Genomic DNA, 249,394 nt, shown 5'->3' on the forward strand with positions numbered 1-249,394 from the left:
AAAGGTGGAAGCTGGAGACCCAGAGACCTGCTTGCTCTGTGCTGGAACCAAATCTGTGACTAATGGAGAAGTGAGATCTCCTGGGGTCTTAACGCTTTGGACTTTGGCTTGGTTACAGTCGGATGTGAGGTGGTTTCGGTTTAGCCCAGCGGTTCCCAAATTGGGTGGTAACACCCAATGAGAAGCAGTTCGATGGCCGGGGGGAGGGGAACGCTAAGAGGGAGGGGGCGGGGGAGCGCTGAAGCTGTAAATGACCAACAGGCTTTGAAAAGCTAGTATCGCTGGACTGAGTCCATCAGTTTTGTTGAATTAATTGAACTCATTTTAACTGGATTTCGAATAAATGTGCAATTGTTGCCATTTTGAATTTTATTCCTCAGTGGGTTGTTAACTATTCTTTTTATAGGGTGGGGTGAGACTCACTAAAGGGGAGTCTATGCAACTGAGAGGGCATTGACCTGAAAAAGTTTGGTAACCACTGGTATATATAGATGATAGATGAACGGGACGCGGGTGGCGCTGTGGGTTAAACCACAGAGCCTAGGGCTTGCCAATTGGAAGGTCGGTGGTTCAAATCCCTGCGACGGGGTGAGCTCCCGTTGCTCGGTCCCTGCTCCTGCCCACCTAGCAGTTCGAAAGCACGTCAAAGTGCAAGTAGATCAATAGGTACCGCTCCGGCGGGAAGGTAAAGGGCATTTCCGTGTGCTGCTCTGGTTCGCCAGAAGCGGCTTAGTCATGCTGGCCACATGACCCAGAAGCTGTACGCCGGCTCCCTTGGCCAATAAAGCGAGATGAGCGCCGCAACCCCAGAGTCGGCCACGACTGGACCTAATGGTCAGGGGTCCCTTTACCTTTACCTTAGATGATAGATGATAGATGATGATAGATAGGTAGATATAGATAGATAGATGATAGATAGATAGATAGATTAGATAGATAGATTAGATATAGATGATAGATAGATAGATGATAGATAGATAGATAGATAGAGACAGATAGACAGACAGATAGATAGATAGATTAGATAGACAGATAGATAGATAGATAGATAGATAGATAGATAGATAGATATAGATAGGATCATGTTATCGCAATTTAGATAAGTTGGATTTGCAAGGCGCCATATCAACACTGCTTTCCTTTGTGCAAACAAACCAGCAACTGCAACAGCAACTGCAGCCATTGTCTTCTCTTTCTCTCTCACCCCCCAGCTCATTTTTCAGCTGCAAGGTTGCTCCGCTGTGCCGATGAGGAGCCACGCAGGGGATGCGCCTCGCAGGCTGCTTCTGGCCCATCCATCAAACCCCCGACAAAGCGCTCGTCTCCCACAAATAAAGTTATGACAGGAGCCCCCAACCCCTGGCTCCTCTCCCTGCCGTTGCCTCCACAACTCCATCATTGGCGGCATTATGAAGCAGCCGCCGAGCTGTTTGTCAGGGCCTCTGACAGTCCCCAGTGAGCGCCTGGAAGCAGAGCGGGGGCAGCCATGGCGCTGGAATTGGGGGGGGGCTCGGTACGGAGAGGCTCCCCCCATGTAATGCATGCCAGGAAAGAGAGGCCCAGACGCGGCTGCCTGGAAACAGCTTCCAATGAAGCCCAAAATTAGCTCGCCTGGAAGCAGAACATCATTCAAAAGCTGCCCTTGCAACTCAAAAGGCATTTTCCCTCCCAGGATCACCCTATAGTAGTCTCACTCCCCCACCCCAATTTTCTGGGGTGCTGATCCTGCTTCTATATTCTGGGATCACCCATATTCTGGAGCTTGAGAGGGAGCCAGCGTGGTGCAGTGGTTAGAGTGCCGGACTAGGGCCTGGGAGATTCAGAACAGATCCAAGGAAGTCCTCCTTCACGCAGTTAAACTATGGAACTCCCTCCCACAAGAGGCAGTGATGACTAACTTGGATGGCTTTCAAAGAGGATTGGACAAATTCATGGAGGAGGAAAGGGCTATGGATGGCAACTGGCCAGGATAGCTCTGCTCTGCCCCCACAGCTGGAGGCAGCGATGCTTCTGACCTGCTGGGAGCCAGAAGCGCCCTGCCCTGCTTCTCTCCACCTGGCTTTGCGTGGGGCCTGACAGGCTCCATAAAGGAGTGCTGCTGCTGCTGCTGCTGGGCAGAGAGGACTCTGTTTTGGTATTTGTTTACTCCTTGTTTTCAAATTGTTTTTATTTCTTATCTACAGTGGTACCTCGGGTTACATACACTTCAGGTTACAGACGCTTCAGGTTACAGACTCCACTAACCCAGAAATAGTGCTTCAGGTTAAGAACTTTGCTTCAGGATGAGAACAGAAATTGGGCGGTGGCAGCACAGCAGCAGCAGGAGGCCCCATTAGCTAAAGTGGTGCTTCAGGTTAAGAACAGTTTCAGGTTAAGAACGGACCTCCGGAACGAATTAAGTACTTAACCCGAGGTACCACTGTATGTCATTTTAAATTTTGATTGATATTAATGCTGTATGGTCATACCTCGGGTTACAGATGCTTCAGGTTGCGTGATTTTGGGTTGCGCACTGCACCGAACCCGGAAGTACCAGAATGGGTTACTTCCGGGTTTTGATGCTTGCGCATGCGCAGAAGTGTCGAATCGTGACCTGCACTTGCACAGATGTGACGCTGCGGGTTGCGAATGCTGCGGGTTGCGAACGTGCTTCCCGCACGGATCACGTTCACAACCCAAGCATCCACTGTATTCTTAGTTTTAGATTTTATGATTTATGTGGGAATTGTTTTCCATTTGGTTGTGTACTTTTTGATGTGTTTTATTTATTGTTCATGACTTTTGTTACGTTGGTAATTATGTAAATCTTGTCATGCTGTAAGCCGCCTTGACAAATAAAATGATGATGACGACTTGTACAGTTGGCATCCATCTGTCCCTGGAGACAACGGAGGAGTGCTCCTTCAAGGGAGAAGTCACACTGGTGAAAGGTTGCATTGCCTGCTGTGGCTGTAGAGACTGATATGGGAGAGACATGTTTAGTTGCAGCTGGAGCAGAGGAAGACATCTGGTTGTGCTGCTGCAGATGCAACAGGGCGCTTCTTCTCTTTGTGCTCCTCCCAGCGGTCATTCCTCCTCTGATCACTGCAATGGAAGCAGGACCTGTCTCCAGGCACTGCAGTCCTCCGCAAGGCATTCCCACAGGGCAAAGTTGATGTTGCCATCCTTCATGTCATGTTTGCAGACATCTCTGGTTGCTGGAAACCACAGGGGGAGAGAGAGTTGCTCTTGTGCTTCCTGGTTTCCCACAGGCGTCAGGCTGGCCACTGTGAATACCCAAACAAACCCCTGTGTTGCAAAAGAGAACGTCGACAATGTTTAGGCAACACAATGACCATATACACACGTAATAGACAATCTTATTACATGAGCCCTGCTCCACAGCATTTGATATTTTCATTCAGATATATTCATTCAAAATAAGATGGGTTCATGAAACAATTCTATATTCTCCCACCACGCTGACGAAGATCTACAAAACAGCGGTCAATATCCGGAATCTCTGTTCAGTGTTGGACATTATATTTGCTGAATACACAAAGCTCTACAGCTTATCTTTCATCATTCAAAGTTTGGTACCTCGCTTCATTTAAAGATTTTCAGAGACTTTGAGACTAAGATTTCATTTTGAACTTGTTATGTTTGCAGTGAGAGATTTTACTTTCTTGGGCTCCATGATCACTGCAGATGGTGACAGCAGTCACGAAATTAAAAGACGCCTGCTTCTTGGGAGAAAAGCAATGACAAACCTAGACAGCATCTTAAAAAGCAGAGACATTACCTTGCCAACAAAGGTCCATATAGTTAAAGCTATGGTTTTCCCAGTAGTGATGTATGGAAGTGAGAGCTGGACCATCAAGAAGGCTGATCGCCAAAGAATGGATGCTTTTGAATTCTGGTGCTGGAGGAGACTCTGGAGAGTCCCATGGACTGCAAGAAGATCAAACCTATCCATTCTGAAGGAAATCAGCCCTGAGTGCTCACTGGAAGGACAGATCCTGAATCTGAGGCTCCAAGACTTTGGCCACCTGATGAGAAGAGAAGACTCCCTGGAAAAGACCCTGATGTTGGGAAAGATGGAGGGCACAAGAAGGGGACGACAGAGGATGAGATGGTGGGACAATGTTCTCGAAGCTACCAGCATGAGTTTGACCCAACTGTGGGAGGCAGTGGAAAACAGGAGTGCCTGGCGTGCTCTGGTCCAGGGGGTCACAAAGAGGCGGACACGACTAAACAACTAAAAAACAACAACAACATTATGTATGTATATGGTCATCGTATTGCCTAAACATTGTTGGCCACTGTGAGATCAGGATGCTGGACTGGATGAGCCATCGGCCTGACCCAGAAGGCTCTCCTTTTGTTTTCCTGTTCTCAACCTCAAGGGGAGGACTGTGCATCTAAGCCACCTGGCCACCCCCTATAGCCAGCCGCTGGTTACCTGGACGTTTGCTTGCAGCTGCGCGTTGCGCCCAAAGGGCTGTAGGGACGGAGAGGACTCCGCACTTCTTACCACAAAACTGCCGGCAGGGAAACAGAGGCTTTTCTCTCCAGCCCTTCCTGGGGACCAGACGAGGTGCCTGCAGGGATAAGGCGGAGAATCTCCCTTTTTTCTGCATTGTATTCCTCGGGTCCTTTCGCAATGCCGATGCCTCCAGATCTCATTCCGAATAAATAATTGTACTGAGCCACCCAGGTCCCCCGGTGATTAACTAAACACACGGAGGCTCGGCGAAATTGAATTAGTGGTGTGCACTCAGCCGTCGTGGCCCTCCCCACGTCATGAATATTAATGAGGGGTTATTAAGAAATGTAAATGATGCCTCAGGGGGCTGGGAGTCGGAGTGGGGCGGGGGGGGGGGCGCTCTCTCTCTCTGGGAGCTGCAGCTTGATATGACAAACCATTAGGAAAACAGCCTGAGCGAAGCCACTTTTTAATTATGTCAGATCTGCCGTTTTCCCGGGCACCGCGGCGTTTCCGGATGCTTTCGTTTTTATTAAAACGAGAAAAAGCGAGCCGCTTATAATTGAAGAGTGAAATTAGCATGAGCAAAGGCAGCAAATCTGCAACAGCAGCAAGCAGCAGCAGAAGCGATGTTTGGAGAGGCCACGGGCGCGCCTTGCGTTTGGACATCGCCGGCCGGGCGTGCGCAAGCCGGGCGGGTTTTGCGCTTCGAGGGAAAAGTCCCTTGGCAGGGATTTCCTCCTATGCGCAAAGACGCGCGGCGGAGCGGAGAGGAAAGCAGGCACCTTAGCAAATCGTGGCAGCGCTTTCATCGCCGGCTGGAACAACCCCCACTCGATCGCTCTTTGCACAGATCCCTCCGTGTGCTGTCCTCTCTCTTTTGAACTTTATTAAGTAATCGAAATGTTCTATAAAATGATGGAACTCCTATTTGGGGACTTCCCTGGCTTTTTTCTGGCCCACGTAGGACCAGTCTGGATAGTTGGCCTTGGTGAAGATTTGTCGTTTTCATCCCCAAAAAGTTTTTGATTTGAGTTTCCACTGAAATGAGGCTGTATTTTAATGTTTTAATGTTGTATTTCAATCTTGTTTTTAAGTTGTATTTCAATCAATTGTTTTTATATCAGGTGTTAGCCCCCCTGAGCCCGGTCTTGGCTGTGGAGGGTGGGGTATAAATAAAATTTATTATTATTATGAAGGAAACCGAAGAATCAGGCCACTTGCTCTTCTAGAGCCATAGTACATACGGGCTGATAGGTGCACAGTACTTTCTGGTCGACGCATCACCTCAAAAAAGGATATTGTAGATTGGGGAAAGGTTCAGTACAGGGGCACCAAAATGATCAAAGGGAGGGAGAGACTCCCGTGTGAGGAAAGGTTTCAGTGTTCCAGTCTTTTTCGTTTCCAGAAAAAGTGTGGCGTAGAGAAAGCGGGTTGCGGAAACATTATCTCCCTCTCTCATAATGCCAGAACTCCTGGAGATCCCGGGAAGATGAACGTCGGAAGATTCAGGGCAGAGAAAAAAAGTCCTTCTTCATGCAGAGTTAAACTGCGGAACTCCCTGCCACAGCAGTGATGGCCACCATCCTGGATGGCTTTAAAAGAGGATGAGACAAATTCACGGAGGAGGAGAGGACTTTCGATGACTACCAGCCATAATAACGACTATGCTCTGCCTCTTATGGTTGGAGGCAACAAGGCTTCTGAATACCAGGTGCTGGAAACCAGGGGAGAGTTCCTCTTGTGTTTGAATCCTGTCATGCTTGGATATGACATTGGAACATGAAGAGGTTTGATCCAAAATCAGAGGAGAAAATGGGAGCTAAGAGGGGGCTAGAACTAGCAGTGGATATTGGTATGCAGCCTAACAAAATCAAATGGCCAGCCATGAGTTTCTTTTTTAATACATGTCAAAAACATCCACCGTGTGGCGGCCTACTCTTTTGGCTTGGCCGTGCCTTTTGAAACAAGAACCGAAGGAGTAATCTCTTATGAAATTTCAAAATGCAGAGTCTTCTGAACGTGAAGGGGAAAGTCTGATGTATTTCTCCATCATTGGGACGCATATAACAAATATATAATAAGAGTTTTACAAACTAGTTATGCATTGGCATCTTTGAAAGTTGATGACGAACATAGCCTGGCATAGATATTCACTGCTCTGCCTGCAATCTCATAAAAACAATACAGCGTCAGACATTAAAAACTTCCCTAAACAGGGCCTCCTTCAGTTGTCTTTTTAAAGCAAAATAGTTGTTTATTGCCTTGACATCTGCTGGGAGGGCGTTCCACAGGGTGGGTGCCACTACCGAGAAGGCCCTCTGCCTGGTTCCCTGTAGCCTCACTTCTCGCAGTGAGGGAACCTCCAGAAGGCCCTCGGCACTGGACCTCGGTATCCCTATAAAACTCCTATCCAAAATTTATGTACAGATTTGCAGGTCCACCACATGTGGAGGTTTGGCCCCCTATCAGTGCATCCCATCCCTCAAGGTGGACTAGATCAGTGTTTCTCAATGTATTATCTGATGTGGAGAACCAAAAATTCTTTTCGCCAGCAACCGGCACCATATTTGGTCTTTGAAACATCCCACCCAACCTGGGTTGTGGTGGGGTTCTTGTGGGCCAGCAGTCAGTCCTTGGTGGACTGGCACAGGTCTGTGGGCCACCGCTCTGAGTAGTAGCTGCACTGGATAACTGCAAAGCTTCTTTGTTTCAGCCACACAACAGGAAGAGGAAAATAAGCACAACTGCCTCCTGTTTTCTTGCATTGGAAGAAAGGAAACCATTGTTACATGCAGTCCTGATTTCTGAGTGGTGTGAGATCCCAGGGGTTCTGGGCACTTACTCAGGGTCTGTGTTTCCTTTTAGAAGTGAGGCACAGCAGAGACTGTGTGTCTTTATGAAACAGTGGCACCTCGGTTTTCGAACAACTTAGTTTCCGAACAACTTGGAACCTGAACGCTGCAAACCTGGAAATAGGTGTTCCGGTTTTTGAACTTTGCCCCGGAAGCCGAACGTGCTCCTGAGCTTCCGTTTTCACTGTTGAACAGTTAATTTGAGTCCCCCACATAGTAATTAAGGCTCCCCCCCGTTTAACACTGAAGCAGCAAATTTAAGTCCTCCCCATTGTAATTAAAGCCTTCCGTTTCTGATTGCAGTGTTCTGAGGTGATATTTGGTGCTCTCGTTTTTGCTATTTTTGGCATTTTTGTTTGTGTGGCTTTTTCATTTTTGTGTCTGTGGCTTGTTTTTTGTTTTATGATTGATTGTGTGGCTGCGGAAATGGATAAAAAAAACCCCATCCAAACAATGACTATAATCAGTGCAGGTAAGAATTTTTTTTATTTTTTATTTTTATCATCTACAATATTGTCTTATTTATTTTATAGTACAGTACATTTATTATTACTTTCATTTGATGGATCAATGGTCTCATTAGATAGTAAAATTCATGTTAAATTGCTGTTTTAGGGGTTGCTTTTAAAAGTCTGGAACGGATTAATCTGTTTTGCATTACTTTCTATGGGAAAGCGCTCCCTGGTTTTGGAATGCTTTGGTTTTGGAACGGCCTTCCGGAACGGATCAAGTTTGAGAACCAAGGTACCACTGTATATTGTTTATTTACGCATATATGCAATCTGAGCCTCCAATAGAGGGGCTCACAGCATTGACACCCCACAAGGGTCTCACTTTCCCCATAGACACAGCCTAAGATTCAAACGGAAATTGAATGTGGCTCTGATCTTCTCTCCAGCTTGCTGACTTTTACAGACTTCAACCTTTCTGCAAAAATTCAATCCTAAACTCTCTCTGAAACTTTGGCCTTTTGTCTTCTCACTTCCCCTGAGCTGAAGGAGCCTCCCCTCCTCTCTGACGAGATTCCTAATGGCTCGTCACTTTCCTTTTGTTAAAATCATAATAATTACAATTATTATGATTGTTGGAAGGGGTCTTGAGGGTCATCAAGACCAACCCATTGCAATGTTCTTCTGAATGACCCACCCCAGGCATTCTCCTAAGCAAGCTAAGCCAGGCAGGCTTGATTTGAACATGCTAAATCTAGTGTCTGGCACCAGGCATTAGAATAGGAGTCCAGGTACCCCACAGACTCATAACATTATAATTGGAAAAGAGCACCCAGGCCAGACATTCTGAGTAAAGGAGTGTGGATAATGCTAACTTTGGAAAAGAGCACTCTGAGCAACTATTTTGAGAAAGGGAGCATGAAGGAGGCCAACTTTGGAAAAGGGCACTCTGTGCTACTGTTTCTACTCAGGAGGACCAGAATAGTCCCATTCTGCTCTAAACAGGACCTTCTGTACTGTCTCAATGAGGCCACAGCAGACAGCCATGAAAAACACTAGTCAACTTTCAACACTGATTTTGCACAAAACTTCAGCTGGTCAGAGGAGAACACAGCAGTACAAGGGAGTGCATCTCTTATGAATATAGAATCATAGAACTGTAGAGTTCTATGCAGGGACGCCAAAATGTCATCTAGTCCAAGCCCCTGCAATGCATTAGTCACAGCAAAGAAACCCTGATAGATGGCCATCCAATCTCTGCTTTAAAACATCCGGTGAAGGAAAGTCCACCATTTTGCAAGGTAGTCCGTTCCGTAGTCCAACAGGTCTCAACCTTCAGAAAGTTCTTCCTAATGTTTAGCCTCCTCCTCTCCAGGATAAACAGACCCAGCTCCCCCAATTGTTCCTCATTACAATACGATAATCTTTATTGTCATTGTCCCATACAGAACAACGAAATTGAAAAAAAATCTACATCAGACATTAAAAAACCAACAAGCCTGCTATCCCAGCCTGGTTAACCCCCTAAAAACTCTGATACCCCATAATTAAATACAATATACTCCCATAGATGCTTTTGAATTATGGCGCTGGAGAAGACTCTTGAGAGTCTCATGGACTGCAAGAAGATCAAACCTCTCCATTCTGAAGGAAATCAGTCCTGAGTGCTCACTGGAAGGACAGATCCTGAAGCTGAGGCTCCAAGACTTTGGCCACCTGATGAGAAGAGAAGACTCTCTGGAAAAGACCCTGATGTTGGGAAAGATGGAGGGCACAAGGAGAAGGAGACGACAGAGGACGAGATGGTGGGACAGTGTTCTCGAAGCTACCAGCATGCGTTTGACCAAACTGCGGGAGGCAGTGGAAGACAGGAGTGCCTGGCGTGCTCTGGTCCAGGGGGTCACAAAGAGTCGGACACGACTAAATGACTAAACAACAACAACTCCCATAGAGACTACCTTACACTGCGTTTAAAACCAAAATCGCATTTGGATAGAAACTGTTTCTCAGGCGGCTAGTCCTAGCCTTTATAACCCTGGACCTTCTTCCAGAAGGCAGAAGCTGAAAGAGATCCTTTCCGGGGTGCGCACTATCCTGCACATGGTTAGGCTTGGTTTCCAGACCTTTTTATCAGGACTTTGCTTCCAGAGCAAAATGGAGACTGTCAATAGTCCTACAGAGGACCTTTCCTCCTATTCACACTCTTTGTCTCCCTGGCTCTTTCTGGCTCATGCTCCCCTGCCCATCGCATGTGCATACATGCACACTGGTGCGCACACCTTGAGTTTGCAGCTGCACGCCCCACAAAGCTGCTTCTGGCAGCCTCGCTGCCTCTCCCTTTGGGCATGATGAAAAGCTTCCTGGGAGAACGCAGATAACAACGTACAAGCTCAGGTCAGCCGAGGCCCCTGTAACCCATCCATCAGGCACTGGGGTGGCTCCGCGCGCCTCTCCCTTTGCAACCATCTGATGCGCGTTATCCGGCACAAATGTGTTTCTTCCTCCAAGGTTAAATGGATGAGTGAGGTTTAGGCGGTGACAGCTCCGCTTCCGAGCTGCGACAATAAATGAGCGAAGGAGGCCTGAAAGGGGGAGGAGGGAGAATGGCCCTTCATCGCCGGCGCTTCCCACCTGCCGTGCTTTGCCAGGTTGCAGGGGCTGCATAGTCCCACCCACCCGCCTTGTGCTGCCACTGCGGTTTGGTCGGCTGAAGGCAGAGGCGGCATTTCCAAGGCAGAAAGGCTGGTGGCTCCAGAGGCAGGATTCGCAGCCAGACCCCTTGGAGCAAATGAATATGGCTGCCCTGAGAGTTTAGTTGAAGGGCAGGGCAGGAATCTTCAGGACAGACAGACAGACAAGTTGGTTGGTTGGTGATTGGTTGGCCATCCCATGAAGCAGAATGCTGGATGAATGATGCTTTGCAGGGTTAAAGAAAGAGGAAAATGGTGTAAAAAGTATAAAGATAGAAGTAATCTACATTAGACACAAGAACTTAGAAAGAGTAAAAATTTCGAGGTCTTAGAACAAAAGAATGAAGTCAGTATGTGTATATGTATGTAATAACTAGATTAGAATGATGATATGGTTTTATTTGTAGTTGTGTGTTTTTGTTTATTGTTGTATTTTTTATTTTGTGTTCTGTCCCCCCCCTTGTTTGTACTGTTTTTTTCCGGATTCAATGTTTGTAATTTTTGTTGTAATTTTGCATTGAAAATTTAAAAAAAATTATAAGAAAGAAGCTGAATGCTGAAAGATTCAGGACAGATAAGGTACTTCTTAACGCAGTTCGTAGTTAAACTGTGGAACTCCCTCCCACAAGAAGCAGCGATGGCCACCAAGGTAGATGACTTTAAAAATGGATTGAACTAATTCATGGAGAAGGAGAGGTGGGTCTATAGCTACAAGCCAGGTTGGCTATGCTTTGCCTCCCCATTTGGAGGAAGTGATGCTTCTGAATACATAGAGCTGGAAACCACAGGAGGGGAGAGGGCTCTTGTGTTCAAATCCTGCTTGCTGGTTTCCAACAAGAGGCATCAGGTTGGCCACTGTGAGAAGAGGATGCTGGACTGGGTGGGCCACTGGCCTGATTCAGAAGGCTCCTCTTATTTTAAGATATAGATTGATAGACGATAGAGCAGGCCCAGGGAAGTTAGTCAAGACTGACAGCTTTTCCTCTGTGCCTGAGAGCCATAAAGACAACAGCAGTATCTTTCCACAGTCTTACATCCTTATGCCCGTTAGTACTTCACCTGTTGAACTTCAACCTCTGTAGCCAAGAGTTCTCCTTCTACTACCTGCAGGATCTGATTTCTTTCTGCAGGGCCTGTAAGGCAGAGCTGTTCCGCCTGGCCTTTGGCTTGGAGTCAATTTGATTCCCTCCCCCTCTTTCTTTTTCCTTTCTCCTCCTGTGATGAGGCTGCATTTTAATTGTTTTAATGTTGTATTTTAATCTTGTTTTTAAGTTGTATTCATTCAACTCATTTTTATTATTGTTTGTTAGCCGCCCTGAGCTCAGCCTTGGCTGGGGAGGGCGGGGTATAAATAAAATAATTTATTATTATTATTATTATTATTATTATTATTATTATTACTACTACTACTGCTGCTGCTGCTGCTGCTACAGCTTTGCAGGAATTTCCAGAGGCAGCCCCACCTAAAGCATATTACAGTAATCAGTTTCAAAGCTACACAGGCACGAACCTGAGGAAACCACTCTGTGATATTCGGATGAATTTTAATAAATAACAGTAACCATCGTGACTAGAGCAGGCCTATCCAGAAAAAAAGATGGAGCTGATGATCCACCAGCCTAAGAAAGGGAAAGGGAAACTTTGGCCATCGCCTGATCATTCAGCAGCGATGCCAAAAGTCCAAGAGCGTCCCAGAAATCCGGGAAGGGGGAGGCGGGTGGAAGCAAAGCAAGCAAGAGCATCGCTTGGTCCAATTTCCTCTCTCCGCGCCACTCTAAGTTTCACAAGCCTTGCTATCAGGCAGTCCCTCGTTCTTCTAAGCTAAGAAGCGCCCCTGCATAAGCCTCCTTTTGTCCCAGAGTGCCCTCATCCCTGGCAAGCCTTGGGCAAGGGAAGGCTTCTCGGGGGCATCTCTCCAGAGCCTGCGAGCCTCAGCAGTGGAAGTAATGGGATCTCTCTAAGCCCCGGCAGGATTAATGAGGGCAAGCGCCAGGCAGCATGGCAGGCCAGCCACCGAGTTTGCTCTGCATCTGAGCACATGGCGCTGATGACCCAGTCTGGTTTGCAGCAGATAAGGGCCGCACAAAGGAGGATCTCAGCAAATCGCCTTTGGGGCGAAGAGTCCATGTGCCTATGTGGAGAGAGCCTAGGGCTTGGCCTCTTTAGAGAGGCGCTCAGCGCTGGCCAGGAATCAGCAGTGCGCAGCATTGGACACAGGCGTTTGCCTTTCAAAAGCAAAAGAAAACAAATTTGGCTTCTCCATGGTAGCCTCTTCGTCCTGCAAGGATGCAAGTCTTTTGTACAGCGGTTGTGATAGGAATTTTGAGGTCTTAGTTATATGTTAAATGTTCATAAGTGTACCAACCAAGCACATACATAGATCAGCACAGGAAGACCGACCTGGAACCATTTTGATTCCTAAACTGAGCAAATGTTTTCTCTGCAAGGTCAAAGGAAAATGGAAAAGCCTCCCCATTGTCTCTTTCCTCACAAATCCTTTCTTAAGTGCACATTTAAGATATGAATAGGGTGTGAGCTGTGACCTGGCCCAGGAACTAAGTATTTATCATTACAAAGGACTGGCCAGGCTCCCTAGGCAATCCAGTCAAGTAACCTGCCAGACAGGAGATAAACAAGACAGGAGAAAAACAACATTCACATTTCTGTTGTAGACCACCTTTTCTGTGATTTAGGTATGATGTATCTGTTAGGATATTTCCGTTCCACCTTAAATGGCAGCAGGATGTTTGTGTCACAGCCTGCGTATTTCCTGTTCACAGGATGTTTATGTTTGTCTGTTCCTTTCGTTTTCTGTCTGTTTTTGCCTGAGCAGTCGGAGCAGACGGTCATGTCTTCTTTTGTTCTGACCTACGCAAAATAAACTGTAAATATGCTGTCCTGCTTGTGCAACTTTTGCTGTGTGAATTCTGCTGTTAAGAGTGTGCACTAAGCCAGAGGCTTAGTGTCGCTAAATTGCTGATACTGCGTGACTACGGGAGGTCGATGGATCGTCCGGCACCGAGCTTGGGGCCTCAGATGGACATTATCTCCCTGGCAGTATCCCAACAACAGGTTTCGGGCCCAGATTCACGGCACTTGCTGGAGAGTAAGACTGCGACAGACTGCTGAGGTATGTGTGGGAAAAGCGAAAGTAAAGGCTTTTCGTTGCCGCGGCAAGAGCTTTTGATGTCCGGCTGGCCTAATTGGCCTGGGAGCCGAGCCAAGCAGGCTTCGTGATTTATGAGAGCCAAGATAAGGAGTCTCTGAAGTGAAGAAGACTCACGGCTGACGTTAAGAGGTGGAATGGAGTTTTTCCAAGCCTCTGAAGCTGCTGAGTGCCCAAAATTAAATCGGGACAATTATGAGACCTGGGCAAAATGGTGTGAGAGTTTATTACGTCAGTTTGGAGTGTGGCAAACTGTGTCTGAAGCCCCTCCAGTTCCTCTGACAGGGAGATGGGAGGCTCAGAATTCGAGAGCCATAGACGTAATAGTCTTGTCCGTCTCTCTGGAGGAAATTGCTACGCTAGCTGGCAACACGACTGCGCGTCAGATGTGGAATGCTTTGAAGATAGCCCATCTGCCAGTCATCCCAGCCCAGAGTTTGACTGCATCAGAGGTCCTGGCTGTTTCCCAGAATGCGAGTGAATGCAAGGATGCCGAGGGCACCGGTTGCAAGCTGCAGGGGGAGCTGACTGTGATGTCATCCCAGGCAGCATTCCAGCCTCCAGGGGGAGCCAAGGAGTCGGCAGCTGAGAGCTGTTTCCCATGGGAGCCAAGGTCAACTTTGCAGAGGCCGGAAGGCCAGAAGTAAACAAAGGAAAAAGCCTGCAGATGGCCCGAAGCAGAAGGGGGGTGAAAGGCCCACGCCAGTGGAAAACAAGGTTTTGTATGCTGGCACAGCTTCACCAAAGGCTAAAGGCAAGCTGCAAAAGCCCACGCCGGTGGGAAACAAGGCCAAGGCCAGGTTTGTTATTGACTCTGGGGCGACGCGCCATCTCACCAAAGACCGCCATCTGTTTATCTCCTTCACACCTCAAGATGGAGAGGTCCACCTGGCTGATGGAAGGACTTTGCAAGCTACAGGAGTTGGGACTGTGAAACTTGCAAGTTTGCATACTACCATCAGAGATGTACTTTTTGTTCCAGGAGCTGCGGACAATTTGATTAGTGTACCACAGCTGACTGGGTGTGGTTTTGAGGTTTCCTTCAAGAGGACTGTCTGTGTCATCAGAAAAGGCAAAGAGGACATGTGGCATGCAAAGTTGTTGGATGGTTTGTTCTGTCTAACTTATGATGACAATGCTGTTGTATCTAATGCTGATTCTTGTTGTGTTGCACAAACTAACAAGGTTCTTCATGCAGGATGCATTCACGATGCACATAGAAGATTTTGTCACCTCTCTTGGCAAGCGCTAGCCAAGATGCCTGAGTTGGTTGAAGGTTTGGACATCAAACCTTGTAAATTTCACATGAAATGTGTATCTTGTGCAGAGAACAAGGTGAAGGTTGCTCCAAAAGGCAAGGAGTCTAGCAGGCAGGCTTCCAAACCCTACCAGCTAGTTCACGCAGACCTGGTTGGGCCTCTAGCGCCCTCTTTGGGAGGAGCAAGGTACTTCATGGTTCTAATTGATTCTTTTTCCAGGTACATTCATGTGTTTATGCTCGAGCAGAAATCGCAAGCATTTCCTAGGTTCAAGGCATTCTGTGCTTGGTTGGAGAATGCTCATGGTAAACGTATTGGCTGTCTGTTTACTGATCGGGGCGGGGAGTTCACTTCTCAGCAGTTTGAAGCTTTCCTGACTGAGAAGGGAATCCAGCATGACTTGTCAACGCCTAGATCGCCATGGATGAATGGGCTTGCGGAGAGAGCAAATCAAACGTTGCTGCAAGGAATAAAAACCTTGTTGCATGATGCCAACCTCCCTGAGAAGTTTTGGGGGGAGGCTCTCTCGAATTTTGTTTACACTTTTAATCGCAGACTGTCATCACCTATTGGCTGCACTCCCTATGAGAAAATGTTTGGTAAGAAACCTAACACCAAGCACTTGAGAATCTTTGGTTCTGACATGTGGGTACACACCCCACAAAGCAACAAGCTTGGGAAGCGTGGGGCACATGGTTTGTTCATGGGGTACGATAAAGGTGCATACAGAGTATGGATGACTAACTCTAAATCCATAAAGTTCACAAGGAGTGTTGAGTACAATCCTAAGTGGGGGGAAAATGTGGGAATTTTCCAGAGTTACCCAGAGGAGGATGAAGGTGATATGAAGAAAGCAGATCATGCTGAGAAAGCTGAGGAAACTGATGATGATGATGATGATCAGAGTTCGGATTCCAGTTCAATGGGCGGCGCTGCTGCTGCTGTCAGTGACAGTGATGACACAGCAGACTACAAGAGCGCAAAGGCCTCAGTCAGACCATCTGATGCGTCTGACAATGAACTGGAAGAACCACTGTTCACCATTGGTCACTTTTCTCCTAAGAAGGAGGAGATGAGTCCAGAAGACTTGCGTCTAGTTCGCAGGTCTGAAAGGGCGACCAAAGGCAAACCTCCAAAGAGATTTGCTGATGAGTTTGCTAACACGGCAACTGCTGTTCTCAGTAGCTCAGAGAAGGTGTGGGAACCTTCAAGCTTCAAAGAGGTCCAGGAGTTAACCTCTGAAGATGCTGAGCCTTGGCTTAATGCCATGAAGGCTGAAGTTGATTCCTTGAACAGGAACCAAACTTGGGAACTGGTACCGGTAGTCCCAGGGATGAGACTGGTTGGCAGCAAATGGGTCTTCAAGGCCAAGACAGACCAGAATGGCAAGGTTGTCAGACACAAAGCCAGGTTGGTTGCCAGAGGTTTTTCACAGGTACCAGGGCAGGATTACCACGAGACCTACTCACCCACGGTCAAATATGAGAGCATTCGGCTGATGCTCAAGATCGCTGCGGAGGAGAAACTGCATGTTTCCCATCATGACATAAATACAGCTTTTTTGTACGGGATTTTAGGGGAGGAGCTCTACATGCTTCCACCTGACGGGATGCAGATACAGAAGGGAATGGTCTGTAAACTGCGGAAATCCTTATATGGTCTCAAGCAGAGTGCCAGGTGTTGGAACACAAAACTCACTGAAACGTTGCTTTCTCTAGGTTTTCACCAGGGCAAAGCTGATCCGTGTGTGTTTGTCAAGGAGGAAGGGCAAAACAAACTGTATTGTTTATGTTTTGTTGATGATCTTCTGATGTTTTGGAAGAATCAGGCTTTCTACCAAAGCACCCTAGCTCAGCTGAAGGAGCACTTTGACATGAAGGATCTTGGTGAGGTATCCAACTATCTTTCTCTGCAGGTGGAGAGGGACCAAGCAGGTAATTTTCTGGTACACCAAACACAGAAAATTGCTGATGTATTAACCAGGTTGAATTTGGTTGATGCAAACCCAGCAGACACACCGATGGTGACAGGTTACCAGGTAGACAGTACTGCTGAAGCGTTTTCTGACACAACGCTGTACAGATGCATTCTAGGCAAATTGAATTTCATTGCTAGATGTTCAAGACCTGACATTGCTGTAAGCACTAACCTGCTTAGCAGACATGCTAACAATCCTACTGTTCAGGATTGGAAAGCTCTGAAGCGCATAGCCCGGTATTTGAAAGGGACTATGCACTACAGGCTGAGGTTCACCAGTCAGAAGACTGGAGGTCTTGAAATCTTTGCAGATGCTAGTTTTGGAAGTGACACCACGGATGGTACAAGCACTTCTGGAGTATGCTACATGTACAACCACTGCCTGTTTGACTGGTTGTGCAAAAAGCAGACGACAGTTAGCCTAAGTTCCTGTGAAGCAGAACTCAATGCTCTGTCATTTTCACTCATGGATTGTGAATGGTTGATGCAACTGTTTAAGGACATTGGGGTTTCTGTGAAATGTCCTATACAAGTGTATCAAGACAATAGATCTTGTTTGGCTTTGCTGAACTCGGAGAGTTGCAAGCAAAGGACCAAGTACTTGCAGATTAAGCTACATCATGCAAGAGAGTGTATTCAGAAAGGACTCATTCAGGTGTCCTACATGCCAGGAAATGAAATTCCTGCTGATCTGTTGTCTAAGGTTGTTAACAGAGAACAACTTAAGGTTTACGTACAAAGGTTGCAATTGGGTTGAACCACAGGTACTACAGGTTACACGGAAAGGGGGAGGATGTTAGGATATTTCCGTTCCACCTTAAATGGCAGCAGGATGTTTGTGTCACAGCCTGCGTATTTCCTGTTCACAGGATGTTTATGTTTGTCTGTTCCTTTCGTTTTCTGTCTGTTTTTGCCTGAGCAGTCGGAGCAGACGGTCATGTCTTCTTTTGTTCTGACCTACGCAAAATAAACTGTAAATATGCTGTCCTGCTTGTGCAACTTTTGCTGTGTGAATTCTGCTGTTAAGAGTGTGCACTAAGCCAGAGGCTTAGTGTCGCTAAATTGCTGATACTGCGTGACTACGGGAGGTCGATGGATCGTCCGGCACCGAGCTTGGGGCCTCAGATGGACATTATCTCCCTGGCAGTATCCCAGGGGGGTGGTCTTGGGTTACACGCCTTCTGTGATGTATATATGATGTTTCTGGGGGTGGTCTTGATCTACAGGGTGGCAATTTCAAAAGTCTATATAAGACCTTGCACACCATTGTTCTGGGTTCCTTCTCCCTCCTTCATGTGGTGAGTGAGGACCCTGTTGCAACAGATCAATAAAGATCAAGCTTACTAGCTGCTTTGCTTCTCAGTATTCTCTGGTTGGCCTCTGTTATATTCTCCTACCAATAGGGAACCTATGTAAGGACTCTATATGAGCTCTTGGATACCCCATAAGGGAAAAAGGGCAATTTTTGTTTACAACACGGTTCTCAGGAGAACATAAGCACATAAGGAGAACCTGCTGGATGAGGCTAATGGCCCATCTAGTCCAGCATCCTGTTCCCACTGTGGCCGACCAGATGACTTGTTCGGAAACTAGCAAGCAGAACAAGAAAGAGCAGCAGTCTCCCTTTCTGTGCTTCCCAGCAGCTGGTATTCATGCAACCATGTTCATGGGTTTTGCATGCTCTTGCCTCCCAACCCGTCAGTGCTGGCCTGCTTAAGCAGAGCATGAGGATTTTAATCCCAGGGTCGTGGGTTGGAGCCCCACGTTGGGCAAAAAAAAAAAATCCTGCATTGCAGGGGGTTGGACTAGATGACCCCCATGGTCCCTTCCAACTATACAATCCTATGAGTCTGTATTCCAGCTGGCGCTCTCCCAATATCTGTCTGTTTGGACCAAGCTCCAGAAGGGACACATTTCAGACCTTTGGGCAAACATACAGAATCTATTCTTTTCTCTGACAGGGACTCAAGGCGGTTTGCAGCTGAAATAGCTGAAAACAAAGCCACAATAACCAGCACTTTGAATTGTGTTTGGATGGGGAAATGAAGAAAAGAGTGTTTTGCATCGCAGGCAGCAGTCCCTCTTCTGCTCTGCTACCTGCAACGTTACCTCTAACAGTTTAGGACCTGCTGGAAGGCTGTTCCTACACTTGCCTGCTCAGTAGTGTTGGCAAACTCTGAGTTTGAAGCACCGGTAGGCTCTCTTTTTTTGCATGCCAGATTCCCCCAGGGCTGCATCAGTTCCCTGGATTGACACCTTTTGTTCTTAAGACAAATAAAATTAAAAACCAGCCTCTTGCCATTTTGCTTGCGGACCTAAAAGGGAACAAGCATTCCAGATTTAACGCTGTGAAATCCTTTTACACATACAGCATTAGGCTTGCAGTGTTTACTTAGGTTCTGGCTGTTCTGCTGGGATCCCTGCTATGCCCCCCCCCCCACGGTGGAGGGAGGTGCATAGCTGTCAACTTTTCCCTTTTCTTGCGAGGAATCCTATTCGGAATGAGGTAATTTCCCTTAAAAAAAGGGAAATGTTGACAGCTATGCTCCGGGAGGTGTCTCTGTTTCTGCAACATTTCTGCCTTCAACTTGCCAAAGGGTACAGCCTTTTAGGGTTCATCGCTTAATTGGTGTGGATGAGATTGCAAGGGGGTCAAGAAGGGAGGAGATCTGTGTGCGAAATACAGGGAGAGAGGAGGGGGAGGGTGTGTGTGTGGGGAGAGATGAGGTTCATTGCTCCCACCATCTGGTAGCTTTTGATAGCAGGCAAATCCATTCCTTTCCTTGGCACTAACCCCCTTGGCCTAACCCGTCCAAATGCAGAAGGTTAATTGCACCAACGATTTAAGGGGGGGGGGGTATTTTCTGGGAAGCAGGAGAGGGGAGGGTGCTCTTGTGTTTGGGTGCCACTATTTATTTCATTTACTTATTTTGCAAAAATTATACGCCGCTTGATTGTAAACAGCCTCAAAGCGGTTTACAAGAAGATCAAACAATAAAACTGGGGGGGGGGGGGAATTCACGACTGTACTTAAAGACATACAAAAAGTTGAAATACTAAAAATTGCCTCAACTTCCTAAGAATCTGGGTAGGCTTGTCTTGTTTTCAGCAGGCACTGAACAGAGTACAGTAAAGGCACTTGCTTCATCTCAGTTGGCATGGAGCTCCAAAGTTTAGGCACCAAGTTCTTACAAATGTGGAGCAGGTATTGTGTGGCGCTTGTAAAATTCTACCAGTCGGTTGAGTGGGCACACGTGGCGTGAAGGCAGCCTCGCAGGTCAACTGGTCTCAAGTTGTTAAGGGCTTTAATAGCAACACCTTGAACTTGGCCCAGTGGCAAATCAGCAACTAGGGCAGATTTCTGAGCACAGGTGTTGAAGGATGACAAGGTCTCACTACTGTCAGCAATTATGCTGCAGCATTCTGCATTAACTGCAGTTTCCAAATCAAGTGCAAGGGAAGCCCAACCTAGAGAGCATTGCAGTAATCCAGTCTGCTTATGAGATTCCCATGGGGCAAATGATCCGCCACTGTGAGAACAGGATACTGGACTAGGTGGGCCATTGTGTTAGGATCGTCCTACTCTTGTGTAGGTCATTCGGGAAGCTTTCTTCAGCCTGAACATCACAGTGACTGATACCAAGAAGCATCCGCACACTTAGGATCCTGCAGAGTATTGGCTGTTCACATAACAGACTCAATAGCTCAGCGTCTTGGCTAATCTACTTTATTTACATATAATATACTCGGAGCATTCTGCTTTAGCTCCTTCCTCTTTCTCATCAGACAGCAAAGAGAAAGAAACAAAAGACAATAATCCCACACCACAGAACACAGTAACACAAAACACCCTGTCTCCGTCACTTCCCACACTGTGGAACGAAAACATAAGCTGTCATGTGATAGACAACAATCCCATGACTGCAAACATGGAGCAAGAATCCTAACACATTGGCCTAAACCAGTAGGACTCTTCTGATCTGAAGTGATGATGAAAATGATGGTGATTTATATATTGCCCTTTACTGAAAGATCCCAGGGTGGAGGAACATATTTTACTGAGCATAATAACATAAACATAATAAAATAGTAATAGATAGCATAATGATGAAATAATAATTACAACCCGCCATAGATTGGTTAACGGCCAGAGGCCACGATGAGCCTCCTTTGGCCTCAGCCAGCGAGTCTTGTGTTCTTCTGGCGTTCTTCATCCGCACCACATTTCCCTGGGTTTCGTAGAGGAAGCCTGCATGGCCCCCGCTTGATCTCCCCCAAATGCCCCTGCCCTCCCTCCCCCTCCCCACCCCACCTGCTGCCTGCCTTTGCCCTCGCTCAATGTCACACTCGGAGTCTGTCAACTTGAAAAAAGGTTTGCATCCGATAAGCGATCGGCCTGTCAGGCGCCGAGTGTCGCTTGCCCGTGATTTACTGCAGCGCCGCTAACGGAGCACAGATTTTTCTTAATCTAAATTGAAAACTGCTCAAGTAGAAAAATAATTTCATTGCTTCATCTTAAAAGGAGGGTGGGGGGGGGAGATGGGGGCAGGTGAAGGGGGAGACATGTGTCAGCTCTGGGCTTACTCAGAGAAGGAGCAGAGACCACAGCCAAGCAGCAGCGTCCCACAGCACAGCACCGGGGCGGCCTCATCCTGCCATGCCCAGGAGGAGGAGGAGGAGAGGGCAAAAGGCCTGCAGGGACAGGTGATGCTTTGGGGCAGGTGGCAGCTGGAGGGAGGCCAGGGAGATCTTGAGAATATCCATGCAGCAGAAGGAGGAAGAAGAGGAAGGGGGCAGAATAGAATCAGGGTTCCCCTTTGCCCCGTGATCATAAACCTAAGATCTGGAGAATGTTTGTGTGTTGCAGTTGCCCTGGCTCGGATCCTTCATACTCAAGAAGTCTGTCATCCAGCTCTGTCCCACCCCTAGCTATGGGTAAGAGGCTCTTCTGGGGTAAGAGGCTTGGCTAATAATAAAAATAATTTTTTATTTATATGCCGCCCTCCCCAGCCGAAGCCCGGCTCAGAGCGGCTAACAACAATAAAAGTAACACAGCATCCTAAAATCAATTCATTCTAAAACCAGTTCAGAGTCAAATTAATGGCAACCATTGGGCTAGAGGTCTGTGAGGATTACCGAAGGAGGGGGTCAGACTGTGCCTTGGCCAAAGGCCTGGTGGAACAGCTCTGTCTTGCAGGCCCTGCGGAAAGATGTCAAATCCCGCTGGGTCCTAGTCTCCACCAGATCATTCCACCAGATCGGGGCCACGGCCAAAAAAGCCCTGGCTCTGGTTGAGGCCAGCCTAACCTCCCTGTGGCCCGGGACCTCCAAGATGTTTTTATTTGAAGACCGTAAGGTCCTCCATGGGACATACCAGGAGAGGCGGTCCCATAGGTACTGTAGGCTACAGTGCTGTATCGGATGTGGCCACATCAGCAGAAGTCTAGTGTCCAGATCAAGGAGAGTAATAATATCATTCTATTCTGCCTTGTTCGGACCCCACCTGGAGTCCTGTGTCCAGTTCAGGGCACCACAGTTTAAGGAGGATATTGGCAAGCTGGAAGATGTGCAGCGGAGGGCAACCAAGATGATCAATGGTCTGGAGACCAAGCCTTGTGAGGAACGGTTGAAGGAGCTGGAGAAGAGAGAATGAGAGGCAATATTATAGTTTTCTTCAGATATCTGGAGGGCTGCCACATGGAAGATGGCGCAAGCTTGGTTTCTACTGCTCCAGAGAGGAGGACCTGAATCAATGGATTCAAGTTACAAGAAGGGAGATTCTGACTGAAGATTAGGAGGAACTTTCTGAAAAGACTTTTTAAAGTCTTTTAAAATATTTTAATCAAGATTTGTACTTTGTAACATGGAAATATATATTTGTGTGCAAGTACAGATTTAAAACTATTGTTTATGGTAAATATTTTTCTGTTGTCTAATCTTTCTTTTTTCTTTCTTTTTTCTTCTTTTCTACACATTGCTTGAAATATGTAAATGATTATGTATATATGCATATGACTGAAATTTGTTTTTATTTCTTTTTTTTGACATTCTTGTATTATTTAATTAAAAAAAAAAGGAGGAACTTTCTGACAGTAAGAGCTCTTTGACAGTGGAAAAAACACCCTCAGAAGGTGGTGGACTCTCGTTTGCAGAAGTTTTTTAAGCAGAGATTTGGTGGCCCTCTGTCAGGGATTCTTCAGCGGTGATTCTACACTGGAGGGGGCTGGACTACATGATCCTTGGGGTCCCTTCCAACTCTACAATTGCATTATTCTATGACGACCAATAAATACACGTTAAAAAAGAATACAATAAAATATAACCCAGAAAACAGCAGAGATACAAAATCATTTCCCACTTTGCAGAATCAGTTGCCTGGAGCTCACGGGCGTCGTGGTCCCAAAGTTTTCGAGAGCACCAGGTTGGCAAAGGCTAAAGGGACAGAGTAGTTCAGGCATGGAAGGGCAGCCTCCGGGAGCAGGGCTGCTCAGAGACTCCCAGGGCTCTCCATCAGAAATCCCACGCCACGCCGTGGTCCAGAGGGGCGACGGCCGGCCGTTAAAATGGTAATTTCCGAGAGGCAGCGGATGGCGGGCGCCTTTGCTGAGCTGGTAATGACGTGCCCACTGAGCTGCATCGCAACGGCGTCGCCACCAAATTAAAGAAATTCTTTTTCCCGTTTAATTTGAAAGCCACCGCTGGGAAATCTCCCGTGGCTTCGGCGATGATTTCCCCCCAGGCTGGCTTTCTGGAGAAATCTTTAATTTTGATTGTCACACTTTGCGGAGTTTTAAATCAAAGGGAGCGGAGCCATAAATAAAAACCGCCAGCTCAGGAAGCAGAAAAACAGAACGGCAGGCGCCGAGGTGCGCAGCTGCTGCTCCTGCTGCAGAAAGCCACAGGTCTCGCTCCACGGATGGGCGCAGGCTCAGGATGGGCGCAGAGACCTTTGCTGGGGCCTGGCACTGCGGAGTTCATAGAGAAGCACCGGAGGGGGGGAGGTTGACTTTTAAAGCACTTATTTCATTTATAGAAACATTTCTAAGCCACTAATTCATGAGGGCGAGGGGAAATATCAGAGCGATGCAGGAAGCCACAGAACATTCAAAGAGTTAAAGTCAGAAACCAGGTAGCTATTGCGGGGAAATGCGCTCTTCGTTCTCTGCGCAGGCTTGGCAGAAGAGAAAAGTTTTCAGCAGGCATTTAAAGATTGAAAACAGAAGGCGACTGCAGGATCTCTTTTGGCAGAGCATTCATCCGGGGATATTAGGGGAGGTGGGAACCATTGCTATTTCTGTTATTGTTGTTGTTGTTCGTTTATCATAAACATATGTGCAAACTAGCGCATAACCATAAACACAATAACCATACACGGATTATATTCAGTAAAAAAAGCCATCACTAATTCTGAGGAATCTGAAATTTTAGCTATTGGTTGTGTCTAATGGCTCTTTCCTTGTCCCTCCGCTGGCAAACAGAGACCATTTTCTCCAACTGGCTTTTGGGAACGGACTGTTTTTAATGAAAGGGCTGGTGCAATGCTTCTTTTTATCGTAATTATTTGTATATTTTAAGCAGATCGTATACCTTTATTTAGTTTAAATTTTATCAGTGTTTAAAAACATTAATTCCCCCTCTGTTTTTCGTGATTCTTTTTTTTATCTGTATGCTGCCTCGAGTCCCATCAGGGAAAAAGGCGGAGGGTAAATAATTATAACAGACCCCATTATTTTATGGAGCGTTTACCAGACATATATAGACTCTTGAGAGCAACTAAACTCAAAACAAAACACCTCCCCAATATAATGAAAATGCCACCAGACTGTTGCCCTTTCTTTTTCTCTGGGGACTTGCATGCCACACTCCACAAAAAGCCAGGCTATTTTACTGCAATCCCACCAGCAGAGCCCTCTCTTGAAATTCTCCCAGCCAGTTGTATTAAGGACCCTCAGTTCTACTGAATTAACTTCAACCTGTTCTCCATAACCAGGTCTCCCAATTTCCATCTGCCTGGAAGACAGTCCTTCTTCTTCCAACTGCTACACGGCCACCCCAAGTTTGGTTTCCTTGGAATGAAGGTCAACGGAGACCGTGGTGTCCTTAGGAAATACGGTTTCATTTACACATCTGTAACACCCCAACCAATCTTGCTTCTCCATTTAGTCCAAGCTTTGGATCTGGCACAGAGCAAGCAGCTCCCTGTATCTCCAGCTCCCAGCTCAGCCCACACATCTACCCAGGTCATGGTTCTCCTACCTAGCAGCTGGGGGATTGGGCCGTGGGGTGGAAGAAAGGCTCACAGATGAGTCTGCAGGGTCACGTCACTTAAATTTGCCTGACTTGTTCAGTGACCTCTTTTCTTTGATTCTAACCCTCCCCAGGCACAGGAGCCCAATAATTGGAAGCAACTCAGGGTGTCCTTCAGACGGACCTGCTAAACCCAAAGTTTTCTTTTCTTTTCTTTTTTTGCTGCATTGAAACAGTTCTACAGCTCTTTTCCAATATTGTCACCATCAGTTTGCCCAATAAAAACGCTGCTGTGTTTCTTCCTCTTTCCCCTCCCTCCCCTCCTCTTTTTCTATATAATAGTGTTAATCTGCAACAACAGAGGCGCTTTTAAACTCTCCTGTAATGAAGACCTTGGAAAGGGATCACTTCTCAGCTCTATTAGCAATTAAAATAATGAGGGTGGGGGTGGGGAGATGAAAACTCCCAGTGCCGGCCTGTGTATGAGCCCCCTTCTCCCCCCTCCCAGACGGCAGTTCCAGTAGTGAACTCCGCAAAGGTTACCACTGATTTGCATTTTACTCTTCAGTAATTTCCACACTTCAGGGTGCAATTAGATAGAAGGCTGGAGTTATGAATCTGTCGGCGTGGAGAGACCCGAATGCTAACTGACTCGATTTATCCGTGATAAAACCGCAATAATGCCGGCAGATTTTTCCACCGGCCGCTGTAATGGACCTTGACTGCATTAAATGCACATTTTTTTTATTTTTATTTTTTAGCATATCTGATGGCCTGGTCTTCTGTGAGGCATTTCTTTCAGTGAAGGGGTCTAGTTGATAGGAGCAGCTGATAGCAGGAGTGAGAGAGAGGCCATGTAGCAGCTTGAAAAGCAGCAAGGTCACCTGTCCAGCCCTGCACAAACATTTCCAGTTGCATTTGCACAGTGCTGTGCACCCCAGAGATGGGGAGGGGGTGTCTTCACCCCAGGCACATTACTGGATTTGTTTCCCAGCGCCTGCTACACCCCCAGCCCCCTAAACACCTCTTCAGGGAAGCTGCAATCTGCACATGTGCAATGGCTTTCTGAACTGTGCACACTTCAGCTTGACCATGGCTTCCCTCTCAAAATCTGACGGAAGGTGGTTTGAGGGAAAATGCATCAAACAGGAGTATTTTTCAAGAAGCTACAGAACTGCGGCTTAGGTCACGCATACACAGCTGCAACCACCCGCTGACAATATTCTCAGAGGATCCAAGCTTCAGGGACAGGCTTCCTTTTCCTTTGCGAAGCGCACAGTCCCGGCTGATTTTTTCCCCCTGGCAGGAGAGGGCTGTCCCTTTAAGTTCCATCACAATTTAGCTGGATCTTTCTGATCTTCAGTCGCATGATTTTCTCTCTCTTTCTTTGCCTCCATCAATTTGGCCTGAGATTTCTTTCTTTCCCTCTATTATCCGCCCTGATTAACTCAACTGCACCTGTCAGCTTTTATTCCACAGAGCGGGGAGCAGGAGCGAGAGCCTGTTAAAATGCATGAGTTTTTATCACATTTGCTGTTTCCCGGATGGCAACGCTGAACCAGAAGCGGGCAAAGGGGAAGGAGGCAGCCGCCCTGGGCTCACGGCGCCGCTGGAGAGCAACCTCTCAGGCTGGCAAAATAAACTTGCCACTTCCAAGCGGCTCAAGGCGCCCGAGAAGTTCAGTTCTCACTCCAGGAAAAGTAGACAGCCTGGCTCTTCCAGAAAGCAAACTCTCTCTGAGCTGCGCTTCACACAGCCAATGCAATCCTCTCACAGTGTGGACCATTTCGCTTCCCAGCTAGGTGCATTTTTCCTTCTTTTCATTCCTAGGAACATCAGAGGGGCCTAAGGGATCAGGTCAATGGCCCATCTAGTCCAGCATTCCGTTCTCACAGTGGCCGACAAGATCCCTCAAGCAGGATCTGAGCACAAGAGCTCTCTCTCCCTCCTGTGGTCTCCAGCAACAAGAGCTTGGACTTGTTGTTGCACATAAAGAAGGACTTCGATGAACTGGCTGTATTATTCCCAGAAACAACTGTGGTTTTGGTCCTCGCTTCTAAAAAGAAAAGTTTGGCGTGGCAGTCATAACCCTGTAGCTATTGAGAAATCCAGGAAACTTTTGAATCCTGTGGTGGCCCGCAAGCTGCTATATATGAATGGCCACGTGATTGCACACCATGACATCTGATTCAGCGATGTGTTTCTGTTTCATGACGATGGCGTCCATCTTTCCAATCAAGGGAATGATGTGTTGTTGGCTGACATCATCAGAAGTATTAGGAATTGGTTGCAGCAGTGAGGGTATTGGCCTTTGGCTTGGGTGGCAGTTAGGCACTGGAATATGTGTGCTGTGTTGGAGGATTGGGTACGGGCCATCATCTACCCCTCCTCTTTTGGGTATTCCGTTAAAGGAATCCGGCAGTCGTGGACCCTGTCCGACGCCCTGCTGGTGTCTGGGGCCATGGCACGACCCCTGGTGACGTCATGGGGGAGTTTCCAGTTGTATTTGCATCAAAAAGCTCCTCCCACTGGTTGTTAACCCTGATATGAGTCCCGGGGAGTCTTGTATTGCTGTTTCATCCAATGCCTAAGCCAATACTACCCACATGCTGTAACCAATAAAAGTTGTGGCCTAATTTTGCCCATTAACCTAAAATAATGTGTCTTTGTGTCTTATTATACTCCTATTCGGGTGGATGGTCGTCGACTCACTAGTGGCATTCATAAGCACTGCTGTCTCCAAAAGTGGAGGGCAGAGAACAGTCATTGTGGCTGGTGGCCACTGATAGCCACATCTGCAGTGAATTTGCCCAATCCTATGTTAAAGTTCAGAGTGTAGAGGTCGGGAGAGAGTTCTACCATGGTCTTAGAAGGTCCACAAAATCCCCAATGAAACTCATTACTAAGTGTGAGCTTTACATTTTTTTCGGTTAGGCGTTCTTATTTCCAGTGCAAAACATTGGAAAGTAGGAAGGTGTTTGCTGTCTTCTTTTTACTGGAATTTAAGGATGTAAAGCATGCAATAACCAGGCCAGATTAAGATTGGTTGAAGCCTTTAGGCTGTTCTAATTTCACAGCATAGAATTGTAGGGTCATCTGGTCCAATGCAGGAATCACAGCTAAAGAATGTCCATCCAAGCTCTGCTTAAAAACCTCCAAGGAAGGAGAGTCTGCCACCTTCCGAGGGAGTCTGTCCTCCTGTTGAACAGCTCTTACCATCAAAAGTTGGTCAGACCTCACCTGGAGTCCTGTGTCCAGTTCTGGGCACCACAGTTCTGTAATGATCTTGAGAAGCCGGTAGGTGTGCAGAGGAGGGTGACCAAGACGATCAAGTACCTGGAAGCAATGCCTTGTGAGGAATGGTTGAGGGAGCTGAGTATGTTTAGCCTGGAGAAGAGAAGATGGTGAGATGATATGAGAGCCACTATGAAATATCTAAAAGGCTGTCACACAGAAGGTTGAGCAAGCTTGTTTTCTGCTGCTCCAGAGGGCAGGACCCAAAATAATGGATTGAAATGACAAGAAGGGAGATTCTGACTAAACATTAGGAATAACTTCCTGAGGGTAAGAGCTGTTTGACAGTGGAATGGATGAGCTCATAAGGCGGTGGATTCTCCTTCAAACACACCATAGATGGCAGGTACGCCCTCAGGTGGGTGCCGAGCAAAGTGGCAACCAGGAAGGATTCCTTTTCTCTCTTCAGAGATTCCTGCATCTGCTTTGGCTGGAAACAGGTAGTCATTTCTGCCACCGAAAAAGCAGAGAGAAGTTTGGAAGAAGGACCATGGCTTGCAATTTGCATGCAATCCCACCCTTGCCTTTGGTCATCAAACTGGCCTTCACTGTATTGGAAGTCTCCCATATCCCATATTCCTAGAGGTGACCAAAGGGCTTGTCCACACTGGAGCTTGTTGTGTGCTTGCATCTGTTTGGGTTCCCATTTAATTAGAGTTCCCATTTAATTTCCATATGATACTATTACAATTATTATATATATTATTAATAATAATATTTTGTACCCCACCCATCTGACTGGGCTGCCCCAGCTACTCTGGGCCTGTTGCCACAAGGTATAGAAAAACACAACAAAAACAGAACACATTAAAAGAATGCCGATACAGGGCTGCCTTCAGATGTCTACAGAAAGTCCTATAGTTATTTATCTCTTAGACATCTGACAAGAAGGTGCTCCACTACTGAGAAGGCCCTCTGCCTGGTTCCTTGTAACTTCACTTCTTGCAATGAGGGAAATGATACAAATCTTGATGTTTACCGCCTAGGAATTTAGGTTCGCCTGATGTGGGAATAATCTGATAGGCTCTCAACCATTCCACTCAGGATCACATGCAATTTGTTTGGCTATTTTTGAATATGCGGATCAATGGCCACTTTTTGCTACTTTGCTTTCAATGCTCACTGCTTCTTCCTAAGCACTTTCCCTTCTTTTCAGGCAGTGAATACATACATACATACATACATACATACATACGTACGTACATACATACATACGTACATACATACATACACACAGTATTTGATCCGATCCATCAAATTTGCACAAAACCAGAAATCTGCACAAGCAAATTTCTAGTCACCCGACTGTGCTTTTGCACACTTCTTGCACAGGTGTTTTTTTCCTTTTTTAAAAGAAACTGCCAGTGCTTATTTGGCATAACAGAATCAACAAATTAGAAGGCAGGGAGGAACACAAAAGGCAACTCCTATTGGTATTGAAGGGGAAGACTAAAGTTGCAGATTCCTCATATGCAAATTCTAATCCGCACAGGTCTGGACTATTCCAGTCTGATTCGAATGGGGAGGCAGAAATGGATTAAGAGCTAAGCAGTGCTCAAGTGTGGATTCACAGTGAAATTACATTCCAATGTGGACAAGCCCAAAGAGGCAGAAAAGAATCTGTGTGCACATCTGCCTGGGAAACAAATCCACTGCCTGCCAAAACACTCTTGACGCCCTCTTTAAAAATGAGTGTCTGTCTCCAGCCTCTGCAGAGTGCATAACTTGAATCGATCAAACTGTTATTTCTGGTGCAGCAACAGCTCCCTCAGAAACTGGAGCGCCCCCCCCTCCGGCAGGCACTCAACTTCCTCACATTGCAGTCACCATGGAAATGGTTCTCAAGGGCTTGGCGGAAGGGGAGGGAGGGGGCAGGTGTAAGGAGTGCCATACTAAAAAAAATAATTGCTTCTGATCTCCAAAAGAAGAAACGAATCAGCAAATAGCAACAGATGCAGCCCCTTTCAGGTGCATTTCTCTAAACTGAAGCACAAGCAAGCAAGCCCAGCCTGCTGTGTCCCAGAGTTTTAGTCTGGATGTCAACTGCCATCTGTTGCTTTCAGGATCAGGTTCAGTGATGTGTTTGCCTCCCACTGCAGGAGATCTGGGGATGGGCGTTTGTGGAAAATATAGGCACATTCCTCTGAGGTGTTCTTTCTCTAGATGAAGAACTTGTGCAGGCAGGAGATGGTCCCAGTGCATGCTCTGAATGCACCCCCTCCTAGTGTGAAGAGAGCCAGTGTGGTGTAGTGGTTAAGAGTGGTGGACTTGTAATCTGGTGAACCAGGTTGACTTTCCCACTCTTCCACATGCAGCTGCTGGGTGACCTTTGGCTAGCCACACTTCTCTCAGCCTCAGTCTCCTCACAGAGTGTTTGTTGTGGGGGAGGAAGGGAAAGGAAATTGTTAGCCATTTTGAGACTCCTTGTTGTTGTTTAGCCGTTTAGTCATGTCCGACTCTTTGTGACCCCATGCACCGGAACACGCCAGGCACTCCTGTCTTCCACTGCCTCCCGCAGCTTGGTCAAACTCATGTTGGTAGCTTCGAGAACACTGTCCAACCATCACACAATCTTTCCCAACATCAGGATCTTTTCCAGGGAGTCTTCTCTTCTCATGAGGTGGCCAAAGTCTTGGAGCCTCAACTTCAGGACCTGTCCTTCCAGTGAGCACTCAGGGCTGATTTCCTTCAGAATGGAGAGGTTTGATCTTCTTGCAGTCCATGGGACTCTCAAGAGTCTCCCCCAGTACCATAATTCAAAAGCATCCATTCTTTGGCTATCAGCCTTCTTTATGGTCCAGCTCTCACTCCCATACATCACTACTGGGAAAACCATGGCTTTAACTATACGGACCTTTGTTGGCAAGGTCTACTTTTTAAAATGCTGTCTAGGTTTGCCATCGCCTTTCTCCCAAGGAGCAGGCGTCTTTTAATTTCGTGACTGCTGTCACCATCTGCAGTGATCATGGAGCCCAAGAAAGTAAAATCTCTCACTGCCTCCATTTCTTCCACTGGCCACTGGCCTGATCCAGTAGGGAGAACTATCTAATAGTAAGGGTTGTTTGACAATGGGACGGACAACCTCAGAAGGTGGTGGGGTGACCTTGAAGTTTTTGCCCAGAGGTTGGATGGCCGTTTGCCAGGGGTTATTTAGCTGCGATTCCTGCATTGCAGGGGGTTGGACTAGATGACCCTTGGGGTCCCTTCCAGCTCTATAGTTTCATGATTCTATGATGCCAAACAGGTGGGGTTTTTACAAACCTAATTTTGCTGAGTCTCATAATTCAATATGCTGGAACTTTTGGTGGTGGTGGTGGGAGAATAGTCTTGGGCCAACGGATTCAATTGATAAGAAAGGAGATTCTGACTGAACATTAGGAAGAACTTTCTGGCAGTAAAAGCTATTCAACAGCGGAACAGACTCACAGAATCCTAGAATTGCAGAGTTGGAAGGGACCTCACTTCCACAAGAGGTGCTGGACCTCCTTCCTTGGAGGTTCTTAAGCAGAGATTTGGTGGTCATTTGGGTGCTTTGTTTGAGATTCCTGCCTTGCAAGGGGGTTGGACTAGATGGCCCCTGGGTTCCTTTCCAACTCTGCAGTTCTGTTCTTCTACCACTGAGCACATCTTCCCACCTCTGCTGCAAGGAGTCCAGACACTGAGCCCAAAACTAGGACCCTTATCCATCCTCTGGTAGATTCTTCCTGATGCAGCCTGACCCTCCCTGCCATCACAAAGCGAAGCATCCATGTCTTGCGCAGCCTTGATGGGAAGCTCTTGGTCTGCATGCCCGCAGGCAGCTGCAGGAAGGGACGGGAAACAAATGAGTCTGTTTATGGAGCCCATAATGTGACCGGCCAAACAAGTCGCTCAGCGAAGCGTCTCCAGCCCTGTAATGGGAGGTTATTTACAGCCATTCCTTCTGGGTGCCACGCAGGAGCAGCTGCGGAGCAAGACACCCGTCTGACAGTGTGCCAATGTCACTGTGAAGGAGGCTCAGCTGCACATGCAGACACACAAACACCTTCCCGTCCTGGGAATAATAATAGTAATAAATAAATAAAATTATTTATATCCTGCCCTCCCCAGCCAAAGCTGGGCTCAGAGCGGCTAACAACAATAAAAGTAACACAGTTTACATAAAATCACAATCAATTAATTGAAATGCATTCTAAAATCAATTCATTCTAAAATCAAATCAAATCAAATTCATGGCAACCATTGGGCTAGAGTTCTGTGAGGATTACCGAAGGAGGGGGTCAGACTATGCCTTGACCAAAGGCCTGGAGGAACAGCTCCGTCTTGCAGGCCCTGCGGAAAGATGTCAAGTCCCGCAGGGCCCTAGTCTCTTGTGACAGAGCGTTCCACCAGATTGGGGCCACAGCCGAAAAAGCCCTGGCTCTGATTGAGGCCAGCCTAATCTCTCTGTGGCCTGGGATCTGCAAGATGTTTTTGTTTAAAGACCGTAAGGTCTTCCGGGGGACATACCAGGAGAGGCGGTCCCGTAGGTACGAGGGTCCTAGGCCCGTATAGGGCTTTAAAGGTTAAAACCAGCGCCCTAAACCTGATCCTGTACTCCACCGGGAGCCAGTGCAGCTAAATGTGATCCCACGGCGAGGACCCCGTAAGGAGTCTCTCCGCGGCATTCTGCACCCGCTGGAGTTTCTGGGTCAGTCTCAAGGGCAGCCCCACGTAGAGTGAGTTCAGGGCTCAGCAGGCAGGGGGGTTCAGGTGGGGATGAGGTTCTCTACTGCACGTGATGCCAAGACCACTGTTTGACAGTGGAACAGGGTCCCTCAAATCATGGTGGACTCTCCTTCCTTGGAGGTTTTTCAACAGAAGTTGGGTGGCCATCTGCCCAGGATTCTTTAACTGCGATTCCTGCATTGGAGGGGGTTGGAATAGATGGGCCCTAGGGCTCCCTTCCACTTCTACCATTCTGTGATTCTGTGACTGCCTATGCACCAGGAATGGCCTGCCTCTTCTTGGGCACAGAATTCAGGCCAGCTCACTCTTCCTTGTCTTCACTTGAGCCCACCCTCTCCCAGGCAGCCACCCTGCAGACCTCATCTCCTAGGTTTCATGGCCCTGGCCATCACCACATAGGTGCGCAGTGAAGAATCAGGGCAGTCCTAAGCTTGAGGGGCTCTGAAGGTCGTTCATTTGTGGCATTTCACTTTCCCCACTTCCCTAGCAGTGGTGAACAGTTACGGATATAGTGTTGATCATCTTTGGGTTCCTGTGGAGGAGAGGGTGTGAGGAGAATCAGGTGTTTCTGTATTTGTTGTTGTTGTTGTTGTTCTTTAGTCATTTAGTCATGTCCGCCTCTTCGTGACCCCCTGGACCAGAACACACCAGGCACTCCTGTCTTCCACTGCCTCCTGCAGTTTGGTCAAATCCATGTAGGTAGCTTCGAGAACATTGTCCCACCATCTCATCCATGGCCCTCTAGTGGCTCTGGCGGCTCATGTACTGGAAGTAATGGATTTAGCGATAACTCTAGAAGTGTAGACTCCATTCTGGCCTATGTATATTTTGCTCTAGGCGGCTTAGTTTGGTCAGCAGTGCGTTGGTTGCCAGATGCAAAATTTGTTGTTGTTTAGTCGTGTCCAACTCTTCGTGACCCCATGGACCAGAGCATGGCAGGCCCTCCTGTCTTCCACTGCCTCCCGCAGTTTGGTCAAACTCATGCTGGTAGCTTCAAAAACACTGTCCAACCATCTCGTCCTCTGTCGTTCCCTTCTCCTTGCGCCCTCTATCTTTCCCAGCATCAGGGTCTTTTCCAGGGAGTCTTCTCTTCTCATGAGGTGGCCAAAGTCTTGGAGCCTCAGCTTCAGGATCTGTCCTTCCAGTGAGCACTCAGGGCTGATTTCCTATAGAATGAAGAGGTTTGATCTTCTTGCAGTCCATGGGACTCTCCAGAGTCTCCTCCAGCACCAGAATTCAAAAGCATCCATTCTTTGGCGATCAGCCTTCTTTATGGTCCAGCTCTTACTTCCATACCTTTCCCCCCAAATATATAAGTAGGATGCCAGTTAAGGAACCAGGAGAGACTCATGCTAGACAGTCTGCCTCTCCTCTACATTGGACCTACAGAGAGAGTCCTTGGACCTCTAAGGAGCCGAATTGATACCTACGTCGATCTATTACAAACACCCCTTAAACAGGGCCCTCCCCTTATTTTCTCTGGGCTCTGATGCCTCTCTCCTTCTGAGGGATCTCCAGCTATCAGAAGGACCACCACATAGAAGAAGGAGCAAGCTTGTTTACTGCCACTCTGGAGGGGAAGATCCAAATGGATGAACTCAAATTCCAAGAAAGAAAATTCTGAGTGAACACTGAGAATAACTTTCTGGTGGTAAGAGCCAATTGGCAGTAGAACGGACTCCCTCAGAAGGCGGTGGCTCTCCTGTGTTGGAGGTTGGATGGCCCTCTGTCAGGGATTCCCTAGCCTTGATTCCTGCATTGCAGGGGTCAGACTGGATGAGCCTTGGGGGTGCCTGCCAACCCTACCATTCAACGATTTTCCACTGCTGAGCTCTGGATGGCCAGAGTTTCAGCACTATCCCCTTCTCATCTTTTTCCATAAGCAAGATATGAGAGAGAGAGAGAGAGAGAGAGAGAGAGAGAGAGAGAGAGATAGGGGGAAGGCTATTTCTGTAAAATTCTGCTGCCTGTCCCACCGACAGCCAGAAAGAACAAAACAAGCCCCTTGCCTCCTTCATCTCTTTCCTCCTCCTCCTCCTCCTCCTCAGCCACCCAGAGACCAGAATAGATGGCTGTGGAGCTGAAAGGCTCCAACTGTGGAGGTTATATCCCGGCGACAGCCGCATCCATCACCAAATTTTCATTATTAAGAAACATTCTGTACACAGGGACAGATTTCGCACCTTATCTGAACCCAGCAGCTGTGCCCTAAATTCTGAGCATGGCACTTGTCTGGAGGAATTCACTTGCCCGTGTTTAAAATTAGTGTTAGCATCTATCATTTCCCTGCACCAAATGGGTTTGTGTCGGCCGCTGGCAGCCCCCATCTGTCACCAGAATGCTCTGCTGCCCGCCTCCGCCCCTTATCCGTCACTGCCAGTTCCTGGGACCCTCAGGTGGGCAGCTGTCACCCAGAGGGCAAAGGACTGGCCAAGGGTGCAGCCGTGAGGGGCTCTTTAGGTGGCCAGGGAAGCAGGTTTCCCTTCTCAACACTCTGGACCAAGACATACTATGGGCTCTGAGTGAGTTAACTGGTTGCGCCACAAATAAGGGTCTGCTGAGGAATCAATGTGAGCTCCCAGTGGCTGCACCACCAATGCCTTATGGGTGAAGTTGCAACACTGACATCTTTACAGGAGAATGATAATGCTGCAACATTTAAAGCACCAGAACTGGAGGTGCAGGGAGCTTCCAGACAAACCATTTAGACCATTTAGCCCACATATCCTTATGCTCAAAATAACAGCAACTACACAGGTGGCACTGCGGGTTGAACCACAGAGCCTAGGGCTTGCCGATCAGAAGGTCGGCGGTTCGAATCCCCGTGACGGGGTGAGCTCCCGTTGCTCGGTCCCTGCTCCTGCCCACCTAGCAGCTGGAACACACGTCAAAGTGCAAGTAGATAAATAGGTACCACTCCAGCGGGAAAGTAAACAGCGTTTCCGTGCACTGCTCTGGTTTGCCAGAAGCGGCTTAGTCATGCTGGCCACATGACCCGGAAGCTGTACGCCGGCTCCCTCGGCTAGTAAAGCGAGATGAGCGCCTCAACCCCAGAGTCGGCCACAAATGGACCTAATGGTCAGGTGTCCCTTTACCTTTACCTTTACAACAATAATGCATTTATATGCCACTCATCTGACTGGATTTCCCCAGCCACTCTGGGCGGCTCCCAACAAAAAATAGTCAAAGCACAATACAACATCACACACTACTCAGCTTCCTTGAACAGGGCTGCCTGCAGATGTCTTTAAAAAATCACAATATTAAGAACACGGCATCCACAAGATATCAACCTTTTGCAATTCTCCTGTGTCTCTTCTCCCTGTTTTTGATCCCTCCCAACACAGACAATCCAAACTTTTAGGAAGGATCAGCAAGACACGCACACACACGCACACACACACACACACACACACACACACACACGTGTGTTTCTTTGCACTTTTACTTGTGAGGCTTTGGTTGGTGGGGTTTGGATGTAGGCCAGGGGAGGGCTTTTTCGGAGCCACATTCCTTTTCTAAGCAAACTCGCTGCATTTCAATGGTGGGCGGGGCTGGAAGCAAAAGAAAGAGGAGAAATGAATGCAGTTTTTTACCTTTCTACAGCAGGTTGCTTCCAACACACAAAGAAATGCAACTCATTATTTTCCATCCAGGCAAGCAAGCGTCATGGTCAGCATTCAAGGACCCATTCTAAGCAGACCAGAACACCTGACTTGTGGGGCAGGAACAGTGCAGGATGCAACCAGGAGTGTGGTCTGGGAAGAATCCCGAGAGCCAGACAGAGAGAGGTCTGGAGGGACACATTTGGAGGGACAACCCCTGGCTGGCCACAATGCTCCTGTCCTCTAATATCCATGGCAGGGTAGGAGACCTGGAAATGATTCCCATGTATTTTGCACCTGTTGTCTTTGTCCATGGAGTTTTCTCGTCAGGGATACTGGAGTGGCTTGCCGGTTCCTGCTCCAGGTGGATCACGTTTAGTTAAAACTCTCCACTATGACCTGTCCTTCTTGGGTGGCTCTGAACGGCATAGTTCATAGCTTCTCTGAGTTATTCAAGCCCCTTCGCCATGACAGAGGACGAGATGGTTGGACAGTGTTCTCGAAGCTACGAACATGAGTTTGACCAAACTGAGGGAGGCAGTGGAAGACAGGAGTCCAGTCGTGGCCGACTCTGGGAATGTGACACATTTAAAAGACATCTGTAGGCAGCCCTGTTCAGGGAAACTGAGTAGTGTGTGATGTTGTATTGTGCTTTGACTATTTTTTGTTGGGAGCCGCCCAGAGTGGCTGGGGAAATCCAGTCACATGGGTGGCATATAAATGCATTATTCTTGTAAAGGTAAAGGGACCCATGACCATTAGGTCCAGTCGTGACCGACTCTGGGGTTGAGGCGCTCATCTCGCTTTACTAGCCGAGGGAGCCGGCGTACAGCTTCCGGGTCATGTGGCCAGCAGGACTGAGCCGCTTCTGGCAAACCAGAGCAGCGCACGGAAACGCTGTTTACCTACCCGCCGGAGCGGTACCTATTTATCTACTTGCACTTTGACGTGTGTTCCAACTGCTAGGTGGGCAGGAGCAGGGACCAAGCAACGGGAGCTCACCCCGTCGAGGGGATTCGAACCGCCGACCTTCTGATTGGCAAGTCCTAGGCTCTGTGGTTTAACCCACAGCGCCACCCGCCACCCACCACTTCTAGAGTTAACATTAAGTACATTACTTCCAGAGCCACTAGAGGGCCATGGAAATTTGTGTCCCAGGCTTTTTTGACTCATCTCCCCATGTACTACCTGAGACCAAAGGGGTGCATTGGTTGTCAGATGTGAAATCTATGGGCATTATTTTCAGCACTCCTACCCCGCTATTTCCCCAAACCTGGATCTTGGCATCCAAGAATTATGCTTTGATTTTTTCTCTCCTCCTTGCACCAACACTTTTTACCTGCAATATATTTCAGGGGTTAGGGAATGTTCTGTGGGCTGTCAAGTGTGGTCGCGAGTGGGTCAGGAGGGCCTGGCAAACCAGGCGCCAATTCTAACGCTCAGAAGAAAGGCCTTGAGGTCTTTTCAAGGACTGTGGCTGGATGATGAGATGGTGAGGTGCTGGGGTGTCAGAAGGTGTCAGAAGAGGGGGGGCTAGATAATGAAGCAGCCAAGATGACACATTCTGCCTTTATGGCAATGCTCTTGGGGCAGTAATGCATTATTGAATGAAGTCTGACTAATTGGGAATTTGGTCTGAGTCTCCGTACTGAACTCCCAAAGGGAATTTTCTCCCACAGCTGCCCCACTCACTGGATGGAGCTGCCTTGTGAAGAATTTCCAAGATCCTCACAACTCAGGGATGTGGTGGAATGGGGCTCCCTTTCAGAAGGGTCATGCTTCAAGCCCCTCACCCTACAGAGCACCCAGACATCTCTAGGTGAGGGGTGGAGAGAAGCAGAGTCGGCAGAGGCATCTGGACAGTGGTCACATACCTTCCAGAGAAATCGATGGTTGAAAAGGATGCTTCAATCAGCAAATGGTTCGCTGGTTTGAGATGTTTAATCTTCCATTTGACCTTATCAAAAGCTTATTTGCACTGGGATTTAAAATTAAGTTTTCTTAAATTATCTGCTCCCGATTTTACACCGTATTAATTTCTCTTCAAGCAAAAGGGACTTATTTCCATACTCCTAGAGACAGGGAAGGGAGAGTGTCTATTTTCACCTCCCCGTCTTCCAGCGAGGGGGCTGAGGATCGCTCAGCACCATTTTGGGGAAAGGGTTGTCTACGCAGGGCTTGTGTCCGAGGAGTTATTTCGGACGGTGGTCCACTCTGCCCAGCCTATGGGCATTTCCCTGCTTTACTACTCAGAAATCCCTTCACTGGAGAGGCCACAGATGAAAGCTATGCTCAGGGCATTGCAGAGGGTGAAACTCTGGCATGCTAGCTATGGTCGTTGTCTCTGGGTGGACATTTCCCTGACTAAGATGGGCTGGAGCATGTCCCTTTTGAAGTGATGGTGTGCTCATGTGGTTTTCACAAGGCACAGCTGAGCATGTTGCTTGTACATAGAAGACCCAGTCCAGGTTCAATCCCTGGCCCTTCCAGCTAAAAGGATCTCTTGGGTCAGCAGTCCAGGAGCTGTCATTAGTTGAGATCTCAGATCCTTCTGTCATGAGTCCCACTGAAATGTCTTGGAGGGGCTGGTCAGACCTGGATGTGCAATGGGAAGAGCTGGAGGCTGACAAAGAGGGCAACTGACAGACTGGAAGGTGTGCAGAAGAGGGCGACCAAGATGATCAAAGAGTCTGGAAACTAAGCCTTATGAGGAACAGTTGGAGGAGCTGGGAATGTTTAGCCTGGAAAAGAGGAGACTGAGAGGAGACACGATAGCCATCTTCAAATATTTCAAGGGCTGACACTTGGAAGATGGACCCAGCTTGTCTTCTGCTGGTCCAGAGGGTGGGACCCAAAGCAATGGCAAGAAAGGAGATTCCAACTAAACCTCAGAAAGAACTTTCTGTAGGCAAGAGCCATTCAAAAGTGGAAGGTGGTGGAATCCCATTCATTGGAAGTTTTTAAGCAGAAGTTGGATGGCCATCTCTCAGGGATTCTTTAGCTGTCATCGCTGCATCACAGGGGTTTGGACTAGATGACCCTCATGGTCCCTTCCAAAATGCAGTTCTTTGATTCTATGTCCCCAAAGGAGGAGGAGAAACAGCAGCAGCAGCAACAACAGCAGGGGCTCCTCTGCAGGAATGGGAGACTCAGATGTCCCACCCCCCACCCTTAGGTGGTGGAGTTGGTGAGACAAATGCAAGTGAAGCGTGTTGGGGTGCTGTGCCTGAAAGTGAGGCCCCAACCCCCCCTGCAGTTCTTGGGCTGGAGCTGTTCCTTCCTTGCTGAGGGCAGGGCAGTGGCTGTGAGTACCAATGGCTCCTCTTTGCCTCCATTATCTCTCAACTTTGAGTGGGTTAGCAGCTCATGTTTCTGAGGAGCAATATCCTTCACCGTCTCCTGTTGCCAGGCAACCAGCCCAGGTGAGCTCTTGAACTTTATCTGGAGAGCTGGAATTTACTAGGGCGTCATGATGCAGAATACCTCTCCCTCCATCACCAGCCAGAGCCACAAGCTTTCGTTAGGGCTGTCTTCTCCATCCGCCCAGCGGGTGCGAGATGCAAGCTTGGCGAGCAGCAGTGGCAAAGAGGTGATGGGATGGCCACCTTCAAATATCTCAAGGGTTGTCACATGGAAGATGGAGCAAGCTTGTTCTCTCCTGCTCTGGAGGGGAGGACCTGAACCCATGGCTTCAAGTTACAAGAAAGGAGATTTGGACTAAACATCAGGAAGAACTTTTTGACTGCAAGAGCTGTTCAACAGTGGAACTGACTCCTTTGGGAAGTGTTTGACTCTCCTTCATTGGAAGCTTTTAAGCAGAGCTTGGGTGGCCGTCTGTCCTGGATGCTTTAGCTGAGATTCCTGCATTGCAGGGGGTTGGACTAGATGACCCCTTGGTTCCCTTCCCAGTGCGACAATCCTAAGAATATATGAAAGCCACAGAACTTAATGCCAGGCTGCCTTTCAGTGCACACAGAAGCTGAGGAGCAAAAATAAGAAGGTTCTGCTTCCTTCTTTGCTCTCCTCCTTCTTCTCCGTGATTGACACTGTAATTGGTCTTTGCCTGCCACGGGCTAATTGAGGTCAGCGCTGATTGCAGCCTGCGCCTCCTGCACTTCCCTGCTCATCCAGTCATGCTGACATCTCCGCACTCATTCTGCTCCTCACTTGGTTGCTCCCTGCAGTCCTGAGATGCTGGTGCTGGGCACCCCCCGGGAAAACATCTGTCCTCACCCGCAAGCAGCACTGGGCAAAACCCCACCACCTCCTCTCCCCCATCAAGGGACAGGGCTACTTGCTTGCCCTGGGCCCAGCTCTGGCCACCCAAAACAAGAAATGGGGTTTGCGAGCTGGAGGAGTTTCCATGCCCGTTTCTGAGTGGCAAGGTCTGCATCTTTCAGGGTTGCCCTTGGACTTGGTTCAGAAGTGCCAGCTGGCACAGGAGGCGGCTGCCCCTTTGCTGATGGGGGCATCTGGCTGAGAACGTGTGGCACCCTTGTTGAAACAGCTGCACTGGCTGCCCACTTACTGCTGAGCCAGGTTCAAGGTCCTGGCATTGATTTGCCAAGATCCTAGCAACTCAGGGCCAGGGTACCTCAGGGACCCCCTGAACCAGCGGTTCTCAACCTGTGGGTCCCCAGATGTTGTTGGACTACAACTCCCATCATCCCTGAGCTCTGGCCTTGCTAGCTAGGGGTGATGGGAGTTGTAGTTCAACAGCATCTGGGGACCCACAGGCTGAGAAAGGCTGCGCCTGAACCCTTCTGTCCCAGCTCAGTCACTGGGATCATCTGCATGAGCACCTCTGGTCGTTCCCTGCATTCCCAGTGCATCAGCCCAGTCCTGTGGAACTCTCTGCCACTAGAGTCTTCTGTGCCCACTTTCAAATGCCTGCTGAAAACTCTTCTGTTCCTCCAGGCCCAGACAGGCAATTCAGAAGACCCCCTTCCAAAAATAGTTAGCTGGTTTCTGAGTTTGGCTATGTGCTTTTTATTATTATATGGCTTTTGCAGCTGTTGCAAGCCACCCTGATATAATATGTATGTTTATGAATACTGGTGTACAAATATGTTTTCATAAACAAACAAAGAAGGAAAGCCATGTGTGAATCAGCCTGAAATCTGTCTGCATGTAGAGAGCACCCAGCTGGGGGTCAGCTCTCTGTCTCTCTCCTCTCTCTCCCACCTATTTCTCTATCTCCTTGAAACTGATGCAGATCATACCTGCTGGCAGCCCTTCTTCCAGTGATTGAAGGAGCCCTTGATGAGGCACCTGCCAAAATGTTCCGGAGAGAGAAAAGGAACCGATGATTGCCTCCTCCTCCTCCTCAGAGAGAGAGGCCAGCTGCACGGTGGATAAGCAGAGGAGGAACAGGAGAAGGAAGAGCTCCGTGACCCCAATCAGGGAGAATGCTATTAATGCCTCCTTCTTCCCAGATACACCTGGAGATTTGCATTGATGGTGACTGTGCCCATAATGAGGCGCCCTGACCTCTCTTTGCCTTGCTCGCTGGCCGTCTCCACCACATCGACCGCAGGGCTGGCAGCGGGAGAAGGGGCTGTTTGTGCCAAGCCCAGGGGTGCCCTGCCCTGGCAGGTGTGGGGATGATGTCCCCGGCTTGGCCTTGTCATCGCCAGCGTCAGCATCACATCAGGCAAAGGATGAAGCGGGGGACTTTGCTTCGCATGCCTGAGGAACTGTACGCAGAATATGGCACATAGCAAGAATAGCAGTAGAGCAGTACCTCGGGTTAAGAACTTAATTCGTTCCGGAAGTCCGTTCTTAACCTGAAATTGTTCTTAACCTGAAGCACCACTTTAGCTAATGGGGCCTCCCGCTGCCGCCACTTGATTTCTGTTCTCATCCTGAAGCAGAGTTCTTAACCCGAGGTACTATTTCTGGGTTAGCGGAGTCTGTAACCTGAAGCGTATGTAACCTGAAGCGTCTATAACCCGAGGTACCACTGTATATCTTTCTTAAGGAAAACACACAGATTGCCCAGGAAAAGAGCAGAGGGCCTAATCCTGCCAGAACTATGGACCCATTCTGGCCAGCTTTTTCCACTTAGCTGATGGGCTTTCCAGAGGGGCTCGACCGCATTGCCTGGTGGTCACAATGTCGAACTAGGACCTGGGAGAGAGCTGGGTTCAAATCCCCACTCGGCCATGAAGCTCACTGGGTCACCTTGGGGCAGTCTCTTTCCTCTCAGCCTGGCCTACCTCACAAGGCTGTTGTGAGGATTCAATGAGGAAGGGAGAAAACCATGTGCGGTGCCTTGAGCTCCTTGGTGGCCCGGAAGTGCAATACAATTAATTTCAAAAAAATAATTAAATATTTGATCAGCTTTTTTGGCAGAAGCAGATACTCTCAACTTGTTTGCTGTGGACCAGGAAGGATGCGAGCAAAGGGGAGCGCCTGGGGGGGGGGCGCTGGGGTTGCGGGAGAGGCACATCTCCCCCCCCTCCGTGGCACCAGAGAGGATGCAAATGAAAGACGCTGAATGATGTCTGCCGAGACGCTTCATTTGGGTGATGCATTTGAAAGGGGCTAATTAGAATGCTATTAATATTTATGGGGCCTTATGCGAATGCCGATAGTCGCTATTGGGAGGTGTTAAGCCTTATCGCCTTGGCCAGGAGTTCGCGGGGCAACGGGAGGCAAATTTAATTGTTCCGGGAGGTGGGGGCGGGGGGACCCTGATAACTCCAGCACAAAGCCACCGGCAGCCAGCGCAGGGGGATCAGCCGGCCAAATGGGTTTTAGGGCGGGCTCATCAGGCGTCTTTGGGAATTAATTAGCCGGATCACCCGCCAGCAGGCGGCACGGGTGGTCTTCCCAACCCCTCCGACAGGCCCATAAGCTTTGGGGAGGACGCAGAAGGTCCACCCTGCACCCCCACGCTTAGTGACCTGCCTGCCGGCTGCGCTTCAGGCCCCAGGCATGGGGAGGCACCGCTTCGGGGGGGGGGGTCCTGGGTGCTGGAAGGGACCCTCTTTTGGAGAGCCTGCCGGTCAGAGGAGGAGTCCTGGGGCTGGTGGGCTCAGGGGTCAGACTCGGCACAAAGCAGCGCCCCAGTTTCCCCCGAAGTCAATCCCCAGGTCTGTCCATAAACCTCCTCAAATCAAGTAAGTAATTTCCCAGTAGTGATGTATGGAAGTGAGAGCTGGACCATCAAGAAAGCTGATGGCTGAAGAATGGATGCTTTTGAATTCTGGTGCTGGAGGAGACCCTTGAGAGTCCCATGGACTGCAAGAAGATCAAACCTCTCCATTCTGAAGGAAATCAGCCCTGAGTGCTCACTGGAAGGACAGATCGTGAAGCTGAGGCTCCAAGACTTTGGCCACCTCATGAGAAGAGAAGACTCCCTGGAAAAGACCCTGATGCTGGGAAAGATGGAGGGCACAAGGAGAAGGGGATGACAGAGGACGAGATGGTGGGACAGTGTTCTCGAAGCTACCAGCAGGAGTTTGACCAAACTGCGGGAGGCAGTGGAAGACAGGAGTGCCTGGCGTGCTCTGGTCCAGGGGGTCACGAAGAGTTGGACATGACTAAACGACTAAACAACAGCAACTAAAAGTAGAAATAATCAGAATATTGAAATTGAAAGGACAGGCAATTTTCTGGGTTCAAAGGAAAGTAATTTAAAACAACTGTTGTTGAAGCATTTTGTTCTGAAGCTGCTAGCTAGGCAGAGCCAGACAGAGGATGACGACAGGGGCGTGTCCTTTCTGCCCCTGATCCCAACATAAATCCTGGCTGCGCCCATGGTCCCATGGAAGGCGGTTGTCTGTCCTTCAGAGGTTGGGTGGCCAGGGATTCTGCAGCTGTGATTGGGCTAGATGGCCTTTGGAGGTCCCTTCCCCCTCTACAGCTCTGTGTTTCCAGCAGGGGCTCATGAAATCCACCCGCGCAAAGCCCACCTCCTCTTCTTGGTGCTGCTTAACACCCCCCCCCCCGCTGCATTCCTGGCTCCCCAGCCTTGCCTCGTTAATGCTCTGATAATCCATAACGAGGTCCCTCTTCACATGCTTGCTGACCTCACGATGGAGCAAAGTTCGCATCCATTTTCCTTCCCCTCATTTGTCTGTAAACCATGAAGAAAAATCGCCACCGTCTGCCCGCATCAGGCAGCCACTTTGATGTATGGCTGTAATAAAAAGCCCATTTTCGGCTGCCTGCCTGCCTGCCTGGTTGGAGGGGCGGAGAGCGGCAGCCGGGCAGGGCCAAGAGCCCGTGGATGGTATGGAGGGCAGGGGGCAGTCGGGGCAGGGCTGCGTGTGCCCACTCTGGTTTGGCAGAAGGGCTGACAAGACGCAGGAGGTGACTCTGGGCAGGGAGAACCCAGATTCTGGAGAAGCTCAGCTTTAAGAGCGGAGTAGGCTTCCAGTCCTCATGAAGGAAAATGTATGCTTAGAAGTGTGTGGGCAAGGACTGTGGAAAACTTAGGAGCCAGAGGGATGGCTGAATAAAGTTTGTTTGTGTGTATAATAATAATAATTAACAATAATAATAATGGGTCTTTGGTTGCTATGCCCCTTCTGGGGAAATCCAGCCAGATGGGCAGGGCATAAATAATAGAATAATAATTATTATTACAACTTATGTCCAAGAAAACCCAAACAAATTATGCAGACCAAGAGAGAACCGTGAAAATGTGCCTGATCAGTGCAGGTGGACATTGGAGCTTGTAGACAGTATTGGTTTATTTATTTAATGAAATTTATATACCACTTGATTGTAGGAAAAAACCTCAAGCAAAAAAAGGTAAAATAATAAAATCATTGGTAATAATGTATCATTTAGAACATAGGAAAAGTTAAAACCACAAAAGAATAGACAGGCAACAAAGTACAACTCATGCAAACTTTCTGAACATCTGGGTAGGCTTGTCTAAATGTCTTCAGCAGGCGCTGAAAAGAATACAACGAAGATGCCGGCCTGATAATCAAGAGGCAGGGAGTTCCAAAGTGTCGGTGCTGCCACACGAAACGATCCGAGTTCTTAGAAATGCGCTGCAGAGATTAAGTGTTACCTGCAAAAGGACACCCAGTGAAGCCAAACATTGGAAGATTCCAGAGAGAAAGAAAAAAGTAATCCTTAATGCAGGGCAGCGTTAAACTATGGAACTCCCTGCCACAGGAGGCAGTGACAGTCACCAAGCTGGAAAGCTTTCAAAGAGGATTGGACAAATTCGAGGAGGAGGCGAGGGCTGTATCCCAAGATGCATAGGGCTTTATGCTGCAAAACCACCACCTTGAACTTAGCCCAGTAGCTGACGGGCAGCCAGGTAATTGATAGCATTAAACATGTTTCATTTACAAACAACAGCCCACAACTAATCACTCACCGAACATTTGGGCAAGATCTAGGAGAAAGAGGGGACGAACCATCAATCTTCAAAGTACATGTTTTATTTGTTGTTGTTTTAAATGAATTGTTTATTACCCAAAATAAAGTGGTAAAAAAATACGGTAATAATGAGACTGTAGTGATTGAGTGGGTGTCTTTAGCCCAGGGCCAAATTGGACCTTAGGAATTGTGGGGACAGTTTTTAGGAATAAGCAGCAGGAGCACCCAGTGGCGAAGCCTATGCCGGCGCCACCCAGACCAAAGGAACCTCAGCCCCCAGAGCAGGGGTTGGCAACCTGCGACCCGTGGGCCACAAGCAGCCCACGGGGGTCGTTTAAATGACCCATGAGCCGCCCCCGAACCAAGCCACCTGCTTGGTGAGTACCCTCATGCTGCGCTAAACCGGTGCAGCACGGAGCAGGTACTTGCTTCTGCGGTGCTGGAAATCACGTCTGCGCATGCACAGATGCCAGAAATCACATCTGCGCAGACACCATCTGGCCCATGGAGTGATCTCTGTGGGAGTGTACTGGCCCAGGCAAGGTAGACCTTGCTGACCCCTGCCCTAGAACATGGGTAGGCAAACTAAGGCCCGGGGGCCGGATCCGGCCCAATCGCCTTCTCAGTCCAGCCCATGGACAGTCTGGGAATCAGCATGTTTTTACATGAGTAGAATGTGCCCTTTTATTTAAAATGCATCTCTGGGTGCATCGTTCTGCCTGGACACTGAGATCCAGTGCTGAGGGCCTTCTGGCGGTTCCCTCGCTGCGAGAAGCCAAGTTACAGGGAAGCAGGCAGAGGGCCTTCTTGGTGGTGGCACCCGCCCTGTGGAACGCCCTCCCAGCAGATGTCAAAGAGAAGAACAGCTACCAGACTTTTAGAAGACATCTGAAGGCAGCCCTGTTTAAGGAAGTGTTGGCTTCTCGCAGCGAGGGAACCACCAGAAGGCCCTTGGCGCTGGACCTCAGTGTCCGAGCAGAACGATGGGGGTGGAGACACTCCTTCGGGTATACTGGACCAAGGCCGTTTAGGGCTTTAAAGGTCAGCACCAACACTTTGAATTGTGCTCGGAAACGTACTGGAAGCCAATGTAGGTCTTTCAAGACCGGTGTTATATGGTCTCGGCGGCCGCTCCCAGTCACCAGTCTAGCTGCCGTATTCTGGATTAATTGCAGTTTCGAAGTCACCTTCAAAGGTTGGGCTGGTTGAATCGGTGCAACATTCCCCTCACCAAATCCCCATGCCAGGTAAAGCTGCACCGGTGGAATTCCTTCCTGTCGTGAGGCTGCTGAAGGCATCCGAACGGCAGCTCAACCTGCAATAACCAAGGTATGTATGTGTGTGGCACTGCTGCCCTCTAGTGGACTCAGGCAGAAGTGGCCAGAGACCTGGGGATCTTGAACTCTGCGAGTGATGCTCTTCCAGCTGATGTGGCGTCCTTATCACAGAACGGGCTTTGGGGGCATAAATCTCAACTTTCAGATTTGAAAATAAGGGATCAGCAGCCTCACCTGTCCCGGGGACAGTCTACGGGATATCTAACAAGCCAGGATAGCAGCGGGAAATGGCGCTGGAATAAGGGAATTTCCCACAAAAAAAAAGGGAAGGTTGACAGCTATGTTTTGGGGACAGGCAAGATGTGGCACCCGAGACCCTGATGGTCTCTCCTCCCCACCCATTTCTTTAAAAACAAAAACAAAACAACAACACCGAAATACAGCTTGGAGTAGCCTTCGATTGTCTAACTGTTAAAACCCACCCAACTTGGGGGTCATCATTACACCTGGTAGTAGCATATTAACTACATGCAACATGTGAAGACATCCTTCCTGTTCCCTTTCCTGAATCTGCTGCTCTCCAGCTTTGCTGGGTGACCCCACTGGCTTCCACTATTATGCATAGAGGGTCAGGAGAGGGGGCAGTGAGCATATCCCAGTGGGCGTGTGCATGCGCACACACAGGTGTGTTCACTGGGTGGCCTGTCTGCAAAGTATTACATGCAAAAACTGCCTCCCACCTGCTAGGAAGGCAACTATCTGAGGAGGGTCTGAAACATAGCTCAATGCTACCACCTGCTGACCAAAGGGGACACAACCTCCTTGGCTGCCCAGATTTTCCCACTGTACGTGAAAGTGTGGTCTCATCCACGCCACAGACCAAAAACACTTTTGTAGCACTTCAGTTAGTCACAGATCCTCCCGAAGAATCCCAGGAACTGTAATTTGCCCCTGAGAGATCTGGGATGTAATCCACTGGGAGCAGTCAAATACAACATTCCTTGTTTTGCTAGAGTGGACATGCAAGGGAATGTTTGGTCCAGCCAGTCAGAACTTCCTGCTCCTCCCGGCCTGGAGCATCCTTCCTTTTGCATGTGACTAGCAGGTGGGCATGACCTTTCCAGACCTGGTAAAAGGCCAAGTCACACAGCCACCTTTCTCTTTCCTCCCCTTTTTGTCCTGCCTGCTTCCTGGACTGCCACAGCAGTTCCCCAGGTCATCTCCCATATGGGGTAAACCTGTTTGTAGATGTTTGTAACTTTAAGCCTCGCTTTGACCGGGTTTGAGTCACTGACATGATTTCTGATCAATCCCACAAGCCTCTGCATCTCTGCCCCATTTTCTCTATGCCTGAGCGTTCTACACAGACCAGTTGCTTCACCGGGCATCCTGGGTACATAAAAATAAGGAGATAGCTTTGAAGGAGGGAGATTTGATGTAGCTTTTGTTAATCTTTAGGTCGATCTTAGGGCCAGGAACAGAGTTCACATGGAGGTGGTAAAATGCCTGTCTTTCCTTTTATTACCTCTGGGGTTTGCTAAATGCATTCCTCCTTGGTTCCTGTTCATTTAGCCTGAACATGTATGCATGCTCAGTGTAATGGCTTTAGGGGTTGCTTGTGCGTAAATAGCCGCCGCTCTGGGCTAGGTTGGCTGGTTAAACCATTTCTCGCTGGACAGCCATCCACTCCGTGGCTGTTCAGTCGCTGGCAGAATCCGTCAGTGGGCGTTTCTTAAACCTTTTCCAACATAAAAGTTGTTTGACGCCCAGTCTCCTCCTACTCTCCCTGCGCGGAAGTCTTCTGCGCAGGGTGGGTGTGGGCAGCAGAGGACCTGTGCTCTCCTCACTGGTCTCCTGCGAAGAGTCCTGGAGCCTCCTCTCTGCTTCCCCCATCGGCCCCCCTCTATCCCTGGTGTTGCGCTGATTTTCTTCCCCAACAGGAGACTTGCCTCTCTCCCTGCTTGGCCCCTCTCCAGCATCGCTGTGGAGCCTCGCCTCCTCCTCTAGTTCCGATGGCAGTTCCCTGACACTCAGATAGTAAATAGTTCTTTGTGGTTAAGAGGCTTCCTCTGATCTGACTTTGTCCCCACTTGGGGATTTTTTAAATGCTCAGAGGAAATCTGATTGGTTCTTACAAACGCTGTGTTAAAGTTCTTTTGTTAATAAAAACGGCCTGGGCCAGGGAGTGGCAAGCGCCCTTTCTCCCAGGGTCTTGCTGGTCAAGCCTCGTGTCTATTGTATTAATCAGGGTCCAGTCCTTCCTTCCTATTGTATTAATCAGGGTCCAGGGACGCGGGTGGCGCTGTGGGTTAAACCACAGAGCCTAGGACTTGCCGATCAGAAGGTCGACGGTTCCAATCCCTGTGATGGGGTGAGCTCCCGTTGCTCGGTCCTTCTCCTGCCAACCTAGCAGTTCGAAAGCACGTCAAAGTACAAGTAGATAAATAGGTACCGCTCTGGCAGGAAGGTAAACGGCGTTTCCATACGCTGCTCTGGTTCGCCAGAAGCGGCTTAGTCATGCTGGCCACGTGACCCGGAAGCTGTACGCTGGCTCCCTTGGCCAATAAAGCGAGATGAGCGCCGCAACCCCAGAGTCGGCCACGACTGGACCTAATGGTCAGGGGTCCCTTTACCTTTAACTTTAGTCCTTCCTTTGCCTTCATAATGCAACATCACAATGTATGCTTAGTAGAAAGAGGAGTGTGTTTTAGCTCTTGGTGTAAGTCAGAACACATTGCAGTCCTCGAATCAAGATGCACCTTGCTTGACAACCGTCTCTGGAGTCTAACCCAGGCAGCTCAAACTCTGACATTTCCCTAACACACACCCACCCACACCCTTTGTGTGCCATGGAGCTGGCTGAGTTACCCCCCCAAGGGCTTGCCCGGAGCCCCACAGCACTAGCCTGACCCCGCAGCCTCTCACCTTTCACGGGCTCCTTGCACATTTGACCGCACTGGTTGCTGCAACACTTCTTGCCCCCTGGGCAGTCACAGTCCTTCTGGCAAGTCATCAGGCAATCGGCAGGGTCCGGAGGGGGGCAGAAGCCGGGCTTCTCTGCAAGAGATCAGCCAGGTGTCTGTGATGTCTTGGGTCATGGAGGGGATGCAGCCAACACAGCATTTTTGTTTTCAAAAGCTGCGTCCCAAGGAACTCAAGGGGACTGACATGACACTCCTCAAAAATGATATTTCAAAGGCATAAAGCCAGTCCTCAGATTGAGTAATAATTCCAGCACAGGGGAAGAAAGGCCATAGCTCAGTGATAGAGCACTTGCCTTGCATGCCAAGTGCCCTGGGTTCAAATTCCAATGGCATCTCCAGTAGGGCAAGGAGAGGCTCCCTGTCTAAGACCCAGAAAAATGAATGGTCTGACTCATTGCAAAGTATTCTCCTATGTTCGCAAAAAACGACAACCCAAAAGGCCTTTTTGATCAACCGCGTCCTCACCAAATGCGTGGAACCAGATGACGATGACATTTTAATTTATTGCCACCCACCCTAAGGTCCCAGGCTGGGTTGCGACAATTTAAAATGACACAGTAAAGCTTTCAATTACTAAAAGAAAACATAACGGCAAAAAACAGGGTGGGTCCTGAAAGATACATCTCAGGTGTCAGCGATCCACTGCGGAGACAGAGCGCAGCCTCAGTCGCCCTCCCGGCATCTGCCCAGGGACCCACCTGCGCCCTTGCAGGCCAGCTGGCATTCCTCTTTGGTGGGGAAGTTATTCAGGTTTCCCCTGCAGTTGCCATAGTCGAAAGCGGTGCACTCTCTGCTGGTGGAGTTGAAGTAGAACCTTTGGACGTAGGTGTTGCAGGGACCCGGCTTCTGGGGAAGCTGGCAGATATCTGCAGCCAGAGAGCAGAAGGGGCCTTGTGTTCTGAGCTGCTAGAAAGAATGAAAGGGGTGGGGTCTGGTGGGGGGGGGACTGTTGGATATGCACAAATGAGTTTGCAGGTTCTGGGATGAAATAAAGCCTAGTTTTGCCCCTGCCCACTGCATAAGTGTTGGTGCTGACCTTGAAAGCCCTAAACGGTCTCGGTCCAGTAGACCTGAAGGAGCATCTCCACCCCCATCATTCAGCCCGGACACTGAGGTCCAGCTCCAAGGGCCTTCTGGTGGTTCCCTCCCTGCGAGAAGCCAGTTACAGGGAACCAGGCAGAAGGCCTTCTCGGTAGTGGCACCTACCCTGTGGAACACCCTCCCACCAGATGTCAAAGAGAAGAGCAACTACCAGACTTTTAGAAGACATCTGAAGGCAGCCCTCTTTAGGGAAGCTTTTAATGTTTGATGCATTACTGTATTTTAATATTTTGTTGGAAGCCGCCCAGAGTGGCTGGGGAAACCCAATCAGATGGGCGGGTATAAATAATAAATTATTATTATTATTATTATTATTATTAGAACTTAAGAACAGCCTACAGGATCAGGCCCATTTGGTCCAGCATCCTGTTCTCACAGTGGCCAACTAGCTGCCCCAGCCCTCTCCACCGTGACTTTGTCCAATCCTCTTTTAAAACCGTCCACCTTGGTGGCCATGCCTGCATCCAGTGGGAAGGAGTTCCACAGTCTAACTCTGTGCTGTGTGACGAAGGACTTTCTTTTCTCTGTCCCGAATCTCCCAACATTCAGCTTCACTGGAGCCCCACAAAATCTAGTCTCACGTACGGCATTTCTGATTCGAGGTAGAGGCTGGAGGAAGAAATAGGAGGCCACTGGCGATGGCAAGAGAGCGTATCCCCACAGGTTCTGCCCCCACCCTAGTTTCCTAATCACTGTACCCCGACTTTTCTTTCCATGAAGCCTCTTCTCTCTCCCCTAGGGGTTGGGACACCCCTTCCCCGTGTCCTGCAGAGAGAGAGAGGGAGCCCAAACAACAACAACAATAAAAAAAATCATTTACACCCCACCCTCCTTGGCCAGAGCCGGGCTCAGGGTGGCTAACATCAGTAAAATTACAGTAAAAACATAATAAGAAAAAACCCCAACTTAAAATACAGCTTAAAATGCAATTTAAAATGCAGCCTCATTTTAAAAGTAGCCCCTAGATCAAGACCATAAGGGGAGGGAAACAGAAGGGTCAGACTGAGTCCAAACCAAAGGCCTGGTGGAACAGCTCTGTCTTGCAGGCCCTGCGGAAAGATGTCAAGTCCCGCAGGGCCCTGGTCTCTTGGGACAGAGCGTTCCACCAAGTAGGGGCCAGTGCTGAAAAGGCCCTGGCCCTAGTGGAGACCAATCTAACCTCCTTGAGGCTCGGGACCTCCGAAGTGTTGTCATTTGTGGACCTTAAGGCCCTCCACGGGGCATACGAGAGAGGCAGTCCTGTAGGTATGAGGGTGGGTCCTAGGCCGTATAGGACTTTAAAGGTTGAAACCAGCACCTTAAATCTGACCCTGTACTCCACCGGGAGCCAGTGCAGCTGGAAAAGCACTGGACGAATGTGATCCCGCGGCAAGGACCAAGTGCTTACCTGGGTCCCTGCAGGTCTCCTCACATTCCACCAGTGTTGCAAACCTGTTGGCGTTGCCCTTGTGGCCTCTGTAGGTGAACGGGTAGCAGCCTGCTCCAAGGCGGCTGTAGTAAAACAGGTGGATGGAGTGGTCCCCCTCTCCGGGGTTGCTGGGCAGCCGGCAGATATCTGGAGCCGCAGAACAAAGAGAGATGGGAGAGAGAAATGGACCTGGGACTTGTGGGCAGGAAAAAAGGCACGTCAAGACCATCCTGGCTGGGACTCCTGGGAAAACTTGCTCCCTGCCTTGCAGGCTTTTCCCAACTGGCCTGGGAGGGCCTGGACTGACTCCAGCTGCAAAAGGTAAGGTTGCTGAACAGACTCTCGGGCGGAGGTGTTGTTTGGGGGGTTTTGCTGCAGGCTTGGGGGGTTGCCGCTATTGGGTTTTTTTTCATCTTTATTTGAGACCTTGTTGTGATTTATGTGGAAATTGTTCACTTTGCTTGTGTATTTTTTTAATGCTTTATTTGTTATTTATGTGGGAATGTTCAGGGAGGCAGGAGAGGATATATTGTTTAATTACAGTGGTACCTCTGGTTGCGAATGGGGTCCGTTCCGGAGGCCCATTCGCAACATGAAAGGAACACAACCCACGGCGATGTGTCTGCGCACGCGCAGGTTGCGATTCACCACTTCTGCGCCTGCACGTGATGTCATTTTGCACTTCTGTGCATGCGCGAGCGGCGAAACCCGGAAGTAACCCTTTCCGGTACTTCCAGGTCGTCGCAGGACGTAACCTGAAAGAACATAACATGAAGCGGATGTAACATGAGGTATGACTGTATATCCTTTCCAACTTGTGTTAACAAGTTCTACAATTTAGCAGAGTAATATTCCCCTTTTTAAACTTGTGAAGCGGATAGCGTTTGCCAGGCTTGTGTAAGCCTCTAAAATAAGTTTCTTTGGTAATTCCTCTTTTATTCCCTCATGAAAAGAATAGACACGCCACAGTCTTCTATAAAAGTATAAAAAGAGCTTACTCACTCACTCATTCTGTTCACAGATGGATCCCAGAAGGCAGACTTAGCTTAGAAAAGTAACATATACCTGGGAACTATCCCATAAGGAGACAGTACCTTTGTCCTCTCTTGGCTGGAAGTCAAGAGAGCATCTTAGGCTAAGCAGACGTTGCTTTTCGACAAATGGAATCAGAGAGAGAGAGAGAGTGATGGCGGCCTCCACTGAGGTATTTTGTTACCTGCACAGGTGAGGCCACACCCACCTCTGGTCACATGCAGAGGAAGTCTGTCCCAGCCCAGGAGGAAACAGGAAGTTCTGACTGGCTGGTCCAGACACCCCCTTTTTATGTCCACCCTAGGGATGTTGTATTTGACTGCTCTGTGTTTCACATCCCACAATTTAGAACTACTTTTCATATGTTGCCATTATGTATTCCCCCCCCCCCCCGCTGCAAGCTGCCTTGAGCATTGCTTGAACTGTGGAATACAGTCATACCTCGGGTTACAGCCACTTCAGGTTGCATTTTTTCGGGTTGCAGACCGCCGAAACCCAGAAGTACTGGAACAGATTACTTCTGGGTTTCGGCGGTCGTGCAGGCACAGAAGCGCTAAATCGCACTTTGCGCATGTACAGAAGCACCAAATCGCAACCCACATGTGCGCAGATGCAGGTTGCGAACGCTGCAGGATGCGAACGTGCATCCTGCATGGATCACGTTCGCAACCCAAGCGTCCACTGTAGTGGCATTCAAATAAGAATATGTATGTATGCTTGTATCCTAGGATCTGCTCAGCTGAACATTCGTTCTTGGCCTGGGAGGTGGGTGACCTTTGAGCACAAGGTGGGAAGATTAGCTAAGGCCGCAATGTGTGGGGCAGCCTTTGAGGGGCAGCTGCTGCTCCCCAGTTTGCCTCTTTTCTTGTAGGAATCCCTGCCCCTCCCCAAGAATAGCCTTAGCCTTCAGCTTCCCCCATAACTGTCAACATTTCCCCTTTTTAAAGGGAAATTCCCTTATTCCAAATAGGATTACTCGCAAGAAAAGGGAGAAGTTGACAGCTATGGCTTCCCCTATAGAGAATGGAGCAAGTTCACCCACCTCCCAGCCTTTGGGTGGGCTGTGTCTGCATAGGGCAAGCACTTAACGCCACTTAATAGCTTGCCGTGGCGGGGGGGTGGGGGTTCTTGCAGCTGAGTATGAGGCAGGATTGAACAGTTTAAAATCTGATGGTATTGGTTTTCATTTATGTATAGTATAGATGTTTCCTTTTTCCTTTTTGTTTGTCGGTTTTTGGTATGCATGTTCGTGGCTTTTTGTGTTTTTGTGCAATCTTCAAATACAGGAAAGTGTTAAAAATAAATAAAGAAACAGTTTGAAATTGTAATGACAATGGAAACCATAAATGGAACAAGAGAGCAATCACAAACGCTAATAAAATAAATCTAAACATGGGTTTAGAGAGCAAAGTGACCCCTTCGCTCCAGGAACAGAGGAAGCTGCCAAGCCATTGCTCCATCTACTTCAGTGTTGTCTACACTGACTGGCAGAATTGTTTCTCTAGGATTTCAGGCAGGCATCTCTCGCAGTCTTACCTGGGGATGCCAGCAGGGATCTCACCTGGGGCTGACGCTCTGCCACTGTTCCTTGGCTTTGGCTTTTGCCCGCTTAGAGTGGAAGCAGGTTATTTCAGGGGACAAGATCTGATAAAGCCACTTCCGCCTACAAAAGGAGGTGGGGTTGCGGGCTTCATGGCCCCACCACTGGTGCGGTGGCTGGTTCTCAGCCTCTGCACGATTGAGGGAATCCCTGGCCACGCCATCCCCTGGCTGGCCAATCAGCTGGCTCGGGGTGGGTGGGCGTGGCCTGCCTTATTTAAGGCAGGACACAGCTGGGGATCTCCCTCTTTTCCCCCTACCAGCTGTTCCTGTTTCCCACCCTCCCACCCTTTAAGGTTTTCATTCCTTGACCTTGCTATGGACCTTGGTTGGTCGCCATTGAGGGGCCTGGTAGGAATTTTCCCACTTGGCAAATTGGCACCAGCCACTTGGTTTTTGCCTAGTTCGTAGCAAATCGTCACAACTTTCTTGGTATTGGCGGTTAGGCATTGGCATAGTTCTGTAGATGGAAGAGGGGAGGAAGCGCCATCACCTGCCCCACATACTGAAGGGTAGTCCGATAAAGGATTCCGGGGGGGCGTGGCCCTGTCCGAAGCCTAGGGAGGTGAGGGTCTAAGACACGCCCCCTATCGGTGACCCTGGGGGAGTTCCTCATTGATGTGCACCAGCAGGACTCCCCCTACTGGTGGTTAACCCTTCCCAGACTTCAAGCGGATGGGCTGAAGTCGGAGATAGTCGGTTAGGACCAATGCCTAAGCCAATACCTCTCATCACCTGTAACCAATAAAGTTGTGGCCTTATTTAGCCCATTAACCTCAATAATTGTGTCATGTGTCTTTATTTCCTGGGCGGGTGTGTGTGTGTGGAACTTGCCACGCAATGAACCCACGACAAGAAGCTCGGGCCAAGAGACTCTTTTGCCTACCTGTCGGATGGGCGGCATGTAAATATTAGAATCACTATTATCATTACCCGGCGTCTTGCAGGCGTGCTCACATTCCGAGAGAGATTCGAACCGGTTCTCGTTGCCCTCGCAGCCTCCGTAAATGAACACTTCGCACGTTTTAGTGGCGGGGTTGTAATAGTACCTGGGCATGGCGGCCTTGCAGGGTCCTGTCTCCTTAGGCAGCTTGCAGATATCTGGAAGGATGTGAGAGGGACAGGCAGGAGGGTTGAAGTTGCTTGGGCAAGAGTACTGCGAAATAATTCATAATGAACTGGGGAAAAAAATGTTTAAAAGTACTTTTCCAAAAAAACAAGAGTCCTTTTTGCTGGGGAGAATTCAGACTGAAATTCCCAGGTGTCAGAAAAGGTTATTTATGTATGCACCTACTACGGCCCGTGTTTTGTTAGTCCCCAAATGGAAATTGAGCAAAGTCCCGACTAAAGAAAGGACGCCGGTATCACTGTGGTCTAAACCACAGAGCCTCTTGGGCTTGCCGATCAGAAGGTTGGCGGTTCAAATCCCCACAACGGGGTGAGCTCCCGTTGCTCGGTCCCAGCTCCTGCCAACCTAGCAGTTCGAAAGCACGTCAAAGTGCAAGTAGATAAATAGGCACCGCTCTGGCGGGAAGGTAAACGGCGTTTCTGTGCGCTGCTCTGGTTCACCAGAAGCAGCTTAGTCATGCGGGCCATATAACCCATAAGCTGTACGCCGGCTCCCTCGGCCAGTAAAGTGAGATGAGCGCCGCAACCCCAGAGTCGGTCACGACTGGACCTAATGGTCAGGGGTCCCTTTACCTTTACCTGACTAAAGAAGAATGGCAACTGAAACAGTTGAAATATGCCCAGCTTGCAGACCTAACATATAGAATAAGAGAACAAGAAGAACACATGTTTAAAGAAGATTGGAAAATGTTTAATGAGTATGTGGAGGAATATTGTGTTTATTTGAAAACGTGGTCAGCATAAAGATAAATTCAGCAGTGTAAATAAGTTTTGATGGATTTAATAATGGAATACTGAGTGGTTTAGTTTATATAAAATATGCAGAAATTGCTTCTATGGGGGGGCCAGTGATGGCCACCAACTTGGCCGGCTCTAAAACAGGATTGGGCCAAATCATGGAGGAGGAGAGGACTGTCAAAAGCTACTAGCCGCAATGGCTACAATCTGCCTCCGCAGTTGGGGGCAGAAATGCTTCTGAAGACCAGATACTGGAAACCACCGAGAGAGAGGGGGGGGGGGGCTCTTGCATCTGGGTCCTGCTTGCAGGTTTCTCAAAGGAGGCACCTGGTTGCCCAGCCTGAGAATAGGATGCTGAACTAGATGAGCCACTGGCCTGAGCAGTGGCAGACGAAGATGGTGGATTGTGCGGAACTAGCAAAACTGACCTGCAAGATCCGAAATCAGGAGGAAACAAAATTCCAAAGAGATTGGAGTAAATTTATGGATTATATAGAAGAAGAAGAAGAGTTTGGATTTGATATCCCGCCTTTCACTCCCTTTAAGGAGTCTCAAAGCGGCTCACATTCTCCTTTCCCTTCCTCCCCCACAACAAACACTCTGTGAGGTGAGTGGGGCTGAGAGACTTCAAGGAAGTGTGACTGGCCCAAGGTCACCCAGCAGCTGCAGGTGGAGGAGCGGGGAAGCGAACCCGGTTCCCCAGATTACGAGACTACCGCTCTTAACCACTACACCACACTGGCTCTCAATAACTGTATATAACTGTATATATATAACTGTATATAAATAATAACTGTAGAAATCTGAAGACTCTGGCAGGACCGAAACAAATCTTACGACGTAGATTGGACTGGATATAATAAGAAACTGTGGAAAGGTGACTGAAGCAAGAAAATCTGTTGAAGGGAAGGAGGGAAGTCAGTGCTTGGCAGAGTGTTGGGAAAGAATGTGGGTAAATGACTGCTGAATATCATTGCACTTTGTTTGTTGGTATTAAATAAAAAACCAATAAAAAGCATTAAAAAAGGAAAGAAAAGAGGAGCCCCTGGCCTGATCCAGACAGAAGGCCTCTTCTCAGGTTCCTAGGATGCTCATGCTCACACCGTTGCCGCCACCAACCCCACCCTATTCTTCTGCTTTTAAATCATTTTAACAGATTCTAGTACTGTAATCTCCTCTTGCTGTAACCCAGGACATGAGACCTTATAGTGAGAAGGACTTAAGAAATGAAAGTAAAAGGAACAAGAGCAGAAATAACAGCAGTAAAGATAAGGTGGTCCATCCCAAGCTCATTTAAAGTAGGAAACCAAAATATTTCCTTTTGTGAAATGCTAAGTGGGGTGCAGACTCTGGGCAAGGACTGCAGATTTCCAGGGCTGCCCCAGGAGGTTGGCTGTGCATTCATGCAGCTTGTATCACCAGCAAATGTCATGGGATCATAGGATCTCACAACTGTAGAGTTGTAAGGGACCTCCGAGGGTCATCTAGTCCAACCCCCCTGCAATGCAGTACTCACAGCTAAAGAGGCCCTGACCAATGACTACCTGTCCACTGCACAATGCTCCCCACTTTGTCAATAATAATAATAATAATAATAATAATAATAATAATAATTTATTATTTATCCCCCGCCCATCTCCTCTGCTCCCCTTCCTTGGTCTGACCTGGGTTGCGGCATCTCCAAATGCATTCCATCTGGGTCTCAAACTGGTTGTCGTTCCCTCCACAGCCTCCGTAATTAAACATCTCGCAAGTCTTGTTTTGCGGGTTGTAATAGAATTTGGGGAAGAGGGCTAAGCAGGGGCCAGAATCCACAGGGAGCTTGCAGATATCTGTGGGTGCAGAACAGAGGGGGGGGGGGACAAAACAGAGGGTCTCTCAGGCATCCCCACAGAAATGAAGCAACGCCAAAAGCCAAATCCTGCACATTGCAGAAGTGAGCGTGCCTGGGATGTGTGGCGCACTCTGGAGCCAGAATCTCTGGTCCCCCACTGACTCAACAAATCTGGAAAGCTGGCATTTCTATACCACTTGGAAAGAGAGGGGCTTTTCGGTTGCCCTCAATTAAGTTAAAGGGACCACCAAACAACAGGGAGTATTTACAGCAAGAGAGAGACAGTGTGGCACAGTGGTTAGAGTGGTTACACTAGGACCTGGGAGACACCAGCGCTCAAATCCCCACTCAGCCATGAAGCTCACTGTTATACAAAAATCTCCAAATGGGTCCGAACTTCAATGTCTAAAACTCCTGGTAGAGGACAAGGATCTGGAGATTACGCTCAGGGTGGCCAAATTCTGTGTGACTGCCATAAAACTTAGGGAACAAGCTGTACTACCAAAATGATTAAGGTTTAAAATGGTAATTTTTGGTTATATTTTACTGATCAAGATTTATTATATATATATATATATATATTAATTGCCACTACATCTGAATTGTCTCTGTTGTACTCAATTGCAATTCAATGTCTCCCTGTTGTGTTTAATGATTTTCCTGATATTGTAAGTGACCCGGAACTGGTCTGTGACCGTAATAATAAAATTAATTCATTCCCTGGGTGGACCTTGGGCCAGTCACTGCCTCTCAGCCCAACCTGCCCCAGAGGGATGTTGTGGGGATTGAATGAGGAAGGGGGAGAAACTTGAGTTCCTTTTTCTCCAAGGGAAGGGTGTGAATGCAGTTAGTAATGTATTAAGCCAAGAAAGGCCCTAAAGCACTGGCAAGTATTTGCACCACTGTGACATCTGTTTATTTTGAGCATTCACATATTGCTCATTTAAAAGCGAACAGTGTTGCACCAGTAAAAACCAACCCAGTAAGACAGAAGTTGCCCCATAAGAAGGTATGGGGCTAGAAGGTAGGGAAACGACCCCCAAGTCTGCCCACCTTTGCTCCCGCAGGTGTCCAGGCATTCCTCCGTGGTAGCAAACCGGTTGGCGTTGCCCTGGCAGCCTCCGTAGGGAAAAGGCAAGCAGTTCTCCTTCGACGGAGAGTAGTAGTACATGAGGGAGTAATCGAGACACGGACCCGAATCCGGGGGCAGCACGCAGATATCTGCCAGCAGAGAGCCGAGAGAAGGAGTCAGCAGTCTCCCCCTTCCCTTCATAAGAACATAATGTGAGCCTGCTGCAGTGGTCACATGGGATTACTATGAGGAATTATGAAAATACGGAGCAAGCCATTGTGTCCGCAATGAAAGCATTGCTTGACTGGGCTTGAGTCATTGACAATAATTTCTGATCAAATCCCACAGGCCTCTGCATCTCTGCCCATTTTCTCTACTGCCCATTTCTCTATGCCTGACAGGCACGTATAAGCATTCTAAAACACAGACTGGTTGCTTCACCAGGCATTCTGGGCCGTAAAGATAGTAGATAGCTTTGATGTACCTTTGCTTGGTTTTGTTAATTCTTAGGGCCAGGAAATAGAGTTTCACATAGGAGGTGATAAAGATACCTGTCTTTCCTTGCCACCCTTCCTCTCATGTTTACTGCTTGTTTATGACCTCCGGGGTTGCTGAATGCATTCCTCCTTTAGTCCTGTTTTATTTACCCCAGAATGTGTGCACGCTCAAATTAGCTCTTTGTAGTTTTAACTTTGTCCCCACATGGGTTTTTTTTTAAATGCTCAGAGGAAATCTGATTGGTTCTTATGAACACTGTGTAAAGGGTTCTTTTGTTAATAAAACGGCCTGGACAAGGGACTAGCGATACGCACTTCCTCCCAGAGTCTTGCCGGTCAAGCCTTGTGTATTATTTTAATCAGGGTCCAGTCCTTTCCTTTGGCTTCAGAACGCAACAGCCCACTGGATCAGGCCAATGGGGGCCCATCTAGGCCAGCACCTTCTTCTCCCAGTGGCCAACCAGATGCCCCTTATGGGAAACCCACAAGCAGGGTCCAAGCACATGACCAACTCTCTCCTGTGGTTTCCAGCCACTGTCATTCAGAAGCATTGCTGCCTCCGACTGTGGAGGGCAGAACAGAGCCATTGTGGCTAATATCTATCCATAGCCCTCTCCTCTTCCACAAATTTGTCCCATCCTCTTTTAACGCCACCTATGTTGGTGGCCATCACTGCCTCCTGGGGGATCCTTTGCTGAAGAGGCTCTTCGATCTTTCAGACAAGTCTGAACTTAATTCTCTCCTCTTAGGCAAAGATCCCAAGACGACCTGGCTGGTAGCCAGATTCTGCGCCCAGATTTTTAGGCACAGATCATCCTCTAGAATAAAATAGCTTACTAGGGAAATGCTGAAGTCATTGTTTGGGGTGCCTCAGGGTCAATTTTTATGGTAGCCCAAATCTCAGTTGTAGGGGTGTATGTATATATCTCAATTTTAACTCATGAACAATTGCTGCAATCTGCTCCGATTGTATATTTTATCTTTATGAATGCTTCTTTTATTGTGTCATGTTATGTGAGCTGGTCTTTGACCGTAATAAATTATCTATCTCACCTTGCCATTGTAACCTACTCAGTCCACCCCCCAAGACGATCAAGACAAAATGAATGATATGCCTCCTGTGGCAGGGAGTTCCACAGTTTAACTGTGCGCTGCTTGAAGAAGTAGGCATTTGGAGTATAATGGAACAGGCTACTTTGGGGATATTACAGTGCTGCTGCTTGTACGCATTGTTGTACTTAATGAATACCAAGAATGTAAGAAAAGCCTGCTGGATAAAGCCAATGGCCCATCTCATCCAGCCTCCTGTTCTCCCAGTGGCCAGCCAGATGCCCATTATGGGAAACCCACAAGCAGGATTCGACCACAAGAGCGACTCTCTTCCCTCCTGTGGTTTCCTGGAACTGGGTTCCTCTAACCATGGAGGCAGAGCAGAGCCATCATGTCTAGCGGCCGTCAATAGCCGTCTCCTCCTGATTTGTTTGTTTTAATATGGTGTGCCTCCCCCACTTTTTCCTGCATTTTAAAGTCCTCGTCTTCCACATTGTTGGGCACTTTTTCTTTGGAAAGTACAGTCATACCTCGGGTTACAGACGCTTCAGGTTGTGCGATTTCGGGTTGCACACCTCTCCGAACCTGGAAGTACCAGAACGGATTATTTTCGCGTTTTGGCACTTGCGCATGCGCAGAAGCACTAAATTGCACTTTGCGCATGCGCAGAAGCGCCGAATCGCAACCCGTGCGTGCGCAGATGCGGCGTTGCGGGTTGCAAATGTTCTTCCCGCACAGATCACGTTCGCAACCTGAGTGTCCACTGTACAATGACGATGATAGCTGCATTGGCAGGAGTCCCTCCTTACCCGGGTTCCGGCACTGCTGTTGGCATCCCTCCAGAGTCTCGAACCTGTTGAGGTTTCCCCCGCAGCCTCCGTAAACAAAGGGAAGGCAGGACTGGTTGCGGTGGTTATAGTAGAACATGGGGAAGTAGGCATCACAGGGACCTGGGTCTGCCGGGAGCTTGCAGATCTCTGCCGTCGCAGAAGAAACAAAGACTCGTCAGAACAAAGGCACCGTGGGAACTGTGAACGAGTGTCATGCCCACCCCTCTTAAAAGAGCTGCCCCAATTGGGGTCTAAACGTAAAGGTAAACGGACCCCTGACCATTAGATCCAGTCGCAGACGACTCTGGGGTTGCGGCGCTCATCTCGCTTTATTGGCCAGCGTACAGCTTCCGGGTCATGTGGCCAGCATGACTAAGCCGCTTCTGGCGAACCAGAGCAGCGCACGGAAACGCCGTTTACCTTCCTGCCAGAGCGGTACCTATTTATCTACTTGCACTTTGACGTGCTTTTGAACTGCTAGGTTGGCAGGAGCAGGGACCGAGCAATCGTGGGGATTTGAACCGCCAACCTTCTGATTGGCAAGCCCTAGGCTGTGTGGTTTAACCCACAGCGCCACCCGCGTTGGGTCTAGTCGATGGTAAATGGATCAACAGGAATCTGCAAGTTTCTTGCATAGTCCCCCCCTAGAATTGCATCATAGAATTGTAGAGCTGGAAGGGACCCAATGATTCATTAGAGGTCTTTCAGCAGAGGTTGTGGGGGGGGGGGTGGAGTGCATCTGTCTGTGATCATTTAGCAATAATTCATTGACTGGGCTACTAGAGGACTCTTGGGATCCCTTCCCTCTCTGCCAATTCTATGATTCAATTCTAGGATCATCACCATCATTATATTCATTTGTACCCCACCTTCCCTCAGATGGAGACCCAAGGCAGTCTACAGATGAAATAGAAATTGCTAAAAACATGGACTTCCGGTTTGCCGTGGCACATCGGCAAGAAGCGTGGAAGAATGGAGTAAATTTATGGACTACCGTATATAAGTGAGAACTGTAGAAATTTGAAGATGTTAGCAGGGCTGAAATAAATCTTATGACATGGACTAGATATTACTAAGGAACTGTGGATTAGAGACTGGGATAAGAAAACCTGCTGAAGGGAGGGAGGGAAGTCAATGCTCAGAAGAGCGGAAAGAAAGATAGATGTAAAAGGATATGAATTATCAGTGTATTTTGTTTGAGTATATGAAATGAAAACCTAATAAAAAGCATATTAAAAAAAGAGAGAAATTGCTAAAAACATTAAAAAGCAAATCAACACGAATTAGAATTATCTAGCCATGATCTATGAAAGCATGCAGATAATTGCAAGAAAAACATCAAAGCACCAGCCCTTTCCTTGAAGACAGTCAGTTCCCAAAAGCCTGTGGGAACAAGGACAGCAAGGGGGGAGCCAGCCTAGCTTCTTGAGGCAGGGAGTTCCAAAGTTGCCTGGGAGCAAACACAACAGAGAAGGCCCTCTCCCACATCCCTACCAATTATGCCTGTGAGGGTGCTGAGAATGGTCTCCCCCCCAAAGATCTCAGAGGCTGGGCAGGTTCGTATAGCAAGGAGAGAGTCCTTCAGATCGCCTGGGAGTCCCTCCCCACTCTACAGTTTGATGAGTCCCTCTCCTTAACTCCATGGCAGCAAGGCTCCTCTTCGACAGCCAAGCCTTGCCGGTGGCTGCTTCTCCCTTGGGGTCTCACCAGGGTACAGACAGGTGCTCCGGCATTGCTCCAGTGTCCGGAACCGGTTCTCGTTGCCATCGCAGCCGTGGTAGGTGAAGCGCTCGCAGGTTTTGTTGGCGTAGTTGTAGTAGTAGCTGAGCTTGTGGTTATTGCAGCTGCCGCTGTCCTCTGGGAGCTTGCAGATATCTGGGGAACAGGAGAGAAGAGGGGAGGAGATAGGAGGATCCTGGGTTTTATCCCCACCATCTCCAGCCGAAATGTTACAGTTCTGACTGCAAGCCGGATACCCCTCTGGGGTTCTGTTGACACGGAGACCCAGGCGTTTCCTAAAACTGGCACTTGATGGAGCCATAGAAAGCCATGGAATATTATTCAAGTTGTGGTGATTCAGGCAATAAAAATGACAAGGGTATGTAGCAACTCCTCTAGGAAGAAAAGTTGCAGCATTTGGCATGCTACAACAGCGGCAAGAGTCTTGATAGCACAAGGATGGAAGAACGAGGAAATCCCAACGAAAGAACAGCGGCAAGAAAAACTGATGAGTTACACAGAGCTGGCGAAATTGACCTACAAATTGCGGGACAAGGACAACTGTGCCTTTAAGGAAGAATGGGAGCTTTTTACAAATTAACTAAAAAGACAACAAAATGAACTGGACTCCTTGGCAGCTTTTGAATACACATACACAAATTTATTGGTTGATAACAGGGGAGATACCTGCAGATTATGTAAGGATATGTATAATTTCATAACATGCAGAGAATCATATGTGCTGAGAAATCAGAGAGAGGAGCTGAGGGAAGTCTCGGGGGGGGGGTTAGAGGGGGGAAGGGGGAAAATAATGAATATATGTTTTGATAATTTGTTATGTTGAAATTGTTAATAAAAATGTTTTTTTTAAAAGAAAAGTTGCAGCATTTGGGACTTTTCAGTTTAGAGAAAAGAAGTGATGTAATAGATAGGTCCAATGTGTGGCTCGAGACCTTTGGCAACATTTGACAGCCACCCAGCCTTTGCGCCATCATCCCAAAGCCAGGTAAGTGAGGTGCTGGGCTTTGGGAAGGAGGCCCGAGGCTCTGGCAGGATCCTGGCATCTCCCCTCCTTCTTCCCAAAGCCTAGTTAGTGCTTAGGCAGTTTTGGGAAGGAAGAGGGAGGGCTCTAGGACTCTGCCAGAGCCTGCGTCTCCTTCCCAAAGTCCAGCACCCTAGGAAGGCTGGAGGGGAGGCATTAATTTTTGGCTTCCCTCGCCCTCAACCTGTGTGACAAGGGAGTGTGCAGCCTGCGGTTTCCGTGTCCAAGTACACTTGCAGCCCACTTCGTATGGACTTGTGGACATGCAATGAAGCCAGATCTTGGAAGAGTCAGGGCAGATAAATGAAAGTCCTTCTTCACCCAGTGCATAGTTCTACAGTTTAGCTCCCTCCCACAGGAAGCGGTACCTGCATCTCCCTCTCGTTTCCATCTGCCTGCATCTGCCTCTCACCTGGGTTTCTGCAGGTCCGAAGACACTGCTCCTGAGTGGAGAACCGGTTGCCGTTTCCTTCGCAGCCGCCATAAATGAACATCTGACAAGTCCTGTTGCTTGGTGAGTAGTAGAACATGGGCTGGTAGCTTTTGCACCGACCTGGGTCCATGGGGAGGCTGCAGATATCTGCCACCAGAAACCAAAGAGGCATCAGAGGAGGGCAGTTCAAGAGAGTGGGGTGGGGAAACTGCGGGCGGGTGGGGGTCTGGGGAGGAGACTTCACGACTGAACGGCAATGTCACTACCCGGAATTTCAGCGAGCAGAAGAGTATCAGCTTGTGAGAAGAGGCCTTGTGAGATCCAGGAGGGGAGAAAGTGGGGCAGGTGGCTCCTGAGATCATAGAATCATAGAGCTGGAAAGGAACCCTGAGGGTCATCTAGTCCAACCCCCTGAAATGCAAGAATCTCAATTAAAATCACTGGCTGGAGAATGGTTTTCTGAAGTCCAGCATCTACAGTTGTTTGTGCTATTTGGAGGTTGCTAATAAGGGGTCCAGATCTCTCCCACCCAAGGATGCACCGTTCTCATCACAATTAATTTAAAAATAGCTTCGAAAACCCCTTCTCTGCTTGGCCTCTAGCACTGACAAAGAGTTCTGGAGATCCTGAAAGCTTGCAAGCAATTACATATGTTGAATTTTGATTGGCCTAATATGAGTTTAGGATGGCTTAGGAACTGCTAAACTTATTCCCCTTGCTTTCTCCACTGTGCTTTGAAATGAACTGCCCAGAGAGCTTATGATGAAGGGCAGTATATAAAATTAATAAGTAAAATAAATAAAGTATCCATAACAGATGGCCACCCAGCCTCTGCTTCGAAACTTCCAATGTTCAAGAGTCCACCACCTTCTGAGGGACTCCTTCGGGATGTTTGGTTGGAATCTCCTTCCTTGTAACTCGAATCCACTGGTTCAGGTCAGGGGCGGAGGAAGGGGGGTGCAGTGGGTGCTGTCCGCCCCAGGTGTCCCCACTGAGGGGGGTGACAAAATGCTGGCCGGCACTCACCGCAGGGCCTGCAGTGCGCCCGAGCGACGCATCTCTCCTGGGAGTGACGTGGTGGTTTGGGCACGCACAGGCTCCCTGCTGCCCCAAATGGTCTGCCCGCCACCTCCCCCTCACCTGTAGGGCGGCTGAGTGGGAGGAGGCAGGCAGACTCCTCGGAGGCCCAGTGGAGCATCCTGCCCTGGCTGGCTTCGCCCCCGTGCGCAGGTCGTGCATGCTGCCCCAGGCGCCTGATTGGCTTGCTCCACTGCTGGTTCAGGTCCTCCAATCTGGAGCAGCAGAAAACAAGCTTGCTCCATCTTCCAGGTACGTGAAGATGGCTTTCATATCACCTCTCCATGATGCAGTACTAAGGAGGAAACTGGTCATTTTTTATTTTGTTTCCATTTCATGGGAAATCTCTGACATCCCTCAGTGCAAGGTGCTAACCCACCTTCCCTTTGTGCAAGCAGCAAAGTGATGTGGCCTTGTGGACTTGGAAACCCAGGTACTCTCTGAAACTCACCCTGGATATAGGATTGCAACCAGTGTAAACCAGGACTTCCAATATCCACCCCATTAATTTGGCTCAGAAAGATGCCACGGTCAATGGAATTAAAAGCTGCTGAGAGATGAAGGAACACCTAGATGGCCACCCCCTTCCTTCCCCCGTCCTTCTTCCAAGAAGGCTGAACAGGGCCAGTTCAGCCCCATAACCAGGCCTGAACCCAGACAGAGATGAGCCAAGATGACCTGTTTCATCTAAGAGTACTTGCAATTCTTGCTCTGCCTGCAACTCTCTTGACCACTTTCCATAAAATTTGCAACCAGGTGATGGTTGTCACCAGCCAGTGGGTCTGATTCTTTCCAGTCAGAATGAATGCTCAGTAAACCAGACCGTTGCATGACCTCCGTGGGAATTTTGTGCAGATAGATCATTTGCTTATCCTGATTCATTCTTTCCTGATTCATTCATTGCCAAATAATTCATTCATTACTGATTCGCACTGAGGCTGTTAATATTGTGCATATGGAAGCAAATGGGATGAATACAAGCAAACTCTTCTTGAAATAAGAAATACTCCAGTCCAAAAATATGGTTCAAAAGCTTTACTTCAGAACTTAACTCCAAAACAAACTTAGAACAATAAAGTTACACTCAGATAGATGCATGATATCTTATGCTGATCTCAACAGGTAAAATATCTTAGATTATGAATATCTTCCATCCAGAGCTGAAATCAAAGCTCTGCCTCTCTTGCAAACAACCTCCATCATTAGCCTGAGGCTGTTTTCCTAGAGTGAGAGAAGTTCTTTCTCTTCAGTGGCTTCAGAACAAAGAGTAGCACACCCAAAACTGAGACCTACAGATTAACATATGCATAGGCTGGTGATTGCATCATTTTCATGTGATTTACATTAAATACCAGTCTCACTTAATCATTAGCCATTAGGCTCTCTACATAGCGTCAATGGAATTTTCCATGCCGTGCTACACAGTATACATACAGACACATTACAGAGTCATTTTCCATTTCAGTGTACAATTAAGCAATTATACTTAACAATTCACCCATCCATCCGTTCCCGATCTGCAAACCAACCGTCCAACAGAGCTCGACATCTCACCTACCAACTTCCCCACAGACGTCCATGCAATCCTTCCTGGTGTAGAAGCGATTGGAGTTCCCTTTGCAGCCGCTGTACTTGAACCTCCTGCACCTCTTGGTGCGGGCGTGGTAGTAGAAGTAGTCCAAGGACAAATTGCAGGAGCCAGGATCCCTGGGGAGGTTGCAGAGATCTGCCAGAAAACAGAAGGGCGCGGGAGAGGAAGCAGGGCAAGTTGAAATAATGGGAGACCACCATCTTGACCTCAGAGAGGAATGAACCAAGCATAATCATCATCATAATAACAATAATTTATTATTTATACCCCGCCCATCTGGCTGGGCTTCCCCAGCCACTCTGGGTGGCTTCCAACAAAATATTAAAATACCGTAATAAATCAAACATTAATAGCTTCCCTAAACAGGGCTGCCTTCAGATGTCTTCTAAAAGTCTGGTAGTTGTTCTTCTCTTTGACATCTGGTGGGAGGGCGTTCCAAAGGGCAGGTGCCACCACCGAGAAGGCCCTCTGCCTGGTTCCCTGCAACTTGGCTTCTTGCAGTGAGGGAACCGCCAGAAGGCCCTCGGAGCTGGACCTCAGTGTGCGGGCAGAACGATGGAGCCCTGTGGCTTCATCAGAACTGGCAGGGATCCTAATTTGGTTCGTGAGGCTGTTCCCTTCCCCTAAGAAGCCAAGCCCACCTGCCCCACAGGTAGGTAATGCTAGGTGTAGGGCAGGTAAAGGTGCCTTAAAATGTGTTCTGAAACAGTCCTCAGAGGGGCTTGGATTGGGCCCCTTTTATTGATTTACTTATTCCTTAAAATTTATACACTGCTTGATTGTAAGAACAAACACACCTCAGTATGGTTTACAAAAAAAGAGAAAACGATATAACTATTGAAAAATCAACAACAACTACTTGAGACATTCAAAAAGTTGAAGGACAATAGGCTAACAACAGATTAAAACTTGCACCAACCTTCTAAACATCTGGGCAGATTTGTCTAAGAAACATTTTTAGCAGGTGCCAGAAAAGGTACCGTGAGGGCACTTGTCTGAGACCAACAGGCAGGGAGTTCCAAATGTAGCTGCTGCCACAAGTTCTTGTAAATGCAGATCAGGGAGCAGCGCCAGTTCCACCGACTGAAGTGGTCAGGTGGGCATGTTTGGGGTAAGGCAATCTTGTAGGTAAACTGGTCCCAAGCCCTTAAATTGGGCATCAGATGCAATGTTCCCCACCAGGGCGGATTCTGCTTAGTAGCTTCCAATCAGAGCTCCCAAGCCGAGTCGATCCCCGACGAAAAGCAGGCTTGAAGTCAGTTCCCATCAGTGGATCAAGCTCTGCAAGGAATAGCTGCCCTCTGGCGCTTCCCACTGGGAACTGGGGAGTGTGGCCCATTCCGGCCAAAAGTGGGCCTTGAAGACAATGCCAATTATTATTGTATTATTGTTGTTGTGATTAATTAAATTTGTATACTGCCTGATATCTGCAGGTCTCAGGGTGGTTCACAAGGACCCAGTGGAAACTGCTATACTCCAGAGTATGGATCGCTTGGGATCCTGCTCTGCAGAGTAGCTGTGACTTGTGCTTTGGTGCAAAGGAAACATGGGGAATGTCTGGCAACTGCCAGGTAGGCAGATGGGTTTTAAGAGGCAGAGAAAAAGCCCAGAAAAGATCACCATCTCCAGCTCAAGAGCTCTGCTGGTCCATTTCCCGGTACCTTTCTCAAGGCCGACACACTCGCGGCCGCATCCTGTGAAGCAGCATTTCTGTTGGTGGTCACATTCCCGGTCGTCCTGACATTTGTTAGGGCAAGAGGGAAACCGCCTCAGGGCATCTATCTTTGGGCACACCCCAGGATTTTCTGGGAAGAGAAGGGCTGGTCATTAAAATCACATCAAACCAAAACGCACAGTAAAACAACAACAACAACAACAAACAACAACAACAATAATAATAATGGGAGTGCAGTTATCCAGAATGTGGGGGTCAGGTGGGATTGCTATGAGGAATTATGAAATATGGAGCAAGGCATTGTGTCCGCGATGAAAGCATTGCGTTGACTGGGTTTGATTCATTGACAATAGTTTCTGATCAAATCCCACAAGCCTCTCCACCTCTGCCATTTGCTTTCTCTACACCTGACAGGCACGTATATGCATTCTAAAACCCAGGCCAGTTGCTTGATCAGGCATCCTGAGTCATAAAGATAGTAGGTAGCTTCTTTGATGTAGCTATTGTTAGTTTTGTTAATCTTAGGGCCAGGAAGAGAGTTCAGGAAGAGAGTTCACAAGGAGAAGGTAAATACTGTTTACTGCTGTTTATGACCTCTGGGTTTTCCTAAAAGCATGCCCCTTCGCTTCCTCTTTTATTTACTCTGAACTACATACGCGGGTGGCACTGTGGGTTAAACCACAGAGCCTAGGACTTGCTGATCAGAAGGTCGGCGGTTCGAATCCCTGTGACCAGGTGAGCTCCCGTTGCTCAGTCCCTGCTCCTGCCAACCTAGCAGTTCGAAAACACGTCAAAGTGCAAGTAGATAAATAGGCACCGCTCTGGCAGGAAGGTCAATGGCGTTTCCATGCGCTGCTCTGGTTCGCCAGAAGCGGCTTAGTCATGCTGGCCACATGACCCAGAAGCTGTACGCCGGCTCCCTCGGCCAATAAAGCGAGATGAGCGCTCAACCCCAGAGTCGGGCACGACTGGACCTAATGGTCAGGGGTCCCTTTACCTTTACATATGCATGCTCAAGTAGGAAATAGTTTCTTTGTAGTTAAAATAATTTATTCTGATCTGACTTTGTCCCACGTGGGGATTTTGAAATGCTCAGAGGAAATCTGATTGGTTCTTATGAACACTGTGTAAAAAGTTCCTTTGTGAATAAAACGACCTGGGCCAAGGGGTGGAGAGGAATTATTATATGCACTCCTCCCAGAGTCTTGCTGGTCAAGCCATGTGTGTATTTTATTAATCAGAGTCCAATCCTTCCTTGCTTTGGGAACACTACAAATAATAATAATAATAATAATAATAATAATAATAATAATGATGATGATGATGATGATGATGCCCCGCTCATCTGGGTGGGTTGCCCAAGCTGCTCTGTTGGATTAATGGGAAACACTTAAGCAGAATCTGAGCGGAAGAGCAACTCTCTTCCGTCGTGCAATTTCTAGCAACTGGTATTCAGAAACATTGCTGTTTCCAGCTGTGGTCGGCAGAGCAGAGCCATCCTATCTAGCAGCCACTGATAGCTCTCTCCTCCTCCGTGAATCTGCCTAATCCAGTTGGTGGCCATCCCCACCTGCTGTGGCAGGGAGTTCCACAGTTTAACTCTGCACTGCATGAAGAAGGACTTTTCCCCTCTGTTCTGAATCTTCTGACGACGTCCCTCTTCCCTGGATGCCCACAAGTTTTAGTGCCATGAGAGATGGAGTATGGAGGTAACGCTCTGCTTTGCGAAGGCAAACCTTGCACCAGACATACAACAGTATGTCAAGGAGTGTTGAGCCTGCTTTCCCTGACCTTTTGCCTTCCTGGCTAGAAACCAGGGTTTTCCCCCTGACCTTTCGTCCTCTCACAATTTGTTTGCTAGACATACCACTTGGCTGGAGCACGACGGGGGACGCAGACGTAATCAAGTATCGGGGGGAACATTTGAGGGAAGCACCTGCTGACACGTGTATTTGCTAACGCTGGAAATGTGCTTGGATAGAAATACATTAAGTTCAGGGTGGTTTCACGACTGTTTCCAATTGTTGACTTCTGCTAATAAAAGGAGCCTCGGCAGAGCTAGTTGGCAGCTTGCTTGGAGCATGCTTGCCAGCGTGCTTCTGCACAGCTCACCTGCATTCAACCTCCTGTCGTCTCTGTTATTCCTACAATGGAGGAAAACTTTTCTCTATTTACTCACTCCATGCCATACTTAATTACCGTATATAAAACTTCAGTTCTGTGTCACCTCTTACGTTTTCTCCAAGCTAAAGGTAAAGGTAAAGGGACCCCTGACCATTAGGTCCAGTCGTGGCTGACTCTGGGGCTCATCTCGCTTTACTGGCCGAGGGAGCCGGCGTACAGCTTCTGGGTCATGTGGCCAGCAGGACTAAGCCACTTCTGGCGAACCAGAACAGTGCACGGAAACGCCATTTACCTTGCCACCTATTTATCTACTTGCACTTTGATGTGCTTTCGAACTGCTAGGTTGGCAGGAGCAGGGACCGAGCAACGGGAGCTCACCCCATCACGGGGATTTGAACCGCCAACCTCACACCACAGCAAATCCTAGGCTCTGTGGTTTAACCCACAGCGCCACCCCCGTCCCTTTCTCCAAGCTAAAAAGCCCCAAATGCTGCAAGCTTTCTTCATCGGCGAGTCGATCGGCTCTGTCCCTGTGATAATTGCAGTTAGCCATTTCTGAACTCTTCCCAACTCTATCCTTTTTCAGGTAACGCGACCAGAACTGTACACACTATTCCAAATGCAGCCGCACCAAAGGTTTCTTTCGAGACGGTCATGCCATTCCTCCAGAGGACCCTTCCATCCCTTCTCCCAGCCCACCTGCAAGTACCAGCAGGGTCTGCCCCTTCCTCCGGCTCCCCCCCCCACTTACCTGGCTCTGCATCAACGCAGCTGGATAAACAGCCCCAGCGGCAGCATTTCTTCCCCTTGCCACACCTTTTGTCGTCGACACACCTGATGGCGCACATTGTAGGGGGGAAGGGGTTGGAGCTGGGGCAGTAGCCGGGATTCACTGAGGGGCAAGGAGAGGGAGCAGATTAGGCAATGAAGAATACATCCTTCCACAATGGTTAACTGAGGACTGTTTTTAATTTTTCGTGGTTTTCACTGTATGGTTTTATATTGCTGTAAACCGCTTTGATGTATATTTTCATGACAAATAATAAAGCTAAGGCAAGGAGCCAAATACCTTCTCATTCAGCGGCCTTTAGTTCTGTGAACCACCCTGAGACCTCTGGGTATAGGGCGGTATATAAATTCTAATTCTAATTCCAACAATAACAATAACAATAATAGTCTGTCCTCTTTCTGAAGAAATGCAGCACTCCCCATTTTTCTTCCCACCATCTGCTGCCGCCTACAGAGGACTATTTTCAAATGAGAAGTGGAAAAGAAGGAGCAAATAGCACAGTCGCCATCAGGAATGTGGCCCTCCAGACCTCTCTATCTGGCCCTTTGGACCCTCTCCAGGAAACTCCCTTCCCTGCACCTGCTTCACATACATCATTTTGTGGCAGGACAGGCATCCGTCCTTGACCTCTGACAACGTCCCTGCAAGGGCCTGTAGAAAAGGGAACTGTTCAAAAGGTAAACATTGCCTACACTGCCCACCTTTGCCTCTGGCCCCACCCACCCCTGGCATGTGGCCCCTGGAAGGCTGCCCAGAAGGGAATGCCCCCCCCCCCCCGTTCCTGGAATCTGGAGACAGAGAGAGCTGATTGCTCTGTGCTGGATCCAAAGATGTGATGAAGGAAGACCTCCTGGAAGTGTGTTCATGCTGTGACTCCTCCATCCTCAGGTTGCATACCTGTGCAAATCATAGGTGCCGACTCCCTGGGGCCCTGTGTGCCTGAGCACCCACACAGTTCCCCATGAAGAGGTTGGGCACCCACAAATTGTTAGAATATTCCGTTCCACCTTAAAAGGAACAGGCATGATTGTTGTGTATCACGTGCCTGTTTACACTCCAGCACAGCTTGCTGGGAACTTCTGTTTGTGTAGAGCTTTTGCTTATTCTGTCTTGCTTGGACATGAAAGGGAGAAGACATGTTTTTCCTTTGTCCTGATGTATGCTGAATAAACTGCTTGTAAATACGCTTTACATATGCCTCTATCTGCCCTTCCGTTGCGAAGAGTTTGTTATCTCTGCTGGCTTGCTTGCTCAGCTTCTGAAAGGCTTCAGAAGACACACAGTTTGATGCTGTTCCAAGGACCGGAGTTCGCCTGGCTGCCAGCCGGTAGGCTGGAGCCAGCTGGGGGCCTGCCAATTGCCCCCGTTTCCTTGGACACATCCCAACACATATTTCGGCAACAGGGACATGCACAGTGCATGGCACCCAGGGCCCCAGGGACCCATGGTTGCGGGGCCAAGATGGCACTCCTGGTGCAAATTAAAGCATATATCCTCAAGGCACCACAGTCTCCACTGACCTTTGTTCCAAGGAAACAGAACCTGTGTAAGTGCCTGGAGTCTCACTGGGTTGCTCATAACAATACAAGATGGTGGGAACGCTCCCCCTGAATACTGGAATTCCCAAGGGCCAATTATGTACACGGACAAAAACTCTGAAACATAGGGAAACTTTCCCCCTAATGAGTTCTCCATAAATGTAAACACTGAAGCAATTTACAAGCTGAGAAGGGACAAGGGGAGAGGACTCACCGTTGACGGGCAACACGCACCTCCGCTGGCAGCCATATTTGCAACACATCTGCTCTCCTGGGCAGTTGCTGTGTGATGTGCACTGAGCGCCACACTCCAGCTCTTGGTCCTTCAAGTTGGTGGGGCATCTCATGGCTGGGAGAGAAAGGAACAGCGTCAGCGGAAAGACGGCTGGAGCTGCATGGGAGGCAGGGATGGGGGGAGGGCAACTGACCAGCAGCACAAGAGCCTAACCCTCTCTCTACTCCTTCCAGGCAGTTTGTGATTTAAAGCTGCATGTCTGAGCACCCTTTTTCCTTTTGCTCAGCAGCTTTCCCCTCGAAAACCCACTTTTAAAAGCTCTGTTTTAGCAAACAGCAATCTGCAGGAAAATGATGTTTGCTCCCATTGAGCACTAAAGAACAGGTTTGGGGGCAGAAAGTTCTAGGGTGTTGTTGTTGTTGTTTAGTCATTTAGTCGTATCCGCCTCTTCGTGACCCCCTGGACCAGAGCACGCCAGGCACTCCTGTCTTCCACTGCCTCCTGCAGTTTGGTCAAACTCATGCTGGTAGCTTCGAGAACACTGTCCCACCATGTCGTCCTCCGTCGTCCCCTTCTCCTTGTGCCCTCCATCTTTCCCAACATCAGGGTCTCATGAGGGGGCCAAAGTCTTGGAGCCTCAGCTTCAGGATCTGTCCTTCCAGTGAGCACTCAGGGCTGATTTCCTTCAGAATGGAGAGGATTGATCTTCTTGCAGTCCATGGGACTCTCAAGAGTCTACTCCAGCACCAGAATTCGGCTTTAAAAACCCCAAATGCTCAGACACAGAGCTTTAAAAAGTAGACAGGTGCCTGGAAAGAGGGGGGGGGGGGAATAAGTGTGCATAAGCCCTGAGAGGAGATATGATAGCCACCTTCAAATATATCGAGGGCTGTCACATGGAAGATGAAGCAAGCTTGTTTGTTCCCAGTGGAGCAGACAGCCTTGGAAGGTAGTGGGCTGTCCTTCTTTGGAGATTTTTCAAGCAGAGGTTGGATGGCCATCTGCCAGGGACACAGGATTCCTCCAGGTGTGGTCTGGCCAAGGCAGAATAGAGGGTACTATGGCATCCCTTAATCTACTGAGACCCCTAGATCCTTCTCACGTGTACTACTGGCACACCAGGTGCCATCTTGTAAAGAGGCCCCAATAGTGGCACCCTTGGGAGTTTTAGTTTCCAATGCAAAAGCAGCACTAGAGGGAGGTGGAGCAGGGTCAGCGGAAAGACATCTGGTGCTGCAAGGGAGTCAGGGATGGGGGGGAAGGACAACTGACCGGCAGCGAAGGAGCCTGACCACAGACCCAGTAGGGAAAGTGGCGGACATACCAGGGGGTGTTGGCAGAGGCACACCAGGAGGTGCTGGGTGTTCCTCAGATGACGATGACACTGAATCTGAATCTGTGGAGAAAGGAGAGATTTCCAAGGATTTGACCTCAACACAGTTAAAGCAACAGCAGCCCATACCAAGTTCTTCAGGCAACAGTAGTACCTGTGAAAAGAATCTAGGGGTCTTAGTGGAGAGACAAACTTAACAGGAGGGATTTCAGCTGGATTACGGGTGGCAGGGATGGTTAACACCCCTTCCTACACTCCTGTTCATGATCAGCTCCCCACCCCCACCTTCCCAAGAATAGCAGCAGCAGCAGCAGCAACAACAACAACAACTGCTATTTGCATTTTGGAAGCCTGTAGATTAAGCGCAAAGGTCCTTGCCAGGGCAACATCACACCTAGTTTTCAAGCACAGTTTCAGGGCTTTGCTCCATGTCCACTCACCTCTCTGAGCTGAGGCAGGTGACACTCTGGCCCAGAAGGCTAAGAGACCCACGAGGAGGAAGGTGCACTGGGTCTTCTTCTTCATCATCTCCATGGCACTTTGGCCGGCTCCAGCGTCTGTTTATTTTATACCTCCCATCGGAAAGATGGGAGGGGAGGAGGAAAGAGAGGCACAGCAGCCGGAGCCAGCCCCACCCCTGCTGGAAGAAGGAGCAGGCTGTGTTGCTGCAGATTCACACACCTGTACACCTGAGCTGCTTCACCTGCCAAGAGAGCCATTGGACGTGCATGGTGCCACACTCCAGGAAGGTGAAGAAACAACACCAGAGTGCAAAACCTCATAGGAAAAAAATTCTTAGTAGCTCTATGCTTTTGCTTTTGAATAGATTTCTTGCTCTAAAAATAAAATTTAACAGGTTATGATCTAGAAACGCGACCATGCCGAGTGACCGTCTTGATATAAGTACTCTATGGCAACTATGTCAGATGTTTTAACCACCCCTGGTAAAATGCCGTTTAAAATGGTCAGCAGGTGCTTCATGCAATCCATCCCAGCACATCGGCCCAATGGCTTTGGATAATTGGCCAAAACGAGCTTTTGAGGAATGAGAACCAAGTTCCATCCTTTTTTTGGACACAAAGCTGTCCGATCCTGCGGCGAATTCCCGTCGATGTTTAGGGTCACCAACTCGAAACCTCATAGAATTGTAGAGTTGGAAAGAGCCCCAAGGGGTATCTAGAAATCGCAGCTAAAGAATCCCTGGAGGATGACCTAACCTCTGCTGAAAATCTCCCAACCGCCTTCTGAGGTTGTCTGTCCCACCGTTGAATAGCTCACAAAGTTCTTCCTGGTGTTCAGTTGGAATCCCCCTTCTTCTCTGATATATTTTCTCACCAAACGCTTCCTGTTCATTGTCAAACTGGAGGTGACAGAAACCCTAGGTAGGTTCTCCGAAAGGATCTCTCTGTCCCTGTGATTACACCTGCAAAATAATGTTTTAAACCCCTCTATTTATATTGCGCTCTGTAGGGCTGAGAGCTCCACCTTCCTCTGAAAGCTGGACTCCAAAAGTTCCTGAATGCTGAACCACAGAGGGAAGATTCCAGACTTCTAACCAGGCTCAGAGCTATGTAGAGACTAAAATTAAGAACAGTCTGTCTGAGCATGTGCAGAGATCATTTCCCACTCACTATGGAGCAACCCTAGCTTGCTTCCACAGTCCTGGAACTAGCTTCCAGGCCAGATATGTAGCTGTCAGAGTTGGGAAATGCTCTCTGCTTTCTTCTTATTTTTCTTATCAGTAAGGACGTGGGTGGTGCTGTGGGTTAAACCACAGAGCCTAGGACTTGCCGATCAGAAGGTCGGCGGTTCAAATCCCCGCGACAGGGTGAGCTCCTGTTGCTCGGTCCCTGCTCCTGCCCACCTAGCAGTTCGAAAGCACGTTAAACTGCAAGTAGATAAATAGGTACCACTCTGGCGGGAAGGTAAACGGTGTTTCCGTGCGCTGCTCTGGTTCTCCAGAAGCGGCTTAGTCCTGCTGGCCACATGACCCGGAAGCTGTACACCAGCTCCCTCAGCCAATAAAGCGAGATGAGCACCGCAACCCCAGAGTCGTCCGCGACTGGACCTAATGGTCAGGGGTCCCTTTACCTTTATTTTTTATTTTTTAAAGATATTTATTGAAATTTTACAAACAAAAGAAAGTTACAGAATAAGAAAAGAAAAAGAAAAAGAAAAAAATAAAAAGACAAAGAAAAATACAAAATACATTAAAAAAACAAAAAAAAACAATTAAAAACAGATCAATCTTTTCATATCTTATATTTCAATTACTTGTTTCCTGACCTCCTCACACCTCCCTTTTTTGTATTCCAATTCACATAGTTAATTCAGCAAATCCTTTCCCTCTTTGTTTTTATCTTAATTCTATGTCTTAACATATTATAACTTTATATTTTCATCTAATTATCAGTCCATTTTTACATATTCTTTTTAACCTTATTGCTAAAGCCACTTCATTTCAATCCAGCATCATTTTAACATTCATTAATTTTACAATGTTTCTGCAAATAATCTTTAAACTTCTTCCAATCTTCTTCCACCAACTCTTCTCCCTGGTCTCGGATTCTGCCAGTCATTTCCGCCAGTTCCATATAGTCTATCACTTTCATCTGCCATTCTTCCAGGGTGGGTAGATCTTGTGTCTTCCAATACTTTGCGATGAGAATTCTTGCTGCTGTTGTTGCATACATAAAGAAAGTTCTGTCCTTCTTTGGCACCAATTGGCCGACCATGCCCAGGAGAAAGGCCTCTGGTTTCTTCAGGAAGGTATATTTAAATACCTTTTTCATTTCATTATAGATCATCTCCCAGAAAGCCTTAATCCTTGGGCACGTCCACCAAAGGTGAAAGAATGTACCTTCATTTTCTTTACATTTCCAACACTTATTATCGGGCAAATGATATATTTTTGCAAGCTTGACTGGTGTCATGTACCACCTGTATATCATTTTCATAATATTCTCTCTTAAGGCATTACATGCCGTGAATTTCATACCTGTGGTCCACAACTGTTCCCAGTCAGCAAGGGGTCCCTTTACCTTTAAGGCAGCTCTACCAAGGAGTAATCTCAAAGATGTCATATCCTCTTCCAAACCCGGGGTCTTGCCCAGGAAGCTCCCAGCAACATGAACCCCATGGGGCTTGTTAGAACATAGGAACATAAGAAGAACATCTGCTGGATTCATGGGCAACCAGGTCCCTCTGCTGGGAAGCCCACAAGCAGGATTCAAGCAGAAGAGGAACTCACCTCTCCTGCAGTTTCCAGTAGCTGGTTTTCAGAAGCACAGTCCTCTTGGCTAGTAGCCATCAATAGCCCTCTCATCCTCCATCAATTTGTCCAAGCCTCTTTTAAAGCAATCTAGGTTGGTGGCATCTCTGCCTCCTGGGAGGGTGAGTTCCCTAGTTAACTACGCGCTGCATGAAAGAGTCCTTTCATTTCTCTGTCCTGGTCTACTCTGTCTGAACGATTGTCAAAGGTGATGGGAAGGCAGGGCTGGTCACCATCTTCCCATGAGATAAAAAGGGCAGGCCAGAAGGGTAGACCCGCCCTGTTTGGAGGATCCAGACCCCACAGAGAAGGCCAGGAGGACTCCACAATATGGTTTGGTGGCGGACACATATGGGTGGGGAAAGTGTGAGCTGAAAGGGAGATTGGTTTGTGAAATATACTCAGAGTCGCAAAGTGATTTCATGCTCTTTATTCAGCTCATAGTGGTGAGGAGGAATGAATGAAAGTCCCCTCAATGTATCTGCTTTATATACATTATTTACACAATGGGCTGCACATGATTGGCTAATTCCGGAATTCTACTGTAAGCCAATCAGGTTGTGGATTCACTTCTATCTGGAGCATGATTGGGTGGTTCCTGCCAACCAATCATACTGCTGCATTGTTCTAGGACCAATCAGACTGCTGCATTCTGGATCCTATTCAACTCAGTACATAACAGTTTGATTTGGGCCATTGCTAGATCACACTTGCACCCATTTCACATGAATGGCAGAGCCCCCAATGGGAAACCAGTGGGCAGGATTTGAGCCAAGAGTCTTCTGCCATCCAGTTGTCTCTTGTAACTGGTATTCAGAAACACTGCTGCTTCTGACTTTGGAAGCAGAGTTGAGCCATCAAAAGCCTTATTCTCCTCCATGAATTGGTCTAATCCTCTTTTAAAGTCATCCAGGTTCGTGGCCATCACTGTCGCCTGATTTTTGAGTTCTCTGTATATTTTGGTTTCATATAGCTCTTTGGGCTAAAGTGGATTAATGAACAATGATGCCGACAATGATGAACTAAGCCATGGGTAGGCAAACTAAGGCCCGGGGGCCAGATCCAGCCCAGTCGCCTTCTAAATCTGGCCCGCAGATGGTCCGGGAATGAGCGTGTGGAATGTGCCCTTTTATTTAAAATGCATCTCTTGGTTATTCGTGGGGCATAGGAATTCATTCATCCCCCCACCCCTGCAAAATATAGTCCGGCCCCCCACAATGTCTGAAGGACAGTGGACCAGCCCCCTGCTGAAAGCGTTTGCTGACCCCTGAACTAAGCGATAAGTATCAAAGACGTAAGACAAAAACTCCTTTTTGGAAATGCAAAGCCACCTCGGAAAAAATAGAAGGAACTCTTGTCGTCGGCTTTCTCTTCCCAGAGAAAGGATCATTCCGTTCATTTCTGAGCCTTCACCTTTCCATGGAGAAAGTCCTGACCCAGTTCTTGGAAATAATGCCCACACTTTGTTCTAAGGAAACAATAGATTAATAAGGAGCAGACGCAATTCTGGTGAACAAAAGGAGAAAAGCATGTGACTCCTGAGAAGCATCTGGTTGGGCAAGAGGAAGCAAGATCCTGAGGGGCTGAATGGGTCCAGCAGGACTCTTCTGATGCCTGATTTGCAAATGCAACAGGGCGGAACCCCAAGAAGGCAGACAGGGAACTGACTTGGGGACCCCACTTCTGTTCCCTGCTCTGAGAATCATTCCCCACTGTTATGTAGTGAGTTGAATAGGATCCAAAATGCAGCAGTATGATTGGTCCTAGAACAATAGGATCCAAATGCAGCAGTCTGATTGGTCCTAGAACAATGCAGCAGTATGATTGGTGGATTTCACCCACTGAAGTGAAACCCAAAGAAGCCTCAGGTCTAGCAGAAAACCAACGATTGGCTGCAAACACACCCACAGCATACGTTGAAAGCAAGGAACAGTAGCTTTCCCCTTGCAGACCTACAATTCCCAGCACCTTTAACAAACTACAGTTCCCAGGATTCTTTGGGGTGGGTGGGGAAAATGTGCCTGAAATGTGCTTTCAGTATATGGGTTTGTTTGTTTGTTTATTTATTTACACCCAGACCCTTTTCTCTAAGGAGATCAAGGTGGTGCCCAGGCGGTTCTTCCCCATCTCATTTCATCCCCAACGCAACCCTGAGAGGTAGGGTAGGCTGAGAGGCCGTGACTGGCCAAGGTCACACCCAGTGAGCTTCCTGGCCAATGAGTGGGAGATCTGAACGCTGGTCTCCTAGGTCTGACACTAACCACTACACTGTACTGTCTCTGACCAATGAGAGGCTCTTTCACTACTTCTATCTCAAGGTCAGCAGCTGCCACCCTTTATTTATTTATTTCAATGGTTGCATTTATATCCTGCCTTTCTGCCAAGGCACCCAAGCTGCTTTGCCTCTCCCGGTCTGCCCCACGGAGGACCTTAAGGTCCATAAATAGCAACACTCTAGTGGTCCTGGGCCCTAAGGAAGTCAGATTAGCCTCAACCAGAGCCAGGGCCTTTTCAACACTGGCCCCAACTTGGTGGAACGCTCTGTCTCATGAGACCAGGGCCCTGAAGATTCTGATTTCTTTCCGCAGGGCCTGTAAGACAGTGTTGTTCCACCTGGCCTTTGGCTTGAAATCAACTTGATCCCTTTCCTCTCTTTCTTTTTTCCTTTTTCATCCTGTGATGGAACTCCTATTTGGGGACTTCCCTGGCTTTTTTCTGGCCCATGTAGGACCAGTCTGGATAGTTGGCCTTGGTGAAGACTTGACGTTTTTATCCCCCCAAAAGTTTTTGATGGATTTCCACTGAAATGAGGCTGCATTTTAATGTTTTAATGTTGTATTTTAATTTTGTTTTTAAGCTGTATTCTAATCAATTGTTTTTATACCTGGTGTTAGCCATCCTGAGCCCGGTCTTGGCTGGGGAGGGTGGGGTATAAATAAAAATTATTATTATTATTATTATTATTATTATTATTATTATTATTATTATTATTGGAATGATATAGCTGCACCACTGGCCTTGCATGGTGCATGGGGAGGAGACGGTCTTGGCTGGAGCAGGTCCTGATCTTGTTTCTGCCTGTGTCCCTGACTCTCATGAGCACCTGAAGCTACATTGCCTGAGAGTTTGAGGACATGAGGACACAAGGAGAGCCTGCTGGATCAGGCCCAATGGCCTTTCTAGCCTAGCATCCTGCTCTCACAGATGCTTGTGAGAAACCCCAAGCAGGACCCAAACATAGGAGTCACACTCTCCCCTTCTTGTGGTTTCCAGCACATTGCTCTTCCTCTAATCCTTTATCCAATCCTCTTTCAAAGTCATCCAAGCTGGAAACCATCCCTACTTCCTGCGGGAGGAGTTCCATAATATAACTGGGACGGGACATGGGTGGCGCTGTGGATGTGGGTGGCGCTGTGGGTTGCTGATCAGAAGGTCGGCGGTTTGAATCCCCATGACGGGGTGAGCTCCCGTTGCTCGGTCCCTGCTCCTGCCAACCTAGCAGTTCAAAAGCACATCAAGTGCAAGTAGATAAATAGGTACCGCTCCGGCGGGAAGGTAAATGGTGTTTCCGTGCGCTGCTCTGGTTCGCCAGAAGCGGCTTAGTCATGCTGGCCACATGACCCGGAAGCTGTATGCCAGTAAAGCGAGATGAGCGCCGCAACCCCAGAGTCGGCCACGACTGGACCTAATGGTCAGGGGTCCCTTTACCTTTACCTTTTTACATTTCTACATTTCTGTTTGTTCCAGGCCAAGAAAGTGTGGGGCTGAGCGGTTTTCCATTTGCCACACTGTCTTCCCTGGGAGAACCTGCTCTTCACAGTCATCCCTTGGTTTTCAAACAGCTTACTTCTCAAACATTTTGGCTCCCGAACGCCGCAAACCCGGAAGTGACTGTTCCGGTTTGCAAACACTTTTCGTAAGCCGAACGTCCGATGGGTCTTCCGCTGCTTCCGATTGGCTGCAGTAGCTTCCTGCAGCCAGTTGGAAGCCGCGCTTTGGTTTCCAAACATTTTGGAAGTCGAACGGACTTCCGGAATGAATTCTGTTCGACATCCAAGGTACGACTGTAGTACAGTCATACCTCGTGTTGCGTTTGCTTCAGGTTGAGCGTTTTCCGGTTGTGTCCCGCAGCAACCCAGAAGTACCGGAAAGGGTTACTTCTGGGTTTTGCCGCTTGCACATGCACAGATGCTCAAATGACGTCATGCGCATGCGCAGAAGTGGCAAATCACAACCCTTGCACACACAGACGCAGGTTGCGTTCTGCTCAGGGTATGAACGGGGCTCCGGAACGGATCCCATTCGCAACCAGAGGTACCACTGTACTGAATCAGAACAAGCAGCAATCTGTTAAAAACCCGGCTGAAGTTTGCTCCGATTCTGTGTTAAAGAGCGTTTCTTCCCATGGGGAAACTGAGAGACAAGCAGAAATGCGTATGAGCACATACCCGCCAGCATTTCCCTAATTACAATTGGGACACACATCTTCTGGTGCTGTGCAAATCTTCTGGCTCGGACGTCTTTTGGCAGCAGTGACCCCCGTGAGAGCACGGCACCACTGGCAGCACAAGCGGCGGCTCGTTCCTGGGACCAAATTCCAGGATCAAATCGGAAACCAGGATGGATTATGACAGCTGCTGTTTCCCTTACAGCACAGAGCTAGAGAACAGGAGCTCTTTCTCACTCGCAGGTCTTCCTGGCATGCTACATTTCCCCCTGTGATACTGTCCAGGGCCTGCAAGTTCTCCCCCCCCCCCCAACCGCATTGTTCTGAACCGCAAGTGACTTTGATCTTGCACAATACCTTTGATAGCATCACAGAGGCGTTAAGATGTTCTTAGATGTTATGTGCAACCGATAGGGATCTTATTGTGAGCAGGGAACACTCAGTCTCTGTCACACAGACCTGGCTGCTGGACCTGCGCATGTCTATCTGCAGCAGGTCTGAAATCTGCCTGCAGGAGGAACTCTGCAGGGATCCTCTCTGAAATATACTCTGAGTCGGGTGTGAATTTCATGCTCTTTATTCAGCTCATAGTAGCAATGAATGAAACATTCCCCCAAACATCTAGCTATATATACATTATTTACACAATGGGCCGCGTGTGATTGGCTAATTCCGGGCTGCTCCTGCAGGCCAATCAGGTTGCGGATTCACCTCCTCCAGAAGCCTGATTGGCTGTTCCTGCAGGCCAATCAGGTCGCTGATTCACCTGGAGCTGGATTGGGTGGCTCCTGCGGACCAATCAGTCTGCTGCATTCTGGATCCTATTGTTCTAGGAATCAGCTCAGTACATAACACTCTTCTTTCTTTCTTTCTTTCTTTCTTTCTTTCTTTCTTTCTTTCTTTCTTTATAAATGATCTTTATTGGTTTTACATATAATCACTTTACGTAACATCGTACCCTCTTACTTCATCCTTTGGCTCCACTGAACCTAACGACTTCCCTCCCTCCCATCTGGTGGTTTGCAAAATTAATCTTCACATCTTTACATTTTGCATCGTTTCCTACCCTTGTTATATCATTACCTAAAATATTCTATTACTCAACCTGCATAGGTAGCAATTTCATCTTACAGAACTTCAGATAACCCTGCTAATGATGTTGATTGCTTACAGTTGTCTTTCAAATATAATATAAATTTGTTCCAGTCCTTTGGGAATGCTTGGTCTCGCTGGTTCTGGATTCTTCCCATTGGTTTCGCCAGTTCTGCAAAGTCCATCAACTTCACCTGCCAGTCTTCTTTTGTTGGTAACTCCTGTTGTTTCCATCTTTGGGCTAACAAAATTCTGGCCACAGTTGTTGTGTAGGGCCATAAGAAACCCCCTCAAAGGCCTTTCTGAGAAAGGAGAGGTCCGTCAGGAGAACAAGGCTGGCATTGATGGAACAGGCTCAAATGTTTATTATTCAAGGTTGTAAAGAGATAAGCAGACTCAGGAAGGCACATGGCCGTGGTGATGTGGGAGATGGCAGGGAGGAGGGAGGCCAAGACCTTACATGGTAATAGGAACTTACTATAACTTTCGATTTCCCAGAAATTAGGTGGTTTACAAGAAATCAGGTGGTATTGTAGTCTGCAAATGTATAAAAAGCTGGCTTGCTCAGAATTCGGGGGCAGACATCGGGCAAACGCATGTCTGTACCATTTTTGTCATGACAAAATAAACGATTCTGTTACTGCTGTCATTTTAACTCTTTCAAGTGTCTCCGTTGCTCCCAGGATCTCATCAGATAAGGAGGTCATAAAGCATGTCCTTCAGTTGCATATAAGAATTTTTTTTATCTTGTCTCGGCATCTCTCTACCCACTATACTCAATAAAAAGGCTTCTGGGGATCCTCTCCTTTCTTAATAAGTTCCTCAAAGGCAGGGCCGTCTTACCCATAGAGGCTGGTGGCACTGGGTGCCAGGGTGCCAAGTTCTGGAGGGAGCCAGGGAAGAGGCGGAGGCTGGACGCAGCGCCTCCCGGCTGATAGGCCATAGTTCCATTCCACCTTTAGAACAGATGTGTGGATTGTTGTATATCACACGTCTGTTTATTTCCAGCACAGTCTGCTGGGAACTTCCGTTGTGTATTGCTTTTGCTATACTTCTTTTTGCTTGGACACGAAGGGAAGCAGACATGTTTTTCCTTTGTTCCTGATGCTGAATAAATGCCTGTAAATATGCTTGCATATGCCTCTGTCCGCTACTTCCGTTGTGAAAAGTTATTCACTCTGCCGATTAGAGCATGTTCAGTCTCTGAAGGCTCCCGAGGCTTGAGTCGCTGATAGATGCTGTTCTAAGAACCGGAGTTCACCTGGCTCCCGGCCGGTGGCTGGAGCCAGCTGGGGCCTGCCAAATGCCCCCGTCTCCCCGGACACATCCCAACACCGGCATTAGCTCACTGCCCTTGCCATGCTGCGCCGAAGCAGTGCTGCGCCTGGAGCCTCCATGTGCCGTGGCCACCGTGGCACGAAGCGGCCAGCTGAGCTGGGAGGCACCGCGTCCAGCTTCCGCCTCTTCCCCGCAGGAGGAGCCGCCCTCCAGCTGCTGCCCGCCTCCTCCAGCCCCGCCGGCAGCGCCATCCTCGCTAAAAAAACTCTGGGAAACGGGAGGGGAGCACCAGAGGGAACTTTGCACCACTGCGCCGGATATGCTTAAGACGGCCCTGCTCAAAGGGACTCTCTTCTGTTTCCATTAGTTTAGCTTTTGGTCCTGACTCTGCTTCTCCTCTCCTGCCAGTGCAGAAAAAGCACAGCAGCCTTCTCCAGCCTGAGGCTCTCAGGATCTTTTGGAGCCCCAGCTCCCAATGGCCCCAGCAATGGTTGCCAGGGAGGGTGGGCAACAGCTCAGTCCTGCGGAACACTCTGCCACTGGAGATTCTGTGCCAACTTTTAAACTTCTGCTGGATACAATCTTGCTTAAAATGTATATAGGAAGTGCAGTGTAAGTGATGGAAGTTTTATTATTGAGATATTTGTAGAATAAATTTGGGAGAAATTCTTCCAACTTTTCTTCTCCTTCTCCTTCTTCTCTTTATTTTCTTCTCCTTCTCCTCCTTCTTCTTCTCTTTATTTTTTTTATTTTTTCTTTTTCTTTCTTCTTTTCTAACTCTTCCCTCACAATTCATACCAGGTCCAGTCCTTTACACTGCCCTGCTATGTGGGGTGAGGGGGGGGGCTGAGGTGCTTGCTTTTCTTATGTGGGGAGGGGCAGCAGGAAAAGGTGGGCTTTGGACAGGCTGCAGAGGCAGGCAACTCCAAGAACCGGACTCAGGATCTGATTTCTTTCCGCAGGGCCTGTAAGACAGAGCTGTTCCACCTGGCCTTTGGCTTGGAATCAACTTGATCTCCTTCCCCTCTTTCCTTTTTCCATTCTCCTTCTGTGATGGAACTCCTATTTGGGGACTTCCCTGGCTTTTTTCTGTCCCACGTAGGGCCAGTCTGGATAGCTGGCCTTGGTGAAGATTTGACGTTTTCATCCCCAAAAAATTTTGATTGGAGTTTCTATTAAAATGAGGCTGCATTTTAATGTTGTATTTTAATCTTGTTTTTAAGTTGTATCTTAATCAATTATTTTATATCTGGTGTTAGCCGCCCTGAGCCTGGTCTTGGCTGGGGAGGGCAGGGTATAAATAAAATTTATTATTATTATTGTTATTATTTGTATTATTATTATTATCCTGGAGAGTGAATATGATCCCAGCAACCTCCCCAAAGATGGAGGGAGGGCAATTGTTGCCATGCAGTGATAACTAGAGACTGAGTCTCCACACAATGAACCTGGACAACCAGAGGCAAAGGCCCAAGGGCGGATTTCTTTTGCAGCCCGGGTGCTGAGCATCTGACCTGCAGAGCTGGCTCCAGCAGTTGATACATCCTGGGATCTAGGCTGAGGGAAAGCTTGACGCAAGTAAAGCGGTTATGAGAGGATTCTTAATACAACAGAATGCAATTAAGAAGAGAACTCAGAATGAAAAAAAGGATAAGATCCTGGGGAAAATAAAGGAAGGAGAGAAGAAACTGAGAGCAAAACCAAAGTCACAGGAGATCCTGAAAGAGATAAAGTTATATCAAGTACAATATACGAAGCTAATGAATCAGGAAATAGAATGGAAGATTAAACAGATGAGGCAAAAGTCATTTGAATCGGCAAATAAGTGTGGAAAACTGTTGGCCTGGCAAATGAAAAAAAGACAGAAACTTAATACCATTTCGAATTTGGAAGTGGAAGGAAAGAATATACAGAACCCAGCGGAGATTAGGAAGTGTTTTCAGAGGTACTTTAAACAACTTTATACACAGGAGAAGCAGAAAGAAATGGACATTGATCGATTTTTGAAAATAAATGGACTACACAAAATCTCTCAGGAAAAACAGCTAACGTTGAATTACAAAATAACAGATCAGGAGGTGGAAGGGGCCATCCAGAACATGCAATTAGGTAAATCTCCAGGACCAGATGGTTTGAATTCAAGATATTACAGATCTTTGAAAGAATGGATAATACAACCATTGAAGGAAGTCTGTAATGAAATATTGGAAGGGAGAAGGGCACCAGAGTCGTGGAAGGAAGCTTACATTACACTTATACCGAAAACAGAGACTGAAAAGACACAGCTCAAAAACTACCGCCCCATATCGCTGCTTAATGTGGATTATAAAATCTTTGCAGATATTTTGGCTAAAAGATTAAAAAAGGTGTTAGTAGAAGAAATTCATAAAGACCAAGCGGGCTTTCTCCTGGGCAGACATTTGTCTGATAACATGAGGAATATAATTAATATTCTAGAAAAACTACAAGTGAATATCAATACTAAGGCAGTTTTGATATTTGTGGATGCAGAGAAAGCCTTTGACAACATTTCTTGGAGTTTTATGAAGAAGAATCTACAGGGGATGGGGGTAGGTCAAGGTTTTGAAAATGGTATAGGTGCAATTTATTCAGAACAAAAGGCAAAATTAATTGTGAACAATGTAGTGACAGAATGACTTAGTATTGACTTTACAGGAGCCAGAATCTAGTACTAAAAGGGTACTGGAATTGATTCAAGAATTTGGACAGGTAGCAGGTTTTAAGTTGAACAAGATGAAAACCAAAGTTTTAGAGAAAAACTTAACTGTGAATTAGAGAGAGAAGTTTCAGGAGGAGACAGGACTAACATTGGTTAAGAAAGTGAAATATTTAGGGGTTAACATGACTGCCAAAAATGTGAATTTATTTAAGGATAATTATGAAAAATGTTGGATCGAAGTGAAAAAGGATTTAGAAATATGGACAAATTTGAAGTTATCATTGTTAGGCCGAATTGCTGTGATAAAAATGAATGTGTTGCCAAGGATGTTGTTTTTGTTTCAAACATTGCAAATTTTGGATAAGATGGACTGTTTCAAGAAGTGGCAGAAAGATATTTCCAGATTTGTTTGGCAGGGCAAGAAGCCTCGAATAAAATTTAAGATATTAACTGATGCTAAAGAAAGAGGTGGATTTGCCCTGTCAGACCTTAAACTTTATTATGAATCAGCTGCTTTTTGCTGGCTGAGAGAATGGTTGCTTCTTGAAAACACTGACGTGCTGGATTTAGAAGGCTTCAATAATGCATTAGGCTGGCATGCATATCTGTAGTATGATAAGGTAAAAGCACATAAAGCGTTCAAAAATCATATTGTTAGAAAAGCATTGTTTAATGTTTGGATAAGATATAAGGATTTGTTAGAAAAGAAAACCCCAAGATGGTTGTCACCAATGGAAGGGAAGGCACAGAAAAAACTCAATATGGAGGCCAAATGGCCGAAATATTGGGAAATTTTGGAACAAGATGGAGACAGAATAAAACTGCAGAGTTTTGAAAAATTGAAAAACAAAGTGCGAGATTGACTCCATTATTACCAAATAATGGAGGCATACAATTTGGACAAAAAAGTTGGCTTCCAGGTGGATAAATCAAAATTGGAAACAGAATTGCTTAATTCAAAAATTAAGAATTTGTCAAGAATAACTTGCTGTTGAAATGGAACACTCAGGATGAAACAGTAAAATCAGTTATGATCAAATGGGCACAAGACGTTGGACATAACATAATGATGGCTGACTGGGAACAGTTATGGACCACTGGTATGAAATTCACGGCATGTAGTGCCCTAAGAGAAAATTTAATGAAAATGATTTATAGGTGGTACATGACACCAGTCAAGCTTGCAAAAATTTACCATTTGCCCGATAATAAATGTTGGAAATGTAATGAGACTGAAGGTACATTCTTTCACCTTTGGTGGACATGCCCAAGGATTAAGACATTCTGGGAGATGATTTATAATGAAATGAAAAAGGTATTTAAATATACCTTCCTGAAGAAACCAGATGCCTTTCTCCTGGGCATAGTCGGCCAATTGGTGCCAAAGAAGGATAGAACTTTTTTTATGTATGCAACAACAGCAGCAAGAATACTTATCGCGAAGTATTGGAAGACACAAGATCTACCCACCGTGGAAGAATGGCAGATGAAGTTGATGGACTATATGGAACTGGCGGAAATGACTGGCAGAATCCGAGACCAGGGAGAAGAGTCGGTGGAGGAAGATTGGAAAAAGTTCAAAGACTATTTACAGAAATACTGTAAAATTAATGAATGTTAGAAAAATGTGGAAATGAAGTTATATGGCTTTAGTAGAAATGTTATAAGGAATTAAGTATAAATAGATTATTAGAGTATTAAAGGAAAAAATAAGGTTAGAATATGTTAAGATAATTATAGGACAGAAAACAGAGGAAGATGGAAAGGAATTGCTGAAACAATTAACAGAAGTGGAATACAAAAAGGGAGGTGTGAGGAGGTCACTGAAATAAGTGAATGAAAGATAAGATATTGAAATTGTTTGGTGTGTTTTAAACTGTTTTTATTTTGTTTCATTAGTTTAATGTGTTAGTGTCATGTAGTGTTTTTATGTTATGTTATGTAGTGTTTTTGTATTGTATTGTATTGTTCATTTTGTTTTGTAGTGTTTAAATTGTTGGAAAAGTAATAAATATTATTTTTTTAAAAAAGGAAAAGCTTGACCTCTGGAACCTGCTCACCTTAACCTGGGGAATTGCAGTTGTCCTATCAGCCAGTTATCCTATCAGGTGCGGCTGCTGAATAAAGGGACCCCTGACCATTAGGTCCAGCCGTGGCCAGCTTTCGGGTTGCAGCGCTCATCTCGCTTTACTGGCTGAGGGAGCCGGCGTACAGCTTCCAGGTCATGTGGCCAGCATGACTAAGCCCCTTCTGGCGAACCAGAGCAGCACATGGAAATGCCGTTTACTTTCCCGCAAGAGCGGTACCTATTTATCTACTTGTGCTGGTGTGCTTTCGAACTGCTAGGTTGGTAGGAGCAGGGACCGAGCAACGGGAGCTCACCCCTTCACGGGGATTTGAACCGCCAACCTTCTGATCAGCAAGTCCTAGGCTCTGTGGTTTAACCCACAGCACCTGCGTTCCAAGCAGCTGCTGAATGCCGAGTGCTAAATTGGCTCAGAGTAAGGCCTCCCTCATCCATGATCCATGTAGATGAGGAGGTTGAGCTGGTCTGTATCACTGGAATGTGGGGGACTGAGGAGGGTGGAGTTGGTCTTACCCAGCTGCCTCAATATGGTTCGGAAACTTCAGCTGGTGCAAAATTTGGTGGCAAGGTTGCGCACTGGGTCAAGGCAGTTTGAGCATACAGTCGTATCTGGTTCCCCAACACCTTGGGAGTCGAAAGTTCCAGCTCCCGAACGACTGAAAACCAGAATTGAGTGTTCGGGTTTTCGAAGTTTTTCCGGAAGCCCAACGTCCGGTGCGGCTTCTGCTATTGTTTCCGGCGCATCTGCGTAATCGGAAACCAAGCGGAAGCCGCACCTTGGTTTCTGAACTTTTTGGAGTTAAATGGACTTCTGGAACAGATTCCATTTGACTTCCAAGGTATGTCTGTATTACACTGATGTCAGGGGACTGCCATCGGAATGGGGGAGGGAGGCAGGAGGATACAGAGAGTCTCCGGTGCTTCTGAGAAGCAGCTCCTCATCTGGCAGTAGGGAAAGCCACACCTCCAATGGAGCAGAGGGGGAAGTGGGTGGAGGAAAGGCTCAAAGATGCTATGGAGAGCCCAAACGCCTCACCTAGCCCGGCTGGCCAGGAGGCACACATGCCGCTTCCATTGCCTTGCTTGCGCAGAGGGGTGAAACGTGAGGAGGGGAGGCGGAGATTTGGGGTGTTCTTATGTTGGGGGAAAAGCCGGAAGGGGCCACTCCTGGAATCTTCAAGTGACTGAGACAGACATGAACTTTGGGGCTGTGCACTGTAAATACCGGTAGTTTGCACCAATAAAACCTGTAAAAGACAGGTCAGAGTCCTGCCTGGTTACTCACGAGCAACCACCCCCAGCATCTGACAGCTGATCCTGGCCTGACTGCACCAGCTGCCAATTAGTTTCCAGGACCAATTCAAAGTGCTCCTTTTGACCTATAAAGCCTAAGTGCCTCAGGACCCCAAGACCTCAAGGACTGCCTCTCCCCATATTAACCCTGCGATTGCCACTGGAGGCCCTTCTCTGTGTGCCTCCTCTGCAAGATGTCCGGAGGGCGACAACACGAGAAAGTGCTTTTTCTGTGGTGGCTTCCCAGTTGGGCAATGCTCTCCCCAGGGAGGCTCATTAAATATCTTCATTGGCATCTTCATGATATATCTTTAGGCATCAGGCAAAAATGTTCTTCTTCAGCCTGGCCTTGGGCTGATTAACATTCTATGGCCTTTTAAATGTGCTTGTGGGAGGGGGGTTATTGGTTCGCTTTTGTTTTATTGTGTATTTTGTCTTCTCATTTTTGTATTTTTTATGTTGTGAACTGTGATCGTTGACTGAACAGCGGTATGCAAATTTAATAAATAAAATAATAGATAATTCGAATCCCGTTTTGGTTGTTTGTTGTTGCTGCTGTTTTTAAAAATGAACACTCCTGTTTTAGTGCATATTATATTTTGTATTTTGTTGTTTTTGTAAATTGCTTTGGGAAATGCCTCTGGTTGCGTGGAACGATGTATAAACCAGATTAACTGAGCTAACTAAATTCTGCCTTGAAAGAACACTGCCCCCCCCCGCTAATATGATTCTACATGCAGTAAAGCTCCATACCATAATCAAATTGTAATAATAATAATAATACCACCCCACCTATATGGCTGGGTGCTGTTTTGTGGTTCGCCTCAGATGCCAAAAGGTCTCCGGCTGGTCCTGCCTAGCCCCCCCCCCCCCCCCGGTTTTTGGACTACAACTTCCCCCAGCTCCTCCCCTCCAACAGCACTGACTGGGGGCTGATGGGAGTTGTAGTTCCAAGAACCAGGACAGCACCAGGTGGGGGCGAAAGAGATGCTTGGGATCTTTTTAGCAGGAAAACCTGCTAAAATCCAAAATGGACAGCTGCCGGAAATGACACACCCTCAAATTTTGTAATTTCGATTTGGAAAAATTCTCTCAATTTAGCAGGGATATGAGAAGTGTGAAATGCAGAGCAAACTAGCGAGGTATCAATGCACAGAGCTGCAACTTGCTCCCCCAGGAAGCAGCGATGGCGACCAACTTGGATGGCATTAAAATAGAATTGGATAAATTCCTGGAGGAGGGGAGGGTTATCAATGGCTACTAGCCACTTGGACTACTGCAATGCGCTCTACGTGGGGCTACCTTTGAAGGTGACCTGGAAATTACAACTAATCCAGAATGCGGCAGCTAGACTGGTGACTGGGAGCGGCCGCTGAGACCACATAACACCAGTCTTGAAAGACCTACATTGGCTCCCAGTACGTTTCCGAGCACAATTCAAAGTGTTGCTGCTGACCTTGAAAGCCCTAAACGGCCTCGGCCCAGTATACCTGAAGGAGCGTCTCCACCCCCATCGTTCTACCCAGACACTGAAGTCCAGTGCCAAGGGCCTTCTGGTGGTTCCCTCAGTGAGAGAAGCCAAGTTACAGGGAACCAGGCAGAGGGCCTTCTCGGTAGTGGCACCTGCCCTGTGGAACGCCCTCCCACCAGATGTCAACTACCTGACATTCAGAAGACATCTGAAGGCAGCCCTCTTTAGGGAAGTTTTTAATGTGTGACATTTTAATGTATTTTTAATCTTTGTTGGAAGCAGCCCAGAGTGGCTGGGGAAGCCCAGCCAGTTGGGCAGGGTACAAATAAATTATTATTATTATTGCCCCAATAGCTGTGCTCTGCCTCCATAATCAGAGGCAGGGATGTTTCTGAATCACAGTTGCTGGAAACCACAGGAGGGAAGAGAATTGCTCTTGTGCTTGAATCCTGCTTGCTGGTTTCCCATTAGGGCATCTGGTTGGCCACTGTGCGAACAGGATGCTGGACTAGAGGGGCCATTGGCCTGATTTAGCCAATTCACCTTATGCTCTTACGTAATGTTCTTATGTAAGCCTTTGGTCTGATCCAGCGGCCAGACTTTTATGTTAACTCAAGAACCAGATGCAGAGGATGCAGCTGAACATCTCATGTCTTTATTTTTGGAGGGCAGAGTTGTCTTCACCAGCCTCCCCGAAGGTAGAGGTGGGAGGGAGGCGAGGGCCCCAGGGCAGGGTACCAGGTTGGTGTCTCTTCCTCGGACTCTGAGGGGTCAGTCTGGAGAATCATGCAGACAAGGGACTATGCCAATGAACAACTCAGTCAGATGTTGTGGTGGAGTTTGCTGTGGAAAGGAAAGAGAGAGAGTTAAAGGGCAGGAAGGAGACTCTTGCCTTGAACTGGCACACAAGAGTCCGTGGCCAGCAGGGCAGATGATGGAGACCCTGCCTGCTGTCCGTTTCCCAAGCCAGTCCCATTCCTGAAGGACAGATCCTCTTTGTTCTTCACCTGGTTTACTTGAAGTTCCGCAGACCATTTTGCACTCCAGTCTCGTGTAAAACCGATTGTCATTCCCTTTGCAACCGCCATAAACAAACTTCTTGCAGGAGGAAAGAGTTGAATTGTAGTAGAAGAATTCTGAGTAAGCGCGACACGGACCAGTCTCACTGGGCAGCTCGCAAACCTCTGGGGTGGATACACACACACAATTGTATAGCAAATGAATGCAGAATATAAAGTAGACATAAAACAACCCTCACCGCCCATAAAAAAACAAGAGAGCAAAAGCATTAGCACCATATAGAAATAACTCATACATCAATGGGAGGCAAAAGGCTGCCTCTCCCCATATGAACCTACTTGGACCCTGAGATCATCTTCTGAGGCCCTCCTTCGTGTGCCTCCTTCTCAAGAGGTCCATAGGGTGGCAACACGAGAACGGGGCCTTCTCTGCAGTGGCTCCCCATCTATGGAATGCTACCCCCAGGGAAGTTTGCCTGGCGCCTTATACACCTTTAGGGACCCGGCAAAAACGTTCCTCTTTAACCAGGCCTTTGGTTGATTGACATCCTATGACCTTTTACAATGTGTTGGGGAGTCGGGTTGTTCTTGCTTTTATTTTTATTATCTATTTTGTGTTTTTATATTGTGGTTTTATGTTGTGAGCTGCCTTGAAATTGCGGATACAGGGCAGTATAAAAATGTAATAAATAACAGCAGTAATAAAGAGTAAGTGCGCACGCAAGAACAGGAACTGGACCTGAACAGAAGGGCGGGAGAAAGTCATGCAGGCTAAATTGTCAAATGGAGAAAGCCTTTACAGCCCCACACTTCCAGCCCCACGCACACTGTCGTAGTTGAAGGACAATATCGCCAGATTCCTTCTGAATGGAGAGTTTGGTCATGTGGCTGAAGATTTACCCTACAACTTCCTGGTTTGCTCAATCTATGAAGACTGAAGAGCAACCTTGTTCAAAGGTTTAAATCTCATAGTTGAGCCATTGATTGGGTATCGGATTTTATTGGAGGACAAGCCCCCCAATACCTCTGAAAAAGAGGCTCGTTTTGCCCTTAGATCTGCAATTTTAAGGACAAAAATTTGTGGGAATGGTAAGTTAAATTCTTCAGGGGAGCAGACCCTTATCTGACAGAATGCCTGATTTTAATAAATATTTTAGCTGTGCAGTGTTTACACGGTTCTGTTTAATGTATTTCATTCTGTTTTATGTATTTTGTTTTGCAGTGGCTTTGGCTAAACAAATAAATAATATTCCTAAAAGCAAACTCGATGCACATGACTTCCCCCCCAGAGCATCCTGGGAACTTCAGCTTTCCTTCACAGAGCTATCTTTTCCAGTCCTCTTAACAAACTACAGTTCCCAGGATTCTGTGGGGGAAGTCACATGCTTTAAATGTGCATTAAAGAGATGCTTAGAATGCATCATGTGGACCTGCCCTTTTAAGAAGCCTCTTTGAGCACAATTGTGTTCCTCTGACATGTGGGCTGTGACTCCCTTTCAAGGAGGTTTTGGCAGTGCATGAAAGGCATGCGCTGTACCTGGGCTGATTTTCCCGCAGGCCTTCTCGCATGCCTTCTTGGTTTTGAACCTGTTGCTGTTGCCCCTGCAGCCGCCGTAGATGAACCGCAGGCACCTCTTCTGCGACGGGCTGTAGTAGTATCGTGGCATGTAGCCGTAGCACGGTCCACCATCAGGAGGCAACTGGCACCGGTCACTACGGACTGTAGGAAGAAGAAGGGAAGGTTTGGGGTGTGGGCTGACTAGCTCTGTGCTACTGCCCGGCTACCCCAAGAGGAAAAGGTGTGAGGAAAGGGGTGTGGCTTTGCCAGTACCTGAGTCTAGGCAGCCCAGGCTGCACCCAGTGAAGCAGCACTTCTGTTTCAGGGGGCAGTCTCGGTCATCTTTACAGGTATCATTGCAGGGCGCAAAGGTGTACACCAGTTCCCTTTTGGGACACACGCCAGGGTGCTCTGGAAGAAAAGAGTTGGAGAAGAGAACTACTGTATTTTTCGCTCCACAAGACGCACCTGACATAAGACGTGCCTAGCTTTTAGAGGAGGAAAGGGGGAAAGCTCTGTTTTTTGAGGATCAGCTCAAAGTCGTTGAGCTTACTTTGCAAAGGGAAAAAAATCCTGTTTTTATGGGGTTCAACTCACAGTTCTGCAGCTTCTTTAGGAAAGGAAAGGGAGCCGTTTCTACAGTTTCCAGACAGATAATCTAATCATCCAGTCACATGTCGCTGGGGGAACAAACAGCCTCCGTCTGCAGAACATTCAACAATAGAGGCCTGGGCAAGGAGCCGGAAAGGGAGCCAGCGATCGACCACACATTCTCTCCAAAAGACGCACAGACATTTCTCCTTACTTTTTAGGAGGAAAAAGGTGCGTCTTATGGAGCGAAAAATATGGTAGCTTAGCTGTGCTTCCTGAATCACAGGGGGGTGGGTGGACTAGATGGCTGTCCAACTCTACAGTTGCATGATTTTCCAAGGAGAAGCTTTGTTGGTGCCCAGTGAGGCATGAGCCTAGTCAAGAACATAGGAGGAACTCTGTGGTAGGATCAGGCCAAGAGCTTATCTAGTCCAGCTTCCTGTTCTCATGGTGCCCAACCAGATGCCCCATTGGAGAAGCCCACAAGCAGGGCCTGAAGGCAACAGCCCTCCGTTTCCAGCAGCTGGTATGCAGAAGCACACTGCCCCTGACCAAGGAGGCTCTACAACCAGCCATACTTTTGCTGAGGAAGCCCGATGGAGAGTCTGAGTCTCTCCGTAACAGGCTCTGCTCCTTCCTCCCACCAGCTGCCAGGACAGGCTCTCTTCCTCCTGATGATCTCAATGGGCTTTCAGAGCTGCAAACACAAGACCTAGTATTTTTGCAAGAATAAGGGTTCTGAAATCAGGATGGTGGAAATGTTGTCCCCCCTCTCTCACACACATCTCAGGCCTGGAATGCTTAATATGCATGCTTTTGCAAAGAATATTTTCCTTAATACAACACATTTCTGTATGTTGTTTTCACAAACATATGCCTTTTTAATGCACACTTTACCCTGTCATATGCCTTTTTAATGCACACTTTACCCTGTCATATGCATTTTTAATGCACACTTTACCCTGTCATATGCATTTTTGTTCACATTCCTTGGTTGGAGAACTGTATTGCAAAATTCGGAGCTGTGTGAATTTTGAAGGATGGCTGTGTTTCAGTGTGCATATTGTTTTGGAAAGCATGAAGGAAAGAGGCTTGATTTTAAGTGTGAGCTGAATCTCATTTCTTCCCTGCCCTTAACCATAACACATCTTGATACTGAAGGATGGAGCAATCTGTCAGGGTGGGCTTTCTCTTTTCCAAACTTATTTCTCCTTTACCCTGAACATTCTTTCCATTTCCCTATCAGTTTGCACATCAGTTCATGAAAACTGGAGTATGCAATGCTGCCAATGTTTGCACGAAATTCCCTCTGATACAGTGCAGTTTGGTACATTATTTCTACTACAGTCATACCTCTTGTTGCATTTGTTTCACGTTGCGGATTTTCAGATTGTGAACGTGGCAAACCCGGAAGTGTATACTTCCGGGTTTCGCCACGCCACACATGCAGAAGCATTCTGTACACTTCGCGCATGCTCAGAAGCGTTCTGCGGGCTTCGCACATGCGCAGAAGCACTCTATCACGCTCCATGCTTGCACAGAAGTGCTGCTCTAGTTGTGGACTTTTCGGGGTGCGAACGGCACCCCAGAATGGATCGCATCCGCAACTAGAGGTACCACTGTACTATTTTGCACCCTTCTCCTTTCGGTAAGGAATTTTCTGTTGCAGAGTTGCATCATAAAATCCAGACAATTGTGAACTTCAACAGAGAGCTGCATTTCAGTTGGTGTCTTAGTTCAGCAAGTGTGAATTAGCTTGTTTTGCCTTTAAATGCAAACTGAATTATACCCCCCCAACATCATTGGCACCCATGGGAGTGGGGAGTCAGGGAGTGGCACCCAACCACTTTTTCCTTTCATTCTGATTGGGTTCCCACACATCGCCCAGCTGTTCTTTGGCCTTGCTGGAAAAGCCGTACCTTCCTCAGCCTTTACACACAGCTGGTGGCATCCGTATCTGCAGCACTTCCTCCTTGGGATGTGGAGACCAAAGCCACAGTCCAAGTCGGTTGAGCAGCTGGTCAAGCAGGGGCGGTCCAGCCGGCGTTGCGTCCTTGGGCAGTATCCGGGGATGGCTGGGGAGGAAGAGGAAGCAACAGGTGGGAAGGCAGAAGGAGATTCTGCAAAGGCCAAGGAGAACCTTTAGGCAGATTGCGTGTGACTGATGTGCCATGATGACACTAAGAACATACAAGAATCAGAGCAGCATTCTGCTTTCACAGTGGCCAACAAGATGCCAACCTGCACAAGAGCCCTCTCCCCTCGTGTGGTTTCTAGCCACTGGGATTCAGAAATATTTCTGCCTCCAGCCGCGGTGGACAACTCTAACCCTCCAGATGTTTTTAGACTCCCCTTCCCCCATCCCCCATTCCCCCATGCTGGCTGCAGAGGATGCCGGGAGCTAGAGCACAGGAACATCCTAAAGGCCACACTTCCCCCATCCCTGGCACAAGATGAGAGGGTCCATGGAGATGGGTTGCCCAGGGCGCCTTTGGGGCAGAATTGAGTTGGGTGCTGGTCTTCTTCTCTCCTGGCATCTCCTGTCCGAGAGTCCCAGAACGGCAACCTCCCTTTGCCCTTACCTTCAGAAGGGAGCCGGCACTGTCGCCCACAGATGGTCCGGCAGCAGCGCTCGTTCCCTGGGCAGCTGGCATCCGTGGAGCAGAACTGGCCACACATCACCTCACCTTCAACCCGAGCAGGACATGTGCCAGGCTTGACTGGAAGAGTTGTTGCTGGAAGAGAACATGGGGCAGGCTGACTCCTTCGCTGGTATGACCTCCTGGGAAATTACAAGCGCTTCCAAACAAGCAAACTATGTTGGCTGATTTACGATAAGTAACCCAAAACGTCTCAGAGCACTTGTTGGCTTCACTCACTTTCCCTGCCATCATTTTCTTTCCACCCCATGCAGTGTGTGGCCATTGTCTCTCTCTCTGGGCCAGAGACTTTTGCAGCCAGCACTGAGTGACCTTGCTGTTGACCTTCCTGGCGTTCCTGAGTCTTTAATTTCCAAAATGTAAGAAGGGCTTCCTCTCAGGGAGAGGTGACACATAGAGAATAGGAAGGAGACTCCCCTGCCCCCTTGGGAAAGAGCTTGCCTCCAGGTCAGGAAGGCTCACAGGGATTTCTCATGAGTAGCTGAGCCTTCTCCACCTCTGCTTAAAGCTTGGTGGGGAGGAGGAGAAACCTGTTGGGTTTATTCTTGCATTTCCTCTGCTCTTTCTGCTTTTTCCTAGCTGCTGAGTTTGTATTGTTTGACTGCTGTGCTACAAGCTTACTTTCTTTGCTTGCAAGTAAACACCTCTGTCATTGGACAGGAGCCACAATGAACAGCATCATGATATTTAAAATTTTATTTCCAGTTCATTTCCTAGTGTTCCCTAGGATGGAATCTGCCATTTTTGTAGCTGCTGCCCAATGAGTCAAGACCTTAACTGAGTTATTTGGAACATCTATGTGCAACTGCAATTTTGGAGTGGTCTTAAATGTGAATCACTTGACTCTTGTTTACACACTGAATTGCGTTTGCCATTTTACCTCCCATTCACTCAGTTTGGAGAGGTTCTTCTGGAGCTCTTCACAATCGCTTCTTAACTCTGAAAGTACCATCAGCAAACTCACTGCTCCCCGCTAACTCTAGGCCATTTATGAACACGTCAGCAAGTTCAGGTCCCAACGCCAGTCCTTGGGGACCCCACTTTCTGCATCCCTCCAAATATTCCTGCTCTCTGCTTCCTGTTTCTTTACCAGTTCCTGATCTGCACGAGGACCTCGTCTCTTCTTCTCTTCTTCTCACAGCTCCACTTATTCCAATGATTTTGGCTGAAAATCTTTGGCTCCTCCCTCCGCCCCCACCTGAGCGTTTGTCTCAGGGTCTTACCTGGGCGCATGCACCGGCGTTCACAGGCGCTGCGACTGTGGAAGTTGTTGGCATTCCCTAGGCAGCCCCCATAAACAAAAACCAGGCACCTCCCGACCCTCGGGTTGTAGTACCAGCGAATGAACAGGGCCAGACAGTTGCCTCTCTGAGGAGGAAGTCTGCAGATATCTACGGGATGAGAAGAGATGCAACAGAATTGAAAACAATATACAGAATTTAGAGCCCAGAACTTCTGATGTTGGAGGAGCAACGCTAGCAATAGACTTGCAAAGTCCTCTGAAGGCAGCCCCACAAGCACAGCTTGCTTTCTCCTGCTGCAGAGGGGAGGACCTGAATCAATGGATTCAGAAGACAAGAAAGGAGGGTCTGGCTAAACGTTGGGAAAAAAGTTCTGACAGTAATAACTGTTGAGCAGTGGATTAGACTTTCTAAGAAGGCTTTTTTGGGGGGAGGTTTTTAAAAAGGGGTTGGATGGTCACTGGTCAGGAATTATTTAGCTGTGATTCCTGCACTGCAGGGAGATGGACTGGAAGCATAGCTGCCAACGTTTCCCTTTTTTAAAGGGAAATTCCCTTATTCTGAATAGGATTCCTCGCAAGAAAAGGGAAAAGTTGACAGCTGTGACTGGAAGCCCCTTGGGATTCCTTCCAACTCTACAATTCTATGATTCTCAGATTGGGCTGAAAGTATTTCTCCTGTCTTACCACAAAAGCCCAGCAGGTAGCACCACCCTGCCTGCCATTCAAAACAGGCTTTGGTGGCATTTTGTCCCAGTGAGGATCAAGCCCCCAGATGAAGCTGCAGGGAGACACAGGCATGAGGTTCTTGGAGGAAGGTCAGAAGCACAGGAGTGTGGGTACTTTAAGTTGCGCTTTAAAGAGTTGCGCAGCCTGTGTTGCCCACTGAAGCCCCCTTTTCTCCTTCAGGGTTGGAGGTGCAGGAGCAGGCCCTGCCTCCCTTTTCACTTGGCCACCTCAACAGACTCAAATGCCACCAGAATTGTAGTTGGTTTGCTGTCACCAGAGACTTCTGGATATTTCACAATGCAACAACATGTCTCAATGAAATATTGGACAATTCGCTGCCTGACACCCTAGAAAGGCACTGGCCACTCAGGGTGGTGTAGAAAGGAGATTCTGACGAAACCTCAGGAAGAACTTGCTGAGAGTAAGAGCTGTTTGACAGTGGTATGGTCTCCCTTGGGAGGAGGTTATTAAGCAGAGGTTGGATGGCCATCTGTCATGGATGTTTTAGCTGAGATTCCTGCATTGCAGGGGGTGGACTAGAGGTCCCTTGAGGTCCCTTCCAACTCTACAATTTTATGATTCCATGGACTGACAGGCAGAGCAGTTTCCTGTGCTCCTAAGGCCAGTGAACACCCAGAGTTATTTGTGTGGCTCATTTTTGACCAGGCAAAAGTTGAAGCCCACCACCTTTGAGGTTGTCAGTCCCACCGTCAAACATCTCTTACTCTCAGAAAGTTCTTCTTAATGTTTAGGAATCTCCTTTCTTGTCACCATTGGTTCGGATCCTGCCCTCTGAAGCCTGCTCCATCTTCCATCTGGCATCCCTTCAGATATTTGAAGGTTGCTCTGGGATCACCTGTCAGTCTCCTCTTCTCCAGGCTAATCATACCCAGCTCCCTCAACTTGGTTTGCAGACCCTTTATCATCTCAGTTGCACATGTTCCAGCTTGTCCACTTCCTTCTTAAATTGTGGCACCCAGAACTGGGCACAGTGCTGTAGGGTCCAACCAAGGCAGAAAAGGGTGGTACTTTTCCTTCCCTTCATCTGGACACCAGACCTCTGTTGATGCAGACTAGCATAACATTAACCTTTCTTTTTCCCCCTGCTGCAAAAGGGGAAGGAAGGCTGGTGGCCACAATCCAAGGAAAGCTGTGCCAGATGACCAAATGGGCAGAGTAGGCACTGACCTATGAGCCCCATGCCTTTTAGGGGCACTGCAACAAAGGATAAAAATGGACTTATTAACATAGCTGGTTGGTAAAATCAAAAACGTGTCGGGAGAAAAGGCCAGGCTAATGATGAGGAGAGACAAGGCAGGTTAACAGGGTCACCCCTGAGCATTGGGGGACACTTGGAAGGGCCAGTTTAAAGAGAAGAGAGCGCTGAAGGGAAAGGGGAGGCGCCACTCACCCACAATGAGCTTGGCAGGTGCAAGAGGGAGCTGGTGCAAGAGCAGAAGGGTCCCCGCCAGGAGGAAGAGGCTGGAAGGATGGTGCATGGTGAATCCAGGAGTGAGTTCTCTCCACGGCTCAGGCAGAAGCACCTTATTATACTCTGACCTCACCAGGACGGCAGGTGGCTTCATGCAAGAAGCCCAGCCCAGCCCTGAACAATGGAGCTTCAGGGAGGGGATCGGGAGAGAGGCTGAAATGTTCCAGAGAGGGAGAAGGACAGGGCAGGGATTTGGCAGCAGCTGCTGCCCAGGGAAAAGTTTGGTCTGATGGGGATGGAGGAGGCTGTTTGGCAGATTTATGGTGTCCTCAGTTCCCAGGCAGGGGCACAGCCAGGAACTGGCAAAAGGCTCTGTGGAATGACTTCTTTCTCCACGAAGCCTTGGGGTGGCTGCGTAGTGGAAATCCAGTTCTGGGGCATCTCTAAAGTGAGATTGGCTGGCATATCATAGGGTTGGAAGGGACCCAGAGGGTCATCTAGTCCAACCCCCTGCAATGCAGGAATCTCAGCTAAAGCATCCATGACAGATGGTCACCCAATCTCTGTTTAAAAACCTCCAGTGAAGGGGAATCAACCAATGGGCTCAATATTTCTCAAGAATTGCCTGGACATCTCGTCCTTGATCACATACTGGGAGAGTCTCATGTTGTTGGTCTCAAAGGGCCCTGCGCTTTCCATGATGAGGATGTCACAAGCTCATTTTAGCTGGAGCAAGCCAGAAAAGACCCCCTCAGAGGGCAGAGTTCTGTGACCTCTGTCACTAGAGAGATCCACACTTTTCTTTATTTATCTGGTGTCTGGTACATAGAAGTCCTCTTCCTCTGGAGATTTTCAAAGCAGAGGTTGGATGGTCACCTGTCAGGGATTCTTCAGCCATGATTCCTAATTAGAGTACCCTTGGGGTCCCTTTGAACTCTACAATTCTATAATACTAATTTCTCTGCTCGGTATCTATACACATCTATGCATGTCTAAATGTGTGTGCATGTTTATGGCAGAAATAAGAAAATGAAACTGTAATATTTCAGCAGGTTGAATTTTGTGTCCATTTCAAATAGCAGGTTTTAGGGAGCCTGCGATGACTGCGAAAAGTGGTTTAGTGGAGAGGTTCCAGAGCAGAATTCTGCATGAGCTGGATTAAAAAAGAGAGCCGAAAATGGCCATTAAAATAATCCACCCAGAATCCACAGGCCTGCAGCATTTCTGCTCCAAGTGCAGATATCTAGGGCCTGAGGTGTCCCCCATTGTTCTAGAACTTGCATTGTTTTATGGATAAAATCACAAAGGCACTAGGATGTTACATGCAACTGATAGGGATCTTATCATGCAGATGGAACACTTTGTCTCCATGATGCAGAGCTGGCAGTCAGAAGTGTGCGTGTCCATTGTGGCACGTTTGAACTGTGATGCAGTGCAGAAGAAATATTGCATGCAATCTCCAAGGGCACTAAAGATGAGATGCATGAGCACGGGTGGAATATGTCTCTGCCGTAATACTCTGGAGCCATTTGTCAAGCACTTCCTGAGGGTGACAGCGGAGGCATTCATCTCACTTTGAATTGGCTTCCTGGCATTATCGTACTTCATCCCTGATTGGCTATGAACATGCAATGTTTGGTGCCATCTTAGACCAAATTAGATGTGCATTGAAAGAAAAATGAAACCTTGATGCAATGAACTGTATGCTTCTGTTCCAAGCAGTGGCGTAGCGTGGGTTGTCAGAACCCGGGGCAAGGCAAGTAATTTGCACCCCTAACCCGTGGATTTGCGCCCCCTAACCCTAACCCCCAGATGTTGCGCCCGGTGCGGCCGGCCCCCCCTGCACCCCCCACGCTACGCCACTGGTTCCAAGGGGCCAGTGTTGTTGTTGTTTTGTGTGTGTGTGTGTGTGTGTGTGTGAGAGAGAGAGAGAGAGAGAGAGAGAGAGAGAGAGAGAGAGAATGAAATGGATCAGGAGAAAGTTCATAATCTTTTCCAAAAGTTGTTTTGGGGTGGTGATTGTTTGAGACACAATATTTCACAAGGAAATATTTCAGTACATTCTGCAGGATACTTGTGAAGTAGAGATTATTCTCAGGATCATAGAAGCAGCAGAAAACTAGCTGGCTCCATTAACTCTCCTATATTCTGTTGTAAAACCTATAATCATAGCTGAGAACAATACCCTTTGCTGGGCTTGCCTCGCCATCAGTTCTGTGTGGTTTTTCCCACCTGCATCTGCACAAAGAACTCTGGGACTAGTAGTTCTTGAACTAGCAGATTACACAGAAAAAGCACACGTACAAAGACCTCTCTGATTCTCAAATGCCAAGTCCTAGTTTGATGGCTCAAGCACATTCTCTCTCTGTTCTAGAGAAGCACCAGGACAACTTGGTTGACGTTTGCTCTGATTCACAGCTAAAGAGCAAGTTCTCCCTGGGGAAAAGCAGAAGGACAAGCTTAAGTCTGCAAGAGTCCAATTGCTTCATGAAGAAGGACTTCCTTTCATCTGTCCTAAGTCTTCCAGCATTCAGCTTCATGGGATGTCCAGGAATTCTCATGTTGTTTCCCCCTGGGGGCAATGGGATTGCCTAGCAGGGAGATACAATGACTTTGGGTGCATACTCTTCTTTGGTATAAAAGGCTCCTTGTTTTGTAACCTTGTGTTCCCTAAACATTATTTTTATGGCAAATATGGTTTTAGTTGCTACTTTCCATGCACTCACATAACTGTGGTTTATCCATTTTGCTTTGAAAATAGCAATAATAACAATAATAATAATTCATATTTATACCCCACCCATCTGGCTGGGTTTCCCCAGCCACTCTGGGCGGCTTCCAACAAAGTATTAAAATACAGTGGTCTGTTAAACATTAAAAGCTTCCCTAAACAGGGCTGCCTTCACATGTCTTCTAAAAGTCTGGTAGTTGTTCTTCTCTTTGACATCTGGTGGGAGGGCGTTCCACAGGGCGGGTGCCACTACAGAGAAGGCCCTCTGCCTGATTCCCTGTAACTTGGCTTCTCACAGCGAGGGAACCGCCAGAAGGTCGTTGGTGCTGGACCTCAGTGTCCGGGTAGATATCATGTCTGTATTTGTATAACAGTGATCTCCTCTAATCGTATGCGGACTATGTCATTAGATCCTGTTTAATGACGCTGCATTTTGCACAATTTTGCATAAGTTTTAAAATAATAGTAATAATAAAGTATTTTTCTACCAATCAGATTTCCTCTGAGCATTTCAAAAAATTATCACATGGGTACAAAGTTAGATCAGAGAAATCCTTTTAGCTACTAAGAACGACTTTGAGCATGCACACATATTTTAGGCTAAATAAAGAAGAATCAAGGAGGATGCATTTAGCAAACCCTGGAGGTCATAAACCTCCGGGGTTTGCTAAATGCATAAACAGAAAAGGAAGGACAGGCAAGGAAAGATAGTATTTACTATCTCCTTGTGAACTCTCTTCCTGGCCCTTAAGATCTACCTAAAGATTAACAAAAGCTACATCAAAGCTACCTCCTTATCTTATGTACTGAGGATGCCTGGTGAAGCAACTGGTCTGTGTTTTAGAATGCTTATATGTGCCTGTCAGGCAGGGAAAATGGGCAGTAGAGAAAATGGGCAGAGATGCAGAGGCTTGTGGGATTTGATCAGAAATTATTGTCAATGACTCAAGCCCAGTCAAGCAATGCTTTCATCGCAGACACAATGGCTTGCTGCATTTTTCATAATTCCTCATAGCAATCCCATGTGACCCCCACACTTGACAAATATCCTCTTCCCTTCCTGGCCCACATCTCACCAGCCCAGCAGCTCAGGGATTTTGAGAAATGCTTTCCCCACATTTTTTTTTTAAAAAATAAATTTTTATTGATTTTCCAACATATATTAAAACACAATACAACTAACAACTAACAACACATAAACAAACAAACAAACATATAAACACGTATAATTTCTTAACCTCTTTTTCTTGAACCTTGTTTCAACGACTTCCCCATACCTCCCTTTTCTGCATCCCTGTTTTAAACTTTTCCAGCAAGCCCTAATTTCAATACTTATAATTCAGTTTCTAATCTTTTTCCTCTTACCCAATTATTTATCACTGCAATTCTGTTTTACATTACCCATGACATTTTAGCACTCATTAATTTTACAACAGTTCTTAAGATAAACTTTAAATTTCTTCCAATCTTCTTCCACCGTCTCTTTCCCTTGGTCACGGATTCTGCCAGTCATCTCAGCCAGTCCCATATAGTCAATCACCTTCGTCTGCCACTCTTCCAGCGTGGGTAGTTCTTGTGTCTTCCAATACTTTGCTAAAAGAATTCTTGCTGCTGTTGTAGCATACATAAAAAACGTCCTATCTTTCCTTGCCACCAATTGGCCCACCATGCCCAGGAGAAAGGCCTCTGGTTTCTTGTGAAAGGTACACTTAAGTACCTTCTTAATTTCATTATAGATCATTTCCCAGAAGACCTTGATCCTTGGGCACGTCCACCAAAGGTGGTAGAAAGTACCTTCAGTTTCATTACATTTCCAACATTTATTATTGGGCGTATGATAGATTTTTGCAAGCTTGACTGGGGTCATGTACCACCTATAAATCATTTTCATAATGTTCTCTCTTAAGGCATTACATGCCGTAAACTTTATACCGGTAGTCCATAACTGTTCCCAGTCAGCAAACATAATGTCATGACCAATGTCTTGTGCCCATTTAATCATAGCTGATTTAACCGTCTCATCCTGTGTATTCCATTTCAACAGCAAGTTATACATTCTTGACAAATTCTTAGTATTGGGTTCCAACAGTTCTGTTTCTAGTTTTGATCTCTACACCTGGAAACCAATTTTCCTGTCCTGTTTGAAAACTTCATTTATCTGGTAATAATGAAGCCAGTCTCTTACTTTTGACTTCAGTTTCTCATAGCTCTGCAATTTCACTTTTCCCTCCTCATGTTCTATAATTTCCCAATATTTTGGCCATTTAGATTCCATGTTAAGTTTTTTCACTTCCTTAGCTTCCATTGGTGACAACCACCTAGGGGTTTTGTTTTCCAACAAATCTTTATACCGAATCCAAACATTATATAGTGCTTTCCTAACAATATGGTTTTTGAAACCTTGGTGAATTTTAACCTTGTCATACCATATATATGCATGCCAGCCAAACCTGTTATTGAACCCTTCCAGATCCAAAATGTCTGTGTTTTCAAGAAGCAGCCAGTTTTTCAGCCAGCAAAAAGCTGCTGATTCATAATACAATTTTAAGTCCGGCAGGGCAAACCCCCCCTCTTTCTTTTGCATCAGTTAGTATCTTAAATTTTATTCTGGGCTTTTTGCCCTGCCAGACAAATCTAGATATGTCTTTCTGCCACCTCTTGAAACAATCCATTTTATCCACAATCTGCAATGTTTGAAACAAAAACAACATTCTCGGCAAAACATTCATCTTGATAACAGCAATTCGGCCTAACAAGGAAAGTCTCAAATTTAACCATATTTCTAAATCTTTCTTAACTTCTGTCCAACATTTCACATAATTGTCTTTAAATAAGTTCACGTTCTTAGATGTCAAATTAATCCCCAGGTATTTCACTTTCTTTGCTACCATTAAACCAGTTTCACTATGAAACTTCTCTCTTTCAGCAACTGTTAGATTTTTGTCCAGTACTTTCATTTTCTGTTTATTCAACTTAAAACCTGCTACTTGACCAAATACTTGTATTAGCTCTAAAACTCTTTTCGTACTAGTGTCTGGCTCTTGTAAAGTTAAAACTAGATCATCTGCGAACGCTCTCAATTTGTATTGTTTAACTCCGACCTGAATCCCTTTAACCAGCTGGTCCCCTCTGATCATGTTTAATAAAACCTCCAAGACAGAATGCTTTCCCCACATTGGGGCAGTAGTGGATGTGGGGATTCCCCTTGACACCTGGCATCATGCAACATGAGAACCAGACTCAGCAGATGCAAGAAAGCCCAGGTTTTATTTGGGGATAGATAATTCCAGCAGCCTCCCCAATGATAGAAGGAGGGGGCATGGCAACACATTGGCATCTGTTTCTGGGGTTGGGATCTTCTCAAACGATGCATTTATGCTGAGTGACTCACTTCCCCTTAGTTTCCATTCCTGTGTGAAGAAAAGAGAAAGAGTTATGGGGCAATATATCAGCAAATTTTGAACGTACCAATATCAATATCAGAATTGCAGATGGCAATAAAGAAGATGGGCAAGACATTGGGGCCAGATGGACTTACCACAATTTATTACAATAAATTTCAGGATGCACTTACAGAACCACTTAAGGATACTATGAACAATATTTTGCTGACTGGGGTGGTTCCAGCCTCTTGGAAGGACGTTTTATTACTTTGATTCCTAAACAAGCCTGTGACTTAACAAAGACAAAAAATTACAGACCTATTCCGTTATTGAACTGTGACTATAAACTATTTGCTACAATTTTGGCTAATAGACTTAGGATTTTGAATGAGCCAGTCCACAGAGGCTAGGGCAGTTTTATACCAGGACAACAAATGAAAGGCAATATAAGAAATGTACGGTAATTAATCTAACTGAGTATCTAGAAGTAAGAAATGAAAAACAGGCTGCTTTAGTCTTTCTAGATGCGGAGAAAGCTTTTGATAATATCTCTTGGTCATTTATGATTAAGTTTTTTCAGAGAAAATGGAGACAAAACTCTACAAAGTTCTCATACATAGATTTATTGAAGAGAATCGAGGCACATGTAGAAATCTTCCTCACATTCCAATAGGATAAGGTTCTCTATGGAGTTATGTAAGAATGAATGAGTTCCCCCTTCTTTCTAGGTATGCAGGCACTAGACTGAAGCAAAGGAGAAAGGGAGGCTTCTTCCCTCTCTGAGAGGCAGAGCCAATAGAAACTAGAATATTGCTGTGCCTACATTTCCCAACTGCCTTGAGGTCTAAAAAGGGGGAAAGGCACTCTCTTCTCTTAAGGGGCAGCATTGTTATTCCTTCTACCTAATACGAATACATAGATTTGCTATCACTAAATAACTGAACTCTCAGTCTCCTCTTTCCCAGGCTAAACATTCCCAACTCCCCCAACTGTTTCTCATGAGGCTTGGTTTGCAGACCCTCAATCATCTTAGCCACCTTCCTCTGCACACCTTCCAGCTTGTCACTATCCTTCTGAAACTGAGGTGCCCAGAACTCAACACATAACTCCAGGTGAGCCTAGAGCAATACTATGACTTCCCTTGATCTGGACACTAGACTTCTGGTGAGGCAGCCTAGGATTGCATGAGCTTTCTTTGCTGTTGCATCACTCATTTGACTCATGCTAAGCTTGTGGACTACTAGGGCCCCTGTTTCCTTTTCACATGTACTGCTTTCAAGCCAGATGTCCCCCATCCTATGTGCTTCAAGCTTGGCTCTTCTTGAAGCTCCTCAGGCCCCCTCCTCCATTGGTGATAAGGGGGAGATCCACCATCCTTAAGTTTGCCCATGCGCAGGACAGGATGGTGCCAGCACCCCAGCTGAGATAGACGCCTGTGGAGCTCCACAGTCTGCGCCCTGCCCACCACACACACACACACAGAGAGAGAAAGAGAGAATGAATCTTACCTAAGTTCCCACAGACCATCATGCACTCCAGTTTGGTGCGAAACTGAAAGCGCTCCCCCCCGCAGTGCTCATAGGGGAATATCTCACACTTCCCAGCAGTTGAGTTGTAGTAGTAAAGTTGTGGGTGTCCCTCACATGGTTCATCCTTCATTGGTACCTTGCAAACCTCTGAGGCCACAGATGGGGGAGAAAAAGGAAGCAGAGAGGTCTTTCTTGTTAAGTATATTGGTATAATTGACACAGAAATGGAAAATATATATGCCATAATGAAGTTTTAAAACGGAAAATGGCTAAATGTGTATTGCTAACACTGGGTTTTCCCCACAGCATTGTTTTCTAAAGGACTAATTAACAGATTGTCATTCTCTGGTAGCTAACATGTGAGGGTTGTAAACTTAGAGATATTGGGGTGTAAAATCTCCCTCTTTTTGAAGGGAGTTGCCTTTGAGTCTTTGTTGCTCAAACTCAGTGAAGTAAAGAAGTAAATGAAGCTCTCCTGAAGGGAAAGCTGTTATGTACTGAGTTGAATAGGATCCAGAATGCAGCAGTCTGATTGGTCCTAGAACGATAGGATCCAGAATGCAGCAGTCTGATTGGTCCTAGAACAATAGGATCCAGAATGCAGCAGTCTGATTGGTCCTAGAACAATAGGATCCAGAATGCAGCAGTCTGATTGGTCCTAGAACAATAGGATTTAGAATGCAGCAGTATGACTGGTCCGCAGGAGCCACCAAATCCAACTCCAGGTGGAAGTGAATCCGCAACCTGATTGGCCTGCAGGAGAATCCTGGAATTAGCCAATCATGTGGGGCCCATTGTGTAAATAATGTATATAAAGCAGATATTTTGGGGGAACTTTCATTCCTTGCTACTATGAGCTGAATAAAGAGCATGAAATCCACACTTGACTCCGAGTAGATTTCAGTGGCGCTCTTGCACTGCTTGCCCTCTGCAACCTGCTGCCTCACCTCTGCTGAGTCTCTGGCGCCGCAGTGGGGTCTCCACTACAGGGTCTCTGTTTCCAGGGTGTGTCTGCAGCCTTGGTGGGCTTGGTGGAGGCCTTGTGGTGGAGGCCTTGGCCTCATTGCTGTGGTGAGGGTAGGGTGGGAGAGCACCACCTCCGTGGGGCCATGGGCACCCATGCTCCGCCACCCCACCCCCACCGCTGCTGCAGCCGCAGCACCATGTATGCCACTTTGAGCTCCTTTGAGCAAAAGGTGGGATATAAACACAAGAAATGAAGCCAAGAAAATGAATGTCTGATGGGTACCTGGGCGGATTTTCCCGCAAGTTGCCTCACATGCCTCCTTTGTCTCAAAGTTGTTGCTGTTGCCCCCACATTCACCAAAGGTGAACTGGATGCACTTCTCCTGAGACGCGTCATAGTAGTAACGGGGATAGGATCCATTGCATCGTCCAACATCAAGCGGCAAGTAGCAGTTGTTGTTGCGAACTGTTAGAGGCAGAACGGATGGAGGTCCATTAGGAGATGTTCTCAGTCTCCAAGGCACTTAGGTTCACATTGCGGCTGCTGCCTCCACCACTTGCCCAGAGACAAGAGGGGGGGGGCTCAAAGGGGTCAGGGGCTTTGCCAGTACCTGAATCTATGCAGTCCATGCCGCACCCAGTGAAGCAGCACTTCTGGGAGAGGCGACAGTCTCGGTCATCTTGGCAGGTGTCCTTGCAGGGGGCAGAGGTGCGCTCCACTTTCCTTAGGGGGCACACGCCAGGGTGCTCTAGAAAAAAGATGGAGAGGGAGAGATTGGGGGTTGGACTACATGATCCTTTGGACACTCTTCCAATTTGGCAATTATAGGATTTTGGGAGGTCTTTCCCTTCTGCCCTGCACTGCAGAGGCAACTGTCCAGCTTTTCCTTTGCCCAGGAAAGCCAATGGGTGGACCTGCTAAGTCCCTCCATAATGGGCTCTGCTCCCTCACCCCTCTTGGGGCAAGGCCCTCTGACTTCCCCTGCTCACCCCTCAGCTCCATAAGGACACAAGAAGAACCTGCTGCATCAAGCCAATGGCCCATCTGGTCCAGCATGCTGTTCTCATAGTGCCCCATTGGGAAACCCAGAAACAGGACCCAAGCACATGAGCCCTCTCCTCTTCTACAGTTTCCAGCAACTGGGATTCAGAAGCATTGTTTTCTCCAGCTGTGGAGGCAGAGCAGAGCCATCCTGGCTAGGAGCCCTCCATAGCCCTCTCCTCCTGCACGAATTTGTCTTTTAAACCTTCTAGGTTGCTGGGCATCATCACCTCCGGTGGGAGGGAGTTCCATAATTTAACTATGTGCCGTGTGAAGAAGTTCTTTCTCCCAATGCTCTCCTGTGTTCATCGCTTCATATGCAAGGTCCACCATCTCTGAATAGAGTTTGGATTTGATATCCCGCCTTTCCAAGTTGGGATGATCTTTGAGGGCCTGACCCAGTGTTTGGCCAAAGAGACTGATGAGGGCTGGCGTTGACCAACCTGGAAAAGGCAGCCTGGCACATGGTGCTGATTGTGCAGGACTTCAACGTTCCTTAAGTGGAGGACACTCTGTGAAGTCCAGCTCCACACGGGGCTGTTTCCAGATGTCACAGACCCAAAACACAAAGTGGGGCATCTGATTTTCACCTGAGAGTGTGGAAAAGGCGGTCTGAAAACTGGGGCTCATGTGTCATACTAGCCCCATTGTTGTGGTCTGATCATTTCCTGATGAAGTTTGGTCTCACGGTCGTGATCCCCCCCCCCTTGAAGGGGTGGGAGACCCATTCAGTGTTCCAGAGACTTATGAAATCTGATGGATTCCTGGATTCTCTGGGGAAGGTTCTAGTGGTGAGAGCTGGTAATCCTGTGAAGGCCCAGCCTGTGCGGTGGAGATGCAGTGAGCTGTCAGTCCTGAGTGCCCTCTCCTATGCTTTTAATGTATTTTAAATCTTTTGTTGGAAGCTGCCCAGAGTGGCTGGGGAAACAGAGCCAGATGGGCGGGGTATAAATAAATTATTATTATTATTATTATTATTATTATTATTATTATTATTCTGTGGTAGAAGTCTGGTAGGGGTGAAGTAAAATTCTGGACGATTCAGGGCATGGAAAAGAAAGGAATTCTTCATGCAGCACAGAGTAAAACACTGGAACTCCCTCCCACAGGAAACAGTGCTTCCACCAACCTGGGTGGCTTTAAAAAAGAGGATTGGACAAATTCAGGGGAGGAGAGGAGGGGAGGTCTGTTGATGGGTTCTGGCCAGGATGGCTCTGCTCTGCCGCCACAGCTGGAGGCAGAATACCAGTTGCTGGAAACTGCAGGAGAGGAGAGAGCTCTTCCGCCTGGGTCCTGTGCTCACGAGCTTCCCATTGGAGCACCTAGTTGGCCATTAGGAGAACAGTATGCTGCATTAGAGGGACGCGGGTGGCGCTGTGGGTTAAACCACAGAGACTAGGACTTGCTGATCAGAAGGTCGGCGGTTCAAATCCCCGTGATGGAGTGAGCTCCCGTTGCTTGGTCCCTGCTCCTGCCAACCTAGCAGTTCGAAAGCACAAAGTGCAAGTAGATAAATAGGTACCCCTTTGGTGGGAAGGTAAATGGCGTTTCCGTTCACTGCTCTGGTTCGCCAGAAGCGGCTTAGTCATGCTAGCCACATGACCCGGAAACCGTACACCGGCTCCCTCGGTCAGTAAAGCGAGATGAGCGCCGCAACCCCAGATTCAGCCACGACTGGACCTAATGGTCAGGGGTCCCTTTACCCTTTACCTTATGCTGCATTAGATGCACCATTGGCCTGATCCAGCAGACTCTTCTTATGTTCTTAGGGGTGTGAGCCTTGTCAGCTCCAGCCACAGTTTAGCTCTGTTCCCACCTCACCTGGAACCTCTTCTTCTCATGAAATCAGCCTAGGTGGGCAATGAAAACCACTTTGGAGAGGGCAATACACCTGCCTCCTGCAGCCAAGGGGCCCTTTTCCCTTTGGCACGACTGATGCCCTCTTTCTGAGTGCCCCAGGCACAAGCCCACCCAGACTCAAGGCTGGCATCGGATCTCCTGGGTTTTGGCTTCACTTCCTCTGGTGCTTGGAAGCGCCTGGAGGCAGCTCCTCATTTCTGTGATCCTTTGCATTATGATAACAGAAGGGCCACGCCCAGGACTCAGCAGAGTCATCATTGCCTGCCTACGAATGGGGTGCTGGCTTGGAAAGGTTCCTCTCCAGTCACTCAGATTCTCCAGCCTTTCCCAACCAATCCAATCCTTTCTGCTTTCTGTTCATTCTGGGTGGAGCTGAGAGATTCCCAGATGTGCTGTCAGTTCCTTCTGCACGGGATATAAAGCCTTTTGGGCGCAGGCAGGGGACTCAGACCTGCTTCACCATGAAGTCCATCGGCCTCTGCCTGGTTGCGCTCCTTGCCTTCTGGGGTGAGCTGGGACCTGTGTCTGGTCAGATACCTCTAGGTGAGTGTCTCCTTGGACTCCCTTGTCCCAATCTCCATCTTTCCAAGCCCCCATGGGAAACACTCTCTAAGGCAGCCTCCCTCTGAATTGGCCACAATTCTCATGAGCCTCTGCATCTTCTGGCTGTTCTGGCTTGGGGCTGATGGGAGATGGAGTCTGGTGGACACCAAGTTGAGAAACCCCTCATGGGTAGCTGAAAGAGTCCTGATTTCCAGCATCCACCAACTGAGCTGGCATTGTGTCCTCCTTTCACGACGTCCTCATGAGGGATCCTTCGGCCAGGTTTCTCCCACTCCTTTCTAGCAGGTCAGATAACAGCTTCTGTTTCTCCCTCTCCTGGGAGGAAACATCGCTCACTCCCTGCTCTTGGGTGAAGGAGTCCTGGCAGGCAGGCATCAGATCTGGCCCTGGGACGTCATGGTTGAAGTTTGGATCTGCTTGCTAGAGAGAGGCGTCCCCACCAACCACCCAGCCTCCCTCTGCTCCTGTGAGACACATGGTGGGAAGCTGAGAGAAGGAGGGAAGACCCCACATGGTATGTTCATGTCCCTGTGGCAAGCAGGGATCACTGTCTGCTTCCTGGGACAGGGGGACACCTACGTATATTGGCAGTTACCTGGCTTGGGTTGTCCCTTTTTATTGATGCTGTTGCATTTTGATCTGTTTCTTTGTATCTGAATCTGTACTGTTTGTTTGTTTGTTTGGTTGGTTGATAGATTGATTGATAAAACATTTCACAGTGGTTTACATCAATATAAAGACATAAAACCAGGCAATATAATAATTAAAAGTTGAAAAGTTGAAAACAAAAAAACAAATTAGAAACAAACACCAGCAGACCATTGTGGGGGAAAAATTCTCAATTGACTGTACAGGCCTGGAAGAATAGAAAAGTTTTCAGCAGGTGTTTAGATGTTGGCACAGAAGGCTCCTGCTGTGTCTCCAGTGGCAGGGAGTTCCACAGGAGTGGGCCAATGACAACTTGGTTGTTGTCAAAGAAGCCTCAGCAACCCAAGGAATGATCAAGGATGCTCCTGCAGATGATCTCAGCGATCGAGCTGGAATATCAGGGTTCAGGTGATCCCTGAGGGATCCTGGACCCAAGTTGTTCAGGGCTTGTGCTTTAATTTTTCAACCTGTAATTAATGAAAAGGTCATTAACAAACAATAACTATAATTATACCTCTTCTGTGATGGCAAAGTCCGGCTCCTCTGAGATCGAACAAATTACGTTAGAGCTGCAAGGGTGGAAATGTTAGCTCCGTGCAAAGAACTGGAGAGAGCAAGTTTGAGGGTGTGTAGGATCCTCGGCTTGTCATTTCTAGCCGTCCTCTTCACTCAGGCACCTTTGTGGAAAGGTTGCCACAACCTTTCAGCCGTTGGGACCGTTTGTTACCAAACCTGCTGGGGGAGAAGGAGTTTCCTCTCTGTCCTGCCCAGCCCTTTCACCATCCTCCTGAGCTTGCTGTGATTCTGCAATCCTGGGCAATATAAGGGAGCAGACCAGGTTGGGCAGTGGACTCTCCCCTTAGCCTGCCGCACCATGAAGTCTGGTGCTCTTGTGCTCCTTGTGGGGCTCCTTGCCCTCTGGGCTGAGCTGACACCTGCCTCTGCTCAGAGGCTTCCAGGTAAGGGATCCTGTCTCCTCTCTCCTTACAGGCACATGTGTCAAAAGCATTTCTCTAGCAATCATTTGTTGTTGAGAGAAGTGCAGTCATGAAAATTCCTTCAGGAAGCTGGGGAAGCTCAGGGGAACAGCACTTGAGTTGCATGCAGAAGGTGTGTGGTTTCATTCCCCACTGGGAATGCTGAAATTCAGTGAGAGGGGGGCATTCTGCCACTCTGCTGTGCCACTGGACACCCTTCACCAGCCAAGGTGCCACTGGATTCCCCCTCTTGCCAAGGTGTTCCTTATATAATTTGCTCCCCTTCCCAGCAATGAGACTTTGCCAGGGTTTCTATGAATAAATGGGTTGAGTGTGTGTGTGTGTGTGTGCCAGACTGGGTCTTTGACCCGGGTGACAGAAAGCCTAGCTTTGGCCCTTTCTTGTGGAGTGTTCCTTCAGCCTTCTCTCCTCTCCCCCCTCATTGGGAGTCCTCCAGACAGCCACTGCCACTGCCCCGGTCTCTGAGCTGCCCCTCCTGCCCCAGAGAGAGGTGCCTCCCTCCCCACACTGCCCCACAACAGCCTGGGAAGAGGATACACCCAGCCTTAGTGGCCCAAGGGAGACTGGTCGAAGGCGAACGTGAGGCCAGCACCTTACCTTGGCAGGCAGCAGCAACAGCAGCAGTGGGCACTCATCTCCCAGGCAGGTCTTGACCACAGCAAGCACAAGAAAGACCAAAGCAGTGACGGCCAGTCGGCCGGCCAGCCTGCCACTCGTCTGTCCATTCCCAACAGCAAGGGCTGGTGGACTGCCTGGCTGGGCTCCCTCGCCCACCTGCTTACTCTGAGGCCGCCTCAGTTCCTGGCAACCAGCATCCCCCGGCCAGCCCCAGACGCACCCTTTGCCTGTGGAGCTTATAGCCAGGGCTGCTGCAATAAACAGCTGTGCAAGCCTTTGGGAGGCAGAGACACAAGAGGGAGGGAAGGAAAGAGAGACAGAGGCCAGTGTTGCCCATCATTCAAGGCACCCCAGGGTGCCACAACACACTGGCTGAAAACCACTGCCCTAAGCCAATGATTCAGCTCTCCTGTTCAGATTTTCAAAGAACAGGGAATCTGATTCTCCTTACTTCTGTGGTTGTAAGTTGCTTCAAACTGCTTTCAATCTTTTGTTTTAAGGTTGTAATGTTCCCTGGGGCCTTAGGGTGAAGAGAAGCTGACTAATGATAAGGGGACAAGGAGTTCCCAATCCACATTAAGATGAGGCGAGGATGTTCAGAAATACATTGCCTCTGAAATGCCAGCCCTTTTCTGACTCCCCGCTGTGGCCAAGAGCAGCACCCCTTGGGAGCAGCAGACTTGAGGGGTGCAGATTTGGTGCCACCTGCTGGGCTTCTGTGGCAGGGCAGGAGGAAAACTTGCCTTTGCAGCCCAGACCCACTTTCAGGTAAGCTGCAGGAGAGACTTAAGGACCTAGAAGCAAGCCCCGCCCATCTCCCGGGAAATGATGAAGATATGAACAGGATGCTGGCATAGAGAAGACAATAGCCTGATCCTGCAAGCTGTTCTTACATTCTTTCTTTAAGCGGCAGAAGCATTCGATTTTCACAGTGGAGAGGAGTTGAAATGCCTTCATTTCCAGCACTGATGAAGGGCTTAGTAATCCATCTCTCTCTCTTTCCCTCTTTCCCTCTTTCCCTCTTTCTCCATTACAGAGAAGCCTGGCACCTGTCCTACTCTGATCCAAAACAATGACACCCAGTGCGGCCTGTTCTGCTCCTGGGACAACAGCTGCCCAGGGAGCGAGCGCTGCTGCCAGACCAGCTGTGGGCAACAGTGCATGCTCCCACTTGAGGGTAAGCAGCAGCCCCTCTTTTTGGGGGGAGAAATGAAGTCGGGAACCTCCCATCTGCCTCACCTTCTGACCCAGATATGCTCTCAACCACCCATCCATACACACAAGGGGGTTTGGGTGCATATCCTGCCTGGATCCATGTAGGCTTTAATGCTGTAGTTCATAGTCAGGCAAGAGGCATTGCAGTTCAGCATCCCACCCACCATGGTGTGGCTTGCCCAGACATGGCAGCTGACCTCCACCTGGCGCACTGCCAGCAGGGTCCAAGCAACAGGTGGGAGGCAGGCTGTGCACAGCCTCAGTCCAGAGACCCACCTGCTCCCAGGTGTGCAAGCAGGTCAGGTCAGGGGGACCCCATTCATTTCAGGGGAAGAGGAACTGGCTCCTTTCCCTGCAAGTATTAATGTGGGTTTTTGGTGGGTTTTTTTAAAAAATGAAAACAGACCTATTCATTTATTAAATGTCTATACCGCCCTTCATCTGAAGATCACAGTGCAGTTCAGAAGGACTGACAAAGAACCAAAAACATGCATAAATTCAAAGCTGAACTACCTCAGTTGTGTAAGATTGAAGTAAACACTCAATTCCATGATTTGCAAATTAAATAATTAGTTTGTCTTCTTACTTAATTTGTGCAGCCACATAGTTGTCGGTCCTAGACAAGATTTCAGAATATCAGAATATCAGAAAATGTTGGGAATGCACTCAGTGTTGGCTTACAACCCCATACATGCTTCTGAATACCAGTCATGGCAAACACAGGAGGGGAGAAAGTGTTCTTCATCTGCCTGGCCACTGTGAGAACAGGATGCTGGACCAGGTGGGCCACTGGCCTGATCCAGCAGATGCTCTTCTTAGGTTCTTAGGTTCTCCTTTCATCCCCAGTCTACCCTGGATACTGCCCCAGGCTGAGCCCCCAGCCAGGCCAGGCTGCGAACTGCTCAGCGACTTGCAACAATGACCAGGACTGTGGATTAGGACTCTACTTGCCAATCCTGAAGTGCTGCAGCAATGGGTGCGGGAAGACTTGCCAAGCGGCTGAAGAAGGTATCTCTTGGATGTGGGAGATATGGGGACCTGGTGGGGAGGGTAGTTGTGTGCACATGTGCGTGGCTGGCAGAGGATTCTGCCAAGGAAGAGGTGCTGGGGCTCACTCAAAGAGTCTCCTCTCCCTAATGCCAAGCTGTGTGGTGGCGGCGGCTGCCAGTGGTAGGAGCATAGGAGGGGAAATGAACTCTGCACATGCTCAGGAGTTTATTTCCTCTTGATGATATCCTCACACGTTCCAGAGTGAGTCCTGGCATTCAAAACAAAATTCCATCTCACTACTGACTGCTGTCTCCTCCTCTCCATCTCCTTTTTCCAGAGCACCCTGGCGTGTGCCCCAGAAGGGAACTGGTGTACACCTTTGTCCCTTGCAATGACACCTGCAGAGACGACCGAGACTGCCCCCTCACCCAGAAGTGCTGCTTCACTATGTGCAGCCGGGGCTGCCTGGACTCAGGTACTGGCAAAAGCCCTGGCCCCTTCCCTGCTCCCACCTCTCTTCTCTGGGCACCTAAGTGCCCTGGAGACGGAGAACATCCCCTCATGGACCTCCATCCATTCTGCCTCCAAAAGTTCGCAGTGACAGATGCCAGCTGCCACCCAAAACTGGACGATGTTTAGCAGCCTTACGCCGTTACTACTACAACCCATCGGAGAAGAAGTGCGTCCTGTTCACCTATGGTGGCTGTGAGGGTAACAGCAACAACTTCGAGACAAAAGAGGCATGTGAGGCAGCCTGCGGGGAAATCAGCCCAGGTACCAAGTTTGGGACCCACCAGAAATTCATATTCATGGCTTCATTGATTGTGTTTATATACCCCCTTGTCCTCCAAGGAGCTGAACTTCCCCTTCCTCATTTAACCCCAACAATAACCCCGTGAGGTAGGCTAAGCTCAGAGGAGGCCACTGGCCCAAGGTGAGCTTCATGGCTGAGTGGGGATTTGAACCCACATCTCTCTCAGGTCCTAGTTCAACACTCTGACCCCCAGGCAAGGCAGCAGAGCCCCTCTGGGAAGGTGGGAAACCCCATCCAAGAAGATGGCCAGAAGGGGTCCAGAGTTCTGGGAAGATTGGGTACACTGCTCTGTTCTTGACTTTATGTTTCATATAATTGAGGGGATGGAGCGGTTGGGATTTCTTAGCTGTGCTCTGCCTTCATGGACAGAGGCTGGATATGGGCCACCAGGAAGTGTGAGATATTCGTCTATGGGCTCTGCGGGGGGGGGGGGGGAATGGCAATCGGTTTCCCACCAAACTGGAGTGCATGATGGTCTGTGGGCAAACAAGTAAGATTCTTGTCTCCATGTGTGTCTGTGCTTCTCTGTCTCTCTATCTATCTCTGTCTCTAAATATTTATAAGTGTGCATGTGGAGGGCAGGGGGCAGACTGTGGAGGTCCACAGGGTTCTCTCTTGGCTGCCCTGCTGGCCTCATCCTGCCCTACCCATGGGTGAGTTTACCAACGGCTTCAAGTTACAAGAAAGGAGATTCCGACTTCTGGCAGTGAGAGCTTTTTGACAGCGAAATGGTCTCCCTTGGGAGGTGGTGGAATCTCCTTTAGAAGTTTATAAGCAGAGTTGGGCTGGCGGTCCATCAGGAATGTGATTCCTGCATTGCTGGGGTTGGGCTAGAGGACACTTGTGGGTCCCTTTCATCTCTACAATTGTATGATTCTGTCGGTGCTGCTGCCTGCCCTAAGGGCAAGGTGTTCAATGACTTGGCTGCCTCCCTTTGCCCCTGTGACTCTTTCTCTTTTCCAACCCCAGAAAACTCCACTACGGACGACTGAGTCCCTCAACCTGATCACCTTGTCTGAGAAGACCCCAACCCCAGAGCAGACATCAGTGTGTTGCCATGCCCCCCTCCTTCCATCTCTGGGGAGGCTGCTGTGGGATCATCTATCCCCAAATAAAACCTGAGATTTCTGGCATGTGCTGAGTCTGGTTCTTGCATTGCATGACATGAGGCCTCCAGAGGAGCCCCACATCCGCTGCTGCCCCAGTGGGGGGAGAGCATCTCTCAAAGCCCCTCAGCTGCTGGGCTGGTGAGATTTGGGCCTGGGGCCTGGAAGGGAAGAGGATAATCAGTGTTTCTCAAACCTTTTTAGGTCACTGCCCCCTTGGTTCCATAAACTCATCCCCAGTTCCCCCTTAGAGTATTCAGAGCAGGCCCGAGTTGGATCATCAGAGAAAAGGCTTCGGCCAAGATATTGAAAGAAAACAGCAGCCAGGAGGCCTGATCTTTATTGGTGAACCAAAACCTCAAACTACAATGTAAAGGAAGCAGAGAGAAACCCCCCAAAATGGGTGCTCCCGCTTTAAAAGGTTTCTCAAAGTTACCCACAACACCTTGTTGGAAACATCACACATATGTCATAAACATGTCATGACACAGGAGTGACGTCCGTGCAGAAACCTGATGCCCTGTCACTCAAAATATCCTGCATTCTTGTTCCGAAGTAAAACAAAAGGAAGTGTAAATACCAGTCTGAAGCCGGTTTCGGTTGCTTGTTCACACTTTTCACTGACACCTGCAGTACCTGCGTAGTCTGTTAGGGTTAGCTATGGTGCTTCTGATTGGGCGAGTAACCAGGTGGCTGAGCAAATAACAGCTCCTGATTGGTCAGCTATTTTATGAACAGGGAAAAGAATGGGAAGACAAAAGATAATAACGAAAGGAAGGGATAGTGGCAATTTTCAGGTTGCACAAGTAATTGTGCCTTTGTTCAAACTATATAGGTTAATTAAGTCAGCCAAACGGATGAACCTGATCCAAGGATGCCAGCTTTTCAAGGTTTGATAGTCATTTGCACCTCCAGCGTCCCCTGCCACCCCCAGCTAATTCCCCACGAGGGGGCGCTGCCATGCACTAATAATAATAATAACAATAACAATAATTTATACTCTTGGCAACTCCAACAGAATATTCAAAACACAATAAAACATCAAACATTAAAAACTACCCTAAACAGGGCTGCCTTCAGATGTCTTTAGATAGTTGTTTATTTCCTTGACATCTGAGGGGAGGGCATTCCACAGGGCAGGTGCCACCACCGAGAAGGCCCTCTGCCTGGTTCCCTGTAACCTCACTTCTCACAGTGAGGGAAGCACCAAAAGGCCCTCAGAGCTGGACCTCAGTGTCCGGGCAGAACGATGGAGGTGGAGACGCTCCTTCAGGTATGCTTTGGGAACCACTGCTGTCGAAAGAGCTATTGGCCACTTTTCTTATCCCCAAAGGAGCTCACCATGAAAGAGTTAAAATGCATGAATGACAAATATAGAAAGACTTGGAGCAGCCTTGGCTCTCCCATTGGCTTCTGCAAGACCACCAAGCCCAGGAAGGTGACCTTGGCCTCACAGCAGCCGCTTAAGGACTTTGGCAGCAGTTCCTGCACCATACCTTCATTATTTCTCCAGCCCTTGTGCTCCCTTCCTCCTGCATTCTTGCAGAAATTGTAAAATCAGTTCCATATTTGGAGCACACACAACACACTCCCCATCCAGCTTCATATTGCTATTCAAGTATCCACCACCAGGGGGGAACCTGCTATAGCAACCCCAAGAACGTGCCCCCCCCCCAAGAGACATACAAATAATGTGAAAGCTCAGTGTATAAGGCTTAGAATAGATGCAAGGAAATTGCCTTTTGCTAGATATAAGGATTTATTGGAAAATAAAACCCCAAGGTGGTTGTCACCAATGGAAGCAAAGGCCCAGAAGAAGCTCAATATGGAGGCCAAATGGCCGAAATATTGCGAAATTTTGGAACAAGAGGGAGATAGACTAAAACTGCAGAGCTTTGAGAAACTAAAAAACAAAGTGTGAGATTGGCTTCATTATTATCAGATAATGGAGGCATATAATTTGGACAAGAAAATTGGCTTTCAGGTGGAAAAATCAAAATTAGAAACAGAACTGTTAGAACCCAAAACTAAGATTTTGTCAAAGATGTATAACTTGCTGTTGAAATGGAATACTCAGGATGAAACGGTGAAATCTGCTATGATTAAATGGGCACAAGATCTTGGACATAACATTATGTTTGCTGACTGGGAACAGTTGTGGACCACAGGTATGAAATTCACGGCATGCAATGCCTTAAGAGAGAATATTATGAAAATGATATACAGGTGGTACATGACCCCAGTCAAGCTTGCAAAAATATATCATTTGCCCGATAATAAATGTTGGAAATGCAAAGAAACTGAAGGTACATTCTTTCACCTTTGGTGGACGTGCCCAAGAATTAAGGCTTTCTGGGAAATGATCTATAATGAAATGAAAAAGGTATTTAAATATACCTTTCTGAAGAAACCAGAGGCCTTTCTTCTGGGCATTGTCGGCCAATTGGTGCCAAAGAAGGACAGAACTTTTTTTATGTATGCCACAACAGCAGCAAGAATACTTAATGCAAAGTATTGGAAGACACAAGAGCTACCCACTTTGGAAGAATGACAGATGAAGGTGATGGACTATATGGGATTGGCAGAAATGACTGGCAGAATCCGAGACCAGGGAGAAGAGTCGGTGGAAGAAGATTGGAAGAAATTTAAAGACTATCTACAGAAATATTGTAAAATTAATGAATGTTAGAATGATGTTGGATTGAAATTAAGTGGTTTCCAACTGTAATGCTTTAAGAGAATATGAAAAAAAAGGATTATAAATAGGCAATAATATAATGGTAAGGATTTGCTGAACCAACAATTTGTGGTGGAATACAAAAAAGGGAGGTATGAGGAGGTCCGGGAAACAAGTTAAAGGAAAATAAGCAACTGAAAATTTATGTGTTTTTAATTTTCTTTATTCTGTCTTTTTGTTATTTATCTGTTTTTTCTTCTTTTTCACTTTATTGTAACATTTTAAAAAATCTTAATAAATATCCTATAAAAAAAAAGAAATTGCCTTTTGCTGCTTCAGAAAATAGAACCGGATTCCAACTAAACATTGGAAAAACTTTCTACTGGTAAGAGCTGCATGAATTTTCTCCAGATTCATTTCATTCTCTCTCTCTCTCTCTCTCTCTCTCTCTCTCTCACACACACACACACACACACACACACACTGGGACCTTAGAGTTAAAAAATGTAATTAATAAACATGTATGAGAATGTAATTGATAAAGGAAAGTCTGACTCCCCTGCGATCAAATAAATCATGTTAAAGATGGACATAGGAGCCAAATATTTGAATGACCCCTTCCAGCAGTCGATGGGCATTGGCATTCAGATGGTGTGCATGCCCCGTGCCACGTGGTGGATTTTGCAGGGCGGAGCTCATTCCACTTGGCAGCCCTGCAGATGCCAGGGTGGAAAGGCTGCCTCTGGGCAAAGCACTGGAGAGGGCCAGGATCCTTGGCTCCCTTGGCCCCCTCCTTTGGAATGGAGGAGCATCTTCCACTGGCAAGAACAACATGCCCTGGTCCAGCCAGGTCTGAGTCTCACAGACCCCAGAGAGGGAGACCCAGAAAGGGGTTTGTGGAGGAAGGAGGGTCTCTCCAACCAGAGCGCCACTGTCCCTTTCTCTCTGCTGATGGTACAGCTGGGAACCCAATGGAAGGGCATCCTACTTTGCCCAATCTCAGCCAAGAAGCCCCTTCTTCCTTGGGGAGGGGGCGTCATTTCAAGCAACTTCAATTTCCCCTGGTCCAGCCAGTTCAGAGGGACACAGGCTGAGCACTTCAGCGAGTGAGGAAGACACCAAAAAGGGGCTTTGGAGAGGAAGGAGGGTCTCTGCCACCAGAGCTCCACCATGGATGTAGCCATGGGAGGGCAGGGGGGGAATTGCCCCCCAAGAAATAAAAATCAATAAAATAACTGAGGTTCTGCCCACACCTAAGATAAATCCTGGCTCCACCCATGGGCTCCACCACCCCTTTCTCTCTGCTGATGGTACAGCTGGGAACCCAATGGAAGGGCATCCTACTTTGCCCAATCTAAGCCAAGAAGCCCCTTCTTCCTTGGGGAGGGCGGTGTCATTTCAAGCAACCCATCTTCTGTGGAGATGTTATCTACATCTTTGCAGCTGTTGGGATGGTTTGTTACAAAACCTTGTGGGCCGCAGGCTGTGGGGAGAGGCTCCCCTCTGTCCTGCCCAGCACTTTCGCCATCTTCCTGAGCCTGCTGTGATTCAGCAAACCTGGACAATGCAAGACAGCAGGGTGGCTGGACAGTGGGCTCACCGCTTAGCCTGACCCACCATGAAGTCTGGTGCTCTTGTGCTCCTTGTGGGGCTCCTCGCCCTCTGGGCTGAGCTGACACCCGTCTCTGGTCAGAATCATAAGACAAGGAAGATCTGTCCTGATTTGACTGTAGGGTGTTTGCACATACTCCCATTTTCCTTCACCCATCGCACACTAATCAATGCCTTTCCCTGTTAGTTCACAAACTGCAAAAATCTGATTCTATTTTAAAGTGGAGTCCTTGTGCTAAGGTCACAAAGCAAATTAATCCAGTTTAAGCGTGCAAACCTAAAGTTCAGGTATGTGGTTGTGCCCTTGGGACTGACCCAGAAACTCCAGTGGGTGCAGAATTCCATGGCGAGGCTCCTTACAGGGTTCTTGCCGCAGGATCACATTCATCCAGTGCTTTACCAGCTACACTGGTGGAGTACAGGATCAGGTTCAAGGTGCTGGTTTTAACCTAGCCCTATACGGCCTAGGACCCTCGTACCTACGGGACCGCCTCTCCTGGTATGTTCCGCAGAGGACCTTACAGTCTTCAAACAAAAACATCTTGGAGATCTCTGTCACAAGAGACCGGGGCCCTGTGGGACTTGACAGCTTTCCGCAGGGACTGCAAAACGGAGCTTTTCCACCAGGCCTTTGGCCAACGCACAGTCTGACCCTCTCCTTCGGTAATCCTCACAGAACTCTAGCCCAATGGTTGCCGTTAATTTGATTTTGAAATGATTTTTAAATGAATTGATTTTAGAATGTTGTGTTACTTTTATTGTTGTTAGCCGCTCTGAGCCCGGCTTCGGCTGGGGTGGGCGGGATATAAATAAAATTATTATTATTATTATTATTATTATTATTATTATTATTATTATTATTCCCTTCTAGGCCCTAGGCTCAAATCTCACCAGCGCAGTAGCTCAGGGGCTTTGAGAGATGTTTTTCCCCCTCTGGGGCAGCAGCAGATGTGGGGCTCCTCTTGACACCTGATCTCATGCAACACAAAAGCCAGACTCAGCAGATGCAAGAAAACTCATGCTTTATTTAAGGGTACAGGATTCCAGCAGCTTCTCCAGAGATGGAAGGAGGGAGCATGGCCACATACTGATGTCTGTTTCTGAGGCTGGGAATTTCTCAGTCATGGTAATCAGGTTCAGGAACTCGGTCCTCCTCAATGGGGTTTTCAGTGGGAAGTGCTGTAGGAGAATCTTCTGGGATCACTTGGATTGTCAAACAAAGACACCAGCCAAGAATATAGCAGCAAAACAAGAAAAGAGAAAGAGTCACAAGGGGGAAAGGGAGGCAGCCAAGTGATTGAGCATTTGGCCCTTAGGGCAGGCAGAAGTATTGACAGAATCATAGAATTGTAGAGTTGAAAGGGACCCTCAGGGGTCATCTAGCTCAACCACCTGAAATCCAGGAATCACATTACTCGCAGACAGACAGACAGCCAAACTCTGCTTTTAAACCTCCAAGGAAGGAGAGTTCACAATCTCCCAAGAGAGACGGCTCCACTGACAAACAGCTCTTAATGTCAGAAAGTTCTTCCTGTTGTTTAGTTGGAAATCCCTTTCTTGTATGTTATGTACTAAGTCTGGATCCTAGAACGAAACAACCTCATTGGCCTGCAGGAGCTGCCCAATCAGACCCCAGGAGGAAGTTAATCAGCCTATTAGGCTGGTAAGATACTAGGATACAACAACTGATTGGCCTGCAGCAGCAGCAGACCAATCAGGCTCCAGGAGGGAAACATAATCAACCAATCAGACGGGACTCATTGTGTAAATAATGTATATAAAGCCTGAGGTTTGGGGGAAAATTCATTCACTGTTTTTCGGGCTGCAATAAAGAGCATGAAATCACTATGCGGCTCCGAGTATATTTCATTGTAAACTAAAGACTTTGGTTCAAGTCTGTAATAATAAAAATTAATCCTATCTTCTCTCAGTCTCCTCTTTTCCAGGCTAAACATACCCAGCTCCTTAATCCGCTCCTTGCAAGGCTTAGTTTTGTAAGATGCTTAACCTGTGCAAGACATTGTGCAGATATGATTCTGTTTTAAAGAAAGTTCTGCAAGTAAAGTAATATTTCTATGGGCCTAGACAATGTTCCATTTCTAAAGGAATTTGTTCTAATGCTTCCAGTCTCTTCAAACTGTGCAATATTTAATATCTGCAACATTTTTACAGCAGGAAAGGCGTTCGAGTTTTTAATTCCAACTTCATGTTCCTGCATTCCTAGGAATAATGCAGAGCCCTCCATAAAGGGGGAGGAATCACAGATCCTTCTCCTTCCAGGCAGAGAGGAATTCTGCCTGGGCTATTTGGGTCAGTCCAGCTCAGGGACTGAACTTGGGGACCTCCTTGTGGCTGCTGGTTCAAATCTCTGCAGCCCTCTCACCTCTCAACCCTTTCCCAAATGCTCTGACTCCAAACCCTCCTTCTGAGGTCAGCAAAAACACACCAGTTGCCCTAAACCTCATCTTCAAAACAGAATGATGCAGATCAGGAAATGCATATATGAACTGACACCATTTTGGGTACAGGATAGGAGTCGGCCTATTGCAAAGGCTGTTTTTCTTATAACTAAACGTGGAGGTAATATACAAATCCTCCTTATTCTGGGGATTTGCAAGGCAATGTGTCAAATACACTGCAGCTGCCAAACTGTCATGTACTATTCTGAGAATAAATTTGAAATCGGGGTGTCAGAATTTCTAAGGCAACCTGCATTCTTACAAGGCTCCCCCACCGTTGGATTTTGAATCCAAAGTTTTAGCATCCTATTTCAGATACCATCTCTTATCCTGTGATTTCAAAACACTACATTCACAAACATCCATGCAAAGAATGTGGCACAAAGTAATAATATTAAGAAGAACAGAAGAGAAGCCTCTGGATCAAGCCAGGATCTGAGCACAAGAGCAGCCCTCTCCTGTGACCAGTGGAGCAACTGGTATTCAGGAGCATATCCAGCCTCTGACCATGAAGGTCCCAGATGCTTCAACCTTTTCTCCTAGTGGAGTTGCTCCATCTCCTCCATCATACGTCATATAAAGCCTTTAGTAAAGACGCACAGATTGTCAAGAAAAGAGCAGAATACCTAATCCTGGACCCCTTCTGGCCAGCTTCTTCCACTTCCCCTATTGACGTGGTGGAGCTGGACTTTCCAGAGGGGCTCTCGTGCATTGCCTGGTGGTCAGAGTGTTGAACTAGGACCTGGGAGAGACCTGGGTTCAAATCCTGACTTGGCCATGAGGCTCACTGGATGACCTTGGGCCAGTGGCTTCCTCTCAGCTTAGCCTACCTCACAGGGTTGTTGTGGAGATTAAATGAGAAAGGGGAAGAACCACATATGCCACCTTGAGCTCCACAGAGGAAAAGGTAGGCTATAAGCAGAATCAATGAAGCCAGAAAAATGGCCGCCTGGTGGGTCCCACACCCAGTACCTGAGATGGTTTTCCTGCAGGCTTCCTCGCAGGCCTCTGTTGTCTCGAAGTTGTTGTCGTTGCCCCCACAGCCACTGTAGTTGAATTGGAGGCACTGGTCCTCAAATGGGTCGTAGTAGTAATGGGAGATGGATTCATTGCATGCTCCATATTCAGACGGCAAGAAGCACCTATAGCTCAGATCTGTTGGAGGCAGAGCAAATGGGCGTCCATGAGGGGATGTTCTCAGTCTCCAGGGCACTTAGGTTGGTATTGCGGCTGCTGCCCCCATCTGTTGCCCAGAGGGGAGAGGTGTGTGAGAGGGGAACAAAGGGGTCAAGGATTTTGACAGTACCTGAGTCTACGCAGCCCAGGCCACACCCAATGGAGCAGCACTTCTGGAAGAAGGGACAGTCTTGGTCAACTTGGCAGGTGTCCTTGCAGCGGGCAAAAGCTTCTACCTGTGGCACAGGGGGGCAATCACCAAGGTGCACTGGAAAAAAAAGAGATGGTAAGGGGGAGATTGAGGGTTGGACTACATGAGCCTTTGGGCTCTCTTCCAATTCAGCAATGATAGTATTCTGTGAGGTCTTTTCCTTCTGCCCTACCTGCAGAGGCAAGAAATTAAAAGATAAAGTGAGAGACTGGCTTCATTATTATCAAATAAGGGAGGCTTACAATATGGATAAAAAAATTGGCTTCCAGGTGGAAAAATCAAAATTGGAAATAGAACTGTTAGATCCCAAAACTAAGATACTATCAAGAATGTATAACTTGCTGTTGAAATGGAATACGCAGGATGAAACGGTTAAATCTGCTATGATTAAATGGGCACAAGATGTTGGACATGACATAATGTTTGCTGACTGGGAACAGTTGTGGACCACCGGTATGAAATTCACGGCATGTAATGCCTTAAGAGAGAATATTATGAAAATGATATATAGGTGGTACATGACACCAGTCAAGCTTGCAAAAATTTATCATTTGTCTGATAATAAATGTTGGAAATGTAAAGAGAATGAAGGTACATTCTTTCACCTTTGGTGGACGTGCCCAAGGATTAAGGCTTTCTGGGAGATGATCTATAATGAAATGAAAAAGGTATTTAAATATACCTTCCTGAAGAAACCAGAGGCCTTTCTCCTGGGCATGGTCGGCCAATTGGTGCCAAAGAAGGATAGAACTTTATTTATGTACGCTACAACAGCAGCAAGAATACTCATCGCAAAGTATTGGAAGACACAAGATTTACCCACTTTGGAAGAATGGCAGATGAAGGTGATAGACTATAACAGATGAAAATATAAAGTTATAATATGTTGAGATATAGAATTAAGATAAAAATAAAGAGGGTAAGGATTTGCTGAATTAACCATGTGAACGGGAATACAAAAAAGGGAGGTGTGAGGAGGTCGGTGGAGTAAGTAAATGAAATCTAAGATATGAAAAGATTGATTTGTTTTTAACTATTTTCTATTTATTTTTTCTGTATTTTACATTCCCCCCCCATGTATTTTTGTACTTTTTGTATTTTTCCTTTTTCTTCTTTTTTACTCTGTAACTTTTTTCTTTTTGTAAAACTTTAATAAATATTTAAAAAACAAAAAACCACTACATTCACAAACATCCATGCAAAGAATGTGGCACAAAGTAATAATATTAGGAAGAACAGAAGAGAAGCCTCTGCATCAGGCCAGGATCCGAGCACAAGAGCAGCCCTCTCCTGTGACCAGTGGAGCAACTGGTATTCAGGAGCATATCCAGCCTCTGACCATGAAGGTCCCAGATGCTTCAACCTTTTTTCCTAGTGGAGTTGCTCCATCTCCTCCATCATACGTCATATAAAGCCTTTAGTAAAGACGCACAGATTGTCAAGAAAAGAGCAGAATACCTAATCCTGGACCCCTTCTGGCCAGCTTCTTCCACTTCCCCTATTGACGTGGTGGAGCTGGACTTTCCAGAGGGGCTCTCGTGCATTGCCTGGTGGTCAGAGTGTTGAACTAGGACCTGGGAGAGACCTGGGTTCAAATCCTGACTTGGCCATGAGGCTCACTGGATGACCTTGGGCCAGTGGCTTCCTCTCAGCTTAGCCTACCTCACAGGGTTGTTGTGGAGAATAAATGAGAAAGGGGAAGAACCACATATGCCACCTTGAGCTCCACAGAGGAAAAGGTAGGCTATAAGCAGAATCAATGAAGCCAGAAAAATGACCGCCTGGTGGGTCCCACACCCAGTACCTGAGATGGTTTTCCTGCAGGCTTCCTCGCAGGCCTCTGTTGTCTCGAAGTTGTTGTCGTTGCCCCCACAGCCACTGTAGTTGAATTGGAGGCACTGGTCCTCCAATAGGTCATAGTAGTAATGGGAGATGGATTCATTGCATGCTCCATATTCAGACGGCAAGAAGCACCTAGAGCTCAGATCTGTTGGAGGCAGAGCAAATGGGCGTCCATGAGGGGATGTTCTCAGTCTCCAGGGCACTTAGGTTGGTATTGCGGCTGCTGCCCCCAACTGTTGCCCAGGGAGGAGAGGTGTGGGGGGCGGGACAAAGGGGTCAGGGGTTTTGCCAGTACCTGAGTCTACGCAGCCCAGGCCACACCCAATGGAGCAGCACTTCTGGAAGAAGGGACAGTCTTGGTCAACTTGGCAGGTGTCCTTGCAGCGGGCAAAAGCTTCTACCTGTGGCACAGGGGGGCAATCACCAAGGTGCACTGGAAAAAAAAGAGATGGTAAGGGGGAGATTGAGGGTTGGACTACATGAGCCTTTGGGCTCTCTTCCAATTCAGCAATGATAGTATTCTGTGAGGTCTTTTCCTTCTGCCCTACCTGCAGAGGCAAGTGTCCAGCTTTACCTTTGCCCAGGAAAGCCAATGGGTGGACCTGCTAAGTCCCTCCATAATGGGCTCTGCTCCCTCACCCTTCTCAAGACCAGGACCTCTGGCTTTTCCTGATCACCCACCCACCCCATAAGAACATCAGAAGAACCTGCTGGATCAGGCCAATGGACAACCTGGTCCAGCATCCTCTTCTACCTCTTTTTCAAATCGGAACCAATTTCAAATCGGAAGGTGGTGAAGGTCCTGTGTGAGTGTCTGGAGGCAGTTGGAGGATGGATGGCGGCTAACAGATTGAGGCTGAATCTTGACAATACAGAAGTACTGTTTTGGGGGGACAGGAGGTGGGCAGGTGTGGAGGACTCCCTGGTCCTGAATGGGGTAACTGTGCCCCTGAAGGACCAGGTGCGCAGCCTGGGAGTCATTTTGGACTCACAGATGTCCATGGAGGCGCAGGTCAAATCTGTGTCCAGGGCAGCTGTTTATCAGCTCCATCTGGTATGCAGGCTGAGACCCTACCTGCCCGCGGACTGTCTTGCCAGAGTGGTGCATGCTCTGGTTATCCGCTTGGACTACTGCAATGTGGTCTATGTGGGGCTACCTTTGAAGGTGACCCGGAAACTACAACTAATCCAGAATGCGGCAGCTAGACTGGTGACTGGGAGCAGCCACCAAGACCACATAACACTGGTCTTGAAAGACCTTCATTGGCTCCCAGTAGGTTTCTGAGCACAATTCAAAGTGTTGGTGGTGACGTTTGAAGCCCTAAACGGCCTCGGTCCAGTAGACCTGAAGGAGCATCTCCACCCCCATCGTTCTGCCCGGACACTGAGGTCCAGCTCCGAGGGCCTTCTGGCGGTTCCCTCCCTGCAAGAAGTGAGTCTACAGGGAACCAGACAGAGGGCCTTCTTGGTGGTGGCGCCCGCCCTGTGGAACGCCCTCCCACCAGATGTCAAAGAGAAGAACAACTACCAGACTTTTAGAAGACATCTGAAGGCAGCCCTGTTTAGGGAAGCTTTTAATGTTTGATGCATTACTGTATTTTAATATTGTGTTGGAAGCCGCCCAGAGTGGCTGGGGAAACCAGTGGCTGGGCGGGGTATAAATAATAAATAATATATTATTATTCTCACAGTGGCCTCAATGAGATTCCCACAAGCAGGATTTGAGCACATGAGTGCTCTCCTCTCCTGCAGTTTCCAAAAACTGCCCTAGCTACCTGCAAATAATCAGGATGAAAGCTCAATAAAGTCACCAGAAGGTGTCTCTACCTCATATTCTGCAAACTGACTGACAGAGGCTCTTTGAGAACTTTCTCTCCCAGCCTGACCTGGAACTGCCAGTGGGGATTAACTGGGCATCTTCTGCATGAAATTCATGTGCTCTTCCCCTGAGCTTCCCCAGCTTCCTGTAGCATATGGTTGCCTGCACTTTTCTGAACAACAACAAAATGATATCCAGAGAAATGTTTTCACGCATGGATCTGGCAGGGGAGAGGAGAAGCAATTTCTTACCTAGACGTTGCTCATCAGAGGCGGGTGTTGGCTCAGTCCAGAGGGCGAGGAGCCCCACAAGGAGCACGAGGGCACCAGACTTCATGGTGGGTCAGGCTAAGTGGGGTGTCCCCTGCCCAGCCAGCCTGCTCCCTTATATTGCCAAGAATTGCAGAGTCACAGCCAGCCCAGGAAGATGGCGAAAGTGCTGGGCAGGACAGAGGGGAGCCTCTCCCCACACCCTGCGGCCCACAAAGTTTTGTAACAAACCATCCCAACAGCTGCAAAGATGTAGATAACATTTCCACAGAAGATGGGTTGCTTGAAATGACACTGCCCTCCCCAAGGAAGAAGGGGCTTCTTGGCTTAGATTGGGCAAAGTAGGATGCCCTTCCATTGGGTTCCCAGCTGTACTATCAGCAGAGAGAAAGGGATGGTGGAGCCCATGGGCATAGCCAGAATTTATGTTAGGTGTGGGCAGAACCTCAGTTATTTTATTGATTTTTATTTCTTTGGGGGGCATTTCCACCCCTGCCCTCCCTTGGCTACATCCATGGTGGAGCTCTGGTGGCAGAGACCCTCCTTCCTCTCCAAAGCCCCTTTTTGGGGTCTTCCTCACTCGCTGAAGTGCTCAGCCTGTGTCCCTCTGAACTGGCTGGACCAGGGCGAACGGCAGTTGCTTGAAATGACGCCCCCTCCCCAAGGAAGAAGGGGCTTCTTGGCTTAGATTGGGCAAAGTAGGATGCCCTTCCATTGGGTTCCCAGCTGTACTATCAGCAGAGAGAAAGGGATGGTGGAGACCCTGGGCATAGCCAGGATTTATGTTAGGTGTTTGTTGAACTTCAGTTGGTTATTTTGCATTGATTTTTATTTATTTGGGGGGGGGGGGCAACTGCCTACCTGCTCACCCTTGGCTACACCCATGGTGGAGCTCTGGTGGCAGAGACCCTCCTTCCTCTCCAACATCCCTTTGGGTGTCTTCCTCTCTCACTGAAGTGCTGTTTCTCTCTGAACTGGCTCAAGTTGCAAATGGAAGATGTTCCTCCATCCCAAAGTAGTGAGCCAGGTGGTGACAGCCAAGGGTCCTGCACACCCCTGACCTGACTCTCTCCCCTGCTTTGCACAGAGATAAGATTCCCACCTTTGCACCTGTAACGTAATTTATTGGATTCCAGAGGAGCCAGACTTTGCTTTCTCAGAAGCGATAGAATTATTTTTGTTGTTTATTAATTGTTGTTGTTGTTTAGTCGTTTAGTCGTGTCTGGCTCTTCGTGACCCCCTGGACCAGAGCACACCAGGCACTCCTGTCTTCCACTGCCTCCCGCAGTTTGGTCAAACTCATGTTGGTAGCTTCGAGAACACTATCCAACCATCTTTGTGTAGACACAAAGTCAGAAAAGCTAAAGCACAGAATGAACTCAGGCTTGCTAGAGAGGTTAAAAGCAACAAAAAAGGCTTTTATGGGTATGTTCGTAGCAAAAGGAAGAACAAAGAAACAGTGGGGTCACTCAGAGGAGAAGATGGTGAAATGCAAACAGGGGACACAGAAAGGGCTGAACTCCTCAATGCCTTCTTTGCCTCAGTCTTCTCCGATAAAGAAAACAATGCCCGACCTGAAGAATTTGGAGCAAATGATTCAGCAGAGGAAACACAGCCCAGAATAACTAAGGAGATAGTACAAGAATACTTGGCTAGTTTAGATGTATTCAAGTCTCCAGGGCCAGATGAACTGCATCCAAGAGTATTAAAAGAACTGGCAGATGTGATCTCAGAACCACTGGCAGTCATCTTTGAGAATTCCTGGAGAACAGGCAAAGTCCCGGCAGACTGGAGGAGGGCAAATGTTGTCCCTATTTTCAAAAAGGGGAAAAGAGAGGACCCAAATAATTACCGCCCAGTCAGTCTGACATCAATACCAGGGGAGATTCTGGAGCAGATCATTAAGCAAACAGTCTGTGAGCACCTAGAAAGGAATGCTGTGATCGCCAATAGTCAGCATGGATTTCTGAAAAATAAGTCATGTCAGACGAACCTGATCTCGTTTTTTGACAGAATTACAAGCCTGGTAGATGAAGGGAACGCAGTGGATGTAGCCTACCTTGATTTCAGCAAGGCATTTGACAAGGTGCCCCATGATATTCTTGTAAAGAAGCTGGTAAAATGCGGTCTTGACTATGCTACCACTCAGTGGATTTGTAACTGGCTGACTGACCAAACCCAAAGGGTGCTCATCAATGGTTCCTCTTCATCCTGGAGAAGAGTGACTAGTGGGGTGCCACAGGGTTCTGTCTTGGGCCCGGTCTTATTCAACATCTTTATCAACGACTTGGATGATGGACTCAAGGGCATCCTGATCAAATTTGCAGATGACACCAAACTAGGAGGGGTGGCTAACACCCCTGAGGACAGGATCACACTTCAAGACGACCTTGACAGATTAGAGAACTGGGCCAAAACAAACAAGATGAATTTTAACAGGGAGAAATGTAAAGTATTGCACTTGGGCAAAAAAAAATGAGAGGCACAAATACAAGATGGGTGACACCTGGCTTGAGAGCAGTACATGTGAAAAGGATCTAGGAGACTTGGTTGACCACAAACTTGACACGAGCCAACAGTGTGACGTGGCAGCTAAAAAAGCCAATGCAATTCTGGGCTGCATCAATAGGAGTATAGCATCTAGATCAAGGGAAGTAATAGTGCCACTGTATTCTGCTCTGGTCAGACCTCACCTGGAGTACTGTGTCCAGTTCTGGGCACCACAGTTCAAGAAGGACACTGACAAACTGGAACGTGTCCAGAGGAGGGCAACCAAAATGGTCAAAGGCCTGGAAACGATGCCTTATGAGGAACGGCTAAGGGAGCTGGGCATGTTTAGCCTGGAGAAGAGGAGGTTAAGGGGTGATATGATAGCCATGTTCAAATATATAAAAGGATGTCACATAGAGGAGGGAGAAAGGTTGTTTTCTGCTGCTCCAGAGAAGCGGACACGGAGCAATGGATCCAAACTACAAGAAAGAAGATTCCACCTAAACATTAGGAAGAACTTCCTGACAGTAAGAGCTGTTCGACAGTGGAATTTGCTGCCAAGGAGTGTGGTGGAGTCTCCTTCTTTGGAGGTCTTTAAGCAGAGGCTTGACAACCATATGTCAGGAGTGCTCTGATGGTGTTTCCTGCTTGGCAGGGGGTTGGACTCGATGGCCCTTGTGGTCTCTTCCAACTCTATGATTCTATGATTCTATGATCTCGTCCTCCATCGTCCCCTTCTCCTTGTGCCCTCCATCGTCCCCTTCTCCTTGTGCCCTCCATCTTTCCCAACATCAGGGTCTTTTCCAGGGAGTCTTCTCTTCTCATGAGGTGGCCAAAGTATTTATTAATTACCTTCCATTAACCCTAAGGTCTCTCTCTCTCTCTCTCTCTCTCTCTCTCTCTCTCTCTCTCTCTGTGTGTGTGTGTGTGTGTGTGTGTGTAAGAGAGAGAGAGAGACTTCATGGTTGGTCAAGTAATAAAAAAGGTTACTCCAGCTACTTCTGAAGCGAGATGAAGAACAGTAGGTCCTCTGTGTGGAGAAGATGGAGAAATGCTATTGGGTGACAGATAGAAAGCGGAACGGCTCAACATTTACTTTGCCTCTGTTTTTACCCAAAAGGAAGGTGATGTTCAACCTGGTGAGAACCAAATAAATGATGTAAGGAGGGAGCTGCAGCCCAGGATAGGAAAAGAGGTGGTGAGGGAACACCTAGCTACTTTAAATGAATTCAAAACTCCAGGGCCTGATGAGCTGCATCCAAGGGTACTAAAGGAGCTTTTGAGTGTAATCTCAGAGCCTTTGTCTATCGTCTCTGAGAATTCTTGGAGAACAGATGAGGTCCCTACAGACTGGAGGCAGGCAAATGTTCTCCCCATCCTCAAAAAGGCAAAAAAAGAAGACTCAGGGAACTGCTAACTGGTGAGTTGACATCAATACCATGAAAGGTCCTAGAACAATAACAAAAAAGTCATGAACAGGCACATGGGTGGTGGATACAGATTCAGTCTCAAGGAACGAGGCAGTTCCTTACTTGCTTGTGAAACATGGACCACTTATAAATGCCATCTCCAACTCTTTGAAATATTCCATCAACGGTGTCTTTGAAAGTTTTACACATCACTTGGGAAGACAGGAGAACTAACGCCAGTGTACTGGAAGAAGCAAAGATCACCAGTGTGGAAGCAATGATTCTTCAACATGAACTTCGTTGGACTGGTCATGTTGTGCGGATGCTTGATTATCACCTTCCAAAGCAACTACTCTATTCCAAACTTAAAAATGGAAAGCGTAATGCTGGTGGTCAACAAAAGAGGTTTAAAGACCTCAAGGCAAATCTTAAAAAATGTAGTAGAAACACCAACAATTGGGAAACACTGGCCTGCAAACGCTCCAGTTGGAGAACGGCCTTGACCAAAGGTGTCCTGGGCTTTGAAGACACTCAAACTCAGAACGCAAGGGAGAAACGTACTACTAATAATAATAATAATAATTTATTATTTGTACCCCGCCCATCTGGCTGGGTTTCCCCAGCCACTCTGGGCGGCTTCCATAGAAAACCAAAAATACACTAAAATATCATAGATTAAAAACTTCCCTGAACAGGGCTGCCTTAAGATGTCTTCTGAATGTCAGGTAGTTATTTATCGCTTTGACATCCGATGGGAGGGCGTTCCACAGGGCAGGCGCCACTACCGTGAAGGCCCTCTGCCTGGTTCCCTGTAGCTTTGCTTCTCGCAATGAGGGAACCGCCAGAAGGCCCTCGGCGCTGGACCTCAGCATCCGGGCAGAACGATGGGGGTGGAGACGCTCCTTCAGGTATACTGGGCCGAGGCCGTTTAGGGCTTTAAAGGTCAACACCAGCACTTTGAATTGTGCTCGGAAACGTACTGGGAGCCAATGTAGGTCTTTCAAGACCGGTGTTATGTGGTCTCGGCGGCCGCTCCCAGTCACCAGTCTAGCTGCCACATTCTGGATTAGTTGTAGTTTCCGAGTCACCTTCAAAGGTAGCCCCACATAGAGCGCATTGCAGTAGTCCAAGCGGGAGATAACCAGAGCATGCACCACTCTGGCGAGACAGTCCGCGGGCAGGTAGGGTCTCAGCCTGCGTACCAGGTGGAGTTGGTAGACAGCTGCCCTGGACACAGAATTGACCTGCGCCTCCATGGACAGCTGTGAGTCCAAAATGACTCCCAGGCTGTGCACCTGGTCCTTCAGGGGCACAGTTACCCTATTCAGGATCAGGGAGTCCTCCACACCAGCCCGCCCCCTGTCCCCCAAAAACAGTACTTCTGTCTTGTCAGGATTCAACCTCAATCCATTAGCCGCCATCCATCCTCCAACTGCCTCCAGGCACTCACACAGGACCTTCACCGCCTTCACTGGTTCTGATTTGAAAGAGAGGTAGAGCTGGGTATCATCTGCATATTGATGGACACCCAGTCCAAACCCCCTGATGATCTCTCCCAGTGGCTTCATATAGATGTTAAAAAGCATGGGGGAGAGGACGGAACCCTGAGGCACCCCGTAAGTGAGGGCCCAGGGGTTTGAACACTCATCCCCCACCACCACTTTCTGAACACGGCCCAGGAGGAAGGAGCGGAACCACTGCATAACAGTGCCCCCAGCTCCCAGCCCCTCTAGACGGTCCAGAAGGATGTTATGGTCGATTGTATCAAAGGCCGCTGAGAGATCCAGCAGAACTAGGAAACAACTCTCACCTTTGTCCCTAGCTCGCCGGAGATCATCAACCAGCGCGACCAAGGCAGTTTCAGTCCCATGATGAGGCCTGAATCCTGATTGGAAGGGATCCAAATGGTCCGCATCCTCCAGGCGTGCCTGGAGTTGTTCAGCAACCACACGCTCAATCACCTTGCCCAAGAATGGAAGATTTGAGACTGGGCGATAGTTGGCCATACTGGCCAGGTCTAAAGATGGTTTTTTAAGAAGCGGTTTAATGACCGCCTCTTTTAGCGGATCTGGGAATGTTCCCTCACAGAGGGAAGCATTCACCACCCCGCAGAGCCCATCGCCCAGCCCTTCCCGGCTTGCTTTTATTAGCCAGGATGGGCAAGGATCAAGGAGACAGGTGGTTGGTTTCACGCGTCCAGGCAGCCTGTCCACATCCTCGGGGGTAACGGATTGAAATTGATTCCATGCAACTTGACCAGACAGAGCTCTAGCACTCTCCCGCCCCAGCCCTGCTCCCACGGTGGTGTCTAGCTCCTTCCGAATATGAGTGATTTTATCTGCAAAAAACTTTGCAAAATTGTTGCAGGAGATCTTGGGGTCTTTACAAGGCCCCGGTGGTAAAGGTGGTTCCGTTAAATTGCGAACCACCTGAAAGAGTCTCCTGCTACTATTTTCTGCAGATGCAATAGAGGCGGTGAAGAAAGTCTTCTTCGCCGTCGCTATCGCCACTTGGTAGGCTCGAAGTTGAGCTCTAACCTGTGTCCGGTCAGATTCGGAGTGAGTTTTTTTCCACCGACGCTCTAGCCGTCTCAGCGATTGTTTCATCGCCCTCAGCTCCGAAGAAAACCACGGGGCTGTCCGGGCTCCATGCAATCGGAGAGGGCGCTTCGGAGCCAGACAGTCGATAGCCCTGGTTAACTCCGCATTCCAGCGGGCCACCAGGGAATCAGCTGAAAGGCCATCAACATGGGATAAAGCATCCCCTACCACTCTCTGGAAACCATTTGGATCCATTAAGTGGCGGGGGCGGACCATCCGAATTGGTCCCACCTCCCTGCAGAGGGGAAGGGTCGCGGAGAAGTCCAGTTGCACCAGGAAGTGATCTGACCATGGCACTTCTTTTGTTTCACTTTTACTTAGTGTCAGATCACCCACGTCACTAGAGGTGAACACCAGGTCTAAGGCATGTCCATGACTATGAGTTGGGCCAAACTTATTCAGGGACAGCCCCATGGAGGCCATGCTTTCCACGAAGTCCCGAGCGGCCCCTTGTAAGGTCGTGTCGGCATGGATGTTAAAATCCCCTAGGACAACCAAACTAGGTGTCTCCAGGAGAAAATCCGCCATGACCTGAAGCAGCTCAGACAGGGAATCCTTGGTGCAGCGGGGAGGCCGGTACACCAAAAGGAATCCTGTACTGCCCCTATTGCCCAACTTCCAGAACATGCACTCAGAAAACTGGATCTTCCCAGTAGGACGCCTGGTGCAAGCTAGTGACTTCCTAAAAATCACTGCAACCCCCCCTCCCCGCCCACATGACCTGGGTTGCTGTGCGTAAGAGAAACCTGGTGGGCAAGCAGCGGCAAGGACAGGCCCATCTGCTTCCTCCAACCAGGTCTCTGTCACACATGCCAGGTCAAATCCTCCATCCACAATCAGGTCGTGGATGGCAGTGGTTTTATTCATCATTGACCTGGCATTACACAGCAACACCTTCAGGTCATGTAGGTTTCCCCTGTTGATTCCAGTATCCATCCGGTCAAGGCCAGACCCGGAGGCAGGGATAGTCTTCAAACAACGACTAAACCTGCCTCCTCGGTAATGACATGGTCTGGTCTTAGTGTAACTCCGCCTCCTGCCCATGATCACCGAGATCGGATGTCCCAGTGCTTTCCCTCCTGTGGAACATGTCCCAGCCATCGTGTTGGCTGGGGCCCCACTCCCAGGCAGCCCTGATCCCGCCCCTTAAAAGCAAAACGCAAACTATACAGAACCAATAAAACAACAACAAAAAAGAACAGAACAATTATAATAAAATTAATCCCCAACCAAATATCCATCCCACCCACCCCCAACAAAGGAAAAAAGGAAAAAAAGAAATAAAAATTTAAATTGCCACCGACTGCTTGAGGACATTTTAAAGCACATTAACCCCCTGGAACAGGGAAGCAATGGCAGAACACTTCCCACCCTTCCCAAAAAGTTTGTTCCAAAAAGGGCCTGGGCCACGTCCCCTGGGCCAGTTGGAAAAGGCCCTGGAATGGAGCAGGCCCTGCAGTCCTCACCCAGCCTAAGAGGAAGGCACGCTTGGCAAATGCACACCGTGATCAACTCCCACCCGGAAACCAATGTCCCCACTGTGGAAGGGCTTGGGGATCCAGAATTGGCCTCCACAGTCACTTATGGACTCATTGTTAGAATAGCATTTATGGAAGACAATCTTACTCAGCTACGAGTGATCACCAAAGAGAAGAAGGACTCTCCTTCTTAGGAGGTTTTCAAGTAGAGCTTGGATGGCCATCTGTCAAGGATTCTTCAGCTATGATTTCTGCATTGTAGGGGGTTGGACTAGATGACCCTTCGGGTACCATCCAACTCTAAAATTCTATGATTCTATGATTCTACGCTGTGTGGAGTCCCCTGCCCAGCCTGCCTGCTGTCTTGCATTGTCCAGGATTGCTGAATCACAGCAGGCTCAGGAAGATGGCGAAAGTGCTGGGCAGGACAGAGGGGAGCCTCTCCCCACACCCTGCGGCCCACAAGGTTTTGTAACAAACCATCCCAACAGCTGCAAAGATGTGGGTAACATGATTTCCACAGAGGTGCCCGAGTGAGTGCTTGAAATGACACCCCCAAAGAAGAAGGGGCTTCTTGGCTTAAATTCTGCCAGCCAAGAATCCTGCCCACCCCAGACCTGGTCCTCTCCAGTGCTTTGCAAAGAGGCAACATTTCCATCCTTGCATCTCTGTCATAGTTAATTTGATCCCAGAGGAACTAGGCTTTACTTTCTCAGGGGGGAAAATAAATATTGTTGTTTATTAATTACCTGCCCTGTGTGTGGGAGAGATAAAGAGAATGAAATGGTTCTGGAGAAAGTTTGTAATGTTTTCCAAAAAAATGTTTTTCTTTGAGATACAGTATTTCACATGGAACTATTTAGTGAGTTTGTAGAATACTTGAGTACAGTATGAGATATTATTTCACAGGATCATAGAATTGTTGCATTGGAAGAGAACCCAAGCATCAAGCTTCCTCAACCTTGGCCCTCCAGATGTTTTTGGCCTACAACTCCCATGATCCCTAGCTAGCAGGACCAGTGGTCAGGGATGATGGGAACTGTAGTCTCAAAACATCTAGAGCACTGAGGTTGAGGAAGCCTGATCTAGCCCAACCCCTTGGAATGCCAGAATCACAGATGACTACCCAACCGTTGAATGCCTCTTACTGGCAGAAATTCCATCTTAACATTTAGGACAAGACAAGAATCTCCCTTCTTGTCATTTGAATCCATTATCCTCTGGAGCAGCAGAAAGCAAGCTGGCTACATTTACTTGCATATATTCCGAGCTGTAAATCCTACAGGCATCATTGTGATCCATGTCCCTAATTGCTGGGCTACTTTGCCTCCCCATCCATTCTATGTTTGTTTGTTTTTTGCATCTGCACAAAGAACTCTGGGACTGGAAGTACTTCTGCAAATAGATCCCATAGAAAAAGCACACACACAGAGACCTCTCTGACTCTCCAACGACAAGTCCTAGTCAGTGGCTCAAGCACATTCTCTCTCTGTTCTAGAGAAGCACCAGGACCAGCAACTTGTTGTTCACATGGGGACTTGCTCTGCCTGAGCCGCACTTCTTGCGATAGGCACCAGCAAATCTTACCAGATCTGGACAACAGGGGTGTGTGTGTAGGGCAGAGGTTTGCAGAGAACGTAAGAGCAAAAAGAGAACATCTCCTGGATCAGGCCAATGGCTTCTCTGCCCACAATGACTAATGGGATGCCTGGGGGAACCTGGACGAGCTGGAAAAGTACTTTCCCCCCAAACCCAGAGTCCTTTCTGTCGGGGATAATTCAGACTGAAATTCCCAGGTGTCAGAAAAGGTTATTTATGTATGCTACAACTGCGGCCCGGGTTTTGTTAACCCCAAAATGGAAAACGAGTGAGGTCCCAATGAAAGAAGAATGGCAACCTAAGTTGATGGAATATGCACAGCTTACAGACTTAACATATAGAATAAGAGAACAAGAAGAACATACATTTAAAGAAGATTGGAAAATATTTATTGAATATATGGGAAATAATTGTGTGCACCTGAAAATGTTGGCAGCATTAAGATAAATCCAACAGTGTAAATAAGTTTTGATGGATGCAATAATGGAATACTGGATGGTTTAGTTTTTGTAAAATATGCGGGTATTTTTTATATGTAAAATGAACCATGGGAAGAGAAGAAGGGAAGTCATTGATATTTTAAGGTTGTTAAAACGAGTATTTTAAACTGTAAAACAGAAAATTTAACAACAATTATATAAAAAAAGAAACATAGAAAGTTGCAGTTACAGATAGGTAGCTGTGTTGGTCTGCCATAGTCAAAACAAAAAAAAATTTTTTTCTTTCCAGTAGCACCTTAAAGACCCAACTAAGTTAGTTCTTGGTATGAGCTTTCGTGTGCATGCACACTTCTTCAGATACACTGAAACAGAAGTTGAAGTAGGATCTGGCAACTTCTGTTTCAGTGTATCTGAAGAAGTGTGCATGCACACGAAAGCTCATACCAAGAACTAACTTAGTTGGTCTTTAAGGTGCTACTGGAAAGAAAAAAAATTTTTTTATAGAAAGTTGCCTAATACTAAGCCAGACCATTGGTCTGCCCAGAGCTTACTCCAGGCTGTCAGAATTTGCAGGAGGGATTCCACCAAAGGACTGTTATGTTGATGGTTATTTTATTATTGGACTGTTTGTCAGTTTGCTTTTTGCTACGTTTTTATTATGTTTTTCTCATTGATGTTCTGTAATGTGTTTTTAATATTGTACACTGCCCTGGGATCTTTTGATAAAGGGGGATATATAAATTGAATAAATCATAAAATAACGACGATGACAACAACAACAACCACATACCTGAACTTTAGGTTTGCACTCTTAAACTGGATTAATTGGCTCTGTGACCTTAGCACAAGGACTCCAGTTTAAAAAAAGAATCAGATTTTTGCAGTTTGAGAAGTAACAGGGAAAGGCATTGAATAGTGTGGGATGGGTGAAGGAAAATGGGAGAATGTGCAAACACTCCACAGTCAAATCAGGACAGATCTTCGTTGTCTTGTGATTCCAACCAGAGGCGGGTGTCAGCTCAGCCCAGAGGGCGAGGAGCCCCACAAGGAGCACAAGGGCACCAGACTTCATGGTGGGTCAGGCTAAGCGGTGAGCCCACTGTCCAGCCAGCCTGCTGCCTTGCCTTGTCCAGGATTGCTGAATCACAGCCAGTCCAGGAAGATGGCGAAAGTGCTGGGCAGGACAGAGTGGCTCCTCTCCCCACACCCTGCGGCCCACAAGGTTTTGTAAGAAACCATCCCAACAGCTGCAGAGATGTAGATAACATCTCCACAGAAGATGGGTTGCTTGAAATGACACCGCCCTCCCCAAGGAAGAAGGGGGGTCTTGGCTTAGATTCTGCAAGCCAGGATGTCCTTCCATGGGGTTCCCAGCTGTACCATCAGCAGAGAGAAAGGGGTGGTGGAGCCCGTGGGTGTAGCCAGAATTTATCTTAGGTGTGGGCAGAACCTCCGTTAGTTATTTTATTGATTTTTATTTGGGGGGGGGCAATTCCCCCCTGCCCTCCCTTGGCTACATCCATGGTGGAGCTCTGGTGGCAGAGACCCTCCTTCCTCTCCAAAGCCCCTTTTTGGTGTCTTCCTCACTCACTGAAGTGCTCAGCCTGTGTCCCTCTGAACTGGCTGGACCAGGGGAAATTGAAGTTGCTTGCTTGAAATGCCACCCCCTCCCCAAGGAAGAAGGGGCTTCTTGGCTTAGATTGGGCAAAGTAGGATGCCCTTCCATTGGGTTCCCAGCTGTACCATCAGCAGAGAGAAAGGGACAGTGGTGCTCTGTTTGTAGAGACCCTCCTTCCTCCACAAACCCCTTTCTGGGTCTCCCTCTCTGGGGTCTGTGAGACTCAGACCTGGCTGGACCAGGGCATGTTGTACTTGCCAGTGGAAGATGCTCCTCCATTCCAAAGGAGGGGGCCAAGGGAGCCAAGGATCCTGCCCACCCCTGACTTCGCCCTCTCCACTGCTTCGCCCAGAGGCAGCCTTTCCACCCTGGCATCTGCAGGGCTGCCAAGTGGAATGAGCTCCGCCCTGCAAAATCCACCACGTGGCACGGGGCATGCACACCATCTGAATGCCAATGCCCATCGACTGCAAAGGGGGGCATTCAAATATTTGGCTCCTATGTCCATCTTTAACATGATTTATTTGATTGCAGGGAAGTCAGGCTTTCCTTGATCAGAAGAGATAGAATTGTTGCTGTTGTGCCGAGGTCCTTCTGGTGGTTCCCTCACTGCGAGAAGTAAGGTTACAGGGAACCAGGCAGAGGGCCTTCTCGGTGGTGGCACCCACCCTGTGGAACGCCCTCCCCTCAGATGTCAAGGAAATAAACAACTATCTAAAGACATCTGAAGGCAGCCCTGTTTAGGGTAGTTTTTAATATTTGATGTTTTATTGTGTTTTGAATATTCTGTTGGAGCTGCCAAGAGCGGCTGGGGAAACCCAGCCAGATGGGCAGGGTATAAATTATTATTATTATTATTATTATTATTATTAGTGCATGGCAGCGCCCCCTCGTGGGGAATTAGCTGGGGGTGGCAGGGGACGCTGGAGGTGCAAATGACTATCAAACCTTGAAAAGCTGGCATCCTTGGATCAGGTTCATCCGTTTGGCTGATTTAATTAACCTATATAGTTTGAACAAAGGCACAATTACTTGTGCAACCTGAAAATTGCCACTATCCCTTCCTTTCGTTATTATCTTTTGTCTTCCCATTCTTTTCCCCGTTCATAAAATAGCTGACCAATCAGGAGCTGTTATTTGCTCAGCCACCTGATTACTCGCCCAATCAGAAGCACCATAGCTAACCCTAACAGGCTACGTGGGTACTGCAGGTGTCAGTGAAAAGTGTGAACAAGCAACCGAAACCGGCTTCAGACTGGTATTTAGACTTCCTTTTGTTTTACTTCGGAACAAGAATGCAGGGTATTTTGAGTGACAGGGCATCAGGTTTCTGCACCCTGCTTGTGGTTAACGCTTAGCTGGAATGAAATATTCAGCACAGCAATAGAGAAATTAAAATAATAATTTATTTGTCAGACAAATAAATGATAGACACAGTGGTATATGGTTACCAAAGCTCTGCCTATGCTCCAGCCCTGATGGCCAGCACTTATATTTCCTCAACCCAGCCCCCTTGCTCCTCCTTTGGCTGCCTCTGTCCAATCAGCCTGGTTGAAATTCCTATTGGCTGTTTGCTAGAACCCATCATAAAAGATACACCCATTTCCTATTACCTTTTATGGGAGACAAAGAGCTATATTTCCTACTATCTATAAATGGCAAACAAGTAGCCATATATCTTACATTTGCCTCAACAAGGCACCTTAATTACCAGTTCACCTTTTGCCCTTGTTACCCCTCCATTCCAAAATAGATGGCTAAAACAGATGCTCATTCTGTCTTACATTTTGTCTTAAACAGAGATCTTGGGTTCACATTCTCACACACCATCAATGAAATAAGAATCTGACATAAGAATCTAACATTTCTTACTTTCTAAATCCTTTGCATAATTACATTTAAGCCAACAAATCTCATACATTAACAGAGATAACGTTTTAAAGTAAAACTTGTTCAATTTACACCCCCCTTTCCTGGCCAGCTGCTTTTCCCATTAGCTCTTGCCCTTTAACCTTAGGAAAATGTGGCTAAACCTCTAATGGGAGGCACATGGTATTATATTTTGTTAAACAATAAATCCTACTATTTACCAACTCTTAATTAGTGCTTTTGCAGCTTGATTGTATTCTGTAATATGTGGGGTCAGTGTAACCTTTTTGCTCCCAGCCTATAATTCCCTTTTACAACTTTGAGAATTTTGGCTCCTGCTATAAATCAGGGGGGCCCTTGTCCAGGAGGATAAACATCTGCCAAAATCCTTAGCCAGCTGGTCTTCTGCCTGTGGCATAAAACATTTGCAAATATATCTTTAAGCTCATTTTAAAATACAGGCCTTGATCAGATGCCTCAACGTCACTCCTGTGTCATGACATGTTTATGACATATGTGTGATGTTTCCAACAAGGTGTTGCGGGTAACTTTGAGAAACCTTTTAAAGCGGGAGCACCCATTTTGGGGGGTTTCTCTCTGCTTCCTTTACATTGTAGTTTGTGGTTTTGGTTCACCAATAAAGATCAGGCCTCCTGGCTGCTGTTTTCTTTCAATATCTTGGCCGAAGCCTTTTCTTTGATGATCCAACTCGAGCCTGCTCTGAATACTCTAAGGGGGAACTGGGGATGAGTTTATGGAACCAAGGGGGCAGTGACCCCAAAAAGGTTTGAGAAACACTGATTATCCTCTTCCCTTCCAGGCCCCAGGCCCAAATCTCACCAGCCCAGCAGCTGAGGGGCTTTGAGAGATGCTCTCCCCCCACTGGGGCAGCAGCGGATGTGGGGCTCCTCTGGAGGCCTCATGTCATGCGATGCAAGAACCAGACTCAGCACATGCCAGAAAGCTCAGGTTTTATTTGGGGATAGATGATCCCACAGCAGCCTCCCCAGAGATAGAAGGAGGGGGGCATGGCAACACACTGATGTCTGCTCTGGGGTTGGGGTCTTCTCAGACAAGGTGATCAGGTTGAGGGACTCAGTCCTCCTTGGTGGAGTTTTCTGCGGGTGGAAAAGAGAAAGAGTCACAGGGGCAAAGGGAGGCAGCCAAGTCATTGAACACCTTGCCCTTAGGGCAGGCAGCAGCACCGACAGAATCATACAATTGTAGAGATGAAAGGGACCCACAAGTGTCCTCTAGCCCAACCCCAGCAATGCAGGAATCACATTCCTGATGGACAGCCAGCCAAACTCTGCTTATAAACCTCTAAAGAAGGAGATTCCACCACCTCCCAAGGGAGACCATTTCGCTGTCAAAAAGCTCTCACTGCCAGAAGTCGGAATCTCCTTTCTTGTAACTTGAAGCCGTTGGTACAATCACCCATGGGTAGGGCAGGATGAGGCCAGCAGGGCAGCCAAGAGAGAACCCTGTGGACCTCCACAGTCTGCCCCCTGCCCTCCACATTGTGGGATGTAAAACACAGGAGCAGTCAATGACAACATTCCTTGAGTGTACATGTTAGAACATGGGGAGGGAGGTCTGTCTAGCAAGCAGGTAAACTTCCTGGGGACGGACTTCCTCTGCATGTGACCAGAGGTGGGTGTGGCCTCACCTATGCAGGTAAATGATAAAAGCACAGGGCAGGCAGCCACTCTCTCTCTGCCATCTTCCTTCGATGAGGAAACATCTAAGGATGCTCCCAGCCAAGAGAGGAGATAAGGACTATCTTGCTACAAGATAGATTCTAAATGTATTTTACCTTTTTAAGCTGTCTGCCTTCTGGGATCATATTGTGAACAGAACGTGAGTAAACTCTTTTATACTTTTATAAAGACTGTGTTGTGTCTTGTATTTTAAGAAGGAACAAAAAGGGAAATTACCAGAGTAATTATTATAGAGGTTCTAGCGAACCTGCGCAAGCGTTACCGTTGCGAACTTAAAGGGGAATGTCGATAAACTCTGCTGATATTTTGGGAACTTGTTAGCACAAGTTGGACAAGGATATAATTAGTCAATATATCCTCTCCTGCACCCCTGAACATTCCTACACACATGCACACTTATAAATATTTAGAGACAGATAGAGAGAGAAAGAAGCGCAGACACACATGGAGACAAGAATCTTACCTGTTTGCCCACAGACCATCATGCACTCCAGTTTGGTGGGAAACCGATTGCCATTCCCCCCGCAGAGCCCATAGACAAATATCTCGCACTTCCTGGTGGCTGAGTTGTAGTAGTAAAATTGTGAATAACCCTCACATGGGCCAGGGTCCTTTGGCAGCTTGCAGACCTCTGAGGCCACAGGAGGGGGAGAAATAGGAAGCAGAGAGGTTTTCTTAGGGCAGGAAGGTGTCAAGAGTTTTTAATTCCAACTTCATGTTCCCTGCATGCATTCCTTCATAAGAGCCCCCCCCCCACCAGAGGGAAGGAATCACAGACCCTTCTCCTTCCAGGCAGAGAGGAATTGCACCTGGGCTCTTTGGGCCAGACCAGCTCAGGGACTGAATCTGGGGACCTGCTTGTGGCTGCTGGCTCAAATCTCTGCAGTTCTCTCGCCTCTCAGCCCTTTGCCAAATGCTCCAACCCCAAACCCTCCTTCCAAGATCTGCAAAAACATATGATTTTGGGCACAAACTACGAGTCACAGACTAGGAGTCACTGGCAAAGGTTGCTTATCACCAAACAAGGAGCTAATACATGACTCCTCCTTATTCTGGGGATTTGCAAGGAGTGTCGTCCTCTTTTAATGACTCCCGATGGCAACGTATCAAATACACCGCAGCTGCCAAACTGTCATTTCCACCTCCCAGAGAAGGACTTTGAAATTGGGGTGTCAGAATTTCTAGGGCCACCTTCATTCTTACAAGGCTCCCCTCCGTTGGCTTTTGAATCCAAAGTTTTAGTGTCCTATTTCAGATCCCATCTCTTATCTTGAAATTTCAAATTGCCCCAATCACAAATGTCCATACAAAGATTATGGCCCAAAGTGATAATATTAAGAAGAACATAAGGTTCTGGATCAGGCCAATGGCCCATCTGGTCCAGCATCCTGTTCTCATAGGCCCAGCCATAGGCCCAGCCAGATGCTTTTGGGAAAACAGCAAGCAGGATCTGAGCACAAGAGCAGCCCTCTCTCTTCCAGTGGCTTCCAACACCCATATCCAGCCTCTGTCCATGAATCATAGAATCATAGAGTTGGAAGAGACCACAAGGGCCATCGAGTCCAACCCCCTGCCAAGCAGGAAACACCATCAGAGCACTCCTGACATATGGTTGTCAAGCCTCTGCTTAAAGACCTCCAAAGAAGGAGACTCCACCACACTCCTTGGCAGCAAATTCCACTGTCGAACAGCTCTTACTGTCAGGAAGTTCTTCCTAATGTTTAGGTGGAATCTTCTTTCTTGTAGTTTGGATCCATTGCTCCGTGTCCGCTTCTCTGGAGCAGCAGAAAACAACCTTTCTCCCTCCTCTATGTGACATCCTTTTATATATTTGAACATGGCTATCATATCACCCCTTAACCTCCTCTTCTCCAGGCTAAACATGCCCAGCTCCCTTAGCCGTTCCTCATAAGGCATCGTTTCCAGGCCTTTGACCATTTTGGTTGCCCTCCTCTGGACATGTTCTAGTTTGTCCGTGTCCTTCTTGAACTGTGGTGCCCAGAACTGGACACAGTACTCCAGGTGAGGTCTGACCAGAGCAGAATACAGTGGCACTATTACTTCCCTTGATCTAGATGTTATACTCCTATTGATGCAGCCCAGAATTGCATTGGCTTTTTTAGCTGCCGCGTCACACTGTTGGCTCATGTCAAGTTTGTGGTCAACCAAGACTCCTAGATCCTTTTCACATGAAGGCAGAGCACAGCTAAGAAATCCCAACCGCTCCATCCCCTCAATTATATGAAACATAAAGTCAAGAACAGAGCAGTGTACCCAATCTTCCCAGAACACTGGACCCCTTCTGGCCAGCTTCTTGGATGTGGTTTCCTACCTTCCCAGAGGGGCTCTGCTGCCTTGCCTGGGGGTCAGAGTGTTGAACTAGGACCTGAGAGAGATGCGGGTTCAAATCCCCACTCAGCCATGAAGTTCACCTTGGGCCAGTGGCCTCCTCTGAGCTTAGCCTACCTCACGGGGTTATTGTTGGGGTTAAATGAGGAAGGGGAAGTTCAGCTCCTTGGAGGACAAGGGGGTATATAAACACAATCAATGAAGCCATGAATATGAATATCTGGTGGGTCCCAAACTTGGTACCTGGGCTGATTTTCCCGCAGGCTGCCTCACATGCCTCTTTTGTCTCAAAGTTGTTGCTGTTACCCTCACAGCCACCATAGGTGAACAGGACGCACTTCTTCTCCGATGGGTTGTAGTAGTAACGGCGTAAGGCTGCTAAACATCGTCCAGTTTTGGGTGGCAGCTGGCATCTGTCACTGCGAACTGTTGGAGGCAGAATGGATGGAGGTCCATGAGGGGATGTTCTCCGTCTCCAGGGCACTTAGGTGCCCAGAGAAGAGAGGTGGGAGCGGGGAAGGGGCCAGGGCTTTTGCCAGTACCTGAGTCCAGGCAGCCCCGGCTGCACATAGTGAAGCAGCACTTCTGGGTGAGGGGGCAGTCTCGGTCGTCTCTGCAGGTGTCATTGCAAGGGACAAAGGTGTACACCAGTTCCCTTCTGGGGCACACGCCAGGGTGCTCTGGAAAAAGGAGATGGAGAGGAGGAGACAGCAGTCAGTGGTGAGATGGAATTTTGTTTTGAATGCCAGGACTCACTCTGGAACGTGTGAGGATATCATCAAGAGGAAATAAACTCCTGAGCATGTACAGAGTTCATTTTCCCTCCTATGCTCCTACCACTGGCAGCCGCCGCCACCACACAGCTTGGCATTAGGGAGAGGAGACTCTTTGAGTGAGCCCCAGCACCTCTTCCTTGGCAGAATCCTCTGCCAGCCACGCACATGTGCGCACAACTGCCCTCCCCACCAGGTCCCCGTATCTCCCGCATCCAAGAGATACCTTCTTCAGCCGCTTGGCAAGTCTTCCCGCACCCATTGCTGCAGCACTTCTTGCGTGGCAAGTAGACTGAGCCACAGTCCTGGTCATTGTTGCAAGTCGCTGAGCAGTTCGCAGCCTGGCCTGGCTGGGGGCTCAGCCTGGGGCAGTATCCAGGGTAGACTGGGGATGAAAGGAGAACCTAAGAACCTAAGAAGAGCATCTGCTGGATCAAGCAGGTGGCCCATCTGGTCCAGTGTCCTGTTCTCACAGTGGCCAGGCAGATGACCAAAAGGGATCTGAGCACAAGAACATTTTCTCCCCTCCTGTGTTTGCCATGACTGGTATTCAGAAGCATTTATCGGGCCACAAGCCAACACTGAGTGCACTCCCAACATTTTCTGAATGTATTTTCTTCAGCTGAAATCTTGTTTAGGACTGACAGCTACCTGGCTGCACAAATTAAGTAAGAAGATGAACTAATAATTTAATTTGCAAATCATGGAATTGAGTGTATACTTCAATCTTTACACAACTGAGGTAATTCAGCTTTGAATTTATGCATGTTTTTGGTTCTTTGTCAGTCCTTCTGAACCGCACTGTGATCTTCGGATGAAGGGCGGTATAGACATTTAATAAATGAATAGGTCTGTTTTCATTTAAAAAAAAAAACCACCAAAAACCCACATTAATACTTGCAGGGTAAGGAGCCAGTTCCTCTTCCCCTGGAATGAATGGGGTCCCCCTGACCTGACCTGCTTGCACACCTGGGAGCAGGTGGGTCTCTGGACTGAGGCTGTGCAGAGTGTGCCTCCCACCTGTTGGTTGGACCCTGCTGGCAGTGCGCCAAGTGGAGGTCAGCTGCCATGTCTGGGCAAGCCACACCATGGTGGGTGGGATGCTGAACTGCAACGCCTCTTGCCTGACTCTGCAGCATTAAAGCCTACATGGATCCAGCCAGGATATGGAGCAAACCCCCTTGTGTGTATGGATGGCTGGTTGAGAGCATATCTGGGTCAGAAGGTGAGGCAGATGGGAGGTTCCCGACTTCATTTCTCCCCCCAAAAAGAGGGGCTGCTGCTTACCCTCAAGTGGGAGCATGCACTGTTGCCCACAGCCAGTCTGGCAGCAGCGCTCGCTCCCTGGGCAGCTGTTGTCCCAGGAGCAGAACAGGCCGCACTGGGTGTCATTGTTTTGGATCAGAGTAGGACAGGTGCCAGGCTTCTCTGTAATGGAGAAAGAGAGAAAGAGGGAAAGAGAGAGAGATGGATTACCAAGCCCTTCATCAGTGCTGGAAATGAAGGCATTTCAACTCCTCTCCACTGTGAAAATCGAAAGCTTCTGCCGCTTAAAGAAAGAATGTAAGAACAGCTTGCAGGATCAGGCTATTGTCTTCTCTATGCCAGCATCCTGTTCATATCTTCATCATTTCCCGGGAGATGGGCGGGGCTTGCTTTTAGGTACAAGGTGTGTCCTTAAGTCTCTCCTGCAGCTTACCTGAAAGTGGGTCTGGGCTGCAAAGGCAAGTTTTCCTCCTGCCCTGCCACAGAAGCCCAGCAGGTGGCACCAAATCTGCACCCCTCAAGTCTGCTGCTCCCAAGGGGTGCTGCTCTTGGCCACAGCGGGGAGTCAGAAAAGGGCTGGCATTTCAGAGGCAATGTATTTCTGAACATCCTCGCCTCATCTTAATGTGGATTGGGAACTCCTTGTCCCCTTATCATTAGTCAGCTTCTCTTCACCCTAAGGCCCCAGGGAACATTACAACCTTAAAACAAAAGATTGAAAGCAGTTTGAAGCAACTTACAACCACAAAAGTAAGGAGAATCAGATTCCCTGTTCTTTGAAAATCTGAACAGGAGAGCTGAATCATTGGCTTAGGGCAGTGGTTTTCAGCCAGTGTGTTGTGGCACCCTGGGGTGCCTTGAATGATGGGCAACACTGGCCTCTGTCTCTCTTTCCTTCGCTCCCTCTTGTGTCTCTGCCTCCCAAAGGCTTGCACAGCTGTTTATTGCAGCAGCCCTGGCTATAAGCTCCACAGGCAAAGGGTGCGTCTGGGGCTGGCCGGGGGATGCTGGTTGCCAGGAACTGAGGCGGCCTCAGAGTAAGCAGGTGGGCGAGGGAGCCCAGCCAGGCAGTCCACCAGCCCTTGCTGTTGGGAATGGACAGACGAGTGGCAGGCTGGCCGGCCGACTGGCCGTCACTGCTTTGGTCTTTCTTGTGCTTGCTGTGGTCAAGACCTGCCTGGGAGATGAGTGCCCACTGCTGCTGTTGCTGCTGCCTGCCAAGGTAAGGTGCTGGCCTCACGTTCGCCTTCGACCAGTCTCCCTTGGGCCACTAAGGCTGGGTGTATCCTCTTCCCAGGCTGTTGTGGGGCAGTGTGGGGAGGGAGGCACCTCTCTCTGGGGCAGCTCAGAGACCGGGGCAGTGGCAGCAGCTGTCCGGAGGACTCCCAATGAGGGGGGAGAGGAGAGGAGGCTGAAGGAACACTCCACAAGAAAGGGCCAAAGCTAGGCTTTCTGTCACCCGGGTCAAAGACCCAGTCTGGCACACACACACACACACACACACACACACACACACACTCAACCCATTTATTCATAGAAACCCTGGCAAAGTCTCATTGCTGGGAAGGGGAGCAAATAATATAAGGAACACCTTGGCAAGAGGGGGAATCCAGTGGCACCTTGGCTGGTGGGGGTGTCCAGTGGCACAGCAGAGTGGCAGAATGCCCCCCTCTCACAGAATTTCAGCATTCCCAGTGGGGAATGAAACCACACACCTTCTGCATGCAACTCAAGTGCTGTTCCCCTGAGCTTCCCCAGCTTCCTGAAGGAATTTTCATGACTGCACTTCTCTCAACAGTTCCCAGAGAAATGCTTTTGACGCATGTGCCTGTAAGGAGAGAGGAGACAGGATCCCTTACCTGGAAGCCTCTGAGCAGAGGCAGGTGTCAGCTCAGCCCAGAGGGCGAAGAGCCCCACAAGGAGCACAAGAGCACCAGACTTCATGGTGCGGCAGGCTAAGGGGAGAGTCCACTGCCCAACCTGGTCTGCTCCCTTATATTGCCCAGGATTGCAGAATCACAGCAAGCTCAGGAGGATGGTGAAAGGGCTGGGCAGGACAGAGAGGAAACTCCTTCTCCCCCAGCAGGTTTGGTAACAAACGGTCCCAACGGCTGAAAGGTTGTGGCAACCTTTCCACAGAGGTGCCTGAGTGAGGAGGACAGCTAGAAATGACAAGCCGAGGATCCTACACACCCTCAAACTTGCTCTCTCCAGTTCTTTGCACAGAGCTAACATTTCCACCCTTGCAGCTCTAACGTAATTTGTTCGATCTCAGAGGAGCCGGACTTTGCCATCACAGAAGAGGTATAATTATAGTTATTGTTTGTTACTGACCTCTTGATTAATTACAGGTTGAAAAATTAAAGCACAGTCTTATAAACAGTCTAAAACAACTTGCAATCATAAAAACAAGGTGGGTCCTAAAAACACACATCTCAAGTGTCAAAAAGCCAGGTAAAAAAGTTGCTTCTTCCACCAGCTCTGGAAGCTGAGCCATGAACCAGGTTCAAGCTCCTGGTATTACTAGCAAAGCCCTGAACAACTTGGGTCCAGGAGACCCCGGGGATCACCTGAACCCTGATATTCCAGCTCGATCACTGAGATCATCTGCAGGAGCATCCTTGATCATTCCTTGGGTTCCTGAGGCTTCTTTGACAACAACCAAGTTGTCACTGGCCCACTCCTGTGGAACTCCCTGCCACTGGAGACTCAGCAGGAGCCGTCTGTGCCAACATCTAAACACCTGCTGAAAACTTTTCTATTCTTCCAGGCCTGTACAGGCAATTGAGAATATTTTCCCGCACAATGGTCTGCTGGTGTTTGTTTCAAATTTGTTTTTTTGCTTTCAACTTTTCAACTTTTAATTATTATATTGCCTGGTTTTATGTCTTTATATTGATGTAAACCACTGTGAAATGTTTTATCAATCAATCTATCAACCAACCAAACAAACAAACAAGCAGTACAGATTCAGATACAAAGAAACAGATCAAAATGCAACAGCATCAATAAAAATGGACAACCCAAGCCAGGTAACTGCCAATATACGTAGGTGTCCACCTGTCCCAGGAAGCAGACAGTGATCCCTGCTTGCCACAGGGGCATGGACACACCATGTGGGGTCTTCCCTCCTTCTCTCAGCTTCCCACCATGTGTCTCACAGGAGCAGAGGGAGGCTGGGTGGTTGGTGGGGACGCCTCTCTCTAGCAAGCAGATCCAAACTTTAACCATGACGTGTCACGCATGGAGGAAAGCCCCAGGGCTAGATCCTACGCCTGCCTGCCAGGACTCCTTCACCCAAGAGCAGGGAGTGAGCAATGGCTCCTCCCAGGAGAGGGAGAAACAGAAGATGTTATCTGACCTGCTAGAAAGTAGTTGGAGAAACCTGGCTGAAGGATCCCTCATGAGGACGTCGGTGAAGCAGGACACAACGCCAGCTCAGTTGGTGGATGCTGGAAATCAGGACTCTTTCAGCTACCCATGAGGGGTTTCTCAACTTGGTGTCCACCAGACTCCACCTCCCATCAGCCCCAAGCCAGAACAGCCAGAAGATGCAGAGGCTCATGAGAATTGTGGCCAATTCAGAGGGAGGCTGCCTTAGAGAGTGTTTCCCATGGGGGCTTGGAAAGATGGAGATTGGGACAAGGGAGTCCAAGGAGACACTCACCTAGAGGCATCTGACCAGACACAGGTCCCAGCTCACCCCAGAAGGCAAGGAGCGCAACCAGGCAGAGGCCAATGGACTTCATGGCGAAGCAGGTCTGAGTCCCCTCCCTGCGCCCAGAAGGCTTTATATCCCGTGCAGAAGGAACTGACAGCACATTTGGGAATCTTTCAGCTCCACCCAGAATGAACAGAAAGCAGAAATGAATGGAGTGGTTGGGAAAGGCTGGAGAATCTGAGTGACTGGAGAGGAACCTTTCCAAGCCAGGACCCCATTCGTAGGCAGGCAATGATGACTCTGCTGAGTCCTGGGTGTGGCCCTTCTGTTATCATAATGCAAAGGATCACAGAAATGAGGAGCTGCCTCCAGGCGCTTCCAAGCACCAGAGGAAGTGAAGCCAAAACCCAGGAGATCCGATGCCAGCCTTGAGTCTGGGTGGGTTTGTGCCTGGGGCATTCAGAAAGAGGGCATCAGTTGTGCCAAAGGGGAAAGGGCCCCTTGGCTGCAGGAGGCAGGTGTATTCCTCTCTCCAGAGTGGTTGTCATTGCCCACCTGGGCTGTTTTATGAGAAGAAGAGGTTCCAGGTGAGGTGGGAACAGAGCTGAATTATTGCTGGGGCTGACAAGGCTCACACCTCTATGAACTAAAGAAGAGTCTGCTGGATCAGGCCAATGGTACATCTAATGCAGCATAAGGTAAAGGGGCCCCTGACCATTAGGTCCAGTCGTGGCCAACTCTGGGGTTGCGGCGCTCATCTCGCTTTACTGGCCGAGGGAGCCAGTGAACAGTTTCCGGGTCACATGGCCAGAATGACCAAGCCGCTGCTGGCGAACCAGAGCAGTGCATGGCGAACCAGAGCAGCGCATGGAAACACCGTTTCCCTTCCCACCAGAGTGGTACCTATTTATCTACTTGCACTTTGACGTGCTTTTGAACTGCTAGGTTGGCAGGAGCAGGGACCAAGCAACAGGAGCTCACTCCATCACGGGGATTTGAACCGCCGACCTTCTGATCAGCAAGTCCTAGTCTCTGTGGTTTAACCCACAGTGCCACCCGTGTCCCTCTAATGCAGCATACTGTTCTCCTAATGGCCAACTAGGTGCTCCAATGGGAAGCTCATGAGCACAGGACCCAGCCGCAAGAGCCGTCTCCTCTCCTGCAGTTTCCAGCAACTGGTATTCTGCCTCCAGCTGTGGTGGCAGAGCAGAGCCATCCTGGCCAGGACCCATCAACAGACCTCCCCTCCTCTCCTCCCCTGAATTTGTCCAATCCTCTTTTTTAAAGCCACCCAGGTTGGTGGAAGCACTGTTTCCTGTGGGAGGGAGTTCCAGTGTTTTACTCTGTGCTGCATGAAGAATTCCTTTCTTTACAATGCCCTGAATCGTCCAGCATTCAGCTTTCAGCATTCTACCAGACTTCTACCACAGAATGATAATGATGATGATGATGATGATGATGATGATGATGATGATGATGATAATGATATTTCTTTATTTACATCCCGCCCATCTGGCTGGGTTTCCCCAGCCACTCTGGGCAGCTTCCAACAAAAGATTTAAAATACATTAAAAGCATAGGAGAGGGCGCTCAGGACTGACGGCTCACTGCATCTCCACCGCACAGGCTGGGCCTTCACAGGATTACCAGCTCTCACCACTAGAACCTTCCCCAGAGAATCCAGGAATCCATCAGATTTCATAAGTCTCTGGAACACTGAATGGGTCTCCCAGCCCTTTGGGGAGGGGGGATAATGACCGTGAGACCAAACTTCCTCAGGAAATGATCAGACCACAACAATGGGGCTACTATGACACATGAGCCCCAGTTTTCAGACCGCCTTTTCCACACTGTCAGGTGAAAATCAGATGCCCCACTTTGTGTTTTGGGTCTGTGACATCTGGAAACAGCCCCGTGTGGAGCTGGACTTCACAGAGTGTCCTCCACTTAAGGAACGTTGAAGTCCTGCACAATCAGCACCATGTGCCAGGCTGCCTTTTCCAGGTTGGTCAACGCCAGCCCTCATCAGTCTCTTTGGCCAAACACTGGGTCAGGCCCTCAAAGATCATCCCAACTTGGAAAGGCTTCCTGGAGAGCAAGACGGTAAATCTGTGGACCTGTGATGGCCTGGGAATCTGATTCAGAAGCTGAACCTGAGGAGTCCCAGCCTGCACAGGAGTCCCCGCCTCCAGGGCCGGCTGAGCCGGGGCAGGGGCTTGAATCTGAAGGGCCTGCACCTGTGCCGGTTCCTCAGGAGCAGACACCAGATGTATCCACTCTGGCTCCGGAGGTAACTGAGGACCCATTGCCTGCAGGTGCGCCTCTCCCAGCCCTGTCAGGGGAAGGGGAAGCTGCCCCTGGGTCCAGTAACCCTCAAGCCTCTCCTGAGCTGCAGAGGCTCAGGGCAGAGAGGCGGAGGGAACTAAGTTCCCTCAGGAGGAGTGCTCACCTCCAGGCCAGGAGAGGTGAGTCACCTGAGGATCGGGGCCGCCCTATGCCTCAGGGCAGTTAAAAGCCGGCCAGCTCCAGTCCCAAGTTGCAGGAGCAACATTGTTGGTTGCTAGTTCCTGCCTGAACCCTGTCCTGCTTATTGTATTTTAGTGTTTTGTTGGAAGCCATCCAGAGTGGCTGGGGAAACCCAGCCAGATGGGTGGGGTATAAATAAATTATTGTTATGATTATTATGATTATTATTTATTTCCTGCCTAAGCTCCTGACCCACCCTGGCTCCCTGCTTGTAAGCCTGTTCCTGACTTCACCTGACTCCCTGCCCTGCACCCAGCTTCAGCTACTATGGACTGCCTCCACATTGCAGCTTTGACCACGGACCAGAATTGGACCTCGCCTCCCGGGTAACCCATGGGACCAGCACAGTAGAGTTGGAAGGGACCCCAAGGGGCATCTAGTCCAACTGCCTCCAATGCAGAAATCAGAACTAACAAATCCCTGAAAGATGTCTTCTGCTAAAAAGCCTCCAATTTCGATGATAAATTTTGGAAGAGTTCCCTGCACAATTTAGTGCTAGCCTACAAAAGCAAGCCCAGCTGTGGGATTGTAAAGCCACTGGTGGAGGAGAAGGCAGAGGCTGGAGAAAGGACTTTGAGTGGAAAGTGTCTTTTCCCCAACCTGGGCACCCCTTGAGGAGTTTGCCAAAGCTGCCATACCAGAAATTGGGTGTGGAGGGGGTAAAAGGTAAAGGTAAAGGGGAAGGGGAAGGGGAAGCTGCTCCTGGGTCCAGTAACCCTCCAGCCTCTCCTGAGCTGCAGAGGCTCAGGGCAGAGAGGCGGAGGGAACTAAGTTCTCTCAGGAGGAGTGCTCGCCTTAAGGCCAGGAGAGGCGGGTCACCTGTGAACCGGGGCCGCCCTATGCCTCAGAGGAGATAAAGGCCAGTCAGCCCAGTCCCAGGTTGTGGGAGCAACGTCGTTGGAAACCTGTTTCTACCAGCACCCAGACCTGTTCTTCCGGAGTTCCCGTCCACACCCGGCTTCTTGCTTTGGACCCCGCTTCGCCCTTGGTGGACAGTCTTCAGACCCTCGACCCAGGACAGGACATTGACCACGCCTCTCTGTAACCCCCCCGGGTCCAGCACAGGACCAATAAACCTCTCTCCTTCTTCAGTGCTCCAGCCTAACTTGGTGCTTTATTGGACACCCAGGTGGACAGAGCTGAGTGAGAGCAATCCCCTTCCCAGCTCATCTACCCAGGTCTTCGTAACACATGCCAAGTCAGGGCCCTCATCTACAACAATAGAATTACACAACTGTAGACCGTTGGGATCCCTTCCAACTCTATGATCCTATGGTTCTACTTCAAAGATTCCTGAGTAAGTCAAGCAGTCAAGGAGTAAGAGGAGAGGTCCTCTTGTGGATCTTGAACTGGTTAAGTTGTAGGAAGCTAAATAAATGGGCAGTTTTCCGAATGGGGAGGCATGCATAGATGGGTCGACAATCTTTCTGTGAAAGGGAAAGGGTTCTGTGGCACTGGGAGGAGGAGGAGAAAGTGCTTACCTAGAGGGTGGCTGGAGGCAGGTGTCAGTTGACCCCAGAGAGCAAGGAGCCCCACAAGGAGGAGAAGGCCACCACACCCCATGGTGGACAAGCTAAGTCTACTGCCCAGCCCACGACTCACTTATATCTCAGAAAACAGGTTCAATAGGGGATTCCCAAAGAAGGTGTTGAAGGAAGAAGGGACAGAGGTCAGGACAGTAAGTGGGACAGAGTGGACATTCTTTTCTTTCTAAGAAGGTTTTGCAACAAACGATCACAAAGCAGCTAAAGCAACCTGAACTATTTAGTATCCTCAGCAATCTTGGCCACCTCACTGCTCATCCCATCTTTGGATTGTTTGTGAAAAAGTTGAAAAGCACAAGTCTCAATACTGGTTCTCGATGAACTCTGCTTTCTATTACTCTCCACCTAGAGAGCTGTCTGGAGAGCAGTTCCTGCTCTGCTCTCCCTGCTCCCCCAGATTTAATATGATACACCTGTGAGCCTGCATGAGCCCCTCCCATCCAGATCCCCAGACGGGATCACACCTTCACGCCTTCCTCAGCCTCCAGCCTTACCCAGGGAAGAATGGTCCCTAAGGGTGATTCATGGCACCTCAAGGATGGAGGCAGCAAGTCTGGCTCAAACAGAGGATGTGGCAGCTCTTATCAGCTGGCTCTACCTGTGCTCAGGTGTGCCAGGAAGCTCTGTGGTTAGAGCCCTCCTGGCGCTTTTCCATTCTTATCTTGTGCAACAAAGAAGCATTTCAATGGTAACAAAAGCCAAAGAGAGATCTAGAAGCAGGAGCAAGGTAGCATTTCTGCACTACAGGGGGTTGGAATAGATGACCCTCAGGTCCTTTCCAACCCTACTTTTTATGATTCCCCCTGTCCTGCTCTCTGCAGAGGTCATCCATCAGGCCTGAACCCAGGTTGGAATGGGTCCAAATATTCGGCATCATTCAAGAATGCTTGCAGCTGCCACTAGCACAGCCTTCTCCGGGAACTTCTCCATGAAGGACTTGCACCCTGGACTTTAAGAAGGCCAATTTCAAAAAACTGAAGGAGCTACTGGGTGAGACCTTTCTTGTCTGTTGTTTGTAAGTTTTTGGCGGTTTTAAATTTGGAGGTTTAAGTACATTATGTTGGTATGGGAAACTGTCGTGTGATGGGCCAATGGCCGTAATAAAGATCAATACAATACTGGGTGAGACCCCATGGTCAGAAATATTCAGTGAGAAGGGAGTCCAAGAAGGATGGGAGTTTCTAAAAGGAGAAATATTGAAGGCCCAAAAGCAGACAATACTAACAAGAAAGGAAAGTTGGGGGCATCTAAGGAAACTGATGTGGCTGCATAAGGAGCTTGCAGATGAGCTAAGAAGGGCATGTATGAGAAATGGAAGAAAGGGGAAATCACAAAGGAGGAGTAGACACAAGTAGCCAACAGTTGTAGGTTGAAGGTCAGGTGGGCTAAAATTCAGAATAAGCTCAGGCTCAGTGGTTAAAAATAATAAAAAAAGGTTTCTTCGGCTACGTCTGAAGTAATAAATATTTTTTATTTATTTTCCAATATCGTTCCAATAGCAGCCTCATTATAACAATATCAATTTTATCCAATTAATACAATTATTAAAACCAATTTGTATATGTGTGTGTGTGTGTATCTATATATATATATAATTATACAATTTAGTTAAACTGGCCTCCTCACATGCTAGTTTTGATGGGTTCCTCTTTGTTTTTTATTTTATTTTCTGGGTTCCAAAATCTTAATAATTTCAATTACACTCCCTTCAAGATAGCAATCTCTTGTATAACAGCTACAATCTTATGGTTTCAATTCATGTTAATATGTTAAGCAACATAAAATTTCAAGTGAGGTACTCAGTCTGTAATCATTGTTCTTTCCTGCGTGTGGTAATCCCCCACCCCGCCCCGATATTGTCCCAACCATATACAGTATGGTGTTGTGTCCTTCATTCCTCTGACTTCATGGTCCCAATCCATGGGGGTGGATGACTAAAGGGACAGAAGCACTGGGGCATTCCTGCCACAATTCATAATAATTTCAAGGGGTTGGACAAGATAACGCTTTGGATCCCTTCCAACTCTGCAAGTCTATGATTCTGTGAAATGAATGTGCCTTGTTTTCCCAAGGAGGAGGAAGGGCATAGGTGGGAAGAGCGTTCTTCTGAGAAAAGCCTCCTGCCAGGAACCTCCACTTCCCAGCTGGCAAGACCCATTTCGGGGAACGGCTCCCCAGGCAGAACAAGACAGGCAGGCCTGGGATCTGCTGAGTGGTGGCATGAAGTCTGCTCCCACCAAATCCTTCTGCCACCCCATCTGGCCTGCTCAGCATTCCAGGATTCCCAAGTGCAGAACAGAGGACCACAAGGGCAGGCAGTGTAGGGCTGGAATGACTGGCCACTGGATCTTCTCCCCAGCCCAAGTGCAGCTCCTGGGCAGGGCGGAGGGGCTGCCTCAGGTTGGGTCTTGTAGAAACTCTGGCAGCTCCAAGGCAGCCACTTGCTCCAGCAGCCAAACTGAGCATTCTTGAGTCTCTGCCCCCCAGCAGCTTCTTCCGAGTTCTGCCCCCTTGAACAGGCCAACCCTCTCGCCTGAAGGTGGGCCCTCCATGCCTTCCCACCTGCTGCCCCCTCTGGGCATTTGGCCACTGAGGGGCTTGAGAAGCACTTGGTTCCTAGGTTCAGTGGAAGGACCCTCCTGGCTCTGGCTTTGTAATGTGAATCTCACAGTGTTATTATTTTCTTTATAGGGTTGGTTCAAACCACTACTCTGAATGCTCCTTTTCACAGGGTAAACTCACTGGGGATGAGCTTATGGAACCAAGGGGGCAGTGGCCCCAAAACGCTGGGGAGCCACTGATCGCGACAAATATCCTCTCCCCTTCCAGGCCCAAATCTCACCAGCCCAGCAGCTGAGGGGCTTTGAGAGATGCTTTCCCCCCAGTGGGGTAGCAGCGGATGTGGGGCTGCCCTTGAGGCCTCATGTCATGCAATGCAAGAACCAGACTCAGCACATGCTAGAAATCTCAGGTTTTATTTGGGGATAGATGATCCCACAGCAGCCTCCCCAGAGATGGAAGGAGGGGGGCATGGCAACACACTGATGTCTGCTCTGGGGTTGGGGTCTTCTCAGACAAGGTGATCAGGTTGAGGGACTCAGTCCTCCTTGGTGGAGTTTTCTGGGGGAAGAAAAGAAAAAGAGTCAGCCACGTAATTGGGCATGTGCCCCTTAGGGCAGGCAGCAGCAATGATAGAATAATAGAATTGTAGAGTTGAAATGGACCCCCAAGGGTCATCTAGTCCAACCCCCTGCAAGAAGGAATCTCATTTAAAGCATCCATGACAGATGGTCATCCAACCTCTGTTTATAAACCTCCAAGGAAGGAAAGTTCACCATCTTCCACTGTTGAATGACTCTTACTTTCAGAAGGTTCTTCCTGATGTTTAGTTGTAATTTCTGTTCCTGTAAGTTGCAGACATTGGTTGAAGTCCTACCATAGCTGTCAACTTTTCCCTTTTCTTGCAAGGAATCCTATTTGGAATAAGGGAATTTCCCTTAACAAAGGGAAACATTGACAGCTATGAGTCCCACCCTTAAGAGCAGGAGAAAACAGGCTTGCTCCATCCCCCATTTGACAACCCTTTAGGTTTTTGAAGATGTCTATCATATTTCCTCTCAGTCTTCTCTTTCCCAGGCTAAACATTCCCAACTCCCCCAACTGTTTCTCATGAGGCTTGGTTTGCAGACCCTCGATCATCTTGGCCGCCTTCCTCTACACACCTTCCAGCTTGTCACTATCCTTCTGAAACTGAGGTGCCCAGAACTCAACACACAACTCCAGGTGAGCCTAGAGCAATACTATGACTTCCCTTGATCTGGACAATAGACTTCTGGTGAGGCAGCCTAGGATTGCATGAGCTTTCTTTGCTGTTGCATCACTCTTTTGACTCATGCTAAGCTTGTGGTCTATTAGGGGCCCCGTTTCCTTTTCACATGTACTGCGGTCAAGCCAGATGTCCCCCATCCTATGTGCTTCAAGCTTGGCTCCTCTTGAAGCTCCTCAAGCCCCTTCCTCCATTGTGATAAGGGGGAGATCCACCGTCCTTAAGTTTGCCCATGCGCAGGACAGGATGGTGCCAGCAGCTCAGCTGAGATAGACGCCTGTGGAGCCCTACAGTCTGCTCCCTGCCCACCACACACACACACACAGAGAATGAATCTTACCTAAGTTCCCGCAGACCATAATGCACTCCAGCATGGTACGAAACCGATTGCCATTCCCCCCACAGAGCCCATAGACGAATATCTCGCACTTCCTGGTGGCTGAGTTGTAGTAGTAAAATTGTGAATAAGCCTCACATGGACCAGGGTCCTTTGGCAGCTTGCAAACCTCTGAGGCCACAGAAGGGGGAGAAAGAGGAAGCAGAGAGGTTTTTCTTAGAGCAGGAAGAGTTTTTAATTCCAGCTTCATGCTCCCTACATGTATTCCTCTGTAGTGATCAGATGGGATTACTATGAGGAATTATAAAATATGCATCAGGCCATGGTGTCCGCGATGAAAGCATTGCATTGACTGGGTTTGATTCATTGACAATAATTTCTGATCAAATCCCACAAGCTTCTACATCTATGCCCCTTTTTCCTCTACTGCCCATTTCTCTCTGTCTGACAAGCACGTATAGGGATTCTAGGACACAGGCCAGTTGCTGGTTGCTGCACCAGGCATCCTAGGCCATAAAGATAGTAGGCAGTTTCTCTGATGTACTCTTCCTTGATTTTGTTAATATTAGGGCCAGGGAATAGTTTTTCACATGAAGGTGATAAAGGTCCCTGTCTTCCGTGCCATCCTTCCTATCATGTTTACTGCTTGTTTATGACCTCCGGGGTTGCTGAATGCATTCCTCCTTTTTAGTCCTGTTTTATTTACCCCAGAAGTATGCATGCTTAAATTAGCTTTTGCAGTTTAATTTTGTCCCCACGTGGGGTTTTTGAAATGCTCAGAGGAAATCTGATTGGTTCTTACGAACACTGTGTAAAGGGTTCTTTTGGTAATAAAACGGCCTGGACGAGGGAGTAGTGATACGCACTTCCTCCGAGAGCCTTGCCGGTCAAGCCTCATGTATTATTTTAATCAGGGTCCAGTCCTTTCCTTTGGCCTCAGAATGCAACATTCCTCCATAGGAATAATGCAAAGCCCCTCCATAAAGGGGGAAGGAGTCATGGAGCCTTCTCTTTCCAGGCAGAGCGGAATTGTGCCTTGGGCTATTTGGCAAGTCCAGCTCAGGAACTGAATTTGGGGGACCTGCTTGTGGCAGCTGGTTCAGATCTCTGCAGCCCTCTTGCCTCTCAACCCTTTGCCAAAGCTCCCGCCCAAAGCTCTCCTTCCGAGGTCCAGTGGTGTAGCGTGGGTTGTCAGCACCCGGGGCAAGGCAAGTAATTTGCGCCCCCTAACCCGTGGATTTGCGCCCCCTAACCCGTGGATTTGCCCTAACCCCAGATGTTGCGCCCGGTGAGGCCCGCCCCCCCTGCACCCCCCACGCTACGCCACTGCCGAGGTCTGCAAAAACACATCAATCCCGAAAAACCTCAATTTCAAAACATGACGAAGCTCATTGGGTGACTTGGGCCAGTGGCTTCCTCTCTTAGCCTCCCTCACACTGTTGTTGTGGGGATTAAATGAGGAAGGGAAAGAACGACGCATGCAACTGTGAGCTCCATGGAAATGAAGGTGGGCGATAAACACCATCAACGAAGCCAATAAAATGAATTTCTGGTGTTCCCACTCTCAGTACCTGGGCTGATTTCCCCGCAGGCTTCCTCGCAGGCCTCCTTTGTCTCGAACCTGTTGCTGTTGCCCCGGCAGCCACCATAGATGAACTGGTTGCACTTCTTCTGTGACGGGTTGTAGTAGTAACGTATCAAGTATGTGTTGCATATTCCATCTTCAGGCGGCAACTGGCATCTGTCACTGTGAACTGTTGGATCAGAATGAATGGAGGTCCATGAGGGGAGCTTCTCAGGCTCCAGGGCACTTAAGTTGGCACTGCAGCTGCTGCCTCCACCAATTGCCCAGAGAAGAGAGGGTGGGGGGAGAAGGGGGAGGGGCTTTGCCAGTACCTGAGTCCATGCAACTCCGGCTGCAACCGGTGAAGCAGCACTTCTGTTTGAGGGGGCAGTCTCGGTCGTCTCTGCAGGTGTCATTGCAGGGGGCAAACGTGCGCACCAATTCCACTTTGGGGCACACGCCAGGGTGCTCTGGAAAAAAAGAGATGGGGAGATTGGGGGTGGGACTAATAATAATAATAATAATAATAATAATAATAATAATAATAATAATTTATTATTTATACTCCACCCTTCTGGCTGAGTTTCCCCAGCCACTCTGGGCAGCTCCCAATCGAATGTTAAAAACAATACAGCATTAAATATTAAAAACTTCCCTAAACAGGGCTGCCTTCAGATGTCTTTTAAAGATAGGATAGCTGCTTATTTCCTTCACATCTGAAGGGAGGGTGTTCCATATGGCAGGCGCTACTACCGAGAAGGCTCTCGTCTGGTTCCCTGTAACTTGGCTTCTCACAGGGAGGGAACCACCAGAAGGCCCTCAGCGCTGGACCTCAGTGTCCGGGCTGGATGATGGGGGTGGAGACGCTCCTTCAGATATACAGGATGGAGGCCGTTTAGGGCTTTAAAGGCCAGGACCAACACTTTGAATTGTGCCCGGAAACGTACTGGAAGCCAATGAAGATCTTTCAAGACTGGTGTTATGTGGTCTCAGCATCCGCTCCCAGTCACCAGTCTAGCTGCCGCATTCTGGATTAGTTGCAGCTTCCAGATCACCTTCAAAGGTAGCCCCACGTAGAGCGCATTGCAGGAGTCCAAGTGGGAGATAACTAGGTGACCCTTCGTAGCCCTTCCTACTTGACAGAGGCATGTGTCCAGATTTACCTCTGGGCAGGAAAGCCCATGGATGACCCTACTAAGTCCCTCCATGTTGGGCTGTGCGGCGTCACCCCCCTTAAGTCCAGGTCCTCTGACTTTCCCTGCTCACCCACCCACTCCATAAAAACACAACAAGACCCTTCTGGATCAGGCCAATGGCCCATTTTCTCCAGGGGCCAACTGGACGCTTCAATGGGAAGCCCACAAGAAGGACCCAACACAAGAGCCCTCTGCCCTCCTGGGGTTTCCAGCAGCTGGCCTTCAGAAGCATCGCTGCCTCCAACCGTGGAGGCAAACAGAGCCATCCTGCTAGAAGTCACTGAGAACCCTCTCCTCCTCCATGAATCTGCCTTTTAAAGCCATCTAGTGTGGAATCTAGACATGTATAAGAAAGGTTGTGAAAGTGCTTGTTGAAAAACAGTTTTGAAAAATATATGGAATTTGCCATAGCTCACCATCACCACCTAGTGTTACATTTGTATACTACACTTTACAACACACTGAAAATGTTTTATTTGCAGCTCTATAGCTGAGTCCCAGGTTGGTGGCCGCCATCGCCTCCTGTGGGAGCGAGTTCCATAGTTCAACTATGCGCTGCTGTGTGAAGACATCCTTTCTCCTAATAAACTCCTGTGTTTACAGCCTCATATGCATATCTCTGGATATTTCTGAAATGCGCTAGGTGGCCCATGCCACCAAGAAAAGCCCTGGAATTGTGTTTGGTATGCCAGGACTCACTCCTGGAACATGTGAGGAAGTCATTGAAAGGGGGAAACATCTGAGCATGTGCAGAGTTCATTTCCCCCTGTTATGCTCCTATCACTGGCAGCCTCCACCATACAGCTTGGCATTAGGGAGTGGAGACTGCGTGAGTGGAAGCCAAGTGGGCTGGAGCCCCAACATCTCTTCCTGGGCAGAATTTAATATTGGTTCTCCCATCCACAAGAACTCAGTTGCTCCCCTCGCCACCCCCATCAGGTCTGTGGGAATGTTCAGGGATGCAGGAGAGGATATATTGTTTGATTATAGCCTTTCCAACTTGTGTAAACAAGTTCACAATTTAGCAGAGTAACATTCCCCCTTTTAAACTCACAGCGGATGTGTTTGCTCAGGCTCACTAAAGCCTCTATAATAACTGTTCTGGTATTTTCCCCTTATTCCCTCATAAAAGATAAGAGACGACACAGTCTTCTATAAAAGTATAAAAAGAGTTTACTCACATTCTGTTCACTATCAGATCCCAGAAGGCAGACTTAGCTTAGAAAAGTAACATACACCTGGAAACTATCTCATAAGAAGACAGTCTCTTTGTCCTTTCTCGGCTAGAAGCCTAGAGGGCATCTTTGGCTAAGCAGACGTTGCTTCATCGAGTCATGTAGTCAAAAAGAAAGAGATTGCTGCCCTGCCCTGTGCTTTTGTCGTTACCTGCACAGGTGAGGCCCCGCCCACCTCTAGTCACATGCAGAGGAAGTCTGTCCCAGCCCAGAAGGAAACAGGAAGTTGACCTGCTGGCTGGACAAACATTCCTCCCCATGTGTAAACATGTTCACTCTAGGAATGTTGTACTTGACTGCTCTTGTGTTTCACATCCCACAAGGTCCCCATCTCTCTCCCCACCCAAGGGATACCTTCTTCAGCCACCTGGCAAGTCTGTCCACACCCGTTGCTGCAGCACTTCTGGATTGGCAAGTAGAGTCCTAATCCACAGTCCTGGTCGTTGTTGCAAGTCGTTGAGCAGTTCGCAGGCTGGTCTGGCTGGGGGCTCAGCCTGGGGCAGGAGCCGGGCTGGTCTGGGGATGAAAGGAGAATATAAGAAGCTAAGAAGGGCCTGCTGGATCAGCATCCTTTTCTTGCAGTGGCCAACCAGGTCACCCAAAGGGGATCCCTGCCTGAGTTTTCCACCCAAATAGACACCAAACCCCCTTGTGTGTATGGATGGGTGGTCAAGAACACATCTGGGTCAGAAGGTGAGGCAGATGGGAGGTTCCTGACTTCATTTCTCCCCCAAAAAAGAGGGGCTGCTGCTTACCCTCAAGTGGGAGCATGCACTGATGCCCACAGGCAGTCTGGCAGCAGCGCTCACTCCCTGGGCAGCTGTTGTCCGTAGAGCAGAACTGGCCACACTGGGTGTCATTGTTTTGGATCAGAGTAGGACAGGTGCCAGGCTTCACTGTGATGGAGAGAGAGAGAGAGAGAGAGAGAGAGAGAGAGAGAGAGAGAGAGAGAGAGAATTGATTACTAAGCCATTACTAAAATGGATTGTTGTTGTTTAGTCGTGTCCGACTCTTCGTGGCTCCATGGACCAGAGCACGCCAGGCACTCCTGTCTTTCACTGCCTCCCACAGTTTGGTCAAACTCATGCTGGTAGCTTTAAGAACACTGTCCTACCATCTCGTCCTCTGTCGTCCCCTTCTCCTTGTGCCCTCCATCTTTCCCAACATCAGGGTCTTTTCCAGGGAGTCTTCTCTTCTCATGAGGTGGCCAAAGTCTTGGAGCCTCAGCTTTAGGTTCTGTCCTTCCAGTGAGCACTCAGGGCTGATTTCCTTCAGAATGGAGAGGTTGGATCTTCTTGCAGCCCATGGGACTCTCAAGAGTCTCCTCCAGCACCATAATTCAAAATCATTAATGGATGGACTAAAATGGATTACTAACCATTTATAATCTTAAAATTCAGATGGGTCTGCAAAGCATACACTTGAAGCATCGAAAGCCAGGGGAAAGAGATGCTTCTTCAACCTCCTTCAGAAGCTGCACCATGGAGGTGTCATCTGCTACTGAGTTGGGTTTCAGGTCCTGGCATTGATTTACAAAGCACTGAACAACTTGGGTCCAGGAGACCCCGGGGATCACCTGAACCCTGATATTCCAGCTCGATCACTGAGATCATCTGCAGGAGTATCCTTGATCATTCCTTGGGTTGCTGAGGCTTCTTTGACAACAACCAAGTTGTCATTGGCCCACTCCTGTGGAACTCCCTGCCACCAGAAACTCAGCAGGAGCCTTCTGTGCCAACATCTAAACACCTGCTGAAAACCTTTCTATTCTTCCAGGCCTGCACAGGCAATTGAGAATATATTCCCCCACAATGGTCTGCTGGTGTTTGTTTCTAATTTGTTTTTTGTTTTTAACTTTTATTAGTTATGATACGATATGATAATCTTTATTGTCATTGTCCCATACAGAACAACAAAATTGAAAAAAATCTACAACGGACATTCAAAAACCAACAAGCCTGCTATCCCAGCTATCCCAGCCTGGTTAACCCCCTAAAAATTATGATACCCCATTTTTAAATACAATATACTCCCATAGAGACTCCTTACACTGCTTTAAAAACCAAAATCACATTTGGATAGAAACTGTTTCTCAGGCTGCTAGTGCTGGTCTTTATAACCCTGTACCTTCTTCCAGAAGGCAGAATCTGAAAGAGATCATTTTCGGGGTGCGCACTATCCTGCGCTATCTCTGCAGCTTTCTTATGGCACCTGGAAGCATAGATTTGATCCAAGGTGGGAAGAGTGCACCCAATTATTCTCTCCGCAGTCTTTACAATAGCAGCTATAAAGATGAATGTATTGCCTAAAATGTTGTTTTTGTTTCAAACATTACAAATTGTGGACAAGATGGAATGTTTTAAGAAGTGGCAGAAAGATATTTCTAAATTTGTCTGGCAGGGCAAGAAGCCTAGGATAAAATACAAGATTTTGACTGATGCAAAAGAAAGGGGTGGCTTCGCCCTGCCAGACTTCAGACTCTATTATGAGTCAGCAGCATTCTGCTGGTTGAAAGACTGGCTGCTTCTGGAAAACACAGACATTTTGGATTTAGAAGGTTTCAACAATGTGTTTGGATGGCATGCATATTTGTGGTATGATAAGGTTAAAGCTCATAAAGCGTTTAAGAATCACATTGTTAGGAGATCTCTGTTTAATGTTTGGACTAGATATAAGGATCTACTGGAAAACAAAACCCCAAGGTGGCTGTCACCAATGGAAGCGAAAGCTCAGAAAAAACTCAATATGGAGGCCAGTTGGCCAAAATATTGGGAAATTTTGGAGCAAGAAAGAGATAGACTGAAATTGCAGAGTTTTGAGAAATTAAAAAACAAAGTCCGAGACTGGTTACACTACTTTCAGATAAGGGAGGCATACAATTTGGACAGGAAAATTGGCTTCCAGGTGGAAAAATCTAAATTAGAAACAGAAGTGCTAGAACCTAAAACTAAAATCATGTCAAAAATGTATAACTTGCTGTTGAAATGGAATACACAGGATGAAACGGTTAAGTCAGCTATGATCAAATGGGCACAAGATCTTGGGCATAACATTATGTTTGCTGATTGGGAACAGTTATGGACCACAGGCATGAAATTCACGGCATGTAATGCCTTAAGAGAGAATATTATGAAAATGATATACAGGTGGTACATAACCCCAGTCAAGCTTGCAAAAATATATCATTTGCCCGATAATAAATGCTGGAAATGTAAGGAAGTGGAAGGTACATTTTTTCACCTATGGTGGACGTGCCCAAAGATTAAGGCCTTTTGGGAAATGATCTATAATGAAATGAAAAAGATATTCAAGTATACTTTCCTGAAAAAACCAGAGGCTTTTCTCTTGGGTATAGTCGGCCATTTGGTGCCAAAGAAGGATAGAATCTTTTTTATGTATGCTACAACGGCAGCAAGAATACTCATAGCAAAGCACTGGAAGACTCAAGATTTACCCACTCTGGAAGAATGGCAGATGAAGTTGATTGACTGTATGGGATTAGCAGAAATGACCGGCAGAATCCGCGACCAGGGAGAAAAGTCAGCAGAAGAAGATTGGAAGAAATTTAAGGAATACCTACAGAAATATTATAAAACTAATGAACTTTGAAAAGATGTTGGTTTGAACTTTGGTGGTCTCCAGCTGTTATGATAAAGATAATGGGGATTATAATTGTTTTTGTTACTAAATTTAAAAAAGTTGAGTGGAAAATAAGGTGATATTTTAAAAGGAATGTTAAGAGATTAGGATTTGCTGAACTAACAAATTGAACTAGAGAACAAGAAGGGGAGGTATGAGGAAGTCAAAGAAATATGTGATTGAAAATTGTTACTGATATTGAATTGTTTTTAATTTTTTTTCTTTTTCTTTTTCGTTTTGTCTTTATTTAAAATTGGAAAACTTAATAAATATTCATTTAAAAAAAAACAAAAACAAAATGCAGCAGCATCAATAAAAAGGGACAACTAAAGCCAGGTAGCTGAATCAATAAATCCTGCCAATATACGTAGGTGTCCCCCTGTCCCAGGAAGCAGAAAGGGAGCCCAGCTTGCCACAGGGGCATGGACACACCATGTGGGGTCTTCCCTCCTTCTCTTAGCTTCCCACCACGTGTCTCACAGAAGAAGAGGGAGGCTGGGTGCTGAATCAGCCTGTGGTTGGGGGGGGGGACGCCTCTCTCTAGGAAGCAGATCCAAATTGATGTGTCACACATGGAGGAAAGCCCCAGGGCCAGATCCTACGCCTGCCTGCCAGGACTCCTTCAGCCAAGAACAGGGAGTGAGCAATGGCTCCTCCCAGGAGAGGGAGGAACAGAAGATGTTATCTGACCTGGCAGAGGCAATGCTAGCTCAGGTGGAAGAGCGTGAGACTCTTGACTTCAGGGTCATGGATTTGAGCCTCACGTTGGGCAAAATATTCCTGCATTGCGAGGGGCCCTCGTGGTCTCTCCCAACTCTCCCATTCTGTGTTTCTATGATCCTACGAAGGCTCATGCTAGCTTCACCGTTAGTAGAGAGGCAGCGGGAAAACAGCAATAAAATGAAAGCAGAGCAGGAGGAGGAGTGAGTCAAGTAACAAGAAGGTTTCTGTGAACACATCATAGACAGCGGGGCTCTTAAATATAGGAAATGTCAGATCATTGCTACACCTTGCCCAATATTGTCGGCACTGGCATGCAGTAGACTTCAGGGGAGGTATTCTGCCCAGTGAGCTTCAGTCCCACCCCAAAGGGGGAGAGAGGGAAAGACCAGGCGGAAACTATTAGCTTCTGATCACAGAATTATCAGAGGGTAGAGTTGGAAGGGATGAAGAGGGTCATCTGGTCCAACGCAGGAGTCATGGCTAAACAGGACCACAACTTTAATACAGTTTGAAAAACCCAAGCAATGTACAAAGGGGGGGGGGGAATGAATAAACACATCATAACCATATGTAAAAGTAGCACAGCTACAAAGTGACCCGTAATATCTATGTCTGACCAATAGCACTATTCTGAAATGGTTTGGGTGAATTATTGTTTTCAGGGCTTCTTTTCAGCCAGAACTCAGTGAGTTCCTCTCAGGTAGGTGCCACTGCCATTCTTAGAGAATGAGGGAGGTGTTCATGGTGAGTTCTGACACCTCTTTTTCTAGAAAAATAGCAATTCTTCCTCTTCTTCTTCTTCTTCTTCTTCTTCTTCTTCTTTGCAAACCACCCTATACCTCAAGTCTCAGGGCAGTTCACAGGATAAAAGTCACAATATAAAAACACAAAATACACAATCAAACAACCCCCCAATAAACGCCAACCCAATAAACCACCCCCAAGGCATTTTAAAAGGGCATTGGGAGGACAATCAGCTAAAGGCCTGGTTAGTGAGGAATGTTTTTGCCTGGTGCCTAATGGTTTATAATGAAGGTGCCAGGCAAATCTCCCTGGGGAAAGCATTCCACAAACAGGGAGCCATTGCAGAAAAGGCCTGCTCTTGCGAACATAAAGTTCTTTTTTAAATTCTGAAAACATAAGATTATCGGCCCATAAGATCATTTCAGCCACCTCAAGTCTTGCCCCTGACAGCAGGATCTATAGGGAAGGGGAAGCTATGGAACAGGAGACGGTGGTTTCCTGGCGATGAGGACTCTTTCAGCTACCCATACAGGGTTTCATACAGGAGCCCCAAGCCAGAACAACCAGAAGATGCAGAGGCTCATGGGAATTGCAGCCAATTCAGAGGGAGGCTGCCTTAGAGAGTGTTTTCCATGGGGCTTAGAAAGATGGAGATTGGGACAAGGGAGTCCAAGGAGACACTCACCTAGAGGCATCTGACCAGACACAGGTCCCAGCTCACCCCAGAAGGCAAGGAGCGCAACCAGGCAGAGGCCGATGGACTTCATGGTGAAGCAGGTCTGAGTCCCCTGCCTGCGCCCAGAAGGCTTTATATTCCATGCAGAAGGAACTGACAGCACATTTGGAAATCTCTCAGCTCCACCCAGAATGAACAGAAAGCGGAAATGAATGGATTGGTTGGGAAAGGCTGGAGTATCTGAGTGACTGGAGAGGAACCTTTCCAAGCCAGCACCCCATTCGTAGGCAGGCGATGACTCTGCTGAGTCCTGGGCGTGGCCCTTCTGTTATCAAAATACAAAAGATAGCAGAAATGAGGAGCTGCCTCCAGGCGCTTCCAAGCACCAAGGGAGACCTTGAGTCTGGGTGGGCTTGTGCCTGGGGCATTCAGAAAGAGGGCATCAGTCATGCCAAAGGGAAAAGGGCCCCTTGGCTGCAGGAGGCAGGTGTATTCCTCTCTCCAGAGTGGTTGTCATTGCCCACCTGGGCTGCTTTCATGAGAAGAAGAGGTTCCAGGTGAGGTGGGAACAGAACTGGGAGAAGGAGGAGAAAGTGCTTACCTGGATACTGGCTGGAGGCAGGTGTCAGTTGACCCCAGAGAGGAAGGAGCTCCACAAGGAGGAGACGGCCACCCCACCACAGGGTGAACAAGCTAAGTCTACTGCCCAGCCCACAACTTACTTATATCTCCAGAAAACAGGTTCAATGGGGGATTCCTGAAGAAGGTGGTGAAGAAAGGAGGGACAAAGGTCTGGACAGCATCAATAAAAAGGGACAACCCAAGCAAGGTAACTGCCAATTTACGTAGGTGTCCCCCTGTCCCAGGAAGCAGAAAGGGAGCGCAGCTTGCCACAGGGGCATGGACACACCATGTGGGGTCTTCCCTCCTTCTCTCAGCTTCCCACCACGTGTCTCACAGGAGCAGAGGGAGACTGAGTGTTGAGTCAGCCTGTGATTGGTGGGGACACCTCTCTCTAGCATGCACATCCAAACAGACCTGTCACGCATGGAGGAAAGCCCCAGGGCCAGATCCTACGCCTGCCTGCCAGGAGTCCTTCAGCCAAGAACAGGGAGTGAGCGATGGCTCCTCCCAGGAGAGGGAGGAACAGAAGATGTTATCTGACCTGGCAGAGGCAATAAAATGAAAGCAGAGCAGGAGGAGGAGTGAGTCAAACAACAAGAAGGTTTCTGTGAACACATCATAGACAGCGGGGCTCTTAAATATAGGAAGTGTCAGATCATTGCTACACCTTGCCCAATATTGTCAGCACTGGCTGGCAGTAGACTTCAGGGAAGGTATTCTGCCCACCGAGCTTCAGTCCCATCCCAAAGGGGGACAGAGGGAAAGACCAGGCGGAAACTATCAGCTTCTGATCACAGAATTATCAGAGGGTAGACTGCAAGAAGATCAAACCTATCCATTCTGAAGGAAATCAGCCCTAAGTGCTCACGGGAAGGACAGATCCTGAAGCTGAGGCTCCAAGACTTTGGCCACCTCAGGAGAAGAGAAGACTCCCTGGAAAAGACCCCGGTGTTGGGAAAGCCTTGCGTCTGGGTGGGCTTGTGCCTGGGGCATTCAGAAAGAGGGCATCAGTCGTGCCAAAGGGAAAAGGGCCCCTTGGCTGCAGGAGGCAGGTGTATTCCTCTCTCCAAAGTGGATGTCATTGCCCACCTGGGATGCTTTCATGAGCAGAATAGGTTCCAGGTGAGATGGGAACAGAGGTGAACTTCGGCTGGGGCTGACAAGGCTTACACCCCTAAGAACATAAGAAGATTCTGCTGGATCAGGCCAATGCACCATCTCATTCACTCCAACATTCCTCAGATGAAAATAGGGACATTTCTCACTCCACCACAACTGACCCTCCTTGACCCCCCCACCCCCTCGCAAAATACTTCCTATCAGAAGAAGGACGAGTGCCGCTGCTGCCAGTCTAGCTTGGTGATTTACTGGGTACTCACTTGTAGAAACCCTGGCAGCTCCAAGGCAGCCACTTGCTCCAGCAGCCAAACTGAGCCTTCTCGAGTCTCTGCCCTCAGGCAACTTTGCCCAAGGTCTGCCCCCTTGAAGAGGCCAACGCTCTCACCTGAAGGTGGACCCTCCATGGCCTCCCACCTGCTGCCCCCTCTGGGCTCTTGGACCAGGGACTGTGGGAAGCACCTGGTTCCTCAGGTACAGCAGAAGGCACCCTTCCAGGTGGCTAATAATAATAATAATAATAATAATAATAATAATAAGTATTCTAAATAATAATAGTCATGATGATGATGGAATCTAGATAGACTGCCTCTGGCACTGGAGGTCTCACCAAGGTCAAGGCTGCCTTGATTTCTAATCGGCAGTGTGTGTGCAGAAAAAGATTAAAAAATCAAAGTCCACTTTGGAAAGCAACTCCCCCGGAGGAAGGGTATTTCCCAAGGTGCCCGCAGAGCAAACGAAACTCAGGAAATGGCAGGAGGAGAAAGGGTGATGCCAAGGAGGTGGGTTTGATTCCTATAGGTGCCAGCTGCGAAAGGTGGAAGGGACTCCCCAGAGGTCATCTAGCTCATCCCTCTGCAAGGCAGGAATCATAGCTATTAAATCCTAGAATAACTGACAGGGAAAGGACCCTGAGGGTCATCTAGTTCATAGGGTGTTGCTTAGGGAATGCTATTCAGCCCCGTGGAACCTTCAATGTGGGGTTCCGCAGGGCTCAATCCTGTCCCCCACATTAACAACAACAACAACATAGATGCTTAACATCTATGTGAAACCTCTAAGTGGGATTATCTGGAGGTTTGGAGTCTGCTGTGAGCAATATGCTGATGACACTCAGCTCTGTTTCTCCTTTACATCTGCAGGTGAGACAGTGGAAGTTCCGGATCAGTGTCTTGCCTCAATAATGGAGCCAACAAACTGAAGCTCAACCCAGATAAGACAGAGGCCCTGTTAGTGGGTGGTTCCCTAGAACAGATGACTGGGAGGTTGCGTGCTCTTGATGGGGTTACGCTTCCCCTGAAGGAGCAGGTTCATAGCCTGGGGGTCCTCCTGGATCCTTTGCTGTCGCTTGTGGCTCAGATGGCCTCAGTGGCCAGGAGTGCCTTCTATCAGCTTTGGCTGGTGGCCCAGCTACGCCCCTATCTGGACAGAGACAGTCTAACCCCTGTTGTCTATGCTCTGGTAATCCCAAGGTTAGATTACTGCAATGCGTTCTACGTGGGGCTGCCTCTGAAGACAGTTTGGAAACTTCAGCTAGTGCAGAATTCAGCGGCCAGGTTGCTCACCAGGGCAAGACGGTTTGAGCCTATTGCACCAATCCTGGTCCCACTGCTCTGGCTGCCAATTAGTTTTCAGGCCCAATTAAAAGTCCAATTTTGACCTATAAAGCTTTAAACAGCTTAGGACCACAATTCCTCAAGGACTGCCTATTTCTATATGAACCTACCCGGACCCTGAGATCATCTTCTGAGGCCCTTCTTTGTGCGCCTCCTCCTTCAGCGGTTCAGAGGGTGGCGACACAAGAACGGGCCTTTTCTTTTCTTTTCTTTTTGTGTATATTTTTTATTAAATTTTCTGTTTTACAATTTAGAATATTCATTTAAACAACCTGAAAATGTCAATGACTTCCCTTGTTCTCTTTCCATGGTTCATTTCGCATACCATAAATTCCTTCATATTTTACATAAACTAAACCATTCAGTAATCCATTATTACATCCATCAAAACTTGTTTGCACTGTTGAATTTATCTTAATGCTGCCAAAGTTTTCAAGTGTACACAAGGCAAGAATCACAGTTATAAGAACATGGGATGGTACAATAGGATGGGATGCCACGGGTCATGTAGCCCAAACGGCTGCAAGGCAAGAATCTCCAATAAAAGGATGGTGGACTCCCCGACCCCATAGCAGTGGGGTGGGTGAGGAGGTACCCCAAAGGGCTACAGCAGCTGACTCCATTCCACAAAAGGGCAAAAGAAAATCCTCCTTTACTTGGCCCAGAGCTAAACCCTGGAACTCACAGATGCAGGAGGTAGTTTTGGCCACCAACTTGGACGTCTTTAAAGGAGAGGTCGATAAATTAACGGAGGAGAAGAGGGATGAGGTCGACTCTCGGCCATTATAGCTCTGTTTCTTGAATATCCCATTGGAGGTTTCCAAGCAGAAGTTGGGTGGCCATCTGTCCTGGAGGCTCAGGTGGAGATGCCTGTCTCGCAGGCGGTTGGGCTGGATGGCCCTCGGGTCCCTTTCCCCCTTTCCCCACCACTCTGGGCTCCCAGACCCCGGCCACTCTCGTCTCCACTGCCCAAGCCCTCAGCACTTTCGCAGCTGCTTGGCCGGCGACAGCAGGAGGGGAGAGGGGCGCCACTTTCGAATTCGAATCCTTTTCGGGCTCTGCAAAGCGCTTCCTGCTCTTGAGTTCGAATCCTGCTTGCAACGCGCAAAGAGCCTCCCGGTCTCATGTTGTGTAAAGCGCTTCCTTGCCTCCGAATCCTGCAGCCTTTTGAAAGGCCCGCGCGCGCCCCTCCGGCGAAGATCCGAGTTGGAGAGCCACTCCTCTCCTATCCGACGGAACTCACCGCCACCTCTCCAGGATGGCGAAGAGCAGAAAGACCACCAGCAGCGGCAGGAAGAAGACCAACAGGCTGAGCGTCTCGGCGGCCAGCAGCCCCAGCAGGACCAACCGGTAGAGCCAGCGGCTGCGCCGCTCCAGCCGCTCCAGCCCCTGCACCATCCCGAGCGGGTAGCGCAGGCAGGGCAGGGCGCCGTGCTCGGGGCGGCTGGCGCGGAAGCGCATCTGGAAGCGGTGCTCCAGGCGGCCCCAGGCGCCGGGCCGGCGTTCGGGCAAGGGCTCGTATTCCGCGCGCCCGGCCGCCGATTCTTGCGGCGACTCGAGCAAGAGCATCTCTTCCTGCAGTTTCCGGATCTCCCATTCCATCACCGGAGTCTTCTGGCGGCACAGCGGGCAGCGCGCGCGCCCGATTTCAGCGGCGCCCGACGCCTCCAGGACAGCGCCCAGGCAGCGCGCGCACAGCTCGTGGCCGCAGTTCAGGCGCGACGGGCGGTGGACGCCGCCGTCGTAAAACTCTGTGCAGATCGGGCACTCCACATCCTCCTCTCCGTCAGGGGACGCGCTGGGCAGCGCCGAAGGAGGCTCGTTCTCGCCCGTTCCCGCCGCGCCATTCGCATCCTCTGGTCCACCGGGCGCCGGGAGAATGCAGTCGAGCTCTCCTTCAGACGCAGACGCCGCCCGCTCGGGCTCAAGCGCGTCCCCGAGGAGCCCTGGGGACTTTCTGAACGCGCCATCCTCCTCGTCGCCACTCGTCGCCGCGTCTTCGGGCACCACCCGGTCTCCTTGCCCTGTTGTCGAGGCGACAGAGGCTTCATCTTCCCCCAGCGCTCCCTCCTGGGCCTGGCAAAGGGTGCCGGTGCCCCGCGGGCCGCCCTCTCCTTCCTCCGGTGCGGCGAACCCCTCCGAACCGCTGGTGCTGGTGCTCGAAATCTCCGCGGGCGAACCAGGCCTGGGGCCCGCGACTCCGCCGCTCCAGGCCAGGCTTCGCTCCGTTTGGCGGCGTCGAGGCTCCGGGTTCGAGGTCAGAGAGCTGTGCCAGGCGGCCCCTGGAGATCCTCGGGGGCCGGTTCGGGGGTCCGCGCACCCCACCGGTGGGTGCGGCTGAGCGTCTCGGAGTTCGCCGGCGTCTTTTTGCCCGTAGAGCGGTGAGCGCTTTCGGCTGCCAAATAATACGAGGACAGATTCTCGACGGACCGGTTTGGCGACTCGCAAGGCGGCTGTTTCCGTATCTGGAGACAGGCGCGACCTGCACCACAGAAGAGGCCTTCCAGGTGGGCGGCTGCTCAACCGAAGCCACCCACGAATCTTTCGACGGAACGACCTGGCGCCCTTGGGCTGTTGGCTTGTTTTTGACGGAAGGAAGAAGAGGTCGATCCGAGGACGGAGTCCCGAGGATGAAAATGTGGTTCTCTCTGCCCCCCAAGCCACTTCATGGTTCCAGGAGAAATGTCCTAAATCGTAGAAGGGGAGGAGAGGAGAGTGGGAAAGGATCCTTCAGATATAAAAGCATAGAGTGGTACAATAGAATGGGATCCCGAAAGTCGTCTAGCCAAAACCCCCAGTGGGGCAAGAATCAGAGAGATAAAAACACAGAAGGGGAGAGTTGGAAGGGGCTCCCAAGGGTCATCTAGTCCAACCTGCTGTAAAGCAGGAATCAGAGCTATAACCTCCTAGAAGGGAACCCTAATGGTCATCTAGTCCAACCCCCCTGCCCATAGGAGTTCCTCGGTTGGCTCAAACCACCAACCTTCTGCTTAACAGCCAGACACCCTTAGTCATTGTGGCACTTTCAGGCAAGGTGAAATAATAATAATGTTGTTATTGTTTTGTTGTTTAGTCGTTTAGTCACATCTGACTCTTTGTGGCCCCCTGGACCAGAACACGCCAGGCACTCCTGTCTTCCACTGTCTCTCGCAGTTTGGTCAAACTCATGCTGGTAGCTTCGAGAACACTGTCCAACCATCTCGTCCTCCGTTGTCCCCTTCTCCTTGTGACCTCCATCTTTCCCAACATCAGGGTCTTTTCCAGGGAGTCTTCTCTTCTCATGAGGTGGCCAAAGTATTGGAGTCTCAGCTTCGGGATCTGTCCTTCCAGTGAGCACTCAGGGCTGATTTCCTTCAGAATGGATTGGTTTGACCTTCTTGCAGTCCACAGGACTCTCAAGAGTCTTCTCCAGCATCAGAATTCAAAAGCATCAATTCTTCGGCAATCAGCCTTCTTTATGGTCCAGCTCTCACTTCCATACATCATTACTGGGATTAGCTTGAACTATATGGACCTTTGTTGGCAAGGTGATGTCTCTGCTTTTTAAGATGCTGTCTAGGTTTGTCATTGCTTTTCTTCCAAGAAGCAGGCGTCCTTTAATTTTGTGACTGCTGTCACTATCTTAGAATTACAATTCTATTATTCTGGGGTCACTAGGATGTAAGTTTGAATTGTTTATTGCACAGATGGATCCCTTTACAGACTTAACACTTGATGATCTTATTGGACATTTAATAGAATGTGTAGAGAGAGAATAGCAATCTCCAATAAGGAGTTCAAGACATTGTAACTCAAGCTATGTGTCCCAATTGAAAGAAGGTGGGGCAAGGCTCAACCCAGAAAAGTCATTTGCTTTAATTGCAACAAGGAAGGACATGGGGCAGTTTTGTAGAGCCCCCAAAGCAGGGAAATCTTCTGAGAGTAAAGAACCAAACCAGAACACATGAATCTCACTGCAACCAGTAGTGATGAGAAATCAGAAAGATGGTTGATAAATTTGGGGTGGCCGAGAATGCTGTTTTTATTCCAGGCATTGCAAATTGTGGACAAGATGGATTGTTTCAAGAAGTGGCAGAGAGATATTTCAAGATTTGTCTGGCAGGGCAAGAAGCCTAGAATAAAATTTAAAATATTAACGGATGCAAAAGAAAGAGGCGGATTTGCCCTGCCGGACCTTAAACTTTATTATGAATCAGCAGCTTTCTGTTGGTTGAAAGAATGGCTACTTCTTGAAAACACAGACATTTTGGATTTGGAAGGTTTCAATAATGTATTTGGATGGCATGCATATCTGTGGTATGATAAGGTCAAAGCGCATAAAGCATTTAAAAACCATATTGTTAGGAAAGCATTGTTTAATGTTTGGATAAGGTATAAAGATCTATTGGAAAATAAAACCCCAAGGTGGTTGTCACCGATGGAAGCGAAAGCTCAGAAAAAGCTCAATATGGAGGCTAAATGGCCGAAATATTGGGAAATTTTGGAACAAGATGGAGATAGATTAAAATTGCAGAGTTTTGAGAAACTAAAGAATAAAGTGTGAGATTGGCTCCATTATTATCAGATAATGGAGGCATATAATCTGGACAAGAAAATTGGCTTCCAGGTGGAAAAATCAAAATTAGAAACAGAACTGCTAGATCCCAAAACTAAGATACTTTCAAGAATGTATAACTTGCTGTTAAAATGGAATACGCAGGATGAAATGGTTAAATCTGCAATGATTAAACGGGCATAAGATGTTGGACATGACATAATGTTTGATGACTGGGAGCAGTTGTGGACCACAGGTATGAAATTCACGGCATGTAGTGCCTTAAGAGAGAATATTATGAAAATGATTTATAGGTGGTACATGACCCCGGTCAAGCTTGCGAAAATTTATCATTTGCCCGATAATAAATGTTGGAAATGTAAAGAAAATGAAGGCACATTCTTTCACCTTTGGTGGATGTGCCCAAGGATTAAGGCTTTCTGGGAGACAATATATAATGAACTGAAAAAGGTATTTAAATATACCTTCTTGAAGAAACCAGAGGCCTTTCTTCTGGGCATAGTTGACCAATCGGTGTTAAAGGACAGAACTTTCTTTATGTATGCCACAACAGCAGCAAGAATACTTATTGCAAAATATTGGAAGACACAAGATCTACCCACTTTGGAAGAATGGCAGATGAAGGTGATGGACTATATGGAATTGGCGGAAATGACCGGCAGGATCCGAGATCAGGGGGAAGAGTCAGTGGAAGAAGATTGGAAGAAATTTAAAGATTATTTACAGAGATATTGTAAAATTAATGAATTTTAGAATAATGTTGGATTAAAATTAAAAGGTTTCTAGCTGTAATGGGTTAAAAGAATATGAAAAAATGGGTTTATAAAAGTAAAATTTCAAGATCACAACAATTTAAGAATAAAGATCTGGGTAGAATAAAGAGGGAAACAAATTGCTGAGTTAATAAATTGAATTGGAATACAAAAAGGAGAGGTATGAGGAGGTCCAAAAAACAAGTAAATGAAAAATAATGTGATGGAAAGATTTCTTTTTTCTTTTTCTGTTTGTTTTTATTTTTTGTAATGTAAAAATCTTATAAAAAAAAAGCCACATCACCGTTCATAAGCAATATAGAGTTAGGGTTGAATGCTAGATTGCTTATGAACCAGGGGAAAGAAAAAAAAAGCACATGTCCCAAAAGTGATCCTTGGGGGAATCCACTTTCTTCACCCCTCCATTGGGGGAACTGTCCATTTATTCCTACTCTCTCTGGAGACACATTTCCACAGCTACTAACTCTACATGTGACCTTCCACACAGGGTTGTTGTGAAGGTCCTAGGGGAGAATGATGAACATGAACAAAGAGCTGAACTGAAGCCACTTCCTCTTCACTTTGTTCAGCCTCCAACTGGATTCAGTCACCCAAAAAATATTCTTAACCCTGCTTAAGTACTTACAGTCACTCTAAGCTCTGAAAGCACTTGCCGTCACATTTCGTAACTAAGGAATAGGCATTGCACAGAGCCATCTAGTGGATGCCTCTGAAAATTCACAGCATTCCTTCTGCAGAATGAAACTGAACTTACTCTGCATAACTGTGGCAGCAATTGGCTTCCGTGAGCTTTATCAGGGCAGGAAATTTTTCAACTGCTTCTCAGAACTTTGCCTAATTAGACCCAGCACTAACATATCCCCCAATTGTGGAAGACTCTGGAAGGTGGTTTTGAGGGGGTGGGGGAGATATTCAATGAATTGATTAAACAATTACAGGTATGACTTTTCCTACAAGGGCAGAACCTCTCCACCAGCTTTAACCATCTCTCTCATCTACAGCAGAACCCAGGTGGAGACCCAGGATCATTGTCCCATCCTGTATGGTGTCTAATGCTCTAGAGGTTAAGGCACATCTTCAAATCACAATGCCATAAACACAAAATCAAAAAGGCTCTTCTCTTCTCTCATTCCAATAAAGAATAGTCATCCCACCCCACTTAGTCCCCTTCTTGAGGGTTTTCCCCTTCTCTTCTGAAACCAGCTCCTGCCTTTTGCCATATTGCTGCTCCCAAGTGGAGAGGGAAGGGGCTGAGAGCGGGGCCACTTTCAAGAGGAAATTACTCAATGAAGTCAGGGTGTCCTTTTGGCATCCTGCAGTTAAGGCTGCAATCGTGCACACATATGATTGATCAAACATCATCATCATCATTTATTATCTATACCCCGCCCATCTATCCCCAGCTACTCTGAGTGGCTCCCAACTAAATATTAAAAGCACGATAAAACAACAAACGTTAAAAACATCCCTAAACACTGGAGGTTTGATCAAACCTTCCACATCCCTCAATGTGGCTCCTGAAAATCATGGTAGCACCCATTGCCACTGAAAATGGCAATTAATCAGGTTGCATGCCAACCTCCAATCAGTGCAAGAATCCAGGGGTACCAGTCACTCACCCAGGCACTGGTTTCCTTGGATTCAGGGACAGTGGAAACTATGATGTCTTTATGATATATTTATTTACACATATACACAACTTAGCAACTCTGCAAGTCTATGATTCTGTGAAATGAATGTGTCTTGCTCTTACATGGAGGAGGAAGGGCATAGGTGGGAAGAGCATTCTTCTGAGAAAAGCCACCTGCCAGGAACCTCCACTTCCCAGCTGGCAAGACCCATTTCGGGGAACGGTTCCTCAGGCAGAACAAGAAAGGCAGGCCTGGGATCTGCTGAGTGGTGGCATGAAGTCTGCTCCCACCAAATCCTTCCGCCACCCCGTCTGGCCTTCTCAGCTTTCCAGGACTCCCAGGGGGAGGCAACATAAGGCTGGGATGAAAAGCCACTGGATCTCTCCCCATTCCCAAATGATTCTCCAAGCCAATGCTGGGGGCTGCCTCAGGTCAGTGTTGAGATTTCCATTCCACCTTAAGCAGCAGACGTGTGGAACTGTTGCGTGTCACATGTCTGTTTACATTCCAGCACAGCCTGCTGGGAACTTCCATTGTGTGTATAGCTTTTGCTTTTCCCTGTCTCTCTGAGAAGACGAAAAGAGAAAGACGACATGTTTCTTTGGCCGTAGTTGTAGTATGCTTTCACAAGCCTCATGCCTATTTTGTGTGTGCAGTTCACTCTGCTGATAGTGTGCCCTGGCTCTGAAGCCCAGGTCGGAGCAGAGGCCGATGGGTCTTCACAGCAGGATGGCTGGAAGGAGACAGCCAAGCTGGGGCTAGCCAGCTGGCCTTGCGGCCCTCTGCATGTCTACAGTCAGGTCTTGTAGAAACACTGACAGCTCCAACTCAGCAGCTTGTTCCAGTGAGCCAAACTGAGCCTTCTGAAGTCTCCGCCCCCAGGCAACTCCTTCTAAGCTCTGCTGCCTTGAAAGGGCCAACCCTCTCGCCTGAAGGTGGACCCTCCATGGCCTCCGACCCATTGCAACCCCCTGTGCTGGTGATTTGCTGGGTGATTTGGGAGCCATCCAAAGTGGGCTTTGCGCAAGCTGCACCCTATTTCTCAAGGCCGCCCATATCTGTATCACATCACGTCCTGGACAGGGGGTATGGCTTGCCCCAAATGACCTTGAGGGCCAAACATGGAAGGCTGGTGGGGCAAGATTGGCAGGTGGGTTGAAGGTTCCTCAGCCCTGCTCCATTGGGACAATAAAGTTGGGGACAACACTGGAGAAGGAAGCAGGGAACACAGACACACAGAGTCTAGCATGCAAATGAGTCAATGCCTTTATTGTGCAAAAGAGAAAAGAGGGTGCCGGATGGAGCAAACTTTGCTCAACCACCAGAAACCTGACAAGCTGGTGGAAAGCCAAGGTCTCTGATCATGGTGCCTTGATTGCCATATTTGGAGAGGTCAGCAGGTCTTCAGATGATACAGTCTAAGCTCCACTCAATGTTTCTGGGCATCCAGTCCAGGCAAGGTCTGCTGCAGAAGAAGAAGTGAAGAAGAGTTTGGATTTGATATCCCACTTTATCACTACCCAAAGGAGTCTCAAAGCAGCTCACAATCTCCTTTCCCACAACAAACACTCTGTGAGGTGAGTGGGGCTGAGAGACTTCAGAGAAGTGTGACTGGCCCAAGGTCACCCAGCAGCTGCATGTGGAGGAGCGGAGACACGAACCCGGTTCCCCAGATTACGAGACTACCACTCTTAACCACTACACCACCCTGGCTGAAGGGAAGAAGACCAAGAAGACCAAGAAGACAATGGACAGCTGCAGCTTCCACACACAAGCTCAGTACTAAAGTCCTTTGAGCCATTGCAAGTGCTCTCCACTGCACATGATGAGTGGGCAGGGAGAATCATCCCCTCGTCTTCTCTAAGGTGGCCAATAGCAGAGTCAACCACTTAGGGTGTGTGGATTCCGGTGGCAGATGCACCAGCCCTGGCAGGCAGAAAAGCCAGAGGAGCAGGGCAGCTGCTGCAGTCTGCTGTGTACCCTTGTGGGCTGCTCATTCACCAATTCCCATGATGCCTGCATCAAGCTTGCAACTCCACCTTCCTGTGGCCACACTGCAGTGTGGCAACATTTCACTATTTCATATATTAGATTGATATTGAGGGCCATGTACAACACCTTCAAATATATACATTAAAGAAGGAAAGGCCAACACATATTCTGAGCTCTCAGCCAGGCTAAGGATCCTATCCAGATGTATGTGTTTGAAAGGGTATGTGAAAGGTCATGCATTTAAGTTCTGGGTAGCAAAGCGTAGACAGATTTACAGAGGAAAGGCTACCGGATATTTTGAGCTCTGAGACTCCAAAAGCTTCCACAAACCCCAGCCATTTTGGCTCCTGCATTAAAGAAAAAGTCTGTGGCACTGCACCCCACCCTCCACCAAATTCAAAATCATCTCACCTTAGACAGGATTACTGCAATCTCGTGGGCAACTGCCACAGCACTTCTGAACACCGGGGCAGGACCAGTCATCTTTACACCGTACAATGCAGATTCCCACACCTGGATTACGGGGGCATCGTCCAGGCTTCTCTGCAAAAGAACAAAACTCTTGGTGACCCTTCGGCTCCCTTCCAACCTGACAGTTCTAGGGTTCTGTGGCTGAGAGATGACTTTTGGCCAGAGAGACCCACCCTGTGCAGTTGCAAAGGTGTTCTCTTGTGTCTGGAACCCAGAGGAACCCAGCAATCCTCAAGTGGGCACTGTCATCTTCAGAGGTCTGCCTGGAACTCTCCAAAAACAAGACACCCCAATGACACAACCACCCGCTTCTCCTTTGCTGTTATCTAGAGAAGGAGAAAGGAAGGCATTTGTCGATGGGTAGACAATGCTGGAGATCTTGCTAGAAGCTGATGTTCATGCCAGCACCTTGGAGGAAGAACTGCCTTGGGAGGAAGAGAAGAAAGTTCTTACCTGGATTCTGGCTGGAGGCAGGGGTCAGTTGACCCCAGAGAGCGAGGAGCCCCACAAGGAGGAGAAGGCCACCACAACGCATGATGGACAGGCTTTGTCTGCTGCCCAGACCACCAACTGACTTCTTGATCTCAGGAAGCAGGTTATATAGGGAACTCCTGAAGCAGGAGGGACAGAGGAGGGGACTGTAATGGGACAGGGGGGACATTCTTTTCTTTCCAACAAGCTTTTGCAACAAACCATTGTAAAGAAGCTAAAGCCGTTTTGTGACCCGCAGGCAGTATTGGACTCTAGGAAGTGCAGCAGGAAGTGCAAATTGTCCTTTGTCATCTCCCTGGTAAAAATCCCCCATAATTGAGATTCTTTGGCCTTAGGAAATATCTGTTCTCCGAGGCCTTCTAAGACCTTTGTGGTACAGGTGGCAGTTAGACCTGTCTATGCATTTAATTACTAGCTTCCTTTTTCATTTTCAGTTCTGTGCTGTGTATTACGCTTTCCTGTGCTAGTTTTCTTGAACTGTTAATTTATTTATTTATTTATTTATTTATTTATTGGTTTTCAAATATTACATTACAATACAGATGTACCAAAGCCAAACCATTTCTTCCCCATCTCCCCATACATTTACATTTATATTTCCTCAATCCATCATATTATTCTTTTCTTCTTCCTCCCACTTCCCTCCGCCCCCACTCGATTTCCTCCACATTATACAATTTACAATTTAGCATAATCCTTGAATTCTACAATCCTCTCAAATCATCTATATATTCTTATTATCTTTCCTTACTAATTTGTCTTCCATCCAGTACTTCACATTTTAATCTAGGCATATTAGCGTATCTTTTTTTTTGAGCAATATTTTGCCATATATTCATTAAAACATTTCCACTCCTTTTTAAATTTTTGACTTGACTGATTTCTTATTATAGCAGTTAATTTTGCCAAATTAAATCTTCATTTAGTTTACAAATCCATTCCTCCTTTGTGGGTATAGTTTGTGACTTCCACCTAGCAGCAATCACTATTCTAGCAGCTGTACTTGCATATAGAAAAATCCCCCCCCCCCCCGCTGGTATCTTTTCACCTATCAATCCAAGGAGATATGTCTCTGGTTTCTTTGTTATTGATATTTTCAACATCTTCTTTAGTTCTTCATGTACTACTACCCAAAATTTCTTAATTTCCTTACACCTCCACCACATATGTATTGTTGTTCCTATTTCTCCACCACATCTTCAACAGCGGTTGGATTTCAATTTATATATCTTTGCCAACTTAACTAGCGTTAAGTACCACCTATAGAACATCTTTACAAAATTTTCTTTAATTGTATATGAGGCAGTAAATCGTATATCCTATCGCCAGAGGTTATCCTGTTGCTCTAGATAGATAGTATGTCCGAGATCCTGAGACCTTGAACTGTTATTTAAGAATGTTTTAAAAACAGGCTTTGCCTGCTGTCCAGACCACAGGCTCACTTATATCTCAGAAAACAGGTTCTATGGGGAATTCCTTGAGCAGGAGGTGAAGGAAGGAGGGACAGAGGTAAGGGCAGCAGGTGGGACAGAGTGGACATTCTTTTCTTTTAACCAGGTTTAACAACTAATGATCAAGGAGTAAGCCATAGCACTTCTTGTGACCTTGCTGCAGGGATTTCTGGTCCCTAGGAAGGAAGTGAAAATTTCCCCTTGTCATCTCCCTGGTAAAACAACAGCAACCCACCACTGAGACTCTTGGGTCTTAGGACATTTCTGTTCTCCCAGACCTTTTAAGACCTTTGTGGTACGCGTGGAGATTAGACCTGTCTATGCATTTTATTACTAGCTTTCTGAAATATACTCGGAGTCCTGTAGTGATTTCATGCTCTTTATTGCAGCTTGTAAAACAGTGATTCAATTGCCCCCCAAACTCAGGCTTTTATGTACACTATTTACACATTGAGTCCTGTCTGATTGGCTGATTTTGCTTCCCTCTGGAGCCTGATTGGTCTTTTCATGCAGGTCAATCTGTTGTTGCATTCTAGGATCCTACCAGCCTAATAAGGTCTCTGGTAGGGTAACAGCAACAGCTACAACTGCAACAACTACATCATCATCAGCAGCAGCCCTTTCCTCATTTACCTGTTTACTCTCTCTTTAAGCCAGGAGATCATGGATCTCTCTGCAATTTTGGCAAAAGCTGCTAATACTTGATTAAATCCCAAAGATCAGCGATGGGATTCTTTTCCAGCTGACAGGTGGGATCCTGGGCTCCCCCATCCCTGGCAGGTCACTTTGACAGGTGAGTGAGGCAGTGGTGGTTACGCTGCCAGGGACCTTATGATGAAGGGCAGCTCACAACAATTTTAAAATGTGCTTAAACAACAGACAATTTTCACTTCTGCCCTGCTGCCCTTCCTAGAGTCCATTAATGCATGCAGGTTACAAAAAGCCTTGGCTTCTTTGTTGGAAAGAAAAGAATGTCCCCTCTGTCCCACTTACAGTCCCCTCCTCTGGCCCTCCTGCTTCAGGAGTTCCCTATATAACATGCTTCCTGAGATCAAGAAGTCAGCTGGTGGTCTGGGCAGCAGACAAAGCCTGTCCATCATGCGTTGTGGTGGCCTTCTCCTCCTTGTGGGGTTCCTCGCTCTCTGGGGTCAACTGACCCCTGCCTCCAGCCAGAATCCAGGTAAGAACTTTCTTCTCTTCCTCCCAAGGCAGTTCTTCCTCCAAGGTGCTGGCAGGAACATTGGCTTCTAGCAAGAGCTCCAGCATTGTCTACCCATCGACAGATGCTTTCCTTTCTCCTTCTCAAGATAATAGCAAAGGAGAAGCGGTTGATTATGTCATTGGGATGTCTTGTTTTGGGGGAGTTCCAGGCAGACCTCTGAAGACAACAGTGCCCACTTGAGGATTGCTGGGTCCCAGACACAAGAGAACTCCATTGCAACTCCACAGGGAGGGTCTCTCTGGCCAAAAGTCATCTCTCAGCCACAGAACCCTAGAACTGTCAGGATGGAAGGGAGCCCAGGGATCACTGAGGGCTTTGCTCTTTTGCAGAGAAGCCTGGACGATGCCCTCCGAATCCAGGTGTGGGATTCGGGAGGCCAAATCCTCCTCTTTGAATTTTATCTGTTAATAACTTGAATTTTATCTGTGGCTTCTTCTTTTGCCATTGAGGCGGAGGAGCATCTTCAGTTTGCCCCTGAGATTTCCCATGGTCCAGGCAGCCTTGAGGGACCCAGGCTGAGCCCTTCAGGGGGCTTTGGGAGGGCAGAAGAACCTCTCCCACTAGAGCTCCACCGCAGAACCACAGAATGGTAGAGGCGGAAGGGACCTTGAGGGTCATCTAGTCCAAGCCACTGCAATGCAGGAATCCCCTTGCCTCCCTCTCTGCTGCCAGTGCAACGGGGAATAGCATGGAAGGGCATCCTGGCTTGCAGAATAGCAGCCCCAAATCCCCTTCTCCCTTGGGAGGTGGCAGTTGTGGTTTCAAACCACCCTCCTCACTCTGGCACCGCTGTGGAAAGGCTGACCACAGCTTTTCAGCCGTTGGGACGGTTTGTTTCAAAACCTGGTGAGGGAGGAAAGAAGATCCGCTCTGTCCTGCTCACCACCTTCCTGGGCTTGTTGTGGTTCTGCAATCCTCTGATGCTTCTGGGAGATATAAAGAGAGAGAAGCCAGGTTGGGCAGTGGACTCCCCACTTAGCCTGCCCCACCATGAGGTCTGGTGGCTTGGTGCTTCTTGTGGGTCTCCTTGCCCTCTGGACTGAGCTGACACCCACCTCTGGTCAGAGGCCACCAGGTAAGAGATTGGGTGAAGGCAGGTGGTATGTATTGTGAAGAGGGAGCCTAGACAGGGTTAATGGAGCCAGACGGACTGCAGAAAACTCACTTCCTGGTCCCTGGTAAAACTGCCAGGCATGTTCTTTGTCAAGGAAGCAGCAGAATGGGTGACTGGACTAAGAAGGCCAGGAATTGTTTGGAGAAGCCAATTAGTCCAAACCAGAGATGATGACATTTAACTATGAGGAAGATGAAACAAGAATTTTTTTGAAGGAAATAAAAATAGATGTAAAAGTAAGAAATGTAATCAAGTACTTGGGAATAAATATAACAAGAAATTAAAATATTTAGAACAGGCATAGGCAAACTCCGGCCCTTCAGATGTTTGGGACTACAATTCCCATCACCCCTGACCATTGGTCCTGTTAGCTAGGGATGATGGGAATTGTGGTCCCAAACATCTGGAGGGCCGGACTTTGCCTATGCCTGATTTAGAACAAGAGAATTTTAACAAATTAAAGAAAGAAAGAAGTTAAGGAAAAGCTAGAGGAATATGAGAAAATTAAGCTTTCATTGTTTTGAAGAATAGAGATTATTAAAATGAAAATTTTGTCTAGACTATTTTGTTATTTAGAATGTTACCAGTTAAGATATCAGAGACAGAGAAAAGGGTTGCAAAGCACAGTGGCGTAGTGTGGGTTGTCAGCACCCGGGGCAAGGCAAGTAATTTGCGCCCCCTAACCCATGGATTTGAGCCCCCTAACCCATGGATTTGTGCCCCCTAACCCATGGATTTGCGCCCCCTAACCCATGGATTTGCCCTAACCCCAGATGTTGCGCCCGGTGCGGCCGGCCCCCCCTGCACCCCCCACGCTACGCCACTGGCAAAGCATGATGAATAAATTTTGTAATCGGGATAAGAAACCTTTAATTTATAAAAGAAGATTGTATAAAAGATTGGATTAAAGCTGACCGAAAGTCCAGAGGTAGCATCATTATCAATTGACGATGGGGTGGGAGGTTCACAGGCTGTGAAGGACTTGCTCACAAATGTATTGGAAGCTGCACAGATTATTATAGGTAGGAAGTGGAAGGGGCAAGCAGAATATAAAATGGAAGAATGGTACAAAGAGGTGTGGGATACAGGGGTACCTCGGGTTACAGACACTTCAGGTTATAGATTCCACTAACCCAGAAATAGTCCCTCGGGTTAAGAACTTTGCTTCAGGATGAGAACAGAAATCACGCAGTGGTAGCAGCAGGCCCCATTAGCTAAAGCGGTGCTTCAGGTTAAGAACAGTTTCAGGTTAAGAACAGATCTCCGGAACGAATTAAGTTCTTAACCCGAGGTACCACTGTATAGCTGTTAATGATAAATTAGCATGGGCCATTAAGGTAAGACGGGGAATATGCAGGAGAAATGATTTTGAGGAGATATGGAGGGTGTTTGTACAATTTGTGCTGTTAAAACGGAAAAGGGGTCAAACCACCGCAAGAAATCTTGGGAAATTGGATAGTTACAACGGAATGGTCTCAAGGGGGTTGGGTGCACAATGTTTATTTATGATTATTACTTGTCCCCCCAAAAAAGAAAATTTTAAAAGGGGCTCTTGCGGGGGAGGGAGGACCAAGAAGTAAAGGGTTTGGAAACAAAACGTTATGAGGAATGGTGGAGGGAGTTGGGTCTGCTTAGCTTGGAGAAGGGACAACTGAGAGGAGGTAGGAGAGCTATCTTCAAATACTTGAAGGGCCACCACATGGAAGATGGAGCAATCTTGTTTCCTGCTGCTCCGAAAGACAGGACTTGTTCTGCTCCTGAGCTGCTGAGAGTGCAGGGACCACCCTACAGCAGGGGTAGGGAGCTATTGGGAAGTCTAGTTTTGTGTGACACCTCGGACCCCTGAGCAGAACAGAGGCCACCTTAGGAATCCTGGGCTCCTCTGGCCACTGGATGCAAAGAATCCCCATCCCACATGAAGAAAGAGAGCCTCTTTGGCCAAAGACATCTCTCAACCTTGGAATTCTGCTCTGTTGCAGGGAAGCCTGGGCAATGTCCTGGGAGTCAGCCAGGTATGGCTGGACCCTGCGTGGTTTGGTGTAAGAATGACTGGTCATGCCCTGGAGCTCAGAAGTGCTGCGGGAGTTGTCCACGAGCTTGTGCTAATCCTGTCAGAGGTGAGACCATTTATTCTGTGGAGGGTGGGGTGGGATAGGAAGCTCCTCTTCTTCGTGAACCAAAGCCATTGTGACTTATGAAGAATTGCAGAATCTCTATACTCAGAAGTGCTTACCTGAATTATGGCTGGAGGCAGGAGGCAGTTGAGGCAAGGAGCACCACAAGGAGGAGAAGGCCACCACAACGCATGATGGACAGGCTTTGTCTGCTGCCTAGACCATCAGTTGACTAGAACTTTCAGGTTGGAAAGGGATCCCAAGAGTCAGTGAGGGCTTTGCTCTTTTGCAGGGAAGCCTGGACGATGCCCCCGGGATCCAGGTGTGGGAATCTGCATTGCACGGTGTAGAGATGACTGGTCCTGCCCTGGTGTTCAGAAGTGCTGCGGTGGATGCCCACGAGATTGCCGTTTTCCTGTCTAAGGTGAGATGGTTTTGAATTTGGTGGATGGTAGGGTGCAGTGGGACAGACTTTTTCTTTAATGCAGGAGCCAGAATGACTGGGGTTTGTGGAAGATCTTAGTGCCTTAAAACCCAAAGTATCTGGTAGGCTTTCCTTCTTTCCTCAATTGCTGGATTGAATGAACTAATGCTTTTGTTTAATGTATGTATTTAGATGTATTGTGGATGACTGCCAATATCTACCTAATATATAAAATGATGAAATGTTGCCACACTGAAGTTTGTCCACAGGCAGGTGGTGTTGCAAACTACAGAAGGTTGCTGAGATGTGGCAGTTGGGCAACCCAGACAGGCCTGGCAACCGACTGAAGCAGCTGCCTTTCTCCTCTGGCTCCTATGCCTGCCATCTTATGCAGAAATGACTTGTAGTTTTAATATTTTGTTGGAAGCAGCCCAGAGTGGCTGGGGAAACCCAGCCAGATGGGTGGGGTATATAATAATAATAATAATAATAATAATAATAATAATAATAATAATAATTTCAAAGCAATCCATTGCAATCTACTGCAGCCTAACCGGACGGCCCTTCTGAATTGCTCACACAAACATGCACACACACACTTGAATTTGTAAATCTGTCTATGCTTTGCTACCCACAACTTAAATGCATGACCTTTCACATACCCTTTCAAACACATACCTTTGGAGAGGATCCCTAACTTGGCAGAGAGAAGAAGAAGAAGAAGAAGAAGAAGAAGAGGAAGAAGAAGAAGAAGAAGAAGAAGAAGAAGAAGAAGAAGAAGAAGAAGAAGAAGAAGAAGAAGAAGAAGAAGAAGAAGAAATAATAATACAGGGCAAAGTGTGCCCTATTGAATCAATACATGATGTAACATTTAACATCAAAATATGGAAGGATCCTTTATTATACAGGATGGGTGGAAACCCTAGCAGTGTGTGGGAATGCTGTGGATAGTAGGAGAGGATAGCTTGACTAAATATTATCACGCTACTGAGTCAGGAGCAGAATACATTCCCCGGTATATAGCAGAAAGCTAGTTGGTAGATTCATTTGAATCTCTTTACTTAAGCAATCCAATCTGGCTTGTCCAGATTGGGTTTGATCCTGGTAAAGTCCCCTTTAATCCCTCTTAAAAAGAATAAAGACACAACAGTCTTCTTTCAAAAGTAACAATAAGAAGTTTACTTACATTCAGTTCACAGTGGGTTCCCTGAAGGAAGGCTTTAGCATCTGGTTACAGAAAAAAGTGTGGCTTACATTCTTTGTGACGATGACCCCCTGTGCTGCTGGCTGAGAGCCTGTAGACAGCAAAATATATCAAGGGAACAGCATCAAGAGAAAGAATGGCTTCGAGAAAGATGGCTGCATGACCAGCCTTTTTATGGGGTCTCTCAGGGTCATGCCCATCTACCTGGTCACATGCAGGGGGAGGATGCTCCAGACCAGGTGTGACAGGAAGTCCTCCTGGCTGGACCAACATTCTCCTGCATGTCCCTTCTAGGCAAACAGGAAATGTGGTACTTGACTGCTTATGTTACATCTCACACAGTGAAGGGCTCTTGCAATGGCCAAAAGGACTTCAGTATTGAGCTTGTGTGTGGAAGCTGCAGCTGTCCATCGTGGTCTTCTTCCCTTCAGTTTCTCTGCCGCAGAAGACCTTGGATGGACCGGATGACCAGAAACAAGGAATGGAGCTTAGCCTGTATCATCTGAAGACCTGCTGACCTCTCCGAATGTGACCATCAAGGCACCACGATCTGAGACCTTGGCTTTCTACCAACTTGTCAGGTTTCTGGTCGTTGAGCAAAGTTTGCTCCATCCGACATCCTCTTTTTCTTTTGCACAATAAAGGCATTGACTCATCTGCATGCTAGACTGTGTGTGTGTGTGTGTGTGTTTTCCCTGCTTCCTTCTCCAGCGTTGTACCCAACTTTGTTGTCCCAGTGGGGGAGGGTTGAGGAACCTTCAGCCCACCTGCCAATCTTGCCCCACCAGCCTTCCACGTTTGGTCCTCAATGCCATTTGGGACAAGCCATACCCACCTGTCCAACACCTGATGTGATATATGTATTGGCTACCTTGAGAAATAGGGTGGGGCCATACAGAGCCCACTTTGGAGAGCTCCCAAATCACCCGGCAACCATTGTCCAGAACCATTGACACACTGCCAAGTGGAGAACAGCACCAAGCAGAATTGCACTCCCTTCCCATCAGCTGATGCACTGATGCAAAGGGAGAGTGATCCTGCTTAGCACTGGATTCACAAGAGAGCTCTGTACACCCAAGCCCAGTACTAAGCAGAATTATCCTCCTTCCCCAATCAGCTGATGGCAAGGGAAAGTGATCCTGCTGAGTGATGGCCCACCAGAGAACTCCTTGCAGAGGAATTCCAGAGCCCAGTGAGGACCCAGAATCTGAGTCAGGGTCTCCAGAGGCTCCTGCTATGGAGTTCAACGAGGCACAGGGCTCTGAGCTTTCCACTGCAGACTGGGAGATCACTGAGCCAGATCCTGACAGACAGGATCCCAGGGAGCAACTTCTCATGGCAAAGCCACAGCCAGGATGGTGTCTTCCCCTTCCCCTTAGGAACCGAGTGCTTCCCACAGTCCCTCACTGGTCCTACAGCACAGGGGGTGCAGCAGGTGGGATGTCATGGAGGATCCAGGTGAGAGGCTTGGCCCTTTATTAGGGGGCAGAGCTTGGGAGAAGTTGCCAGGGGGCAGAGACTTCAGAAGGCTCAGTTTGGCTCACTGGAGGAAGCTGCTGCCTTGGAGCTGTCAGTGTTTCTTCAAGACTTGACCTGAGGGAGCCCCCAGCACTGCCTTGGAGAATCATTTGGGAATGGGGAGAGATCCAGTGGCCTGTCATCCCAGCCTTATGTCGCCTCCCCCTGGGAGTCCTGGAATGCCGAGCAGGCCAGACGGGGTGGCAGAAGGATTGGGTGGGAGCAGACATCATGCCATCAGTCAGCAGATCCCAGGCCTGCCTGTCTTGTTCTGCCTGGGGAGCCGTTCCCCGAAATGGGTCTTGCCAGCTGGGAAGTGGAGGTTCCTGGCAGGAGGCTTTTCTCAGAAGAACGCTCTTCCCACCTATGCCCTTCCTCCTCCTTGGGAAAACAAGGCACATTCATTTCACAGAATCATAAACTTGCAGAGTTGGAAAGGATTCAAAGCGTCATCTAGTCCAACTTCCTGAAATTATCACTGGGAAATAATACTGTGATGGATATACCCAATGGCAGCTGCTTCTGTTCCTTTAGTCATCCAGCCCAATGGGTGGGGGGCAAAGTTAGAGCATTACTTGTTATTTTCATTGATTTCATTCATTGTTCCCTTTACCCAAAAAGAAACTGTCTCAAAGACACTTGACATCCGTGTGCCCTCTTAACTCCTGTCCCTCCTGCCCTATTAAGTGACCCTGATGATTTTGGAGGTGCAAAAGCCTCTCCTCCAGGCCCCCCCTCCCTTGAAATAGAATCTCATAGAGGAGGTTGCTGATCTGGTCATACAAGTTTCTGCCTAAGATGATGACTTTAGCTGGCCACCTAAGTGTCCATATCAGCACCCCAAAGGAATCCTCCAAGCCACAAGAACTACCTCCAGGTCAACGGGTGGGCTTTCCCTTCACTGGCTTCAGCTACCTGCTAGATAGAAGAACAAGAGCCAGAAATAGTTATGTGAGCCAAATTGGAAGCAGGCTGGAGGCTGGAAACACAGAGACATGCTTGACACCACATTTCTCCACTGACCATTTCAAGGAAACCAAAGCTGGTTGGGACCCCTGGAGTCTCTCAGCACTCAGAGGATTAGGTGGCATTTAACAGGGGCAATTTAAGCTGCGATCCTGCTTGGGAGGGAGTCTCAGTAAAGTCCATGGGCCTACTTAAGGGTAGACATGCACCAGAGTGTGTTTTTAAACCCAGTGGTATCAAAGCCCTTGGCTTCTTCCTCGCTTCTTGGGAGCGGCTGGAGGATGCTTGTTCCTGCCATGAATCTTGTTCTCCTCCAGCACATGGAAAGAGGTATTTCCCTGACCCCCTGGACCCTTCTGCTTCTTCTGCATCTGGAAGTGTGGTGCATATTGGCCACACCTTCCTCCACCACCTCTGTCCTCCTGAGGCAGGTTCTGTTAAAACTCTGAAGCCTGCGAGCACTTTCTGAAGTCCTTTTGAGTGCTACTAGGACCAGTCTCTTCACTTCTGAACTTCTTTGATGATGCACAACTTAGCAGAGTAGTGCAGCTTTTCCTAGGCAATGATCAAGACTGCTTAGTCAGGGCAATGATCAGGAACAAAGCTGACGACTAGTAACTTGATTTTGTAGTTTATTATACACGGCAGTAAACTCACAAGTTATATACAAGTTACTATATACAGACATGAACTTCATCACTCTCCAAGCACACCAGAATACTCCTAACTAGCCAAACAAAGTCATAGGTCATGCTGCCTATATGAGCGACCTCAGCCAATCACCCTGTTAACTAGGTCCTCTTATCTCCAGGAGAATTTCTTCCGTGCTCTGTCTCCCTAGCCTGCAGCCAAAACACTAATTGCTCACTTGCCCAAGCTGCACATAGACGATGAACTCCAACGGGTTCTTGAGTTACTAAACTTGGTTTCTGGCAGGCTCGCCAGCATTTCCCAACCTCTCCTTTCTGTACTGTTTTCGTGCTCCATATGTGGGGCAAAAATGAGTGAGTATGCAAGGGGGTGTGAGTCATATGAGCAATGGGACATGTAGCACATAGTCAAGTGATGGACTCCCACAGGTGGCAGTGGTGGCCACCATCCTAGACGGAGAAGAGAGCTCACGATGATTTGGCTCTGCCTCCACAGTAAGAGGCAGCAATGCTTCTGAATAAGAGCCGGTGGAAACTGAAGGAGGGGAGAGTTGCTCTTGTGCTCGGGATCTCCTTGTGGGTTTCCCACAGGCAACTGTTTGACCCCTCTGAGAACAGATTGCTGGACTAGATGGGCCTGTTGACTTGGAGCAAAGGTCCAAAACTGTTGTCCTTCCCGGTCAATAGAAACAAAGGGGCAGTGGTTGGAAAGGTAAGAAGAGAGCTTATTCTGGCTGCAGCCCATAGTCCCGTTCTGGATCAACCCAAAGGTACCAGGCCCGAAACTTTTATACAACTGTAGCACAAACCCCACAAACACATGATCTCCTGCATCACCATTGGCTAGGAAATCGCGTGATCAAGGCATGCTTGAGTCAGGTTCTTCCACCTGGCTTCAGGACAGTTATCCACTGACCTTTATCGCTCTCTCTCACTTTCGTAAATAATTTTTACTAATTTTCAATTAAAAACACCCCGATTAATAACAATCCAATCCAATGAAATCACAATACATTACATTCCAAATTAAAAAGATTTCCGGGGGGGGGGGTGCTTCCCATGTTCTGGATGTCTGGAGCAATCATCTCACACATTGTTTTTTCTGCCTTCTTCACCTGTTGTTATCCTATTTCCAAATTCAGATATCAACCTCTCAAAGTCACCAGTCAATGGTGCAAATCTCCTATCGTATTAAAATGAATCCATATGTCCAAGTCGCCTGCCAGAACACAATTTTCTTCTTGCTTTTATCCATCTCAATTCTGCTCCCTCAAAGATCTGGGCTGTTGTCCAAGTCTGCTCCAATGAATGATAATGACGCTGTGAGCTGTCAGTTATTTACTTAGGTCTTATGTAGTCAAGGTCTTATGTAGAAAGTCAAGAGAATAGGATATTTTCACTTTTACATTCAACAATCATTTGGCAATTGATTGGCTTTCCCCGGAATCAACACCTGCCCCCTCCACGGGGGTCTTTAACTCAAGTTTGGGCCTCCTAAGCATAACTGGCCTTGGAGCTGCAACTCTGGATATGTCCTTGTGGCCTAAGCCATCATGGATGCGCCTTGCAGTTGGGCTGTGGGAAGGTGTTTCTGCAGACTCAGCACTTAGCAGGCTGAAGTCACCTGTGTACGTGATGTGATCGATGGAGAGCCTTGGCATCTCTGAATTATAAAACTCAGGTATGGTATAACACTCAGGTATAACGCTCAGGTGTGGTACTCCTGAGTTATACCTCTCAGGTATCCGAAACATGTTCTGTGTAAACAGCATCACAGCCTAGGGATACTGCACTGTGCCTTTCTACCAGTGCATAGCTCCTCTTCCAACTAGCCAGAAGGAACTTGGCAGCTTCTCTGCATTCCTAATGGGCCCAAGCTCTCTTCAGTTTCCTTCTAGCTGCCGATAGCAGACTGTAAGCTATTGTCCTTAGAAACTGACCCAAAGCAGAAATATTAGTATTGTGTAACCACTGTATAAGAGTGATGTATGATCGAAAATGCCTGCCTGCTTGTTGACCCCAGTGGCTCTCAGGTCATGACATTCAGCTGGGACCCAGGTAATGATACCCAGGTTATCAGGCCAATGGCTTGAACCAGCAGGTCTCATCTCATGTTTTTGACATAAAATGCGCCTGCTGAAGAACCTAAGAAGATCCTGCTGGAACAGGCCAATGTCCTTAGAATCTTAGCAGAATCCAAGCATTGCTTTCTCCCAGCTTCTGCCAGCCTCCTCTCAGCTCTCTCTCACTACTCTGGCTTGTTTCTTTCTCACTATCAGGCACGGGAGGGAGGGAGCTCCTTCCATTTTTGCCTTCTGGCACAGTGAAGAAAGTAAAGTCCTCCAAGGATCTTTATGGGGACCTGTCTGTGCTTTCTAGCTGGTTCAAACACAATCTAGAGTTAGGGTTGAGTAGTGAGGTGGCCAAGTTTGCTGAAGACACTAAACTGTTCAGGATCATTCAAACAAGCTTTGATTTTGAGGAGTTCCAAAAGGACATATACAAACTGAGTGGACAGGGAGTAAAATGTCAAATGCAATTCAATCTAAAAAAAGTGATGCATATTGGCACACATCTTAATTGTGTATATGCATGCTCAATGGGCTGAACTGGCATGGACTGACCTTGGGGTCATGGTGGGTAGCTCAATGACTCAACATTTTCATCAAACTCTCTACTATGAGCCCAAGGTCTCACCCTTAGTCCATCACCACTAGTGCAGAACCCATTAGCATGTATGTGAAATTAAGATTTCTTTGCCCCAACAAAGGAGAAAGTGCTTGGCTGCAGGGCGGCTGGAGGCAGGTGGCAGCTGAGCCAAGAGAGCAAGGAGCTACACGAGGAGGAGAAGGCCACTAGATCACATAATGGACAAGCTTAGGAGCCCACTGCCCAGCATGGCTGGCATCTGTCTGTCTTGAGAGACAGTGGAGTGTGCCTCAGAGAAGGAAGCCAAACTGCCAGAGAATCACAGCTCCTGCTGTGGCTGCAGACTGCTAACTTGCAACTGCTGTCTCCTATGTCATTTTTGCTGGGTGACCTCCCTGGGACACGTGCCTGGGCAGTGTGTATGGAGGTCCTGGGCTTCCCAGACAACAAAACCTTCCTCTCAGTCTCACTGATTTAACCCAAAGGAAAGCAAAAGAAGGCATTTGGCACCAGCTTGGCTGCAGGAGTTGCTGGAGGGAGGAATATAAGGTGCCATCCAAACATCTTAGGGACTCCACTCTGGATTTGTGTAGGGTTCACTCCCTAGTCTTTTCTTCTCCCAAAGAGGTCCCACGAGGCAGCGGGTATGGGTTTTTCCTTGGGGTTTACTTCCAAAGCCTTTCTCCTGAATGAGTATAGCTGCAAGGCAGCAGAAGCTTAAATTTAGCTTTAGCCAGGGCAGTGCCTCTTTTATATCTCAGAAAACAGGTTTAACAGGGAATTTCTGAAGCAGGAGGTTTAAGGAAGCTGGCAGACCCGATGAGGGCAGAGAGGACATCCTTCTCTCTCTAACGTGATTTTGCAACCAACTATTATGAAACAGCTAAGGCACTTTTTGTGACCTTTCTGAAGGTATTTCTGCCTCAGAAATGCATTGCTTTCCTCCATGGGCAAGACCACATGTAGTGGGTGACTTGGGTACTATGGAGCCCTGTGAGAGGCAAAATACCCTGGGCCCCTCCAGCCTTCTCACTTTGGGAAGGAGACAAGAGTGCTCTGGGAGGGTTCTAGAGCCTTCCCACCCACTTTCCCAAGGGGAGAAAGAGATAACTAGGTTTTGGGAAGGAAGCAAGAAGACTCTCAGAGCCTCATGGCTCCTTCCAAAAGTCCAGCACCTCTCTTACCAGGCTTGGAGACAGCGCTCCCTCAGCTCAGCACCCAGTGTATGCGTACCACTCACGCAGCCCTAAATCTGCCCCTGCTATCTGGATGGATCCATTTTCCACATGAGTGGGGGTCCTAGTGGGGCCCCCTTCTGAGCTCTACCACCTTCCAGATTTTCAGGCTGTTGTTGCTGTTTAGTCATTTAGTCGTGTCTGCCTCTTCGTGACCCCCTGGACCAGAGCACGCCAGGCACTCCTGTCTTCCGCTGCCTCCCGCAGTTTGCTCAAACTCATGCTGGTAGCTTCGAGAACACTGTCCCACCATCTCGTCCTCTGTCGTCCCCTTCTCCTTGTGCCCTCCATCTTTCCCAACATCAGGGTCTTTTCCAGGGAGTCTTCTCTTCTCATGAGGTGGCCAAAGTCTTGGAGCCTCAGCTTCAGGATCTGTCCTTCCAGTGAGCTCTCAGGGCTGATTTCCTTCAGAATGGAGAGGTTGGATCTTCTTGCAGTCCATGGGACTCTCAAGAGTCTCCTCCAGCACCAGAATTCAAAAACATCAATTCTTCGGCTATCAGCCTTCTTTATGGTCCAGCTCTCACTTCCATACATCACTACTGGGAAAACCATGGCTTTAACTATACGGACCTTTGTTGGCAAGGTGATGTCTCTGCTTTTTACGCTGTTCAGGCTAGGGGACTGCAAGTGTGCCATGGAAGGTTTGTCCAGGTGCATTTTCATGGGGTTGCACACTGGACCCCACATTCTCAGCCTGCATTTTGTGCTGTTTCACCCCCTGAGTGTGCATTATTACTGCATCGCAGAGGGTTATACTGCCATGTGCAGCACAGCAACAAGTGAGGAAGGAGAATTCAGATTAAATAAAACTGCAACTGCCAACCAAGCACAAAATATGGCATTTTCTTTGAATGTTGTATCTCCAATAAATTGATATATGAAGAGAATTTAAGAGAATACGCAAGAGAATTTTTGAGGCCGCCCAGACTCAGTGCTGGCATTGAGCCTCTGGGTTTCAGCTGCACTTCTCCTGGTGCTTGGAAGTGCCTGAAGGCAGCTCTTCACTTCTGCAAGTGTTTGCATTTTGATCCTGAGCAAGGCACACCCCTGCCTAGACTCAGCCAGTTCCTCTTCTGCCTACTAAGGTGTTGTTGGCTTGGAAATGCTTCACTTCCCGGCACCCAGGACCTCCAGCCTTTCCCTGCCAATTTTTGCTTTTTGTTTCATCTGGGTGGAGCTCAAGAACTGTCCAGTCAGTTCTTTCTGGATGTGCTATAAAGCCTCCTGGGTGCAGGCTAGGGACTCAAACCTGCTTCGCCATGAACTCCATCATCCTCTACCTTGTCGTGCTCCTAGCCTTCTGGGGTGAGCTGGCACCTGTCTTTGGTCAGAAACGTCCAGGTGAGTGACCCATTGAATTCCTTTTTCTCCATCCCCTCCATATTGCTAAGCCCCCAAATGAAACACTCTCTAGGTCAGCCATAGATTAGCAAACTGCCTATGGGTAGCTGAAAGAGTCCTCATCTCCAACATCTCTCCATGTCCCCTTCTATAGCTCTGCCTCCACTACAGACCCTCCTGCTTGGGTCAAGAGGGAACACCCTCACCCTTTGAGGAAAAAATGGTGGGTCAATTATTTTATGTTTTCATCATTTACAAAAAGAACTGTATGTTCTGCCAAACCATTTCAAATTAGTTGTTGGTCAAATATAGATATTACTGGTCACTTTTTAGCAGTGAAGCTGTATTGTTCTCTTTCCGCATGTTTTTATGATGCATTTTTGTGCTATTTATGCTCATTTACACTGCTTGGGGCTTTTAAAATATTATAGCAGTGATGAGCAGCTAGCTGATCCTTGGCTGGCACCCCTAAGCTCCTGCCGCCCACTCCTTTGGGGCGGAGGAACATCTTCAGTTTGCCCCTGAATTTTGCCATGGTCCCAGCAGCCTTCAGGGACCCAGGCTGAGCCTTTCAGGGGACTTGGGGAGGGCAGACGAACCTCCCTCACTGGAGCTCCACCTTAGAATCACAGAATGGTAGAGGCAGAAGGGATCTTGAGGGTCATCTAGTCCAAGCCACTGCAATGCAGGAATCCCCTTGCCTCCCTCTCTACTGCCAGTGCAACGGGGAATAGCATGGAAGAGCATCCTGGCTTGCAGAAGATCAGCCCCAAATCCCCTTCTCCCTTGGGAGGCGGGAGGTGTGGTTCCAAACCACCCTCCTCACTCTGGCACCGCTGTGGAAAGGCTGCCCACAGCTTTTCAGCTGATGGGACAGTTTGTTTCAAAACCTGGTGAGGGAGGAAAGAAGATCCGCTCTGTCCTGCTCACCACCTTCCTGGGCGTGTTGTGGTTCTGTAATAATAATAATTTATTATTTGTACCCTGCCCATCTGGCTGGGTTTCCCCAGCCACTCTGGGCAACTTCCAACAAAGATTAAAAATACATCAAAATGTCACACATTAAAAACTTCCCTGAACAGGGCTGCCTTCAGATGTCTTCTAAATGTCAGGTGACATCTGATGGGAGGGTGTTCCACAGGGCGGGTGCCACTACCGAGAAGCCCTCTGCCTGGTTCCCTTTGTAGCTTTGCTTCTCACAGTGAGGGAGCCACCAGAAGGCCCTTGGAGCTGGACCTCAGTGTCCGGGCAGAACAATGGGGGTAGAGACGCTCCTTCAGGTGTACTCCTTCAGGTTCTGTAATCCCCCTGATGCTTTTGGGAGATATAAAGAGAGAGAAGCCAGGCTGGGAGGTGGACTCTCCACTTAGCCTGCCCCACCATGACTTCTGGTGGTTTGGTGCTTCTTGTGGGGCTCCTTCCCCTCTGGACTGAGCTGACACCCACCTACAAAACAGATAGGTCTAGGTAAAGCAAGTGACAAACACAGAGTTGTCCATTCCATTACTGTTGCAGCAGCACACAGAGCAGGTGTGTTCTGCAGGGATTCAAAGTGAGTTCTGCCCAAAGCTGCAAAGTCCCTTGGAAGCAAATGCCAATGACCACAGGAGGGGATGGTTTCTGCTTGAGGTCAAGTAGGCAGACTCCCCAAGGTGGCCACCCCCTGCAAAACAATAAAGCAGCTGTGCTTCTTCAACTCAGCCACCAGGACATGTGCATGTTGTGCACCTGGCACCTGTGGAAGTAATCCAACACCCCTACCAGGGTGTGGCAAGTGAAAGACCTGCTGGGGCAAGTGCAAAAAGTGCCCAGTGAGCAAAGGTGGGTTTCTTCAAGGCAGCTGTTCTTCTGCTCCCCCTTCATCCACACACCTGCATTCCTCCTACCTGAGAGCATCCAGTGCAGGAGTCCTAATGAGACTTGACCTGGCCCCGGTGCCTCATACCTCGTGAGACAGGAGCCCCTGGGAGATCGGGAAGAGCCCTTCTCCCAGTTACATCACAGATCTGGTGTCCATGGAGACACTACACTAGGCCTCCCATAGGAGATAGCCTTGGCGTGAGTCCCTGACTCACTTATGGTGGAGGAGGTCCTGCCTTAGGTAGGGGTGCTGCTGGGCGGTGAGTCTGAGGGAATCCTCAGCCCTCAAGGGGGTTGGAGGCAAATGTTACAGGCTGAGGCGGCTGGTCAGCCAAGGAGGGCACCCCTGAGAGCCCAATGTCATTACACTAGAGTAAAGGGCTCTTGCAGGGGAGGGAGGACCAAGAGGTAAAGGGTCTGGAAACAAAACATTATGAGGAATGGTGGAGGGAGTTGGGTCTGCTTAGCCTGGAGAAGAGATGGCCGAGAGGAGGTAGGAGAGCTATCTTCAAATACTTGAAGGGCCACCACATGGAAGATGGAGCAATCTTGTTTCCTGCTGCTCCGAAAGACAAGACTTGTTCTGCTCCTGAGCTGCTGAGAGTGCAAGGACCACCCTACAGTAGGGGTGGGGAGCTATTGGGAAGTCTAGTTTTGTGTGTGGTTGGACAGTGTTCTCGAAGCTACCAGCATGTGCTTGACCAAACTGTGGGAGGCAGTGGAAGACAGGAGTGCCTGGCATGCTCTGGTCCAGGGGGTCACGAAGAGTCAGACACGACTAAATGACTAAACAACAACAACAACAACAACAACAACAAAGTTTTGTGTGACACCTCAGACCCCTGAGCAGAACAGAGCCCACCTTAGGAATCCTGGGCTCCTCTGAGTACTGGACGCAAAGGAGCTCCATCCCACATGAAGAGAGAGAGCCATAGCTGTCAACATTTCCCTTTTTTGAAAGGGAAATTCCCTTATTCTGAATAGGATTCCTCGCAAGAAAAGGGAAAAGTTGACAGCTATGGAGACAGCCTCTCTGGCCAAAGACATCTCTCAACCTTGGAATTCTGCTCTGTTGCAGAGAAACCTGGGCAATGTCCTGGGGCTCAGCCAGGTATGGTCGGACCCTGCGTGGTTTGGTGCAAGGATGACTGGTCATGCCCTGGAGCTCAGAAGTGCTGCGGGAGTTGCCCACGAGCTTGTGCTTATCCTGTCAGAGGTGAGACCATTTATTCTGCGTATGGTGGGGTGGGATAGTAAGCTCTTCTTCTTCATGAATCAAAGCCATTGTGACTTATGAAGAATTGCAGAATCTCTAAACTCTGAAGATTCATGGAGGAGGAGAGCTATCCAGGGTGGTGGCCCTCACTGCCTCCTGTTAAACTACCATACTTTTCTGTGTATAAGACATGTTTTTTTCCACCAGCTGGCATTCAGAAGCATCGCTGTCTCCAACCATGGAGGCAAACAGTGCCATCCTGCGAGAAGTCATTGAGAACCCGATTGGTTGATTGGCTGCTGCTGTGGCAATTGGCAGCGTCAGTCAGGAGGGTGAGCGATTTATGGCAACCCCTCCCCAAAAAATCTCAACAACTCTGGACAATCTCCCTCCTGTGTATAAGATGCGTCGGCGTCGCTGAATCCACCAATCACCTGCCCAATTGCCACAGAAGCAGCCAATCAACAGCAGGCCTTGCCACAGCCACCAATCACCCACCCAATCACCTCTGGCAATCTCCTGCTTGTGGCTGCAAGCAATCGCCCATCCTCCCCTCTGCACTATCCGTGTATAAGATGACCCCCAATTTTTAACATTCTTTTGTAATTAGAAAAACACGTCTTATACAGGAGGCAGTGAGGGCCACCAACCTGGATGGCTTTAAAAGAGGATAAGAAAAATCCGAGGAACAGGTTATATTGAGGGCTCCTACCCAGGATGGCTCTACTCTGCCTTCACAGTCGGAGGCAGCAGTGCTTATGAATACCAGTTGCTGGAAACTGCAGGAGAGGAGGGTTGCTCTCGCGCTTGAATTATCCTTGCTTGTTCCCCATTGGCAACTGTTTGGCCACTGTAAGAACAGAATGCTGGACTAGAATAAAAGGTCTCCACACCAAGCATTCTCACCCCACCCTCCAAAGGACATTTTGGTTCTCTGGCTGCGGGAATATGCTTGAGCTGCAGCCCGCCATTTGGGGAGGGTCTGAGAGCCTTGGGGTTCTTTTGTGTTGCAGAGAGGTCTGGAAGATGCCCTATACCACCTCAAGGTACTTTGACAACCTGTGAATTAAGGTGTATGAATGACTATGAATGCCCCTGGCCCAAGAAGTGCTGCAAATATGGGTGCAAGACAGACTGCTTCTACCCCGTCTAAGGTGAGTTAATTCAAATCATCCTTGGGTTACCCTGGAGGCAGTTGGCAGAGAAATTTCCCTTGGGAGTTCCAGTACTGAGGGTCACACCAAACGCCCCGCTGGTCAACAAGGGCTTTCCATTATGACTCCCTCTGTATAGGAAAAATATACACCATCTTAGCTGTTCATCCTCTGGTCAACAACTTATGACACCCCCACTGGCCCACCTTTGCTTCATCCAACCACAGTCCTCGAAATGCAACTTTACTCAACCCATTTTCACCAGCAGAACCCCAATTGTACCTTATATGGAGTTGGTCTTCACTTTAATTGTCATTGTTAAGTTCCTCCTAAACTGGTTCTTACCACTTTGTGCTCAGGCTGCACTCTTGCACATGCGACACTGGCCTTACTGATAATGTGTCAGCATGGATGCCTGTCATCACCCCCAAAAAGCAGTGGAGACTCCCTCTGGGGTGCTTGTCTTCCTTGCCCCATTAAAGCAAGGGAGGAGGGTGGGAGGGAGCAGTAGCAAGGCTTTGCACAAGGCATTGGGGACATGAATCAAGGAATACTATACAGATAAAGAATTATAAGGAAGAAGGCAGAAGTCAAGGAGCTGCCTTTAAATGTGTTGCACCATAGGGTCATCAAGCTCAGCTGACGCCTATACTGGCTGGCAGAAGCACCCCAGGATTTCCAGCAAGTCTCCTTTCCCAGTCCTACCCAGAGAGGCCAGGGAACTTGGGCCCTTCTGCATGCAAGGCAGAGTTCTGCCGCTGAGCTACAGCTCTGAAGAGGGTCCTTGAGAGTGGAACTTCAGCCTATCTTTGGGTTCTTCTTCCTCCTTCTCCTCCTCTTGTCTGACTCTGTTTTCTATCCTCAGCAGAGCCCTGAAAGAAGTCCAGCACCAAGGACAGCACCCAGTCCTGACTTTTCCAGAAGGGTCTCTGAGCTGGACCCTGGGAACTTCAGGAACTGAAGACCTCCTCCTGGAGCCAGCCGTCTCCCTGCTCCTTCTTCCTCCTGCTGCAGCCCATTTCACTCAAGTTCCCCTTTGCTATTTGCAATAAATAAACCTGGATATTTGCACCTGAATCCTAGAAATGTGTCTGAGTTGGTGGGTGGGTGTTTGGCAGGGAAAGGGCTCTCTTTTTCTGACCGCACTCTGCTTGCTGAACTCGCATGACATTATTCCTCAGTGGGAAGCAGAAAGAGGCTTTCCTGGGCTTCCACTGGTGATACCTTTTTCAGAAAAATAATAATTGCAAAAAGGACCAGAGGCTTTGGAATTTTCTGTGTGTGTGGATGCCTCAAATCCGACAGCAGCAGGATGCATTTTTTTCCTGATTAAACAATATTGCAGAATCATAGAATTGTAGAGTTAGAAGGGACCCTGAATGTCATCTAGTCCAACCCCCTGCAATGCAGAAATCTCAGCTGAAGTATCCCTGGCAGACGGCCACCCAACCTCTACTTCAAAACCCACCAACTTCCAAGGGAGCCCCTTTCTCTTTCAAACAGCTCTTACTGCTAGAAAGTTCTTCCTGATGCTTAGTTGGAATCTCCTTTCTATTCATCTAGTCCAATGCAGGAATCACAGCTAAATCATCGCTGGCAGAACAAAGTAAAGCGGAACAAAGGCAGCACTGACACGCCATTATTGTGGCAGCAACATTCTCCCTTCTTCCCCAAACAATTTTTGGATGATAAAAGCAAACGAGACTCAAGAACAAGACACTCTGGAGTGCAGTGATGTGGGTCATTTTATTGCAACGAGGGGAGGGGGCTGGGATGAGCCCACGGGGGTCAGGAGGGAGCTGGAACAATCGTTCCCTTTGCACGCTGGGTCCTGAGTTCAAATCTCCAAAACCAAGACTGCAGAAGCTGCTGGGATTTCAGGCTTGGTGTCCCTGTCATGGCCCTGATGAGAGAAGAGAGGAGTGTTGAGGCTTGTGCCTAATTATTTTGTCTTTGACAATACTTGCCATCACTTTCCCTCAGACAAACATTTTATGCATTTCCCATCCTATTATCTGCGTCTCACACAAAATGGAGCAAAATTCAGGCGACGAGTTTCAGGAATTTCCATAGAACTAAATGCTTTGGCCTCTTGGATCTTTTGAAATAATAATTGTAGTTATCCATTGCAAACATTTGCATACCTCTCTTCAGATACAAGCAGGCCTCTCAAAATGTAATTAAAAATAGTCATGCAGTAAAAGCCAGGAACATTTGCTTGCTTGCTTGTTTGCAATTGATTCTATCATTTATTTATTAGATTTATATACCACCCTTCATCATAAAAACTCAGTGTGGTTTGCAGAACAAAATACAGAATAAAAACAAGTAAATAATGAAAAACAAAACAGCAAAACAATACCCCACCCCTTCCCATGGAGACATTTAAAAGGCTGTAGAATATTAATCAGCCAAAGGCCTGGTTGAAGAGGAAGATTTTCGCCTGGTGCCTAAAAACAGAAAATAAAATTAAATAATTTGTAATTATATAAAACTGATTTGTTTTAACTGGCTTTAATATTGCAGTTTCAAATTGTAACCCAATAAACAAGAACAAATCATCCACATCCACAGAATAGTGCTGTGTTCTTCCACAAAGGGATCGGCGTCTTACTTGGATATACGCAGACCATGGAGCACATGTTTGGACAGCATTTCTTTGGGCTGGGGCAGTGAAGATCAAGCGTGCATTTCTGCTGGCAAGGTTGCTTCACTCTTCTCAAGTTGAAAGGGCAGATTCCAGCCCTCGACCTCCAAGGCCCTGTGACACAGACCAACATCCTCGCTTAGAGACATCTTTTGAAAATAAGGCAACTTTGGGGCAGAACAGGGTTGTGGCTCTTCTTGCATATCCCTAACCCAAATAATCCTTGCCTTTCTAGGATGAGCACAGCTTGGATGAAGAGGGTCCTAGTTTTTGCCTGTCTCCGTCCCAGTAGAGGGATGGACATCTGGGTTGAAGCTGGATCAGTGTTCGCTGGGGCTGGCCAACTTCCCCCAGAGCCGCCACCCTTTTCCCTTCATGTCCCTCCGTTTCCTTTCATTTATGGGATGTGCGGCCGATATCTCCTTTCTCAGCCTGCTCTGCTCTTGGGCTGAAGCTATTAGGACCAGCTTCAGTTGTGTGTGTGTGTTGGGGAGGTGTCTCCATCTCCCCCTCCCTCCCCAGCTATCAGCCCACTTCTCTTCCCTCCTCCTATCCAAACTGAGCTCTCAGGTTTGCTGCAGAAGATGGCAACCCAAACAAGAGAAGCGAAGGATTCCCTAAAACAATGGTTCCAAATTAGGGGGTCCACTGAACACACCCTGGGAGTCGGCATCCCCATCCCTTGCCCCCCCCCCCGCAGTAAGGTTTGTTTGTTTGTTTGTTTGTTTGTTTGTTTGTTTGTTTATACCCCATCCATCTGGCTGGGTTTCCACAGCCACTCTGGGAGGCTCCCAACAATATATTAAAAACACAATAAAACATCAAACATTAAAAGCTTCCCTAAACAGGGCTGCCTTCAGATGTCTTCTAAACATCAGATAGTTGTTTATTTCCTTGATATCTGATGGGAGGGCGTTCCACAGGGCGGGCGCCACTACTGAGAAGGCCCTCTGCCTGGTTGTCATTTTTCCATGGCAATACCACAAATTTTATGGTCCATTTTAGCACCCTGAGATTTTTCAATATATTGACCCAAATCAGTTTTGAAATCACACCGCGATAGCGATTTTGACCCGGCAATACACAGCAACATATCTCATGAGAGAGAGCAGGGCAGCTGATTTCAAGGCATCGCTGATATCTCACAATGATCTCAGCCGAAAACACTGCTGACCTGAGCTGTCTTCTTTCATGCTGAGGGAGAACAAGGGAGCTGATCGCCTTCCCTTCAAGGGACCCTGGCACTACCTTCCCCTGGCAATGAGGTGAGCAGCTTTTTCAGTCAGAAGGAAAGCAGTAGCAGCCACAGTGGATGTGCCTCTTCACTGGCCGCCACTGCTGGCTGCCCAGCTGATGGTGCTTGACACCCCCCCATCCCCATCTCCCCCCACTCAAACCATGCAGTGGGGGTGACTCCACTTCCTCTCCTCCCCCCACCCACCCCATCTCCGTGGCTGCTCCTTCCCTCATCCTCACACCTAATCTCCAATTTCAGACATTGTGATATATCACAATAGTTAGCTGCTGATATAAAGGTAAAGGGACCCCTGACCATTAGGTCCAGTCCTATCCATACTAACAGTGTAATCCTAACCAAATCTATTCAGAAGTAAATCTCACCGAGTTCAGTGGGACTTACTCCCAAGTAAGTGGAGTTAGGATTGCAGCCTAACCTGGGAATAAAAAAGGTAACAGGTAAAGGGACCCCTGACCATTAGGTCCAGTGGTAGCCGACTCTGGGGTTGTGGTGCTCATCTCGCTTTACTGGCCAAGGGAGCCGGCGTACAGCTTCCAGGTCATGTGGCCAGCAGGACTAAGCCGCTTCTGGTGAACCAGAGCAGCACACGGAAATGCCGTTTACCTTCCCGCCGGAGCGGTACCTATTTATCTACTTGCACTTTGATGTGCTTTCCAACTGCTAGGTTGGCAGGAGCTGGGACTGAGCAACAGGAACTCACACCGTCATGGGGATTTGAACCACCTACCTTCTGATCGGCAAGCCCTAGGCTCAGTGGCTTAACCCACAGCGCCACCCACGTCCCTTAGCTGATATATCATGCTGTTAAAAACCAGATATTGCTTAGCCCTAGTCTGGTTTTTTTTTAATATACCTTTGCTTATTAGAGGCTACCCCCTGTTTTTTTAAAAAAATGCTTTGCAGAGGTAACTACCATAGAGTTATCAAAATTCTCAAAATTGGGGGTCCATGGCCTGGCTTTTGAAAAATAGAGGGTCCTCAGTAATTAGCTAATTGGGACCCACCGCCCTAAAACATTCCCAGGCAGACCACTTGACAACCTTCTGTGGCACAGAAATATCTGTGTTCCTCTGAAGGGTCTTGGGGGTGAGGGGCAAAAGGGGTCCCACTCAGAGCTGCCCACAGAGTAGCATCAGCGCTAGAAGAATAGACCTGTCCAGAGAGCTTTGCCCAGGCAGAAAAGGGTCCGTCTTTGAGTCAGGATCCAAAAGGCGTCACGTACAATTGCCGGAGGCAGGAGGCATCATGGCACAGAAAGCAAGGAGCCCCACAAGGAGGAAGACGAGGCCGCCAGACTTCATGGCCGGGTCGGATGGGGTGCCCTCCAGCCGCCAAGCTGGTAGCTTTATAATGCCCCATCCCACCAAGAGCCCCACCCAGTCTAAACATGGAAACAATGGGAAGAGGAGGAGTTGGCAAATACCTTTGCAATGCACAAAGAACCGCAAGGAGAATGTAAAGGGGAAGGTCCCTCTGCAGGGCATGATCCAGGAGAGCACTTCAGGTTCTGTTGCACCTCCCTAGGGAATCCCACCCTGCCAGGGACTGGTACCACCCGCTTTGAGAACCACTGGTTTACACAAAAACAACCGTGGTCAGGTGGGGACCATCATTGTACCTTGGGGGAGAGACCCCCAACCCACCCACCCCAGGATTGATGTCTCTGTTGGCAATGACACCCCCAACACCAGGCTCTCAGTTATAAAGTTCTCTACTGGCTTTTTTGACAGCAGACATTCAAAAGATCAGCCTCACAATTAATTTTGTACCTGGTTGGTGTGCAAGTTTAAGGTGCTGCACATGCTTTATTCTTCTTTCCCATGGGAAAATTGCTTTGGTTTTGTTTTTCGTCAGTTTTAAAGTCCATCTGTGTTCACAAAGCTTATGAAAGCAAACAGTGGCGATGCCAAATTGTCTAAGAGAATGAGCACGAAGGCTTTTTTTCAGGAGGGGAAAATTTGTCCAGGGAAATACAGTGTACAAATTGGTCATGCTTCAGATTACATTGTTGTAAGTACTATCCAGAAAATAATCTGTTCTAATCTCTCCACTCTCAGTAATGTCACGAGGAGAGAATGTTTCCTGGTGGTTCTCATTGTGGTGACACGTACAGCAGGCTAGCCCAGCCCGGAGGCAGAACCCCCTCCTCTCTTAATCGTAAGGAACCGAGAGATTCTTTAGCTGCGATTCCTGCACTGCAGTGGGTTGGACTAGATGGCCTCTGGGGTGCCTGTCAACTCTGCATTTCTATGAATCTGTGAACCCTTCTTTCCTTCCATCCTTCCCTCCTTTTTCACATGCTTGCAAGCACTGAACCTGGGGGGAAATATATTCAATTCTGCTTTTGAAAATGAGTGTCCACTACCTCCTTTTAACTTATCTCACAGGGTCATTGTGGGGTTTAAATGAGGAAAGGGAGAACCATTGTATGCCCCCTTGATTTCCTTGGAGGAGAAGGTGGGATAGAAATGCAGTGAATGCACAATAGATAAATGAACAGAAACAGGAACAGGGAGGGTAATTATCACAGCGTCTACAATGGCCTTGGAAGGTAGGGCAGCTGTGCTTGCTTTGTATATGTCCAAGCCACCCACTCCCTTTTTCCTTTAACACTTGGCCAAGGAGGAGACCAGAGCTTTGAGCTGGAAGAGGAACTGGCTGGCTGGCCAGCTCCCTCCTGCCTCCACAAGGCTTCCCTCAGACCCCCTTTTAGGCAGAAATAGAGTCACCCCTTTAGAGTCACCTTTATGGACCATAAAGAAGGCTTGAAGAATTGATACTTTTGAATTATGGTGCTGGGGGAGACTCTTGAGAGTCCCATGGACTGCAAGAAGATCAAACCTCTCCATTCTGAAGGAAATCAGCCCTGAGTGCTCACTGGAAGGACTGATCCTGAAGCTGAGGCTCCAATACTTTGGCCACCTCATGAGAAGAGAAGACTCCCTGGAAAAGACCCTGATGTTGGGAAAGATGGAGGCAACAAGGAGAAGGGGTTGACAGAGGATGAGATGGTGGGACAGTGTTCTTGAAGCTACAAACATGAGTCTGACCAAACTGCGGGAGGCAGTGGAAGACAGGCGTGCCTGGCGTGCTCTGGTCCAGGGGGTCACGAAGAGTCGGACACGACTAAACGACTAAACAAGAACAAAGAGTCACCCCCAAGCACTTAGCAGGTGGGGTCTGGAGGCGTGCAAATGATAAATGCTCCCTCAAAATTCTAATGCTAAATTAAAGAAAGATTGTTGCTATAACTGCGAGCAGGATGTAAGAGACAAGAAGAAAGCAGGCAGGGACTCTGAGAAGGTAAACAATGGCTTAAAGGCTAGCTTTTGGAATGAGTCCCAGGATTTGGGCCCATCAGACCCACACAGTGTGCACTGAACATGCAGCAGAAGGAGCAAGTAACTTGAATCCATTACATCTACCCCCAAGAATAGGAGGAAACAAACTTTGTCCAAGCTTGTGACAGCCCTTTAGAGATTTGAAGATGGCTCTCATATCTCCTGTCAATCTCTTTCCCGAGGTAAACGTCTCCAACTCCCTCAATCATCCTTCTTAAGGCTTGGTTTCCAGACCCTGGAATGTCTTGGTCAGCCTCCTCTGCACACACCCCAACTTGTCAATATCTTCCATAAATTGTGGTGCCCAGAATTAGACACAATATTGAGCAGATTCATCCTCTAAGGAATGCATTGCCTACCACCGCCACTGATTGTGAGATGTGCTAATTCCTCAAAGTAAACAAGGTTGAATTGACACCAGTCAATCAGCAGACTCTGGGAGTTCTATCGAGACTGCTTGGAGTGCAATTCCTTCTGTGGTGTGCAGTGACCTCCAGATTGAACGTCCTCATTCTAAAAAGTCCACTTCTGTTAGAAACCAGGCATCATGAGAGTCTGAATTGATGCCCATATTCTCCCCTCCCCATCCCAGCAAGGGGGAGACCAGTCAGGTGGCTTGCTGGTGCCATCCTGCTTTCATGGCAATGCCCACTTTTGTTCATTGACACACCTATGTGGTGGTGGATGGGTCCTTCACAAAGATGGAGTATTCCTCAAGGACTTCCTTCCTAGGCAGCCTCGCCTTTTGGGCTCAATCTGGGTCCTGTCTGACTCCACTTTCAACGTGTCCTGCTCACCTTCCTCTCTGCCAGGCACTTCTGACTCTCTAATAAGTTGGGATGTTTCTCCGTCAATGTTATGGCTAACATCATAATGATACATAAAGCTGCCACTTTTTGGACTCTTGTAGCCTTTCAGACCTTCCCCTTGGTCGGGTCTGCATTGCTCTCGGAAGGGAGGGAGGGAATCAAGAGACACCGAGGTTGGTTCAGAGAGAGTTTATTCCTGCTCTCCGGAGCAGCAGAAAGGCACTGCGTGGTCAGCCACAGCGAGAGCAATTAAAGAGCGGTTACACACAGCTTATATTCCTTTTCTGGTCTCCTTGCCCCCTCCCCAGGAATCCAACCTCATGAGTTTGTACACGTAAGTTAACATCCTTGACCATATACAGATGTTCCTGTTCCTCCTTGACCATATACAGATGTTCCTGTTCCGGTACTCTTATCTTGGGGTAAGAAGGTCACCCGGTCACCCAGCTATAGGAGTTTCTCCTGGTGCCATCTCTGGCTGTGGGGGCTGACAGGCCTGTGTTGCAAGGTCTGTGTGTCAGTGTGAGATAAGATAAGTCCCAGCTCTGCCATCCCGTCTCCACTCGAAACTGACAAGGTCATCCATTAAGCCTTCACAGACTCATAAAGGAGAGGGCTTTGTTTATACAGCTGGGTTTGGCTAAACAGCTCAGGCTAATGCATTTTAGCTAATGGATCTTGGAAGAAGGAATTTGGGAGGCTTGGGGCCCGGTTCAGGTGATTGCACAGTCAGGTTTGGGTAACCTGTTCCTTCACTCTGTTTGGAACAGGGTTGCCATATTTCAAACAGTGAAAATCCAGGTTTTGGGGAGTGAGCAAAGTTGTTAAACATTTTTGAGCAAGATTGCATTTTTTAAAAAAATAAATATAAATAATGCACGGACAGCTATGTGCCAGATTTCCATGGGTATTTGGCCTATTTCCGCCCAGACGCTGCTGACAAATGAGGAAGTATGGCAACCATGAGATCAGCTGCTGGCACCACACTGATCTGAGCCAGAGTCTCTCTTCAGGCTGTTAGGCAGGACTGAGGGAGCAGAAGCCAGCTCAGCATCATCCACCCCACAATCATCTGTGGGGAAGGGGGAGGAACCAGGAGTTCTGGTCACCCTTTCTGTCCATCACTGCAGGGCGGTTCTGCGCACCCAGATGGTGCCACCTTCTGCCCTGTTCCTTTCAAAAGAGGAAGGTGGGCAAGTAAACAGGCAGTGCAGCGACACGCTCCAAGAGAGAGACTACAAAGGACCTGGATCCGAGAAGTAACACATGAGACTCACACGTTTTGCCCACCAAACCCTGCTTGGTAAGATGGTCAGATATTTGGGAAGTAGGGACCATAGAACTCAAGAGGTGTGGATTTGCCCTTCACCCAGTGCATTTCCCCTGCTACCTCTGCCCCATTGCGAAGCTGCCCTTCCCTGGCTGTACGTGTGATCCGTTGGGTTTCCACAGCCCTCAGCCAGAGGCTCTTCCTCCCTCCCTCCTGCCAACACCCTTTTGGAAAGATATAAGCAAGCAAGACTCAAGAACAAGACACTCTGGTATGCAGGCACAGGGATCATTTTATTGCAGGCAGGGAAGGATGCTGGATCGGGCCCATTGGGTCAAGAGGGAGCTGGATTTATTGTTGCCTTCACTTCTTGGGTGCTGGGTTCACCTCACCAAAACTGTAGAAGTTGCAGGGATTTCAGGCTGCGCATCACTGTCATCAATTTTCTGCAGGGGTAAAAGAGTGTTCAGGCATCCAAGAACCCTAGAGAGATCGGTGCTCATCACCCTAGCTAAGCAGACGACAAAGGTTTCCCTTACCTGGAGATGCCCAGATGGAGCCTGGGACCAAGGTGCTCATTGACAGAGTCTTGGCCCCATCCCCCTGTTCCCATGTCATAATTACGGACCATCTCTTAGCTGTCAATTCAGAGGCAACAGGCATCCCTCCTCAAGCAAACCTGCACTTGAGCAATGTACCGGTAAGTAAATCCCCTTTTTCATTCATCTTACTAAAAACAGTTGGTTCATTCTCCACAACAGGGGTGAAGAGGGGAACGTCATCAGACCTCAAATAGAAGGGATAAAAATGTATAATTGCCTAAGCTTTAATAAGGAGCACTACTTAAATGTGTTTCACTCTTTAAAAAGGCTTCACAGACCGTTTTCCCTTTTGTATTTCTCCCATACACATGGGATAGGAGGCTTAGGTTTAAAACTACAGGTTTGATCTTTCCGCAGGGACTGCAAGACAGAGCTGTTCCGCCTGGCCTTTGGTTTGGACTCGGTCTGACCCTTATGTTTCCCTACCCTTACGGTTTTGATCTATGGGCTACTTTAAAATGAGGCTGCATTTTAAATTGCATTTTAACCTGTATTTTAAATTGGGTTCCCCCCCTCTCTTTCCCCCCTATTATGTTTTTACTCTGATTTTACTGGTGTTAGCCGCCCTGAGCCTGGCTCTGGCCAGGGAGGGCGGGGTATAAATAAAATTTATTATTATTATTATTTATTAGCCTGCTTCTGAGGGGAAAGGACTTCCTCCCGTTGTTTAGTGGGGAGTTTTCTCAGAGATGAGGGCTACTCTTGTCCCTTTGAGTATTTCTCAGCAGCACTTGAAAGCCTTTGTGCCAGAAGCACAGTGAAGTCCTGGGAAATTGATAAAGCTAAGAATCTTAACAGCTGCTGAATGGCTGGATTCTGACTCTCAGTTCTTGCTGAGCTCCTTGGTAAAGAGCGGACAAGCTCACAGGTCCCAGCTCTTTCCCATACACCCCACCTCCCTCTGATATAGGTGACATCCTACTGAAGGCGAGACTGGTGAACCCCAAGACCCCAGTCTGCTTCTGAAGGGAAAGGACTTCTTACCGTTTAGCGGAGTTTGGCAAGTGTGGCCACAGTTGTTGCTGCAGCACTTCTTGTCCCCAGGACATGAATCATCTCCAGAACATTCCTCCACACATCGTCCAACGCCTTCTTGTGGGGGGCAGTATCCTGGCTTCCCTGGAACAGAACAACCACATGACTGCCCGGCAGTGGAGTGGGGGTCTTTTAAGTCAGCCCACTCTGGGCTCCAGGCTCCCTTATAGATTGGAATTGGAAGACATCCCCAAGTCCAAGCCTCGGCAATGTAGGAACCACAGCTCAAGAACCTCTTGGAGACATCTGCTTTACTCTTGGGCTGCAGCGTAAGGGCTGTGGGTGGGTATTGGAGAGGGATCTCCATCCCTTCCCCCTCCTCCCCAGCTGTCATTCACAGAATCCTAGAACTGTAGATGTGATGGCCTGGGATTCAGACTTGGATGCTGAACCTGAGGGATCCCAGCCTGCACAGGATTCCCCGCCTCCAGAACCAGCTGAGCCGGGGCTGGGGCATGAGCCTGAAGGGTCCTCACCTGTGCTGGATTCTCAGGTGCAGGCGTCAGCTGAGTCTGCTCTGGCTCCTGAGGTGATGGAGGACCCATTGCCTGCAGGTGCTCCACTTTCAGCCCCGTCAGGGGAAGCTGAGGTTGCCTCTGGGTCCGGTAACCCTCCAGCCTCTCCTGAGCTGCAGAGGCTCAGGGCAGAGAGGCGGATGGAACTAAGTTCCTGCAGGAGGAGTGCTCACCTCCAGGCCAGGAGAGGCGAGTCACCAGCGGATCGGGGCCGCCCTATGCCTCGAGGCAGATAAAAGCCGGCCAGCCCCAGTCCCAAGTTGCAGGAGCAACATTATTGGTTGCTAGTTCCTGCCTGAACCCTGTCCTGCTTTCCTCTCTGAGCTCCTGACCCGCCATGGCTCCCTGCTTGTAAGCCTGTTCCTGACTTCACCCAACTCCCTGCCCTGCACCCAGCTTCAGCTACTACGGACTGCCTCCACGTTGCACCTTTGACCACGGACCGGAATTGGACCTTGCCTTTCGGGTAACCCATGGCACCAGCACAGTAGAGTTGGAAGGGACCTCCAAGGGGCATCTAGTCCAACTGCCTCCAATGCAGAAATCAGAACTAATGAATCCCTGAAAGATGTCTTCTGCTAAAAAGCCTCCAATTTCGATGATAAATTTTGGAAGAGTTCCCTGCATAATTTAGTGCTAGCCTACAAAAGCAAGCCCAGCTGTGGGATTATAAAGCCACTGGTGGAGTAGAAGGCAGAGGCTGGAGAAAGGACTTTGAGTGGAAAGTGTCCATTCCCCAACCTGGGCACCCCTTGAGGAGTTTGCCAAAGCTGCCACACCAGAAATTGGGTGTGGTGTGGGTAAAAGGTACAGGTAAAGGTAAAGGTACCCCTGCCCGTACGGGCCAGTCTTGCCAGACTCTAGGGTTGTGCGCTCATCTCACTCTATAGGCCGGGAGCCAGCGCTGTCCGCAGACACTTCCGGGTCACATGGCCAGCGTGACAAGCTGCATCTGGCGAGCCAGCGCAGCACACGGAACGCCGTTTACCTTCCCGCTGGTAAGCGGTCCCTATTTATCTACTTGCACCCGGGGGTGCTTTCGAACTGCTAGGTTGGCAGGCGCTGGGACCGAACGACGGGAACGCACCCCGCCGCGGGGATTCGAACCGCCAACCATGTGACCGGCAAGTCCTAGGCGCTGAGGTTTTACCCACAGCGCCACCCGCGTCCCGTGGGGGGGGGGTAAAAGGTAAAGGTAAAGGGGCCCCTGACCATTAGGTCCAGTCGTGACCCACTCTGGGGTTGCGGCACTCATCTTGCTTTATCGGCCGAGGGAGCCGGCGTACAGCTTCTGGGTCATGTGGCCAGCAGGACTAAACCGCTTCTGGAGAACCAGAACAGTGCACGGAAACACCGTTTACCTTCCCGCTGGAGCGGTACCTATTTATCTACTTGCACTGGTGTGCTTTCAAACTGCTAGGTTGGCAGGAGCAGGGACCGAGCAGCAGGAGCTCACCCCGTCGCGGGGATTCAAACTGCCAACCTTCTGATTGGCAAGTCCTAGGCTCTGTGGTTTAGACCACAGCGCCACCCGCATCTCATGGAGGGGGTAGCTGCCTGCTGAATGGGACACAGGTGTTGGAAGCCTCCGTCCAACCTTGATGCCTGCTTCCTCTCATTTCAACAGAGCTCTATGGTTTGTTGCAGCTGATGTCAATCAAAACAAGAGCCATAAAGTGTGGGGGTCCATGGTAGAGCCCCCTTAAACACTCCCAGACAGACAGCCCTCCATGGCTCAGAAAAGCCTGCTCCTCTGGAGGATCTGAACTCCGCACACAGAGCAGCAGCAGAAGAAGAAAAGACGTGTAGAGAGAGCCTTGCTCAGGTAGAAAGGGCTCCATCTTTCAGGCAGGGTCCAAAGGGGGTCACGTACCTTGGCCAGAGGCAGAGGGCAGCACGGCACAGAGAGAGAGGAGCCCCACGAGGAGGAAGATGAGAGCACCAGGCCTCATGGCTAGGCAGGTCACTGTGCCCTCCAGCCTCCAGCCAGGTGGTTTTTATAATTCCCCAATGCAGCAGGAGCCCCACCCAGACCAGAGAGGAGACAATGAGGAAAGGTGGTGCTGGCAAATGTTCCCGCATTGCACAAGAAACTATGAGGAGAATGCCTTAAGAGAGAATATTATGAAAATGATTTATAGGTGGTACATGACCCCGGTCAAGCTTGCAAAAATTTATCACTTGCCCGATAATAAATGTTGGAAATGCAAAGAAAATGAAGGCACATTTTTTCACCTTTGGTGGACGTGCCCAAGGATTAAGGCCTTCTGGGAGATGATATATAATGAATTGAAAAAAGTATTTAAATATACCTTCTTGAAGAAACCAGAGGCCTTTCTCCTGGGCATAGTTGATCAATCGGTGTTAAAGAAGGATAGAACTTTCTTTATGTATGCCACAACAGCAGCAAGAATACTTATTGCAAAACATTGGAAGACACAAGATTTACCCACTCTGGAAGAATGGCAGATGAAGGTGATGGACTATATGGAATTGGCGGAAATGACCGGCAGGATCCGAGACCAGAGGGAAGAGTCAGTGGAAGAAGATTGGAAGAAATTTAAAGAGTATTTACAGAAATATTGTAAAATTAATGAATTTTAGAATAATGTTGGATTAAAATTAAGAGATTTCTCGCTGTAATGAGTTAAAAGAATATAAAAAAAAAATGGGTTTATAACAGTAAAATATTAAGAACGTAACAATTTAAGAATAAGGACTTGGGTAGAATATAGAGGGAAACAAATTGCTGAGTTAATAAAGTGAATTGGAATACAAAAAAGAGAGGTATGAGGAGGTCCAAGAAACAAGTAAATGAAAAATAATGTGATGGAAAGATTTTTTTTTTCTCTTGTTTCTTTTTCTGTTTGTTTTTATTTTTTGTAATGTAAAAATCTTAATAAAAATCTTATAAAAAAAAAAAGAAAGAAAAAGAAACTATGAGGAGAATGTAAAGGTCGCTGTCCCTCGGAAAGCTAAGATCAAAGGGGCCACTTCACATTGCGTTCTCCATTTGCAATCCAATTTCCAAGAAAGTGTCTCAGGGGTCAATGCTCCTTTTGCAAAACAAATGTCATTGTGCAGAAGAAGTGGGAAGATGTTGGGGAAATGGGAGAGGGCTTTTGCACGCCCTGGGTATGGCTCCATCTGGGCTCTGGTATTATAAACCAGCGGCTGAGAGGCTGGAGGGCGCTCCATCCTGCCTAACCATGAAGTCTGGTGGCCTCCTCGTCTCCCTCCTCCTTGGGCTCTTCACTCTCTGTGCCCTGATTCCCTCTGCCAAGATAGGTCATCCCTTTTGGACCCTTCCCTTTCCTCCAAGGGCAAGACTATCTGGACAGTTCTAGTTCCCACATGGGCGGTGGTTCTTCTGGACCTTTTCGTGCTCTAACGCCTCTGAGATGTTCAGGAGAGAGAAGAACAGGAGGGTTTCTGTCATGGAGGTCTGGCAAGTGACTTTCCCAAGAGTGTTTAAACAGTGGCTTTAGCGGTGATTCCAGTATTGGTGGAGGTTGGATTAGATGAGCCTTGGGGTTACCTTCAAGCTCTACTTTTCTATGATGCTATCCTATTGTCAAGGAGTTGTCAGGCGAGCTCAGGTCATCCACAGGGCTGGAAAGAACGTGAGGCATGAAATGCAATTAGCTTTTATTCACAGAAAGCAACAACACAACCGAGTCACTCTGGCTCGACTTAGCTTGAGCATAGCTGTCAACGTTTCCCTTTTTTAAAAGGAAATTCCCTTTTTCCGAATAGGATTCCTTGCAAGAAAAGGGAAAAGCTGACAGCTATGAGCTTGAGATGTTGCTGGAAATGTTGCCTTCTAGCCTCTCACACTGGATCCCTCCTATTCCATGGAGGAGGAGAGCCAGTAGCAGAGGCAACCTCTGATTCCTCTCTGTCCAGGTCCTCTTCTTCCATGTCCTCCTGGACAGGTAGCAGCACCACTCTTCCTCATCCAGCCAGTCCCTGACACCTACCACGCAGCTCCGCTGAAGGTCCTATGTTTGCAGCATGCATTTTCCCCTATCGACATGAACATGAGAAGGTCTCTTTCCTGCTGAAGCAATCTAGAGGACTCTGTGTTGAGAGTAGGAGCCGCAGCTGCAGCCCAGCACCAGGGCAGAAGGGGTAACATGCAGGGGGCGGAGGTCTCTGAGGGACAGGCCTCAGTTGGGGAAAGCCCAGCATCAAGCCAAAGGTGGAGGCCTTGCAGAAAAAAGGAGCCAGCCTCAGCCTTCTCCCCTTCCACCCCTTTCCCCTTGAAATGCCATTCCTCTGCAAAAGGATAAAACATAAAATACTTACAGATATAAAAGACAGAGGCAATTTTGCCCTCCCAGACCTTAAATTATATTATGAATCTGCACGTCTGGTATGGATTAGGGACTGGATAAAGTTGGAAAAGCAAGAAGCATTAGAATTGGAAGGACATGACAATAGATTTGGATGGCACACATATCTATGGTATGGGAAAGGGAAAGTACACAAAAGTTTCTATAACCACATAATTGTTGTTTAGTCGTTTAGTCGTGTCCGACTCTTCGTGACCCCCTGGATCAGAGCACACCAGGCACTCCTGTCTTCCACTGCCTCTCGCAGTTTGGTCAGACTCATGTTTGTAGCTTCGAGAACACTGTCCCACCATCTCGTCCTCTGTCATCCCCTTCTCCTTGTGCCCTCAATCTTTCCCAACATCAGGGTCTTTTCCAGGGAGTCTTCTCTTCTCATGAAGTGGCCAAAGTATTGGAGCCTCAGCTTCACAATCTGTCCTTCCAGTGAACCACATAATTAGGAAATCATTAATGAGAGTATGGGAGAGATATAAAGATTTACTAGAACAGAAGACTCCTTGGTGGCTTTCACCACATGAAGCTTTACGGCTCAAACCACTTGGAAAGAAAGGAAAGTGGCTAACGTATGCTGACTTGTTAAAGAACCAAGAAGTAAAATGGAAATTAAGAGATTATGAGGAAATAAAAGACCATTTTCAGAGTTGGTTACACTATCAGCAATTACACGAGATATATAAAGAAGACAATAAGAAAGGATTCAGTTATACGACATCAAGATTTCAAAAGGAAGTTGTGGAAAGGAAAGGAAAGTTGCTGAAAGGTGCATATAGTATCCTGCTAGAATGGGAAACAAAAGATGAGGAGGTGAAATCAGTCATGATTAAATGGGCACAAGACATAGGACGTGACTAGAGGTGGGCGTGGCCTCACCTGTGAGGTAACGACAAAAGCACAGGGCAGGGCAGCCATCTCTCTCTCTGTGACTACTTTCATCGAAGAAGCAACATCTGCTTAGCCAAAGATGCTCTCTTGGCCTCCAGCCAATAATAGCCTCATTATAACAATACCAGTTTATAATACAATTATTAATACCAATCGTTCAAATACCAAATTATATAATTTAGATAAAGTGGCCTCCCGCATGCCAGATTTGATGAATTGATTATTTGCTTTATTTCTGCATCCCAAAATCTTATTAATGTCCATTACATTGACATCATAATAATAATCCCTTATACAATAACTGCAATATTAACAACTTCTATCTGTTACAGATAGGTAGCCGTGTTGGTCTGCCATAGTCAAAACAAAAAAATTTTTTTTCTTTCCAGTAGCACCTTAAAGACCAACTAAGTTAGTTCTTGGTATGAGCTTTCGTGTGCATGCACACTTCGTCAGATACACTGAAACAGAAGTTGCCAGATCCTTCTATATAGTGAGAAGGTGGGGAGGGGTATTACTCAGAAGGGTGGTGGGAATGGGTGGTTGGCAGAGAGCTGAGATGAGCCTGTTGACGGCTCTTAACGACTGCAATAGGTCTTACAGGAAAAAGCAAGGGGTGAGAAGGTGAAAAATGGCTTTGTCATGTATAATGAGATAAGAATCCAATGTCTTTGTTCAGACCAGGTCTCTCCATGGTTTTAAGTTTGGTAATGAGTTGCAATTCAGCAGCTTCTCTTTCCAGTCTATTTCTGAAATTCCTTTGTAGTAATACAGCTACTTTGAGATCTTGTATAGAATGTCCTGGGAGATTGAAGTGTTCTCCTACTGGTTTCTCTGTCTTGTGATTCTTGATGTCCGATTTATGTCCGTTTATTCTTTGGCGTAAGGTTTGGCCTGTTTGTCCAATATAGAGAGCAGAGGGTCACTGTTGGCATTTGATGGCATATACAATGTTAGACGATGAGCAATTAAATAGTCCCGAGATGGTATGTGTGATGTTGTTGGGGCCAGTAATGGTGTTGTCCGGGTGTATGTGGCAGCAAAGTTGGCATCTGGGTTTATTGCAGGCTCTGGTGCCAGTGTCCGTGTTACGTCTGGTTGTAGTATTATTGTGGGTTAGGAGTTGTTTAAGATTGGGTGGCTGTCTGTAGGCAATGAAAGGTCTTCCTCCCAGAGCTTGAGAAAGAGAACTGTCATTGTCCAGGAGAGGTTGTAGATCTCTGATGATGCGTTGTACTGTTTTGACTTGGGAGCTGTATGTGATGACTAGAGGTGTTCTGTTATTTTCTTTTTTGGGTCTGTCTTGCAGCAAGTTCTCTCTGGGTATCTGTCTGTCTCTGTTGATCTGTTGTCTAACTTCATCTGCTGGGTATTTTAGTTCTAAAAAGGTTTGCTGTAGATCTCTTAGGTGAGAGTCTCTGTCTGTAGAATTGGAACAGATACGGCTGTAACGTAGTGCCTGGCTATATACAATGGACTGTTTGGTATGTTTGGGATGGTAGCTAGAGGCATGTAGATATGTTTGTCGGTCAGTTGGTTTACGGTATAAGGTGGTGTCTATGCGTCCATCCTGTATTTTTATAGTAGTGTCCAAAAAATGTATTTCTTGCATAGATTGATTCATTGTTAGGTTGATTGTGGGGTGAAAATCATTGAATTTCTGGTGGAAGGTGTCCAGGGTCTGTTGACCATGTGTCCAGATGATAAAAATATCGTCAATGTATCGCAGGTACAAGAGAGGTTTGAGTGGGTAGGAGTTTAGGAAACGTTGTTCTAAATCTGCCATGAAGATGTTGGCATACTGTGGGGCCATGCGGGTGGCCATTGCTGTGCCGCTGATCTGAAGGAACAGGTCATCACCGAATTTGAAGTTGTTGTGGGTAAGGACAAATTGGCAGAGTTTGGTGGCAAAGTCCGCTGTGGTTTTGTCTGAAATGGTGTTCCTTATAGCTTGTAAACCATCGTTGTGTGGGATGTTGGTATACAGAGATTCCACATCCATAGTAGCTAGTATAGTGTTTTTGGGAAGATTATTTAAAGATTGTATTTTCCTCAGAAAATCTGTGGTGTCACGTACATAGCTGGGAGCACTGATGGCATATGGTTTCAGAACAGAGTCCATATAACCGGAGACACCCACTGTAATAGTGCCAATACCTGAAATGATGGGGCGTCCTGGATTTCCTGGTTTGTGTATTTTAGGTAGAAGATAGAAAGTTCCTGGTCGAGGTTCTGTTGGTGTGTTGGTGAGGATCTGTTCTTGGATGTGTGGGGGTAGCTCCTTAACAATCTTGTTCAGTTCTTTTTTGTATTCTTGTGTGGGGTCTGAGTCCAATTTTATGTAAAAGGCGGTATTGGAAAGTTGTCTGTGAGCCTCCTGAATGTAGTCAGTTTTGTCCATGATAACGACAGCTCCACCTTTGTCTGCTTCTTTAATTATAATGTCTGGGTTGTTTCTGAGATTATCTATGGCTCTCCTTTCAGCATGGTTTAGATTTTGTTGTAAGCGATGGTGTTTTCTGGTCACATCTGTTTGGATTCTGTGGCGGAAGCAGTCAATGTACAAGTCCAGTGTGGTATTGCGTCCATCAGAAGGGGTCCATGTGGAGTCCCTTTTTGTGTAACACTTTTTCGGTGGTAGTTGGTGGTCAGTGTTCTGTTGGGAGGGTGGTTGTTGTTCTCCAGTGGGTTGAGAGGTGTTGTGTTGTGGAGTTGTTGCTTGTTCTGCTTTGTCTTGTTGTTGTGTGTGTTGAAAATACTCCTTCAGGCGTAAACGGCGGAAAAATGCTTCCAAGTCCCCGTAGAACTGAATCATGTGTGGGGATTTGGCAGGGCAGAATGACAGTCCACGTGAAAGGACTGATTCCTCAGCTGGGCTGAGTGCTTGCTGTGAGAGATTGACAATATTGTTGATCTTGTTTTGATTAGTAGCCTGTAGGTTGGAAAGGTTAGAGAGTTTCTTGTTTTTCTGTTTTTTCAGTAGCTCCAGTTGAGAGTGGTAAATGTTTTGTTTTTCCTTTTGGAACTCTTGCCAAGCTTGGTGGTTCCTGATAGTGTTGTCCAATACAAGGAGTTCCTCCTTTATTAGCTTCTGTTTAGAGTAGAGAACGCTGATCAGATGTTTCAGCAGCTTCTATCTGTGTTTGACACATTAAATGATTTATAAAATCATTTTGAACAACCAGAGGAAGAGGCCCCAGGAGTTCTGGTCACCCTCCCTGCCCAGAACTGCAGGGGGGTCCTGCACACACAGCTGGTGCTGTCCTGTGTCCGGTTGATTTCAGAAGAGGAAGGTGGGCACAAAAGCAGCAACGCCTTCCATGAGAGAGACCACAAAGGACCTGAGTCCCAGAGGCAACACTTAAGACACAGCAAGCCCTGCTTCGTTAGTCAAATATTTGGGAACTAGGGATGGAAGTCAGGACAGGGGTGTATTATTCGACCTACAAGATCCCGTCACACCCATCCTGCTTTAAATCAATGGCCTTAGTTCTCCTGCTTCTACCCCCCAACGGACAGTGACCCTTCGCCCTTCACCCAGTGTATTTCCCCTGCTAACTCTGCCCCATTGCGAAGCTGTCCTTCCCTGGCTGTACGTGTGATCCGTTGGGTTTCCACAGCCCTCAGCCAAAGGCTCTTCCTCCCTCCCTCCCTCCCTCCCTCCTGCCAACACCCTTTTGGAAAGATAGAAGCAAGCAAGACTCAAGAACAAGACACTCTGGTATGCAGGCACAGGGATCATTTGATTGCAATCAGGGAAGGATGCTGGATCGGGCCCATTGGGTCAAGAGGGAGCTGGATTTATTGTTGCCTTCACTCCTTGGGTGCTGGGTTCACCTCTCCAAAACTGTAGAAGTTGCAGGGATTTCAGGCTGCGCATCACTGTCATCACTTTTCTGCGGGAGTAAAAGAGTGTTCAGGCATCCAAGAACCCTAGAGAGATCCATGCTCATCACCCTAGCTAAGCAGACGGCAAGGGTTTCCCTTACCTGGAGATGCCCAGATGGAGCCTGGGACCAAGGTGCTCATTGACAGAGCCTTGGCCCCTTCCCCCTGTTCCCATGTCATAATTAAGGAACATCTCTTAGCTGTCAGTTCAGAGGCAACAGGCATCCCTCCTCAAGCAAACCTGCACTTGAGCAATGTAAGTAATTGTATGCCCCCTTGATCTCCTTGGAGCAGAAGGTGGGATAGAAATGCAACGAATACACAATAGATAAATGAACAGAAATAGGAACAGGGAGGGTAATTATCACAGCATCTACGATGGCCTTGGGAGGTAGGGCAGCTGTGCTTGCTTTGTATATGTCCAAGCCACCAACTCCCCTTTTCCTCTAACACTTGGTCAAGGAGGAGACCAGAGCTTTGAGCTGGGAGAGGAACTGGCTGGCTGGCCAGCTCCCTCCTGCCTTCACGGGGCTTCCCTCAGACCCCTTTTTAGGTAGAAATAGAGTCACCCCCAAGCACTTAGCAGGTGAGGTCTGGAGGCGTGCAAATGATAAATGGTCCCTCAAAATTCTAATGCTAAATTAAAGAAAGATTGTTGCTATAACTGCGAGCAGGATGTAAGAGACAAGAAGAAAGCAGGCAGGGACTCTGAGAAGGTAAACAATGGCTTAAAGGCTAGCTTTTGGAAGGAGTCCCAGGATTTGGGGCCATCAGACCCACACAGTGTGCACTGAACATGCAGCAGAAGGAGCAAGTAACTTGAATCCATTAGATCTACTCCAAGAACAGTAGGAAACAAATTTCGCCTAAGCTTGTGACAGCCCTTTAGAGATTTGAAGATGGCTCTCATATCTCACAGGGGACACAGAAAGGGTTGAACTCCTCAATGCCTTCTTTGCCTCAGTCTTCTCCGATAAAGAAAACAATGCCCGACCTGAAGAATTTGGAGCAAATGATTCAGCAGAGGAAACACAGCCCAGAATAACTAAGGAGATAGTACAAGAATACTTGGCTAGTCTAGATGTATTCAAGTCTCCAGGGCCAGATGAACTGCATCCAAGAGTATTAAAAGAACTGGCAGAAGTGATCTCAGAACCACTGGCAGTCATCTTTGAGAATTCCTGGAGAACAGGCGAAGTCCCGGCAGACTGGAGGAGGGCAAATGTTGTCCCTATTTTCAAAAAGGGGAAAAGAGAGGACCCAAATAATTACCGCCCAGTCAGTCTGACATCAATACCAGGGAAGATTCTAGAGCAGATCATTAAGCAAACAGTCTGTGAGCACCTAGAAAGGAATGCTGTGATCACCAATAGTCAGCATGGATTTCTGAAAAATAAGTCATGTCAAACTAACCTGATCTCGTTTTTTGACAGAATTACAAGCCTGGTAGATGAAGGGAACGCAGTGGATGTAGCCTACCTTGATTTCAGCAAGGCATTTGACAAGGTGCCCCATGATATTCTTGTAAAGAAGCTGGTAAAATGCGGTCTTGACTATGCTACCACTCAGTGGATTTGTAACTGGCTGACTGACCGAACCCAAAGGGTGCTCATCAATGGTTCCTCTTCATCCTGGAGAAGAGTGACTAGTGGAGTGCCACAGGGTTCTGTCTTGGGCCCGGTCTTATTCAACATCTTTATCAACGACTTGGATGGTGGACTCAAGGGCATCCTGATCAAATTTGCAGATGACACCAAACTGGGAGGGGTGGCTAACACCCCAGAGGACAGGATCACACTTCAAAACGACCTTGACAGATTAGAGAACTGGGCCAAAACAAACAAGATGAATTTTAACAGGGAGAAATGTAAAGTATTGCACTTGGGCAAAAAAAATGAGAGGCACAAATACAAGATGGGTGACACCTGGCTTGAGAGCAGTACATGTGAAAAGGATCTAGGAGTCTTGGTTGACCACAAACTTGACATGAGCCAACAGTGTGACGCGGCAGCTAAAAAAGCCAATGCAATTCTGGGCTGCATCAATAGGAGTATAGCATCTAGATCAAGGGAAGTAATAGTGCCTGTCAGAGGCTTAGTGCTGTCCAGCTGGCCATAGATAAGACTCCGGGCTCCCAGCCAGTTCCAAACAATTGATTCATTTGACAAAGTTCAAACGTACATCTCCAGCGTTTCCATTAACCTCCTTCCCCTTGTGCGCAGTTGCTCCCTCTAATGTTACTTCCTCCTTTTCCGCACCCAGCATGCAAGTCTGCGAAAACTCCTCCCCTTACTTCCTCTGTGTACAGCATGACTTTTCCCAGGCTCATCCTCCTCCCCCTCTACGTCAGACTGACTGTCAGGTGACAAGCTGCTGATAATCTCTTTAGGCTCTCTATAACTGCTGGTTTCTGTCCTTTCATCTTTTCCCGTTTGCCTCTCCCTGACAGTGCCACTGTATTCTGCTCTGGTCAGACCTCACCTGGAGTACTGTGTCCAGTTCTGGGCACCACAGTTCAAGAAGGACACTGACAAACTGGAACGTGTCCAGAGGAGGGCAACCAAAATGGTCAAAGGCCTGGAAACGATGCCTTATGAGGAACGGCTAAGGGAGCTTTGCATGTTTAGCCTGGAGAAGAGGAGGTTAAGGGGTGATATGATAGCCATGTTCAAATATATAAAAGGATGTCACATAGAGGAGGGAGAAAGGTTGTTTTCTGCTGCTCCAGAGAAGCGGACACGGAGCAATGGATCCAAACTACAAGAAAGAAGATTCCACCTAAACATTAGGAAGAACTTTCTGACAGTAAGAGCTGTTCGACAGTGGAATTTGCTGCCAAGGAGTGTGGTGGAGTCTCCTTCTTTGGAGGTCTTTAAGCAGAGGCTTGACAACCATATGTCAGGAGTGCTCTGATGGTGTTTCCTGCTTGGCAGGGGGTTGGACTCGATGGCCCTTGTGGTCTCTTCCAACTTTAGGATTCTATGATTCTATGTTTCTATGATCTCCTCTCAGTCTCCTCTTTCCCAAGGTAAACATCTCCAGCTCCCTCAATCATTCTTCTTAAGGCTTGGTTTCCAGACCCTGGAATGTCTTGGTCAGCCTCCTCTGCACACACCCCAACTTGTCAATATCTTCCATAAATTGTGGTGCCCAGAATTAGACACAATATTGAGCAGATCCATCCTCTAAGGAATGCATTGCCTACCACCGCCACTGATTGTGAGATGTGCTAATTCCTCAAAGTAAACAAGGCTGAATTGACAGCAGTCAATCAGCAGACTCCGGGAGTTCTATCAAGACTGCTTGGAGTGCAATTCCTTCTGTGGTGTGCAGTGACCTCCAGATTGAACATTCTTATTCTAAAAGCTGCACTTTCATTAGCAAAAGGGTATCATGTGAGTCTGAACAGATGCCCATAATCTCACCTCCCCATCCTGGCAAGGGGGAGACCAGTCAGGTGGCTTGCTGGTGCCATTTTCCTTTCACAGCAGTGCTCACTTTTGTTCATTGGCACACCTATGTGCTGGTGGATGGGTCCTTCACAAAGATGGAGTATTCCTCAAGGACTTCCTTCCTAGGCAGCCTCACCTATGGGCTCAATCTGGGTCCTGTCTGACTCCACTTTCAACGTGTCCTGCTCACCTTCCTCTCTGCCAGGCACTTCTGACTCTCTAATAAGTTGGGATGTTTCTCTGTCAATGTCATGGCCAATATCATAATGATACAGGGCTGCCACTTTTTGGACTCTGTTTGAAACAGGGTTGCTGTATTTCAAACAGTGAGAATCCAGGTTTTTGGGGGTGGGAAAAGTTGTTAAACATTTTTGGGCAAGATCGCAAAAAATATTTTTTTAAAAAAAAAAATGCACAGGCAGCCATGTGCCAGATTTTCATGGGTATTTGGCCTATTTCTGCCCAGACGCTGCTGACAAATGAGGAAGTATGGCAACCATGAGATCAGTTGCTGATCTGAGCCAGAGTCTCTCTTCAGGCTGTTAGCAGGACTGAGAGAGAAGAAGGCAGCTCAGCATCATCCACCCCACAACCATCTGAGAGGAAGGGGGAGGAACCAGGAGTTCTGGTCACCCTTTCTGTCCATCATTGCAGGGCGGTTCTGTGCACCCAGATGGTGCCACCTTCTGCCCTGTTCCTTTCAAAAGAGGAAGGTGGGCAAGTAAACAGGCAGTGCAGCGACACGCTCCAAGAGAGAGACTACAAAGGACCTGGATCCGAGAAGTAACACATGAGACTCACACGTTTTGCCCACCAAACCCTGCTTGGTAAGATGGTCAGATATTTGGGAAGTAGGGACCATAGAACTCAAGAGGTGTGGATTTGCCCTTCACTCAGAGCATTTCCCCTCCTAACTCTGCCCCATTGCGAAGCTGCCCTTCCCTGGCTGTATGTGTGATCCGTTGGGTTTCCACAGCCCTCAGCCAGAGGCTCTTCCTCCCTCCCTCCTGCCAACACCCTTTTGGAAAGATATAAGCAAGCAAGACTCAAGAACAAGACACACTGGTATGCAGGCACAGGGATCATTTTATTGCAGGCAGGGAAGGATGCTGGATCGGGCCCATTGGGTCAAGAGGGAGCTGGATTTATTGTTGCCTTCACTTCTTGGGTGCTGGGTTCACCTCACCAAAACTGTAGAAGTTGCAGGGATTTCAGGCTGCGCATCACTGTCATCAATTTTCTGCAGGGGTAAAAGAGTGTTCAGGCATCCAAGAACCCTAGAGAGATCGGTGCTCATCACCCTAGCTAAGCAGACGACAAGGGTTTCACTTACCTGCAGATGCCCAGATGGAGCCTGGGACCAAGGTGCTCATTGACAGAGTCTTGGCCCCATCCCCCTGTTCCCATGTCATAATTACGGAACATCTCTTAGCTGTCAATTCAGAGGCAACAAGCATCCCTCCTCAAGCAAACCTGCACTTGAGCAATGTACCGGTAAGTAAATCCCCTTTTTCATTCATCTTACTAAAAACAGTTGGTTCATTCTCCACAACAGGGGTGAAGAGGGGAACGTCATCAGACCTCAAATAGAAGGGATAAAAATGTATAATTGCCTAAGCTTTAATAAGGTGCACAACTTAAATGTGTTTCACTCTTAAAAAAGGCTTCACAGACCGTTTTCCCTTTTGTATTTCTCCCATACACATGGGATAGGAGGCTTAGGTTTAAAACTACAGATTTGATCTTTCCGCAGGGACTGCAAGACAGAGCTGTTCCGCCTGGCCTTTGGTTTGGACTCGGTCTGACCCTTATGTTTCCCTACCCTTACGGTTTTGATCTATGGGCTACTTTAAAATGAGGCTGCATTTTAAATTGCATTTTAACCTGTATTTTAAATTGGGTTCCCCCCCTCTCTTTCCCCCCTATTATGTTTTTACTGTGATTTTACTGGTGTTAGCCACCCTGAGCCTGGCTCTGGCCAAGGAGGGCGGGGTATAAATAAAATTTATTATTATTATTATTTATTAGCCTGCTTCTGAGGGGAAAGGACTTCCTCCCGTTGTTTAGTGGGGAGTTTTCTCAGAGATGAGGGCTACTCTTGTCCCTTTGAGTATTTCTCAGCAGCACTTGAAAGCCTTTGTGCCAGAAGCACAGTGAAGTCCTGGGAAATTGATAAAGCTAAGAATCTTAACAGCTGCTGAATGGCTGGATTCTGACCTCTCAGTTCTTGCTGAGCTCCGTGGTAAAGAGCGGACAAGCTCACAGGTCCCAGCTCTTTCCCATACACCCCACCTCCCTCTGATATAGGTGACATCCTACTGAAGGCGAGACTGGTGAACCCCAAGACCCCAGTCTGCTTCTGAAGGGAAAGGACTTCTTACCGTTTAGCGGAGTTTGGCAAGTGTGGCCACAGTTGTTGCTGCAGCACTTCTTGTCCCCAGGACATGAATCATCTCCAGAACATTCCTCCACACATCGTCCAACGCCTTCTTGTGGGGGGCAGTATCCTGGCTTCCCTGGAACAGAACAACCACATGACTGCCCGGCAGTGGAGTGGGGGTCTTTTAAGTCAGCCCACTCTGGGCTCCAGGCTCCCTTATAGATTGGAATTGGAAGACATCCCCAAGTCCAAGCCTCGGCAATGTAGGAACCACAGCTCAAGAACCTCTTGGAGACATCTGCTTTACTCTTGGGCTGCAGCGTAAGGGCTGTGGGTGGGTATTGGAGAGGGATCTCCATCCCTTCCCCCTCCTCCCCAGCTGTCATTCACAGAATCCTAGAACTGTAGATGTGATGGCCTGGGATTCAGACTTGGATGCTGAACCTGAGGGATCCCAGCCTGCACAGGATTCCCCGCCTCCAGAACCAGCTGAGCCGGGGCTGGGGCATGAGCCTGAAGGGTCCTCACCTGTGCTGGATTCTCAGGTGCAGGCGTCAGCTGAGTCTGCTCTGGCTCCTGAGGTGATGGAGGACCCATTGCCTGCAGGTGCTCCACTCTCAGCCCCGTCAGGGGAAGCTGAGGTTGCCTCTGCGTCCGGTAACCCTCCAGCCTCTCCTGAGCTGCAGAGGCTCAGGGCAGAGAGGCAGAGGGAACTAAGTTCCTGCAGGAGGAGTGCTCACCTCCAGGCCAGGAGAGGCGAGTCACCAGCGGATCAGGGCCGCCCTGTGCCTCGAGGCAGATAAAAGCCGGCCAGCCCCAGTCCCAAGTTGCAGGAGCAACATTGTTGGTTGCTAGTTCCTGCCTGAACCCTGTCCTGCTTTCCTCTCTGAGCTCCTGACCCGCCCTGGCTCCCTGCTTGTAAGCCTGTTCCTGACTTCACCCAACTCCCTGCCCTGCACCCAGCTTCAGCTACTACGGACTGCCTCCACGTTGCACCTTTGACCACGGACCAGAATTGGACCTCGCCTCTTGGGTAACCCATGGGACCAGCACAGTAGAGTTGGAAGGGACCCCCAAGGGGCATCTAGTCCAACTGCCTCCAATGCAGAAATCAGAACTAATGAATCCCTGAAAGATGTCTTCTGCTAAAAAGCCTCCAATTTCGATGATAAATTTTGGAAGAGTTCCCTGCATAATTTAGTGCTAGCCTACAAAAGCAAGCCCAGCTGTGGGATTGTAAAGCCACTGGTGGAGGAGAAGGCAGAGGCTGGAGAAAGGACTTTGAGTGGAAAGTGTCTTTTCCCCAACCTGGGCACCCCTTGAGGAGTTTGCCAAAGCTGCCACACCAGAAATTGGGTGTGGAGGGGGTAAAAGGTACAGGTAAAGGTACCCCTGCCCGTACGGGCCAGTCTTGCCAGACTCTAGGGTTGTGCGCTCATCTCACTCTATAGGCCGGGAGCCAGCGCTGTCCGCAGACACTTCCGGGTCACATGGCCAGCGTGACAAGCTGCATCTGGCGAGCCAGCGCAGCACACGGAACGCCGTTTACCTTCCCGCTGGTAAGCGGTCCCTATTTATCTACTTGCACCCGGGGGTGCTTTCGAACTGCTAGGTTGGCAGGCGCTGGGACCGAACGACGGGAACGCACCCCGCCGCGGGGATTCGAACCGCCGATCATGTGACCGGCAAGTCCTAGGCGCTGAGGTTTTACCCACAGCGCCACCCGCGTCCCGTGGGGGGGGGGTAAAAGGTAAAGGTAAAGGGGCCCCTGACCATTAGGTCCAGTCGTGACCCACTCTGGGGTTGCGGCACTCATCTTGCTTTATCGGCCGAGGGAGCCGGCGTACAGCTTCTGGGTCATGTGGCCAGCAGGACTAAACCGCTTCTGGAGAACCAGAACAGTGCACGGAAACACCGTTTACCTTCCCGCTGGAGCGGTACCTATTTATCTACTTGCACTGGTGTGCTTTCAAACTGCTAGGTTGGCAGGAGCAGGGACCGAGCAGCAGGAGCTCACCCCGTCGCGGGGATTCAAACTGCCAACCTTCTGATTGGCAAGTCCTAGGCTCTGTGGTTTAGACCACAGCGCCACCCGCATCTCATGGAGGGGGTAGCTGCCTGCTGAATGGGACACAGGTGTTGGAAGCCTCCGTCCAACCTTGATGCCTGCTTCCTCTCATTTCAACAGAGCTCTATGGTTTGTTGCAGCTGATGTCAATCAAAACAAGAGCCATAAAGTGTGGGGGTCCATGGTAGAGCCCCCTTAAACACTCCCAGACAGACAGCCCTCCATGGCTCAGAAAAGCCTGCTCCTCTGGAGGATCTGAACTCCGCACACAGAGCAGCAGCAGCAGAAGAAAAGACGTGTAGAGAGAGCCTTGCTCAGGTAGAAAGGGCTCCATCTTTCTGGCAGGGTCCAAAGGGGGTCACGTACCTTGGCCAGAGGCAGAGGGCAGCACGGCACAGAGAGAGAGGAGCCCCACGAGGAGGAAGATGAGAGCACCAGGCCTCATGGCTAGGCAGGTCACTGTGCCCTCCAGCCTCCAGCCAGGTGGTTTTTATAATTCCCCAATGCAGCAGGAGCCCCACCCAGACCAGAGAGGAGACAATGAGGAAAGGTGGTGCTGGCAAATGTTCCCGCATTGCACAAGAAACTATGAGGAGAATGCCTTAAGAGAGAATATTATGAAAATGATTTATAGGTGGTACATGACCCCGGTCAAGCTTGCAAAAATTTATCACTTGCCCGATAATAAATGTTGGAAATGCAAAGAAAATGAAGGCACATTTTTTCACCTTTGGTGGACGTGCCCAAGGATTAAGGCCTTCTGGGAGATGATATATAATGAATTGAAAAAAGTATTTAAATATACCTTCTTGAAGAAACCAGAGGCCTTTCTCCTGGGCATAGTTGATCAATCGGTGTTAAAGAAGGATAGAACTTTCTTTATGTATGCCACAACAGCAGCAAGAATACTTATTGCAAAACATTGGAAGACACAAGATTTACCCACTCTGGAAGAATGGCAGATGAAGGTGATGGACTATATGGAATTGGCGGAAATGACCGGCAGGATCCGAGACCAGAGGGAAGAGTCAGTGGAAGAAGATTGGAAGAAATTTAAAGAGTATTTACAGAAATATTGTAAAATTAATGAATTTTAGAATAATGTTGGATTAAAATTAAGAGATTTCTCGCTGTAATGAGTTAAAAGAATATGAAAAAAATGGGTTTATAACAGTAAAATATTAAGAACGTAACAATTTAAGAATAAGGACTTGGGTAGAATATAGAGGGAAACAAATTGCTGAGTTAATAAAGTGAATTGGAATACAAAAAAGAGAGGTATGAGGAGGTCCAAGAAACAAGTAAATGAAAAATAATGTGATGGAAAGATTTATTTTTTTTTCTCTTGTTTCTTTTTCTGTTTGTTTTTATTTTTTGTAATGTAAAAATCTTAATAAAAATCTTATAAAAAAAAAAGAAAGAAAAAGAAACTATGAGGAGAATGTAAAGGTCGCTGTCCCTCGGAAAGCTAAGATCAAAGGGGCCACTTCACATTGCGTTCTCCATTCGCAATCCAATTTCCAAGAAAGTGTCTCAGGGGTCAATGCTCCTTTTGCAAAACAAATGTCATTGTGCAGAAGAAGTGGGAAGATGTTGGGGAAATGGGAGAGGGCTTTTGCACGCCCTGGGTATGGCTCCATCTGGGCTCTGGTATTATAAACGAGCGGCTGAGAGGCTGGAGGGCGCTCCATCCTGCCTAACCATGAAGTCTAGTGGCCTCCTCGTCTCCCTCCTCCTTGGGCTCTTCACTCTCTGTGCCCTGATTCCCTCTGCCAAGATAGGTCATCCCTTTTGGACCCTTCCCTTTCCTCCAAGGGCAAGACTATCTGGACAGTTCTAGTTCCCACATGGGCGGTGGTTCTTCTGGACCTTTTCGTGCTCTAATGCCTCTGAGATGTTCAGGAGAGAGAAGAACAGGAGGGTTTCTGTCATGGAGGTCTGGCAAGTGACTTTCCCAAGAGTGTTTAAACAGTGGCTTTAGCGGTGATTCCAGTATTGGTGGAGGTTGGATTAGATGAGCCTTGGGGTTACCTTCAAGCTCTACTTTTCTATGATGCTATCCTATTGTCAAGGAGTTGTCAGGCGAGCTCAGGTCATCCACAGGGCTGGAAAGAACGTGAGGCATGAAATGCAATTAGCTTTTATTCACAGAAAGCAACAACACAACCGAGTCACTCTGGCTCGACTTAGCTTGAGCATAGCTGTCAATGTTTCCCTTTTTTAAAAGGAAATTCCCTTTTTCCGAATAGGATTCCTTGCAAGAAAAGGGAAAAGCTGACAGCTATGAGCTTGAGATGTTGCTGGAAATGTTGCCTTCTAGCCTCTCACACTGGATCCCTCCTATTCCATGGAGGAGGAGAGCCAGTAGCAGAGGCAACCTCTGATTCCTCTCTGTCCAGGTCCTCTTCTTCCATGTCCTCCTGGACAGGTAGCAGCACCACTCTTCCTCATCCAGCCAGTCCCTGACACCTACCACGCAGCTCCGCTGAAGGTCCTATGTTTGCAGCATGCATTTTCCCCTATCGACATGAACATGAGAAGGTCTCTTTCCTGCTGAAGCAATCTAGAGGACTCTGTGTTGAGAGTAGGAGCCGCAGCTGCAGCCCAGCACCAGGGCAGAAGGGGTAACATGCAGGGGGCAGAGGTCTCTGAGGGACAGGCCTCAGTTGGGGAAAGCCCAGCATCAAGCCAAAGGTGGAGGCCTTGCAGAAAAAAGGAGCCAGCCTCAGCCTTCTCCCCTTCCACCCCTTTCCCCTTGAAATGCCATTCCTCTGCAAAAGGATAAAACATAAAATACTTACAGATATAAAAGACAGAGGCAATTTTGCCCTCCCAGACCTTAAATTATATTATGAATCTGCACGTCTGGTATGGATTAGGGACTGGATAAAGTTGGAAAAGCAAGAAGCATTAGAATTGGAAGGACATGACAATAGATTTGGATGGCACACATATCTATGGTATGGGAAAGGGAAAGTACACAAAAGTTTCTATAACCACATAATTGTTGTTTAGTCGTTTAGTCGTGTCCGACTCTTCGTGACCCCCTGGATCAGAGCACACCAGGCACTCCTGTCTTCCACTGCCTCTCGCAGTTTGGTCAGACTCATGTTTGTAGCTTCGAGAACACTGTCCCACCATCTCGTCCTCTGTCATCCCCTTCTCCTTGTGCCCTCAATCTTTCCCAACATCAGGGTCTTTTCCAGGGAGTCTTCTCTTCTCATGAAGTGGCCAAAGTATTGGAGCCTCAGCTTCACAATCTGTCCTTCCAGTGAACCACATAATTAGGAAATCATTAATGTGAGTATGGGAGAGATATAAAGATTTACTAGAACAGAAGACTCCTTGGTGGCTTTCACCACATGAAGCTTTACGGCTCAAACCACTTGGAAAGAAAGGAAAGTGGCTAACGTATGCTGACTTGTTAAAGAACCAAGAAGTAAAATGGAAATTAAGAGATTATGAGGAAATAAAAGACCATTTTCAGAGTTGGTTACACTATCAGCAATTACACGAGATATATAAAGAAGACAATAAGAAAGGATTCAGTTATACGACATCAAGATTTCAAAAGGAAGTTGTGGAAAGGAAAGGAAAGTTGCTGAAAGGTGCATATAGTATCCTGCTAGAATGGGAAACAAAAGATGAGGAGGTGAAATCAGTCATGATTAAATGGGCACAAGACATAGGACGTGACTAGAGGTGGGCGTGGCCTCACCTGTGAGGTAACGACAAAAGCACAGGGCAGGGCAGCCATCTCTCTCTCTGTGACTACTTTCATCGAAGAAGCAACATCTGCTTAGCCAAAGATGCTCTCTTGGCCTCCAGCCAATAATAGCCTCATTATAACAATACCAGTTTATAATACAATTATTAATACCAATCGTTCAAATACCAAATTATATAATTTAGATAAAGTGGCCTCCCGCGTGCCAGATTTGATGAATTGATTATTTGCTTTATTTCTGCATCCCAAAATCTTATTAATGTCCATTACATTGACATCATAATAATAATCCCTTATACAATAACTGCAATATTAACAACTTCTATCTGTGTTTGACACATTAAATGATTTATAAAGCTACAAGTGAGGATCTCAAACTAAATCCTTGTTCTTCCTGTGTGTGGCATTTATTCCGTCCATGGCCCTGTCCTTGTAAGTTATTTTGTCTTTCTTTCCCCTGGTTGTTGCTGTTGTCCGTCATGCCTTGGGCAGAGCTAATATCCCATTGTGGTTCCAGAAATTTGTTTTGCAACTCTAACAACAGCTGCAAAAGTCGCTCTGTCCCAATAAATAACCTGTTTTCACCATTTTCCCTCTCAGCCTGGGAGAAAGAACGGTCTGTCAAACTGCAGATAACTCAATAATGAACCTTATCAGTTCCTTGACAGTTCACAGATTCCTTTCCTCCTTCCTTCCAGCTGAAGATAAATGAGCAATTATACTTCCAATTAAATTAAATTTCAAGTCCTCTTAGCATTTTTCAGTGCACTCCATATATAATAAAGGATGGGGAAGAGTCTTAGAGCTGACTCTAAAGTTCCATCGTAAACCTTTTGCAAAATAGAGCTTACCTCTCTTTTTCTTTTTACACACAGAGTTCCGTTTGATGTTATATTCCATATTTATAATCCAATTTATTCCACCCTCACTTCTACAAATATACTTTGAACTAATATTCAGAGGAGGGTGTCCGAATCATAAATGTAGAGAAGAAAACTTTTAATAAAGAAACTTTATTAAAATACATTCTTTAAAAAAGAAGAAGCATTTTTACTTGGTATTATAGGCCAAGACAGTAGTAGACAAGATGTTAAACTGTTTTTATATGCAACAACAGTGGCAAGAGTATTGTTAGCCCAGAAATGGAAGCAAGAAGAAATTCCGAGGAAAGAAGAATGGCAGACAAAATTAATGGACTATGCAGAATTGGACAAAATGACAGGAAGAATTGAAAACCTGCGGGACCAGAGATTTACAGGAGATTGAAAGAAGTATATGAACTATTTGAAGAGCAACTGTAACCAACAAATTACGCTAGTAGGACTACAAAAAGTTTTGTAAGGAGAAATATACGAAGTGTTACAAAGTAGAAAAGATAGAGATATTGGTTATGAGTTCGAAATGTAATAGGGAAAATAAGAAATGCATACTAAGAGATTAGATTGGAAAATTTTCAGTCAGGACTGCTAGAAGTAAAAAAAAAATGAATAAGATGTAAAAGTATGTTTAATTACTGTTGAAAATGATATGTTAAAAAACTAATACAAATTTATTAAAAAAAAGAAAAAGAAAGAAATTTTAGGCTCCCCCCCGCCCCCGTCTTTTGCAACGAATGAAGTCTTATCTCAAGTTCAAACCTTAAAGTCTTGACAGTTGGTTTTGTTCCACAGTTTGTGATCTCATCTCTTCTAGCACGTGCCTGTTTGTTTGTTGTTGTTTAGTCGTTTAGTCGTGTCCGACTCTTCGTGACCCCATGGACCAGAGCACGCCAGGCACTTCTGTCTACCACTGCCTCCCGCAGTTTGGTCAGACTCATGTTTGTAGCTTCGAAGACACTATCCAACCATCTCGTCCTGTCGTCCCCTTCTCCTTGTGCCCTCCATCTTTCGCAACATCAGGGTCTTTTCCAGGGAGTCTTCTCTTCTCATGAGGTGGCCAAAGTATTGGAGTCTCAGCTTCAGGATCTGTCCTTCCAGGGAGCACTCAGGGCTGATTTCCTTAAGAATGGATAGGTTTGATCTTCTTGCAGTCCATGGGACTCTCAAGAGTCTCCTCCAGCACCAGAATTCAAAAGCATCAATTCTTCGACGATCAGCCTTCTTTATGGTCCAGCTCTCACTTCCATACACGTGCCTGTACTTTGGTCCAATTAAGCTCTAATTAACAAGAGAACCTCTGCTTCCTAATGGCGGCGTTGGAGGGTTTTCAATAGGCAAATGGTTTTGCATTCAGTGCCTCTCTGCCCCCCAAATTCCATTCTCTGGGGGAAATTTGGAAGGACTGATGCCCAAACCAGATAAAATGACAATAGTAATTTTAACAATCACTGTTTTTGCAATGTACTGCAGCAAGAAAGAGCATGATTGGGGCTAAAACGTAAGCACTGAGGCGCTTAAGGCTCTGTTTGTACAAAGACAAAATCTCTCCAGCACAATTCCTTATTGTTCCTTTATTCCTTTGTTCCAGATGCTCAGACTGGCAGCCGCCCCAATAACAAATGACTTAGAATCATAGAATCATAGAATCATAGAGTTGGAAGAGACCACAAGGGCCATCGAGTCCAACCCCCTGCCAAGCAGGAACCACCATCAGAGCACTCCTGACATATGGTTGTCAAGCCTCTGCTTAAAGACCTCCAAAGAAGGAGACTCCACCACACTCCTTGGCAGCAAATTCCACTGTTGAACAGCTCTTACTGTCAGGAAGTTCTTCCTAATGTTTAGGTGGAATCTTCTTTCTTGTAGTTTGGATCCATTGCTCCGTGTCCGCTTCTCTGGAGCAGCAGAAAACAACCTTTCTCCCTCCTCTATGTGACATCCTTTTATATATTTGAACATGGCTATCATATCACCCCTTAACCTCCTCTTCTCCAGGCTAAACATGCCCAGCTCCCTTAGCCGTTCCTCATAAGGCATCGTTTCCAGGCCTTTGACTTCCAAGAATCCTGAATGTGCCTATCTGCCAAAGGTGTGCACAGACCCTGGGGGTCTCTGGCGGTGCTAGCTCCTTGGGGGCTGGAGCGTCGGGGGTGGAGTGAGCCGCCCATGGTGGACATTTGGCGCCCCCCCAAACTCCCAAGCCTCCCCTGATCTGTCAAAATGAAGGGGAAAGTTTAGTGACCTTATGCTGCTTTCAACCTGCTCTTATCCTATGAGCATTTGTCAATAGGTGTCTTTATTTGCTTACTGGATCTAAAATTAATTGGGGGGGGGGGAGTGATATTGGATGAGCAGTAAGGAAAAGGCATCTAGAGCAGTGGTTCCCAACCCTTTTTTTTTGGCCATGCCCCACCTAAGCATCTCTAAAATCTTGATGCCCCCACCCCTGACATATACCGGTAATTCTTAACCTTAAAGTCTTGACAGTTGGTTTTGTTCCACAGTTTGCGATCTCATCTCTTCTAGCACGTGCCTGTAAAGGTAAAGGTACCCCTGCCCGTACGGGCCAGTCTTGCCAGACTCTAGGGTTGTGCGCTCATCTCACTCTATAGGCCGGGAGCCAGCGCTGTCCGCAGACACTTCCGGGTCACATGGCCAGCGTGACAAGCTGCATCTGGCGAGCCAGCGCAGCACACGGAACGCCGTTTACCTTCCCGCTGGTAAGCGGTCCCTATATATCTACTTGCACCCGGGTGTGCTTTCGAACTGCTAGGTTGGCAGGCGCTGGGACCGAACGACGGGAGCGCACCCTGCCACGGGGATTTGAACCGCCGACCATGCGATCGGCAAGTCCTAGGCGCTGAGGTTTTACCCACAGCGCCACCCGCATCTCACGTGCCTGTACTTTAGTCCAATTAAGCTCTAATTAACAAGAGAACCTCTGCTTCTTAATGGCGGCGTTGGAGGGTTTTCAATAGGCAAAGTGCTTTTGCACTCAGTGCCTCTCTGCCCCCCAAATTCCATTCTCTGGGGGAAATTTGGAAGGACTGATGCCCAAACCAGATAAAATGACAATAGTAATTTTAACAATCACTGTTTCTGCAATGTACTGCAGCAAGAAAGAGCATGATTGGGGCTAAAACGTAAGCACTGAGGCACTTAAGGCTCTGTTTGTACAAAGACAAAATCTCCCCAGCACAATTCCTTATTGTTCCTTTATTCCTTTGTTCCAGATGCTCAGACTGGCAGCCGCCCCAATAACAAATGACTTCCAAGAATCCTGAATGTGCCTATCCGCCAAAGGTGTGCACAGACCCTGGGGGTCTCTGGCGGAGCTAGCTGCTCGGGGGCTGGAGCGTCGGGGGTGGAGTGAGCCGCCCATTGGTGAATGGGGGGGGGAGTAGAAGGGAATATGTTGCCCATTGTGTTTTTCTTGCAATGCAATCTGCGAAAGCTAGTCCCTTCCATATCTTTTCATGTCCCAGCTAATTGCTTCCTCACGACGTTATTCTGGATCTGTGGTTCCCAATGTGGGGTAATTTGAATTTTTTTTTGGGGGGGGGCGCAATTTGAAGATGAGTTAGACAAAGTTAATGGCCTTTTAGGCTTCCTCCACTTGAATAGGAGCTCACTTTTTGAATAATAAGAATTACCGGTATATGTCTTTTTTTAAAAATAAATTTTTATTGATTTTCCAACATAAATTAAAACACATTACAACTAACAATACATAGACAAACAAACATATAAACACGTATAATTTCATAACCTCCTTTTCTTAAGCCTTATTTCAACGACTTCCCCATACCTCCCTTTTCTGCATCCCTGTTTTGAACTTTTTCAGCAACCCCTAATTTCTATTACTTATGATTCACTTTCTTTAATCCTTTTTCTCTTACCCAATCATTTATCGCTGCAATTCTGTCTTACGTTACCCATAACATTTTAGCACTCATTGATTTTACAACAGTTCTTAAGATAAACTTTAAATTTCTTCCAATCTTCTTCCACCGTCTCTTTTCCTTGGTCGCGGATTCTGCCAGTCATCTCAGCCAGTCCCATATAGTCTATCACCTTCGTCTGCCACTCTTCCAGCGTGGGTAGTTCTTGTGTCTTCCAATACTTTGCTAAAAGAACTCTTGCTGTTGTTGTAGCATACATAAAGAACGTCCTATCTTTCCTTGACACCAATTGGCCTGCCATGCCCAGGAGAAAGGCCTCTGGTTTCTTATGAAAGGTACACTTGAGGACCTTCTTAATTTCATTATAGATCATTTCCCAGAAGACCTTGATCCTTGGGCACGTCCACCAAAGGTGGTAGAAAGTACCTTCAGTTTCATTACATTTCCAACATTTATTATTGGGCAAATGATAGATTTTTGCAAGCTTGACTGGGGTCATGTACCACCTATAAATCATTTTCATAATATTCTCTCTTAAGGCATTACATGCCGTAAACTTTATACCGGTAGTCCATAACTGTTCCCAGTCAGCAAACATGATGTCATGACCAATGTCTTGTGCCCATTTAATCATAGCTGATTTAACCATCTCATCCTGTGTATTCCATTTCAACAGCAAGTTGTACATTCTTGACAAATTCTTAGTATTGGGTTCCAACAATTCTGTTTCTAATTTTGATCTCTCCACCTGAAAGCCAATTTTCCTGTCCTGTTTGAATACTTCATTTATCTGGTAATAATGAAGCCAGTCTCTTACTTTAGACTTCAATTTCTCATAACTCTGTAATTTCACTTTTCCCTCCTCTTGTTCTATAATTTCCCAGTATTTTGGCCATTTAGATTCCATATTAAGTTTTTTCACTTCCTTAGCTTCCATTGGTGACAGCCACCTAGGGGTTTTGTTTTCCAACAGATCTTTATACCGGATCCAAACATTATATAGTGCTTTCCTAACAATATGGTTTTTGAAACCTTTGTGAATTTTTACCTTGTCATACCATATATATGCATGCCAACCAAACCTGTTATTAAACCCTTCCAGATCCAAAATGTCTGTGTTCTCAAGAAGTAGCCAGTTTTTCAGCCAGCAAAAAGCCGCTGATTCATAATACAGTTTTAAGTCTGGCAGGGCAAACCCCCCTCTTTCTTTTGCATCAGTTAATATCTTAAATTTTATTCTGGGCTTTTTGCCCTGCCAGACAAATCTAGATATGTCTTTCTGCCACCTCTTGAAACAGTCCATTTTATCCACAATCTGCAATGTTTGAAACAAAAACAACATTCTCGGCAAACCATTCATCTTAATAACAGCAATTCGGCCTAACAAGGAAAGTCTCAAATTTGACCATATTTCTAAATCTTTCTTAACTTCTGTCCAACATTTCTCATAATTGTCTTTAAATAAGTTCACATTCTTAGATGTCAAATTAATCCCCAGGTATTTCACTTTCTTTGCTACCATTAAACTGGTTTCACTATGAAACCTCTCTCTTTCAGCAACTGTTAGATTTTTCTCCAGTACTTTCGTTTTCTGTTTATTCAGCTTAAAACCTGCCACTTGACCAAATACTTGTATTAGCTCTAAAACTCTTTTCGTACTAGTGTCTGGCTCTTGTAAAGTTAATACTAGGTCATCTGCAAACGCTCTCAGTTTATATTGTTTAGCTCCGACCGAATTACCGGTATATGTCAGGGGTGGGGGCATCAAGATTTTAGAGATGCTTAGGTGGGGCATGGCCAAAAAAAAAAAAGGTTGGGAACCACTGTTCTAGATGCCTTTTTCCTACTGCTCATCCAATATCACTCCCCCTCCCCCAATTAATTTTAGATCCAGTAAGCAAAGGCCTGGAAACGATGCCTTATGAGGAATGAATGATAGCCATGTTCAAATCTATAAAAGGATGTCACATAGAGGTCTTTAAGCAGAGGCTTGACAACCATATGTCAGGAGTGCTCTGATGGTGTTTCCTGCTTGGCAGGGGGTTGGACTCGATGGCCCTTGTGGTCTCTTCCAGCTCTATGATTATATGATTCTATGATCTCCTCTCAATCTCCTCTTTCCCAAGGTAAACATCTCCAGCTCCCTCAATCATTCTTCTTAAGGCTTGGTTTCCAGACCTGGAATGTCTTCGTCAGCCTCCTCTGCACACACCCCAACTTATCAATATCTTCCATAAATTGTGGTGCCCAGAATTAGACACAATATTGATCAGATCCATCCTCTAAGGAATGCATTGCCTACCACCGCCACTGATTGTGAGATGTGCTAATTCCTCAAAGTAAACAAGGCTGAATTGACAGCAGTCAATCAGCAGACTCTGGGAGTTCTATCAAGACTGCTTGGAGTGCAATTCCTTCTGTGGTGTGCAGTGACCTCCAGACTGAACGTCCTCATTCTAAAAAGTCCACTTCTGTTAGAAACCAGGCATCATGAGAGTCTGAATGGATGCCCATATTCTCCCCTCCCCATCCCGGCAAGGGGGAGACCAGTCAGGTGGCTTGCTGGTGCCATCCTGCTTTCATGGCAATGCCCACTTTTGTTCATTGACACACCTATGTGCTGGTGGATGGGTCCTTCACAAAGATGGAGTATTCCTCAAGGACTTCCTTCCTAGGCAGCCTCGCCTTTGGGCTCAATCTGGGTCCTGTCTGACTCCACTTTCAAAATGTCCTGCTCACCTTCCTCTCTGCCAGGCACTTCTGACTCAGTAAGGGGCTGGGATGTTTCCCTGTCAGTGTTATGCCTAATATCATAATGATACAGGGCTGCCACTTTTTGGACTCTTTTTGAAACAGGGTTGCCGTATTTCAAACAGTGAAAATCCAGGTTTTTGGGGGTGGGCAAAGTCGTTAACTATTTTTGGGCAAGATCGCAAAAAAAATAATAAATAAATAAATGCACGGACAGCTATGTGTCAGATTTCCATGGGTATTTGGCCTATTTCCGCCCAGACGCTGCTGACAAATGAGGAAGTATGGCAACCATGAGATCAGCTGCTGGCACCACACTGATCTGAGCCAGAGTCTCTCTTCAGGCTGTTAGGCAGGACTGAGGGAGCAGAAGCCAGCTCAGCATCATCCACTGGAGAGCCAGTGTGGTGTAGTGGTTAAGAGCAGTGGACTCGTATTCTGGGGAACCGGGTTCACGTCTCCGCTCCTCCCCATGCAGCTGCTGGGTGACCTTGGGCCAGTCACACTTCTCTGAAGTCTCTCAGCCCCACTCACCTCACAGAGTGTTTGTTGTGGGGGAGGAAGGGAAAGGAGAATGTTAGCTGCTTTGAGACTCCTTAAAGGGAGTGAAAGGTGGGATATCAAATCCAAACTCTTCTTCTTCATCATCATCATCCACCCCACAACCATATGTGGGGAAGGGGAAGGCCCCAGGAGTTCTGGTCACCCTTTCTGTCCATCATTGCAGGGCGGTTCTGTGCACCCAGATGGTGCCACCTTCTGCCCTGTTCCTTTCAAAAGAGGAAGGTTGGCAAGTAAACAGGCAGTGCAGCGACACGCTCCAAGAGAGAGACTACAAAGGACCTGGATCCGAGAAGTAACACATGAGACTCACACGTTTTGCCCACCAAACCCTGCTTGGTAAGATGGTCAGATATTTGGGAAGTAGGGACCATAGAACTCAAGAGGTGTGGATTTGCCCTTCACTCAGAGCATTTCCCCTGCTACCTCTGCCCCATTGCGAAGCTGCCCTTCCCTGGCTGTATGTGTGATCTGTTGGGTTTCCACAGCCCTCAGCCAGAGGCTCTTCCTCCCTCCCTCCTGCCAACACCCTTTTGGAAAGATATAAGCAAGCAAGACTCAAGAACAAGACACTCTGGTATGCAGGCACAGGGATCATTTTATTGCAGGCAGGGAAGGATGCTGGATCGGGTCTATTGGGTCAAGAGGGAGCTGGGCCTATCGTTGCCTTCACTCCTTGGGTGCTGGGTTCACATCTCCAAAACTGTAGAAGTTGCAGGGATTTCAGGCTATGCATCACTGTCATCACTTTGCTGCAGGAGTAAAAGAGTGTTCAGGCACCCATGGAAATGTGGGATGTGAAACACAAGAGCAGTCAAGTACAACATTCCTAGAGTGAACATGTTTACACATGGG

At 47.8% G+C, this 249,394-nt stretch overlaps 8 protein-coding genes and 1 long non-coding RNA gene across 10 annotated transcripts; 2 read left to right on the forward strand and 7 right to left on the reverse strand.

The window, feature by feature from the left end:
* Nucleotides 1–45,541: 45,541 nt before the first annotated feature.
* On the reverse strand, nucleotides 45,542–76,703 carry LOC310765255 (papilin-like; the record flags this gene model as incomplete). The annotated part of the gene is made up of 16 exons (XM_083620030.1): nucleotides 45,542–45,745; nucleotides 50,265–50,396; nucleotides 51,022–51,189; nucleotides 52,812–52,979; nucleotides 56,397–56,564; nucleotides 58,994–59,161; nucleotides 60,217–60,384; nucleotides 62,592–62,759; nucleotides 64,320–64,487; nucleotides 65,786–65,953; nucleotides 68,442–68,609; nucleotides 70,136–70,279; nucleotides 73,025–73,165; nucleotides 74,816–74,950; nucleotides 76,161–76,232; nucleotides 76,610–76,703. The coding sequence occupies 16 exons, from the start codon at nucleotides 76,701–76,703 to the stop codon at nucleotides 45,735–45,737; spliced, it is 2,241 nt and encodes a 746-aa protein (XP_083476156.1). The 3' UTR covers nucleotides 45,542–45,734.
* A 17,725-nt stretch (nucleotides 76,704–94,428) lies between these two features.
* On the reverse strand, nucleotides 94,429–103,101 carry LOC310764665 (actinia tenebrosa protease inhibitors-like). Its single transcript, XM_083619052.1, has 8 exons — nucleotides 102,996–103,101; nucleotides 100,839–101,006; nucleotides 99,538–99,690; nucleotides 98,875–99,030; nucleotides 96,638–96,775; nucleotides 96,344–96,526; nucleotides 94,795–94,971; nucleotides 94,429–94,630 (listed from the first exon to the last, which is right to left on the reverse strand). The coding sequence occupies exons 1-8, from the start codon at nucleotides 103,081–103,083 to the stop codon at nucleotides 94,605–94,607; spliced, it is 1,089 nt and encodes a 362-aa protein (XP_083475178.1). The 5' UTR covers nucleotides 103,084–103,101; the 3' UTR covers nucleotides 94,429–94,604.
* On the reverse strand, nucleotides 99,652–181,198 carry LOC310765257 (ring finger protein-like; the record flags this gene model as incomplete). The annotated part of the gene is made up of 3 exons (XM_083620032.1): nucleotides 99,652–99,675; nucleotides 178,869–180,911; nucleotides 181,167–181,198. The coding sequence occupies 2 exons, from the start codon at nucleotides 181,196–181,198 to the stop codon at nucleotides 179,423–179,425; spliced, it is 1,521 nt and encodes a 506-aa protein (XP_083476158.1). The 3' UTR covers nucleotides 99,652–99,675; nucleotides 178,869–179,422.
* Nucleotides 114,394–120,465, forward strand: LOC310764715 (uncharacterized protein). 2 transcript variants are annotated; one of them, XM_083619150.1, is made up of 5 exons: nucleotides 114,394–115,070; nucleotides 118,392–118,532; nucleotides 119,417–119,578; nucleotides 119,898–120,035; nucleotides 120,152–120,465. In XM_083619150.1, exons 1-5 carry the CDS (start codon nucleotides 114,989–114,991, stop codon nucleotides 120,457–120,459), a joined length of 831 nt encoding a protein of 276 aa, XP_083475276.1. In that variant the 5' UTR covers nucleotides 114,394–114,988; the 3' UTR covers nucleotides 120,460–120,465. The 2 variants fall into 2 exon arrangements, with proteins under 2 accessions (XP_083475276.1, XP_083475275.1); XM_083619149.1 differs by lacking the exon at nucleotides 114,394–115,070 and adding an exon at nucleotides 116,439–116,698.
* Nucleotides 129,425–133,627, reverse strand: LOC310765256 (chelonianin-like; the record flags this gene model as incomplete). Its single annotated transcript, XM_083620031.1, has 5 exons — nucleotides 133,527–133,627; nucleotides 131,752–131,889; nucleotides 131,419–131,601; nucleotides 129,560–129,671; nucleotides 129,425–129,470 (listed from the first exon to the last, which is right to left on the reverse strand). Exons 1-5 carry the CDS (start codon nucleotides 133,609–133,611, stop codon nucleotides 129,425–129,427), a joined length of 564 nt encoding a protein of 187 aa, XP_083476157.1. The 5' UTR covers nucleotides 133,612–133,627.
* On the reverse strand, nucleotides 148,002–155,408 carry LOC310764705 (papilin-like). The gene is made up of 7 exons (XM_083619128.1): nucleotides 155,016–155,408; nucleotides 153,178–153,318; nucleotides 152,117–152,275; nucleotides 151,660–151,797; nucleotides 151,361–151,543; nucleotides 149,232–149,399; nucleotides 148,002–148,165 (listed from the first exon to the last, which is right to left on the reverse strand). Exons 1-7 carry the CDS (start codon nucleotides 155,098–155,100, stop codon nucleotides 148,143–148,145), a joined length of 897 nt encoding a protein of 298 aa, XP_083475254.1. The 5' UTR covers nucleotides 155,101–155,408; the 3' UTR covers nucleotides 148,002–148,142.
* On the reverse strand, nucleotides 163,844–175,178 carry LOC310764704 (uncharacterized protein). The gene is made up of 7 exons (XM_083619127.1): nucleotides 174,837–175,178; nucleotides 169,801–169,941; nucleotides 169,400–169,561; nucleotides 166,947–167,084; nucleotides 166,622–166,804; nucleotides 165,054–165,221; nucleotides 163,844–164,007 (listed from the first exon to the last, which is right to left on the reverse strand). Exons 1-7 carry the CDS (start codon nucleotides 174,916–174,918, stop codon nucleotides 163,985–163,987), a joined length of 897 nt encoding a protein of 298 aa, XP_083475253.1. The 5' UTR covers nucleotides 174,919–175,178; the 3' UTR covers nucleotides 163,844–163,984.
* A 22,595-nt stretch (nucleotides 181,199–203,793) lies between the features above and the next one.
* LOC310764795 (veswaprin-a-like) lies at nucleotides 203,794–209,295 on the forward strand. Its single transcript, XM_083619291.1, has 4 exons — nucleotides 203,794–203,988; nucleotides 206,927–207,064; nucleotides 208,078–208,218; nucleotides 209,087–209,295. Exons 1-3 carry the CDS (start codon nucleotides 203,907–203,909, stop codon nucleotides 208,215–208,217), a joined length of 360 nt encoding a protein of 119 aa, XP_083475417.1. The 5' UTR covers nucleotides 203,794–203,906; the 3' UTR covers nucleotide 208,218; nucleotides 209,087–209,295.
* A 657-nt stretch (nucleotides 209,296–209,952) lies between these two features.
* Nucleotides 209,953–213,428, reverse strand: LOC310764821. Its single transcript, XR_014549233.1, has 3 exons — nucleotides 213,346–213,428; nucleotides 210,833–210,979; nucleotides 209,953–210,121 (listed from the first exon to the last, which is right to left on the reverse strand). It is a non-coding gene; the product is annotated as an uncharacterized lncRNA (long non-coding RNA).
* Nucleotides 213,429–249,394: the final 35,966 nt, after the last annotated feature.

This window comes from Podarcis filfolensis, assembly GCF_964270895.1.
Source record: "Podarcis filfolensis genome assembly, chromosome: 6".
Classification (NCBI taxonomy): Eukaryota; Metazoa; Chordata; class Lepidosauria; order Squamata; family Lacertidae; genus Podarcis; species Podarcis filfolensis.

What these genes read in the sequence shown, in the direction of transcription:
- LOC310764665 (XM_083619052.1), bottom strand. Translation starts at nt 103,083, where the DNA reads ATGCACCATCCTTCCAGCCTCTTCCTCCTGGCGGGGACCCTTCTGCTC. An exon ending in GTGCCGGCTCCCTTCTGAAG is followed by an intron (nt 99,031 to 99,537) that starts GTAAGGGCAAAG and finishes CTTCCTCCCCAG; the next exon opens with CCATCCCCGGATACTGCCCA. An exon ending in CGGAACTTCAAGTAAACCAG is followed by an intron (nt 94,631 to 94,794) that starts GTGAAGAACAAA and finishes TCCTTTCCACAG; the next exon opens with CAAACTCCACCACAACATCT.
- LOC310764715 (XM_083619149.1), top strand. Translation starts at nt 116,614, where the DNA reads ATGAAGTCTGGTGCTCTTGTGCTCCTTGTGGGGCTCCTTGCCCTCTGG. An exon ending in CTCTGCTCAGAGGCTTCCAG is followed by an intron (nt 116,699 to 118,391) that starts GTAAGGGATCCT and finishes TCTCCATTACAG; the next exon opens with AGAAGCCTGGCACCTGTCCT. An exon ending in TTGCCAAGCGGCTGAAGAAG is followed by an intron (nt 119,579 to 119,897) that starts GTATCTCTTGGA and finishes TCCTTTTTCCAG; the next exon opens with AGCACCCTGGCGTGTGCCCC.
- LOC310764705 (XM_083619128.1), bottom strand. Translation starts at nt 155,100, where the DNA reads ATGAAGTCTGGTGCTCTTGTGCTCCTTGTGGGGCTCTTCGCCCTCTGG. An exon ending in CTCTGCTCAGAGGCTTCCAG is followed by an intron (nt 153,319 to 155,015) that starts GTAAGGGATCCT and finishes TCTCCATTACAG; the next exon opens with AGAAGCCTGGCACCTGTCCT. An exon ending in TTGCCAAGCGGCTGAAGAAG is followed by an intron (nt 151,798 to 152,116) that starts GTATCTCTTGGA and finishes TCCTTTTTCCAG; the next exon opens with AGCACCCTGGCGTGTGCCCC.
- LOC310764704 (XM_083619127.1), bottom strand. Translation starts at nt 174,918, where the DNA reads ATGAAGTCCATCGGCCTCTGCCTGGTTGCGCTCCTTGCCTTCTGGGGT. An exon ending in GTCTGGTCAGATGCCTCTAG is followed by an intron (nt 169,942 to 174,836) that starts GTGAGTGTCTCC and finishes TCTCCATCACAG; the next exon opens with TGAAGCCTGGCACCTGTCCT. An exon ending in CTGCGGGGAAATCAGCCCAG is followed by an intron (nt 165,222 to 166,621) that starts GTACTGAGAGTG and finishes CTGTGGCCTCAG; the next exon opens with AGGTTTGCAAGCTGCCAAAG.
- LOC310764795 (XM_083619291.1), top strand. Translation starts at nt 203,907, where the DNA reads ATGAACTCCATCATCCTCTACCTTGTCGTGCTCCTAGCCTTCTGGGGT. An exon ending in CTTTGGTCAGAAACGTCCAG is followed by an intron (nt 203,989 to 206,926) that starts GTGAGTGACCCA and finishes GCTCTGTTGCAG; the next exon opens with AGAAACCTGGGCAATGTCCT. An exon ending in TTGTGCTTATCCTGTCAGAG is followed by an intron (nt 207,065 to 208,077) that starts GTGAGACCATTT and finishes TTTGTGTTGCAG; the next exon opens with AGAGGTCTGGAAGATGCCCT.